Source organism: Geotrypetes seraphini, chromosome 5 (assembly GCF_902459505.1).
Source record: "Geotrypetes seraphini chromosome 5, aGeoSer1.1, whole genome shotgun sequence".
Taxonomy (NCBI): domain Eukaryota; kingdom Metazoa; phylum Chordata; class Amphibia; order Gymnophiona; family Dermophiidae; genus Geotrypetes; species Geotrypetes seraphini.
Genome location: NC_047088.1, coordinates 92,876,027 through 93,088,256, shown reverse-complemented (window position 1 = coordinate 93,088,256; position 212,230 = coordinate 92,876,027). Strand labels below are relative to the sequence as shown.

General features: G+C 42.9%; 2 protein-coding genes and 1 long non-coding RNA gene across 8 annotated transcripts; 2 read left to right on the top strand and 1 right to left on the bottom strand.

The window, feature by feature from the left end:
* Positions 1-44,814: 44,814 nt before the first annotated feature.
* Positions 44,815-159,153, top strand: ATP2A1 (ATPase sarcoplasmic/endoplasmic reticulum Ca2+ transporting 1). Of its 2 annotated transcripts, XM_033944509.1 has the most exons (23): positions 44,816-45,150; positions 52,714-52,731; positions 57,338-57,420; positions 62,808-62,912; positions 69,081-69,219; positions 75,283-75,363; positions 75,535-75,620; positions 77,683-77,980; positions 95,952-96,118; positions 97,241-97,329; positions 102,694-102,796; positions 105,591-105,722; positions 116,886-117,011; positions 126,313-126,531; positions 127,284-127,619; positions 128,030-128,250; positions 147,755-147,957; positions 148,105-148,190; positions 148,580-148,713; positions 149,332-149,449; positions 152,826-152,943; positions 155,148-155,181; positions 158,528-159,153. In XM_033944509.1, exons 1-22 carry the CDS (start codon positions 45,033-45,035, stop codon positions 155,150-155,152), a joined length of 2,985 nt encoding a protein of 994 aa, XP_033800400.1. In that variant the 5' UTR covers positions 44,816-45,032; the 3' UTR covers positions 155,153-155,181; positions 158,528-159,153. The 2 variants fall into 2 exon arrangements, with proteins under 2 accessions (XP_033800399.1, XP_033800400.1); XM_033944508.1 differs by lacking the exon at positions 155,148-155,181 and having other exon boundaries at positions 44,815-45,150.
* On the bottom strand, positions 97,797-116,986 carry LOC117360570. Its single transcript, XR_004539452.1, has 2 exons — positions 116,861-116,986; positions 97,797-98,094 (listed from the first exon to the last, which is right to left on the bottom strand). It is a non-coding gene; the product is annotated as an uncharacterized LOC117360570 (long non-coding RNA).
* Positions 159,154-164,807: 5,654 nt separating the features above from the next.
* On the top strand, positions 164,808-190,264 carry CTU1 (cytosolic thiouridylase subunit 1). 5 transcript variants are annotated; one of them, XM_033944511.1, is made up of 3 exons: positions 164,808-164,969; positions 181,186-181,686; positions 188,060-190,264. In XM_033944511.1, exons 1-3 carry the CDS (start codon positions 164,840-164,842, stop codon positions 188,587-188,589), a joined length of 1,161 nt encoding a protein of 386 aa, XP_033800402.1. In that variant the 5' UTR covers positions 164,808-164,839; the 3' UTR covers positions 188,590-190,264. The 5 variants fall into 5 exon arrangements, with proteins under 5 accessions (XP_033800402.1, XP_033800401.1, XP_033800403.1 ...); XM_033944510.1 differs by having other exon boundaries at positions 164,808-165,008; XM_033944512.1 differs by lacking the exon at positions 164,808-164,969 and adding an exon at positions 165,028-165,313.
* The last annotated feature ends 21,966 nt before the right edge of the window (positions 190,265-212,230 follow it).

Genomic DNA, 212,230 nt, shown 5'->3' with positions numbered 1-212,230 from the left:
ACTACCGGTATATATAAAGCTGCATGAGGGCTATTGCTACCCCGGGGCTGTTAGTACAGTTGCATAAGGGTTAATGCTGCCCTTTGAGCACTTAGTGCTGCTGCATGAGGTTTATTGCTGCCCCCTGGGCTGTATGTACAGCTGGTTGAGGATAAATGCTGCTCCCTGGGCTGTATGTGCATCCGCATGAGGGTTATTGCCTCCCCTTGGGACATGTGTACAGTGGCATGAGGGTTATTGCTGCTCCCTGGGCTGTTATTACAGTTTCATGAGGGTTATTGCTGTCCCCTGGGCTCTTTAGTGCAGCTGTATGAGGGTAAATGCTGCCCCCTGAGCTGTTAGTATATCTGCATCAGGGTTATTGCTGCCTCCTAGACTCTATGTACAACTCCTGAGAGTTAATGCTGCACCCTGTGTTGTAGGTTCAGTATTGGGAGAATTATCACATAGGACACCTCTCCTTTTTGCATGTCTCAGTAGGGTCTGGGTAAATCTTTTAGCAGAAGCAACTGCGTTCCCCTCCTCCAGTTCCCCTCCCCACCCGCCTGGAACATTTATTTTCAGAGCAAGGTCTGGCACTGAAAGCCAAATTAGGTAAAAGGCCTAAGGGCCATGAATAACAGCAGTTCCTTGAAGACAGATCCTGTGGCTGGGGCAGGGGGAGCTGTCAGTCACTCTTCGAGAGATTGTGAAGAGAGTGGTGGTAGAGAAGAGACAGAAAGCTAGAGTCAGCTGACTGCAGGAAAGGCTGGTAGAAGGTACTGATCCTAAAAAGAAGACGTTCTTAAAAATAACTGCATGTCAGGAAAATTGGGGTCTGTCTCTGTGGCCTCGAACTCTGTGAAGTAGAGAAGGGTTGGGGAGTAGGCATCAGTGAACAAAGGGGTAAATAAATCTCAGCAGAGTAAGTCCAGCTGAACACAAAATAGCAACAGTGAAACGTGTGTTCTTTAAAAACAGACACCATTTTCATGAGTTGGGAAACTTGATTAGTGTGAGGGGCCACACTATACAGAATTTTCATTACCACTTTGACTCTGGGGAAAAGCTGAAATAACCACTAACCATAGAAGGGTCAATATTCAGCACCATTTAAGCAGACAGGAGAGACTCTGCACAGTTTAATAATGTCAAGCATGTCAGGAGCAGATATTCAGCAGTACTTAACCAGAGACTGCCACTGAATATCAGCTCTGACCACCCCAGTGTGTTCCATTTGCAAGTTATGCGGGCACTTGCAAGTTATGCTGATTTTGAACGCTGTTGCCTGGATAACCAGCTGGGCAAGTGAAACCGCGTTAAAAGCAGCCCTAACTATACCTAAGCTATCCTGACACTGGCATCAGGGGTGTAGCCAGACCTGCCATTTTGGGTGGGCCCTTTCTACTCCCACCCCACCATACAGTTTTCTTTAACCTTTCCCTCTGCCCCTGCATCCATATCCCCCTCTTCCCTTCCATCCCCTCTCCCCCTAGTCATGTCTTCATCTTTCTCCCTCTCCTCCGCCCAAGATCTGCCCATTTTTTTCTGAACCTCCAATCCACCTCAGAGGAATTTCTGGCAGCAGTTCCTATAGACAACTTATACTGGCTTTGCGGCTTTTCTCTACTGTATCCAACCCTCAATAATGTTGCTTTCTATATTTGTTGGAAACAGGTTAAGGGGGAACCCTGAAGGGCCAGTACAAGTTGTGTATAGGAATCAAAACAAGTGACCACTCTGAGGTAGACACAGGGTGTCAGAGACAGATGGACAGATGCTGGGCTGTGAGCAGAGAAGGGAGTGAGGCACCACCCAGAGGTGTCTTGGGAGCCTCATGGGCCACTAAACTGGATGGGCCTGAGGCAAGAATGGGTAGGCCTGTGCCCATCCATAGCCATGCCACTGGGCACTGGATATCGGCCAGACCTGGAGAACTTCTGGTGGCCGCAAAAGTTCTGGATATTCAATGCCAGTATCAAGATTAGGTCCAGCACTGAATATCTGAGTCTAATTCAGCCCACAGTGCTTAGTGCTGTAGGCTGAATATCATAGAAACAGAAACATGATGGCAGATAAAGGCCAAATGGCCCATCTAGTCTGCCCATCCACAGAAACCATTATCTCTTTCTCTGAGAGATCCCATGTGCTTATCCCAGGCCCTTTTGAAATCAGACACAGTCTCTGTCTCCACCACCTCTTCTGGGAGACTGTTCCATGCATCTACCACCCTTTCTGTAAAAAAGTATTTCCGTAGATTATTCTCTTTAAAATTGGAATAATTTTCCTGTCCAGCTGCGCAACTTGGGCTCCTTCCAATTATTTCAAAACATTTGAAAACGTGGCTACCCATATAATCACTAATTCTTATTATATTTTCCTTTCTTTAAAACTCTTGTAAACCATGCCGAGCTTTATCTCCATAGAGAAGATGCAGTATATAAGCTTAAGGTTTAGTTTAGTTTAACTTCATCCTATGCCCTCTCATTCCAGAGTCTCCTTTCAAATGAAAGAGACTCGACTCATGCGCATTTACATTATGTAGGTATTTAAACGTCTCTATCATATCATCACAACCAAAGAGCTTTTAGCTTTTTTTTTTTTTTTTAAATTAACACTTATCATCCTTTATATTATAAAACAAACATATTACAATATGTGGATTTTCCATAATATTACAGAATTTTGTTAATGTAACAAGTTGCTACCTAAATACAATACATAATATTGTACCACTCTATGGTGTTACATAATCAGATTTGTTTAGATAGTAACAATGTGACCACCTATGCATTGTCTGTAGTCTCCCACAGTTATAACAGTACTTATTATAGGACAGTAATAGTCCAGTCTGCCTGTCCCATACTGTTACACAGTTATGTTTCAAATTAGACAATAATAAGAACTTTACCATTTGTAATGTGCTGTACTACAGTATTTGTTGATTGATTTATAGTTTTTATGGAACACTCTTTTTAGGGTGCTTAATAGAGAGTTGCGCGGGGACAGAAATCCCACCCATCCCTGCCCGTCCCTGCCAGGATCCTCTCCGTCCCCACCCATCCCCGCAAGGAATTACCTCCATCCCCGCCCGTCCCCATAAAAAGCAGCAATTACTTCTGACAGGATCATCAATTCCACAGTTTCTTTTGTGTTTGCGCTGTTGTTTTCCTTGTGGAATCTGTTTGGTAGAACCTTTTTTTTGTTTTCTGTTCAGGTAATTAACTTATAAACCCCCTCTTTTACTAAGGCTGACGTGTCCATTATATTATATGGACGAACCCTATTTCCAAAGCCTTCCATCCCCGTGGGAGTCCCGTGGGCCAGAAGGGGGGGTGTCCCCGTGGGAGTACTGTGGGTTGGGAGGATTCCCATGGGACCCCCATGGGACCTGCGGGATTCTCGTGATCCACGTTCCCGTGCAGACCTCCAGGTATACAGACAAAAGGTATACAGTGATTAGTGGTACTCATACTTTGGGCAAATTAGAAAGCCTAATGCATCTAAAGGATTGGCTCAAGGGCTTCTGGTGCCCTGAGACAAGTTTTTCTTTTATGCTCCCATCTTTGGGCCAGTCTTGTAGTATGGGACTTGTAGATGGAGTATATTCTCACCAGAACGGTCACTGATATAAGTTAGATGTCAAAATTGCAAAGTTTTTCTCATGAAAATAAGCTGTAATGGCTCTAAGCTTCTTAAGGATATTAAAGAAAAACCCTTCCTTATATGAAGATCAAAAGAAAAATAATTAGGGCGAAACCTAGAATCTTTGCTGATGTCTTAATAGTCAAAGTATCACTGACAAGCAGTGAAATTGATTCAGGGATAGATTTTTTTAAACCAGATTATGTTAGTTTTCACAACATTCAGTTTTAATCTATGTATAATTTCCCAGTTATCAATTTTCTTTATACAAGTGGAATTTTTTTACAGAAACAAGGTTCTGATCCAGAAGGGATGATGTAATAAATACAAAAATATTGTCAGCATAAAAGAATAGAAATTAATCAGGTTCGAAGATAATTGCACCTAAAAAAAAATTTGAAGATACCTGAAAAATTTAATAAAAATGATTATTAAAAAAAAAAGTATGGGAGAAAGTGATGAGCCTTGAGGCACACCACTTTGTAGTTTCCAAGTATGTGAGAATTTACCATCTGCCCTCACTGACATCACTTCCTGTTTCCTCACTGGCAGGATGTGGCGCAGGAAAGCCTGTGGGACCTGGCACAGGTAGCAAAGATGAATCGCTGGGACACCTCTGAGGGGTGCCGGATAGGAATGTGGAGAATAAGAAAGAGGACAGATCTAGTTTTGGGGGGTTGAGAGGATGGGAAAGGAAAGAAATGCTAAGCTAAGGGGAGGAGGTTGGAAGTGCCCACCCAAATTAACTGTGGGTCCACTCAAAATAATAGATCTGACACATCCACATGTAAATGATGAAAATCAATAAATACAAATTACTGATGTCAATGAGGTTAGAACTGCCCCTTGATTATCCAACTACTTAAAAGACCATTTTGGTGAAAAAAACCTCAGTATTTGCTTAATTCAACCAGCTTTTATGTAGATATGTCAGCTTAATTTAGTTTAAAGCAAAGCAACACATCACAGAATTCTGAGCTAGAATGGCAAGAGTTGAGTTGGAAATGAATCTGAGCTTCTAAAACAGGACATTGTGAGCAGCTTTGAGAAAGATAAGTGTGGTTGCCTTTATAGTTTGAGTTGAATGCTCTGATAAAGCAGTTTTGCAGTCACTTTGTTTGAACTGCACCGTTTGGACTATAGTTACTTAAATTATTGTAGCATAGTGGAGGGTGTTTTTTCTCTTGTGATATGTTGAATATACAGTATGATTATGAACATTGCTGTTGTAATAGAAACAATTTGCATTTATTGATTTTCTTTTTTTAATATTTTCATTCCAATTTGATTTATTTGTGTAAACAGTGCCATATGCATGTGTATTCACATACACATATGCTGATTTTAGAAAGCTGCAGAGATCCATACCACAAAAGATTTCAAGGGGGTGTAGTTTGAGCATAGCTTGGGAGGGATTAATATAAACACATGTATTCCCTGTTTTACATTGACAGTATATGTGTATGGGGGATCACCAGCTCAAAGGCATATATAGGTTGTTTGTTTTTAATGCTTGTTTCAGCTTCCCAAATCTTTTTTGTGCCTGTGACCCTATGATTGCAGCTAAATAAAATTATGTGAGCCCCTAGAGGTGCACAATAATGATGTAGCTATGGAGAACCCAACTAGTTTGTGACGCCCAAAAGCAAATTTGTGTGACTCCATTTGGAGTCCTGACCCACAGTTTGGGAAGCTCTGAGCTAGGGCATTACATGAGGGATTAAGAGAATCATTCTTCTTAATCCTCTATTATTTATTTTTGCCTTCAAAATGAAACCATGTTAACCCTTTAATTGGCAGATGGTGAAACGATTGCTTTATGTAACTTGATGTTGAACAAGAGCAACAGTGCCAAGTAACAGGCATTCGGAGAGATGGAAAGATCTGACCTGGGTTGAAGGACACAAGATTGAAGGAAGAGAGGTGAAGAGATGCTGGTCCTGGAAAAGGGGGCATGAAGGAAGGAAGAGAGATAGATGCTGGCATTGGAAGGGGGGAGAAACTGGATGAGGGAATGATAGGGATATAGGGGATGTTGGACATAGGGAAATGGACAGAGAGGAGCAATGTTAGACACATGGGAGTTGTAGAAAAAGGAATTTTATTTTCTATTTATTGATGAGAATATGTCAGTTTATCGAATGTATATCTGCCAGAACTAGTGTTAGATTTTTCTTGCGTACCCCAGCCTTATCTATCTCATTGGCCTTCAATTTCATGCATTATGGTGGTAAATCTCATTCTTTGAAGTTACAGTGAAATAGTTTTAAAACCATAGGAGGAAATATTTTTTCACCCAGAGAATAGTTAAGCTCTGGAACACATTGTTAGAGGATGTGGCAACAGTGGTTAACGTAGACGGGTTTAAAAAAGATTTGGACAAGTTCCTGGAGGAAAAGTCTAAAGTCTGCTCTCAAGATAGACATAGGGAAGCCAAGCTTGCCCTGGGATCGGTATGGAATGTTGCTACTATTTGGGGTTTTTGCCAGGTACTTTTGACCTGGATTGGCCACTGTGGAAACAGGATACTGGGCTAGGTGGACCATTATGGCTATTGGCAATATGGCTATTCTTACAGTCTTTAGAATGAGCTTCCCTCTGTTGTTATACTGTGCATTCCATAGGGTTACTCAGCAATGAAGCACAGACTCTTTTTCTTTCTCTGCCTCCTTCAAATGCCCTTTTCCCATACTCTTCCTCTCATCAGCTCTTCATCCTGTTATGTTGCCTCCTCCTCTACTTCCCTTCTCAGCACTGCTTCATGTCCCAAGGTCCCTTTCCACACTCTCTTTTCCCATTCAGTACTGCTTAATTCTCCTCAGCCTACTTCACCTGCACTCTCCCACCCTTTCTGTCTGTATAGCACTGCTGTGATCTTTGATTCTTGTACTTGGCATGGAGGAGCAGCCTAAGCAGTGGGCTGAGAGCTAGAGAAGTCAGGGTTCAAATCCTACTGATACTCCATGTGATTTTGGGCAAAGCACTCAGCCTTCCATTTTCTCACATATAAACTTAGATTGTGAGTCCTCGGGGGTCAAGAAATATCTAGTGTACCTGAAGGCATGAGTTAAATCTAAAATCTCTTCCCCCTTCCCATGGACTCCTTCCAGTCTGTCTCAACTTCCTCAGCATCAAGAATGTTGCAAGCTGGACATGTACCCATTGAGCTCCTGCTGTGCCCACTTGTGTTGCAACAGCAAATAAAGCCAATAGACAGGGCACAATGATGGTGCCCAAGCTTCCCCTGTACCTTGCAAGGTTGCACTGGTTACACATTGCTAGCTATGACCTGCTCAGCACTGCTTCATACTCTTCCTTCCTTTCTACTTGCATTCACTTCACTGTCTTCCTTCCATTCCCCCAGTACTGTTTCATAATCTTTTAACCCTTCAGCTTATTTGCCCTGCATCCTGTCCCCTCCAAATACTGCTTTGTTTCTCTCCCCACACTCTATTTGTACTCTCAGCACCCTCTTCCTTCCCCCTGTTCTCTTCTCTGAGCACTGCTTCATTCTTTTCTGCCCCCTCCATCTATGGTACATTCCCCTATATGCTTGCTCTCTCCTTTTCCTCCCTCCCCCACACCTACCCCTTGCACTTTCTGCACCCTCTGTCTACCCTCCTCAGTAGGCAGGGCTGGCTTAGTCATTAGGAAAAAAAATTAGATAGCTGCATAGGACAGCATCTTTTTTTTTTAAGGGAAAGGGATTGGGACTTACGGTATATACTGCTTTTTTATAGTTTTACAACCACATTCAAAGCGATTTGCATACAGGTTCTTAAGCATTTCCCCCTCTCTGTCCTAGTGGACTCACAATCTGTCTAGTGTACCTGGGGCAGTGAAGGATTAAGTGACTTCACCAGGTTCACAAGGAGCAGCATGGGGTTTGAACCCACAGCCTCAGGGTGTTGAGGCTGTAGCTCAACCATTACACCCCACTCTTCTGGAAAGCAGCAAGGAACAAGTGTAATCAAAGAGAAGCAGTAGGTCCTATCAGGCATGTATTTATTTTGGAACTTGTCCTTATGTACATATATATGTACAATAAAGTTCAATATTTAAAAGTATGATGCCAAAATACGTGTTTTTATTTGCTGTTCAGTGAAGGGAGGTGTTGGAATGATCAGGATTGTTGAATTCAATTATCAAAATCTCAGGGAGAGGGTGGGGCTAGAAACCTAAAAGCTAATGAGTTGGGAGGCAGAAGGGTTTGCTTAGAATGCCCAGTACTCTTGCATTGGCCTTGTCAGTAATATTCCTGAGTCCACTCTTGCTCTTTCTTCATCCTCAGCACTACATCATGGTCCTCTATTTATTTCATTCTCAAGTCTTTTACTTTTTCTCTCTTCTCCTTATGCCCTGCTATCTGCTGATCCTTTCATCACTTGCACCAACCTTTTCCTCCCCTCAGCAATACTTCGTGCTTCTCTGTCCTCTTCCTTTTCTTCCTCATTTAGCAGACAACACCCGCTCCCCCCTCCAAACTTTCTTACCATCCTCCCGCTGACTCTGCCAAATAAGAAAGGGCGAAGCAGTAACTGAATCCTGTGCTGGGAGCAGCTGTTCAACCCATTACAAGGACGGGGAATCTGACACGCATCCACCCTCCCCTTGTAAGACATAAAATTCACAGGTTTCCTGGACAGGCATTTCTCTGTACTGTTGCATAACTTTGTCCCCTATTTACACTTATAATTTTGTCTCCATTAGCCTGAAGAGAAACCCCGCCGACACCATAGCAGAACTTGGCCACAGCATTCTGTGTCTCTACTTACTGCACACCAAGAGAAATAATTACACCCTGAGGCTCTCCATGATATGACACTACATCAAAAATTTGTAGTAGTTATCCTGATATTCAGTGGGTAAACATCTTCTTATCAGGACATGCTAAGGAGGTAAAGTTTCTTGATACCATAAATGACTGCTTCAGAGAACAGGTGCTCCTGGAACAGATGAAAGAGGGAATTACATTAGATCTAGTTCTTACTAGAATGTAGGACCTGGGGCTGTTTGGCAACTGTGATCACATTATGATCAAATCTGTTGTAATCACTTGAAGGAAGTCACTGAAGAAAACTATTGGTGCAGCATTTAATTTTTAAAAAAGGAGATTAGGATAAAGATCTTTAGAGTTGGTCCATCAAGCCCAGTATCCTCTTTCCAACAGTAGCAAATCCAGATCACAAGTACCTGGCAGAATTCCAAAAAGTAGCAAGATTTCATGCTGTTTATTCCCAGGAATAAGCAGTGACTTCTCCCAGGCCTACCTTCATAATGATTTATGGACTTTTCCTTCGGGCACACTAAACAGAGCAAATGTTTTTCGCAGCGCATTATAATTGAAATTATAAAATTGCAAAACCAACAAAAAATTAAATTTGAGAGTTATTTATTTAAAGTTCTTTAAGTTATGCATGGGTAAACCATGCCGAGCTCCACAACCATGGAGATGGTGCGGTATATAAACCTAAGGTTTAGTTTAGTTTAGTTTAGTAATTGTAACAACGGTGAAACTAAAGTAGATAGAATAGAATTGCTAATCAATGCGATGGATGTGCTTGTTTTTGGGTGCAAATTAACTCAAAACGCAGCTTCAAGTTTCAAGTTTATTAAAGTTTTGATTTGAACGCAATATCAAGTAATTTCAATGCGTATAACAATAATAATTTGGGGGAGACAAATAAAAACCATTTAAAACAATAAACGTACAATCTTATCCATAATTATTTAAAGATACATAAGGAATACAAGGATAAACTACATTTGATTAAAAATAAAAAAAACAACAAAAAGAAAAACATTTAGGGAAAAACAACATCAGGAGGGGTATTAAAAGATTTTTGGTGAAACTTGGTCTAAAAGTAATTGTTTTTGTTTTTTTTTAATAAAAAAAAGACTTAATCTAAATGAGAATAGAAAAAATCAAGAAAGATTGTCTGATCTAAGCTTCATATGCATCTAATATAGATGGCTTTTTAGATTGCTTTTAAATTTTTCTAAGGAAGTTTCAGCACGCAGAAAAGTAGGAAGTTTGTTCCAAAGCTGGGGTCCCAAGATAGAAAAAGTTGTGGTTCTTCTAGTGCTAATTACTTTCAATGATGGAATGGTCAGCAAATATTGATCAGCTGATCTAAGAGATCTAGCTGGGGAATATGGTATTAAATATCGATATAAGAATATAGGAGTATTGGTTTTCTGAATTTTGAATGTTAACAATGCGATTTTATATATTATTCTGTGTGAAATCGGTAGCCAGTGTGCTTCTTGCAAAAGAGGAGTGACATGATCGTAGTTTTTAGAATTAGTAATAATTTTTATTGCTGTGTTTTGTATGATTTGTAACCTTCGTATTTCTTTCTGTGTTATACCTTGGTATAGTGTGTTACAGTAACCCAGCCTAGAGATTATCAAAGAATGAATTAAGACATTAAGGGCTTTAGGTTCTAAAACTTTGGCTAAAGATCTAATAAGACGTAATTTATAAAAACAATTTTTGACTACAGAACTGATCTGATCATGGTAGGATAGCTCGATAGGCTTGATAGTCGGCAAACAAGCACACATTACATCATCCACCAACTGCAGTCATTCTTTTTCTTTAAATTTAGGGCTCCTTTTACTAAGCCGCGCTAGCGGTTTAACACGTGCAAAAGCGTGTGTTAAACCGCCAGCTGCGCTAGCCGCTACCGCAGGCAGTAGTTTTTGGCCAGCGCAGGGGTTAGCACGTGATGAAAAGTCGCGTGCGTTAACCCCGCAAGCGCAACTTAGTAAAAGGAGCCCTTAATGTCTGTCAGAGCTGAAAAATCCAAGTTCACAAAGATAAGAGGATCCAAATGGTAACAAAGCCTTGATTGTTTTGTTGCTCAAGTTAGGATAACTACTACTTAAATCAGTGTATTGCAAACTGTGTGCAGTGGCAGATTCCAAGTGTGCAATGAGACGCACGTCGTATAGGCACGTCCAATAGGCTGTCAGCCGGTGCCGGCGCCTCTCCTCTTCTCCCCCACCGGCAAAGGGATAGGTTCAGGGTCCAGTCGGAGGACCTCCGTGCGTGCGTGGACATTGACGTGATGCGCATGATGTCATCACGTTGACATCCGTGTACTTCTAGGTGCCTTCCAACTGCGACATCAGATTTAGTGTGCCCTAGTGCCGAAAAGTTTGCGGGACACTAACTTCAATAATAAAAATAAAGATACTCGCCGTTAGTTTTCAAGGACCAATCGCATCAAAGAATGATGCTTGTCTGGGCAGTTGTATCCTTATGCACACAGATGCTCATAACGTCGACAGACTCTTGCTTGCGTGGTGCACATGCCATCTTTTTAGTGTTTACTTATGAAGGGAATTTTTTTAAAATAAAGTAAAATTCTGGAATCTCTTCAGGGCACATAGTTTGAGAGGCACTGACATAAAGGGAAAAAATAATAACTTTTTTATTGGACTATCTTAATGTAGTTTATGATTAGCTTTCAAAGGTTATCCCTTCTTCTTCAGATCAGATAAGAACATAAGAACATAAGAACATAAGCAATGCCTCTGCCGGGTCAGACCTGAGGTCCATCGCGACCAGCAGTCCGCTCACGCGGCGGCCCAACAGGTCCAGGACCTGTGCAGCAATCCTCTATCTATACCCCTCTATCCCCTTTTCCAACAGAAAATTGTCCAATCCTTTCTTAAACCCCATTACCGTACTCTGCCCTATTACGTCCTCTGGAAGCGCATTCCAGGTATCCACCACCCGCTGAGTAAAGAAAAACTTCCTAGCATTTGTTTTGAATCTATCCCCTTCCAATTTTTCCGAATGCCCTCTTGTTCTTTTATGTTTTGAAAATTTGAAGAATCTATCTCTCTCTACTCTCTCAATGCCCTTCATGATCTTGTAGGTTTCTATCATGTCTCCTCTGAGTCTCCGCTTTTCCAAGGAGAAGAGCTCTAGCCTCTCCAGTCTTTCAGTGTATGAAAGGTTTTCCATGCCCTTAATCATTCGTGTCGCTCTCCTCTGGACCCTCTCAAGTATTGCCATATCCTTCTTGAGGTACGGTGACCAATACTGATTGTTCCTTTATGTTTTTGTTTCATTTCTACATGTTACCTTGAAGAGTGGACTAATACGGCCACCACACCATTTCACTCCAAACCTTTATGAAACCCAGCTACATTCACTGCCTTTATCACTTGCTCTGAAAATGAGTTCATAGGTCAACTGTGCATTGAATGAAAAAAAAAAATACTTTCTTCTATTTGTTTTAATTGCACTATAAGTAACCTCAAGGTGGGTCTCCTAGTTTTTATATCATTTTTATTGTAAAAGTAAACAATCAATGTGCATTTATCCACTCTACTCATGATTATATAGACCTGTATTTATTTATTTAAAACATTTATATCTCGCATATCCCAAAATCTATGTGGGTTATAACCATCATACATATCTCCTCTCAGCTGTCTCTTTTCAAAGCTAAAAGCCTTATCTTCTTCAGCACTTTCCTAATTTTGGTTGCCTTTCTCTGTACCTTTTCTAGTTTCACTATATTTATTTTGAAATACAGGGTCCAGCATTGCACATTCTGTAATACTCAGAAGTGTAGTAGTACCATGTAGTAATACAGAGACATTATGTATAATCTATTTTATTCTCCATTCCTTTCCTAATATTTCCTAATATATTGTTTGTTTTTTGGAGGAGATTGCATCAGAGGAGAAGCTTCCACCCCCACACACACACAACTGCAGGCAGGCTTGGCCAGCTTTAGCAAAGGTAAGGGGGAGGGAGGGAGATAGATTCCGTAGGTAGGAAGGAGGGAGGGGGCCGCGCGCGTTCCCTCCCTTAACTGCGGGGACAAGGCCATTCACTGCTCCACGGGGCGGTGGATGGCCTTGTCCCCGTGCCCAAAGTGAGCACTTTTCCCCCTCCACCATTTCGGCAGGTTACCCGCAGCTACCCGCGGCTAGTTGTGGGTAACAGCCACCGTGTCATTCTCTAGTTGTAGGTTCAAATCTATGCTGCTCCTTGTGAACCTGGGCAAGTCACTTAATTCCCCCATTGCCCTAAGTACATTAGATAGATTGTGAGCCCACCAGGACAGACAGAGAAAAATGCTTGAGTACCTGAATAAATTCATGTAAACCATTCTGAGCTCCCTTGGGAGAACAGTATAGAAAACGGAATATATAAATAAACTATATCAACTGGCTTACTTTTATACACATATTTATTCATACTTTCAAAAATGTAGAGCAGACTGGGCATTTAAATGGCAAATGAAATTTAATGTGGACAAGTGCGAAGTAATGCAAATAAGTAAATAATCCCAACGTCAACCAAAATGCTAGGTTCTGAGTTAAGAGTTACAACCCAAGAAAAAGATCTTGGAGTTATTGTGATAATGTTGACATTTTTAGCTCAATGTGCTGTGCTACCCATAAACCAATGTACTGTGGCTGCCCATACACAAGTAAAATGGTACAGCTCAATATTCATAAAAAGCTGAGCTCCTACAATTTGCGCTCTATTTTAATTTATGAGCATAAGTTTTCAGTGGAAAATTTTAATTTAGGATCTTAAAAATTAAGCTTATAAATTTAGGCCTGCATTCATTTGCCTAGATTTATGAGCATAATTTATATGCTAAGCTCATAACCTTTTTTGCCTGTCCTAAACCCCCACCCTTGTTGCCACCCAGTATTTATGCTCCTAAATTTAAACATTTAATACAGTTTTCAGTATAGAGTTATGCACTCAAACCTGGTAAATTTTCAAAGAGACAATTTAAGAGCATAACTCTCAAAGTTGGAAGCATATACGAGTTTATCCTTTGAATATAAGTATGTGAAAAAGAAAGAAGAACAAAACTGAAAATATTATTATGCATCTATGTAAGTCCTTAGTGCCAGTACACCTTCAGTAGTATAAGCATTTCTGGTCACCCCATCTCAAAAAAGACAAAGCAAAGTTAGAGAAGATTTTAGAGATGAAAACTGAAGAAAGATTATGCAGGTTAGGGCTCTTCAGCTTGGTAAGGAGATGATTGAGAGGGGATTGATAGTTTATAAAATCGTAAGTGGGATAGAATGGTTAATTAGGGAATGGTTGTGCAAACTTTGAAACAACACTAAAATAAGAGAGCACTCCAAGAAACTAACAATCAGAAGACTGAAAACAAATCATAGAAAATATTGTGTTAATGTAGCACATAATTAAGTTGTGCGATTTGTTGCAGGAGCTTGTGATCAAGACTACTAAAAAAGGGGAAAGGAGGAATATTTCAAACGAGATTTGGACATGTTCCTGGAACAAAAATTCATTAAAACTATTAACCAGTTAGACTTGGGAAGGTCATTGTTTACCCCTTGAAATAAGCTATGAGAAAATTGATCAACTTTTGGGGATGCAACAGGTACTTTTGAAAATGAATGGCCTCTGTTAGAGAAAGAGGAGCATTTTCAAAAGGATGTCCAAGTCAGAGTGTCCCAAATGGATATCCCTCTTACATGTAGTTTTGAACAGATTTCAGCCTGTTAGAAAATACATAAGATGGACGTCTATGTGTTGGAAATGTCCAGCATAAACATCCATTTTACAAACTGAAATATCCAAATTTTGAATGGCGGGAGGGGGGGGAGGGGGGAAGGAACAAGGGACATTCAGTAGATGACTGTATAGCAGCATTCTTAGAAAATGGCCACACAGACATCTATATAGAGCAAAGGGTCAGCCTAGTGATTAGTTCAGTGGCTCTTGGTTTACACTCCTCTGCACTAACCACTAGGCTACCCCTCTGTTAAGAATGCTTATAATACAGTATACCTGAAGCTGTCATAGAATCTGGTATCCCCTTTCAGTTTCACTTTTAAGGAAGAGGGAGGGGGAAAACAGCTAAATCCCTTAATCCTTCAAGTGAACAGCTGTTGAATCAGAGCATCTTTTAGTACTGTGAACATGCATGAGACATATCTGAATAAGGATATCCTTTTTTTTAGACATTGATGTTTCTTCCCTTTAATCATTGTTGGATGTCTAGATTTCAGGCTTTCCCTAAACTCACACAGAACAAACCTCCTAGATATTTGGATATACTATAATACTGGACGTCCCTATTCTGCCTTTGCAAAATCAAGATTCAGTTTGTTTCAAGCACGTGAATTTCCATTTTGGCCTTTTGAGATATCTGTATGCTTTGAAAATGAGTGCAGGGCTTGAAGAACCTTGGTCTGACTCAGTATGATTATGCCTGCATTTTCCTCCCTTCACCTCGCAGTGTTTGAATCCTGGTCCTGGGGATTGAGGCTCAGTATGGCAGTGGCCCGACTCGCAGCCGAAGATTCAGAAGAAGCAGCTTTCCTAGTGGCAGAGGTCCTCTTTGGTTTCCAGCTACCCTTAGAGGAGCTGAATAAGTCTGTAGCACTTTTTCCCATCTGGTCTGTGAGTAGGATTGTCACAGCCCACAGGGCAGTTTGGGAGGGGTTCGGAATTTGCTGTTGTTGTGGTTGTATTTTGATGTAGCCTTATTCTCCCCCCCCAAAAAAAAAATCCTAAAATTGCTGGCTTGTGGCTGTCCTCTGTTGCAGTTACAGTCGTTTTATCAGTGAAAAATTCTGGTGATGGCCATCTTGGATTTTTCCTAATTTGAATTCTAAGTTCTCAAACGTTTAAAAAGCCTCATTTTTTATTCTAACCACCAGGGATAAAGTCCTCAGGCTCCAATATCATGAATTCATGTGAAGTTTGCTCTGGTTGGACACTGGAAGAGTGCCCTTGCACCGTGTGTTCAGCTGCACAAGATGGGGAAGTGGGAACCTCGGGTTTAGCCTCTGACCATCTCATTAAGACTGCCAAGAGATTGTTGGGATGGTTGGCGGAAGATTTTAGCCTCTAGGAGTCATGGAGTATGGCACTAGTACCTAGTAAGGGTGCCGATGGCCCCAAACTGAACCCCCCCCTCCTCTAACCCTCCTCTTGAAGAGGGTTCTTAGTCCTCCATGTCCTTTATACCTAATTTTGTGAACTTGCTCTGGCAAGCCTATGTTGGTGGCTTCTGGGTCTTCTGGGTCTTCTGGTCTTCTGGGTCAGCTGGAGAGCGACCGGCCATGCAGCCTTCCCATGGTCCTGCATCTGTTCCTCTGAGAAGACCTGTATCTCCCCTGGACTTTGACAGTGGATCAGATGGGGTCACTGAGGATGATGATCTGGACACTTTTCCTCTTTCCCAGAATAAAGCCTTGGTAAAGGATGAAACAATTCTGTGTGAGGTAGATCAGGGAATAGATGCTGCTACAGACCAGGGCAAGGACCCTTCTATTCGCAGGCTGTTCAGGTTTGCTGCCCTGATGGACCTTCTTATTGAATCTCTGAAAGAGATTAAAATTGATCCTCTCCAGCCTACTACCCAATGTTCTCTGCTTAACAGGATCCGCTCTTAGCCTACCGCCTTTCTGTGGCATCTGGATATTAAAGTTCTGATTTTTGAGCACAGGGAAAACCCTGAAAGCTCGCTTTAGGTGGCAAAAGCAATAGCCAAGTTATATCCTATGGACCAGGAGTTCCAGCAGATGTTTGCTATGCATAAAATACCTTGGGGGCTCAAGTGACCAAGTGCGTGTCCATGCCAAATGAGGGAAGCATTGTGCTCAAGGATCAACAGACTAGACATGTTGCTCAAAAGGCAGTTTGAGGCCTTGCCTCTGGTGGTCAAGATTGCTGCGACAGCCAGATGCAGTCAGTTCAGTTGCTGGAGAAAGGCCGAGTATTTCTTCTAGAGACACACAAACAAAAGCTTTGGGGCCACATTTTGACTTTCCTGATGCAACAGAGTCCATTGACCTGGGACTATCTTCAAGTTCTGGGTTAGATGGCTGCCACGATAGAAGTGGGTACCTTGGGCGAGAGTGCATATGCGTCACCTTCAGCATTTTCTTCTGTCTCACTGGTCCCCACAGAGGGACTCTCTGCATGTTCTACTGCCATGGATGACAGCTGCCCACTGCAGCATGACCTGGTGGCTCCATCTACAGTCATTGGCCATGGGGATGCCTCTGTAGATTGACTCTTGGACCACACTGACAATGAATGCCAGCCTCTTGGACTGGGGAGTGCATTGTGAGGTCCGTCCAGTTCAGGAGCGGTGGTCTCTGCTTCAATGCTTCAAAGGCTGGAGCTCCAAGCCATCTGACTAGCACTGAAGCAGTTTCAGCCCTGGCTGATGAACAAAGCGGTCAGAGTGTTTTCGGACAACGCCACAGCGGTGGCTTATGTCAACAGGCAAGGAGGCCCCAGGAGTGTCAGGCTCCAGAAGGAGGCAAAGGCTATCTTCCATTGGGCGGAAGTTCATCTTCTGGCCATTTTGGCAGCCCATGTTGCCGGAGTACAATATGTACACATAGACTTCCTCAGCAGACAAACTCTGAACCCAGGAGAGTGGTCTCTCTTTCCTTAGGCATTTCAGTTCATTGTCCATGGCTGGGGAAGGCCAATGTTCGACCTCATGGTAATGGCAAAGAACAAGAAAACAGTCCTTTTCTTCAGCCACAGATATGAGCCCAGAAATGCAGGGATTGACACCCTGGTACAGCCTTAGCCAGTGGATGAGTTCCCTTACGTGTTCCCTCCCTGGCCCATGATAGGCAGAATGCTCAGAAGAGTAGCCAGGCACCCAGAACATGTTGATCTGGTAACTCCAGACTGGCCCTGGCAACTCTGGTATGTGGATCTGGTGCGTCTTCATGACAGTCCCCATCTGAGGCTTCAGTCACTTCAGTCGGGGTCCGATCGTGCTGCAAGATCCAGAGTGCTTTGGTCTTATGGCATGGCTCTTGAGTGCTTGGCTTTGAGCCAGAAGAGCTATTCGGATTTGGTGGTGTGTATGCTTCTGAGGGCCAAGAAGTCTGCCACATTTGCGGCATATACCAAGATTCCTTCCAACAGTGGTGTCACAAGGAGAAGCTGGACCCTGCCACAGCTTCAGTGTCATCAGTGCTGTTCTTTCTTCAAGAAGGCTTGGACATGGGCTGGTGGTTTCTTCTCTGAAGGTTCAAGTGGCTGGTGTTTCCTGTTTCAGAGCCAAGGGTGCCAGGTTTTCCCTCTCTTCACACCAAGATATTATCAGATTTTTCAAGGTTGCCCTGAGGCTTAGGCCTTTGGTGTGCCAGCCCTGTCCTTTGTGAAACCTTAACACCTTTCACGGCCTCCGTTCAAGCCCTTACAGGAGGCCACACTCATGGACCTGACTATCAAAACAGTCTTTCTGGTAGCCATTACTTCTGCTAGATGTGTTTCTGAGTTGCAGGCCTTGTCCTGCAGGTATCCTTACCTCCATATCATAGATGTGGGGGTCTCCTTGCGGACTGTCCCTTCTTTCTTACCAAATTTGGTTTCAGCATTCCATATCAACCAGGAGGCTAGGCTTTTGGCTTTCCAGCTCTCTGGTTCTAGGAAGAAGGACAAAGTCTTGAAGCTGTTGGATATCTAGAGGGCTTACTTGTGATACCTGGAAGTTACGAATGATTTTCATCTCTTGGACCTTCTCTTCATGTTGACGAATCTGGTGAAGAAGGAGAGGCCGTTGCAATATAGGACACCCGTATGTGATTCTCAAAAGCCGCTTAGGCAGCTTCTGAGACCGAGTATCCTATATGGAATCCAGCCCTTATTTTCCATTTCAGAAGGGGAATGAATGGGATATCCAGGTTTTAGAAAAGTGCTCCCAAAAAGCAGCAGTGCACTGAAGGGCTATGACAGGGGTGGGCAACTCCAGTCCTCGAGGGCTGGAATCCAATTGTGTTTTCAGGATTTCCCCAATGAATATACATGAGATCTATTTGCATGCACTGCTTTCAATGCATATTCATTGGGGAAATCCTGAAAACCCGACTGGATTCCGGCCCTCAAGGACCGGAGTTGCCCACCCCTGGGCTATGATTACTCCCCTTCTTTTCTAATTTAGTAAGCCAGAGCCATGAATAAGAACAACCCTCCCCTTCTTCACTCCCTCTTGTTTATGTCCCTCTTTTTTTATTTATAATTTTCACAAATACATATCAAGCATTTTCACAAATACATATCAAGCAAGGCTACCATTTTAATATGGATTAGATCGGTTATTTTGTTGGTTAACCGTGCCGAGCTCTACTTCTGTGGAGATGATGCTGTATACAAACTTAAGGTTTAGTTTAGTTAGTTAGTTTGTCCTCCTACAATGTCTGCGGAAAGCAGCCTTCTTTCGCTCTTCAAGCGCATTCGACTAGAGGGGGTCACCTCTTCTTGGGCTGAATCTAGAACAATCCCACCAGATGAGATTTGTTGAGCAGTGACTTGGTTGTTTAGAAACATAGAAAGATGACGGCAGAAAAGGGCCATAGCCCATGAAGTCTGCCCACTCTATTAACCCTCCCCAAACTACCCCCATGGGGTCACTCACAGGTGGCATCACCTCTACACTACCCTCGTAGAGATCCGACGTGGGCATCCCATTTTTTCTTAAAATCTTGTATGCTGCTTGCATACGATCACCTGCTCCGGGAGTTCGTTCCAATGGTCTACCACTCTTTCTGTAAAGAAGTACTTCCTGGTATCCCCATTAAATTTTCCGCCCCTGATTTTCAGCGGATGTCCTCTTGTGGCCGAGGGACTTTTGAGAAGGAAAATGTCGTCTTCCACATCTATGTGACCAGTGATGTACTTAAATGTCTCAATCATGTCTCCCCTCTCCCTGCGCTCTTCAAGAGATTATAGCCGCAATTTGTGCAGCCTGTCCTCATATGAGAAATCTTTGAGCCCCCAAGATCATCCTGGTGGCCATGCGCTGAACCGACTCAACTCTCAGCACATCTTTAAGGTAGTGTGGCCTCCAGAATTGCACACAGTACTCCAGATGAGGTCTCACTATGGTTCTGTACAATGGCATTATGACCTCCGGCTTCCGGCTAACAAAGCTTCTAAGGATACAACCCAGCATTTGTCTAGCCTTGGATGAAGCCTTTTCTACTTGAATGGCTGTTTTCTTCACACCTTCACCAAATTTTATAGGTTGGACATGGTGGCACAGGAGGACTCCTCGTTTGGCACCTCAGTTTTGCAGGTGAGCTTAGCTCTCCCATTCAGGGTTTTGGGGACTGCTTAGGTATGTCCCTTGGTTCAGCGTACCATCCCTATTGCACTGGAAAAAGAGATTAGGTTCTTATGTTGATAATATATTTTCCTGTAGATAGGGATGTATGCTGAACCCCGCCCATTGTTGTTGATGCACCTGCCTGGACGATTTGCTGTCTGGAGATTGCGTCTCTGAATTTTTCGCCAGCTGTCCTTATTTGAAGAAATTGTATATTACATGTATATAGTTCCATAGGGTTTTTCCCTGAGTTCCACAGTTCCTTATGACTTATTGTTATTAAGGGTTAATTTTGTTCCCTTCCTCTCCTTGGCCTGTCTGTGAGCATTGTGTTAATTTGTATGAGCAGATCAAGTTCCTGCTGGGGGGTGGTCTCCCCAGTGTCCTTCTCCTGTTCTATTCTGTAGGGCTGTTGCTGGCTTTGAAACTAACTGACTGGAGACAGCAGAGAGCAGTGGGAAGGAGGAGGTGCTGAAAACTGTGATCAGTATCTCCTGCAACGGACTCACGGGAGCGGATGGAAGATCCTTGGTTCAGCATACCATCCCTATCTATTGGAAAATATATTATCAAGGTAAGAACCAAATCTCTTTATCCATTTAGATAACAGAAGCTACAGTATTTCCTGGCTCTTGAATCAGTCTAAAAAAAACCCCACCCTCCAAGGGCTAGATTCACTAAGAAACCGATCGTGTCCCGACTACTATGCGACCCGATTTTTCTCTGACCCGATTCACTAACCTCGTGGCAGATCATCCTCCAATCCGATCCAAGCATGCAAATGAGGGGAAACGGCATGCAAAGTAGAAAGGACTCAATTCACTAAAGAAGGCACTGGGCTGGCCGATCCAAAAACAAGCAACTGGTGAGGACCATCGCTTGAGCAAAACCCTGCTCTATGCCCCGATTCTCCTGCTCTTGGCACCCTGCTCTCTGCCTCGATTCTGCTTCTCTGCTCTCTGCCCTGATCTCCTGCTCTCTGCCCTGAATCTGCTTCCTGCTTTCTACCCCGATCTCCTGCTCTCTGCCCCAACTTCGTGGTTTTAACCCACGGTGCAGCCCTGCTTTCAACCCGCGGGTTAAAACCATGAGCTCGTGAAAATTTCCAGCTTGATAACCCCCCCCCCCAAAAAAAGTTTCAAGTGCGGTGAGCATGCGCAGACCATCTACAAGCAAAGGAAATGGTCTGTGCATGCATCAGGATCGCTGGAGAGCGATCCGTGCGGTCAGTGGGGGTTTGTGATTACGAACACCCTCATTTACATGAGGGCGTTTCGTGAATCAGCCACCTGGCCATGGATTGGATTGGATCGGATCGGATCGCTCATGGATCAGACCTGATTCATGGCCTTAGTGAATCTAGTCCCAAGTCTTCTTATTTTAGACATTTTATTGGTGGTTCGACAAATGGCAACACCGTGACTGCAGTTTGACCTGCTGTCAGTGTTCACAGTCTATAACACTGTTCCACCCTTCTTTTTAACAATTTTTTAAGCAATATTGATAAAAATCAATTTCAGTTTTTGATGGCTGGATCCCATGAGAGAGTACAAGATTGAGATTATGACCTGGGCTGCATTATCAATCACATAGATGAGACTAGCTTGGTGGAGATTATACTCTGCCAGTTTATCAGTGATCTCCCTCGTTGCCAAAATTACTGAACACATGCATCAGTTTTCATTAAGGTGAGCCACTCTCAATGTTTTTTAAGCTGAGACAAATCAACAAGTTAAAGAGTGATAAATACCTGGACCAAATAATATAGACTCCAGAATACTGAAGGAACTCAAACATGAAATTAGTGATCTGCAACCTGTCATTAAAATTGTCCGTAGTATCTGAAGATTGGAGGATGGCCAATGTAACACTGGTTTTTAAAAAGAGTTCCAGGAGTGATCCGGAAAATTATAAACCAATAAGCCTGAATTCAGTGTTAGGCAAGATGGTGGAAAACTATTATAAAGAATAAAATTACCAAACACGTAGGTAAACATGGTTTTAATGGGACAGAGTCAGCTTGGGTTTAGCCAAGGGAAGTCTTGCCTCACCAATTTGCTTCAGTTGTTTGAAGGTGTGAATAAACATATGGGTAAAAGTGTTTCTAGAGTTTCAGAAACTCCTGAGAAAACTAAAAAGTCATGGAATAAAAGGCAATGTTCTGTTGTGGATTAGGAATTGGTTATTGGACAGAAAACAGAAAGTAGGGTTAAATGGCTATTTTTCTCAATGGAGGAGGATGAATAGTGGAGTGCTGCAGGGACCTGTACTGGGACCAGTGCTATTTAACATATTCATACATGATATGGAAATCAGAACAATGAGTGAAGTGATGAAATTTGCAGATGACACGAAACTTTTCAAAGTGGTTAAAACACATGCAGACTGTGAAAAATTGCAAGAAAAACTTAGGAAATTGGAAGACTGGGCATCCAAATGGCAGATGAATTTTAATGTAAAGTAAGTTTATTAGGATTTTTCAAGTTTATTAGGATTTTATATACCGCCTATCAAGGTTATCTAAGCGGTTTTTACAATCAGGTACTCAAGCATTTTCCCTATCTGTCCCGGTGGGCTCACAATCTATCTAATGTACCTGGGGCTATGGAGGACTGAGTGACTTGCCCAGGGTCACAAGGAGCAGCGCGGGGTTTGAACCTACAACCCCAGGGTGCTGATGCTGTAGATCCAACCACTGCGCCACACACTTCTGGGAAGAATTTTAATGTAAAGTGATGCACATTTAGAAGAATAATTCAAATCATAGTTATCAGATGTTAGGGTCCGCCTTAGGAGTCAGCATTTGCGAAAATTAGGTGTTATCATAGACAATATGCTGAAATCTTCCAAATCTAAGCAGCCAAAAAAGCAAACAGGATGCTTGGAATTATTAACAAAGGACTGGTAAATAAGTCCGAGAATATAATGCTTCTATATCATCTCATGGTGCTACCTCACCTTGAATATTGCATTCATTTCTGGTTGCTGTATCTCAAAAAATGATATAGTGGAATTAGAAAAAAGGCTCAAAGAGCAACCAAAATGATAAAGGGAATGGAAAAGGATGAAGAGGTTAGGGCTCTTCGGTTTAGAAAAGAGATGGTTGGTGGGGGATATGATTTAGGTCTACAAAATCCTGAGGGGTGTAGAATGAGTACAAGAGAATGGATTTTTTACTCTTTCAAAAATTCCGAAGGGGGACACTCAATGAAATTACATGGAAATGCCTTTAAAACAAATAGGAGGAAATATTTTTTCACTCAATGAATAGTTAAGCTCTGGAACTCATTGCCAGAGTATGTTATAACAGTGGTTAGTGTAGCTGGGTTGTATGAGACTGACATGGAGGAAGCCACTGCTTGCCCTGGGATTGGTAGCATAGAATGTTGCTTCAATTTGGATTTCTGCCAGGTAATTGTGACCTGGATAGGCCATTGTTGGAAACAATCTACAGATGGTTTGCGCATGCATCGAGATCGCTACAGAATGATCCGGGCGCTCGGTTGGGGGTGTGATTCCAATCGCCCTCATTTGCATGAGGGCAATTCGTGAATCATCCCCCGGACACAGTTCGGATCTGATCCATGCCCTTAGTGAATCTAGCCCATAGTTTATGTAGGATGAAGGTATGAACATAAGAATAGCCATACTGGGTCAGACCAATGGTCCATCAAGCCCAGTAGCCCATTCTCACAATGGCCAATCCAGGTCACTAGTACCTGGCCAAAACCCAAAGAGCAGCAGCATTCCATGCTACTGATCCAGGGCAAGCAATGGCTTCCCCCATGTCTCTCTCAATAAGAGACTATGGGCTTTTCCTTCAGGGGAGGAATGTGTTGAAGAGGGTATGGGGTATGTTTGTGGGGGGTGTTTGAGAGAAAGATGTGTGTGGGAGGTTGCGGGATTTGTGTAGGGAAGTATGGGAATGTAGGGCATGTGTGTAGGATGAGCTGAGGATGTGTGGAGGGCACATGTGTGGGGAATGTGTGTGGGATATGGAGTGTGGAGTGTGAAGTGTGTGTTGGGGTATGTTTGTGGAGGAGTATATACAAGTATGGTCCCGGTTGGCTTGTTCTTTTCTTCTTGGCTGACTACTGTTGATGTTCCCTTTTGGAACCCATAGGTTTATTTATACAAGCACAAACAAACTTGTGCCTACAGATGAACTGGTAGACAGACAACATGCCTAATAATAAATCTCATTCATTGCACCCTAAGGCAGTGCAACTTGTCTGTTTGCTCATTGCATTATGAACCTTTACTACACCATAAAGGGGCGATATTGAGCCTGCAGCATTCAGTGTTTTTGAAACTCCAACTGCAGTGGGCAGAATTAGGCCTGACTACCAGCACTGAATATCTGGGTGTTTTGTGGCATCTAGAAGTTATCTTGGATTGGCCAATATTCAGTGCCATACCCAGATAGCTTAGCAGCAGTAGTTAGGACAATATTATATGCAGTTCAACATGGTACTACTACTAGAGTGCTACCAGAGGTATGCAGCGCTGTACAGAGTCACAAAGGAGACAGTCCCTGCTCGGGTGAGCTTACAATCTAAACAATCAAGCCAATCAGGATGCCAGGTTAGGAGTTACAATTAGAGGGGATAGTTAAACTGCTGGCTAGGGTGGTGGGCAGAGTGGAGAAGGGTTATGAGTTGAAGGCTGTTTCAAAAAGGTACGTTTTCAGCCTACTTTTGAACAAGGGAAGGGATGTGGTGGACAGCCATCAAAGGCCCACCCCTGTGCCAGGCACCCCCCCCAACATCTCCTACCTTCTCCCCATCCCCCCCCCAAAAAAAATAAGGCAGGAGAGATAACCACTCCCTCCTGCTACTGGAGTTATCCGAACCCCCCCCTCCCCATACCTTTTAAGAAAGTTGGGAGCAGGAGAGATGCTCCGTCACTCCTCCTCTGAAGCACGCCTGTCCAAAATGATGGGCCTTCCACTCCCTGGTGCATCATATGATACACAAGGAGGGGCCTAAGGCCCTGATTGGCCTAGGCATCTAAGCTAATCATGGCCTTAGGCCCCTCCCCGTGCATCACATGGGGAGGGGAAGGTCCACCATTTTGGAAAGGCGGGCCTCGAAGGAGGAGTGACGGAGCATCTCTCCTGCTCCCAACTTCCATGAAAGGTACGGGGTTCGGTGGACATCCGGTGGCAGGAGGTAGTGGGCATCCCTCCTACCTTTTAGGGGGGAGGGGAGGGGATGTTTGGGGGAGCCCTGGCACGGGGGTGGGCCTTCGGTTACAAGAAGGAGTGGGCATCCCTCCTGCCATTTTGCTGATGCAGAAGGGGGTGGTCGGCATGGCAGGAGGGAGTGAGATCCCTCCTGCCATTTTTTCTCAAGCTGGAAGGGGGGGGAGGGTTGGCATTGCAAAAGGGAATGGGTATCCTTCCTGCTGATTTATGCTAGCATTGGGGGGGGGGGATTCCCGGAGCCGCATTTGTCGGCGAGGACTGTCATCAGTGGTGGTGGGGGGTTACTCTTTTTTTAAGGGGGCAGATATTGTGCTTATGTAACATATACGGCATCTGTGTCCATTTTAAAAAAAAAAAGGTTTCCACCCCGAACAGGAAGTTGCTTTCGGGGCTTTTTCTCTGCCTCTCAGATGTTCGGGCTTCCCCTGCCTGCTCTATGCATGTGAAAGTCACTTTCACAGCGATCAATCGGACGGGAAAGATGGGGATTACAACGAACTTCTGCATGAATCATTTGCAAGCAAACTTTTTAATGCATCAATAGCACTTTTTGAATCAGTCAAAAATTGGATTGGAGCAGACCCATACTGTCTTACCAATCCTCTTTAGTGCATCTAGCCCTCGGCTTCTTACACCTCATTAGTCAAGAATTTATACCCTGAGTTTTTGTTCCCAATTGAGCAAAGATTTTGTTCCTGGAATTTCTATTCACTGTATACCATGAAAATAAGCTTTGCATAAGGTCTCCAGAGTTTTGGTTTACCACGTACCATGAGAGTGGACACCATACCGTGAGTCTTTGCTCACTGGAAATCTTGATACTGAAAATCTGAGCAATTTTCAGCTGGCAAAGCTGACCCCAAATATTTAATTCCATGCCATTTCTGACCAGCGGCATTGAACATCCATGTTTTTGTTAGCTGGTTAAGCTGATATTCAGTACTAACAGGGCATTGGCTAGCACATAAAGATAGGACTGCTATTTATGCAGTCCTATCGATGTGCTAATCTTGTCTAGTCAGCGCTGAATATCAGGGCATAACTTTGACCTGCCCCCCAAACAACCCGGAATGCCCCCAAGATAGCTGGCTTACAGTTATGCATTAACTGTAAATATTCAGTAGAGATAACTGAATATTTGGGGATAGCTGGCTATCTGCAATTTAACCAGTCAGTGGCCATTACTGATTGGTTAAATTATTTTGAATATCAGGTCCGCTGAGTCTCTGCTCTACATGACATGACAGAAGACACTGTACACCAGTCCATTCACTGTGTGACACGAGCAGACATTGCACGGTCCACTTAAGGTTAACAGACGTCCGAATTTCCCTGGACATGTACTCTTATAGAGGACATGTCTGGACAGCTTTTCAAAACCTGGCACTTTGTCCAGATTTTGAAAAGCTGGTGAGACCGGGCCGGCGCTGGAGTAAATCTGCGCATGCGTGGGTGCAATGTCATCACGTCGCATCTGTGCATGCACAGAGGCACTCCAACCCTGGCCTGAAGAAAAGAGGTTTGTGTGGGGCTGGGATGGGGGTGTGGAACGGGGCTGGGGGTGGACCCAGGGGCAGAGCAGGGCAGACCTGGGGGGCAGAACGGGGGCAGTCCTGGAGTGGAACAGGGCGGAGTTATGCATCCTCTTTTACTAGATGCAGTACTTGGAGAGATCCCCCAGGAAAGAGACTTGGAAGTACTGGTCGATAAGTCAATAAAGCCGTCAGCGCAAGGGCGAACAGAATGCTAGAAATGATTAAGAAGGGAGTCATGAACAGATCGGAGAAGGTTATCATGTCGCTGTACCGGGCCATGGTATGCCCTTACCTGGAATACTGTGTCCAAAACTGGTCACTGTACATGAAGAAGGACACAGTACAACTCGAAAGGATCCAGAGAAGAGTGACTAAAATGGTTAAGGGGCTGGAGGAGTTGCCATACAGTGAGAGATTATAGAAACTGGGCCTCTTCTCCCTTGAAAAGAAGAGACTGAGAGGGGACATGATCAAAACATTCAAGATAATGAAGGGAATAGACTTAGTAGATAAAGATAGGTTGTTCACCCTCTCCAAGGTTGAGAGAACAAGAGGGCACTCTCTAAAATTAAAAGGGGATAGATTCCGTACAAATGTAAGGAAATTCTTCTTCACCCAGAGAGTGGTAGAAATCTGGAACGCTCTTCCAGAGGCTGTTATAGGGGAAAACACTCTTCAGGGATTCAAGACAAAGTTGGACAAGTTCCTGCTAAACCAGAACGTACGCAGGTAAGGCTAGTCTCAGTTAGGGCACTGGTCTTTGACCTAAGGGCCACCGTATGAGCGGACTGCTGGGCATGATGGACCACTGGTTTGACCCAGCAGCGGCAGTTCTTATGTTTTCATGTTCTTATGAAAATCTGGTAACCCTAAGTCTACTACTACTGCAACTTATTTTTATAGTGCATACACTGCTGTAGAGATACACAGAACAGTCCCTACTCTGAAATTATCAGCCTATTCGAGACACAGAGACAACACAGAAGAAGCCTAGGGCTTAAAAAAGTCGGCCGATAGCTGGGAAAACCAGGGTTCAGATCCCACTGATGCTTCTTCTCACCTCTCAGGTACAAATATGAAGGGCAATTCTATCACTGCATGCATGTAGTTAGCTACTTGTACCAATTCCAAGATAATTGATGCTTATGTACACTATTATTATTATTATTATTTATTGTTTTTGATAGGCTGCCTTTATCCAACACATGGGTCAAAACTGTTTACAATCCTAAAAACAGAAAGGAACTACAAATAAATGATAAGAAAGGTTAACACAATCACACCAGAGAAGATACTTAAAATCAAAATGTTACTGCTACATTGCTTTCATTCTAGTAATCCCTTAGTTTTCATCTGTAACCAGTAGGGTAATCAGGCAGGAGAGAGATTAAAGGCTAGTTTAAAGAAGTGGGTCTTTAACACAGATTTAAACTTTTGAAAATAGTTTCCAAGTGGATGTAAGACGGTAGATCATTCCAAGATTTAGGGAAGAGAAAAAAGAAGGCCAACTTATGGGTTGCTTCGTGAAGGGCCAAGCGTGGACTAGGAAGTACCAGTTGGATCACATTTATAGAGCACTATTCAATAAAATAGCATTAAACTGTAAGGGGAAAAAGCATGGGACTAGGGCCTGAACAAGTCTATACCTTACACAAGTAAATTACAGACCATTATGCTATGCACATATCATGGAACATTTAGGTACTTATGCCTGCCATTGACATGGCTATAATTGTTTGTGCGGATTATGCTAGTACCCTAACACAGAGATGCTGTTATAGAATTAGCACTCAGTGTGTGGCATCAGTGCACCTACCTCGAGGCCCCCAGTTATAGAATTGGTCTTTTAAACTATGAATTTTCCAAGGATAGAAGAATACTCACTGTATTAATAGCTTGATCTGAAATACCAATAAAAATGTATGAAATAACTAATTTTCCTGTAACCTTTTAGTTATTTAGAGTGTCAGAGTAAATAGTTAATGTCTATAAGCATGTGCAAGGCCCTGTGACGTAGTAAGGGTAGGAGGCGCTGGGCGGTGGTGCCCCTGCACCCTCCTCTTCATGCCCCCCGCTTCTTCTGTGCTCCCTGTTTCTTCCGTGCCCCTGCTCCTTCCCGCCCTCCATTCCACACTTATGCTCTCCCTCCCCCCATACCTCTTAATCTTCACCAGCGTGAGTGGCTTCTGCAAGCATGCTCCTCGCGCCAGCGTTGGATTCCCTCTGACATCACTTCCTGGCCTTGTGACCTGATAGTGATTCAGAGGGGAACCAGGCTGGCACAAGCAGCAGGCAGAAGTTGCTTGTGCTAGCAAAGATAATACGGAGTACAGGTGGGGGGAGGAGGGAGAGATGGCACAAGGGTGGCTAGGTGTGGCAGGGTAGGTAGAGAGGTGCCAGAGCCCCCACCGACTTGGCACTCGGGGCGGTCCACACACCCCTTATTACACCACTGATGAGGCCATGAAGACTGCTCTTGGGTTGATTCTCAGACCAAATCTGGTGGCCAAATGCAGAGCCCATGAAGCAGGTTCTGGAAAGTCCTTTGAGGAGAAAGTTACAGTAAATGAAGCAGAGGTGATGGCAGTGTGTTCAGGAAAGAAAGGATGGATTTTTGTAATGCTACAGAGAAAGAAACAGCAAATTCTGAGTGTGTGTGGAGTCTGCATTCCCTGCACCACTTTTGAGTTCTAGCCCCATGAGATGGTCCAATCCAGACTCTGGCTCTGCAGCTAAATGCCTAGTGTCAGAGATGCAATAGAGACAACCACTTACAATTTTCCTGCCAGCACTAAATAAATCTGCCTCACTCAACATCCCTAATATTCTCACTGTCTGCTTGCTGGGAGCTGTGCCAAAGCATAGCACAAACAGCAGCTATAGAGAGCAGGGAAACCTTGGGGTATGAGGCTTAGGGTTCTGCCCAAGCATAGCACAAACAACAGAAAGCAGAAGGAAGTGGAATTATAAGGCTCAGAGCTCTGCCCAAGCTTAAGGAACTTGGGGTTGTAAGGTGCACAGTTCTGGCCAAGCACTACACCAATGACAGCCATAAGAAAATTAAGGTTCAGAGCCTTATACAAGCACTGCACAGGCACCAGCCATACAGAGCAAAAACTCCTGTTTTATGTGGGTTTGTGAAACTCATAACCCTGCATAAGTGCTGAACAAGCATCTCAGGGGAAAAGTAAGAAAGTATCTGAATATAATAAATGAAAACTACTACGGCCTTACCACAGAAAGGCAGTATATTGAATCCATGATCCTTTACAATCCTTTATAAATGAGAAAATGAAAGAAGATGCCAGGGAACATGATGAAGGAAGATGATGTCAAGAGGAGGAAAGAAAGTGAAAAAGAAAGAATAGAAGCAGAGGAGACTAAAATGAAAAAGGTGACGAAAAATAGGAATGGAGAAAGAAGAAGGGAGTGCAGAGATGAAAAAAATACTAAAGGAAGGTGACAGAGGGTAAGAGGTTGTTGAGGGATAGAAAAGAGGGGATGAAAATGGTAAAGGGGGCAATGAATGATGGTAAAAGATCAAGATGGTGAGAAAATAGAAAGAGGGGTGGCACGAATGAAAGGTGGAAAGGTGATAAAGAGGAAGAATGAGATGGAGAGAAATTGTGGAATAACGAAAGATAGAAGGAAAATGAAAGAATAATGCATTAGCTTCAGAACCAGCGTGGATGGGGGGAATGAGCCATTCTGCCACACACACACTTTAAATAATGGGAAGACCATGACCTTCCTTGATTTTGAGCCCAATAATGTATGTGCTAGCATAAATCTGAACTCTGTATCTATATGTACTTCTGCTGTTCTGCATCACCATCGTTGCTACAAGTAAGGTGGTGGGCATGGGCAATAACTGAGCTTGGTCTTACTGAGCTGCAGCTGGAGGAGGTAAGAACTTGGGATAGGATCCCTCTTTCCTGGCCTCTCTGAGACTGCAGTGCCAAACAAAAGGGCTCCTCTGGCTCCTCTGTTCTCACAATGGACCTCCATTTTGCTGTGATACCTGCATATCCTGCCTGACTCCAACTGAACATGAGGCAGCAGCAGGAGGAGTCATCGTAGGTTTGCTCAGGTTCAACTACTTCCACTCGAGCAGGGCTGGTATTGAATATCCTGGAGTCTAAGGCTGAAACTAAGAGGTGGACTTGGTTAGGGTCAAATGCATTGAAAATCTACCTCAGTCAACATGACTCAGTTTCATCAAGGGTCCTTCTTGTGGTGCCGAGGTCCCAGCCAATTGCCTTCCTTGCCTCTCCCCTCTCAGAAACAGACCTGATTCTGGGCAGATGGACTTGAGGTCATCCCTTCTGGTAATACAGATATCCAGTAGAATTAGTAAGGTGATGAGCAGAGGAGAATGAAGCACACCATGCTGACAGGAGACTGCAGGAAGACTAAGGGGTGGAAGAGAAGAGCAATGTAAGGGATAGGAGGGCATCTGAGAGGAGGTACTGAGGTCCCCCAATTCCTAAAAAGATTCCAGAACTCTTGAGATAAGGTAATGGATAGAAGAAATGTAAGGATGAAGGTGAGAAAGATGACAGAGGGCAGTGGTGCGAAGCAAGCGATAGATGAAAGGTGATGGAGGGACATTAGGAAAGTCGATGATGTAGGAAAGGGATGGAGAAAGATGCTGGCAGATTCAATCGCTCTTCTTACCAAGTGCCACTAAAAGTATTATCTGTACTGAGAGAGGTGCCTCTCTGGATTGCACCATCTGTCTCTTCCATCATTAAAATTAACCTAAGAGGATATCAGACTCAGGAGCAGTGTTGCTAACACCCCCAGCTTGGGTTACGCCAGTCCAGAAAAAACATGCCATTACAGTGAGCACAGGACCTTCAGAGCTTCCTGGCTCAACTGAGCATGTGGTTGAATTTTCACCCTCGTTTGATGTATAAGGGCCATCTGCCCTTACACCTTTAGTCACTATCCTGGGAGGGGATCATTTTACCCTGTCTTCTTGCTTTGCATATCATCAGATTCCTAAGTTCAACGATTCCTATGACAAGAAGGACACTATCCCCCTAATTCTATAAACTTAGCACCTAAATGTAAGCGTAATTTGCACAGTAAGTTTACAGAATACTAGCATTTACCTGTGAGGAGTGTTATAGGCCTGCAAGTATGTGGGTGCTAAGCGGTATTCTATAACTTTGGCACGCAACTCGCTTAGTATGTAATTGAAAGGGGGTGAGCATAGGAGGAGGCACATAGATGAGTCCCACATTTAGACTCATAAGTTGATAAGGTGCTACATTTAGGCATGTGCCTTTATGCCCTCTATTGGCATGGCGTAAGCAACCTAAATGTTGGTGTGTAAATGATGACTACTAGTGTTCTATAATGGACTCTGGGTGCCCAAATGCTGTTATAGAATTTATGCACAGTGTGCTACACCTTGGCGCTTAAGTTTTGCCAACCTTCATATAAATGCTCCCTTGCAATAATTCTACAAAGTGAGCACCAACATGTAGGTGCCAGTTACATGTGTAAAATGTTTAGGATACTGGCATATGTGTGTATATGTAAAAATACTCAAAATTTACCTAAATGCTATTTTTTAAGTATGCATATATCTTATATAGTGTGATTTTGATAGTAGGCATACACATATGCAAAAGCCTGAGTGGAGAATGGGCAAGACTCCCACTTATGGAACACTAGAAATTACACCTGTATGTCCAGCATTTAGGTGCAAGCACTTGCACCAGCTATAGGGTAGCATAAGTACTCATTCCAAAATTATAGGCACGTATATTAGCATTCAAAAAGGTAAAGTAGTCACCTAAGAACATGATTAGCCATAGTGGGTCTGACCAGTAGTTAATTTAGCCCAGTCTCCTGCTTCCTACAGTGGCGAATCCAGGTCACAAGTACCTGGCAGAAACCCAAATAGTAGCAACATTTCCATGCTACTTTCCTTTATAGAATAGGCTCGAACCAGGCGCCTTCTTTCCACATGTGTACTGTTATAGAATTACTCTCCACACCCTCAAGGTATCTCTCTTTTTTTTTCCTACATCACTGAAATTTCATGATATTGTGACTACGGGAAGCAGCCCGACTACCTCCCACAGTCAGTGACAATCCTGGCTATTCAATGCTGGGGCTGTATCCGGCTACTGGCAATGAACATTCAGGTCAAAGTTCACCACCTGGCACTTAGCCAGCCAAGCTGACATTCATTGGCTGGCTAATGCCTAAAAACAGACCTGGTTTTAGGCGGATCTATCTAGATGCTAGCCTTAGCTGGCTAGCCAATGAATATCGATAGTGACCAGCTATGTCACACAAGTGGCATATTCAGCAAGTAACTTTCATGATGACATTAAATATACCCAGGATTATGAGAATGCTTTGCCCTCTGACAGCAGAGAAAAGAGAAAAAAATAAGCATAATCTTCCTTGTTTTGGCCCTCCAACATCTTACTGGCTATTCCAATTTATACTGCATGATCTTTCTAATCTACCCATACACACATTGCATCTTCTTTCCTCTATTTCCTCTCATTTCTTTTCTTTTTTAAGCTTCTCTCTCCCATTGCCTGATCATTCCTGTTTACATTTCCCATTTACTCCTTCCTCTTTTCCATTCTTCCCTTTCCCTCGCCCTCTATTTTCCATTTTTTTCATCTTCCCCTCCTAGTTTTCTCTCTTTCTATCTCCTCTCTCTACCTTCATCTGTTCCTTACCTGTTTTTCTATGTACTCCATTGCTGCTTGTGTCCCTCTATTTCTTTTGACAGTCCTGGTTTACACTGCTGATTTTAAGGAGCCAAAAGCCTGTGTGGGTGGGGGGAGGGGGTAAGACCAGAAGGCCAACAAGAAAAAATAGCCCTTCTTTTTAAAAAGGGCCACAAATATACTAATTTTAAAAGATTTCATTATTGTGCGGATCCATATTAAAGACATAGAAACATGATGGCAGATAAAGGCCAAATGGCCCATCCAGTCTGTCCATCCACAGTAACCTTTATCTCTTCCTCCCTCTAAGAGATCTCACGTAACTATCCCAGGCTTTCTTGAAATCAGACATAGTCTCTGTTTCCACTACCTCTTCGGGAGACTATTCCACGCATCTACCATCCTTTCTGTAAAAAAGTATTTCCTCAGATTACTCCGGAGCCTATCACCTCTTAACTTCATCCTATGCCCTCTCATTGCAGTTTCTTTTCAAATGAAAGAGACTCAACTCATGCGCATTTACATCACTTAGGTATTTTGGCCCTGATTCTATAAACGGCACCTAGCAGCCAGACGCCGCTCAGTGCAGTTGTCAACCACTAGGTGCTATTTGTAAAATCGTGCCTAGCAGCACCTAACTCAGCTTTGCCACCAATAGGCATCTTAATGTTCGATGCCAGTATATTAGGCCAGGGATTTCTTGACCTAATATACTGGCACCTAACATTGACGCCTGTCGGTGCCTAGGGCAATCCATGCCCAAACACTACCCTTAACCGTGCCTACTTTTTTGGTAGGTGCCTCAGTGTAGGCGCCTACCAAATTAGATACTTACCTGAAAATTAATTTTTTCTTTTTCTTTATTCAAAAATTTTTTAGCATACAATTCTTTCAGAAAGTAAAGGATAAAGATATACATCAAACAAAGAAAGGAAATAAATAATTTTAACTCAAATCTTTCTAGCCCACATTAATTTGGAGGAGCTGCCATAGTTACATCTCAAAAGTAAGGAAAAACAAAATTAACTTGAGATTACTATTTTAAAATTGGTTTTTAATGGTGCTGTTCAAATAATAGCGCTGACTGAACCAATTAAAAATTCAAATCAGACACCTAGATTGGCTAGGCATGCCGACCTAGGTGCCTAATGATAGGCGCTTTTTATAGACTCAAGGTCTTTGTGATTTGAACTAAAGGAGCAGCGAAACACATCTTTCATTGGTGGGGCCAAGTTCCCCACACAGCTTCTCCATAAGCTCTCATCATTGATTTTAATGTCATTAGTTCATCCACGCATTCTTCACATAGATTATTATTATTATTCTTAACAACACAAGGCTAACTACAAAATTAAGTTACAAAAATCACACTGTATGCAGAGTAACTTTCAATTAACTGTCATTTTTATTGAACTTTTCCCAGCCTTTCTTTCCTGTCCTTCCCCAACACTCTCTCCTTCTCCAGCCCTTCCCTACCTCAGTCCCCCTCAACATTCTCTCCTCCGGCCTTTCTCTTCTTTTCCACCCTTTGCTTTCAATGGAAGTAAAACCCAGATGTCTCAATTCATACTCCTTTTTCTGGAGCCATAGAGTAACCCTATGATAGGGGTTCTCATAACTCCATTCCTCCAACTTTCTGGTACCTTTTAAGTGCTTTAGTTCTTTGCCAGCAAATGAGCATGGACTCATACCTGTTGCTCACATTGGCCCTGAGCCTTCTCTCTGATGCTGGCAATGAGCTGAAGGATCTAAAAAGTAACAGCAGTTAATGTAACTGGTTTTAAAAAAGGTTTGGACAAGTTCTTGGAGGAAAAGTCCATCATCTGCTATTCAGACAGACATCGAGGAAACCACTGCTTGCCCTGGATCAATAGCATGGAATGTTGCTACTATATGTTTTTTTGCCAGGCACTTGTGACCTTGATTAGCCACCATGAAGACGGGATACTGGGCTAGATGGACCATTGGTTAAACCCAGTAAGGCTATTTTTATGTTCTTATCAGTAAAGGAATTCTATCCCCAAGGTCTGGGAGCTAAGAGGTATGGGTCCAGGTATCTCGTCAAGGATCGTCATTAGGATGAAGTTAAAATTCACTACAGGTATGGGGATCCCCTTACCAGTTTTTCATGGTTGCATTTGTTATAGAGGGATAATTGTATTAAGCCTTTTCCATATGTATAGCTCGTTTTACACACAGAAAAGTTCTTTTACAAAACTGTGTGACTGTGCATGCACATGAAATTTACACACATGGAACTGTGTTAACATGTTTGTAGATGTTCCCAACAGTGTAATTTGGGCAGAGAATGCAAAGGTGTGATATAACATATATTTCATAAAATATACATAGTAAATGATGGCAGATAAAGACCTGAACGGTCCATCCAGTCTGCCCATTAGTTATATCCATTAAAAATACATGATTAAATTAACTTGTCTCTTCTTTGATATTTCTGGGTCATAGACTGTAAAGTCCACCTGGTATTGTCCTAGTTTCCAAATGCTGAAGTTGCCACCAAAGCTCACTCCAGCCTATCCAACCATCCTGTTTGCAGGATATCTACCTTACAGTCTGGCCAGTAACATCCTCATGTTCCAAGTTAGTGGAGTTCCTATTGATCCCTCCCCAGCCCAATCCAAATCATCACATATGGGACACAGACCGTGCAAGTCTGTCCAGTACCAGTCTTAGCTCTTTAGTTTACACTCTTCGTTTTCTAATTAGAGATCCTCTATGTTTATCCCACACTTTATTTAATTCCATCACCATTTTCCTCTCTACCATTTCCCTCGGGAGGGCATTCTAGCATCTACCACCCTCTCCGTGGAAAAGAATTTCCTAACATTGCTCCTGAATCTTCCTCCCTGCAATCTCAAATTATGCCCTCTAGTTTTACCATTTTCTCTTCTCTGGAAAAGATTTGGTTCTATATTAATACCTTTCAAGTATCTGAATGTCTGTATCATATCTCCCCTGTCCCTCCTCTCCTCCAGAGTATACATATTTAGATCTTCTAGCCTCTTCTCATAAGTCTTTTGATTCAAACCCCTTAACATTTTTGTCGCCTATCTCTGGACTGATTCAAGTCTTTTTATATCCTTCACCAGGTACGGCCTCCAAAATTGAACACAATACTCCAAGTGCGGCCTCACCAACGATCTATACAGGCCATCAACTCCTCCCTTCTTCTGCTGGTTATTCCTCTTTCTATACAGCCTAGCATCTTTCTGGCTACTGCCACCACCTTATCACACTGTTTAGACTCCTTTAGATAGATAGATAGATAGACAGACCCCATGTACTAATTTACGCTTTGTGTGTTGACATGTGTGTGCTACTGGGGCTGGGAGCCTATTTTAAAAAGACATATGAGTAGGTGCTAAAATTGCTTTTTATACAGGCTTAAAACAGGCACCTTTTCCAAACTTTTCACTTGGACATCCTCTTACAAAATCAAGTCCATAATTTTAGACTATTTCAATATACTGAGCAGTGTACCTGTTTGTGTATATTTAGAAACATAGAAACATGATGGCAGATAAAGGCCAAATGGCCCATCCAGTTTACCACATCCTCTTGACCTTCATGGACCCCGAGGAGGGGATCTCCCTTGCTTTTGTAATTTGGCCCCCTATACTTAGAAATGTCCCTGGTGACCCATGGCTCCCTCACCCCCACCATGAAAATTTTCCATAATGACCAATATGACCCCCTGCATCCCCAGTCCTCCTCACACAAAAAATATGCTGTGGGCATACATAGGCCCCCTGATACTCCTCCAGAAACCTCCTCACATTCCTCCAATGTTGGAAGACAGAAACAATGCCAACTCCTGCCTTTGCACCACCCATCCTGCAAGATGGCAGTGCCTGATCCCAGCATGGTGTATCCTGATACATTGTGTTAGGTTAGCCTGCCTAATAAGGGAATAATTCTGCAATCGTGTCTGGGCTCCAGTTTAAAGATTATGTGTAATCCCTATGGCTTTGAAGGTAAACTGTCCCCCCACCCCTCCCCATAGAGAATCCTGAATACAGGACTGCAGCATATGGATTAGTGCGGTACAGTACTGAGAAAGGGGAGTTACATGTGAGAGAAAAAGAGAGAATGTGATGGGGAAGTGGTGTAGTAATATTTAAAAGGGAGTCAGTGAGATTATGAAGGCTAGTACCGTAGTACTACTTGAATAAAACTACTACAAAAATTAATTGGCAGCATCATTTAATCTGTATGAGAGTGAGTCTGATGTCTGCAATAGCGTATGAATCCACCTTAGACTATTTGTCTGCAGCAGCCATACTAGAGAGTTGCACGGGGACAGAAATCCCACCCATCCCCGGTAGGATCCTCTCCGTCCCCACCCATCCCCAAACTCTAACTATAAAAACTTATAAAAACTATTAAAAACACAGACAAACAAGAACATAGGCCTGGCCCCATAAAAAGCAGCAATTACTTCTGACAGGATCATCAATTCCACAGTTTCTTTTGTGTTTGCGCTGCTGTTTTCCTTGTGGAATCTCATTGGTGGAACCCTTTTTTTTGTTTTCTGTTCAGGTAATTAACTTATAAACCCCCTCTTTTACTAAGGCTGACATGTCCATTATATTATATGGATGAACCCTGCTTCCAAAGCCTTCCATCCCCGTGGGAGTCCTGTTGGCTAGAGGGGGGTCTCCGTGGGAGTCCCGTGGGTTAGGGGGGATTCCTGCGGGAGCCCTGCAGGATCCGCGGGATTCCCGTGATCCCTGTTCCTGTGCAGACCTCTAAGCCATACCCACTCATTTCTATATGAAGGAGAGACCTACAGGGCTGTTTCAGATGCAGGCGACCCCATGTATCTTAAATGGTACAATAGGGCTACGTTGTGTAGTCTATTCAAGCATTCGTAGTATGGAAACTGAGGGAGGAAGTTAATAAAATGTCATTTCAGCATTGCTTAGTTTACTATGGGAGTCACTAACTTGAGGCAGCCCAGTACTGCAGGTGAATGACCCCTGTAGAAAATGAATAACACAACTTGCGTTCAACCTTGCAAGCTACACTATTCAGCTCCCCAGGAGCAATAGGCCGCTAACATGCAATCTACAGTACAAAAAATGAGAAATTTGGGATACCTTCTCCCCCTCTCCCCGAGATATTTCCCCAGAACATATATATGTCATGGTCCCACCATTCCTTGATGATCTAAGACAAAGGCAAATCACTTACATAAGTTTGCATAGATATACTTGCATTTTATAATAAATCTGCTTGACTGATGACTTTGCTCCAGCTGTACCCAAGTCTCCATCCTCTGAAGCACCTACAAAAGGTAAAAACAAAAGAAGGAGAAAGTCCCCTTATATCATGCAATCAAAAACAGCAAAAGTAGGACTGGCCCACTGACCTTCCAACTGCAACGAAGAGACAGCACCAGAAAGTCAGGAGATAAAAATATATAAAGTTTATTGGAGAATCACCAATGTAGACCCAAAGGGGCACTATAAAGTTTGATCATATGACCACTTTTCAGCAGGAGCACTGGTTGCCAATTAAGTTTTGAGTTAAGTATAAGATATAGATACTGGTATTTCAGACTTGTTAGATATTTTTCTGCCATTTCTATCTCATCATATTTATTTATTCATTTATTGAGCCCGTCCTCCCAAAGGAGCCCAGAATGGGTTACAAGAGTACATTCACTGTTTAAGCAGGACAAACTTTGATGGGAAATACAGACTTGGTTGACATAGGGAGTTTAAATTAGTTGCACAGGGACAGAAATCCCGCCCATCCCCACCAGAATCCACTTCCGTCCCTGCCCGATCTCACGAGGAATCACCTCTGTCCCTGCCCATCCCCCCATAAAAGTTACCTGTCCCCATAAAAAGCAGCAATTACTTCTGACAGTTTTGATTTTTTTTTTAAGTCTTAGTTTATTTAAACCAATAATAAAATACAATATACACAAATAACAGTGAACAGAAATAAGAGATGCATACATCACCAGAAAGAATTAGAATTGATAGGTCATTTGACAGTAGGGTCAACCATTTCTTGTTAAAAGAAATAAAAGAGTTGGATTTTTTGGCAATATAAAGCTCATATCTGTAGAGCAAATAAATCTGGTTCCACCATCTGGCATAGTTAACTTGTGATAGATCCTTCCAAGATCCACAAATGTTTATTAATGCAGCAATGAGTAAAGAATCAAACACTACAGCATCAAAATCATTTAAAGCAGAATTGAGAGAGGCACTTTTCAGGACAATGGCTGCATAAGAAATATGTGCCAAAACTGAACTGGAAACCCTCCAAAAACTCAGCAAGTACTTCATTTTGTACTAAACATAATTGGTGGCATAATCATGAGAGGGATGGGGCCTCCCACATTGAGCTTAACCCCCCTCAAAATGAACATCTCCCTTGTTATAGCTGGTGGGACATTTTGATTTTCCTTCATCTTGGTCCCAGTTTCTGCTTTTATCTGTCTTCTACTAATTCTCTTTCCAGGCCTCGGGAACCCTGGTTTCATCCTCGTGGGAGTCCTATGAGCCTGGGGGAGGATCCCCACATTTTGGGGTACATTGTGCTCAGTGGTGTGTTTCCCACTCTGGAATCAAATGCCTGAGGGGTTGCAGTCTATTCCGACTTTGTCAATGTTTAAGTGACAGCTTAAAGTCCATTTATTTTGTGAAGCTTTCCCAAAGTTGGTAGTTATTTAGTGCTAGGTTCTGTCAGGGACAGTTGATCTGGTGGTCTGGGAGCACTGGGATTTAAACTTGTTATCTTTTACTTTCCTGTTATTCTATAGCATTCTTTTCTTTACTTTAGATTTGGGATACCTTCTCCCCCTCTCCCCGAGATATTTCCCCAGAACATATATATGTCATGGTCCCACCATTCCTTGATGATCTAAGACAAAGGCAAATCACTTACATAAGTTTGCATAGATTTATATTGTAACCATTTGTATGGACGTTTGTCCCTAAGCTGATAAGCAAATGTAATAAACCTGAACCTGAACAATTTAATTGTCAAGGGGTCTATAATGGAGCACTATAACATAGCAGTGGACTAGACCCAGAAGTGTGTTTTAGCAGAAAAAGCCTGCTTCATGAGTCACAAGATCTAAAAACTGTAGTGCCTAGTCGGTATGTATGAAATAGTCTCCACAAAAAAACTAAACGTGATGGATGCCAAAATGGAGAACTGCCAAAAATTTCATACGTATTCCATATACTGTAAAAGGATGCACTCTGTGGCAGTAGTGCACATTTTTATACATACATACCCCCAGGCAATTTTATAAGTGCTTATTTCTGTACTTAAAGCAGCTAATTCTATAAAGAAGGTATTTACTTTTTAGGCACCATCCCCTGGATACTATATAGATTAGAGAATGACACGGTGACAAAATTCATCACCGTTCCCGTCCCCGCGGATAACCGAGGGAAATAATCCCATGTCATTTTCTAGTGTCTATTTCAACCTCGGTCCTTCTACACCAGCATTCTTCAAAGCAAAGCTTGCGGGTCAGTGGCTGTGGCCATTCATACTTTGATTCTTCCCTCTCTCCTTAAAGAATGACATGAAGATGGTTTCCCGCGGTTATCCGCGGGGACAGGAACGGTGATAAATTTTGTCACCGTGTCATTCTCTAATATAGATCACCCAAATTTAGAGGCACAGGGCAGATGCATGCACAAATTACTTTGTTTATGAGCTGTTACCAGTTATTGGTGTTAATTGACACTAATTTGGACATATGCACACGATGTGCTATTCTATAACACTGCACACCCAAAATGTAGTGCATGCAACTCATTATGAAAATATAGGCAAAATGTTGTAGAATTTGTGGGATGTGTGCCCAGCTCCAGGTTGTACACCAGGATTCAGCAGGCATAAGTCCTCTGGATATGGGAATCAGCGCTAAGAGCTATTTTATAAAGGACACTTGGCATGGAGTGGCCTTTATAGAATACTGCACCATTTGGGTGCAATTTATTAATCCAGCCTTATATATGTATGTAAATGACCTGGCATATGCATGTTTATGTGTGCTGGAATTCTGGTTCTCAACTGACCTATAACTGTGTATATCTTTGATATTATGCAGTTTGAAAGTGAGCAAGTATATGGATAGAGTTTGCATAAAAAGTGGGGTGGAGAACTGTAGGGGTATCACCTGTATCACATCTTTTGTAGGCCTGAGGTCTGGCTAGGTCACAAACTATCTTTTCTGAACAATACCATAATGGATTCTGCATGCCTTCTTGGAAGCACTGTACTAGCTGGCATCATCACATTAGAATATAAGAATAGCCTTAATGGGTCAGACCAAAGGTCCATCAAGCCCAGTAACCCGTTCTCATGGTGGCCAATCCAGGTCACTAGTATCTGGCCAAAACCCAAAGAGTAGCAACATTCCATCCTACTGCTCCAGGGCAAGCAATGGCTTGCCCCATGTCTTTCTCAATAACAGACTATGGACTTTTCCTCTAGGAAATTGTCCAAACCCTTCTTAAAACCAGCTATGCTATCCGCTCTTACCACAACCTCTGGCAATGCATTCCAAAGCTCAACTATTCTCTGAGTGAAAAAATATTTCCTCCTATTGGTTTTAAAAGTATTTCTCTGTAACTTCATTTAGTGACCCCTAGTCTTTGTAATTTTTGACAGAGTGAAAAATTGATCCACTTGTACCTGTTCTACTCCACTCAGGATTTTGTAGACTTCAATCATATCTCCCCTCAGCTGTCTCTTTTCCAAGCTGAAGAGCCCTAAAATTTTTAATCTTTCCTGATACGAGAGGAGTTCCATCCCCTTTATCATCTTGGTCGCTTTTCTTTGAACCTTTTCTAGTGCTGCTATATCTTTCTTGAGATAAGGAGACCAGAAATGAATGCAATACTCTAGATGAAGTCGCACCATGGAGTAATACAGAGGCATTATAACATTCTTAGTCTTTTTAACCATTCCTTTTTTAATAATTCCTAGCATCTTATTTGCTATCTTGGCTGCCACCACACATTGGGCAGAAGGTTTCATCATATTGTCTACAATGACACCCAGATCTTTTTCTTGGGTGCTAGCATTCAGGGAATCCTAGCATTCGGTAATTGTTATTTGGGTTATTCTTCCCAATTGTGCATCACTTTGCATTTGTCCACACTAAATTTCATCTGCCACTTGGATGCCAGTCTTCCAATTTACTAAGGTCTGCCTGCAATTTTTCACAATCCGCATGCGTTTTAACAACTTTGAACAGTTTAGTGTCATCCACAAATTTAATCACCTCGCTCGTCGTTCCAATTTCCAGATCATTTATAAATAAGTTAAATAGCACCGGTCCCAGTACAGATCCCTATGGCACTCCACTGTTTACTCTCCTCCATTGAAAAAATTACCATTTCAAATTTCAAGTTTCAAGTTTATTTAAAATTTCTTATACCGCCCAATCAGTCTTCTAGGCGGTGTACAAATTTGTAAAAACAAAGGATAAACTTTAAATAAAATCAAAGTTTGACGTGACACTATGTCACCAAACTCTAACTATAAAAACTTATAAAAACTATTAAAAACACAGGCAAACAAGAACATAGGGTAAAAGGCAAGAACTACATGAGGCAAAGTAAAAGAAAACAATTAAGGAAAAAACCAATTCCTAATCCACAACTGAACTTTGCCACCTATCCCATGACTCTTTAATTTTCTCAGGAGCCTCTCATGAGGAACTTTGTCAAAAGCTTTCTGAAAATCTAGATACACTACATCAACCAGCTTACCTTTATCCACATATTTATTCACACCTTCAAAGAAGTCAAGCAAATTGGTGAGGCAAGATCTCCCTCGTCTGATCCCATGCAGACTCTGTCTCATTAAATCATGTTTGTCTATGTGTTCTACAATTTTATTTGTTATAATTGTTTCTACCATTTTGCCTGGCACTGAAGTCAGGCTTACCAGTCTGTAATTTCCTGGATCTCCCCTGGAACCTTTTTTAAAAATTGGCATAACATTGGCTACCCTCCAATCTTCAAGTACTACAGCATACACTTACAGTACGTGTGTAGCTTACAGAAATCACAAGAAAAAAGATAGTCAATCTCAAACTGCATATTCAATGCTGGGAAATAAAAGGAGCAGTCCAGCAACTCAAGAAAGGATCACTTGAAATTTTATTAAGAAATAATATAGTAATATATTCACCGTTTAGAAGATACCACTTGGGTACATTGCTACAACCTAGAAAATCTGCTTGGTAGTTTAATTGTAGTATTATTTAAAGACTCTTGATATCAGGTGGTACCTTCAAACAGGTGGATATATCACTATCTGAGTCACATATAATGCAAGTTTTGCCTCTGCTTGAACAAACTTTTATTTTGATTACCTTTTTAATAAAACTTCAATTGAGCCTTTTTTGAGATGCCAGACTGCTTCTTTTACTTACAGAATACAGTAAGTTGCTTATGTATCTGCAGAATCTGGGTTTGAGCATTTACCCCAGCTGTACGAGTATGGTTGACATAAGTGTGCTACTACCAATTCAGGAAACTTCTCACTGTAATTCTCATGGCTTATACTCCTTATAGTCTATGAATCTTACTGTAACTTCAATGAATGCTCAGAATTCTTATTGTAAACCGCAGTGAATCCTTGTTGATACTTGTGGGGTATAAGAAACTGTATGGTATGGTATACGCATGTATATACTCAGTTATGTTAGAATTCTATACAGGGAAATAGGTGCCTACTTTCCTTTATAAAATAGGTATCTAAATATAGGCACACTGCTATAGAATCTCCCTCCACATGTTGTATGCATATAAAATTTCCCCCCCTATTGGCACAGGAATAAGGACAAATATAGACTTGAAAAGGCTTAGATATTCAGCTGCTCTAAGATTGCTAGTCAGGTGAAATATTCTCACTCTCAGCTCTCTTTCTCATTCTGAATAATCCTCAAAAACAGACTCTTTCTGTGTCTCACAGATCTGTAAAGGTATTTCCACAGTCTTTATCATATCTAATACACACAAATATAAAAAGACATGCAAACGCAACTTTCACTCAGACACTCTCAAACTCACACACAGGTACCCTTTCAGAGCTGTGCCATATATAACAAGGCATCCAGCCTTTTTAAATGCCCAGTGAGAAGAAACACAAAGATATAGGGACGGGATACAGAGAGGGCTCCCATAAATATAGGGTAGACAGAGGTATGAGAGAGATTCAGCAGATGTCCCAGCAACTAGTGAAAGGATAATTATGGACAAGTGACAATTTTATTCATATAAATGCTGAAGCTGGAGAGGGAGATGGAGAAAAAGTGAGGAGAGGAGAGGAATAGAGGTAGAATACCACAGAGAGAGAGGAGAGGGAGACAGAGGGAGACTCAGCTTGGAAGAAAAAAAGTTCTTGAGTGACATGTTACTGTGGGACACTGCGCTCCGATCACCTCTCTTTCCCCTCCCAAATTCATCAGTCAGCAAAATCTCCTCAGTAAGGAGCAGGCCTTATGTGTGCTAATGCATGCAGCTGATGTCATCCTAGCCTAACCAATTGCATGGCAAAGATGGTGCATGGGTTTGCAGGCTGGGAGTCGCCTCATAAGGGCCACACAGGACCCAGAGTTGTGGCCACAGCATCAGTGAGGGGGACGGGGGAACACGCTGTCTTGGATATTGGTGGTTTGTACCATGTGCTGCTGACAGTACGGGGGAGGGGGAACTCAGGGTGATCAGTGCCAGGCTGCTAGAAGTGTCTGTAAGAAATACCAAAGGGGAACTGTATCAGACAAGGAGAGGAGAGGAGAGGACTCAGTGCACACGGACGTGTCCAGGAGCGGCGATAAGCCATGGAGAGCGCACACACAAAGACCACGGAAGAATGCCTTGCCTACTTTGGTGTCAACGAGAACACAGGCCTTTCCCCAGATCAGGTCAAGAAGAACTTTGAGAGGTTTGGACCCAACGGTAGGCAAAGGGGGTATTTCCTTCTAACTTCTACAGTATAGAGGAAAATCAAGACACACCAGTTGGAAAAGACAGACAAGAGTTATTGCTAGTGTATAAGTGGGAGGCAGGATAAAGAGAGAACAAAAGACAGGAAAACATGAAAGAATAGTGGTGCTGCATAACTAGCAGAGGAGAGAGGGAAAAACAGATAAAGAGAAGAGATGCTGCTGGTAAATAACTACAAAGGGGTGCTGAAAAGTTCTCAGCCCAACCAAGAAGAGGATGACATGGATATGATTCAATCAATGATCTGAAATAATGCCACAACACAGAATTTTGTTTCTGCAAATTGGCACTTTTAAGATAACACTCTTTTCAGCTATATTGGCAAAACAATGCTCAGAATTTAGGAAGTTAATTGGTTGGGCTGAGAACTTTTCCGCACCCCCTCGTAGAAGAGAAAGGACAGCCAGATAAGATATATAACTGGAAGAATAGAGATAGAGAGACATGCTATTATATAATTGGAAGAGAAAAGACAGGGCAGACAACCAGTCACACTGGGACATTACTATTGTATAACTGAAGGAAAGAACAAACAGGGGAAATATTACTGGTGATTATAATGGTGCTTTGTAATTCTTTCTTTTAATAACATAGCTGTCTGACGATGCATTTCCTACACCAAACGCCCAGCTCTTTAAACAAACTACCTGCTTAGTTTTTGTTTGAAGATCAGGTGATTAAGCAGGTAGAAAGTTCAGGTATATTTTATTTTAGGCTTTTTTATTTTTCAAATGTTACCAACAAATAATATACGGAAATTGTTTTCTGTGGGAGCATATAATTGATGGCGGGTGCACATTTTTGAAAGTTAAACTTTACATGGACAGAACTTCTTTGGCCGTCTTCTTTATGCCACCTTGAAAGCTTCTTTTTATTGTGGCTAAATGCACACACATTGTGAAACTGGTACATCCACTTAAGCTGATTCAGCCAGCCTATCAATATAATCCAGGGATTTATCCAAATAAGGGCCAGAATTACTAAGGTACACTACCTCATTACCGTGCACTAATGCCACAAATGCAATTTATTAGTAGCTAGGTCTCATGAGATAAAATGGGACCTGGGTTCAAATAACGTGTTAATGGTACTAGCATCTGCTAAAGCAGTAGTGTAACTTAGTAACGCCAGCCCTAAGTCTTAAAAAAAACTCCTCCTTAACGCATTAACTTTTCCAGTTCATGCACAAATGATTATGGGAATAAAGTTTCTCAAATCTGGAAAAAGAAGATGAACAGATAAGTAGGAAGATTCTGCTGGAAGAGTGAGACAGGACAGACGAACAAGATAGAGATTGCCGGTTATTATTATTACTGAAAGTGAGGACAGATGTGTAGACAGACCAGCTCTGCTTGTCTCAGCACCTGTGGTAGATGATCCTGCATATTCCTTTACGTAGTACAGAAAAACACATACTATCTCTCTGCACAATCTGAAGTTTTTCTCGTCGGCTGGGGTATGGAGGGTTGAGAATCATTTCTGAGTTAAGGTAGATGCAGAGAGAAAAGTAACATAAGACACGTTCACCATTCTGTACCTCATGTCTAAGAGTCAGGAAAACAGGGAAAATCCCTCCTGTAATCAAGTCCCAGTTCCTGTGGCAGTGAGAGATCACCAGAGAGAGATACAGAAAGTGCTTAAATTGCCATCCCCTTGCAGCTGTTCTCTCCCTTCCAAAGGCCCCAGCTCTGCTTCCCTTCCTGGGAAACTTTCACCAAGCAGGAGCTCAGGTTTCACAGTCCTCCTGCTTTCATCCCTCAGCTACTCCTTCTGTACACTGCGGAATCATATCAAGGTGGGGGGGGGGGGGGGGAGGGGGTGCACAAGATCTTCTAGAATCATAGAATTATAAGGCACAAAGATGATATTAAGAATAATTTGGAATCAGAAAAATTGAACTGGGACTGACCTTGAGGAGTCATCTAGAATCATAGAAAGATGGTGCTGGAAAGACCCCAAGAGGGCATCCAGATAGTGACTGACATCCCAGTCCCCATGTACTGCTCAGTCACTCTGGCTGTCAGGATATCCATGATAAATATGCATAGTATATGCATCTGCTGGAGCCAGTGCAGGCAAATTTGTCCCATTCATATTCATTGTGGATTTCTGGATCAAGATTGGGGGAGATCTCTGAGCACTAGTTTGAGAATCGCCAATCTAGAATCAGAAGTTCATCTGGAATCACAAAAAGATAGGACAAGAAGTCATTAGGGGCCTTTTTACTAAAGTTTAGTGTGCGTTAAGTGTTATAAAGACCGTTTTATACTTAAGGGCTTGTTAAAATTTAGCGCACGCTAATTCTATTAGCACGCACTAAGCTTTAGTAAAAGGGCTCCTTAGTCAATTGTCCACTCAATCCACTGTTCTTATATCTTCCAAAATCGTCCAAATTTGCCTAATTTACTCTTTAAAATTTTCAACTGTGAAAAGTCCACCACTGTCTCCCTAGTAACTTGATAACTAGCAAGAAAATGTGGCAGAAAGATGCAGAAATATTTCCCATTATTTTGGGTGCCATAGTCATAATTAAAAGGAATTTTCAAGCATGCTACATCTTAGGAACTCCAGAAGGAAGCTCTCTTTGGCACAATTCAAATACTACAGCAAGCATTAGCAGTACATTTAAGACTAAGTTCATGCTCTTTATACCCTGGCTTTGGAGTAAGCTTTATTAGTGTCATAGTATGCACAAAACTGAACCATTTGGATCATAGAAAGAGTTTCCTAATATCTCAGCAGCTTCCCAGTACTTCTTTGGACCTTCTGATCAATTGGAACCAGTAATAAGATCCTGGCATCATGTGCTTTCGTTCTCAACTACCCAGGGTTTTCCCCCTATTTTATACCTTCACATCTCCATACAATGAAAATTAGCTACAAATAATGTGCATTTTGAAAGACATATACATTATAATTACATTGACAATCTTGGGCCTTGAATCCAGCCAGTAGGAGTCAGCCCACTCAATCCCCTGGGGCTATCAACCCTTCCTCTATAGCATTTCTGGACTCAGCTGACTCAAAATGGAAAATCTAACTGGGCTAATCTTCCACTACTGTCCATACAACTTCAGCCCCAATCCACCTCTATGTATTAGAAAACTATTTGAAGTACGGGAGGCTTTTGTGAATATGTGGCCACTTGCACACATACATGGCCTCTTATAACACAGCAATCGTAATAAAGTATACATGATGATAGGGGCAGAGCAAGGGCAGAGTTCACAAGTAGATGTGTAGCTTACAAAATATGCTAATTTATGCATGGACATTTACAGCTCCTTGACAGCAGATGTGTTCAAGCCCATAAGGTAGGTACACTGTCTGCTGCACATACCGATATTTCGAAAGACACACGGCTGCTGATTTTAGAAGCACTATTTGTGTTTTACACCAGCATTTAGATATAGAAACATAGAAGCATAGAAGATGACGGCAGATAAGGGCCTTAGCCCATCAGGTCTGCCCACTCTACTGACCCACCCCCAAGTCTACTATCCTAGGGATCCCACTCCTGGTGACAGGTTCCCTTGGCTTAACCCTCTAAGGGATCCCACATGGGCATCCCATTTGCTCTTAAATTCTTGCATGCTGTTTGCCTCAATCACCTGCACCGGGAGCTTGTTCCAAGGATCAACCACTCTCTCGGTGAAGAAATATTTCCTGGTGTCGCCATGAAATTTCCCGCCCCTGAGTTTGAGCGGATGCCCTCTTGTGGCTGAGGGTCCTTTGAGAAAGAGAATCTCTTCTTCCATCTCGATACGGCCGGTAATATACTTAAACGTCTCGATCATGTCTCCTCTCTCCCTACGTTAATGTTAATATTAGAAAATGGGGATATACCTATCTAAAATTCAAAAATGTGTATATGGCAAGGAGGCAAGATCTGGGCATGTTTTGGGTGGAACTAAAGCAGGACCAAAAAATAAAGACATATTCTCCATTTCAGAAGGGGAATGAACATTTATGTCTAAATAAATTGACATGGAGATTTACACCTGCTACCTGGGATGTCTCAGTATCAGAAAGATGCTCAGTATGTACTGCCCTGCAGTGGAGGTAATAAGGGTAGCTTCCTCAATGGTATTTATAAATAACATCCACGCCTGGTTTACAGTCCTAACCTTTGCAATTGATCCTTTTAGCTTCTTTTTAACCATTTTCCTCATTTTATCATAGTCACCCTTTCAAAAATTAAATGCCTCTACAGTAGATCTCTTTTATGACGTCACTCCCGGTATCAGCTCAGATTTGATCACATTATGATCACTGTTTCCCAGAAGACCCAACACAGTTAACTCCTGTACTATGCCTTGCATTCCACTAAGGACCAAATCTAAAATAGCTCTCCCTCTTGTCGGTTCCCGGACCAGTTGCTCCAAAAATTGGCCAGGAAGTGTTATCAGAAAGGAGAACTGTGGCCGACGTGAGCAGCAGGTAGGAAATGCTGCTTGCTTCGGCAAAAATTTAAAGAGGTAAGGGGGGAGGGACCCACACGGCAGGGAAGAGTACAAGGGGATGCATGCCACGGTGATGCCAGACACCACCATTCTGGGTACCTCTTTTTTTCACTACGTTGCAGGATCCCACCATATGTAAGCAGCACATAAACATCTATTTTTTTAAATGTACAGTGTTCCCCCGGTTGTTCGCGGTCGTCGGTTCGCGGTCCTGGTCATTCGCGGTATTTTCCGACCGCGAACCACTGACAAGGAGAGGGCAGCGGGAGAGACAGGAGAGAGCAGCCGGAGCGCCGGCGAGTGCAGGAAATCACTCGCGGTATGCTCCCACTGCCTCTTCCTGCACTAAGTCGGGCCTTATCCAATCAGGAGCTGCAGGAAGAGGCGGTGGGAGCATACCGCGAGTGATTTCCTGCACTCGCGGTGCTCCGGCTGCTCTCCCGCTGCCCTCTTCAATCTCCCCCATGAAAAACCGTAGTTGTGTTTTTTTAAGATTCGCAGGGGTTCCTGGAACGGAACCCCTGCGAATATCGGGGAAGTACTGTATTTTAGAACAGGCTCACATCGGGAGATCCTGCTCTAAAATACTAGAGGAACCTAGACATCCATCAATTCCAATTTGCATGTCCTTTCTAAAATGCTGCTCATAGGCATTATGTGGCTTTATAAATTAGTGCCTAAGTAGGCGCCTACTCCCTTTCTTGAACTAGATGTCCTGTTATAAAATTATACCCCTTAGCAATGGCAGAATTATTTCACATCTTAGATGTGATGCTCCTGTTCACACATTCCACTCTGATTTTAAATTTAGAACACCACAGTTCAATTTGCAGTCTACTACAAATTCCAGATCTTCTTCCACAGTACTACTGCTCATCTAGTCTTTTCAAATCTTAGATTTGTGCATTTGATTTTCTCTTCTTCAGTGCAGTACCTTACATTCTCCTGGTGGTATTTTATTTAGCTTTTTTTTTTTTTTAATAAAAATTATGAATCGCTTAAATCTAAGCGATGTACTTATGGCGAGTTCTCTAAAATGTCAAGATTTTTGTAAAATGTAATTCTGTCCTTCAAGGGATTTGCACCTCTCATAACTTTATACAGTCAGCAAATATGGAGGATGATTTTATAACATGTAACCTAGGTTGGGTGCACAAGAAAGTGGCTATTTGGTGCTATTTTCTACAGACAAGATAGGTACCTAGGGCTCTTCAAAAAAATAACTTCACAAAAAAATGCAAAAAGTGTGATTAAAACGTAACCACATTTATTAACGTCTGCTTGGGATTAGATGCATGTGAAGTATATATATGTACATGTATTATATAAAATATGCATTAAATTCATTACCCCACCTAAACTATGTTCTGAAGGTGCACATATGTGGGCTGTGTTCAAGTGCACACCATCTTGTCATTGTGGCCTGGATGCTCTAAAATTGTTGTTAAAATCCTGTGGGTCGCTATGGGACCGACAAATTGTCCAATTTGAAAACAACGATTGATGTTCAAACGACTTTGCATGCAAATGAGTTTCGCAGACGTCTGCCATAATCCCATCCGATCAGTCGTTGTAAATGTGACTTTGACACATGCGCAGAGCCAGCAGGGGAAGCCCGAACAGCTGAGCGGCACAGATGAGCGTGTGTTACACATGCACAATATCTGTCCCCATTAAAAAATAAGTTGTGTCAGCCCCCCAATGATACTCCCAAACAAAAAAAAAAGAAAGAGAGAGAGAGAAGCAGGAGGGGTGCCCACTCCCTTCTGCCTCGGCCACCTGGACCGCCCCTACTCCCGCCCCCTCCCAGATCGTCAGCAGGAAGGATACCCACTCCCTCCTGCCTCGACCACCTGGTCCCCTCCCCCTCATGCCCCGACCCCATACTTTACACAGAAGAAAACAGCAGGAGGGATCCCCTTCACAGTACATCCTGGGATGCACCAGGAGGGGCCTAAGGCCCTGATTGACTCAAAAGCCTAAGGCCCTTCCCAGGTTCATGGAGTAATTCTAGAAAAAGGCCTTTTACACAAGTAAAACAGAGTTAATGCACAGTAAAATGTTTGTAAAAATTAGCCCCTTTAATGGCAATTGTATAACATAGGTACCAACATTTACACATCCCTGTGTAAATGTTTAGCATGTCAGTTACACATTTATGTGTGCACATACACATGTAACTGGCAAAATTCCACCTAAGCACTATTCTGTAAATACCCGCATAACTTACATAATGCATAATTGCAAAAAGGGTATACACATGGGCGGAGCTTGGATGGAACATAGATGGGACTCAAATTATGCATGTAACTTATAGAATAGGGGTCATGAATTTGATAAACTGCCTTTCTGTGGATACAACCAAAGTGGTTACATACACTAAATATAGGTACTTTTTCTGACCCTAATGGGCTCTCAATCTAAGTTCTGTACCTGGGACAATGGAGGGTTAAGTGACTTGCCCAGAGTCACAAGAAACTGCAGTGGGAATCAGACCCAGCTCCTCAGGTTCTCAGTCCACTGCACTAACTCCAGATACTGTAAGTTACACTGGTATCTGCAACAGTTGGGCACTAAAACACTAGCTCTATTCCTAAACATTAGGCATATCTAGACATGGTTAAACTAGCATTATATAAAAGGAAGTAGATGCTTACGTTCCTTGATAGAATAGGTCCTACTAGGTGAAGTATTATAGACGTTCCTATTTAATGTGTACTGTCATGCAAGTCATTACAATACCATGGAATAGTGCTAAACCTAGGGCTGATCCCTCGTCAACATCACCTGATATGCTAACAGTGAATTATTAATTAGTATTGTTTGAGATAATTGTTTACAACCAGTTGCAAATCCATATTTTTTCGTATTTTCTCACAGAGAAGATTTCAGTAGAGGAATGGTTTCTTCTTGGGACTTAGAGGGAAGATGAGTTTTTGACCTTGATCTTCTTTGTAGGGAGTATCTGTTGGGTATGAAGGTTTCACTTGCCTGCACTAATCAACTTCTTTCTGTTTTTTCCTCCTTGTCTTCTTTTCCTCATGTACAACAGAGTTGCCAGCAGAGGAAGGTGAGTCCCGTATTGAAAACATAAAGAGTGTAGTTTTGTGGAGATTTTAATGTAATCCACCTTAATGTGCAGCTGTTCAAAGGACAGTAACTGACATGTTATAATAAATTACACTAATATCCCAAGAGATGCCCTGAGGATAGTTTTGATCTTAGGCTTAATCCTCCATCATTTTGATTCATGGGGAGGTAAGATAAGAAAGTGAGAGAGAAAACACATCTGTCTAATAAAGAGGCCTGAGATGTGGAGAGAGACGCATTATGATTGGCTATGAAAGAAGGATCAATGTGATATCAAAGACCTTTGGCTGCACTAAGTGGTCATTTGGTTACTACTGCAATGGAATACTTGCAGCTGGGATGGGATGTTTTCTGCAGCTACATGACATCAGAGGGGACATGGAGATGTCAAAAAGGATATGTGCAAGTGTATTGCTTGGGGAGGAATTGTGTAATTGTGTGTGTGTGTGTGTACTTATGTATACATTTCTGGAGGTGGGCTGGATATCTGTGTGTTTCTGTATATCTTTGATGTATGGTTCCCTACTGCTGCCTAACTTAATTGTTTTAATTGGTGATAAACAGCACAGCAATTGACTGTGTTATTTAAAACAAATTAAAATCTATTTTTAAGGCAGACCAGATGGCACTGTGATAGTTATAGCCTGTTTTGGCTCTTAAAGGTTATCTTTGAAGGGCTATTCTCTCGGGTATGAAAGTTCTTCTCTTCCACTGGGTGGGTCCCCAATGTCCTACTTATAGCCATTGGCGTTCCCATATGCCCCACCTTCTGACTATAGAAACCATGCATTTGTCTGATTGGGATACTAAACAGAGACGAGTGTTGCTTACCATTTGGCAGCTCTTTTTAGACACCCTGACTCCACATGCCCGCAGCTGTGTCTTACTTGGTTGTCCCTGACTTTAACTTTTATGTTTTTTCCCCTCATATTTCTGGGATAGAGAGGGGGGGGGGGTTTGGGTGAAGGAATGGAAAGACTTTCCACTTGTTGACAATTGTGACATTATTTTTGCTTATAATTTCTGTATATGGAGACTTTTCTTCTGTGTTGCATTGTTATATTTTATTATTTTCTTGAAATTTAATACACATGATTGGGAAAAAAAATCTATTAAAAAAATGTAGGTACTTACAAGTGCCTACAAACAACAGTGTCCAATTCCTATCCATAGAGCCACCTACGTCCAAAGTAGGCTTGGTTTACCCTGGAAGTGGACATAGGCGCCTCTATGGACGTGATTCTTGTGGAATGTAGGTGCCTACTTTCGATGTGGTCATGATTCTCTAAACGGCGCCATTGTATGATTGACACATAATTGGCACCTCTTTTCTAATAGTACTGTTTAGAGAATCCAGCCCTGTTTGTTTAGACTACTCTTGAGTCTACCCACTGAAACAACCAACATTCGCAGATGAAGACCATTTGGCCCACTCATTCTTCCCAGTGCCCCTGCCTGTTCTTCTCTACTTTATGGCCATGTGAATATCCCCTTGCACATGCTTGCTATGACATTTATGTGTGCCCTTATAGAATAGAAGTCAGCCAATTTGCTGCCACATATGCACTTAAGTGCTGGTTTTCAGATGCCTAACTGCTGTGCTTAGGCATGCTCATTTACACCTGTCATAGAGCAAGTGTAAGTCTGTTGCACATAAATTTAGTTGTCTAATTGCTGACTTATGCTAGTATTCTATAATAAATTAAGAGCACAAATTTGCCATTATGGCATAAAAGCTTAGGGCCTCATTTTCAAGGCACTTAGACATACAAAGTTTTCTGAATTTTATGAGGGACTGTCATACTGTGCATTTTGAAAACAACTGAAGTCAGTTTTATTTAGGCAACATTATGGATTTTGTTGACAATCTTTCTTTGAAATGACCAAAGTCTTCTATTTTAGTAATATTACTGGGAGTGGTTTTTTTTATTTTGATAAACTTTTCATTGAAGTCTTCTATTTTACCCCACCCCCCTATTTATTAAAAAAAAATATCAATAATATCACTAGCCCCCCTGTTTATGAAGCCGCATTAGGCTTTTTTAATTGCTGGCCGCAGCAGTGAAAGCTCTGACGCTCACAGAATGTCTATGAGCATCAGAGCTTTTACCACCATGGCCGGCGATAAAAAAAAGCCTAACGCGGCTTCATAAACAGGAGGGTTAGTAGCAAATATTGATTTTTTTAAAAAAAATTTGATTGTAAACTTTTTTGTTTTAGATTTTCAGTTTTATTGTCTTTGTATTGTATTTGAAGTTTGTAGCTTTGTAAACTGCTTAATGCATTGGTGCAAGCAGTATATCAAGAAAATAAATCCAGTCCAAGTTTGCATGTGTTGCGGGGGCATTCATCAAAGGTTCTGAAGATGCTTTATATATACAGTATATATATATATATATATATACACACACACACACGCACAAAGGTTCATCAAATGGTTTTGCACTTTCATATTTTCATGGAAAATGGCTGGAGCAGGAGAAGTTGTAAGAAGGCGTGTCTTAGAATTTCATGTGTCTAGTCAGGCAAGATGGCTCATTTTGCAGGTAGTGATATAATTTGCTTTTGAGATATTTAATAAATAGTGTTTAAAAAAATAAAAGTGCGGAAATTTTTGATGATCCCTTCTGTGTATCTCTCTCTCTCTCTCTCTCTCTCTCTCTCTCTCTATATATATATATATATATATAAAGTTTTATATATACAATATTTAGGACTTATATGAGACATATATACTGGGAGTTCTAATGTATTATGTATATATATATTTAAAAAAAAAAAAAAAAATTTCTTATTATTGCAAATCAAATCTAAGCAGTTTACAATATCTTAGGATGTACACCCATTTGTGTGTCAGTCTTAAAGGTGTGTCCATAACCCAGGGTGTTGCTATATGTTTACTTATCTATCTTGTGTCCTCTGTGTCTAAATCGTGAACTGTTTATCTGTTGCTTTAGATATGTATCTCAGGTATGGGAGTGTGTGTATTTATAAGTAAAAGTGTTGCCTATTTTGGAGTGTATATAGATCTTTGAAAGTTTTTTTTATTTTGAAATATGTTTGTGTGTATACTCTGGAGTGTGCATATTTCAAGAAAGAAAATGTAGCCTAAATATGTAGGACTGGTAACCATCCAATAAAAAGTTTAGAGTAACTAGCTGCACAGGACGTAAAGCAGAGAAAGGCTGTTCACAGCATGCTTCTCTTTTCCACCTCCCTAATCCCTACTTCTCCCTTGTACATTTTTCTTGCTGGCATCCCTGCACCAGCTTCCTAGCTCGCTCACTCTTTTCTCCCCTTCAGGGTACTTTCAAATCAGCTTATCTTGCTGGTGCCTCTCCTGTGCATTCCAGTTCTGAGAACATGAACTACATGGTGTCCTGGAACACAGTGTGCTTCATATCAGGGGCAGAGGAACACCTTTTTGTTTGGAGGGGGCCAAAGAAACTATATCCAGCCCCACTCCCAAGCTCTCAAATTGCTAGTGATATGTTGGAGAAAATAGTGGTGGGGCCATGGCCTCTGTGGCCAACCCCAATTCCACTGCCTATGGTTCGTACTGTGGAACTGTGAAGCACACAGGAGAGGCCCTGGCAGGAGAAACAGGCCTGAGCACTGGTGGAAAGGAGAAGCATTACTGACTAATCAGGGAAAGGGTGAATGGAAAATTTTGACTTGGAATGGAAATGGCTAGAGAAGTAAGAGTACCAAGACTAGTGAAGAGGGAATGAGAGAGAACTTTGGGATCAGTTTGCTTGGGGGTGGGGGGAGACTAAACTAAACTAAACCTTAAACTTATATACTGCATCTTCTCTATAAGGATAGAGCTCGACACAGTTTACAAGAGTTTAAGAAAGGAAAATATAATAAGAATTAGTGATTATAGAGAGAGCAGCGGAAATTACATTTTTGAAAATAGCCACGTTTTCAGATGTTTTCGAAATAATTGGAAAGAGCCCAAATTACGTAGCTGGACAGGAAAGTTATTCCAAAGCTCAGTAATTTTAAAGTAGAGAGATTTCCCTAATTTTCCGATATAGAATAAGAGACAGAGAGCACTGCCAGGTCAAGGAAGGCAAATTTGGATAAGGAGAGGGGGGAACAATGAGGAGCAGAGAGGTGATGATGAGAAGTAAGGACTAACATGGATTGAACCAGTAGGAGGAGGGACAGAGGACAGCAAGGATGGAGGAATGGATTTCCAGGAAGGAATGAGGGGTGAGGGTAGAGGGGAAATCCATAGAGGGAAGGAAAGGAATGAGAAAAGTAAGAGAACAGAAGAAAGGGATGGGGGAACAGAGGAAGAGGAAAGAGTAGCAGAAGGAAGGGGAGAATAAGAAAATGTAGAAATGAACAATTGGGGAGAGGATTAGAGATCAATGAGGGGTGGGAGGGAAGAGAAGACCTGGATGTGTGTGTGGAGGGTGTATGTGTGTGATGGTGGTGGAGCAGTCCCTTATGGTCTATGGAAAAGATGGCAGACTTATGTGGGTGGGTGTCATGTATCATGGGTAAGGAGTGGGACAAATGTAAGTGTATTTTGTAGGCCTTCCTAACAACCTTTACTTTCTTCATTATCTCCACAGGAAAATCTATCTGGGAGCTAGTTGCAGAACAATTTGAAGATCTGTTGGTCAGAATCTTGCTGCTGGCTGCCTGTATCTCATTTGTAAGTCAACTCTGGAGAGAATGGATTTTTCAAAGGCAAAAGGGGATGTGGGAATCAGAGAGTGATCAGGTTTAGGAAATGTTATTGACCTGACAAAGGGGAGTAATGAATAAACTGCACACACTAGTAATCAAAGCAACATTGTCTAGAACTTGGTGCTGTGTTTATGAGCTATTTGAGCATGCAAATGTACAGAATACCCCCACTTTTGCAGATAAGTGTGCAAGTAGAAACAATGCACTTAAGCGCTACTCTGTATAGGTGTGCATAACTGGCGTAGCAAATAAATGCAAGAGGGCATCCACATGCACAGAACACAGCTATGCACCCAGCCCTAGTAATTTTTCAGAGGCCAATTTATGAACAAAGCTTTCAAAGTCAGGGGTATAAATTATTTGACCCGGCATTTTTATAAGTTGTAAAATTATCCCCAACACAGACAATTTTCAAAGCCATTTCCATGTGTAAAATAATGAAAATGAACTCTTTGGAAACTGACCACCTTCAATGCAGATAAATTAAATGTATTGTTTGCAAGCATTCCCATTGGTGGGATAGGCTAGAGAAGGTGCTGATGTACCTAGTTTTAGATTCTTACAACGACATTCATTGTTTTTCTTGGAAAAACACAAGCAAATAAAAACAATTAGCGGTTAGCAACTCTGCAAAAACTGGCTATTTTAGGGTCATTTGGGGGGGGGGGGTGGAGCCAGCCAGGGTAACTGCATAAATGTGACTGCATAAAACACAGTTCTTTGTTTATGTGGTAACCCATAGCCTAGGTGCTGAATATCGTAATTAATCAGCTATGCATTAGCCGGCACTGCAAAACTTGATATCCAGTACTGAAGCTCAGGCAGGGCCTGGCATGGAATATCCAGGAATAATGTCGACGGCAGTCAGCTGATCGCTGCTGACTGAATATTGACCCCGGGGGGCCTAGCTTTGGAGGTGGGGTGGGGAAGATGCCTATTTTTAGCCTACTTTATAAAGACACTGTGCATACTTTTACATGTAAGGTAAATTTATAAGAGACCATTTCCTTGAGTATACTGGCATGCGTATGTGAAAAATTCTTTATCCGATTGCTCCTAAAGTGGTTAAAAGGAAAGAGAACGTGCTATGCAGTTCCATGGAAAAAGATCTCAGTTTGATCCCCAAACTGGGAATCTTTTACACCCAGGGCTGAGAATACTGCACAGGAAGAATTCATAGCCCCTGGTAGGGAGTCATCTTTGTGCGACAAGTTGCAGCAGTGGCAGCAGAACATCTTTTTATTTGGAAGAGGGGGGAGGGGGTGTCAAACAAACCAATCTCCAGCCGCACCCTGGAGCTCTCTAGTTGCTGATGCCATGTAGGGCAAAATATTGGTGGGGGTCATGGCCCCTGTGGCCCACCCCATTCAACTTCCTATGACTTGTAGGGCAATTCTTTAAACTAGACGTCATTTACTTATGTTATGCAGGTAAATGTTCTTCTTCTTCTTTGTAATTAATGCTTATGATTGTATTGGCTATGTTTTGGACCTTTTCTTAGGATTAAGTGGTTCATAAATTTTGGATTAGATTAGATATATTAGCATTTGTGTGTGTTTGCCAGCATGCTGCCTAAGTGCTGCAAATACCTGGTTAACGTACATACTCCCAAATTCTGTATGTGATGCCTTACGTTATGTGGACCAATTGGTGTGCACAGCTGATTTGTGTGTACATGCACAACTTAATTGGGCTAATCATCACTGATAATTGGCAATTAATACCTCATAATTGATACTAATTGGTGTTAATTAAAAGTTATACGCACCACTTGGAAAGAACAATTCTATAAAAAGGCTGTGCCAGTTGAAGTGCGTGAATTTGAAAAGAGGGCACAGCTGAGGTGGATTTTGGCACATTGTTATAGAATAAGAACATAAGAATATAAGAATTGCCATACTGGGACAGACTGAAGGTCCTTTAAGCCAGGTATCCTATTTCCAACAGTGGCCAACCCGGGTCCCAAGTGCCTAGCTAGATCCCAAGTAGCAAAACAGATTCTATGCTGCTTATCCTAGAAATAAACAGTGGATTTCCCCCAAACAATCTTAATAATGGCTTATGGACTTCTCTTTTAGGAAATTATCCAAACCTTTTTTAAACCCCACTAAGCTACCTGATTTCACCACGTTCTCCGGCAATGAATTCTAGAGATTAATTACACGTTGTGTGAAGAAATATTTTCTCTGGGTTTTTTTTTTTAAATATCACTTTTATTAAAGAGTTAACAAGAGAAACAGGCATGACACAATGAGCATATATGCAAACAGAGGTAATAATACAAAAATACAATGGCTGCCAATAACAGCACAAACTGTGTCAGTAAAACAGAAACAAACAAGAGGAGGAGCCCAACAACACCCACCGGTTACATACCAAAAAACAGAACCCGTGCAGAGCCAAAAAAAGTGTGGGCTCACTCAATAGAGCAGACTCTCTATGCAGAGGAGAGGAGAAAAGAGAGTCACAAGGCTCAAGACCCCCTCACAAGATGAGCCAACTGCAGGGTCAGCCCGTTCCCCTTGTCGGCCCCACAACTTTTCCAATTTGTAGTACCTATCCCCATCAGCCCCATCTCGAGGGCAGCACGCACACCACACTACTCAAACCAGACACGCAAGCAGACATACCATAAGCATACTCCCCATTCAATCCCCCCCATCCCCTACCATTTCAGGAGACTAGAGGTAACTGCGGGAACACCTTCCACAAAGCCAGATAGGCCATCACCTCAGGGTTGGACGAGCATTTATAATAACAAAGTTCAAAACTGGCCAGCTCAGCCATCTGATTCAACCTGCTCTCCAAGGGAATAGCCCCATCCTGTATCCAATGGTGCAAGATCGTTCTGCAGACTGTCAACAAGGTCATATAGATAAATCTCCACTGAGGTACAGTGAGGCCCTGGGCCTCCAGCAGGGTCTGATCGCTGAGAAGCAGCATTTTATCTCTGGTTTATTTTAAATGTACTACTTAGTAGCTTCATCGCATGTCCCCTAGTCCTACTATTTTTGGAAAGAGTACGGTAAACAAGTAGTTCACATCTACCCTTTCCACGCCACTCATTATTTTAACAGTAGATCTCTATCATATCACCCCTGAGCCATCTCTTCTCTTCTCTGTACCTTTTCTAATTCTGCTATATCTTTTTGAGAAATGGCGACCAGAACTGCATACAGTATTCAAGTTACGGTCGTATAACATTTTCATCTTTGTTTTCCATTCTTTTCCTGATAATTCCTAACATTCATTCTACACACAACTTAGGCACCGGCATTTAGGCCTGGTTTTAGCTGGTCTGAATGAGTATGCCTAAAAGTTATGCAACACACTGGTGCTTAGTGCGATTCTATAAAAGGTATGTGCACTTTGTAGAATTTTGCTAAGCACCATATATAGAATCAGTGGGTGTACACAGGGGTGGGGATCACACTTATGCACATAACTCTGCAGGACTTAGACACTAACATACCAGCTCTATGGCTAGTGTCAAGTGCTCATACCTAAATGTTAAGTACATATATACTTGGTTACACTAGTAATCTAAGAAAATCTAAAGAAAAGGCTCCCACCACTTGACCTAATTATAGGGGCTCAGTTATAGAATTTCCACCTTAACAGCTGGATTTAGAGTTCATGACAGAGAAATCTGGAAAGAGCTCTGGTGCTTGGTTTTTGGCCCTAGGGCAGTTAGTATTACATTAACCAGATAGGGAAAGCAGAGGGAGGCTCTATTAAAACAAGGTAAGACAGTAACAGGGTTGAGATACCAGCATTGGTTCCAATTAACTTGGAATAAGAAGATATAAGGGATTAATAAATTTAAATAAAATAAGTACAGAAGCAACCAAAACAAAGACAATCCTAGGATACTGTAAGTACCGTCTCCAGTCAGATTATATTGTTAGCTATACAACATATTTTGCCACCCTAGTGACTATTCTCTCCACCCTCCCCTCCAAGCCCAGGGCTTTACAGAGATGAGCCTGTTTGTTCTTTTGTGGGAAGCCCATCTTTGAGAAATGTGCATTCCCTATATTTTTGTATTTTGCCTCTCCCTCCTTTTTCTCATTGTTCTAAGGTCCTTCATTCTACTGTTATTTGTAAACCTGTGTCCCATTGTTTGAGGAAGGGGTGTGGGAGTAGAGATAGGGAGTAATTTTCAACAGCTACTTGCCTGGGTTCTCCCTCTCCCTCCTTCACCCTTCCTTTTGTTCACACTCCTATTGAGGCATTCCAGGTTGGGGAGAGATAGCAGGAAATGCAACATAAGAACATAAGAATTGCCATTGCTGGGTCAGACCAGTGGTCCATCGTGCCCAGCAGTCTGCTCACGCAGCGGCCCTTAGGTCAAAGACCAATGCCCTGAGTCAAGCCTTATCTGCGTACGTTCCGGTTCAGCAGGAACTTGTCTAACTTTGTCTTGAATCCCTGGAGGGTGTTTTCCCCTATAACAGCCTCCGGAAAAGCGTTCCAGTTTTCTACCACTCTCTGGGTGAAGAAGAACTTCCTTACGTTTGTATGGAATCTATCCCCTTGTAACTTTAGAGAGTGCCCTCTTGTTCTCTCTACCTCGGGTGTCTTTATATACTAAGTCTATTCCCTTCATTATTTTGAATGTTTCAATCATGTCCACGAAGGTTTGCAAAACTACACATCTTGTTTTGAAGGGGAAATGTACCTACAGGAAAGACAGATGCAAATCTCCACAGGTATTTTTGACCCTAGTCTAGGCTGTTTTCAAACAGAAAAACCCCTCAAATGCTTTCTTTGCAGAAAATGAAGTAAAATCCGCAGGAAAGGGGAAGGGGGAAGAAAAGGATGTGGGTTTTACAACTACATATAAAAATTTTCTGTCCCCCCCTCCAATAAGCACACATAGATATCTTTCTTGGCTTGAAGAAAGTGGTTTAGCATGATTCTGGCAGTATATGAAAACAAAAAGTAAATAATTATTTATATCAAAAGTAAATAAGTATATATATATTATACACACACACACACATTGTATGCAGGGCCATCCCAAGCTAGAAACGCCCTGTATGACACACCCCATACATCTCCTATCCTGCATACTGCATCTTAACCAAGCAGGAAAAGCAATGGACTTGACACAATTTTGGAGCCCCCCCCACCTCCCTTGCACCCTGTGTGGTCGCACTGTCCACACATGGCTTCCTATAGCCCTGATTGTACATATGTAAATAATGTATGTGACAATGACATTATATAAATGAACACATATCTCTACTGACCTTGATTTAAGGAAGGCGTGCGCATGTATGTATATGTAAAGAACTTTATGCCTTTGCTTTAAGTGAATTACTCATGGGTATCTCTTGTTCTTTACAGGTTCTTGCTTGGTTTGAGGAAGGTGAGGAGACCATCACTGCATTTGTGGAACCTTTTGTCATCCTGTTGATCCTCATTGCTAATGCCATCGTAGGAGTATGGCAGGTAGGGAAAGCAAAGCACAGAAGATGAGTGTCTTTCATATCCAGCGAGAGGAAGGCCTAAGTGTCATGTGTCTGTTTTATTAAAGTGAGGCGAGGCCTGTATAATGGTGTCTCTTATAACTACAAAGGGTAGGGCCTGAGTTAACATAGACAAACCTTTGTGTCCAAGAGCCACATTGGGGGTACAGTGAGAGTCCAAGTGTTTAGGGGTATACAGGGTCTTCATAATTCCAACCTGAGGAACAAGGAGCAGGGATAGGGGGCGTGACCATCTCAGAGGAGTATGGCACCATCACTTCTGGTTCTCAGATATTATGTCCATGTGGAAGTGATATGATGTTGCTGTCATGGGCTGGGAACCATCTCACTACTAGAGATCAGATCAAAGCCTCTTCTAGGCCATAGTTTGCCAACCACTGGTTTTGATGTTTAAAGTCTTTTATATCCAGATAAAGCAAGGATTGTGTGTCGAGTGTCTGTTGTATCCAGAGAAGACGGGCCTATCTATTGATTATCTGTTATAACCAAAAGAGGCAGTAGATGGGGTCGATAGGGCCTCTGTTAGATTTGTCCTATACCCAGAAGGGTTAAGATCTGGACACTAGATGACTGTTATATCTGGAGAAGGCAGGGTCAGAGCATTTGGCATCTTTTATAATCAAGGTGGCAAAACCTCAGCCTCTGACATGTGCTCTACCCATATCAGTAATAACTAGTGCATGCCATAAAACTTTACTTCCTTTGTCAGTGAAATTTTAAAGCTCATTAAACTGTGGCCATTTGCTTGCATAAATATATGTTGTTTGCCTGTAATGTGTATATGTAAGTAATCAGCCCAAATAAACTCTCATGTGCTGCAATGATTAATACCACAATGTTCTAGAGAGCCTCTCAAAATAATTTTTTTTACTAGTTTTCAAAATACCTTATATTTCTAGAGTAGATTTGTCAGTATGCTACCACCAGCCATATGATAATTCTATCGGCTTCATGTATAACTCACGGCATAAATTCATCATCCAATCTGCTTTGCTATATATGTGTATGTTGCATACCTGCATATAGGGGGCAATTCTATATACAGTGACAAAATTTAGGTACCAAAATGCAGCATGATGAGTACAAATTATGTAATGGAATCTGGGCACCCAGATGCTGTTATAGAATGCTAGACTAAGTTGATATTTATGTGCCTCCCTTTTAGGGTGGATTTGATTTAAATCAAATTGATTTAAATCACTATTTAGAAAGACTTAATTTAAATCATGCCCATGACGTTATGAATGGATTAATGGACTTCGTTTACCAAAAAATTTAAACATTGTATGACTATACAGCCTCATGCTACATAATTAAAAACTATTCCTTATTTCATTATGATAACTTTGAGACTATAATGTATTTTACATAACATAACATTGTACTTCTTAAATAAGTTCTACGTGGTTTACAAAAGATTTCTTAAAAATTAAGAACAATTTACGGATGACTAGGGAGAAATTATTTGATCAGGTATTTTGAAAAGAGATAGGTTTTCAGTTGAGCTCTGATTTTTTTTATTAACAAAATCATTGATTTTTTTTATCCACCCTGCTCCCTTTAGACATGCCATTTAAGCCATTTCAATAGCAGGCATAAATGTGCACACCTAAGGGCTCCTTTTACGAAGGTGCATTAGGGCCTTAATGCGTGGAATAGCATGCGCTAAAATGCCCTGTACGCTAGCCGCTACTGCTTCCTCTTGAGCAGGCGGTAGTTTCTCAGCTAGCGCACGCATGCGCTAAAAATGCTAGCACACCTTCGTAAAAGGAGCCCTAAATGTAGTATGTAAATTACAGTATTCTATAGTCCACATCCGTGCCATACCCTTATGCCTCCCTTATATAATACACTCCCTTGAATTTATGTACTATGCAACCATTGATCCTACACATAGCACTTACACGCATGAATGTTACTGTCACGCACATAAGTGTCAGTATTCTAAATTTTAGTATGCAAATGGCTCTTACATTTAGGTACTAATCTCCCAATATTCAAAGCTATTTAACCGGCCAGCAACAACCACTGACTGGTTAGATAGTATTTAACTGGCCAACCATGAATATTCAGCACTGGTTATCTCCACTGAATATTCACATTTAGCAGTTAAAAGTGAACTGGCTAAATCGCACGATAACTGGCATAGTCAGTGCTGACCGGTTTCGCGACCAAATCAGGCCGTATAAATAGCAGGTTTCTCTCTATTAGCTTAACAAGCCAACACTGAATATTGACTTAGCTGGTTAAGTTAGCACTGGCACAAAACATCCCAGATATTCAGTGCCAGTCACTGGAAATGGCACGGCATTGACTATCCAGGCTCATTGCCAACTATGGAACTTAGCCGGGCTGCTTCTCGTGGTCTGAATATCAACCCCTAAGGATTAAGGGGATAGCGATATAATGTAAATGCTACTTGGGTTATGTGGGTGCTTCATGTGCTTGATGCCTGCCTGCTGTGCATGTGTATTTTTGTGTTACCTTTACCCATCGTATCATTCCTTCTGCTAGAAACACCTCAACCCTGCAAAGTCTTTTCTGTCCAAATTAGATTGTAAGCTTTTCTGAGCAGAGACCTTCTATTGAATGTTAAATGTGCAGCACTGCGTATGCCTTTCAGCGCTATAGAAAAGATAATTTGCGGTTTGCGGACCCGGTCATTTGTGGTATTCTCCGACCACCTCTTCCTGTACTAAAGTTGGGCTTCACCAATCAGGAGCTGCATGTCAAAGCAGCTCCTGATTGGTGAAGCCTGACTTTAGTACAGGAAGAGGTGGTTGGAGCATACCGTGAGTAATTTCCTTCACTCGCCGGCCTCTCCAGCTGCCCTCTCCTGCCTCCCCAGGTGAAAAACCATATTCGCGGTTTTTCGATATTCACAGGGGTTCCTGAAATGGAACCCCTGCAAATATCGGGGGAGTACTGTAGTAGTATTATAGTGTTATGTGCTATAGGACCAGATTCAGTAAATGGTGCCTTGAGCTGAGCACCCTTTAAAGAATAGCAAGTAGTGTCAATTCCATACCCAAATTTGGGTGCCAGGACTTACACCTGTTGAAACCAGGTGTAATTCTTGGCACAAATCCACGGTATTCTGTAACACTGCATGCAAATATCTGGAACATCCCTGACCATGCCCCCTTTAGGGTTCTACACTATGGGAATTGGGTTTGCAGTATTATAGGATAATGCATGGCTAGATCCATGCACCAATTCAAATTGGCATCAATTAACATCAGTAAGTGATGTAGTGCCCAATTATTGCTGTTAATTGGCTCATTACCCAATTTAGTTGCACGCTCATCTCAGGATTGCGCCCAAATATGAGCAACCTTTATAGAATTTAGGGGTATAAGAACTGCTAAACTGGGTCAGACCAATGATTCATATAGCCCGGTATTCTGACAGAGGTAGAGCAGGTGCTTAGAGGAATAGTGAGTAAGAAGGGGGCACAACCTCTCCCAGGCTTTACCTGCTTCTGGCATTCATGGTTTTTTAAGCACTGAATGCTGGCTCAACTTTCATAGGACAGGCTGACTGAACACAGGGTGACCACCTTGATCTGCTTTTCTCATTAAAAAACATTTTATTCCCATTTTGAATTGATATTTTCTTACACAATGTTTTCTATCAATGAGTTGTCCAAGTTACTGTGCATTGCATAACAAAGCATTTCCTTTAGTTTGTTTTAAACCTGCTGCCTGATTATTTCATAATAGGATATAGTCAAAAATAGTTCTCTAAATATTTTCTGTACACCTTCCATGGTTTTATAAGCCCACAGCATGCTGTCCTGTCAATCACCTCTGTTTTGAGTTGAAGAGATCTAATCTTTCTAGTCTGTCCTCATATGAATCTGTTTCACATCCTGAATGATATTTCATGACTTTCACTGTACTAAGTCCATTTCATATATGTGCCCCTTATATATATATATGCTGCTTGCATGCTGTGTACCTTTGATTTATATATGGCACCCAAAGTTGCATACCCAGCTTTGGGTGTGCTTCCAAGGTGCGTGTGCAAATAAATTGGCCAATGAGTTCTGAACCAGCAATAATTAGATACTAACAACCAATTACTGATGTTAATTTTGCTCTTATTAAAATTTGCATGCACATTTGGATGCACGCTACTCTATAAGGCATGGTGCCTTCCATTGTGCCTATCTTAAAAAGGGGTGTGGCCTTAGACATGTCAGGTGTGTTCTCAAAAGCTGCATGCAGAATTACAGAATACTGCCTAACTGACCCTAGTTGGAGCACCAACATTACAATCAGGTTTCGGCAGGCATAAATCCAGCACCCAAAAGTCTTTTATAGACTAGCAGTTAGCACTAGCATTTAACTTTGTTAATTCTACTCAATTTGTAGCATTTTTTAATCATTGTAAACCGCATAGAACTTCACGGTCCTGCGATATATAAACTGTTATTATTATTATTATTATCACTGAATTTTTTCAGTGTCATTTATTGAATTCCTATCCCTATGTATATTGGTTTCATAGTACTTGAACGTGTACATGCATGTAGCAAACAAGTTTCATGCATGCAGCTGGCCTACTATGCACATGCCACTTGTATGTTGTGTGTTTAGGGTGCACATGTGTCATATGTACTATGTACCTGCTAAGTAAACAAATCATGTAAGCTGCATTTACAGTTTATATATTCAAGGAGCATTCAATAATTTATCTACCTGAGAATGAAAGAAAGTAGCAAGCATGTTGTGACATGTCTCAAGTTACTCATGCACAGTTGCTGCTCAGTGCGAGTCTAACATTACAAGAGACAGGACATCAGGAAAGTCCTTGTGTGAATCAAGCAAGAAACTGCTAGATTTGGAGCACCGTTCAGTGATAGAATTTCTCACAAAAGTAGGGAAAAAGCCAAAGGAGATCCATGAATGCATGACTGCAGTTTATTGTGAGTTTGCCCCATCATCTTACAAGGTAAAATTTTGGAGCAAGCAGCTTAAGTAGGGTAGAGAGTCCATTGAAGATGACCCTCACACTGGGTGGCTTGTGGAAGCAACTTCCACAGAAATGTGCAAGAAAGTTGAGGATTTGATAATTTTCAGACAGGTGAATTAAGGTTTCCAGAATAGCTGAAGAAATGGGCATCTCAGCAGGTACAGTTTGAAAAATAATTCATGAAAAGTTGGGCATGTCCAAGGTTAGTGCAGAAAGTTAGTGTCAGAAGGCCATGAGGCTCCAGTGATGTCAGGAGAACTTGGAGACGCTCTGAGAAGACTAAATTGTTTTTTTCATCGTTTGGTGACTGAAGATGAGACTTGGGTCCACCACAGAAATCCTGAGTCCAAACTGGAGTTAATGAAGTAGAAGCACTAGTCATCCCCTACCTCAAAAAAGTTCAAGAGAGAAAAAACTGCAGGCAAAATCATGGCAACTGTCTTCTGGGATGATGAAGGGCTTTTGCTTCTGGAGTTCATGCCACACAAGACAACCATAACCGGGTAGAGTTATGCCAACACAATGATCGATTTGCGGGAGTCAATCAAGGAGAAAAGATGAGGAAAACTCACAGCAGGCATGCTGCTTCTTCACAACAATGCACCAGTACACATGTCACAACAATCACAGGCTGCCATCCAAGAATGTGGGTTTCAGCAGCTGAACCATCCACCCTATAATCCTGAGCTGGCTCTCTTGGATTATTTACTGTTCCGAGTTTCGAAGAAATCTCTCCGGGGACAGCGGTTTTCAAGTGATAAAGACATCAAGGAAGCTGTGACATCCTGGACTGAAGGTCAAACAGAAGAATTCTTTTCAAAGGGGGTTACAGTCATTGTAGGAAAAGTGGATGAGGTGTATGGAGCTATCAGGGGACTATATTGAAAAATAAAACAAAAATATTTTGAAAACTCTTTTCTATCCTATGATAAATTATTGAAACTCCTCGTATATATATCATTTGTACTGTGTTCCTGTAGTGTATATGCATGGTTTATGTATGGTATGTGCCTGCTGTGCCCATTTTCAAAGGGCACAGCAGGCATTATCCTATCCTATCCTGTCAGTCTTCCCCTATGGCCCTTGCATAGTACATGCAGTGACACTAGAGATCCACATGAATTTCCTTCTTATTTCTGACCATGTTCTATAGGAAAGAAATGCCGAAGATGCCATCGAGGCTCTGAAGGAATACGAGCCAGAGATGGGGAAAGTGTACCGAAGTGACAGGAAATCTGTGCAAAGGATCAAGGCCAGAGAGATTGTCCCAGGTGACATCGTGGAGGTGGCTGGTAAGCAGTCAAAAATGCTGACCACAGACAGAGGCAAATCCCAGTGCTTTCATTGATACCCATAGGCTACACAGGGCAAGGGTTAACAGGTATAAGGGTATCTTGAAAACATAGGCAGAGACGTCCTATTGATATTGTTCTTCTATTGGCAGAGACAAATAGTGGAGTCTGATGCTCTGCATTTATTGGGGACATGTGAGGGGTTAGGAGGTGGACTGATGATATGTGAGACAGAGTAAACCCTCAACTCTATATGTTTTGATTTGGGAGGGAGGCAGGAGTTGATTCAGTGGAAGAGGTAAGAGTAGACCCTGTTAAATATGAAACAGAATGTCCTCAGCTGTGGGTATTAGGGGAGATGGAGAGTGATTCTCTGGAATATAGGAATGACCATGCCTAGAGGTCTGGATGTTTTGGGTGAGTGTATTAGAGAAGGGTGATAAGGATGTAACTTAGAAGAGGAGGGGGACAGATTGTGCCCTGAACTCGGGATGTTTAAGGAGAGAATGTGATTCAGTGGAGAATGAGATAGACTACATCCCTTGCAGGAATTATTCATAACTGTGAAAGATTGTTCTATCTCTTGCTTCTCAGAATCTCTCCCCCTCCCTCTTGTTGTCTCTCCTTCACTTGTTCAGTAACAGGTGTCTGTCACTCACTACTCTCTCCTTTACTTCTCCCTCTAATAAGCTGTCACAGGCAAAGCCTCCATACAGACAGCCTGAGCCAAGCTGTCAGCTGTAAGGCTCCTGACCTCCAATATACCCTTCAAAGTGACTCAAAGGGAGAAAAGGCCGGGAGGGGGGAGCTGAGACAGGCCTGGGATGCGTGCAAGAGAAGCTCCCCATGCCATGTATGGTCAGCTGAGAGCGCGGGCGAGTAATTATCGCTGCCATGGCAGGAATCTGATGACACCAGGTTACAGAGACACTATGAGATGGGGGCAAGGAGGATAGGCAGATGCTGGGTGATCCTTCAGAGACCTGCCAGAGACACTTAATGCTGTTATTAAAAGCCTTGGGATCAGAAAGTGCCCAAGGAGGCAAGACTGAGATGTATGGAAACTCGAGGATAGGGTTACCGTATTCTGAGAAATGAACTTAACCCCATCAGAGATCGTAAAGTACATCTGACCCAAGGAACAGCAGGCAAAGGAAAGAATATGGAAAGACAGCCATAGTTTTCCTGAATCAGAAGCCTGTCAGGGGTTAAAATGAGGAAATGCAGCTGTTGCTGGCAACAGCAGAAAGCTAACAGAAGAAAGAATAAGGAAAAACCCATCACTGATAGAATAAGAAGCCTAGTAAGGAGTGGAATGAGGAAAGAGATAAAGATGCCATGATCGACATTAGAGAATGACATGGGGGTCAAATTTGTCCCCGTCCCCACAGGAACACAATTTCCCTGTCCCGTTCCCGTGAGTTTTGTTGCTGTCCCTGTCCCTGCCCCATTCCTGTAAGCTCTGTCTTAACCGCACAAGCCTTGAACAAGTATGATTTTAAAGTATTTGAGGGTTGTGCAGATGAGGACGGAGCTTGCTGAAATGGGGCAGGGACAGGAAAAGAACTCGACGGGACAGGGAAAAATTTTTCCCTCTGTCATTCTCTAGTTGACCTCACTAGGAGCTTGGCAGGGGGAGGAATAAAGAAAGGGAGCTATTGTTGGCAAAATGAAGAGTCTGGATAGAAAGAAGATAAGGGGAAAGCATAATTAAGGGAAATGAACCCTTTAAGATTGTCCTGGAGTCTTCAGGAATTAAGGGTCAATGTCCAAAACAGCTGCTGCAAGCAATCCTAGAGAAAATTCATGGGGAATCCTTAATAGATGATGTCTAAATGAAGAATCAAATATATTTTTGTTCTCAGCCTTTCACTAGTTCTATAGAAACTACAGTCCAGACAGCCTTTCTAATGTCCCGAATTAAGAAAAACTACTGCATGAACAAAGACTCTCAAAAGTTTGATTTCATAACAGTCCAAAAAGGAACCTATTTTAACCCTATTATATGACAGCAACATAGGCGCCTGTGTACCTTTATAAAAGAAGCTCCCGGATCCTGCCCCAGTAGCGAGCAAATGCCAACACACGTTTACACAAGTTCTGAAGGCTTAAAAGTGTGCATGTACTATTCCTTTGTGGTTTGTATTTTATACAATACACAGGTACATTGCAGCTCCACCCCCTTCTCTGTCCAAACTATGCTTCCAGGAAGGTTTACACACAATGTACAAGTAAGCATGCCCCACCTTCTTCAGGGCCAGCGCAAGCATTTTAGGTGGCCCAGAGTGAACTTTCAGCCTTGCTCTCCCTGCCTGTAATCTCAAAAACTCAAGCGATTATAAACACCTTATTATCACCACTCCTAAAACTATCCTATAAAAATGAATAAAAGTGTAAAAGCATGCACTGTTAATTGAGTTTGGTTGTCAGGACCTATCATTTTTCTTCAGCTGGACCTGCTCTTTGCTGGCCCCCTTTAAGCTGTTACCCTAGGTCAGGGGTGTCAGAGTCCCTCCTCGAGGGCCGCAATCCAATCGGGTTTTCAAGATTTCCCCAATGAATATGCATGAAATCTATTTGCATGTACTGCTTTCATTGTATGCTAATAGATCTCATGCATATTCATTGGGGAAATCCTGAAAACCCGGCTGGATTGCGGCCCTCGAGGACCAACTTTGACACCTGTGCCCTAGGTAATCATCTAGTCTATCTGTTTGTTAAGCCTGCCTTGATCTTGTCGACACATATCCAGGGACATTATTAGAGGCCTTTTTCTTGTGGGAAAGAGGCTTTGTAGAAAAAAATGTATAAATTGACCCCCTCCACCCATTACAGGATATCCAATGTCTGTGAAATATGTGCCATACCTTTTATTCATGCTTAGTTTTAGTCTGATTAATGTATTTTAGATGGATCTTATGGTTTTTAAAGAACTGAATGGCATTAACACATACCTCTTCCCTCCCAACTCATAAACTAAATGTATCATCCTGTTAAAAGGAAGATTCATTGTATTATTGATGAGGTGGTTTATTATTATTCATTTCTATGTAGTAAACATTCATTGCTTCACAGTGCATGGGCCTTTTTAGGTGATAAAATTTTATCACATGATACAATGATCTTAAACTCATTGTATCATGTGATAAAATCTCCAGGAATAGATTCAAGTGAAACTGGCAACTCATGCTGGCAGAAAGGCGTGTGGCTGGAGGAGGTGGTAGTGAGGAAAGAGTATTATTCCACACAGTACAAGGAGTCTGGCAGGGTGAGACATGAGGAAAGAGCTCCACCTCTGTCCTCATGGGGAACCTGGGACAGGGAAAAGGCAGGAACCTAAGGAAACAGTGAAGGTGGAAGAGGAGGGGAGTAGATGGGGGCAAGTGGAGTGTTGGGAGCGTAGAGGTGTAGACAGAATATACATTTTAAAAATAAATAAAATAATCATGAGCTTAGGACATAAAATTATGAAAGTGCCACAACCCCCTTCCAAAAAACAAACAAACAAACCTTTAAAAAGGGCTCCAATCCCATATTCTTAAATTTGACCCTAGTGCTAGGTATAGGAGCTAGTTCTGTGGGTGCCTGTGGACACTGAGCTAGAGAGTTGTGCGGGGACAGAAATCCCACCCATCCCCACCAGGATCCTCTCCGTCCCCACCCGTCCCCGCAAGGAATTATCTCCATCCCTGCCCATCCCCATAAAAAGCAGCAATTACTTCTGACAGGATCATCAATTCCAGTTTCTTTTGTGTTTGCGCTGCTGTTTTCCTTGTGGAATCTCTTTGGTGGAACCCTTTTTTTGTTTTCTGTTCAGGTAATTAACTTATAAACCCCCCTCTTTTACTAAGGCTGACGTGTCCATATTACATGGACGAACCCTGTTTCCAAAGCCTTCCATCCCCGTAGGAGTTCTGTTGGCTCGAGGGGGGTCCCCGTGGGAGTCCCATGGGTTGGGGGGATTCCCGCGCGATCCCCGTTCCCGTGCAGACCTCCAACATTGGACAAGCACTTTCATTGTGTCCAGGAGAGGGTAATTTGCATTGTGTTTGGCAAACCTAATCATTTTGAAATGTTGCCCATGGTTCTAGGAAGGAATGAACAATGAAAGAATGGTAGTATTCCAGGGAAATACAAATTTTATCCTGATATAATGTTCAAGATTTTACAGGGGATAAAATCAAGTTGAGCAGCTGAACTAGAGACCTTGAGCAAGAAGTGGGAAGTGGGGAGGGATATTGGGAGTCTTGTGGAATGGAAGTACTGCAGATTTGTACTGAGATTATTCTAGCCTCCCACTGGGTTAACATAAGAACATAAGAATTGCCATACTGGGACAAACCCAAGGTCCATCAAGCCTAGTATTCTCTTTCCAACAGTGGCCTACCCAGGTCCCAAGTACCTAGCTAGATCCAAAGTGATAAAACAGATTTTATGCTGCTTAGCCTAAGAATAAGCAATGGATTTTCCCACGCCATCTCAATAATGGCCTATGGACTTCTCTATTAGGAAATTAACCAAACCTTTCTTAAACCCCGCTAAGCTAACTGATTTCACGACATTCTCTGGCAACAAATTCCAGAGTTTAATTATACGTTGTGTGAAGGAATATTTTCTCTAGTTTTTCAATTCTGTCAGCACTCTGGGATATATACCATCCAGTCCAGGAGATTTGCTACTGTTCAGTTTGTCAGATTGACCCATTACATTTTCCAGTGTTACAGAGATTTGTTTGAGTTTCTCTGATTTATCAGAATTGAATCCCATTTCTGGCACCAGTAGCTCCCCCCACATCTTCCTCGGTGAGGACTGAGGCAAAGAATTAATTTAATCTCTCCACTATGGCCTTGTTCCCTGAGAGCCCCTTTTATCTCTCGGTCGTCTAGCGGTCCAACTGATTCTCTTCCTAGCTTCTTGCTTTTAATATACCTTAAAAAAGTTTTTACTGTGTGTTTTTGCTTCCAGAAAAATTTTCTTTTCAAGGTCTTTCTTCACCTTCCTTATAAACGCCTTGCATTTGACTCGACATTCCTTGTGTTGTTTACAATTATTTTCAGTCAGATCTTTCTTCCACTTTCTGAAGGATTCTCTTTTAGCTCTAATAGCTTCCTTCCCTTCACTCGTTAACCACACTGGATGCCGTTTGGTCTTCCTTCCTTCTTTTTTAATACATGGAATATATCTAGTCTGAGCTTAGAACTTCTATTCTGTCGCATTCATGCTCAAAATCTTCATTTTCCATGTTCATGATCTTCGTCTTGTTTATGTCCAGTTTCTAATCTCATGCTATGACTTTCGGCTTTGACTTTTCTCAGTAGATAGAGCATGTCTTCTTTGCTGTTGGTGATGAGTGCTGTATCAACTGCATAGAGCAGGATGTTTATATTTCGGCCACCAACTTTGAAACTGATGCTCTCTTCTTCCAAATTTGCTTTTCTGAAGATGGCTTCGCTGTAAAAGTTGAACAGGTAACGGTGCGAGCTGCATCCTTGTTACGTAGTTAAAATAAAAACTCAACTCACAAATAGCAGTTGCTGTAAGCTTATTTTTTGTTGTCCTGGAGGAAGGTTAGATGTAAATATAGATCAAGCTTAGATCACAGGACATGAAGAAAGTTACTTGTAATATGAAGGGAAGTTAAAGTTTTTCTTTTTCCAGACAAATAAATTAAAGAATTTGAAATAAAACTGAGGACTGACTGGTGCCTCAACACAGACTAAACAGAAGATTGCAAAAATTTAAGTTGTAAATAAACAAAAAGTGTATTATTTAATTTAAGTTGCAGGAGCCTGATGTGAACATAGCCTACACAGCCCAGCCTTCACTTTATCCTAGCTGCAAGCTAGTCAATTTTCCGGGGTATCCATACTGTATAAGCATGATTATATATGTTGCATAAATTAGAAGCAGTTTATGCATATACAGTGAGGATAGCTTGAAAATCTGACCAGCTTGCAGCACTCAGGGATTGGAATCACCTACTTCTGACCTAATACATTGATCACTGCAATATTCTTCTGCCTATCTCTCACTCCTTCGTTTCTCAATTCTCTCTCTTTCCAGTTGGTGACAAGGTTCCAGCAGATATTCGGCTGATCTCCATCAAATCCACCACCCTGCGTATTGATCAGTCCATCCTCACAGGTAAGTGGGATGTTCTGGAGACAGGAAGATACAGATTCAGTGCAGCAGTAACCAGACACTCCATACTGACTGACAACAGACTAGGATTTTTCAGAGGGTAGAGATGAGAGTAATACACAACTTTTTTAACTCTTTTAATCTTCCTGTCTATTTTTCTCTCTCTGACTTTAGGAGAGTCTGTCTCAGTAATCAAACATACAGAGTCTGTTCCTGATCCACGCGCTGTAAATCAAGATAAGAAGAACATGCTGTTCTCTGTAAGTACTTTTTGCCCACCATCAAATCATATTTTAGCAGAACTCAATTTTATCCATCCAGCCTGGGGTTGGTTCATATTTTATTATATCATCTATGACTCGAGGCTTGAGATTGTACAGTCTGCAACTAAGGCCTAGTTTCATTCCATGTTTTAAAGGGCAGAAATTGTTCTGTTTTGTTTAAAGCAGGGGTCTCAAAGTCCCTCCTTGAGGGTCGCAATCCAGTCAGGTTTTCCCCAATGAATATGCATGAGATCTATGTGCATGCTTTCAATGCATATTCATTGGGGAAATCCTGAAAAACCGATTGGATTGCGGCCCTCAAGGAGGGACTTTGAGATCCCTGGTTTAAACAGTTGAGTCACATTTTGAGTCACATTATTATGACCACCTGCTAATATCCAAAATAATCACCTCTTGCAGCACAGAGTGACTCAATAAGATGCTGGGTGGTTGCTAGAGGTATCTGGCGCCATGCAGACTGCAGTGCATCCTACAGTTGCTGTCAGGTGCATGGTTGTGGATCCAATTGTTGAACACGTCGATCAAGGTGGTCCCAAACGTCCTCAATTGGGTTAAAGTCTGGGGAATTTGGAGATCAGGGAAGTACCTGGAAATCTTGGTCATGCTGTTTGAACCACTCGCAATCAATTCTGATGGTATGACATGTCACATTGTCCTGTTGAAAGATCCCATTGGCCATAGAGAAGACCATCAACATGTATAGGTGTACTTGATCAGCAAGGATGGAACAATATCCATATTGTTTGAGAGTGTCTTCCAGAGGTATCAAGGGACCCAAACCATACCAAGAAAACATTTCCCAGACCACACGCTGCCGCCACCAGTTTGTGTATGTCCAACAATGATTGCTGAGTGTTTGTTCTCAGTGATTTCATGCCTGACATGCCAACATCCATCCGTTTGATGGAACTCATTGGAGAAGACAACCCTGTGCTAGTCGGTGCAAGTTCAATGTTGGCACTCCTGTGTAAATTGCAGCCATTTTTTGTGATGAAACCTCATGAGCATGGGTGCAGTCTCCAGTTATTTGCTCTTGAGCCCCATTCGCAACAGGGTTCACTGCACAATTGTTTTGGACACACATCTGGAAGCTCCCTGGTTCATTTGGACAGGGAGTTGCTCCACGGTAGCGTGCTGATCGGCCCGAATCAACCTGGGTCATCAAAAAGGTTTCATTTGTCCACTCATGGTACACTTTAACCACAGCAGCCCGTGAACAGTTCACAAACTCTGCCGTTTCTGAAATACTGATACCCTTGGCCTGATAGTCAATGCTTGTGCCTTTTTCAATGTCTGATAAATCCCCCATGACAGCCACAGTTGCTAAATTGGCAACTTGCTCACATCCCACCTTATATGCCTACGAAGTCTGCATGCGACACGTGCATTCATTCATTAGGTGTACGTCCCTGATATCAGAGGTAGGTGGTGGTCATAATAATGTGACTCAGCCATGTATATTTTAATCATTTATCATCTATTTATCATTTGTTTTTTAAACAAATAAAAATGAAAAAAAAAAACAACAACCCTCTCTTGGTCTTAGTGGGAGCTCCTTCTTATATCTCTGGGTCTTCTTCATGGGGCAGGAACAATCCCTAGCTGTATTCCAAAATGGCACTGGTTAAACCAAGGCAGCACCATTTTGGATTATGACCATATCCCCAAATGGCAGGTGCCTCAGTTATACCTCCTGCACCCACCGAATAGGTATAACTGGGGACCACTGTATCATGTGGAAGCTAATTTAAGATGTGGAAGGCTTCTCCAAGGTTTGTGGGGAGGGAACTGTTAAAAAAATGACATATATTTGTTCCTTTTATTTCATTTTGAAAACAAAACAAACTCAGAAATTCAATTCAGATTTCCTAGCTTGTTTCCAATACAACACATCTCATATATTCAAATCAGCCAGCATCTTATCTCGGTGGGGCTTGGAATATAGTTGTTGTTTTTTTTTTTGTATATATAACACACAAACCATGAGATAAGCTCTTCATGCTACTCTATTAAGAGTCTGCTTGTCTTTCCCATCCAGGGCACCAATGTTGGAGCTGGCAAAGCTGTTGGTGTTGTAATTGCCACCGGCGTGGGCACTGAGATTGGTAAGATCCGTGATGAAATGGCAGCTACAGAGCAGGACAAGACACCTTTGCAACAGAAACTGGATGAGTTTGGTGAGCAGCTCTCCAAGGTCATCTCCCTAATCTGTGTTGCTGTCTGGCTGATCAATATCGGACACTTCAATGACCCCATCCATGGTGGCTCCTGGATCCGTGGTGCTATCTACTACTTCAAGATTGCTGTTGCTTTGGCTGTGGCTGCCATTCCTGAGGGTAAGCTTAGCTATCTGTTCTCCTTCACTTTCTTGATACACATCTGTTTCAATGCCCACAGATGAACCTGCAGAACTGACCTGCTTGGGAGACAGATGAATAGGTAATGATACTCCTAACTCCAAGTTCCTTTAGATTGCACCTAAAGGTAAAAAGCCATCAGTTAATATTGAATTACCCACCTTAGAGATGAAAGGCTTATATCCTGAACCATCCATTCTTAAATTTGAAAGGTTCTTGCCACAACCAGTTCTAGAAGTAAAAGGCATTGGGTATCATTCTAAAAAGTAGTGCTTAGAGGTTGGCACTACTTACATTATCCAAAATTTCTATTCTGCCCATCCAAAATTAATTAATTAATCCCTCTTATATTGTATGGTGAGTCCTTCAAAACCCACTCCTAACTTACTAGATCCAACTGTACCCCACAACAATAGCCCTTATGCCTGCAGGTATCACCTATATGTAGGTACAGTAGGTTTTGGGTGGGTTTTGGAAGGCTCATGTTTTCCAGCACATGTATACTAGTTGGAGCGGGATCTGGGCCTGGATCTCCATTTCTCTAGTCTGCTGCACCGATCACTAAGCTACTCCATAAACCTACTTGCTGCTCTAATAGGACTGGCCATAACATCTGAAGCTGTCATACTGTTTAGAAACAAACATTCTAGGAATTAAAAAGTCAATATAAATTTCATCTCAAGCTAACTCAGAGAAGTGAAATAATACATCTAGTTATTTAAATAACACATGCTTATTAAACAATATGTTCTTGATAAAAAAAAGCACCATAGTTAACCATCTCAGACACATGTAAAGGTAATATATTCTACAATTTAAGCTTGACAAGTTAGCTGAAAGGGCCCTATTTGATTTTATGTCCTCACATGAGAGAAATGCCAATTGTGACTTATTCCGGGTCCCATACCTCAAGTATATTTTAATCAAACCTAGCATATAGGGTGGAGCTGTTCCTTGAGTTATTTTAAAAGACTACACATAGTTTGCAGCTTAATATACCATGATGCAACCCTATCAAATTTATTAAGTGAACAAATGAACCTGATAGCAGTATTCTATAATGTGTGCAACCTTCTCAACATATATTTAGAGCAACCTAAATGATGTTGCAATAATCCAGTTTTGATAACAATAATGCTTTAATAACAATTTGAAAATTATCCAAGTGAAAATAATTTTGAAGTCTTCTAAGGTTACACATACACATAATCTAAAAGCAATTGTTAGTAAGATTATTCACCTGAGAGTCCATGGTAATAATCCGATCTAGAACGCAACACAGAATTTTCAATGAAGATTCCAGTTTATTATTCAAATTATTTGCTAAAAAAAGAGGTTTCATAATAATAATAATAATAACTTTATTCTTATATACCGCCAATAATCTTGCGACTTCTAGGCGGTTTACAATGAGGTGAAACTGTACAGACAGCGAATTACAGAGTATAACAGTGAACATCTGATATTAACAACATTAATAATAACAACAGTTTATATACTGCTGGACCGGGAAGTTCCGTGCTATTTACAATGAGTTAGAAATGTTTCATAAATTGATTGGAACATTCATAGTTTAGAGATTAGAGGTTAACAGTTTGCAAGATCAGATATGGGTGGGATTACGAAGGGGGCTATTGTCCTTATTCGTTACCAATGTAATTCATGAACAGGTATGTTTTTAGGTGTTTCCTAAATTCGCTATAGTTGTTTGAGTGTGTGATTAGTTTTCCTAGGTCTTTGCCCCATAAGGCTGCTTGGTACGATAGAAGTTGTTGATGATGTCTCTTATATCATAGAAACATAGAAACATAGAAAGATGACGGCAGAAAAGGGCCAAGGCCCATCAAGTCTGCCCACTATAGACCCTCCCCTTAAGATTAGCTAGTGTTTTGCCCTGACCCTCTTAGGGATCCCACATGGGCGTCCCATTTATTCTTAAAATCTGCATCCTCTAGCCGGTGGGGAAACGAATTTCAGGTGTGTGCTTCTCTCATGTCTGTTAGTTGGGAATGAGAAGAGGTCTATTATATATTTAGGGGCTAGGCCTGATAATACCTTAAAGCAGAGACATCCTAGCTTGAACTTCGTGCGAGCCTCCATTGGCAGCCAGTGCAGGAGTCGGTAGGAAGGGGTTATGTGATCGGACTTCTTCAACCCGAAGATCAACCTGACTGCTGCATTTTGTATAAATTGTAGTCTCTGCATTTGTTTCCTAGAGATTGCCAGATGGGTAATGTTGCAATAATCAAGGTGGCTTAGTATTAGGGATTGTACCAGAATTCTGAATGCTGAGGTGTCGAAGTATGCTCTAATGGACCTAAGTTTCCAGAGAGTAAAAAATCCTTTTCTGACTAGGGAGTCTACATGGTCTTTCATAGTTAGACCTTGGTCCAGTATTACCCCCAGGACCTTCATTGTTGGTTGAATAGGGTAGTTGAGTTTGTTAATGCGTAGTGATTTTGTCGTGATATGTGGGTGTGGCGAGGCTATAAAGAATTTAGTTTTATCTGAATTGAGCTTGAGTTTGAATTCTGTGGTCCATTGTTCCATCAGGTTTAGCGCTTCTGTTGCTGTGGGGGTGATTTCGGAGGGAGACGTAATAAACGGGATAATGATTGTAAAGTCATCCGCGTAACTGAATACTTTTATACCTCGCTGGGCCAGCTGCATGCCTAATGATGATATATAGACGTTGAAGAGTAGAGGGGATAATGGGGACCCCTGTGGAACGCCTGATGGGTTTCTCCATGTTTTAGAGAGGTTGCCGTTGAAGCGTACCTGATAGGTGCGGGCCGTAAGGAATCCTCGGAACCAGTCAAGTACCTCACCTCCAATGCCGATTGCGTCTAAACATTGTAGTAATTTTTTGTGGTCCACCAAGTCGAAGGCCGAGCTCATGTCAAATTGCATGATTAAGGCGTTATGGCCCTTGGTGAATAGGTTGCGTAAGTGTTCTAGGATTGCTGCTATCACCGTCTCAGTGCTAAACAGAGGTCTGAAGCTGGACTGGGTTTCGTGTAGTAGAGAAAACTGATCAAGGTAGTCCATCAATTGGGTATGTACTAAACCTTCCATTATTTTTACGAAGAATGGAATGGACGCTACCAGTCTGTAGTTGGTTACTGATGTTAGGGAATGTTTGCGATTTTTTGGAATTGGGGTGATTATTATGTGACCGTTATTCGTTAGGAATTTTCCGTTTTTGAACTTATTGGTTATACAGCTCCATAGTGTTAGTTTAAAGTCTAAAGGAGCTGCTTTCATAATGTTGGGGGGACAGGGATCTAGAATGCAGTGTGATTTAGTATATTTGTTATAGAGTTTTATGAAGTTATTCCATTCTGGATCTTGAAATGAGTTCCAAAACATATCCACTGGTATTTCATTTTCATGTGTGTTGGCTATTTGATGTGCATGTGTGTTGTTTGTTGGGCATGTGTTCCTTAGGTTCACAATTTTTGAGTCAAAGTGTTGTGCTAGATCGTCTGCTGATGGGAGTTTTGTGTCGTGCATGGATTGATTGTGGCGTGTGGTATCAAATAAATTTGTGACCAGGTTAAACAGTTCTTTAGTGTTGATTCCTTTTGAACTCGTGTTGGATGTGTGTATTTTGGATGAGTAGAATGTTTTTCGTTTTTCTTTTATCAGTTGTTTGTAGTCCTTTATGTTGGATCTCCAGTTGTTCCGGTCTGGTATTTCTCCCGTTTTATTCCAGATCCTTTCTAGTCATCTTACTGATTGTTTCATTTTTAATAGTTCTGAGTCGAACCATTTATTATATTTATTTGAGCGTTTTGTTCTGTTTCGTTTAGGGGCTATTTTATCTAAGATGGATGTGCTTGTTTTTGTCCACTGTTCCCAGAACTCATCCCCTTCATTTATCTCCTCGCGCGATTCGTAGTGTGCCCAGTATTCCTCTGGGTTGATGTGGCCCCTTGTGAGATGTTCTTTTATTTTTATCTTTGGGTGAGTTTTTTCTTTTGGTTGATTCCAGATTAAGTTAAAGTAGTAGGTGAAGTGATCGGACCAGATGTTGTGGTACCAGAAGCCGTCGGATATAGAAATAGTGGGATTTAGGATTTCTTTTGAGGACATAGATACCAAGTCTAACTGATGGCCTTTCTCATGAGTTTGTGTGGATGAAGGGAGATTGAAATGTATTATCTTCATTAGTTTCATTAGTTATGAAATGTATTATCTTCATTAGTTCATGTATTATCTTCATTAGTTCCAATCAAAAGAAATTTGTTTTTATAACTATTTAGTTTCAAATAATGAATAAACATCCAATTGGAAATTATAGAAAAACATCTCTCTATTTTCAGTTTAATCTCTGCTATATCTGTGAACATTTGAATTAACACAGTAAAGTCATCAGCCTATATGAATATCCTGAAGTCTGATTTTTCTAACTGGAATCTCAGTGAAAACATAAGGATATTAAAGAGAATAGGGGATAGCGGTGATCCATGCTGTACACTGCACACAGCTGACCATTTGTCTGAAAAGACTCCCTTCACCTTTACAGTACAAGATCTGTTTGTAACTATTGTCTGAGAATTTTTCTTATTCTTTCATATGGGGGTTAGAATAATATAACCCAGGGAATCAGGGAACATACCAGAAGATAAAGACATATTAACCCTTTCAAGTATTCTAATCTGAAAACTAGGAGAGACAGTTTTCATAAACTGAGCTGAGCAATCATCTAGTTGATGTGGAGGGGCATTTTCGATATGACGTCTACATCCAATTTTGGATGTTTTGCGAACGTTAAAAAAATCCAGTAGCAAAAGTGACCATTTTCTAAACAGAAAATCATCTATCTTTTTATTTCAAAAATTGACATTTCTTAGATGTGTTTGTGCACAGTGCATTGATCTTCTTGAACTATTAAAAAAAAAAAAATCCAAAAGAAACACATACAAAAGAAATCATTGGATTGTAGAAGGGTCAGCATTTTCAGTTGTCTGGACACACAGACATCCCATCAGAGAGTGCGGTACCCTTTGGGGCACTGCAGAGAACTGTATATAAAACAAGTCCAAGGTACACATCTCATCATATCCCTCTTATATTGTATGGTGAACCCTTCAAAATCCACTCAAAACCTACTGGATCCTACTGTACTCCACAACAATATCCCTTATGCCTGCAGGTATCACCTACACTTGTATGTAGGTATAGTAGGTTTTGGGTGGGTTTTGGAAGGCTCACATGTTCCAGCACAAACTTGCTGCTTTAATAGGACTGGCCATAACATCTGAAGTTGTCATACTGTTTCATTCACATCTTTGGAAGATGGGAGCGGGTCAGTGACCTCTGGAGGAGTGTGAAGGGGTAATGCCTTAATCCCTCCTGTAATCATCTGCTCAGTTTGGGTACCGTTTGGGCATTTATTCATTATTGAAACAGGTCTAGCCTCAAACGTCTAAATTGTGTCCTGGACATATTCTAAAGTATTCTATTATTGCATAAAAACATCCAAATCATAAACCCACCCTAGTCCCACCCAAACCATGTCTTCAAACATGCCCTCTTGAGATTTAGACAAACTGCAGATGAACAGCATAGAAAACCATCTACAAAATGGGTTTCAAAAATAGCGATTTGGAAAATTTGAAAAGAAAAATGTCCCATCTGCCCCTTGATGCCACTTTTTGGATGGTTTTCTTTTTTGAAAATGAGCCCAGTGTGACTTAGAAATCTCTTGATTAACTGATTTAACTCTTCCCACTTGACTGATCTAAAAATATTCTGATCAGCTTGTATTGTACCATCCATAGAGGAAATTGAAAACGGTAAACATTCCTTGTTGTTTCTATCAAACCAAGATCTTATTTCAGAAACTTTTTCTCTCTAAAAAAAACTGTGCTAATTATTCAGAAGAGGGTAAAATAACAGATGTTATCCTTAGACAAGCAAGCAGCATATTCTCATATGTGGGGCTCATGTCATCCACGGAGTCCGGTATGGACAGTGGTACAGTGTATTGTCACTTTGTGCTTTTAGCAAAGCTTTGAGACTGCCCGCACAGCGCATGCACGAGTGGCTTCCCGCCTGATGCCGGCTCGCGAGATCATCAGTTTTTCGTTTTACACAGAATGAAGAAAATGTATCTGAATTTCGTTCCTTTGAGTTTGCCTTCCCGCTTCTTTTATTTTTTTCATTTTTTACTGCTATTTTCCTTATTTGTCCATTGTTTATTTTCTGAGAACAATAATAATAAATATAATTTTCGGTGTGAAGGGGCCTTTAGGCAATTTTAAAGCCTTTGCTCCTGCCGACAGCATCAATGGCTTTTCAGCCTTCCTTTTACTCCATCTTGGTATTGTCCTCTCCTGCTGGTTCTGAGTCCGGGGCTAAAAAACCCAAAATATCCAAGAAAACCCCAAAACAACAAACTAACAGAATGTTTTTTCTTATTTTTACATATTATTTCTTTTTAGGAAATCTTAGGCCTGGAGTTGGATTTCCAGCAACTTGGACTTTTCTGTGGTACTGATCCCGGTTGGTACCAGTGAACATTGACATTGAATTGCATCATTGGCATTTCTAGCATCGAGTGTCTTGATGCATGCCTCTCATCGACGCCATCGTTCTTGGATTCAGGTTGTCATTTCTAAAGCGCATCGCCTATTGAGGCAACCACGCTTTGACTCCTGCTGCACCTACAGTACCATCTAGCAGCATGTGGTACCGGTGCCTCCTCTTCATACATTGAGATCTTCCTCAGTGTTGTGGACATTTTCAGCATCTAGTCTCTCAATGTATGCCTATTACAGTGCCATCTTTTCTTGATGCAGGCTGTCAATTCTGAAGCGTGTTGCCTTTTCAGGTATTGACGCTTCGACACCCTACTGCACACATGGTACTGACTTGATGTCATATGGTACCGGAGCTTCTATTCACTGTGTTCGACGTCATAGGACTATGATGCATTGAGTTAACTTCGACAGCATCGATGGTAGCAGTGGATGAGCCAATGGTACCAGTGTACTTCTTCTGAAATCAATTGAAGGAATTCTTCAAGAGAGATTTCGATGACATTTTTCAAGTTGTAAATCCCTCAGTACCAGCTCACAGGTACTGACTCCAATTATTTCATCAAAGCATTGTTGACCATCGAGATCTAATGACAAGGAGCCATCATTATGATACTGATTTTCCTTCCCCTGGATGTCATTGATCCAGTGCTACCAACTGACATGTTGGGCAGCAGTAACACAGTGGAACCACACACGGCACGTGAGAAGGCAATGGCAAACCACTCCTGTTCTCTGCTGTGAAACATTTCAGAGTTGATTCCTCACTGTGCATGTTGCCAAATTTTTTTCACAAAGCTACATTCTCATCCTGGAGACACAGCTCTTCATACATTGGACTCTAAGCGTGCTTTGGCTTACTACATACAAAGGACTAAACCACACAGGCCTTCACCTCAACTGTTCCTCTCTTTTGATCCTAACAGAATGGACCGACTTAGTGGTATAATCCATCTCTCATCTTTGTCTCCAAAGAGTACTCCTCTACGCTTCTCAATTCAGAATCTTCTGAGGTACCAGATATGGATTATGACCTGTCTTCACTCACACTACCGACAACTGAGTATGAGCCTACATTATCTGCTACAGAATCCTATGAAATCCTTTCAATCATCTCCTCCTCCTTTTCTCTTCTGTATATGAGGTGCTACCCAAAAGTTCGGGGAATGCAAACAGCGCACACAAACTGGATATAGTATGCCCTCCTGCTGCTAGAGGTGTCTAGCAATATGCTTTCTGAATCAGTGTGCCAATGGGCGTGCAGCTGAGTGATCGTGTTGTTTTGTTCTGAACAATTTTGTAAGGTTGTGTTTTAGTGACTTGGCAGATTTCGATATGACGGATTGTACTGAGCAAAGAATCTGCATCAAATTTTGTTTCAAACTTTAAAAAACTGCTACAGAAACCCATCGTATGCACTAGGAAGCCTTTAGAGATAATGCCATGTGCCAAAGCAAAACCTTTCTTTGGTACAAACGCTTCAAGGACGGATGAACATCTGTCCACGACAATGACTGTTCCGGACAACCGTCAACAAGCTCAACACTGGAAACCATAGCAAAAGTTTGTGAGATTATCTTTGCAGATTGTATGCAAACTATCCACAAAGTTTGTGAGATAGTAGGATAGTCATACGGGACAGTTCAACAAATTTTGTCAGACAAATTGAACATGAGATGCATTTCTGCAAAATTTGTGCCAAGACTGCTAACCGGTGAAAAGAAGGCCCATTGTGTTTCTGTCTCTTTGGAAATCAAACAAGTCAGAGATGACCCCAACTTCATCTCCCGTATCATAACTGGTGATGAATCATGGGTTTACGGTTATGATCCACAGACTAAGCAGCAGTCATTGCAGTGGAAGTCGCCACAATCACCGTGACCAAAAAAAGCACATCAAGTGCACAGCCATGTCAAGTTGATGGTGATAGGTATTTTTTTTTTACATTCAAGGACTAGTTCACAAGGAATTCTTACCTCCAGGTCAAACCGTCAATGGTCAGTTTTACTGTGAAGTTTTAAAGCGGTTGAGTGAGAGCATTTGGCACAAACGCTCAGACGTGGAAAAACAAAAATTAGTTGCTCCACCATAACAACGCCTCGCTCAGACATCACTCATTGTTCAACATTACAGTGGTTACACACCCTCCCTATTCACCTGACCTTGTTCCCTGTGATTTTTTCCTATTCCCCAAAATGAAATTATGACTGAAAGGGCGCCGTTTTAACATGATTGAAGAGATCCAGGCAGACTCGCAGGAGGTCCTCAAGGTACTCACTCAAGATGACTTCCATAGATGCATGGACTCATGGGAAAAATGCTGGGATCACTGTATACAGTCTCAAGGGGACTACTTCGAAGGAGTTGGTGGAAACTGGGAGTTGCGGTAAGCAATTTTTTTTACAATTGAATCCCCTGAACTTTTAGGTAGCATCTCGTATATGAAAAAGCTCTAACTCTCAAATTGGAGTCAGATACTAAACCCAGACATGGATCCTTGATTCCTTAAATTACGATGAGCTTCCTACAAAACTTTTTAACTTCCCTCTGTACTTTCCTTCAGGATGTGCTCTTTAAGAGCTGGTAGACCCCTCTTCTCTTACTATTGCTTCCAGCACGATTGACTCTTTTCGACCCTCAACTGAGTTTCCAACTTCCAGCTGGGCATACTGATCGTCCTGAGCTGGATCATCGATTTCTCCATAATCTACACTTTGAAACTGGGACTTTTACTCATTGTTTCCACTGCACATACTAGCATTGACAGCACTACTGAGTACTATTGGAGGGATCCACCATGGGTATAGAGCCTGTAAGGTGGGAATCACCTTGTTTGTGCAATATCACAATGAAGTAAATAAGGCATGTTTTTCTGCATGGTTCAGAGCCTATTAAACATGGCACGACTCTTCTGTTTGTCACTACATCATACTAACTCTATCAAGAGTGTAGAATGAGATAGGATGATCGTCTATCCCACCCATCACACCAACTCTACTTATTACAGTACCAGGACTATGACAGAGGGATCCAATCTGGGTGTAAAGCCTGCTAAGTTGGATCACCTCCCACATTTTTTCCATTTGCCAGAGAGATCCACTATCAGTGTAGAGCCTTTAAAGTGGATCACATTTCTTTGCTTGACTGTTTCTTTCATCCAAAATCTCCGCTGAGCCTTGAAGATGGAGAATACTATATAAGATGGTTCACTCATTATATTCCCTCAGCAGGATCAGCCAGGTTCTTCAACACAGAATATCTACCACTGTACTATCAATGCTCATAAAGTAGTCCAGGAGATATTCACACTATTTATTTTGGAATATCTTACCCTACTGCCTATTTACTAATGTCAAAAGGACAATGTCAAGATTAACCTCCATCTACTTCTTAAAGACCTTGGAGGCTTGGGACTGGCTGTATAGGAGGAGGAGGCCAGTACATATCCTATTTAGGATGAGTTTATCTTTTTCTGGCTTTCTCTGCCTTCACTAAAGTCTACCTTTATAATTATAGACCTGTTCTTAAACTTTTCCTCACCCATTCTGGAACGTTTGCTACTAGCTGGGCTGGACTATGAACATATCTCATATCTTTTGGAACTATGAACTGGGCTGGACCATGAACATAACTCATTTCTTTCGGAACCCATTATGGATCTCTACAATACTTATACTAAAAAGAACGTACCTTTCATGGGTATAAAAACTATTTTGCAGTGCTGGTTGTCACTTCATACTCCAACGATAGCGCATTGGTGCACTCAAATGATACAACTGGTGGGGTATGAGCGCCAGGCAATCTCAGATATGGACTCTAAATTGGGCACGTTGATTATCTGGTGTTGGTTGCCATTTTGTTCAAAGCTATCTTCAACTGCCAGAAGCATATTTTTGAATTGACACACTCATCATGGTTTAAGGTTTTTTTGGGTGGCTGTTCTCAAGGGGGAAGGGTGGGGGGTGGGAAACAATTGCACTGCTTGTATATTCACTTGTCATTGTGTTTTCTCTGTTTGGGTTGTATTTTGCAAAACTTGAATAAAAAGAATTTTTTTTTAAAAAAGGACATACCTTTGTTAAACATTTTCTTTTCTATTCCAATGTATATATCGCTCTCCCTTCAGAGCTTTACTGTTTTTCTTTATTTTTTTTTTATTATTTATTTATCTCATTTTACAATAACATATCAAGTATCCGTTTTTCTAAATGTCATACTGCTGTGGAGTATATCTGAGAGCAGACACAAGAGACAAGAGTGCACGTCTGAACCTTTGCTCAGTGGTCACGTACAGGAATCTGTAGACCAACCCTGGTTCAACTCCATCTTCAGCTTTATCATCGGTTCCAAGTCTCTACCTCGCTAATGAGTTATGTTTATCTATGTTCCTAACTTTACGTCATTCTCTGTGGCTCACAAGAAACAGGGCTCCCCTCCTGACTAAGACTGGAAGCATGTAGACTCTCTTCACAGCTGCACAATTCAAAATGGCCTGCTGTTGACTATGGTACACTGACTTCCAGAATCTATCTCAGTTCTCTGACAACACTACCATTCATATCCTGTGATGTTGGTTTTGTAGCTCGCTGCAACCACTTCTCCTTCTCCCAAGTTATATTCCACTTACAGTACTCCCCCGATATTCACGGGGGTTCCGTTCCAGGAACCCCCGCGAATCTCAAAAAAACGCGAATACGGTTTTTCATGGGGGAGCCTGAAGAGGGCAGCAGGAGAGCAGTAGTTGTTATGTGCTCCCTCTTCAGGGTTCCAAACTCGACTGTGTGTATTTATTTGCGTGGTACTATCATTTTCATTCCACCATGACAGTATGTCTGTTTTTTTTTCCACTTATACGTGGTTTTTTCCACTTGTCCCCTTCACAGCCCCATCCCCACGACCACTGTCTCCGCCCCATCTCCATCCCCATGACCACTGTCCCTGCCCCATCCCCGCGACTACTATCCCCGCAGCGTCCATACAAGTCTCAGTACTGCAATATTTAGTTTATGCCTTCCTTATAAATCAAAGTTCTGGCTGCTGAATTAGAGAAAGAGATGTTCAGCTGGCAGGGCTTTGTTTATAAATTTTTATCAACACAACTATTATACTACACTTTATCCTAAAGCAAAAAAAAAAAAAAAAAAAGGAAATAAATAGAATTTTTTTTTTTCTACCTTTGTTGTCTGGTTTCTGCTTTCCTCATCTTCTCATTCAATTCCTTCTACCCACTTTCTGCGGAAGCTTCTCCTCTGACGCAACCGGAAGTTGCATCAGAGGAGAAGCTTCCACCCACACACATGCGACTGCAAGCAGGCTCGGCCGGTTTGAGCAAGTTACTTTACTAACACCGCAATGCACCGCGAAGGTAAGGGGGAGGGAGGGAGATAGATTCGGTAGGTAGGAAGGAGGGAGGGTGCTACGCGCGATCGGTGACCGTGTGCATTCCTTCCCTTAACTGCGGAGACAAGGCCATTCACCACTTCACGTGGCAGTGGATAGCCTTGTCCCTGTGCCCGCAGTGAGCACTTCCTCCCCGCACCATTTTGGCGTATTACACACAGCTAGTCGCGGCTAGCCACGGGTAAAAGCCACCGTGTCATTCTCTAATACGTAGTTCCATTATATCTTTTCAGCTGGAAATATAGGGCTCCTTTTACGAAGCCGCATTAGCGGCTTTATCACGCGTGACTTTTAATCACGTGCTAACCCCCGTGCTAGCCAGAAAACTACCGCCTGCTCAAGAAGAGGTGGTAGCGCCTAACATGGCCAGCAGTTTAGCGTGCGCTATTCTGTGCATTAAGCCACTAACGTGCCTTCGTAAAAGGAGCCCATAGTTTCCAGTAGTATATGCTTTTCATCATTTCTCTGGCTTGTGTTGCTACAATGCAAAAATAATGCCTCCTACTGAGTCTATGATTCTTTTCCGCTAGGTTACTGAACTTTCCGTTCCATCACCAGCCCTTCTATCTTTTCTTTCAGAGTTTCTCTTAATCACATATTATCTGTGCAACAATACTTTATCTTCCTAGTTGCACGGTTACTCTATTTCTCTCTATTGGTTCAGGGACCACTTTTTGTAGCCCTGTCTACTTCTTTTGCTTCTCAATAAAGTCCTATGAAGCAACTCTAACTTACAGGCACATTGCCTCTTTCCATTATATTTGGTCAGCCTCAACTCTATGGTGTTCTATCACCTTTAGTTGATATCTCTTTGTTCAGGAGTACACTTTAATAATTTGGTATCAAGCAGTTCCTTTAATAGGCTAGCCTTTACTGTTTCATTTTTCTATAATCATATCGGGGGAAAAAAAAGAGAAAAGGAAAAAATGGGAACACAATGGAACTATCCTCCAATCATGCTACAGTTCACTTCCATTGGTACATGTATTTTTTCTTACTGTACTTATCCAGATTCATGGTAGCTCTTTTTCCACCATTCCTTCCTTTACTTAGGAAAAGGTCCTATATCTCTTACTTGATTCTCAAGTTTCTGAGCTCACTACTCTCCTCTTCTTTCAGTAGAAGATGAGGCCAGTTTCTGCATATAAATTTGCATATCCCTCTCTTAGTTTTCCTTCTTTATAGGGATATCCAACATTTCCATTCCCCGTTCTCTATTTCTTTACTAAGCTTCTTTGTTGGTTTCCCCTTTTTTAAGTACTTCTTTTTTTTGCTCTTCTTGCACTGGCTCTTTTCAACTGTCAAGATGTACCAGAGCTTTGTCACAGCCCTTAAGGGGTGCATTTTTAACTTGTGGCTTTACCCTTGCCTGCCACTATTTCTTTCCTTTACATTCTATAATCCATTGTAATGATTTTCTCTGCTTACTGGCTATTTTTTCCTTTTTTCCTATGACACTATTCTATTCAACAGGAACCATGCTTTCATTTTACTTAGCAAAATTCCCTTTCACTACCCACCTCTGTCTATCTGAGACATAAGGGGTTTCAACTGATCTTTTTTGATCTGGTCGTCCTTATATGCACTTTGGCCAGTTTCCATTTATTCTTTTCTTCTTGAATCTTTATGGCATCTCCCTTGTTCCCTTGTCTCTCCTTGGATTCTCCTGCCGCTTTGAAGTAGTCTATTATTTTACAGCCTCCATTCATATGGTTTTCCTTGGGTTCTCCCCCTTTTTCCTCTTGTTGAGGACAAGGTTTTTCTGATGTCTTTATTTATTTCCTTCCTTTGTCTCCGCCTCCTTGTATCAGACAGTATACCTGATTTTCTTGTGAGGCAACAAGTTTATGTTTCCTTAGAGGCCAACTCTCCCTCCATTGCTTTACTAAAAAGCAAGGGAGTCCCACATGTAAGAATATGCTGCCTGCTTGTCTAAGGATAAACCACAGTTACTTACTGTAACAATTGTTATCCAGGGACAGCAGGCAGATATTCTCACAACCTGCCCACCTCCCCTAGTTGGCTTCTTCACTTGGGCATAGAACTGATGACCTCGTGAGCCAGCTTCGAGCATGCACGGTGCAGGCAGTCTCAAAGCTTTTCTAAAAGCTTAAAGTGACAGTACACTTGATGTGGATGAGAATATCTGCCTTCTGTCCCTGGATAGCACCTGTTACGGTAAGTAACTGTGCTATATAGAGGTTACTTCTTCTGTATCAAATACAAGGTAGTGCTGAAAGGTTCTCAGACCAACCAAGAAGAGATGATGTGGATATGGCTCAAAAACATAGAATTTTATTTCTGCAAATTGGCACTTAACAAAATAAGATTACACTCTTTTTCAGCTAACGTGGCAAATAACGCTCAGAATTTAGGAAGTTGGTTGGTTGGGCTGAGACCTTCTCAGCACCCCCTCATAAAGAATTTACTACAGAAAAAAAGCCTCTTCATATTTAAAAAATCATTACCTATTAATCCATTAAGATAACTCTTAGTTTCAATTATTCTGATTTTGTATGCAGGAACAGCCCTTCTCCAATTGCCTTTATTAATTTCAGAGCTATCCTTTTACCACAATGTTTCCAATTTCCTACAGCATTGTTTCAAGTTTAGTAATTCCCCATTATGCTACTTAATCTAGATTTCATGATGTCCATTTAACCTGAACTGGAGCAATCATATCTAAGATATTTTTTTTTAACTGACTATATTCCAGCCTTCTATTCCCTGTTGCTCTATAGATGGATTTAGGGTTCCTTTTATCAAGCCGCGCTAGCGGGGTTAGCGCGTCAGACATTTCATCACGCACTAACCCCGCAGCCAGCCAAAAAACTAACGCCTGCTCAATGTAGGCATTAGCAGCTGGCGCGGCAGGCGGTTTAACACGCGGTATTACGCTCGTTAAACCCCCTACCACAGCTTGATAAAAGGACCCCTTAAAGTATAGTGAGTATCAACTTTTTTTCCAAAAAGTACTTTGTTCTGTCTTTCCTCTGCTACGATCCTGTATTCTTGTTTTAGCTTGACTTTATAACTTGATTTAAAGGTCACAGGAACCAGCTTGTTTCCATTTAATATTAAATTTTAATAAATAATGGTCAGACCATAATACTCGTGACCACTGACATCTTCAATACATATGTGAAAGGTGCCAGTTATGAGGTAGTGTTTAAGTACCGTAGAGGACCATTTTTGATAGTACATCTATATCCAATTTGGACATCTTGAGAAGTGTGTCCAAAAATTAGATGGAGAAAATGTCCATGTTCAAAACTGCTAGACATCTATCTTTTTTTGGGAATATGATCTATTTAGATATTTTGGCCCTTAGGACGTCTAACTTTTTGGCCATTTTCAAAAACAAAAAAATCCAAATTAAAAACGTCCAAAACTAAACCATTTGGATGTCATTAGGCCACCATTTATACTACACTGTCCAAACAGACATGCCAGGGGTACCAGGTGTACATCTCACCATAAGCCCCGTATAATGTATGGTGAGCTCTCCAAAACTCTCTCAAAACTATTCCCATTTGTCTACCACCCCAATAGCCCTTATGGCTTCAGATGTCACCTATATAGCAGTACAGTAGGATTTTGGTGGGCTCACAGTTTCCACCATAAATGTAGTGGTTAGAGTGGGATATGGGCTTGGACCCCCCTCTCTATGGCTCACTACACTTCCCAGCAGGTTACTCCAGATATCCGCTTGCTACTCTTCTAGGATGTCCCAAATCAGGTGCTGCTGTTATAGAGACAAGTATATACAGTTTCATTCAGATAGCTGGGGGGTGGGAATGAGTCAGTGACCACTGGGGGAGTGGGGGGGGGGAGGTCATGCCTTTAGTGGTCAGCTTGGCCCTCAGATGTTTTTAAAACAGGACTAGCTCCAGATGTCTAAATGGGGTCCTGGATGTCTTGGTAAATGTTCGATAATCGCCAGAAGACATCCAAGTGCTGAGCATGCTCTAGACCTACCCATAACATGCCTCCAATATGCCCCCTTGAACTTTGGATGCAATGCAGACAAAAAGTCTAGCAAAACGTTTAGGAAGTAAGTTTTGAAATTCAGCACTTGGGACGTTTTGGTGATTAAAACATCCACGTGCTGGTTTATGCTGTGTCTTGGACGTCTTTCTTTTTTGAAAATGAGCCTTATAATAACTATCTGCAAAGAGGGCATACACATGGGCTGAGCATAGGCAGACCATGGGCATGTCTTCACGGTAGGTACATCATTTATAGCAGGGGTGCCCAACACGTTGATCGCGATCGACCGGTCGATCGGGAAGGCAACGCCAGTCGATCTCGTGTTGCCGTTCCAATCGGCCAGCCGATCAGCCTTCCTCTCCCCAAGGTTCCCCACCGGAATCTCCCCAAGGTTCCCCACGCACACTCATTCTTGCTGCGCCCTTCCTGCCCGACTGCGTCTTCCGACTGGGGGATGAAGTCACTTCCTTCGGGAGAAGGCGGGAGGGAGGTCTAGGGAAGTCACGACCCTTGAGAGCTGAGCGCCGGCTGCCCCTGGCGGAATTGACAAGCCAGACTGGAGAAAGGCGGTCGGGAGCAGGAGGTGCTCTGCCCAAAAATGCTGGAGCTGCTGCTGCTGCTCTGACGTCTTGAGCCTGAAAATGTGAAGTTGAGTGTCCTGCTAAAAAGAGACTGGAACGGCTCTCATGGAAGACTGGCTTTTTTTCTTTTCTTTTCCTCGGCCCTGGGGATCTAGAGATTTGGGCCTGCAGAAGCCTAACGCTGACCAGCATTCCTCTCCCCGACATCAATTCTTACATCGGAGAGGAATTTCTGGGCCAGCCAATCGCTGCCTGGCTGGCCCGGAACTTCCTCTCCGATGTAAGAATTGAAGGGGAGCAGAATGCTGGTCAGTGCAAGGCTTCTGCATGCAGAGCTTGGGGGGCGGTGGCTTGGAGGCCTGTTCCCCGGTGGCGACGGCAAACCTAGTGGCTTGGGGGAGGGCAGGGAGAAAGAAACAAAGGGGGCAAGCAGGGAGACAGAAAGAAAGTGGGCATGGAGAGAGAGAGAGAAAGAAAGAACAGGAGGCAGGGAGAAAGAAAGAAAAAGTTGGGGGAGAGAATGAGGTATGGAAGAGAGAAAGCATATAGGAGGCTGAAAGAAGGAGTGGGCTGAAATCAGAAGATGTCAGAAGAAGTGCAGCCAGAGTGAAGTGAGAAGAAGTCAGAAGAAGAAAGTGCAACCAGAGACTCATGAAATCATCAAACAAAAGTAGGAAAAATGATTTTATTTTCAATTTAGTGATCAAAATGTGTCTGTTTTGAGAATTTATATCTGCTGTCTATATTTTGCACTATGGCTCCCTTTTACTAAACCACAATAGCGGTTTTTAGCGCAGGGAGCCTATGAGCGTCGAGAGCAGCGTGGGGCATTCAGCGCAACTCCCTGCGCTAAAAACTGCTATGTGGTTTAGTAAAAAGGGAGGGGCTATATTTGTCTATTTTTGTATGGTTGTTATTGAGATGACATTGCATAGAGTCATCTGCCTTGACCTCTTTGAAAAAAACCCGGAATATGAATGATAATTAACATTTTCTCTGCCTTTCAGTGTGCTTTGTGGGGGTTTTAAAATTTTTTTATTGTTGGTAGATCATTTTGACTTGGTCATTTTAAAAGTAGCTCGCAAGCCCAAAAAGTGTGGGCACCCCTGATTTATAGAATACTATAAACTACATGCATCACTTGGTGCGTCAACTTACATACCACTGACATGGTATAAGAGGGCACGCCTACACATGGGTGCACAAATGCCAACCTTACACAACCATTCTATAATGGAATCCTGGCACCAAGATGCTAATATAAAATTGGTGTTGTGGACGGTATTGGAGCACCAAGACTGAGGTGCCAGTTCATAGAATTGCCCTTTGCATACCCCTCTGCCCATCTCATGAACTAGTCAGATCTATTGACTACTAAATATGCTGACCCTAGAGACCCTTCAGTTTGTAATGTCATTATGCTCTTTTTTGTAGGTCTACCTGCTGTCATTACCACCTGCCTGGCTCTAGGTACCCGCCGTATGGCAAAAAAGAATGCCATTGTCAGAAGCCTGCCTTCAGTAGAGACCTTAGGTTGCACATCTGTTATTTGCTCAGACAAGACTGGCACCCTGACCACCAACCAGATGTCTGTCTGTAAGGTAAGAACAGGCCTTGTCATCCATTTTTTAATCAGTTATAACCTTTTCTTGTCTTGACCACCGAGGGTGAAGGAACATTGATACCTATAGTAACATAGTAAATGATGACAGATGAAATCCTGAATGGTCCATCTAGTCTGTTCAATAGTCATAATCATTAATTCATGATTAAATTGTCTTTCTTTGACTTTTCTGGGATATAGAGTAGATGTCTGCCCAGTACTATGCTTAGGTTCTAACTACTTGAGTTGCCATTGAAACTCATCCTAGCCTATCCAAAACATTTTGTCATTTGCAAGACACAGACTGCAAAAGTCTGCCTTGCTCTGTCCTTATGTTCAAAATTACTGGAGTTTCCATCACAGATTTCTCCAGCCCATCCTAAACCGAATTACCCTAAACGGGGCACAGGCTGTGCATGTCTCCCTAGTACTGGCCTTAGTTCTTCAGAGCCAGAGTTGCCATCTAAGAACCACTTGATACATCAAGCATACATGCAACCATTTAAGTTTTGGGTTTTTTAGACCATTCATTTCTAATTAGAGATCTTCTGTGTTCATCCGACACCTTTTTGAATTCCATCACTGTTGTCATCTCCACCACCTCCCTTGGGAAGGCATTCCAGTTATCAACCAGGATATCTAGTGGACTACAGTTTGGGGGAGGTATTAAAAAAAATTGGTGATGAGGTCTCCAATAGGATCGTTTGTTAGTAGAAATATAAGAAATATTGGTAATGGAGTCTCTAGTGGGACAGTTTGTTTGGTGGACATATAAGAGATGATGGTGATGGGGTCTTTAGTGGGACAGTTTGGTGTAGATTTATGAGATGTTAGTTTTGGAGTGTCTAGTAGAGCAGTGTTTAATGATGTTAGCAGGGTTTTCATGGAACAGAGCAGGATGTTTTTATACAGATAGATGATGGGATCTCTGGACTTTTCTATTTTCTTTTAAATGCATTCAGTGGGAGAGTGAGGGGAATGTTGGAAAGGGATAGGATCAAAGTTGTCATTTGCAATGAATATGTGGTATTATATTTGATGTGTCAATTTATTTGTATTAATAAAGTGCTGAATGGGAAAAATGTATTCAGTGGTGGAATCTCTCTTCTATGTCCTATAGATGTTTGTTCTTGACAAAGTAGATGGGGATGCATGTTCACTGAATGAATTCTCAATTACTGGCTCTACCTATGCCCCTGAAGGAGAAGTGTAAGTATCAAGGCTTAGATGGTCAACTATTGGAGCACCGCAGTGTTGAAAATCTTTGCAGCAGTATTTCCTCACTTGAACTGCACTTTTGTTCCCTTGCATCTTTTCCAGTCTCTCTTCTATATGATTTTATGACTCTTCCTATCCCCACATCATCTCCAAAGTTTTGCTTTGTCTTTACAGTTTATAGTTATTTTTTTACTGTTTCTTTAAATAATTTTCCTTTTTTACAGGGTGGATTTGATTTAAATAAAATTGATTTATATCACTAGTCAGAAAGACTTCATTTAAATCATGGCTTTCTACAGAAAGACTCATTCTTGCTGGTATAAACTTAATATTTATAACCAGATGAATGTTTCATTTTTAAAAAAATAACTTTTCAGATTAATTTTACAGTTATATAAAAAATTACTGATTTGTTTATATTATATGAAATACATAGATAAATAATTATGAAATCATTGTGATGTGAACTATCTTGTTTAATAGGTTAATCATTCATATAGTATATGGCCAACTTTTCAGCTGTATTTTATTGAAAGGAGAAAAATAATCATTACCTTAATAACAATTTAAATAGTTTTATTTAGCTAAAACAATATAACATTATAGCATGTATTGTATTTGCTTAAACATCCATGTTAACTGAGGTGGTTAAACAAAATATCTTAAAAAAAAACTTAGACTATCAGCCAGGTCCACACATGAAAAACTTAAAATGCCATCTTCAGTAGCTCACTCAACTTCTTGTTTGTTCATAATCTGGAAAAGAAAAACAAGCTTTCCTGTTATATTGTATCCTAAACGATTTCTTAATTTGGAATGAATAAATCCAAAGGAAGAGAATATTCTTTCTATGCCAGAAGAAACCACTGCTGTTAAAAGTGAAATCATTACTTCAACAGTCTCTAAATCCAAGTGCTTAATTAGGGACCTCCACCAGTTCACTGGTATAACTTTTTTTAAAACATTATCGGCAAACATATATTTCTTGAATAGTTCCCCCTTAGCTCTGAAATTTATTATAGTTGGCATTACAGATGGACAATTCCTGGATACCCATGTCACAGCTAATTCCTCTTCTTCAGTCAGGTTTGACCCTGGTACTGGATATTGACAATATTTGCAAGAAAATAAGCTTAATTTTGTCATTGTGCAGTTCTGTTTTTAAATGCTCACTCAGTTCCTTCCAAATTTCAACAGCATCAGTAATTAACAGCTATTTTCTGTATTTTGTTTAAAGCTTCAAAAATGGGTTTCAGGATTCTCAGCATATCTTCAACATCTCTTTTAAGCCCAATGTTGAAGATTTTGGCCATTAACAGTGCCATCTGTTTTCACTCAATTTTGTTCTAGATATACTGCTCAAAAAAGTCCAATACAGAGTTCCATCTAACATCTTGTGGGAACGTTAATTTGGTTTCACATATTCTTTTCAGAGCTGTTATTTCAAAATAATTGTTACAGAAGTATTTAGCAATTTCAACATTTGTCTTTATTTCTGGGACACTAAAGACTTTGGGTAGGAAGTACAAAAATGGGCATTACAACCATATGTTATTAGCTCGGTATTATTTTCATGTTCTTCTAAATTTCTTCTCATCTTGGGTTCATTTGCAGTGTCTATTGCAGATTTTGATATCATCTACAAAGAGGCAAATCTTATCAGAGCCCTTCAGCAATATCATTTATAAAACTTAAAAATAGCAGGCCCAAGTACCAAACCTTGAGGAACACCACTAGTAAAATCTCTTTCCTCAGAGCGATCTCCATTGACTACTGCCCTCGGTCACCATCCACTCAACCAGTTCCTGTCCCAGTCCATCACTTTGGGGTCCATTCCAAGGGTACTCAGTTTATTTATTAGGTTTTAAGCTAAAATCGAAATATACCACATCTAGCGCACTCCCTCTGTCCAATGTACTGTACATAATGATCCTGTTGTATGTACTTATATAACAACAAAAGAAGGGAATGTCTTGCAGAAACAATTGATACCTCAGGAAATGCACAAACAAAAGAATACTTATAGGAAGTAGCACAAAAAACTTTCATAAAATGTGCACAAAAAGCTAAACTTAGCAAATAACACTGGAGAAAAGCAGAAATGCATGTCATTTTTTGTTAAACATAATAGAAACACATCTGCTATAGAGATTTCCCAAAGCTAATGTACTGTATTTAATTAAATACATTCAAAATAATTTTTTTTTACCTTTGTTGTCTGGAGATTTATTTTTCCATCAAGTCAGTTCCAGCTTTTCTTTTTTCTCTATTCCTGTCTTCTGCATTTCTTTCTCTCTTGCCTCTATTCCCATATGCAACATGTCTCCCTTTCTCTCTCCCTCTCTCTCTCTCTTACTATTCGCTATCTTTCTCTCTCATCCCCTCCCTTGATGAAAAGGGAGTGAGAAAAGAGGAGGGGGGTGATCCAGGTCACATCTCTTCTATCCCCTTTCCTGCCAAGTCTAACATTTCACCCCCTGATCACTGTACAGCATCTTTACCCCTCCCCACCAGCCACATGCCCATTTCTCCTTCTATCAACCCTCTCCAACACCATGCTGCATCACTCCATCCTTTCTCTCTTCTACCATGTCCAAAAAACCCTTCCCTCTTACATTCCTTTCTATCAGTCCCACCCTTCCCTCCCTACCACAACATTCGATATTTCTCCCCCCTCCTTTCTACTACCATCATATCCAACAATTCTCCCTCTTTCTTCCTTTCCCATGTGTACCATCTCTCTTTCCCTCCCATGCCATGCACCTATGTCCAACCATTCTCTATTCTCTTCTCCATCAGCATCTCTCTTTCCCTCCCTTCCAACTTCCTACCCCATGCAACAACTTTCTTTGCCTCCCTTCCCACCCCTTACCCTGTGCAGCATCACTGTTTCCTTCCCTTTCCAAATCCCCAGCCCTTGCAGCATCTGTCCTTCCCTGTCTTCCCAACCCCCAGCCCATGAAGCATCTGTCCTTCCTTGCCTTCCCAACCCCCCAGCCCAGGCAGCATCTGTTCTTCCCAAGCCCATGCAGCATCTGTCCTTCCCTGTCCTTCCCAACTCCCAGCCCAAGCATCTGCCCTAAACTCCCTTAACAAGGCAGCTCATAAGCTTCAGTCCTTCCCTCCTTTCCCAACTCCCAGCCCCTGTAGCATCTGCCCTTCCCATCCCATGCAGTATCTGTCCTTCCTCCTTTCCCATCTCCCCAGCCCTTGAGCATCTGCCCTTCCCTGTCTTCCCAACCCCCCAGCCCATGCAATCTCTAACCCAGAAGTCTTCCCTTTGACATGTTGTATCAGAGGGAAGGCTTCCATGTTAGCAGCCAGCAACATGTAGGAACTGCTGCCGGTAGCATGTGAAGAAGATAAGTGTGGTACCCCTCCCCCCAGTCTCCACATTACCACAGAAATGCAATGGGAATGGTTCCCATTAGAGAATGACACGGTGACAAAATTCATCACCGTTCCCTTCCCCGCGGATAACCGCGGAAAATAATCCCATGTTATTTTTAATTGTCTATTTCAGCCTCAGTCCTTCTACACCAGCATTCTTCAAAGTAAAGCTTGCGGGTCAGTGGTTGTGGCCATTCATACTCTGATTCTTCCCTCTCTCCTTAAAGAATGACATGAAGATGGTTTACTGCGGTTATCCGCGGGGACGGGAACGGTGATGAATTTTGTCACCGTGTCATTCTCTAGTTCCCATTCCTGTGGCATTACCATGGAATGGTCTACTATTCTCATGGCATTCCCAGGGATTTTCAAAAGTGCTTCCCATTACCACGATAATGGTTCCCATATCACTCTTTAGCTCCTTGCGTAGGTATGTAACCTAAGCACATAATAGGTAAGGGATTAATTCTATGTATATTAGAAACATAGAAAATGATGGCAGAAAAGGGCCACGGCCCAACAAGTCTGCCCACTCTAATGACCCACCCCCCTAATTTCTTCCTTAGAGTGATCCCACATGCTTATCCCATTTTTTCTTAAAATCTAGCACGCTGCTGGCTTTAATTACCTGCAGTGGAAGATCATTCCAATGATCAACGACTCTTTCGGTGAAGAAATACTTCCTGGTGTCGCTATGAAATCTCCCACCCTTGATTTTCATCGGATGCACTCTTGTTGCCATAGGTCCTTTAAGAAAAAAGATATTTTCTTCTACCTCAGTACGGCCCGTGACATATTTGAACGTCTCAATCATGTCTCCCCTCTCCCTGCGTTCCTCGAGTGAGTATAGCTGCAATTTACCCAGCCATTCCTCATACGGGAGATCCTTGAGTCCTGAAACCATCCTAGTGGCCTTTCGCTGAACCGACTCAACTCTCAGTACATCTTTTTGATAATGCGGCCTCTAGAATTGTACACAATATTCCAGATGAGGTCTCACCATGGATCTGTACAACGGCATTATAACTTCGGGCTTCCGGCTGACGAAACTTCTTCAGATAGAACCCATCATTTGTCTAGCCTTGGATGAAGCTTTCTCCACTTGATTGGCAGTCTTCATGTCTTCACTAATGATCACTCCCAAGTCTTGTTCTGCTGCAGTTCTTGCTAAGGTCTCACCATTTAGGGTGTAATTTCTGCATGGATTTCTGCTGCCAAGGTGCATGACCTTACACTTTTTGGCATTAAAACTTAGTTGCCAAGTTATGGACCATTGTTCCAGTAAGAGTAGGTCCTGCGTCATACAGTCGGGCACTGTGCTTTTGCCAACTATGTTGCATAGTTTGGCATCATTGGCGAATAATGTAATTTTACCTCGAAGCCCCTGAGCCAGGTCCTTTACGAAGATGATTTGCAAAGGAACAATGGGGCTAAGGTCTTACTCTCAACTCTGTATATTCTATAACATTTTTGCTATGAAGAAGAAGCATGTTATCTCTGCAGACACAAATTCATAATTTTGAGAAATGCAAAACCAAGCATCTGTGATTCTATCTTCTAGATAGAAAAAATTGCCTGTGACATTGTGAATGGATTAATGGAATTAATTTACCAAAAAATGTAAACATTGCATGAATATTCAGGTTTATGCTACATAATTAAAAACTAATCCTTATTTCATGATGAATAACTTTTGAGCTACAATGCATTTTAAAAAAAATCTGACTTAAATTAAAAAAATTCAGGTTTTGTTAATTTAAAAAATAATTAATTTATATCCACCCCGCTTCTTTGCTATTTAACTATTTCTGTATTACAATATCTCTCACCTTCTTTAACTTTTATGTCTATTCTCTTTTCTTATATTTATCTCTACTTCAAGCTGTGAAGGACTCCTATGCTGACCTATTTCTTTTAGTATTTATTTCTCTCTTTCTCCTTCCATCTTCCTATCTTTGTCTCCAGCTTGAAGAATGATAAACAGGTCAAGTGTGGTCATTATGATGCTCTGGTTGAACTGGCTACAATCTGTGCTCTCTGCAATGATTCTTCCCTGGACTTTAATGAGGTAAAATCAGTGTCTATCGAATTAGCACTAACCTCATTCCTCCTCCAGTCCACACTGAACACCCTACCTGTAGGTGTTACAAGTTCCCTCTCTCTAGAACACATAATTCAAAGCCACTTGTCCAGGTAGCAGGCGCTACAACTCAGATAAACAACCCTGACTGGGGCCATCCCTTGATTTTCTATGGCATTATTTGCAAAATGTAGGCCCAAAAAACAGCAGAGCAAACAGTTTGCAAGATACAATACGGGCAGTCAAAAAGAGCAGACAGTATATAATTGCACACTTTATTCACCCCCTTTAACTCTTAAGTTCTATACATACACGCTGACATGGCCACCTTTCGACAAAGAGGCTGCTTCAGTCTGATGTGTCGCCTAACAGGGTAGAGCTTCGGTCGGAGGCAGGTAGGACATGGATACAATTGGCAATGAAATTCTGGAATACCAGTAGGCGTAAAAGTCCAAACCTCACCACACTGGTAAAAACGATACCTCTGACCTGGGCTTCCATGCAATGAGGCTCACCTGGGAGCTAAAGTAGTGAATAAAGTCTGCAATTATATATGATCTGCTCCTTTTTGATTACCCATTATTTGGATAATGCCACTGAAAATCATCACAGACTACTCCTACACTATCCAGATTGTGCCGGGGCAGCCCTTGGGCAGTCCACAAAATCATCCAGTTACTGGTGATATTCAGTCCATGTGAAGGGCAATAGATGCCCAACTTTACATTTGGTGCATGTAAATGCAGGGAAATACAACACTTACATGTGTAAGCACTCTAAGCCAGGAATGGGCAACCTTGCTTCTTAAGGGTCACAATCCATTCAGGTTTTCAGGATTTCCCCAATGAATATACACAAGATCTATTTGCATATGATGGAAGCAGTGCATGCAAACAGATCGCACACATATTCATTGAGGAAATCCTGAAAACCTGACTGGGTTGTGGCCTTCAAGGACTAAGATTGCCACCTCTGCCCTAAGTGCTGCTTTATAAGGGCCTACATAAGTGCTATAGCATATAACTACAAGAGGGGCATACATGTGGGAGAAACATAGGTTGGACATGAGTGTGTCTCCCACTTATGCATCTAACTTACAGGCTGGTATAACTGTGGGTGCACAACTTTTAGCCATACTGATGACAATTTATGCCTATATTCTATAAAGCAGTGCCTCTCAAACTGTGTGCTACAGTGTGCCCTGAAGAGATTCTGGGTGTGCCATGAGAGATTCCAGAATTTTACTTTATTTAAAAAAATTCCTTTCATGAGTATAGAATAGATGATATGTATGTCATGAGCGTCTGTGTGCGTAAGGATACAACCGCCCAGACAAGCATCAATCTTTGATGTGATTGGTCCTTGAAAACTAATGGCAAGTAATTTTATTTTTAATGCAGTAGTTATCCTAGCTTGAGCATCAAAGCAATCAAGGCTTTGTTACTATTTGGATCGTCTTATCTTTGTGAAAGTGGATTTTCAGCTCTGACAGAAATTAAATTTTAAAAAATAGAGAACGACTGTAGGTGGTGGATGATGAAATGTGTGTTTGCTTGTCAACTATCGAGCCACGTTTTAAGTTAATTTGCACTCAGAAACAAGCACATCTATTGCATTGATTAGCAATTCTATTCTATCTACTTTTGTTTCGCTGTTGTTGCATTTGCCCATACATAGCGTAAAGAACTTTAAATAAATAATTTTCAAATTTAATTTTTTGTTAGTTTTGCAAATTTTATCATTTCAATTATAATGTGCCATGAAAAACATGTACTCCATTTAGTGTGCTGGAGCTAAAAAAAGTTTGAGAGACACTGCTATAAAGGAATCTGGGCACTCAGATGCCTTTTAAAACAGGCACTCCCTGCCTGTGGCATCAGTTCTAATGCCTAAAGCCTTGCCAGCCAAAGAAATTCCCTGCCAAGCCATTCCCCTCTTTCTTGTATTGCGGTACCAACCTAAGCATGTGAGGGGAGTCCTGGAATTGGCAAATGGAGGTACTCCATCGATTTTTGGAGGAGGGGAGTGGCTTGACAGGGAATTTCTTTGACTGGTGGGGTTTCATTAACCTCACTAGCAAAGGTCTTATTTTTAACACATGGGTGGGGGAGGGAATACATTGCCCTCTTAGTCTACCTTTGGGCCCCCCAAAATCAGAAGTCTGGCTACACCTCTGCTTCCTGCACGTCATCAGGATGTTGAAAAGGAGGCACCCACTTATAGAATTGCCATGTAACTGGATACAGTTAGGGCAGTAAAAAGGTTGTCCTAGCTTTCTAGATAGTGAGCTAAATATTGTCACTATCCACATAGTGGCACCAGTCACTGTTGAATCTGGATATTCAGTGTTGAATATCTGGATTTATTGCAGCAGCTGGTGTTAAAAAAAAAAAGAAAAAAAAAAAGCTGACTGTTCCAGCTGAATATTGACCTGCAAACAAACACTCCTTGGCAGGGCCTAATCATGGTAAGATACTTTATTCTGAATATAACTGAAAAATTTGAACTCTGAGGAATCAGAGATACTACTACTACTTATCACTTATATAGCGCTGAAAGGCATATGCAGCGCTGTACATTTTGACATTTATAGACAGTTCACATCCATGTTAATCCAAGGAGTACAATGATCTCACAAATTCTGTGACCTCCAGTGTCCTCCTCTGTGGTAGGGAAGAGGTTTATATTCTTTGATATTATCAGATGCTCAGCATTATCTGACATGTTAGGGATATCAACCACTCCTATCCCCACTTTCTAACCATTTCAATTCTCCCTGCAGTCTAAAGGAGTTTTTGAGAAGGTTGGAGAAGCCACTGAGACTGCCCTGACAACCCTGGTAGAAAAGATGAATGTGTTTAGCACTGAAGTGCGCAGTCTCTCCAAGGTGGAGCGAGCCAACGCGTGCAACTCTGTAAGTTTATATTTATGTTTATTGTGAGTTATATACTGCCTCTCAAGATCATCAAGGTGGTTTATAAAATTAGGGATACAAAGAAAGGCACTACAGTGTTGACAGAAAAAGGCATTATTCATTCGGAAGAGAAAGTAAAAAAAAAAATTTCCAGTTTCACTTTGTCATACAAAAGCAGTCTCACATGTCAGACCGGAATGCCTAGGTGAACAAATGTGTCTTAAAGAGGGAGCATAATTTCAAATAAGAACTTTCTGAATGCAAGTCCAATGGGAGGGAGTTCCATAGAATAGGTACAAGTGCAAAGAAGGCAGAATGTCTAGTAGAAATAAATTTGGTTAAGTGGACTGAAGGGATGGTTAATTGATGAGCAATTGCTGATTGGAGTGAACGTGAAGGACTACAATGGAAGCCAGATATGAAGAAGATCCTGAATTCAAGGATTTGAAGGCCAGAGTTATCAGTCTGTACTCTATCCATTCTTTGATGGGAAGCTAATATTTTTCCTTTAAGAGTGGAGTAACGTGGTTAGATCTATTGGTATGTACATGTAAACAAATTGTAATATATTGTATTGTTTGCAGTTTTTTGAGAACTATCTTGGGCAGGCAAGCATATATCACATTACAGTAATTGAGTTTTGAAGAGACTAAAGCATGTTGCACAGCAAGAATCATCGATGTATGGCCTGATTGAACGATTAACTAGAGTGAATAAAAACAAGACCTGGTTACTGAAGCTATTTGAGAATGGAAAGGAAGTCTACTATCTAGTAAGTCGACTAGATATCTCATAGTGTCTACTAATTTGATAGATGTGTAGAATACTTGAGTGACTGCATTAGGGAAAGAGAGTATACCTGTGATCCATAAAGCTAAAGATATTTGAGGATTCAAAATCAAGTGATTGGCTGATAGCCAGGCAACTATCTTATCTAGATATCCCTCAATGGTATGGAAGTTAGGATTCAAAGGGTCGTGTAGAAACCAGAAGGATATCATAAGCATAGATGTAACATCTAACTTGGATCAGTAGTGCCACAGGACTTAGAAAAATGTTGAAAAGTAGAGGAGAGAGAACTGAACATTTTGGGACACCGCAAACTAAAGGGCATTGAGAAGAAGTTGTGAAGGATAAAGATACCTTAAATGATCTTTTTGAAAGAAAAGAAGAAAACCAATGTAGGACTGTGCCTGTAATACCAAGGAAGATTATGCAGAAAAGTAAAAGTAAATGGTTGACTACATCGAATGCTGAAGTTAAATCTAAAGACATGAGTAGGGTGGCCTTACCATGACCAAAAGCAGAATAGCAAACATTTTAAAAAGAGACAATAATGGTCTCCATGGTGTTTCCGAAAGCCTGACTGAAAAGGGTAGAAAAAGTTGGATGATTCCACATGTGAGAGTTGGCGAAAAACAAACCATTCAAGTGGTTTAGAAAGAAATGGCAGATTAGAAATAGGATGATAATTAGAAGCCTGAGAACTGTCCAGTACCTGGTTCTTCAATATTTAATGGATAATGTCCTCCTTCTACTCATCAGGAATGGAGCCCAAGGTCAGATGTTTTAACAATCATGTCCCCTGGCTAGTGGAAATAATCCTTGCTTGGATTCTAGAAGCCAGTGTGAAGAAATGGGATCCAAGGAACAAGTAGTTTTCTTGATACTGCCAAGTTGTTTATCAAAAGCGGTAAAAGATGATATTGTAAATTTTATCCATAAAGATGTGCAGTAGAGAATGACACGGGGAAAAAATCTGTCCCCGTCACCGCCCCGTCACCGGCCCACCATCCTCTGCACCGCCCCGTCACCGCCGTTCCCTTCACCGCCCCGTCACCGTCACCACCATCCCTTTCACCGCCCCGTCACCGCCACTGCCATCCCATTCACCGCCCCGTCCCCGTTGCATCCATATAAGCCTTAGTACTGTAATATTTAGCTTATTCCTTTCTTATAAATCAAAGTTCCTGCTGCTGAACTAGAGAAAGAGATGTTCAGCTGGCAGGGCTTTGTTTATAAATTTTTATCAACACAACTAATATACTATTTTATCCTAAAGCAAAAAATAAATAAATAAATATAATTTTTTTTTCTACCTTTGTTGTCTGGTTTCTGCTTTCCACATCTTCTCATTCAATTCCTTCCATCCACTGTGTGTCTTCTCTCTGCGTCTTCCACTTGCTGTTACTGTGCCTCTCCCTTCACCCCCCCCCTCCAATTGGTCTAGCACCCATCTTCTTCCCTCCGCTCCCCCATAGTCTGGAATCTGTCTTATTCCCACTCTGTCTTCCACATTTCTCTTCGGGGTCTGTTCCTCTCCACCCTCCTTCAATGTCTGTCCTATTCCTTTCCACCACCACCCTTCCCTCCCTCCTTTACCATCTGTTCCTTTCTACTACCCTTCAGCTCCTCTCACGTGGCCTATCTATCTACCTTCCTCCCTCTTATTTTCATGGCAAGTTACAATGTAATTTGTGCAAGCCACTGGAGCCTGCAAGCTCGGTCCCTGTCCCATCCCCACAAACCATCTCGCTTCTGTGCTCCTATTTTCTCCATTTCTAATATCTCCCCTATGTATCTGTCATTGCCCCCCCCCCTGTGTCCATATACCATCCCCATGGCATGTCCCCTTTATGTCACTGTCCCTATGCCCCATGCACATAATTTTCCCTCTTTCTGTTACCTTCCTGTGTCCAGATTTCCCCTATCTTCCTCTTCCATACCAGTGTGTCTCTTCTTTTCAACCCCATCTAGCTTTTTTCCCTCTTTCTTCCCCTCCCCCCCTTGCTTCTAGCATCTGGCTCACCTGCCTTTCCTTCCCTTTCTTTCCTGCTGTGGGTTTTTCTTTCCGTCTTCATCTCCTTGGCCCAGAATCCTTTTCCCTTTCATCCCTCCTTCCAATTTGAGCCGGGAACACGAGCGATCGCACGGTCCCCGCAGCCACCACCCGCCTGCCCAATCAATCCTACTGTTTAGCCAGCTCTCTCCCTTCTCCTCACCTTAGTTTGTAGGTTTTGTTTTTCGGCGACATGCACGATTTCCCAAAGAGCCGCGCATGCGCGGCTGCTCAGTGTTCAATCTTCTGCTCTGCTGCAACTTCCTGTTTCCGGTTGCGTCAGAGCAGAAGATCGAAACTGAGCAGCAGCGTGTGCGCGGCTCTCTGATAGCGTGCGGGTCGCCGAAAAAGAAAACCTACAAACTAAGGTGAGGAGAAGGGAGAGAGCTGGCTAAACACTTGGATCGATTGGGCAGGCGGGTGTGTGCTGCGGGGACCGCGCGATCCTTCATGCCTCACTGCGGGGACAAGACCATTCACCGTCCCACGGGCGGTGAATGGCCTTGTCCCCGTCGATGCAGCGACTGCTAGTTTTCGTTCCCCGTTTCGGCGGGTGACCCGCGGCTAAAATGCGGTGGCCGCGGGTAAACCGCCACCGTGTCATTCTCTAATGTGCAGGACAATGTGGGATTGATTGCAGATTCTTGGGAAGGACTGGGTAAATTAGCAGTTGTGGCTGCTGGAGGTGATGAGGGGAAAGAAGTTACAAAGAAATCAGCGAGATCTTGAGTAGAGAGTGATGTAGAAGAAATATGGTTAATACCTTGTAGATAGCTTTCACAAGTGAAAGTAAATGAAAATAAATGATGAGGCTTATTTGGGACTTTAATAATAGGTTCTACATGTTGATTTTAGGAAGGAATGTTAGTGAGAATGACAGACATTGAAAAGTTTTAACTCTAAAGGGGATGTGGTTCTGCGCCATTTATGTTCTGCTGCTCAAAGTTGACATCTATGATTTGAACAGTCTTTGGTGTACTATGGTTACTTATGTTCATTGACCTTAGTTTGCCTTAGTAGGATCTATTCCGTTGCAATGGTTTTAAGCATAGTGTTCCATGTTGTAGCCTGGGTGGGAAGAGTCATAGAGAGAAAATCTGAAGGTAGTTGAGTGAAAAGTGGAGTTGAGCTAAGTCTTGAAAATGAGAAATCTGAGAGTTTGATGTCACCACTGATGACTGAAGGGAAGGAAGTAACAAAGGAGACAAGGAGATTTCCAAGGGAGAGCACAAAAGATGATATCTGAAATAGCATGGGGGAAGGTGAGTTAGAATAAGGTCAAGCATGTCCCCTGCTTAAAGGAAGAAAACCAAGCATCAAAAGGTCTAACAAGATTGTAAAAATGGATTTTAAAGTCCCCTAAGATAAGCAAATTAGAATACTGGAGAAAGGTATCAGTAATGAATGTTAAGAATAGATCTTGTTCATGAGTATTTAGTGAGACGGTGAATATATTAGGAGCAGATTGAGCAAAGCTGACAGAAGCCAAAATAGGATAGCTTTGAGAGGGAAAGGAGCAGATATGGGCATCTGAGTGCTAGGAAGATCAGTAGGAACTATCAGAGCAAGACCTTTTCCTCTTTTATCTGAGGAGTGGGGAGCAGAGAAGGCCTGGTAGTTTGGAGAGAGGCATTGAAAAAGGATCGTGTCCTCCCCATCTCTGAGCCAGGTCTCAGTAAGAAAAACGGAGGAGTGAGGATGCCTGCATAACATTTTAGTCATGGAACGGAGAATCCTACAATTAAGGAATAGAAAGGATAGGGAAAGCAAAGTGAGAAATTGGGAAAGTGTACATTTGGAGAAGGGTTGGTGATGCATGATTAAAGTCAGAAAGTGCCAAAGTGGAACAGGAGATGAGAAATCTTTGTCAAGGAAGGCAAGGTGGATTGTATTGGACAATACCCCCAAAATACTGGAATGGCTGACATGCTGAGCAGGAGGAATAAAAAAAAATCTTATAGAAGGCAGTCAGTGAGAACAAATAAGGAGTATGGAATATGAGTAAATAGCTTGGGACTTGCCTATAAAAGAGAGCCACTGGTTGTCGCCTCAAGGAGCTCACCCAAGGAGATCTGCTCCTTGGGTGTGTATCTTTGGCACAGTCACTGTTACTGTGGAGTATAAAATACTTTTCCAGTTGGATGCCACCTATGTGCATCGACTAACAGGGTAGAGTTTCGGCTTGTGACAGGTGAGACAGCAATGCGATTGGCGGTGAAATTCCGGAATACAGTACAGATATATAGCAGTCAGGAGTCTTAACAAAACAGCAAGTAAAGAGATAATTGCTGCTATTGTGGAGTAAGAAATACTTTTCCGGTGTGATGTCGCTCATGTGCGTCACCTAACAGGGTGGAGCTATGGTCGAAGGCAGGTGAGACAGTAATGTGATTGGTGGTAAAATTCTGGAATACAGCACAGATATACATCAGTCAGTAGTCTTAACAAAACAGCAAGTAAAGAAATAGTCACCACTATTTTGGAGCACAAAATACTTTTCTGGTCTGACGTCATTCACATGTATCGCCTAACAGGATGGTGCTTCAGCCAGAGACAGGTGGGACAGTGAAGCGATTTGGCAGTAAAACTGTGTGTCACCTAACAAGGTGGAGCTTTGGCAGGAGACAGGTGATTGGTGATGAAATTGTGTGTCGCCTAACAGGATAGAGCTTCAGCTGGAGACAGGTGGGACAGCGATGTGATTGGCAGTGAAATTGTACATCACCTAACAGGGTGGAGCTCTGACTGGAGACAGGTGGAACAGCGATGCGATTGGTGGTGACATTCTGGAATACTGCAGTAGTCTTAACAAAACAGCAACAAAACAGCAAGTGACTAATCCATGGTAATGGTTCTCCTGGAATTAATGCCCCAGATGCCTGCGGTGGTAATCCTTCTGAGGCTAATGATTTGTGAACCTGCTGCACGTCCTAACTTACTCTAATTGCACCATATTCCTTCTTCCTCTACTATCCCAAAATATGTACCATACATACCTCTAGCATTCTAGTTTTCTGCTTCATATTCCAACTTATCAGAATGTTCTAGATGTCATACCCATGGTCTCTTATTCTAATGCACAATTCACAAAACTATATGTACTGCCACTAGAGTGATGCTAAGAGCACTGCAAGAACTCATAAATTACACACCACACATAGAGCAAAAAGACCTCAATAACTTAGATCTGGGCAAATTTCTAAAATTTTCATAAAACATTTTCCATTATTGAAAACCTTGCCTTGTATGGAATCTAAACATTTTGTGTTAGCCTTTTCATGGAATATGAATTTATGTGATATTTTATGTCAAACATCTAAAGAGAGTTTTGAACATCTCAACCAAGTGATCATCAAACTTGTGGCCATTGCTCAGTATGTGACAACAAGCATAAAGCTTCTTGCTTTCAACATCCTCATTCCGGTAAAAATTACCTTTTGAAAGTTAACACTACCTGTCTGTCTCAGAATGTAGCTTATGTGATAGTGTGCCCCTGTAAATTGCTTTAAATAGGACATACTTCCAGAGGTTTGGCAACGTGTTTAATACAGCACCCAAGCTATTTACATGCACTCTTTTTGCACCCCGGATGGAGTGACTAACATGAAGAAAGACCTAGCAACACTTGAAGAATGGTCTGAAATTTGGCAGCTAAAATTTAATGTTAAGAAATGCATTTGGGCTGCAAAAACCCGAAGGAACGGTACAGTTTAGGGGTTGAAGAACTTATGTGCACGACAGAAAAGCAGGACTTGGGTATGATTGTATGTGATGATCTTAAGGTGGCCAAACAGGTTGAAAAGGTGACTGCAAAAGCTAGAATGATGCTAGGGTGCTTAAAAAGAGGTATGGCCAGTAGGAAAAAGGAGGTATTGATGCCCCTGTATAAGACTCTGGTGAGACCTCATTTAGAATATTGTGTACAATTCTGAAAACCGCACCTTCAAAAAGATATAAAAAAAATGAGAAAGAGTCAGCATGGGTCCAGCCAAGGGAGATCTTGCCTCACCAATTTGCTTGACTTCTTTGAAGGTGTGAAAAACATGTGGATAAAGGTGAGCTGGTTGATGTAGTGTACCTAGATTTTCAGAAAGCTTTGACAAAGTTCCTCATGAGAGGCTCCTGAGAAAATTAAAGAGTCATGGAATAGGTGGCAAAGTTCATTTGTGGATTAGGAATTGGTCATTGGATAGAAAACAGAGGGTAGGGTTAAACGGTCATTTTTTTTTCAATGGAGGAGAGTAAACAGTGGAGTGCTGCAAGGATCTGTACTGGGACCGGTGCTATTTAACTTATTTATACATGATCTAGAAATTGGAATAACGAGTGAAGTGATTAAATTTGCAGATGACACTATACTATTCAAAGTTGCTATAGCACATGCAGATTGTGAAAAATTGCAGGCAAATCTTAGAAAATTGGAAGACTGGGTGTCCAAATGGCAGATGAAATTTAATGTGGACAAATGCAAAGTGATGCACATTGGGAAGAATAACCCAAATCACAGTTACCAGATGTTAGGGTCCACCTTGGGGGTTAGCGCCCAAGAAAAGGATCTGGGTATCATTGTAAACAATACAATGAAACCTTCTGCCCAATAGCAAACAAGATGCTAGGAATTATTTTTAAAAGGGATGGTTAACAAGACTATGAATGTTATAATGTCTCTGTATCGCTCCATGGTGTGACCTCACCTGGAGTATTGCATTCATTTCTGGTTTCCTTATCTCAAGAAAGATATAGCGGCACTAGAAAAGGTTCAAAGAAGAGCAACCAAGATTATAAAGGGGATGGAACTCCTCTCATATGAGGAAAGACTAAAAAGGTTAGGGCTCTTCAGCTTGGAAAAGAGATGGCTGAGGGGAGATATGACTAAAGTCTACAAAATCCTGAATGGAGTAGAATGGTTACATATTGATCGATTTTTCACTCCGTCAAAAATTACAAATACTAGGGGACATACAATGAAATTACAGGGAAATACTTTTAAAACCAATAGGAGGAAATATTTTTTCACTCAGAGAATAGTTAAGCTCTGGAACGCATTGCCAGAGGTTGTCAAGTTTCAAGTTTAATAGAGATTTGATTAATCGCTTAATCATAATTCTAAGCGATGTACATAATAATAAAATTACAAAGTATGGGGAACAATACAATGAATAACAAAAACCAGATCTAACAAGACTATTGACAAACTAACAAAACTAAGAACATAAGGGAAGAGAGGGATAAGAACTACAAATTATTTGAAAGTTAAAGAGACATATAAGGGGGATACATAAGGAAAGGGAAGTTAAAAATTACTTCAATAAAATTAGAGAGAAAAAATAAAATTGGTTGGAAGACTAAATTGCTAATTTTCAAAGGCGTCTTTAAAAATAAAGCTTTTTAGTTTACTTTTGAATTTTTCTAAGTTGTGTTCTTCCCTCAAGTGAATAGGAAGTGAGTTCCAAGTTTGGGAGGGCTGTAACAGAAAAAATCAATTGCCGTCTAGTATTAATAATTCTAAGAGAGGGAATCGTCAGCAAATGCTGTTCAATAGATCTTAACGTTCTATTGGAAGTATATGGAATTAATAACTTATAAATGAAAGCTGAAGTTTTGTAAAGAAGGGATTTGGATGTGAGCAAACATAGTTTATATGTTATCCAGTAAGCAACTGGAAGCCAGTGCGCTTTATTGAGAAGGGGTGTTACGTGATCAAACTTCTTGGCTTTGAATAAGAATGAATAGCATAGCTGGTTTTAAAAAGGTTTGGACAATTTCCTGGAAGAAAAGTCCATAGTCTGTTATTGAGAAAGATATGAGGCAAACCACTACTTGACCTGGATTGGTAGCATGGAATTCTGCTACTCTTTGTGAGAATATGCTGCCTGCTTGTCTTAGGATAAACTAAGTTATTGAGGTCTTTTTTTCTCCATGTATAATGTGTAATTTATAAGCGTTCACACAGTGGTCTTAGCATCACTGTAGTGGCAGTGTGTTTAGTTTTGTGGATTGTGCATTAGAAAACATCTTTGTCCTGATTTATGTGTGTACTCTTATTCTAATGCCATTCCCTAACCTAATGTTCTGATCTTCAGCTCCACAGTTTTTATCCTGTGCAGTAACATGGTTATTTGAATAATGGATCAATGAGATGGAGCTGAAGTGAATTTGATGGAAGCATATTGGAAGTTGTTGGGGAAATATTTGATCTATTATTCTGTTAAAATCAGATTGGATTTTTGACAGGTTTGTCAGGATAGTTTTAGTATTAGTAAGATTAATACTTGCTATTTTGTAAGGTTATTTTTAAATTGTGGTTATGATTGTGAGCTGCCTTGAACCCTTTGAGGATAGAAGCAGGTTATAAATGATTTAATGTTAATGTAATCATGCATTTTTTTTTCTCCCTTCAGAAATTATCAGGCATCTCAATGTATAGTTGCTGGAATCCACCCCAGAGGTGGATATATATATAATATCTTTGAATAGGTCACATGTGTTGGATTTTAAAACCTGTAGTATTTTAGATAAGGTATGATGAATGGAGCTATTTTTAAATTACAGGTTTTCACAAGTTTCCAGAATTAAAAATGGTTAACTTTTCATCTCAATTCATTCAGAAGTTTGTTCTGTATCTGAGGGGCCATTATTATGAATATTATTGTCAATCACATGACGGCACCATTTATCGAATTGCGGCTTTGGGAAAGGTAGGCACCAGAAACGTAAGCCAGGGTTTTCAAGACCTACATTTCCGGAGCCTACCTTTCATGTGAATCGCGCCTACGGAGGAGCTTTATGACACCTAATGCCACTTCCAGTGTTAGCCATACCTACAGTGACGATAGGCATTGCAAAGTCTCCGTAGGTGTGATGTAGGTGCTATTTTTGTTAGGTGTCTTGATTTTTGTTAAGACCGCTTTTAAATGGCATTTTGTGCTTAGGCACTGGTAGGGCACCTGCAGGCGCCTAAGTTAAGACATCATTTATAGAATATGGGCCTTTGTTACTTATTTTATTTATTTATTGAATTTGATATCTGGTAACACCAATCAGAATGGTTTTACAATGTTGATTAAAACAGCATAAAAAAACAATAACAGAATAAAAATGGCATTAATAAATGTAAAACAACATATAATAAAAATAACATTACATAAATAAATTCACAATCAATTTATTATTTATTTGTTTGTTTTAGGTATTTATATACTGTTATGATACCTCCAAGGAGATCCTAAATGGTTTACATTCAGGCTCTCTAAGTATTTTTCCTATCTGTCCCAGTGGGCTTGCAATCTAACTACAATACCTGGGCAATGGAGAGTTAAGTGACTTGCCCAAGGTCACAAGGAGCAATGCTAGGATTGAACCAGCTTCTACCCCCAGCAGCATCATGGTGAACAAGATTTCAAATGTCAAAGTTAAAAGAAGGTGTCCTCTTCCCCCTTTCCCATGAGTATTCTTGGTGTTGAGAGATCCACCCCTCACTCCACACCAGGGTCAGAAAAAATATATATATATATATATATTTTTTTTTTTCTCTCTCTCTAGCAAATCCTTTTTGGGAAATAGGGGTAAGACTTGAAATTTCTGTCTCTTATCATTTCCTATAAATATTAAAAATACATTAAAATGTATTATTTGTGCATGTAAGCTGTGTTACTTACATGTATTAAGGGCAGATTTGAAAATTTGCACATTAGTGGGGTACCAATTAAGTAGCTGTCCTCATTTTTGGGGGGCAATTTGAAATGGCTTTGAATGCCAGAAAGGTAACCACATCTCCTCCAATACCCTTGGTCCAAATGAGAAGCTAGCCAAGAGTTATGTGATACTCAAAATAGTTGTAAATGGCAATGGGGAACTTTGCTGTACACATATATTACTAGTAGGAAATACAGAATATATGTACTGTATACTTTACAGGGCTGCCCAAAACATAGAAACATGATGGCAGATAAAGGCCAAATGGCCCATCTTGTCTGCCCATCCACAGTAACCATTATCTCTTTCTCTCTCCAAGAGATCCCACGTGCCTATCCCAGGCCCTTTTGAATTCAGACACAGTCTGCATATACTATATGTACAAGTAGTTAGTTAGTTAAGTGCCATTGACTCCATGTTCAAGTCCTAGCGACTTGATGACACTTAAGCCTTCTAAAATTGCCTCCACAATATATCAGAAAGAGTAATGGGAGCACAAACTTAGCTGGACAGAGCCGCACATGAACCCAGTCAGAGTCTCTGCTTCTATTGTTCTGGCCAGCAAGTCTGAGTAGACGACTGGGGCAGAAAGATGTTCTCTCACCATGATCTTTTCCTGTCTTCTGCAGGTAATTAAACAGCTAATGAAGAAGGATTTTACCCTGGAGTTCTCCCGTGACAGGAAGTCCATGTCTGTCTACTGCTCTCCAGCCAAAGGCTCTCGGGCTGCTGTTGGAAATAAACTCTTTGTTAAGGTCAGTCCAAATTTCAACAAAGCGTGTTTTACAGGCTGAAAAACCACCGTGGCAGTCAGTGTTTTTTGTAAATGCCAAATGGCAAATTGAAAACACACTAATATGCAAACTGTTCCAATAAAATGGCAAAAATCAATAGATATAGTATAAACAATGATCAACTTCACCTATGAGGAAAATAGACCTCAAAGGCCCTGATGTCCCAGATTTTTAAGACACTTTACAAGGGGCTATGAACATCCTCATAAGTCTTAAAAATCTCGTTATAATGTGCTTGAATTTCAAACAATCAAATGAAACAGCAGGATAACAATGTTGCAGTATATAAAGCACTTATCTTATTCCTGATGGAGGCTATCCATTTCGCTTTATAAGGCTTCATCAGGGGATGTGATTAAACCACTTTCACTCTGCTTATATATATTTCAATTATTTATTTCCTCAAAGCAAAGAAGAGAGAACAATCCTTAGAATTCACATATTTTTAACCAAAGGCTATATTGACAATTATATTCAATCGAATATCTTCATAATCATAACTTACTCCTGTCATTTGGCTTACTGCTTGTCTATGTAAAAGCTTAGAAAAATGGTGCACACTTTTAAACAAGAACGCCATCAGCAAAAGGAACCATCAATAACTTTATAATAATAATAACTTTATTTTTGTATACCGCCATACCCAGATGAGTTCTAGGTGGTTCACATTAGTTAAACAGAGTTACAAGTGGTTCCATACAAGATTGATCTGAGTTGCGAACAGCGAAGAGAAGTAAGGGGGAGAGGGGGGAGTCAGGGGGGGTTCAGTAGGGGAGAGGTGGAGGTTAATGGAGGGGTATTAAGGGTCCTGGTCTTGAAATAGGTGGGTTTTTAGTAATTTTCTAAAGTCAAGGTAGTTGGGGGCCTTGAGGACCATTTGGGCTAGCCATGGGTTTAGTTTGGCGGCCTGGAAGGCGAAGGTTTTGTCAAGGAATTTTTTTGAGTGGCATAGTTTTAGGGAGGGGAGGGGAAGGCGAAGAGTTGAATTCTGCGGGAGTTCTTAGTGTTGTGGTTTATGGTGAAGTGAGGGGAGATGTAGCTTGGGGATAAACCAAATATTGTTTTGTAACAAAAACAGGCGAATTTGAATATGATTCTGGATTCTAGTGGGAGCCAGTGGAGTTTGTGGTAGAAAGGGGTGATGTGATCCCATTTTTTCAGGCCAAATATGAGGCGAACAGCGGTGTTCTGGATTATCCTTAGTCTCCTGATGCTTTTCTTTGTGGTGCTCAAGTAAATGATGTTGCAGTAGTCCAGTATGCTGAGGATGGAGGATTGTACTAGTAGGCGGAATGAAGTGTCGTCGAAGTATTTTTTTATGGTACGGAGTTTCCATAGCATCGAGATACATTTCCTGACTGTGATATCAGTGTGTTTCTCAAGGGATAGGTGTTTGTCCAGTGTGACTCCGAGTATTTTTAAGGTTTGTTCGAGGGGGAAAATGGATCCTTTTACTTGAATTGTGGTGTCTTTGATTTTGTCTTTGGGGGTTGCCAAGAAGAATTTTGTTTTGTCTGGGTTTAGTTTTAGTCTGTAGGATAGCATCCAGAGTTCAATTTGACTGAGTATGCTTGCAAGGGAGGTGAGGAGTTCTTGCGTGAAACTAGTTAGTGGGATGAACTCCTCAGTGAGGAGTTCATCCCACTAACTAGTTTCACGCAAGAACTCCTCACCTCCCTTGCAAGCATACTCAGTCAAATTGAACTCTGGATGCTATCCTACAGACTAAAACTAAACCCAGACAAAACAAAATTCTTCTTGGCAACCCCCAAAGACAAAATCAAAGACACCAGATCCTTTATGTGTATTAACAGATCTGATTGGATAAATCATGACACATCAAAAAATAGTTTAAATGCTGGAAAAACATGATTGCTAAGACCCAATAGTTCCAAGGATTGTAAACAGCGTTGCTCTGCCTGTAATAATCTTTTGGCATGGTCATCTCCGCATTTGTTATTTTCAATATCAATGATGAAACATTTAAGTTATTTGAAACTGTGATTCTTGCTCAAACTGTGGGCCACTAATGGTGCTTCTATTTTACCAAGGGTCGAATTTGAATGGTGTTCATTTAAGCTAATTTTAAAACATCTGATGGTCTTGCACACATTGATTTTATTTCATGGACATAAAATGACATACACTGCAAATTTACTATTACAGTTACTAAATTGTTTCAAATGATATGATCTGCCATTTACTGAATTCAAAAAAGTGGTGATCTTTAAAGTTATTTTGCAAATCTTATAATTCTTGCACTTAAAATGTCCAACAAATCCCAACGAGTTGGATGTTCTAATTGGGGGTTAATCTGAGGGGCTTAGAATTTCCTATTTTGGGAATAAGCTGTCCTTAGCCTAGTTTCCTTAAAAATATCATGTGTTCCCATAATGTCCCATCATCTTTTAATGATCTTATTCTTCATTGGACTTGCATTTGTATACCTGGTTACAAAAGTGAGGATATTGTTATGTCCCTGAAATAAAATCAATGTGGGCAAGACCATCAGATGCTTGTTGCAGGTTTCCAGGTCTTGCTGCGTCTTTATTTTATTTATTTATTTATTTTATTTCTTCCATTTGTTAGTCACACATAACCTGTACAAGCTCTAGGCAACGTTACAGAGGAAGGGGTTAGATAAGGGTAGGGAGGACTTTGGAAGGTTGGAAAGAGTAGAGAGAGGGAATAGAAGTAGAAGGGAGGAACCGTTAAACAATAGAATTCTGGGGAAATTTGTCAGGTAGAAACTGATGTTTCAGCCTCCATGCTGTGTCTTTTTTCAGGGTATGCTCTGAAGTCTGCAGTGTGTTTAAACTGACCTGATTGGAAACAGGGCAGTCCACCAATTTGAATTTTGGTGGGAAAGTCAGTTGGTGGGAATTTTGGTGGGAAAGTCAGTCCCCAATTTTAAACTGTTGTTTTCTTTTCTGCATTATATTGTAAATGCTTTCTGTTTTTAAGTCCATTATTCTAATTTGTATTTTATCTGTATCCCATGTATTAACTCACCTTGTTGTGAACCACCTAGAGCTTTTTCGGTATGGCAGTATATAAGAATAAAATTATTATTATTATTTGTTGGTCAGAAATTTGAGTTTTGTTGTGAAAGTCCATAGAATGGAAAAAGTATCTGGTAGTTTTAAAGATGTTCTCCCCATGGATCTGGGTTAGATGTTCTCTCAGGGTTTCCACAGCTGGCATTGTGCTTGTTGCAGGTTTCTGGGTCTCACTGCATCTTTGTCAGGTAGAAATTAACGTTTCAGCTACCATGCTGTGGCTTTCTTCAGTGTATGCTCTGAAGTCTGCAGCATGACTTTGTAAATAGTGGGTTCACTGACCTGGGCAGGAACTGGGCAGTTCACCAATTTGAATTTTGGCGGGAAAGTCAATTGTGTTTTAAAATTAGGTTAAAAGTACACCATTCAAATTCGACCCATGGTAAAATAGAAGCACCATTAGTGGCCCATTGTTTGAGCAAGAATCACAGTTTCAAAAAAACTTAAATGTTTCATCATTGATATTAAAAATAACAAATGTGGAGGTGACCATGCCAATAGATTATTACAGGCAGAACAATGTTACGAAGTGACACAGTCAGCTCCAATCCCGGGCGCACCACTCAGACCCACTAGCGGACGAATCTCGGGTGAGCTAACTCCCATGGGAATGTCCCTGAGTCCTGAATCGAAGTGCAGGCTGCCCAGATGGTGCACTGACAGGCAGCCACCCCCTGGAAACAGACTTTACACAAAGTCAGTGATCTCCCACAGCCAGAGCTGTCCTCGCGGGAAACCTCTACAGTACAAGGTGGAATTCTCAAACAAAAAGACTGAGTTTAAATAAAATAAACACAAGCAGAAAAGACAGTCTGGCTTGTAGGTAAAAAACTGGATTCCTGGGGGGCAGTACTGCGGTAAGAGGGGAAGGGCTGAAAACATTGCTTGTTTGAGGCTCACTACAAGCTATCTGGTGACCATAGGAAAAATAACCCACTAGTCTAGGAATAGAGCGGGATTATACAAGAAATTATGATTGTGAAGATATTCGATTGATTATACTTGCCAATATAGCCTTTGGTTAAAAATATGTGAATTCTAATGATTGTTCTCTCTTCTTTACGCTGAGGAAATAAACACTTGAAATATATGTATACTAGTGTTTAAGCCCGTTACATTAACGGGTGCTAGAATAGATGTGTCTGTCTGTCTTTCTTTCTGTCTCTCACTCTCTCCTTGTCCATTGTCTGTGTGTCTGTCTGTCTTTCTATCTCTCTCTATCACTCTCTGTGTGTCTGTCTTTCTGTCTCTCTCCTTGGCTGCTGTCTGTCTGTCTTTCTGTCTCTCTCTGTTGCTCTCTGTGTGTCTGTCTGTCTTTCTGTCTCTCTCTCTCTCTCTCTCTCCTTGGCCGCTGTCTGTCTCTCTCTCCTTGGCTTCTGTCTGTCTGTCTTCCTGTCTCTCTCTCTCCTTGGCTGCTGTCTGTGTGTCTGCCTGTCTTTCTGTCTCTCTTTCGCTCTCTCCTTGGCCGCTGTCTGTGTCTGTCTGTCTCTTTCTCTCTCTCTCCTTGACCGCTGTCTGTGTGTCTGTCTTTCTGTCTCTTTCCTTCCCTCCCATTCCCCGCATGAGCCCCGCTCCCCTTCCTTTGCCCTCCCCTCCCCCCAGCCCACCCCACCCCTTCTCTGCGGCAGCACCACCAGCCTCTAGCGCCATGGCAGCGAATAAACAGATCCTCATCCTCGACCCGCCCAACAAACTCAAATTCAGAGGTAAGGGGTGGTAGGTTCGCAGCTGGGTGGGCAGAGAGCGCAGTTCCTGCGAGCTGCAATGGTGCTCTGAACCAGTGGGGAGAGTGGAGGCAGAGGAGAAGACCGGACACGTGTGCGACCAGGGAGCGGCAGTGGTTGTGGCTTTCCCTCCCCTGGCTCCGTAGCTCGGTCCCCGCCACCTCCTTTTCTCCCCGGTGTCAGCTGGTGATGGCAGGCTTCGGTAGCGGGTCCTGGCCTTCACTACGCCATTTTGAGAGTTCCGTGCCCCTTCTTAGCTGCTGGAGCTGGTTCTCCGCTGGTGCTCTGCAGCTGTCCTGTCTGTCTGGCATCAAACCGTCATGCGCGCACGCTCCAAATGCGCACGCACTGAGCGCGCTGAACTTTAACATTCCTCTGCCGGCCATGGAGTTACGGATCACAGAGGCAGGGATCACGCAGGTAGGAGTGCGCATGCGTGCTTAGGATTTTATTATTAGTGATAAGCAAATTAAAGGCAGTTTAAGCATATCCCCTGATGAAGCCATATGAAGTGAAATGGTTGGCCTCCATTGGGAATAAGATAAGTGCTTTCTACACCGCAACATTGTTATCCTGCTGTTTCATTTGATTGTTTGAAATACAAGCACAGCACAGTGAATGGGAATAAACTCAATGCTTTTCATACCATTTTTCCACTGCTATAGTCATTAACATTTGAAATGGGAGCACAGAAGAGTGAAACCTCATATTATGCACGTACACACAGATGAGTGACTACATCGGAAGAAGACAGGCAGCACAGTTTAAAGTGATTTAAATATATTCATTAAAATGAAATTTTTAAGATCTATGATGATGTTCATAGCCCCTTGAAAAGTGTCTTAAAAATCTGGGACATCAGGGCGTATGAGGTCTTTTTTCCTCATTGTAGAAGTTGAACATTGTCATTTCTTGTAAATGCCAACCACGTGTTTGGCTGTTATCTAGATATTGGCTTTTTCAGCAGGCATAAGGCATCTGATTTTGCCTGGACTAGATTGATTTGAGCACCCTTCTCTGTTATTTGTCTGTTTACCCTTGGTCAGTGTGAATGTTTACTTTACTACTTACCATTGTATTTCTTTTGCTTTTTTATGTTTTAAGTCTGTAAACTGCTTTGCTCTGCAAAGTCAGAGTAGTATAATAAGTCTGAAATAAAGATAACTGGGTATAAGGTTGACCGCTTCCATCATTTGGATACCAGCAACAGTGGCATACCTAGCATATGTAAATAGCCACTAGTGACCCAGATATAATGAAAAAACAATGTATGATAAGATAAACACTTTCAATATTGAATAAGAAGATGTCCAAAGATGCAAAACAGAAACAGCATAGGCTTGACTCAATCTAAAAGTGAAGGAAAAAGCCTCAGATAGGGCCCTCCCACCTCACCAAAACGGCTCAAAGAGGCGGTCGAGCGTTTACCTCACTGGCAAAAAACCTTCATTACGTGACAAAGCCTTATGCCGCTCAGTGAAGATAAGTGGAATATTTCCTCTATCATTTAATTTTCATTGGTACACTACAACACAGCATAATGCTTTGTCACATAATGAAGGTTTTTTGCCAGTAAGGTAAACGCTCGACCGCCTCTTTGAGCCGTTTTGGTGAGGTGGGAGGGCCCTATCTAAGGCTTTTTCCTTCACTTTTAGATTGAGTCAAGCCTATGCTATTTCTGTTTTGCATCTTTGGACATCTTCTTATTCAATATTGAAAGTGTTTATCTTATCATACCTAGCATATGTGACACCCTGGGCCCATCATTTTTTGATACCCCCCTCATCCATATGAAAAACATTATTTTTAGTAACAATCCATACATTGCACAACAAGAGTGTGCCTAGGAAAAGGTAGCATCTTATATACTCACCCATTGTAAAGCTAAACAAGCCAGACTAGTACAGATTGATCCTGCACAGTCAGTGCTAACAGAGAACCATATCTTTCAAATGTACAGAACACAGAAAACACCTTCACCCAGTATGGAATATGTCATCACAAACTAACCCCCGCCCCATCTTTTACAAAACCCGTAGCGGGGTTTTTAGCACTGGTCAGTGGTAAGATCTCCAATGCTCATAGAATTCCTATGAGCGACAGAGCTGTTACCGCCACGGCCGGCACTAAAATCCACGCTATGGTTTTGTAAAAGGAAGGGGTAAAATAGACATACGAGGTATATAGACAAAAGTTAAACTGAACCACCAAGCAGCTGGACACTGCATACAATACACTACAGAAACAGAAACAGTGATGCTTGTCCCCTAATATTGTGCAAAATATAGATAGATGTAAATTTGAAAAAAAAGCAGAGAAATGGCAATCATCACTTTACAAATTAACAAATAACCCTCCACCCTCCCCTTTTATGAAGCGACACTGGCTGGCAATAAAAAACTCTAATGTGGCTTCATAAATACCCCCCCCCCCCCATTTTTATGAAGCTGCGTTAGCATTTTTTATCGCCAGCCGTAGCAGTAAAAGCTCCAGCGCTCATAGAATTCCTGTGAGCGTCGGAGCTAATATTGTCATGGCTTCACGGGGGGGGGGGGGGGAATAAAACAAAAATAGAAAATAAGATAATACCATTTTATTGAATTAATACATTTTTAAATTGGCGTTCAGAGGCCAAAACCTCTTTTCTCGGGTCAGTAAAGTATATTGCTGTTACAATATCTTGTCGTGACCTGAGGAAGGGGATTTTAGTCTCTGAATTAGTCAAAAATGTATTATAATTAGTCCAATAAAAGGATCACCTTATTTCTATTTTCTATTTATAAATATTTATCAACACAGCTACAATACTTCTTTATCCTAAAGCAAAAAAATTATACAGAAATTTTTTCTACCTTTGTCTTCTCTGGTTTCTGCTTTCTTCATCTTCTAATCACTCTCTTCCTTCAATCCACTGTCTGCCCTCTTTCTGCCCCTTCTATATGGTATCTTCTCTCCGTCTATGCCCCTTCCAGAAACTGTCTGCCTCCCCCTTCCATCTCTCCCTCCATCCCCATTGGTCTGGCATCCATCTTCTTCCCTCCCCTCCCCCCCCCCCCAGAAGCCTGGCATCTCTCTTCTCTATTTCCCTTCCCTCTCCCACACCCCCATGGTTTGGCATTTCACTTTCTCCTTACCTTCCCTCATCTTCCTTCTCAATTTATTTTCTGCATTTGTCTAGATGAAATTCTTACTACCCAGTCCTCAATTTTCTTTTTCACTGTGTCTACCTACAGCTTGCCACCTCTTTCCCTCACCCCTCCAATATTTTACTAACTTTGCCCTTTATTTTTCCCCTCCTTCCATCCTTTTTCTACCCCTTCCATCCATCATCTTCTCCTCTCTGTCCACTTGCAGCCAGCATCTGCCCCCTCTCTCCACTTCCATTGTCTGCTCCACTCATTTTTACCTCCCCACTTCCTTCCTGCATCTGCTCCCCTCTTTCTTTTTCTCCTCCCTACTTCCATCCAGCATACGCTCCCTTCTCTCTCCCATCCCCACTTCCATCCACTTCCATCCAACATATATAGGTAACATAGGTTCTCCCTTTCCACTAACATCAAATGTCTGCCCTTTCTCTCTCTCTCTCTATCCTCCTCTCTTCTATCAGCATCTGCCCCTTCTTCTTCCACCACACTTCCATCAGCATCTGCCTCCTTTCTCTCCCTTAAAGCCAATTCCATCCAGTATCCTTCCCCCTTCTGCATCTCTCTCTCTCCCTGCACACCAATCCCATCAGCATCTGCCCCCTTTCTCTCCCTCCACCACCCTGCCATACCAGTCTACTGCTCCCTTCTTCTCATCCCAATGCCATTGAGTATCTTGCCCCCTCCCTACCGCTGCTGCATGCTTTCCGAAACCAGCAGCAGCAGCAGCTGTAAACTTAAATGCAGTCATCACAGGACCCTGCTGCACCTCCGCAGCTTCCAGCTCTGCTGCAGAACAAGGAGGAGATGGACCGGCAGCATGGGGAGGTGCAGGAAGGTCCCATGAGGACTGAATTAAAGTTTACTGCCACTGCTGCTGGTTCTGGAAAGCAGCAGTGGCAGAGTAGGCCAGGAGGTTCTGGACTCGGTATACCGTCTGTGCACACCCTTAGAGTGTGCACTCTGGGCGGATTGCCTCTCCTACCCCACCCTTGCTATGCTCCTGCCTGGCAATATTCCACACTGGTATCCAGATATGAGCTGCCTCAAACCTTTAGGGGATAGAAGAAAGTTATAAATGCCCATTTGTTTTAATTTAACTCAGGACAGTTGAATGCCACTGGCTGAGCTCCTGGCTCCACCCACATTGTGCCTCAGAATATCCAGTGCTATCCGTTTAGTGCTGGGGTGGTCTGCAAAGATTGTCAGTGGTATTATCTGGATAATGTCCTGAAAATCAGTGGACGGCCCTAGTCAGAGGACTTGTCTAATAGAAGGTTAAGTTCTAATCTTGGTTTTCATGCTCTCTCTGCAACCTCTGGGGGTTTTTTTTCAGGGTGCTCCAGAGGGTGTGATTGATCGTTGTAACTATGTGCGTGTTGGTACTACACGCGTTCCCCTGACCAACAGCATCAAAGACAAGATTCTCACTGTAATAAAGGAGTGGGGCACAGGGAGAGACACTTTGCGATGCCTGGCTTTGGCTACTCGTGACACCCCTCTCAAAAGGGAAGAGATGAACCTGGAAGATTCTACCAAGTTTGCAGAATACGAGGTGAGTCAGTAGCTGTAACACAACTTCCATGGCAAAAGTAACTTATCAAACATTAGCTACAGATACCCTTCCATTGATAGAGAAAAAGAAGAACAAATCCTGCATCTAGCATCCAGCCACCATGTAATCTATTTGTATCATACAAGAATGACTTTTTGTGGTTATTTTGATTTGATCCATTGCATGCAGATCTATATAATGAAAACCCAGCTGGCTAGGGGTTCCAAAGGACAGTGGAAACCTCTGGATTAGACGTAGCCCATTCAGTGGCGTAGTAAGGGGGGGTGGGAGGGGCGGTCTGCCCCGGTGCAGTCTTCCTGAGGGCACAGCACTCCTCCTCTCTGCCCTGCCTCCCCCAGTTCCTCTCCTTGCTGTGTGTGCCCCTTGCCTTCCTCCGTACCTTTTTCACTTTCCCTGTGCGAGGTTACTGCCCGCTTGGCATCGGCGCTCTCTCTGACTTCACTTCCGGGACCCGCACCTAGGAAGTGATGTCAAAGGGTGAGCCGACACCGACATAAGCATACTGCTCACACTGGAGAAGTTAAAAAGGTATGGAAAATGGGAAGGGGAGGTGCGCGGCGGGGAGGCTGGGGAGGGGCTCTACCGCCCCGGGCACCTCTCACCCTTACTACATCACTGAGCCTTTGCATCATTCCATTTTAGTTTTAGAGTAGCACTTGTAAGAGTAAATAGAGGACAAGTTCTTGACCACTATGGTGATAACTTACAAGTAACCTTTCTGTGCCCTCCAGGCCGATCTGACCTTTGTTGGCTGTGTTGGCATGTTGGATCCTCCCCGTAAAGAGGTCACTGGCTCTATTGAGCTATGTCGTGATGCTGGCATCCGGGTTATCATGATTACTGGAGACAACAAAGGGACTGCCATTGCCATCTGTCGCCGCATTGGCATCTTCCATGAAGATGATGAGGTCTCTGGCAGAGCCTACACAGGACGTGAATTTGATGACCTGCCACCAGCTGAACAGCGTGAGGCATGCAAGCGCGCCTCTTGTTTTGCCCGTGTGGAGCCTACCCACAAATCCAAGATTGTGGAATTTCTGCAGTCATTTGATGAGATCACAGCTATGGTGAGACTTCCAGGGATGAGAAGGGATGGACAGTTGGTTCTTGGGAATGGTGAAAGAGGCATAAAAAGCTGTCATGCGACATGGAGGAGAGCTTCTTCTATAAAGTTTTAGAAAAGCATTTGGGTTTGAAGAGATATTGATGAACAAAACAAAAGTTATAAGATTAAGGGAAGAGTTACCAGTGACAGACAACTGTGGAGAAAGAGATATGTGGTTTAGTTTAGGGAGGAATAACCTACCTATTTGCACTTAGGTGACAAAACAGCTCTATTTCCTAAGAAACCTGTTGAGGTTTATGCAGTCTGGAAAGGGTAGGATAAGGATGACCTTATGGAACAGTGGTAATAACTCAATCTCAAATTTAAAAGTGGAGTTAGCTGGCTGACAATAATCTCTTGTATTCTTCGTAGACTGGGGATGGCGTAAATGATGCTCCAGCACTAAAGAAGGCTGAAATTGGTATTGCCATGGGTTCTGGCACTGCAGTTGCTAAAACCGCTTCTGAGATGGTGCTGGCAGATGATAATTTCTCTACTATTGTAGCTGCAGTAGAGGAAGGCAGAGCCATCTACAATAACATGAAACAGTTCATCCGCTACTTGATCTCCTCCAATGTCGGTGAGGTTGTCTGGTGAGTGTCGTTGATAACCTCGATTTCTTTGAGATCGCCTACTTAGTGTCATCAACCATACTTCAATAATTGGCAAATGTTAGATAGGTCAACTGGTCATTGCTAGCTGAGCTCTTATCCTTTACAGAAAAGCACAAGACTGTGGGCTGTACCAGAGGAACTGAAGTTCTAGGAGGACCTACTATTATAAGTAACATATGTGGATCTTTTGTATACATTATAAAAGTAAAGTTTTTTTTTACTAGAACTCATAAAATTAGTGGGCAAATTAAAATTTATATTGAAACATCCCTCCTCCGTCCTTCCCCCTCTCTCCTTTACTTCTGTTTCTTCACTTCTTCCCATTACCCCCTCATCCATCTCACGCCTCCTTCCCTTTGCTTTTCTTTACCTCATGACTTCCTTTGCCCCTTTTGTCTTACTTCACACCCTTTCCCTCCCTCCACTGTTTTCTCTTTTTGCCTCGGTATTATCACAAGGGCAGTCATTCCCTTCAACTGCCTCAGCCTGAGGTTTTTGTCCTATGCCACATATATGGCCTCTTGTCTGGCCCAGTGTTATTGGGGCCTATGTAGTTGAACCATTGCTGGCATATGTGTGGCTCTTCTCTCCTCCATATTCCTACTAGTTGCCCAGGTCTCCTTTGTCTGGTGGGGCCACATAGCACTCCAGACACAGCCCAGACATTGTGGCCTGACAGTGCTCTTACCACTACTGTGCTCCTGTGTCTTCTGGGCCTCATGCTGATCACAATACTTTCACTTTACATCTAGGGGTTAATTTTGTTACGAGGATGTCAAAGAAAAAGCCCCAAAAGGCATCTAGTTTAAACCTATTTTATAAAGGTAGCAGAGATGCCCTTTGTGCACTGTGAAAAAGTGGAGAGTGTTGGGAGGAACACTTCCTCACTGAAGAGACAGTGGAGCTGCCTGACATCAGGGGTGCCAAACAGCCAAAGCAAGTCCTCAGTCAGAGGGGTGTGGTTTAAAAGAAAGGAAAGTTAAAAACCTTATGAGTTTGTAGAGTTGGAGAGGTTCTGCAGCAAGATACTTCCCAGGGAAAGACCCCGAGGCAAGAGGTCCTTGTAAGATGACTACCTGGTGTTGGACAGAAGCAGAGGCTTCAATGAGGTAAGACAAGTTTATCTAAGAGTGTGGATTAAACTGGTGAGAAGAAGGAAAAGTAGCATACTTGTTTTGAAGAGCCAGTCAGGGACAGGGAGTAAAAAGGAACTATAATCAAACTCTAGTTGGTTATTTATTTGAGTGTCTAGCCTGTGGAGAGAATAGACTTGCGACATACCTTTCTTGAGACATACTTGTTTTGAACTCAAGTTCAAGTTTCAAGTTTTATTAAGGTTTGTTGTACACGCAATGTTAAATACTTCAATGCGTAGAACATTTAAAAAAATAGGAGACAAAACAGAACAGTTTTATACAATTAAATACACAATAAATATGTACTAATAAATAACTGGTACAGAAGGTGAGGGGGATGAGCTACAATCTTTAAAGAAAGAGAAGAAACATTTAGGGAAAAAACACATATGGTGGGTAACACAAAAGAAAAAAGAGATATAAAGGGATAAATAATCATAGAAAGAAAGAAGATAAATTTATGACCTACGCATAGGTCTAATTAGGATCTATGAAATTTAATGATTGGTAAATTACTATCTATATTTTAAATGCATCCTTATACAGAAAACTTTTTAAAGAACGCTTGAATTTTTCTAGAGGATTCATTGTGTAAATATATTGGTAAATTGTTCCAGAGCTGGGGTGCTATAACCGAGAAAATAGTAGATCTCCTGGTCCCTATTACTTTTAAAGAAGGGATAGTTAGTAAATGTTGTTCTGTTGATCTAAGTGCCCTGAATGGAGAATACGGTATGAAGAGACAATCCAAAAATATCGGAGCATTAGATTGTTGAATTTTAAAAGTTAACAGTATAATTTTAAAAGTTATTCTATGTGTAATTGGTAACCAATGTGCTGCTTGTAGAAGTGGTGTAACGTGATCATAAAGCTATTGTTTTACTTGCAACCCCTGAGTGTTTTGCTGTATTCCTGGGGGTTCCTGCATTGGCCATGGATCACATTACCACAGCATTTATAAAATATCATCCTAGAAACAATCCTAGAAGCAGCAATGCACAAACTTACACCTGCTCTGAAGATGGTGCAAATGTGTGCATGTATTCAGTGGTGTAGTAAAGGGGAGGTGGGAGGAAAGGCTGGACCACCCCAGGCACCATCTTTAGGGGGGACGCTGGCACCGGCACCTCTCTTCCTCTCCACCCCCACTTCTTACCTATTTAAATGTTAGCCTGTGCAAGCAGCATCTTCCACCTACTTCTTGTGCTCCCTTCTGACGTCACTTCCTGGTCACAGGACCAGGATGTGATGTCAGAAGGTTGCTGGCATGAGCATTAGGTGGAAAATGCGGCTCGCACCGGTAAACATTTCAAGAGATATGTGAGGAGGAGGGGATGGAAGAGCATGGAAGAGTGGGGAGGCACACGATGCGGTGATGCTGGGTGCCACCGCCCCAGGTGCCAACCTCACTTGCTACGCCACTGCATGTACTCAACATATATTCTGTATATTTTATAAAATAGCATGTATGTACAACACAACTCCGTTCCTTCCTGCCTAAACTACTGCCCCAGGAATGCCTACGCATGGATTGCATAGAAGTAGGCCCACTCTCTGTGCACGTACTTTTTACAAACACAAGTGATTGTGTTTTTTACATATAGCTATAGTTTACAGTTTATTATCATAATAAAGTCTAGGCAGTTTACAATAAAAGTAAATCACGTTACTAATGGCAAGGGCTGTTAAGATAAAGGAAATGGAGAGCTAGATTACAGTTTCTAAAATAATAAGAAAAAAAATGTGAACTTATCAATTAAGTAATATTAACACTCAAAAGGAAGAAAGAGAAAAGTAAAAACACAACAGTGAAAACTATGGGCCCCTTTTACAAAGCTACAGTAGCAAGTCCCGGCACAGCAAATGTAATGCAGCTCATAGGAACTCATGTCATATTTGCCACATGGAAATAGCTACCACGACTTTCTAAAAGGGGCCCTACATGTCCATCTAACTTGCCCAACCCGTACAGCCAAAGTATACAAAAAGAATACTTATTTCCTATAGAGAAAAATAATAAAAGAAAAACTTTAGTAAAATAATAAATTTTCAATGCTTTTTTAAATTTTATAACTCTCTTCTCAAAAGTCCAAGAGGATATCATTCCAGAGAACTGGAGTACGAACTCTACAACTCATTTGCCAAGTAATATCTTATTGTACATGATGATATGAAGATACAAGTGCAGCTAAGAAGAGCATAACATACATGTCAGTGTGTATGGAATAAAATGACTATAAAGAAAGGTTGGAAGTACAAAGAGAAAAAATTTATAAACAATTATAAGAATTTTAAAGGGAATTTTATAGGAGACTAGCAACCAATGTTTTTCTTGTAGCAAAGGTATGACTCGATAAAATGTTTTAGCGCCAAATAATAAGTGAACTGCTATGTTATATACTAATTGAATCTGTCTTAACTGACAAACAGAATTCTAGTGCAATGTGTCTAGTGGTCCTGAACGTTAGAGTTTTGCATCTGAACCCGCAAGTTGCTTGCAGAATGCTGTCAATCTTTTTTTCAACTCCACATCCTTCAAAGGGAGCTGCTCCTGCTCTTTTAGTATTTTTTCTGCAAGCAAGTTGCTCAGCAGTGCTCTGCAGTTTTATTATTTTAGGGTATTTTTTTTTTAAGTGGTCGGTTGGAGGCTCAATGCCCAGAGGTTTCCACTTGTTAGAACTTCTGTCTGGGAGAAGATGCATACTCACACTGCAGAAGTCTGCTGCTAGCAGGATCAGGCTTCGGGAACACCTAGCTAGCCAGCCTGCGTTTGTATTTTTTGGAGCTCAGGGGCCGTCCCCTACATAGCTGCTTGTATCACTGATATATCAGAAGCTTGAGCGTAGGCTATATGGCTCCGTCCTGGCTTGGCTGGGCTTAATAGTGGTCCAGAGTGCAGTGTGTGATCCTCCCCCCCTTTGCAGCGAATTGTTTTCTGGGCATTGAGGCTCAGTCTGACTTCAGTCTGAAGACCAAGTTCACCTGGTGAACCTATGAAGCAGAGTTCTTCTCCATTTGTCCCAGCTGCATTCGTATTCCGAAACAGGCAGGCACATGGCACAGTTAGTAAGGCTATTATAGCCTACGGGGAAAATCAGGAGGTCTCTAAAAGTGAAATTTTGAGATTTCTGCAGTCATACACAAGGTCCCCCATATTTAAAATCTCTTTCCCTGCAGCTTTTGTACTTCAGGGAAGCCTCCACGAGTCGTTTGGCATGATTTTGCTGGTCCTCGAGGACCCCAGTAAAAGGCTTCACCCCCAATTTTGTGAATTTTATGTGGAATGCCTATTTAAACTGCTGAGGATCCTCAGAGTCTGCTTTCAGTGCGATGGAGGCGGTGATACAGGAGTCATCCCCTCAGCATGTGTCCCAGTCAGACAAGGACAGAGAGCTAGACCAGGAGGTTCAGTCACACATAGACTGAGAGGATGAAAAGTCCATTTCAATGCAGTTTCTCTGGTAGATTCTTGTTCTCTGCATGAGACCATCAGTCAAGAAGCATTAGTGGCCCTGGGGAAAAGACCCAACTGTGCGCCAGCTGTTCAAAGCCTCTGCATTCTCAGGCATTATTTTTGCCTTGCTGCGAGAACTGAAGCTGGAAGTTCCTCCAGGTCCCTCGACACAGTACTCAATTATGAGTGGCTCAGTTGCTCCAACTGTGTTCTTTCCTTTGCATCTGGACAGCACAAAGCTGATTACCGACCACTGGGAGTCATTAGAGGGGTCCCTGCAAGTGGCTAAAATTATGGCCAAGCTTTATCCAGTGGTTCCAGATTTTCCAGCAGCAATTTGTTCAGTCGAAGGTGTATTCACAGGTGAAGAATTTTTGTGCACAAAAGAGGAGTGGATCCTGGATGTGATAGTATGTGATGACGTTAAAGTCGCCAAACAGGTTGAAAATGCAACGGCGAAAGCTAGAAGGATGCTTGGGTGCATAGGGTGAGGAATAGCCAGTTAAAAAAAGGAGGTATTGATGCCCTTGTATAAGACTCTAGTGAAACCTCATTTAGAATATTGTGTACAATTCTAGAGATAGCACTTTCAAAAGATATAAACAGGATGGAGTTGGTCCGGAGGAATGCAACTAAAATGGTTGGTGGTCTACATCATAAGGCATACAGGGACACACTTAAAGATTTCAATATGTATACATTGGAGGAAAGGCGGGAGAGGGAAGGTATGATATAAACATTTAAATACATATGTGGCATAAATATGCATGAGGCAAGTCTCTTTCATTGAAAGAAGACTCCAGAGTGAGAAGGCATAGGATGAAGTTAAGAGGCGATAGTCTCAGGCATAATCTAAGGAAATACTTTTTTATAGAAAGGGTGGTAGATGCATGGAATACTCTCCCAATAGAGGTGGTGCAGACAAAGACTGTGTCTGAATTAGAGAATGACACGGTGATTGTTACCCGTGGCTATCCACCGGTAGCTGCGGGTAACCCACCAAAACGGGGAGGAAAAGAAACTGGTTGCTGCGGATATGGGGACAAGGCCATTCACTGCCCCATGGAGCAGTGAATGGTCTTGTCCCTGCAGTTTTTTGTGCGTGTTGCCACATTTATCACCCCTCACAATCTCGCGATCCAGCAGCCCCCTATCTCCTTCTTCCCGAGAGTCGCGCTCTGGGCATCTCCCTCCTTCCCTTCCCCTCCCCTTTGCTGGTGATATTTAGTTTTCCGTCTCTGAGTGGCACGAGCCTTCATACAAGTTGTGCACGGCTGCCTGAAACTCCTCCTCTGATGCAACCAGAAACAGGAAGTTGCTTCAGAGGAAAAGTTTCAGTGCAGCCACATGCGACTTGAGAAAAGGCTCATTGTTCGGGGACAGAAAAATGAAAATCGCCAGCGAAGGTAAGGGGAAGGGAGGGGGGGAGATGCCCAGATTGTGGCGAATGGAAGGGAGGGAAGGGGCTGCTGGACCGCATGAAGGGTGCTGAAGGGAAGTGGAGAGAGAGGAGGAGGGGATAGATGAACAGACGCTGAAGAGAAATGGGGAGGAGAGAGTCAGGAGCAGACACTGCATGGAAGTGGGTAGGAGAGAGAGAGGGAAACATGCTGGAAGGAAGTGAAGAGAGAGGGGGACGGGAGGGAGGAGCATGGAAGTGGGTAGGAGAGAGCGTGGAGAAGATGCTGAAAGAAAGTTGGGACGGGAGAGAGTGGAACAGACGCTGAAGGAGAGTAAGGAGGAGAGACAGGGGAGCATATACTGAATGGAAGGAGGGGATAAAGAAAACAGAGCACATGCTGGATTGGGGAGACAGATACCAGATCTGAGGGGAGGAAAGGAGGAGAGAGATGCTAAAAACCACCTGGGGGAGGGAGAAGAAGACAGAGTGCCAGACTTGGGGGGAGCGGAGGGAAGATGTGTGCCAGACCAATGGGGAGGGGGGTGGGAGAGATGGAAGGGAGAAGCACAATTTCTGTTAGAAGCATAGAAATAGAGCAGATTCCATATGGAAGAGGCAGAGAGAAGGCAGACAGTAGATGGAAGGAATAGAATGACGAGAAGATGAAGAAAGTAGAAACCAGAAAACAAAGATAGAAAATTTTTTTTCAAATTTCTTTACTGTTTTTTCGCTTTAGGATAAAATAGTATATTAGTTGTATTGAAGATCTCTTCCTCTAGTTTGGCAGCTAGAATTTTGATTTATAAAATGACAATTGTACAGAATTCCATACTTAAATAAAATAAGTTCAGTATAAAACTATTTGAGGCTTGTGCGGATGGGATCAGATGGTTTGTGGGGACAAGGCAGAGACTGGGACCAAGCTCATGGGGATGGGGCGGGGGCGAGGACTGAGCTCGCGGGGATGGGATGGGGTTGAGCTCATGGGGACGGGGACAAATTTTTTCCCCCGTGTCATTCTCTAGTCTGAATTCAAGAAAGTGTGGGACATGCACATTAGATCTCTTAGGGAGAGGAAGAGATAGTGGACACTGTGGATGGGCCATTTTGCCTTTATCTGCCATCATGCTTCTATGGAGATATACGTAGGTGAAGATTTGAGCCAAGAAAAACATTTCCTTGCTTTTGGAAAGGATTAATTATAGGCCATTTGAGCAGAAAGCTTTATAAAATTACCTCCTTATTGATCACTACTAACACTACTTCACAGTGAGTGATTTATATAACACCTATCATAAATTCAAATTCTGTATTATACAAAGAACATCAATAAAATATATAAAAATGGTGATTTCAGTGGATACCTGAGCTTCCACTGCTGCTAGGGCTAACCTCTCTCTTTCTTCCCCCCCCCCCCACCCAGCCCCTTAAAACACTACTATAGCTATGAAAACCAGATTTCTTGAAAGGTTTAGACAAGTTCTTGAAGAAAATGTCTAAGACCATTATTAAACAGGTGGACTTGGGAAAACCACTGTTTATCCTTGAGTAGAAGCACAAAAGACTGGCTCTTCTTTGGGATCCTGCTGATTGCTTATAAACTGAATTGGCCTCTGCCAGAACCAGAATACTGAGCTCCACGGACCTTCAGTCTGATCCAATATGGCATTTCTTATGTTCTTATGATGTTTTGTGTCTGTCTAGAAAATGTGAGAGGCTGCAGTGCCAGCACCAGCCACAAGATGATGGTATCATCTATTACCGTAGAATCAAAGGTTACTAAAACTTTTAAGGAAACACTCTCTGACATCAAGGCCCTATTGAAACCTTGGCCGGGTGTTGCCATTGTCCTTAATGGGCAGATGTGTATTATTTATGACTAGTATTTTAGCCCGTTACATTAACGGGTGCTAGAAGTCTGGTCGTCTCTCGTAGTCCCTTGTCACGGCCCCCCCCCCTTCCTTTTCCGTGGTCCCGACTCCAAACCTGCCGACTCCAGCAGCGTCTGCAGCACTGTACACACGCTGCTTCGGGGCCTTATATGGCCCCGAAGCAGCGTGTGTAGAGTGATGCAGACGCTGCTGGAGTCGGCAGGTTTGGAGTCGGAACCGCGGGAAGAGAAGGGAAGGGGGGGTTGGCAAGGCGAAGAACTTACTTTTACCAGAGCAAGGAGTCCAGCGCTGGTGGCCAGTCCTGCCGGCAAGTGTAGTTAGGTGCTGTAAGGCTGGGGACCTGCGCATGTGCACTTCTGCCACCACGGACCTACATCTCACGGAACAGGGAAAATGGAACACGCAGGTAGGGGTGCGCATGCACGGCTAGGGTTTATTATATAGGATGGTTTTGCTGTCAAAATTTCTGTACAGATTACAGTTGCTAACATGTTGATTGTTACAGTCTGATTTGAATTCACTGAGATCTGTGATCATAAAATTTGTACAGCATGTGATAAACTCAGTCACAAAGTTACTCCTGCCCAGTGGCGTACTAAGGGGGGGGGCGTGGGGGGCGGTTCGCCCCAGGTGCACGCCTTGGGGGGGTGCACAGCCGGCCCGGTTTTGAAGGCGACGTCGGATGCTTAGCTGTCCTGTTCTCATTGCGTGTAACGCCGGCCCTGCAGCTCCGGACTTCCCCACACCTGCTCCCCCAAAATTGTCATGCTTCGGTTCCTCTTCTTCCTTCCTCCCTCCCCCCGCAGGACCCTGCGGCACCATCAACTCTTACTCCCTCTAACACCGGCCCTGAAACTCCGGACTTCCCCACACCTTCTCCCTCCCCCCCCACCGGATCGCTATTATTTTAAATGTTATAGGCGCGGCGCTGTATCCATCAGTGGAGACGTCTAACCTCGGAACTCTTACTGCAACAGTGACTTCCTGTTCCTGCCTAGACGGGCGGCTGCTGCAGTAAGAGTTCCGGGGCAGGCCGAGGTTAGATGTCTCCACTGATGGATACAGCGCCGCGGCTATAACATTTAAAAAATAATAGCGATCCGGGGGGAGGGGAGGGAGAAGGTGTGGGGAAGTCCGGAGTTGCAGGGCCGGTGTTAGAGGGAGTAAGAGTTGATGGTGCCGCAGGGTCCCGCGCGGTGGGATGGAGGAAGGAAGAAGAGGAACCGAAGCATGGCAATTTGGGGGGAGCAGGTGTGGGGAAGTCCAGAGCTGCAGGGGAGAGTGTTGCTGTACCCAGCTGGAGGGAGAAGAAAGATGAGGGAGGGAATGAAAGGAGATGCCAGGGCTTGGAGGGAAGGAGGAAGGTATGCCAGACTAAGGGAAAAGGAAGGGGGATATGTGAGAGCATGGAGGGGGAGGGAAAGATGGAAGAAAAGGAAAGGAGAGAGATGCCAGAGAATCAGGGAAGGGAAGATACCAGACTATGGGGTGCAAAGGAAAGAAAGGAGAAAAGAGAGATGCCAGAGCATAGGGGATGGGGTGGTGACAGAGAGAAAAAAATGGAGAGGTGGCAGAGCTGGCTGGCTTTGGGGATGGGCAAAATCTGGAAGGCAGTGGGGGGACATAAGAAGGAGGCACTGGGGGGCACTAAGGACACGGGAAGGAGGCACTGGGGGCACTATGGACATGGGAAGGAGGCACTGGGGGCACTAAGGACATGGGAAGGAAGGAGGGAGGGAATAGAAAGGGACAATTGTTGGGCCTGAGTGCAGAAAGAAAGAAAGGATACACAGTCAATTAATAGATGTCCCCTTTTGATGAAAAAAATAAATGGTCACGTTACCATTGACTTACTTTCTCTTCAGCAGAGTCGGCAGCCGCGCTGAGGTGCAGGAAGGTCCCGCGATGACTCATCCTGCTGGCTCTGCTCCAGAAGAAGTAAGTTACGTCGGAGGGGGTGGACCCGGCAGACGCAGTCATTGCGGGACTTTGCCGCAACTCCCTGCGTCTGCCGGGTCCACCCCCTCCAACGTAATTTACTTCTTCCAGAGCAGAGCCAGCAGACGAGTCATCGCGGGGCCTTCCAGCATGCGATTGCTGAGTCCGCTCTAGAGCGAGTACATCGGAGTGGAGTGGACTGGCAGCAGGCAGCTACAGTCATCGCGGGACCTTGCTGCATGAAGGGAGAGAAAGGAGCAGGACTGCTGGAATGGAAAAGTGGTGGAGGGAAAGAAAGGGGGCAGGGTGGTATGGAAGGGTGTTCCTTATGGAATTGATGTACAGAGAAAGGGGAGAGACATAAGGGGGAAGGATATTGGAGGGAAAGAAAGGGGGAAGATGCTGATTGAAGAGGGGTGGATGGAGGGAGAAAGGGCAGACATTGGATGGTAGTGGGGAGCCTATGCTGGATGGAAGTGCAGATGGGAGAGATAAGGGAGCAAATGCCAGAAGGAAATGGGAGAAGAGAAAGAGGAGAGCAGATGCTGGATGGAAGTGGACAGAGAGAGGAGAAGGTACTAGATGGAAGGGTTGGAGAAAGAGGGTACATGATGGAAGGAGGGGATAAATAAAAGGAGGACACATGATGGGGAGAAAACGATTGAGTTAGGGAAACACTGGAGGGGTGAGGGAAAGAGGTGGCAAGCTTTAGGTAGACAGTAAAAAAGGACATTGATGAGAGGGTAGTAAGAACATAATCTAGACAGATGCAGAAAATAAATTGAAAAGGGAAATGAAGGAAAAAAGGGAAAGAGATTGCAGAGGAGAGGTGTGAGAGAGGGAAGGAGAGGAGAGAGATGCCAGATCAATGGGGGGTGAAAGGAGAGATGGAAGGGGGAGGCATACAGTTTCTGGAAGGGGCATAGAAGGAGAGAAGATGCCATATAGGGGAAGAGAGATGGCAGACAGTGGTGGAAGGAAGAGAGTTACAAGAAGATGAGGAAAGCAGAAACCACAGAAGACAAAGGTAGAAAAAAAATTTCTATTTATTTATTGCTTTAGGAGACATGTGTCACTGTTTCTGTGAAGCATTGTATGCAGAGTCCAGCTTCTTGCTGGTTCAATTTAACCTTTGTCTATGTATTTCTATTTGATCCCCCCTTTTACAAAACTGTGAAGCGTTTTTTAGCACCAGCTGTGATGGTAGCAGCTCTGATGCTCAGAATTCTATGAGCATCAGAGCTGTTATCTCTGTAGCTAAAATCCACACTACAGTTTTGTAAAAAGAGGGAGGGGTTAGTTTGTGATGACATATTCCATACTAGGCGAAGGTGTGTTCTGTGTGTTCGAAAGACATGGTTTTTTGTTAGGCTTGACTGCAGGATTGATCTGTACTAGTCTGGCTTGTTTAGTTTTACAATGGGTGTATTGATGTTGTATTGCTCACTGCAGTATGTAAGATGCTGCCTTTTCCTAGGTACTCATGTGTGACGTGTGGATTGTTACTAAAAATCATGTTTTCATACAAATGGGGGGGTGTCAAAAAATGATGGGCCCCAGGTGTCACATATGCTAGGTACGCCACTGCTCCTGCCTAAGAGAAGGTGCATCTTTTTATGGAAGCTTTGAAGTAGGCTATTCTATACTGTAACCTATAATTTAAAACAGCTATAGTACTTCATAACTGGGTGCAGTCAATATACTGTAAAGTAAATTTTTGTATAGCATTTCAAGAAACGATAGATTTTAACTTGACATCTGTTCTGTGTAAATTGATAGAAGCTATTCTACAAAAGACATGTAAACACAGCTTTATGGGAATAAATTGGTATGGGTTTAGTAAAGGAAAGACTTACCAATTTCATAGATTTTGTTGAAGGTGTAAATAAATATGTTTAATGTTTAAAAAAGGTTTATATACTGCTTTCACATAACCAATAGGGCAGTTTATAAAATCAATAGGCAGAAAAGAACTCCAGTTTTAAGGATAAAAAAGAGAAGAAAACCCCACACACACAAATAAAAAATGAAATTCAATTACCATAGCCGTTAGGAGATCCCAAGCCAACTAAATATCTTCCTGGAGTGCCTGCTTAAATAGGTGAGCTTTCAAGAGAGCACAAAACTTCAAGTAGGAATATTCTGAGTGAATTTCAAGAGAAAATAAGTTTTTAGGCCTCTGCTGGGAACAGTGGTGGGAACAGGGTGGGAACAGCGGCAAAGAAAGCAGATTGCTGGGTGGACACAAGCTTTGTCAAATATAGTGACAGAAGAGAGAACTGGTGTGCAATGGACAAATGTAGAGAACGGGAGGGCCTATAAAGAACGAGAAGGTTGGCTAAGTAATAAGGAAATTCTGAGTGGAGGGTTTTAAAAGCTAGAGTCAGGGCTTTATGAACAATATGAAACATGGATAAAGATGAGCTGGTAATTATAGTGTATTTGGATCTGTAGCAAGCATTTGACAAAGTCCCTCATGAGAGTGTGATGGATCATGTTGGCTGTTGTTTAAGTATCTATGATCCCTCTAGGATGCGGAAGGTGCATCTGGGTAGAATATATCGCTTCCTGGTGTTGCTGCGAGTTATAATAAATAAGTTCACAATTCAAAAACTCAATCAGGGAACTCACTAATAACGTTACAAATATATATATATTTTTCCCTGTTAGAATAGACAAGACAAGTTGGAAAAACTTGTTTATAAATAAAAAAATTTTTACCCTTATTTTTAACCTGTTAGTGTAAATATAATGTGAAGAGTGTATTTTCAGTATGACCGTGAAAGCTAACGGAACTACAGCAACAGCTGAAGTTCCAGGCTTATAGGTCTCTGGCTGGCTTTATTGCAAACAAAGAAAATTGTCTGACCAAGTGGTCCAAATATGAGATAATATAATGTAAAATCCCACTATGAAAGTTGAGGAATCTTCTTTGTACAGGTCTGCTGGAATCCTCAAGTCCCAAATTCAGCTTCTGCTCCTCTCTCTCCTTGTGTAAACCGCTATGAACTGCTGGTTAGGCGGTATATAAAAATAAATTATTATTATTATTATTACAAGAGACAAACCCTCATTTAGAGGAAGAACCCCAAATTTACTTCTAATCCTGCAAAAGCAGAGAGGAAAATGCCTGCAGGAGCTTCTGAGCAGAGTAAGACTGGGCGATGAATGGCCTTGTCCCCGTACCCGTGGCGACCACTTATTTTTTCTTCCTGTTTCAGCGGGATACCCACGATTAGCTGCGGGTATCAGCCACTGTGTCATTCTCTAATAGACATACACTGTGTGTGATATGAATTATACAATGATACCAAACGCATAAAGGAAAAATGTGCTCTTATATAAAAAAGGTTTTTTCTATAATAACTTATTTCCAACTTCTCAAGGCTAAATGCTCAAGACCGGCTTAGAATGAAATACTTATCTCAGATGCTTCCCCACTCTCAGTTCACAGTATTTCATTGGTCAGCACTTCCGTAAACTTTAACTCTCATTGTAAATCCTAACATTTTATTAACATTCTTCCCAGGCTCCTGGAGGCTCCTGGGAAGAATGTCAGTTTCCTTTTAGGCATTTATACCTGTTTTTGCATAGTCTAAGTCAGTGGTTCCCAACCCTGTCCTGGAGGAACACCAAGCCAATTGGGTTTTCAGGCTAGCCCTAATGAATATGCATGAAGCAAATTTGCATGCCTATCACTTCCATCATATGCAAATCTCTCTCATGCATATTCATTAGGGCTAGCCTGAAAACCCGATTGGCCTGGTGTTCCTCCAGGACAGGGTTGGGAATCACTGGTCTAAGTTACAATGTATAAGTTCCGTTCAAGAAGTCTCGTAAAACCTTTGGTTATCACTGCAGGATGACTAAGTCTCGGTTGGCCCACATCTCACCCTAACCAATCCTCCAGATACGTTTCAAGTTTTATTAAATTTTGTTATGTATGCAGTATCAAATGCTTCAATGCGTATAACATTTTTTAAAAATGGGGGGCAAAACAAAACTTTTATACAATTACATACAAATTCTATACATTCTAATGCATGACTGGTACGGAAGATGAAGGGGATGAACTACAATCTTTAAAGAAAGAAAGGAAACATTTAGGGGGGAACACATATGGTGGGTAACACACACGCACACAAAAATGATAGCTCTGGGCGCACAGCAGCAGAGGCCTAAAAAGTTCCTGGATACATCCAAAAAATAGAACATAAGAATTGCCACTGCTGGGTCAGACCAGTGGTCCATCGTGCCCAGCAGTCTGCTCACACGGCGACCCCCCAGGTCAAAGACCAGTGCTCTTAAATGAGTCCAGCCTCACCTGTGTACGTCCCAGTTTAGCAGGAACTTGTCCAGCTTAGACGACTTGTCTTTTAGGTCATCCAAGTACCGACTTGGGCGGGTTTTTAGATGTGTTTACATTTCAATTATGAGCCCCCTAAGAGTATAGCCTTCGATGGAGACTGCCCCAACTTTGTTTGTTGGGCTGAGAACTTTTCAGCGGCCCATCACAGAAAAGGTTCAGAAAAGGATGACAAAAATTATAAAGAGGATAGAACACTTCCCTTGTGAAGAAAAACTGAACAGGTTAGGACTTTTCAGCATGGAGAAAAGACAACTGAGAAGTGATATGATAGCGAGTGTGGTAGAACTTTTAAACAGATGGTTGTTTAACCTGCCAAACATTAAAACAAGAGGAAGAGATTTGACTCAGTATATTTAATAAATGAATGAAAAAATTACTCCCTAAGAGAGTAATTTTGTAACTGGCTACCTAATGTAGGCACATGTGTTGCCTTTATAAAATAAGTGCAAACTGTGCACCTTTGTGCCTTGAAAGCCTAAAATGATTTCTAATGAAGGGACTTTATCATAGGGGTTGTATGTGTGATGACTGAGATTGATGAGTACATGCAGGAATGTCAGATGGGTGTTGTGGCAGAGGAGGGGGGCAGAAGGGTGTTTCTGAGTATGATATAATACAGCGATTTTGATCCTTTTATTTTTCTTTCAAACAATATTATTGCAATTAAAATTGAAATGCACAGTTGGCATAATTGTGACCATTATAATACATACAGTATATATTATATGTTTATTTAAACTTTTTATACCACTTTGTCTATCTAGCAGATTTAAGCAGTTTACATATTCCTTCATTTAGATACCACCAGTATAGAGATGTTATATAGAACATTTATTTGTTGAATTTACAGTTTATCCCATTCTCCCAGAACAGCTCAGAATGGGTTACAAATTTAAATACAGTCATGTGAAAAAATTAGGGCACCCCATGAAATATTCAGTTCTTTCTTAAGAAATGTTCACATATTGATGTCAAATCTTTTTTATTTATCTCTGGAAAAGAAAGTGATGTAATTGCAGACAAACAACAAAAATGTTCCTTAATTTACTCATGAAACAAAAGATATCCACAAAAATGTGTATTCTAACTGAGGAATAAATTAGGACACCCCCACATATTCTTCCAAATCATACACAGGTGTATCACATCAGGTGCACATAATTAGAACATCATTACTTAGCATATTGAAGGAGGTTTACCCTACTTAAACCTCAGACATTTGGGGCTCCTTTTATGAAGGTGCACTAGCGTTTTTAACGCATGCACTGGATTAGCGCGCGCTCAAGAGGAGGCAGTAGCGGCTAGCGCGTGCGGCATTTTAGCGCGCACTATTCCGCACGTTAAGGCCCTAATGCGCCTTCGTAAAAGAAGCCCTTAGTTTGGTGTGCTCATAACTGCTGCGGTGAGAGTGAACACCATGGTGAGATCAAAAGAACTGTCTGAGGCCTTCAGAAAGAAGATTGTAGCAGCTTATAAGTCTGGTATGGGATTTAAAAAGATCTTGAAAGAATTTGACATTAGCCATTCCACACTCTGGAAAATAGTGTACAAGTGGAGGACTTTCCACACAACTGCCAAAATGCCCAGGTCTGGCCGTCCAAGCAAGTTGACCCCCAGAGCAGATTGCCAGATGCTAAAAGAAGTCTTCAAAAACCCTAAAATGTCATCACGGGACCTACAGTAGGCGCTTGTTAATGTGAAAGTGCATGCCTCCACAATCAGAAAGAGACTGTACAAATTTAACTTGCATGAGAAGTGTGCAAGGAGGAAACCTTTGCTCTCTAAGTGAAACATCAAGACCAGACTGAAGTTTGCGAGAGAGAACATAGACAAATACCAGGACTTCTGGAATAGTATTCTATGGACAGATGAGTCTAAAATTGAATTATTTGGACACCAGAAAAGAGGACTGTTTGGCATACACCAAACATACAGCATTCCAGAAAAAGAACCTCATACCAACTGCGAAGCATGGAGGTGGAAGTGTCATGGTTTGGGGATACTTTGCTGCAGCAGGAGCTGGCCAGCTCGCCATCATAGAATCCACCATCATGTGAGACCATCTGTAATAAAATTAAAGCTGAATTGGAACTGGACCCTACAACACGACAATGACCCAAAACATACCAGTAAATCCACCAAGGACTGGCTGAAAACTAAGAAATGGAGAGTCCTGGAGTGACCGAGTCAAAGCCCTGATCTTAATCCCAGGGTGATTTGAAACAGGCTGTACATGCAAGAAACCCCTCAAACATCTCACAGCTGAAAGAATTCTGCATTGAGAGTGGGCCAAAATTTCCTCAGACCAATGTCAGAGATTGGTAGATGACTACAAGAAGTGTCTCACTGCGGTTATTTCAGCCAAAGGGGGTAACACTAGCTATTAGGGTGTCCTAATTTATTCCTCAGTTAGAATATACATCTTTGTGGATATCTTTTGTTTCATGAGAAAATCAAGAAAAAATTTTGTTGTCTACCTGCAATTACATCACTTTCTTTTCCAGAGATAAATAAAAAAAAAGATTTGACATCAATATGTGAACATTTCTTAAGAAAAAATGAATATTTCATGGGGGTGTCCTAATTTCTTCACATCAAGCAGAACAGGGTATAGTAATGTGGAGCATGACAGTACATTTTCGGTCATGACATGATAGGACAATATACAGGAAGCATGATAGTAGTCAAGAGCAGGCAGTACTTAATAGGATATGACAAGACCTCATACAGAAGTCTCTCAAACTTTCTAGAGCCGGGTTAGACTAAAGGTAGTGGCCACGGCTCAAAGTACCTGGAAGTGCGTGGCCATCACCTTGATGACATCACATGCATGCATGACATCATCACATCAACATCCGGCATACGCAGAGGTCCCTGAGATGCCAGTAAGGCGGTGCCAGCCAGATGCCAGTAAGGGGTGCCAGCCAGACGGTCCCTGAAATACCAGTAGGGGGTGCCAGTAGGGAAGAGGGCCAGAGAGGAGAGATGCTGGCACCGGCTGATTTCCTACAGCAGTGTTTCTTAACTACTTCAAGCTAAGTACCCCTTAAGTCTAATATCAACTGAGTACCCCAACCACAAACCTCCCAAGCTCTGCTCCAGATCCCACCCCTTTACTAATTGTAATGCAATTTTTTCCATTCACTTTTCATATACACACAATATACACAGCAGATATAAATTCTGAAAACTGACACATTTCAATCACTATATTGAAGATTAAATCATTTTCCCTACCTTTGTTGTCTGGTGACTAATTTTCTGTACTTTTAACTATGTTTCCAGTGCCTTCTTATCCATTGACTATTTTTCTCTTCTTCACTTTCTGCTTTGCATCCATCTTTGGCATTAACATTCAATTTTTCCATTTTTCTGCTTTCTTCTCAAAATCTACTTTTCCATGTCTTACTTTACCTTACCTTCCTCTCTTTCTCCTCCCCCCCCCCCCAATAGTCCAATATTTCTCTCCTTCCCTCCTCCCAGTGGTCCAACATCTCTCTCCTTTCTTTCTACTACTACTACTACTATTATTTCTATAGTGCTACCACTCTTTCCCTGGTCTGGTATCTCTCCCTTCCTTTAGTCATCTCTCCTCCCCCCCCCCCAGTTTAACATTTCTCTCACTTCCTCCTTTCTGCCCCTGCAGTCCATCACCTTTCCCTTTCTCCTTTCTGGCCCCCCTCCCAGTCAACATTTCTTCTCTTTTCCTCCTGCATGCTGCTTCTCCTCCGGTCCTCCTTCTCTCCCCCAAACACCTTCTCTCCATGAGTCCAACTTGTCACACTCTGCCCTCTCCCCCTTCCCCCCGAGTATAACATTTTTCCTTCCCTCCTTTCTGTCCTCCCCATCCATCTCGCCCTCTCCATGTGTCCAACATTTTCTGCCTCCTGCATGCTTTCTCTCTCCTTGCCTCTTCCCTTGAGTGACATCCCTCCTTCCCACCACCCAACCAAACATGCTCTCTCCCCATGCACCATTTCTCCCTCTCTCATCACTCTCACTCATTCTGCAACAATTTTCTTTCCTTCCCTCCCTCAACTCCACTCACAACTAATATGATCTCTTCCCATGCACCATATTATCCTCCCCTCCAGTGTGCAGCACCTTTCCTTTCATCCCCTTCTGCCAGGTCCAGCAGTACCTCTTCTCCCTCCCCTTTCCCTACTCTCTTGTCCAGCAGTACCCAGTCTTCCTTCTCTTTCCCTCCGCCCCTGTCCAACAATAACTCTCCTCTCTAGCGGCAGCTCACTGTGCTTTTAACTTCCCCACATAGCTGCCGCTAGCATTAGTTTAGACGTGGTTCCATTAGGCATCCTCAGGGCCTCTAACAAAAGAGAAAGTTGCATCATCGAAGCGGTCCAGCCTAGCAAAGGCCCAGAGGCTTCCTGATGGAACCGTGTCTAAACTAATGCTAGTGGCAGGTGTTTGGTGAACTTAAACACACACTGAGCTACCACTGCTGGTCCTGGGGTGGGGAGAGAAGATGAGGAGAGCAGGAGCCCGGGAGATATGCGATGGTAGCAGGAAGTACCTCTGGCCCTACAGGACATGCCTCTCACGGCGAGAGGCATGTTCTGTAGGCAAGTCAGTTGGCCGGTGCCTCTCTTCCTCCTCAGTGTGCTTCAGCACACTTAGAATCTTAGGAGGCACACTAGTGTGCTTCAGCACACAGTTTGCGATACACTGTCATACAGTATGGGGTGATGATTTTATGAGTTGGTATGACATTGCGGTAACTAATAGAGCTTGACAGAACATTATAGTACCTGACAGTATGAAGCATGGTAAGGCAGTGCAACACAGAGCACAGCAATGCATTAGGATGTATGGCAGTACATGTTATGATAGACAATACATACAGGACCATAGCAGGAATATGACAGTGCATAGCATGGCAGTACAATACATACTTATGAATGGTAATATATGCTAGGTGAGGTATAGCATGGAATGTCTGGCAAAGTGTAGAAATATCGACAATGACAGTGCATGACAGTATGGGGTATGATAATGTGTGCTAGGTATGATCTGGTATGGAATGTATGTCAGGGAATGGTAGTATCAGTGCTGGTTGATCTTGTTGCGTAGAAAGTAGTATCTAGATTGGAGCTATTTTATAGAAGGTTAGAGGAAGAGGGTTTTTTTTCCTTCCTGAAGTTCAGTAGTCCTTCTAGTGATCTGATGTGAGGTGGTAGTTGGTTACAGAGGCGTGCTGAAAGTGTTCCATATGGTACCTATTCTATGTTATTTAATGGCACATTTTCATATTTCATCCCTTTCCTGTATCTGCAGTATTTTCTTGACTGCTGCCCTGGGTTTGCCTGAAGCTCTAATTCCTGTCCAGCTGCTGTGGGTGAACCTGGTCACTGATGGTCTCCCTGCTACTGCCCTAGGCTTCAACCCACCTGATCTGGATATCATGGACAGACCTCCTCGCAGCCCCAAAGAACCTCTCATCAGTGGCTGGCTTTTCTTCCGCTACATGGCCATTGGAGGTAAGCCTGGACTGAAGTTCTGCTGCTATCACTCTCCTCCACATATATGGAGTCTCTCTCTCAAACTTCTTTCTCTTCTTCAGTGTTTTCTTTTTCTGGCTCTTGTATGTCCAACCTAATGGCTTCATCTTTGTTCTGCCCATCCAGGTTATGTAGGTGCTGCCACTGTTGGTGCTGCTGCCTGGTGGTTCTTGTATGCTGATGATGGACCAGGAGTCACCTACCACCAGCTGGTATGATGCATTCTCTTACAGCATTTAACCAGAGGTGGCTGATGGTGATTAGCAATCTACTAGGAGCTATTTGTGGAGATCTTCTCCCAGCTATGGTGACTGAATTAGAGTGGGAGCTGTGTCTTTGAAGTTTCCACTCTTGTTCTGATGGCTGGGTTGAAGAGGGGCTGCATCTGTAGAGTTAGCTCTAATACAGATGGCTGATCTGGATTGGAAAATGTGTCAGAGTCTCCTTCTTCTAGTTATTGGCTGATTTGGAATGGGAACTGTGTTTGTAGAGGTTTCTACCCTAGAGCTGGTGGTCAGTCTCTAATGAGAGTTGCATGTGAAAAGGTGCTCTCCTTTGCATTGTTGACAGCATTGGAAATTGTCTTCTCTTCCCCCAACAGGCCCACTTCATGCAGTGCACAGAAGAGCATGCTGACTTTGAAGGATTGGAGTGTGAGATTTTCGAGTCCCCAGTGCCAATGACCATGGCCTTGTCTGTGCTGGTCACTATTGAGATGTGCAATGCCCTCAATAGGCAAGAATGTTTCCTTTTCTCATTAAGTTTCATTTGCTTTTCATTCATCTTTCTCCTTACTTTTTCCATATCTATCTTTTTCTTGCCCACTTTTTTCTTCCCTTTCATCTTTTGGCTGCTTACTTTCTTCCATTTTATTCACTGTTCTTTTCATGTGTTCTTTCTTCATGTTTGTCTGTTATGTTCCTACTGTTTTTACTTTCTGTCTCTTCCACTTTGTGCTCATCTCTACCACTTTTTCCTTTTGTCTTTCCTGGTCTCTTGCTTTCATTTTCACCTTACTTCACTTGTCCTCTGCAATGTCTCCCTTTGTGTCTTTGCATTTCCAGAAGAAATTGCCCCAGAATGCAATGAAACAGAAGGGAAGTTCTCATATTCACAATTATCTTAACTAGATACATTCTCACTTTTAGAAGGCTGTCATAGGTGTTTATCCTTATACATCTATTTAATTGTATAGGGCATGCTCCAGTTCCCAAGAAGGAAAGAAGAAACTATATATTCCAGGAACAAACTCAATGCACATCTACCTGCTCCTCCTTCCTCTTCTCTTTGTACTCTTTCTTCCTTTCTCCTCCTCTTGTTTGTCTCACTTATTCCTTTCTTTTCTTTCAACAGCTTGTCTGAGAATCAGTCCCTTGTGAGGATGCCCCCATGGGTAAACATCTGGTTGATGGGCTCCATTTGTCTGTCCATGTCTCTCCACTTCCTCATCCTCTACGTTGAGCCATTGCCTGTAAGCACCAACCAAGCCTGTATATACAGTACATAAACATCATCTTTTTCATTTCTCTAGTCTTCTCAGTAAGAAGCAGAAAGACTTGCGAGCATATTTCAGACAGTAAAGACAAATAAAAATGCATCAAAAAATAAATGTTTGTTCAGCCACAGGGGTCACTTAACTAAATCAAATGAAAAAAGGTAGGTTCACATACAAGGAAATAAAGGGTCAGCATATGTTCAGGCAACAGTTCTAATCTAATGCTTGGCTTTATATACTGAGACTTCAATCGAGGAAAGGTCGTCTTGGTTTACAGTAGTTAGTTTAGGCCAATAAGAACTGAAGAGAGAGAAAAAATAAAACCAAGAGGAAATTAATTACCAAAATGCTCAGTGAACAGAATAGTTTTCAAAGACTTATGAAAAAAAAGGAAGAGAGACAGAACTTCTTAAAAAGAGTGGAAGATTGTTCCAAAGCTGAGGAAACTTGAAGGACAAAGAATGGCCGAAGATCTTAGTTCCTTTGATACCTTTACTAGAAGGACAGGATAATTTGAGTTGTTGGTCACCCCTTGCAAAAGAGAATCTATAAAGATTCAAGGATAGCAGAACTAGAGGAGTGAAAATGCCATGAAGAATTTTGAAAATATCACAAGCACATTTAAACTGGATTCTGAAATAAACAGGAAAACAATGAAGACTATGAAGCAGTAGTGTCACATGATCAAACTTATGCTTACCGAAAATCAATCTGGCAGCTGTATTCTGGACTACCGTATTTGCCGGCGTATAAGACGACTTTTCAGTACCTTAAAATCCTCCCCAAAGTCGGGGGTCGTCTTATACGCCGGGTACTGTTTACATGCAGTGGCGTACCAAGGGGGGGGGGGGGCGGAGGGGGCGGTGCGCCCCGGGTGCCAGCCCTAAGGGGGTGTTCCCGGCCTTGCCGTTCAGTCCCCCGCCACCCCAGAAGGACCGCTCGCCCCACTGACCTTCCTGCACCACCTGTGAAGCAGCCCGCAGCAGGATCGCGAAGTCAGCATCAGCGATCCCTGCGCTGCTTCCTGCGCCACGATCCCGCCCCTTCTCTGACGTCAGAGGAGGGGCGGAACCGTGGCGCAGGAAGCAGCGCAGGGATCGCTGACGCTGACTTCGCGATCCTGCTGCGGCTGCTTCATAGGTGGTGCGGGGAGGCCAGGGGGGCGAGCGGTCTTTCGGGGTGGGTCGGGGCATCAGGCCTTCAGGGTGGGGCGGGCGGGCAGGCAGGCAGGCTTTCAAGGGGGAGGGGGGTGACAGGCAGGCAGGCAGGCCTTCAAGGGGGGAGAGGCCTTCAAGGGGGAGACAGGCCTATAAGGGGGGGACAGGCCTACAAGGGGGGGGACAGGCCTTCGGGGGGGTGCAGGCCTTCGGGGGGTGCAGACCTTCAAGGGGGGGACAGGCAGGCAGAAGGTTGTGCAGAAGGTGTGCGGAAGAAGGGGTAGTCTTATACGGCGAGTATATAACAAACTCTATATTTTAACTGTAAAAGTTGGGGGGTCGTCTTATACGCCCAGTCGTCTTATACGCCGGCAAATACGGTAGTTGCAGTCTAGAGACAGGTTTTTGTAATACTAAGATAAATGACATTACAATAGTCAAGATGAGATAAAATGATTGACTGAACTAAGATAGAGAAGTGGTGTTGATGAAAGAGGTGACTTACCTTCCTCAACATGCGCAAATTGAAAAAGCATTTCCTAATGACAGAGTTAATCTGATCCTTAAAAGAAAGCGAGGAGTCAAGAAAGACTCCCAGAATCTTAGCGGAAAATTCAGTTTGTAAGGAGGATCCAGAAGCCAGTGCTATAGAACTAGGCAAATAATCCTATTTTGGGCCTAGCCATAATAATTTCATCTTAGATGTGTTCAGTTTCATCCGAACGGCTTGGGCCCATAACTGGAGTTTCAAGACACAAAGGTTAACTTTAGATACTAAATCGATAGTATATGGATCTATCTCTATCAGTATAAAAATGTTGTCTGCATAAGTGAATAAGGTTTCACAAGTAGACAACAGTTGAACACATTAGGGAATATTTACTAGGGAATGTTTACTATTATCTTTCATGGTCTGCTTGTTTGAAAAGCCCCTCAGGAAAGAAACAGTTTAAAAACAGAAGAATGAACACCTAGTGATTACTGCTTATCGAGTGTTCAAATCTAGTGACTTTCTAGAAGTAAATTAAGATCTGGGGATTTGCTCACCTCATCTTTGTGAAGTGAGGAGGGAGAGTTTGTTCAATATCTGCTGGTAATCCATGACTCATTTCCTACATATCTCCTACATAATGCAGCATTGCACAGTCAGTGACGGTATAAAATATGACAGGATTTTGCCACCCCGATTGTTTAGGTGGTGTTAGACCTGTCCAGATTCAGAATTCTTGCTAATCAGTGATTGATGAGATGTGATAGTGGACCAGGGATTGAAGTATCTGCTGTTTAAGCTTGACTAGACCTGTGTGGAAATGATTATCCTTCTCTTGAGTGGTACTGATCACCCTCAAATAAAAATAAATCATTTGTTAAGCCTTACAGGTACATAGAGGCTGTGTAATTCATTCAGAGTAGACCACGCCACAAAGTTTGGTTCCAAAACAGGTCTTTTTATGGATGAGTGTATTTGTAAATCCAGTGAACTCAGAAATCTCACAGCAAATGACATCTAATAGTAGAAAATGTATCATTATATTTATATGGAAATAATAACCATATCCCAGAAACTGCATATGGTCTTATGCCTCCTTAGTGCACTTTTAAAAACCTGTAAATCCTCAAATATATGGCCGATGAATAACTAACTTAATGTAATCCAAATTGCATTAAATCAGATTAAGTAGAATAGGTAAAGCTAAATTAGTCTGAGTCTTTGACTAGAAACTACGGGGTCGAGATTCAGCTGGCAGAAGTCTTTTTTTGTCTGTTACCGGCTTTATGCCCAGATATTCAATGCAAGGCCATGTCCATACATTGGCATTGAATAGTCAGTTATATACGCTTGGCTAAAACTTAAGCAGTTAAGTACAATATTCAGCACTTAATTGCATAAAGATAAGACTCTGTTTTATGTGATCCTATTTACAAGGTCACCTTATGCAGTTAAGCACTGAATATCTGCACTTAATTGCATAAGTGCTGACTCAGCCCCTGGAATACCCACAAAATAGCCAGCTTCGTGTTTGGCAGTTAGTGCTGATATTCAGTGGCATGAACTAGTTAAGTGCCACTGAATATATCAACAAATAGCCCCGTACAAGAGTTAAATTGCCATTCTTTTGCCAGATCAATTATTCAGTGCCCTATCAATATGCAACACATCTCTGATAGTTTTTTCTTCTTTGTTGCCTCTCCAGATGATCTTCAAGTTGACTCCTCTGAACGTTAGCCAGTGGCTTGTCGTCCTGAAGATTTCCATCCCTGTCATCCTACTAGATGAGCTCCTCAAATTCTTTGCCCGTCACTACATTGATGGTCTGTGGGACCTCATCACTATTTTTTTCTACTATTTTAGATACACAACAGGCAGAGGAGGATCAGTTAGGAATCCACATCTAACTATGCATTACAAAAGGGTTCCTTGTAGAATATATGTTTGTGCAGGGTAGGGGAAGCTCACAAACTGGTAAATGCCACCAGGGCAGTACTGGAGGCCTGCAGTGGGTCCGGAAAGGGAGGCAGACTGACTGTCTGGACCACTGGACCATCAGGGCAGCACTGCAGGCCCACGGTGGGTCTGGGAGGGGAGGACATTCTGGGAATGGCTGGCTGTTTGTCTGCAGAGCAGGCAGACAGGACACCAGGGAAAGGAGGAGGGGGTCATTCTGCCCTGTACCAGTACTTGAATATAAACCACCGGTTTATATTTGAGTCAACCTTTTTTCTTCCTTTTATGGTTTATTTTCAGATCGGTTTATATTCAAGTATATACAGTACTTCAGTTTTTTAAGTTTATTAACTACACTGATTCTCATCTCCCTTCCTGCTCCCATCTACCACTTCCTTTTTTTCCCTCATTCTCCCTTTCGTTTAGCTAATTCCTTCTCCCTTCCACTCTTCCCCACCCTCTTCTTTCATGTTCCCCAGAAGCTAGTGCAGGGGTATTCAATGCTGGTCCTTGAAGTATATAAATGAGAGGGCTTTTCAGGATTTCCACAATGAATATGCATGCGATCTATTTGCTCACAATGAAGGCGATGCATACAAATAGATCTTATGTTTATTTATTTAATTTCTAGAATTTCTTGACTGCCTATAACTAAGGAAGGCCTCTACATACATTTGTGTTTTTAACATTCTCTTAAACTGTAACTGGTCCAAACAGGTCCTCAAGATACCAGGGAGGAGATTCCATAGTTTTACTCCTGCCACGGGTATCATCGCTATTCTTGATTCACTGTGGAAATCCTGAAAACTCAACTGGGTTGCAGATCAACATTGAATACCCTTGATCTAGTACACTCTAAGGAGCATGTTACCCTCGCTAAAAGCCTCAGAAAAGCTGACATCCTTCACTGGCGCTCTGACCTCAAGATGAATGCATGGAGATAAATCCTCAGTCTATTGGCCAGCACAGAAATTTATATGGATTAGTTATCAAAGTGATGTGGATTTTCCATAGCTGCTATACATATAAATTTTAGATGGAAAACTTACCTGTTCAAAGTTATACCTGCTTTGTATGCAGTGCACTGTCTAGAATATCATTGCTAGACGGGTAAAGTCTGGATGGCCTGAGTGTCCATTTTTTAAATGGATAACTTTAGCAGTTAAAATTATCCATTCAAATGACCCATATAAAAAAAAAAATCATCACACTTATATGGTTGGTGCCTCCCAGTGGTGTACTCAAGATGGCAAATATTGGGTGAACTAATAGATATAATGCCTGGGTATGACACACTTCCTGTCTTTTCCCACCCACCCATTCTCTTGCACCCCTATCCCCCAATTAAAAATAAATAACTTAGCTGGCAGAGATCCTCAAACCCCGCCAGCTGAAGACATCAGCATTCTTCCATAACTCCCTTCGGATAATTGTGGCAGTCAGCAGCAGCAGCATTCCTCGCCACAGACATTTGCACTCCATGTATGTTCAAATCTAATGCATTAACTGAACATATGCAACCACTGAGCATGCACAGATGTTGATGACAGTAGTTCAGGAGACTGGCATGGGGACAAATTTACCTCTGCAGGGTCTGTCTCCATCCCATCCCCATCTCTGCAAGCTCTGTCCTCATCTGCACAAGCCTTGAACACTTTAAAATTATAAATGTTTGAGGCTTGTAAAGATGAGGACAGAACTTGCAAGGATTGGGCAGGGACAGAACTCATGGGGATGGGAATGGAGATAGATCCTGCAGGGACAAATTTGTCCCCATGCCATTCTCTACTCAGGAGCATTACCACTGACTGCCAAGTTTGTCTGAGAGGAGTGATGGTGGGCTGCTGTCTTCATTTGATGGGGGAGGGGAGATCCCTACCAGCTTCACCAATGGTGTATCACTGCTGAATGGGCCTGAACTGAAAGTGGATGAGCCCAAGTACACCTATGGCTACACCCCTGGTGCCACCACTGCATATATACTGTTGTACTATACTAATCTTCTTACAGTCTTTCCTATACATCTCCTTAATAAAAATTAACATGTTTTTATCTCCTTTCCTTACTGTAGCATAATCCATCATCTCCTTGTTCCTGTCTCACAGGTATCCCATCATGTTTAGTTGCATGACCAAGCTGCCTTTGCTATCCCTTCATGGCTGATACACTCTGTCTTTCTACCCCTTGCTCAGTTCAAGGGATAAAACACTCCGTTTTGTGCACCTATACCTGTAATTGCTTCAATTAAGAAATCTCATGTGTGTGTATATATGGGGTGGGTGTAGAATGTCTGGTGGAAGAAGCTTCTGGGCTGCTGAGTTTTCCATCTGGAGCCAGTCAGGCCCCAAACCCCTCTATTGTTCACAAGTTTATCTGTAAGGGCACTGTTTCTTGGTTCCATTTTGCTTAGCTAAAGCACCTCCTCTTGAGAAATCACTTGCCATCTTCCAGACTTCTGGTCGCTGCTGTTGAGCTCTGTGCTCTCTCTTGTTCAATGTTGTAATGCTACTGAAGTGCAAGACTTCTTGACTGTGGCAATCTGTTGCTGCTGCTACTGTTGTTGGTCAAATGTTGCTCATGCAAGAGTGTAGAGAGTGAAATGAGCCCCCCAATCTCCAATTGTGGCTATGGGAATTCTCCAAGGTGTATCATTAGCTGCTGCTCTTGCTGCTGGCCCTGGGCACAGACTGCAGAGGCAGTTAATAAAGTATGGTAATGGGGGGCAGATGGGCATAGTAATAGGCGAGTTTGCTTCAGCACTGCAGCCTAACTTGAATGGAGTGGCAGGAATACAGAAGGCAGAACAGTAGAATTTGTGTCATCTACTACTGTTATATTATCCTACCACAAGGTTTTCTGCCCTGACTTCTATACAAGGGTAAGTAGTGATACCAACTCCGTGAAGATGATAGGACTGGTGTTAGACATACTAGGGCCTAGGAGGAATATAGGAAGGGACCCTAAAGCCCATCAGCTTTGGTCAAATTTTGGAGTCCCAATGGCTTGGCAGCCAAGGACAACTGCCCTTGTTGCACCCCTTTCCACAATACCAGCCCTCAAAGGAGAGGTATGGGTGGCCCACTTGGCCCCAAAAGAAGCAGCATAAGAGTAGGGTGGTATTCAAGTGGCCAGAATTACATTTAGTAAATAAGATGAACAGAAAAGTTCTAATGATTGTGTACTTGCATAATGTCATGATATCAGCACCATCCATGATTAACTTGTAGTCATTCCTCTGAGTCTAAAGCATCTATGAGTGAGATGCCAATTGATGATATGAGAGCATATTCACAGCTAGTAACTTTATTATAAAGTATATATAGAAAAAAAAAAAACCAACACCCTGATTTTGGTTTTCTCCCTTGTACGTAATGGGCTCTGCTACCCCTATCTCTCTCTCCAAATGATCATGCTTGAATGACCTGCAGCCCCTTTGCCAGACCCAAGGCTGAAGGGGATGCTTCCTCCAAAGTTCACCCTCAACACCAGTGTTAGACTTGTATAGGACTGCTGCTCTATCAGCATCTGCCTTCTCTTTTTCCTAGGCCCTAATGATACCCTCTTCAAAGTTCACCAAGGCCTGATTAGCCTTAGATAGGCGATAACAAACCTGGAATATCCTAATGGTTAGTGAAGCATGCAGAGAACCAGTGAAGCCAGGGTTCAAATTCCACTATGGCTTCTTGTGATCTCAGACAAATATCTTATCCTACCCCCCTCACAATTGCCTCTGGGGTAGAGAATGACACGGAGACAAATTTGTCCCCATCCCTGCAGGAACTCAATTTCCCTGACCTGTTCCCATGAGTTTTGTCGCTGTCTCTGTTCCTGCCCCATTCCTTTAATCTCTTCCTTAACAGCACAAGCCTCAAACACTTATGATTTTAAAGTGTGTGAGGCTTGTGCAGATGAGGTCAGAGCTTGCAGGAACGGGGAAGGGACAGGAAAAGAACTCGTGGGGATGGGAAGGAAAAATGAGTTCCCGCGGAGACAGGGAAAAATTTGTCCTCGTGTCATTCTCTACTCTGGGATCAGGGAACTACCTCCTGTACTTGGATGTAATTCACCTTAAGGATAGCCTTACTGGGTCAGACCCATGGGCCATCAATCCCAGTAGCCTGTTCTCACTGTGGTCAATCCAGGTCACTAGTACCTGGCCAAAACCCAAGGTGTAGCAATATTCCATACTACCGATCCAGGGCAAGCAGAGGCTTCCCCCATGTCTTTCTCAATAACAGACTATGGACTTTTCCTCCAGGAACTTGTCCAAACCTTTCTTAAGCTACTATTGAAAAAGCATGAGTTAAATCCAAATCTCCTTTACCACAGCACAGAGTGTTACAGCCCGAACTATGGTGCAGGCCCAAATGTCTTACTATAGCATTGAATACATCATTCACAGTGCTATTAGTTTATTATAAAGTGACTACAAATCCAGCATAAGAAGCTCTGTAATTGTACATTATATTAAGGAATATATCATTAAAGCTGGTGTCACAAGACAAAAGGACATAAACCTTTAAAACAATTAAAAAGCACCTGTAAAGCATAAGACATTATTTCATCTCATACGAGACCTCTCCTGCAGCACTCAGGGGCCAATATTCAGGTAGACAGAAGAACACCTCAATTTGGAATATGAGCAGACAAACGAGAAAGGCAAGGATGGTGTCTTTTCAACCAACGATTAAATCTTTATTCAGAAACAAATAGTCCCAACAAGGATGCCTATTTCGGCGAATAGTGTTGCCGTTCTCCAAACCAAGAGTTTTCTAAGCAGTGAGTTTTGTACTCTGCCAAGTGTCTCCTGAAGAAAGTGTCATCTATACGCCAAATAAAGATTTAATCATTGGTTGAAAAGACACCACCAATATTCAAATAGCCCATAAGGTTGTGAAATATGCAGGTGTTTGAGGTATGTTTGAAACGCAGTGACGTGTTAAAAGTGGCTGTACCCTTTGCACTTGCTCTTTTGTGCAGGTGGCAGGGAAGCATCAATGGATGCGCTTTGAAAATGTCACATGCATGCTCTTATTTTCCTCTCCAACTTAAAAGCACCTCTGGGAATAGTGGATCACAGTTAAGCCAAAAGTCAACATGCTTTGGAAGCCCATGTGGACTTTTAACTTGACTAAGGGCAAGCTGAAGACAGGATACGTTACTGGGATAAATCACTATGTGACTTGAGTAGATGGCTTCGATAACTGCCTCCTCCCATGTCTTTATGTTTGAAAACTTCACATCTACTGGTGTTTTGTAAAAAAAATTAAAGAAATATATGCAGTAGTGTAGCACTATCCCTCTTCTATTAAAAAGGAAATCGATCTATGAGAAGGAAGTAGCTGGGAGAGTATGATGCAACTGGCTGACTAGCAAGAGCTTGTCAAAAAGCAGTGTGTATTTTTCCAGTCTTCTCTACTTGACTCTTAATTTGTCTCTTTTTATTCACAGAAAAACAAAAATCCGAGTAAACCCCATAACAACTACCAACATTGCACTCTGCCTGTGACATCCCCGTCTGTCATCCTGGACATGCCTTCCCAGCTGACCCCTGAGCTGGAGTCTCTATGATATCAAATTCGTATATTGTACAAACACCCAAACATGGCAATTCGTATATTGTACAAACACCCAAACATGGCTCTAGGCCTCTGGGGTTTTCCTAACATATTTGTGATGAGCTCTGCCTTCGCTCAGAACTTTGTTTTTTGTATATTTTGAGCTGGGAGATATCCATGCCCTTCCCTCCCTGTGCCACCCCTCCTTTCTACAGTCTTCTCCTCAGTCCAGGAGTCCTACAGTATGGCCTTCTGCTCTCTGAACAAGCTGTCCTTCAGGGAGTCATCAGATTTACCTACCGTGCTCCAAATACAAGCACGTGAGGATAAGATAAATGAAATATACTTTTCTTTTTTTAAAAAAAAAATACACAAAAAAAGGAGGAAAAATACTTTCCTGACAAAGAAAAGCTTTTAGGAGGGAGTTCAAACAAACAAGAACATAAATATAATCATGTATAAAAGATCTTGTTCTATCTGCTTATTTATTAAAAATAAAGGATAAAGTATTTACTGTGACTTCTCAGTGGTTCCTGTCTCTTCCTTTCTCCCCGGGTTCAAGCTTGTATTAGAGCCACATGCTGAAGCTTATCCCCTCATTCTGCAACTTCAGTGCCTAAATATGAGCATCATTTATGCAAGCTAAAATTATAGAATACTAGCACTTGCATGAATGTACATTTAGGGGTCCTTTTACTAAGGCACGTTAGCCATATTAGCACATGCTAAACGCTAACGCATCCATAGAATATAATGGATGCATTAGCATTTAGCGCGCACTAAAACGGCTAACGCATTTTAGTAAAAGAACCCCTTAAGTTTCCGTTAGCACATACATACTATACCATTTTTATTTGTATACTGCCAATACCTCCATGAAGTTCGCAGCAGTTTACATAAGTAATTATGGTGATACAAATTAAAAACTAGTGTTAGAATATTTAGGAATTATTAGTAACAAATTCATGAATTAGATAGGTCTTTAGGTCTTTTTTGAAACATTTAAAATTAGATTGCTGGTTAATATTAATTGGTAATGCTTTCCACAGTTTTGCTGCTTGATATGCCCATGTGGAGTTAAAAGTTCTATTGTATCTAATGTTTCTAATGACTGAATACCGAAAAGTATCATTCTTTCATAGGTTCAAAGATGGATTATTAGAAAATTTAAGGAGATGTGGCAAATAATCTGGAGTTTCTCCAAACCGTATTTTAAATAGCCAGTGTAATTCACGTAAATAAGGTGTAATCTTATCACTTTTTTCAATCTGAAGATTGATCTAATAGCTTTAGGGCAATCTAAACAGGTGAAATTGTAATAGTCCAATTAAGACAAAACTAAAGATTGTACTAATAGACGGAATTGATAATTATCTAAGTACTTTCTAATCCTTCTAAGTTTCCGGAAAAGACCAAAATACTTTTTTTTTTTTTTTAATTAACAAGTTGACCTAAGGTAATAGTGAAAGGTTGTGATCAAAATGAACTCCTAATATTCTTATTACTTTAGCCAATGGATAATCCATCTTATTTATGGTAAATACTTTAGTTTCACAGTTCATATTAGTATGATTTAATAAACATAATTTAGCTTTATCCATATTCAATTTAAGTTGATGATTCAACATCCAATTCTCTATCAACTTCATGCAATAATTTTGTTTTAATTTAATATGATCTATCGAGCAGGAAAAAGGAATGAGAATGGTAATATCATCTGCATATATAAATGACATGAATTTGGCTTTTTCCAGACCCTCCCCCCAGAGAATGCAGGAAGATATTAAACAGGGTAGGTGAAAGTGGGGAACCTTGGGGAATACCACAAGGAAGAGAGATCATTCTTTGGATATCATTTTGGATATTTTTACTTTATAAGTTCTTTTTAAAAAGTTATTGAACCAATTTAGAATATTTTCAGATAAGCCAAGATCGTCTGATATACTTAATAATCTAATCTAGTCTTCAATTTATATACCGGGTCATCTCCCAACGGAGGTCGACTCGGTTCAATAATCCCCCTCTTTTACTAGAGCTCGCTAGCCGATTTAGCGTGCGCTAAATATTATAATAATAATAATTTATTTTTTAAAAAAATTTTTATATACCGCCAAAGCCATAGTAGTTCGAGACGGTTTACAAGAAGAAGAGCTGGACAGTCAGCGAAAAAAATAACAATGAAGTCTTTGGTTACATAAAGTCACAATGTAGGGATATTGAGTACATGTGAATAAGAGTTCAGGAGAAGGTTTAAGAGTTCTTGGTTACAAATTGGTTAAACAGGTTGGTTTTAACTTGTTTTCTGAAGTTAAGATAGGATGAGGAGTGCTTGATGATGATGCCTAGCCAGCCGTTAGTGTGTGCTAAACACTTATGCATCCATAGAATATAATGGATGCGCTAACCTTTAGCATGTGCTAATATTTAGCATGCACTAAATCAGCTAGCGCGCCTTAGTAAAAGGACCCCAATATGACATGATCAACTAGGTCAAAGGTGCTCGAAAGATCAAATTGCAGTATTAATACTTTAGAACCCTTTGAAATGTTGCTTCTTACAATATCCATTAGAGATCCCAGAATAGTTGCTATACTATGATTTGCATGCATTAAGCGCTATTCTATACATAGACATGTTTTTGTTTGTGTAAATCAATTGTTTACCCTAGATTTGTATAAAAGTATGCATGTAATTTCACAACACTTTAAGCTCCTATCTGGAGTTGGGGGAAGTTTTCCTGGGACCAGGGTTAGGCAACAGATTACACAAGCCTACATTTTGTGTTGTTGAAAACTGACTGACAGCAAAAGCTTGTTAAATCTTGCTTGTATTGTCAGACAATGTTTATCATGCTATCTTTTACCATATTATGTCTGAGAGTGTGGCGCTGTGGATGGAGCTGCAGCCTCGGCACCTGGAGGTTGTGAGTTCAAACACACGCTGCTCTTTGTGTCCCTGGGCGGGTTGCCTGATCCCCCATTGCCCCAAGTACATTAGATAATGAACCCGCTGGGACAGACAGGGAAAAATGCTTGAGTACCTGAATAAATTCATGTAAACCATTCTGAGCTCCCCTGGGAGAACGGTATAGAAAATTCAATACGCAAGCAACTTACATAAGGTCCCTTTTACCAAGTTGCAATAAGCACTAACATATTACATTACATTACATTAGTGATTTATATTCCGCCATTACCTATATGCTTTCCACAGCAAAAAATGACTTACCATGGGAAATGCCGAGGCATCCCACAGTAGTAGTTGGATATGTTGTGCTATCCAGGCACTAAAAAATAAAATTTATTTTTTAGCACTGGGGTTGTAGAGTAGGAGTGTTCTGTGTTAATCAGTTGATGCCCCTATATGTGGTTAGCACAGGAGCCCGTACTGCCTACAAAATAGGTAGCAGTGGGGGCTCTTGCACTAATGGGAATATTAGTGCATGGCCATTAATAGGGAAAATAGGAACATCTGCCATTTTACCTTAGCAGTAAAAAATGGCCTTGGCGTGGCGTGGGAATGACCTGTGTCACAGATTTGTAAAAAGACCTCCTAGCATACAAGTGAGTTGGGCATATGTATGGCCCATGCTTACACATATAACTTACAGAATAGTGCTTTGCATTAATGGGCCACATTTAGGCATGTACCGTAGAGTCCCAATTAACCAGTACTCAAGGAACCGGCACCCTCACACAACCGGCAGAAAAAAAAATCTTCCCCCAAAGCAGCAGCGGTCCTAAGCCACAAATCTCCCTCCCTCCTGCCTGAAGCAGCAGCAGTGGTCCTGAGCCGCGAACCCCCCTCCTCTAGCCCTGAAGCAGCAGCGGTCTTGAGCTGCGCAACCCCATTCCTCCCTCCCTCCCTTACCCGAAGCAGCAGCAGCCAGTCAGCAGAGGCAGCGTTGAAAACAGGGTGCTCGTGGCCAGCCCTGGCAGGGCCTTTCCTCTGACCTACAAGTTGGGGGATGATAAAGGAAGAGAGTGAGGTGTGAAGGGAGACATAACAATTTTTACACTACCTCATACCCAACCAGAAACTAGTTATCCAACATCCACAAATTGCCCCCACTAGTGCTTCTTATTGCAAGCACAATGCCAATTTTTGTGCACTGATGCAGTAAAGCAATTATATGCAAATAAGAGCTGCGTAGAACTCGTGCTCATCAGGGACAACATACCAGAAGCACGCACACATACTTCTGTGTAATGGCAGCTAGAACTTGCGTACACCTGAGCCCAAAACTGTATTATCTCCACACAGAGTTCTGCATAATTGGCGCATTTGCTGGAATGCTATTCTGTGGAAAAAATGTTTACAATGCCAATATTTATGCACAGAATAGCATTCCAACATATGCACAGATTATGCATAACTCGGGGTACCAATACAATACTTTTGAACTCAGACCTGTGAGGAAAGCTCTGGTTCCATTAGTGGTGTTCCACACAGACGTCTAATAAATAAACTGAGTGCCCTCAGGATGGACCCCAAAATGACATGCTGGGTCAAGAACTGATTGAGTAGAAGACGACAGAGAGTTGTGGTTAATGGAGATTGCTAGGAGGAAAGGGATGTTACCAGTGTAGTGCCTTAAGGTTCTGTTCTTGGGCCTGTTCTTTTTAACATTTTTATAAGTGATATTGCTGAAGAGCTGTCACATAAGATTTGCCTTTTTGCGGATGATACCAAAATCTGCAAGAGTAAAAACCCCCGATGATGTGAATACCATGAAGAAAGACCTAGCGAAGCTTGGTCTGAAATCTGGCAGCTAGAATTTAATGCTAAGAAATGGAAGGTCCTGCATTTGGGCTGCAAAACCCCAAAGGAATGGTACAGTTTAGGGGGTGACAGAAGAGCGGGACTTGGGTGTGATTCTATGTGATGATCTTAAGGTGGCCAAACAGGTTGAAAAGGTGACAGTGAAAGCTAGGGTGCATAGGAAGAGGTATGGCCAGTAGGAAAAAGGAGGTATTGATGCCCCTGTATAAGACTTTGGTGAGACTTTATTTAGAATACTGCGCACAATTCTGGAGCCCGCACCTTCAAAGAGATATAAAAAGGATGGAGTTGTTTCAGAGGAAGGTCACTAAAATGGTGCATGGTCTTCATCATAAGGCGTATGGGAACAGACTTAAAGATCTTAATATGTATACTTTAGAGGAAAGGCGGGAGAGGGAAGCTGTAATAGAGAAGTTTAAATAACTACATGGCATAAATGTGCATGAGTGGAGTCTCTTTCATTTGAAAGGAAGCTCTAAATGAGGTGATAGGCTCAGGAGTAATCTAAGGAATACTTTTTTACAGAAAGGTGGTAGATGCGTGGAAGTCTCCCAGAAGAAGTGGTGGAGACAGAGACTGTGTCTGAATTCAAGAAGACAACGGATAGGCACCTAGGATCTCTTAGAGAGAGAAAGAAAGAAATAATAGTTACTGTGGATAGGGAGACTATAATTTCCCCCCGAAAACAAGCCCTAGCATGATTTTTAAAGATGCTCCTAATATAAGCCCTAACTAAAAAATAAGCCCTAGTTATGATTGACCCCCGTAGCCCCACCCCCTCCCCTGAATATCCAACACTCCTTGACTCCATCCCTAGTTTAAAAAACAAAAAAATAGGCTTCCATTATTTCTGGGCTCCTATCCCCCTGTACAGCAGAACCCCATCACTAGTGATTTAGCAGAGGAAAGGCCCCAGCGGCCGTTCAGAGCGCTGCTGCCACCAATTATTTTTCGATGCCTCGGAGGTATATTAGTCTCACGGTGGGAGGGTCAATGGGGTTCTGCTGCACAGGAGGATGAGAGGGAAGGATAGAAAGATGCTGCACAAGGGGATAGATGAGAGAGGAGGAAAGAGGAAGAATTGGGGTGGAGGAGAGGGAGAGATGAGATTGTTGTACATGAAAAAAATGGCATCCCCTGAAAATAAGCCCTAATGCATTTTTGGGAGCTAAAATTAATATAAGACCCTGTCTTAGTTTCGAGGAAACGCGGTAGATGGGCCATTTGGCCTTTATCTGCTGCCATTATGTTTCTTAATAAGACTGCAAAACTAGTTCTCCAAGCCTTCAATTCTCTCTACTTGCTTTCTACCCATGCAGATGCAGCAAGGCCCATAGTGACCCACACATGGCCCAGGGAAATTAGAAGTCATATAACCTGATTTACTAGCGTGTGGGTGCAGCGATCAGCGCTAAAGGCTGCAATGGAGGTCGCCACACGCATGCGCCAGAACAGGCACACTCTGATGCTGCTGGCCCGTGGATGTGCCAGTCTTAGCCTTGCTACGGAAGCCCGGCCAGAGAGCAATTGCGGCTGCGCTGAATTATTGACAGGTGGAGGAGGCGGTACTTGGATGTTTTGGAGGAACCTGAGTGGATAGTCACTGTGAGCTTCGTACATTCCAACAGGAACCCCGTAGGGACTACTTCCACTTCCACTTCCATCCCTGCGGGATTATCGGACAACTCTCTACTTCCAACTTGTTTTTCAGATCGCCCGCGACTGGTCCCGCAGTTTTCCTTCTCCGTCATCCCAACCTCCTTAAACACAGCTTTTTTCAATTTTCCGGTGTCCAGCTCTCTTCCGACTTAACTTCCCGTTTCCGGCAAGGAGGGACGCCTCAAGAGGGAGAAAAGTCGTGTTGGGGGACGGGGACCAGGTCCGGAGAAGGAAAGCGGTGTGAGTTTGACGTTAGGGTATGAGTTTGACGTTAGGGTAGGGGTGGGGGGTTTGAGGGAGAGGTACCGGATCGCGGACAGGGAATAGATGGCAGACTACGAGGAGGAGGGATGCTCGGAGAGTGAGAGCAGCCGCATGCGTGTGACTTGGTAACTTTGTGGAGAGTCTCTGGCACATAACATATGCATTGCCTTATTGGAGCAAGACTGAAGGTCCATCAGGCCCAGTATCCTGTTTCCAGTAGTGGCCAGTTCAGGTCACAAGTACCTGACAAGATCCCGAAAGACTAAAACATGTCTAATGCTGCTTCTCCTAGAAATCAGAACTGGGTTTTTCTAAATTAATTTTAATAATGGTTATAGACTTGTGAAAGTCAACCAAGAACTAATTAATCTCTTCTGCTTGACAGCAAGCAGGCACAGGCTCTGCTCCTGAGAACTGGTGAGAGGCAGTAGGTCAGGGGTGTCCAATGTCGGTCCTCGAGGGCCGCAGTCCAGTCGGGTTTTCAAGATTTCCCCAATGAATATTCATGAGATCTATTTGCATGCACGTCTTTCATTGTATGCTAATAGATCTCATGCATATTCATTGGGGAAATCCTGAAAACCCGACTGGATTGCGGCCCTCGAGGACCGACATTGGACACCCCTGCAGTAGGTGGAACTTGCATTTAAAGGAGCATTAATTATGGCCATGTCCAAAATTATTGTAGTCAAATGCCAGTGTTGAAACAATAAAGTGGAAAACACACATACTGCCAATCAAGGAACTGAACAAACAAGGTAGGACACGGTACTACTCGAAAGGGTCCAGAAGAGAGCGACTAAGATGGTTAAAGGGCTGGAGGAGTTGCCGTACAGCAAAAGATTAGAGAAACTGGGCCTCTTCTCCCTCGAACAGAGGGGACATGATCGAAACATTCAAGGTACTGATGGGAATAGACTTGGTAGATAAGGACAGGTTGTTCACCCTCTCCAACGTAGGAAGAATGAGTGGGCACTCTCTAAAATCAAAGGGGATAGATTCTGTACGAACATAAGGAAGTTCTTCACCCAGAGAGTGGTAGAAAACTGGAATGCTCTTCCGGAGTCTGTCATAGGGGAGAACACCCTCCAGGAATTCAAGACAAAGTTAGACAAGTTCCTGCTGAACCGGAACGTACGCAGGTAGGGCTAGTCTCAGGGCGCTGGTCTTTGACCAGAGGGCCGCCACGTGAGTGGACTGCTGGGCACGATGGACCACTGGTCTGACCCAGCAGCGGCAATTCTTATGTTCTGTGATATAGGAGACAAACTGTTTATTGTAACTTCCTTGATAACTGATCTGACCTCTGGTAATGTAATGTAATCTGATCTTGAACTGAATAGGTAAAGGCAGAAAACCTGATTAACATAACATAATTCTATAACTTGGTTCCTAAATTTAGGTGCTACAAGGTCTATAGCGGTGCAACTAAGTTATAGAATACTAGCACAAACCCACACCAAAATGTAGGCATGATCCTTTTTTTATTTTCAATGGCAGGTGTAAACGTAGGCACGATCCTTTTGTATTGTCAATGGTAGGTCATGCCTAAATGCACTAAGGGATGTGTGTAACTAATAGTATTCTGTAAGCTTCATGTGTCACTTGACACCCCTCTCACGGTCTGCCCACCTGGAGTTATACGCTATGGTACCTAGACGCTACTTTATAGAATAGCAGTTAAAGGTGTCTTTGATGAACCTAGATGTTGCATAGCTATAGGCATGAACTTATAGAATGAATTAAAAGTGGTCTAGCCAAAGCACCACTGACCTTTTGTGAGGTAGTGGTGGTGGCCTTTCTCTGCATACAGGAAATCTGAGTCTACCCCTGCCGCTAAAGACACTGCTTCCCTTCTTTGATAGATGTATACCATCCCTGCACAGCAGCCCTTGGAAAATCATCCCATGGTCCAGGAAGCCAAAATGCTCTTGATGACACCATCTACGTAGCCATGTATTCATCTCCAGGATGCGTTCTTCTGTGACCTGGCCCTTACCCTCGTCAGGGAGGATAGACAAAAATGCTACCTGCATATTTACCTGACTGCTTCACCTTCTCTCCCAGAGCCACAAAATCACTTTTGATACATTCACAGGGGTACCTGGCAGTATCATTAATGCTAATGTGGATGAGCAGCATCGGATAATAATCATCATGCCTGATGAGTCTTGGCAATCTCTCTGTAACATCTTGGATTTTAGCACCAAATAGACAGCATACCTCCCGGGCATCATGTCTGGTTTGCAGATGCACACTTCTGTACCCCTCACAAGGGAATTGCCAGCCACCACTACTTGATGCCTCCTAGGGTTCATGGATCCAGAAATTTTAGGGATTTCAAGCTTTGCTCCTTCCTCTCTCTCTGGGATGCTCTCAACTCCTCCACTTTCAGGGCAGCATACCAGTTCTTCCGTTCATCTTTTTACTACTCATATTAAAGAAAGAGTTGAATGGCGCAAAGACATATTTGACTGACTTTAGCTCTATAATTTATTTACAAAGATATGTCAGGAAAAGAAATGCTCCTAATTGCACTATTCCAGGCTTAATAAATAAAAAACTTTTTTCACCTCTTTTGGGTCTCTTTAGTCAAATCAAGAAAAATCCTAATGAGACTTCCCAAACAGGTATATCATGTTTCTTGAAAAACATACAGAGGAGCCAATCTCTATCAGAGGGCAATTCCATAGAAACATACATAGAAATAGACGGCAGATAAGGGCCCACGGCCCATCTAGTCTGCCCACCTTAATGTCCTTCCCCTACCTTTGCCCTGTGAATAGATCCCATGTGCCGATCCCATTTGGCCTTAAAATCAGGCACGCTGCTGGCCTCAATCACCTGTAGTGGAAGACTATTCCAGCGATCAACCACTCTTTCAGTGAAAAAGAATTTCCTGGTGTCACCTCGTAGTTTCCCGCCCCTGATTTTCAACGGATGCCCTCTTGTTGTCGTGGGACCCTTGAAAAAGAAGATATCTTCCTCCGCCTCGATGCGGCCCGTAAGATACTTGAACGTCTCGATCATGTCCCCCCTCTCTCTGCGCTCCTCGAGCGAGTATAGCTGTAATTTGTCAAGCCGTTTTTCGTATGGTAGATCCTTGAGTCCCGAGACCATCCGGGTGGCCATTCTTTGCACCGACTCCAGTCTCAGCACATCCTTGCGATAATGCGGCCTCCAGAATTGCACACAGTATTCCAGGTGGGGCCTCACCATGGATCTATACAATGGCATAATGACTTCCGCCTTACGACTGACGAAACCCCTTCTTATGCAGCCCATGATTTGTCTTGCCTTGGACGAAGCCTGCTCCACTTGATTGGCAGACTTCATGTCCTCACTGACGATTACCCCCAAGTCTCGTTCTGCTACCGTTTTTGCTAGGATCTCGCCATTAAGGGTATAAGACTTGCATGGATTCTGGCTGCCCAGGTGCATAACTTTGCATTTTTTGGCATTGAAGTTGAGTTGCCATGTCCTAGACCATCGCTCCAGTAGGAGTAGGTCGTGCATCATGTTGTCGGGCACTGAATCTTCGTCTGTTGTGCATTTGCCCACTACATTACTCAGTTTGGCTTCATCGGCGAATAATGTTATTTTACCTCGAAGCCCTTCTGCCAAGTCTCTTATAAAGATGTTGAATAGGATTGGGCCCAAGACTGAGCCCTGTGGTACTCCACTAATCACCTCCGTCATTTCGGAGGGGGTGCCGTTCACCACCACCCTTTGGAGCCTACCTCCAAGCCAGCTCCCAACCCATTTCGTCAATGTGTTACCTAATCCTATAGAACTCATCTTGCTCAGTAACCTGCGGTGTGGTACGCTATCGAATGCTTTGCTAAAGTCCAGGTACACGATGTCCAGGGACTCCCCAATATCCAGCTTCCCCGTTACCCAGTCAAAGAAGCTGATCAGGTTGGATTCCATTTATTTATTTAATTTGCTTTCTATCCCATCCTCCCCAAAGATCATTAGATGATTGGAAACTTTAGTGCATCTAGCCCTAAGTGTCTTGCCTAGGGTCACAAGGAGCAGCACTGGGATTTGATCTCACAACCTCTGTGTGCAGAGGCAGCAGCTCTACTAGTGAGCCACACCTTCCCAATCAAAGCAAAATTAAATGACCTCAGATTGTACATAGGACTTAAAAACCTAGAATTATAGAAAAATAAAGACAGAGAAAGACCATCTGTTCTATCCAATCTGCCATCCATACCAGCTACTGTGCCTTCCAATTCCTTAGAAGATACTATGTACTTGCCCTAAGCTTTCTTAAATTCAGATAGAGTCCTTGTCTTTACCATCTCCACTAGGAGGCCATTCTAAAACTTCATCACCCTTTTCCTGAAGAAGTATTTCCTTGGGTTATTCCTGAGTCTTTCTCCTCTCACCTTCATCCTATGCCCCCTCATTCTGGAGTTTCTTTTCAATTGAAAGTGACTTGCCTCCTATCTATTTATGTCTTGGAGTTATTGAAACATATAGCTCCCCTCTTTCACCTTTCAAAGTATACATATTGAGATTAAATCTGTCCCCATCCACTTTCTGTCAAAGACCACTCACCATTTTAGTAGCTGATCTCTGGACCAACTCCATCATTTTATATTTTTTAAGGTGTGATCTGTAGAATTATACGCATTGTTTTAAATGAGGTCTCACCAGATATTATACAGAAGCATTATTGCATTCTTTTTATTGCTGGCTGTTCCTCTCCCTATGCACTTGACCATCATTCTAACTTTTGCTGTCACCCTCTCTACCTATTTGACCTCCTTAAGATCATCACATATGATCAGACCCAAATTCTTCTCCTTTTTCATGCACAAAAGTGCACTCCCTAAACTACCACTACTTCAGGGTTTTGCATCACCAAATGCATGATCCCTGAATTTTTTAGCATTAAATCTTAGCTGCCAAATTCTGGACCATTCTTCAGTCGTTGCTAGGTCCCTCTTCGTTATTCATACCATCATCTGCAAATAGGCAAACTACCAGATAGCCCTTCAGCAATATCACTTACAAAAATGTTAAAATGAATGAGACCATGATCTAAACATTACATTACATTACATTAGTGATTTCTATTCCGCTTGTGCCTTGCGGTTCTAAGCGGATTACAAGTTAGATGACTGGACATTTCCAGTAGCATTGCGGTACATATAATCAAGAATGCGTTAAGTTACAATTGTTATTCTGGACTTTTCCAGGATAGATTGGTAGTAGATAGTAGATAGTGATAGGTTGTTTAGACGAATAGAGATAATATTGTCCGGATTCTGTTGTTTAGACGAATAGAGCTAATACTGTCCGGATTCGAGGTGTTGCTGGTGGTGGTGTTAGGGTAGTCATGAGAGCATTTTCTAATACTTTTGTGAGGTTATGATGATGGGAAGTGTTTTTTGAAGAGATGAGTTTTGATTTCTTTTCGGAATGCTTTAATGTCTATTGATTTGGTCAGTAGATTGGTGATGGTAGTAGCAGTGCACCCGTGGTGATATCCCTTTCCTCAGAATGAGCTCCATTTACCATACCCAGTGTCCATTCAACTAGTTCCTAAACCAGTCACTTTAGAGCTCATACAGAGGTCACTCAATTTATTTATGTCATTATGCAGAACTGTCAAAATCTAGAAAGGTATAACCTGCACTGAGTGGCATGTACAACTGTGGCCACCTTGTTGAACCGACTGAATAGACTACACAGGTCTGTAACTACTGTCATGTACTATGTTAAGAACATAAGAATTGCTGCTGCTGGGTCAGATCAGTGGTCCATCGTGCCTAGCAGTCCGCTCACACGGCGGACCTCTGGTCAAAGACCAGTGTTCTAAATGAGTCCAGCCTCACCTGCGTATGTTCCAGTTTAGCAGGAACTTGTCCAACTTTGTCTTGAATCCCTGGAAGGTGTTTTCCCCTATAACAGACTCCGGAAGAGTGTTCCAGTTTTCTACCACTCTCTGGATGAAGAACTTCCTTACGTTTGTACGGAATCTGTCCCCTTTCAACTTTAGAGTGCCCTCTCATTCTTCCTACCTTGGAGAGGGTGAGCAATCTGTCTTTATCTGTTAAGTCTATTCCCTTCAGTATTTTGAATGTTTCAATCATGCCCCCTCTCAGTCTTCTCTTTTCAGGGGAGAAGAGGCCCAGTTTCTCCAATCTCTCACTGTATGGCAACTCCTTCAGCCCCTTAACCATTTTAGTCGCTCTTTGGACCCTTTCGAGTAGTACTGTGTCCTTCTTCATGTATGGCGACCAGTGCTGGATGCAGTACTCCAAGTGAGGGCGCACCATGGTCCGGTACAGCGGCATGATAACCTCCTCCGATCTGTTCGTGATCCCCTTCTTAATCATTCCTAGCATTCTGTTTGCCCTTTTTGCCGCCGTCGCACATTGTGCGGACGGTTTCATCAACTTGTCGATCAGAACTCCCAAGTCTCTTTCCTGGGAGGTCTCTCCAAGTACCACCCCGGACATCCTGTATTCCTGCATGAGATTTTTGTTACCGACATGCATCACAGTGTTCTCCCCAGAATTTTTTTACAGCCAGGTGGTATGAAAAAGTAGCCGGGTGGGGTGGGACAGGGAAATTTGGTGGTTAGAATAGGGTCACTAAATCCAGTGGTGTACCTAGTTTCAAGTTTATTAGGATTTTATATACCGCCTATCAAAGTTATCTAAGCGGTTTTTACAATCAGGTACTCAAGCATTTTCCCTATCTGTCCCGGTGGGCTCACAATCTATCTAACGTACCTGGGGCTATGGAGGATTAAGTGACTTGCCCAGGGTCACAAGGAGCAGCGCGGGGTTTGAACCCACAACCCCAGGGTGCTGAGGCTGTAGATCCAACCACTCCTCACACTCCTAGTATATATGACAGAGAGAAGGCTTCCAGTTGAGGTGTAGGATGTGGGTAGGAACCTTTTCCCATGGCTTTGTGCACTGCAGCACTCAGGGAGCCGGCCCGAAGACGCCACGTTGATCGCTGCAGAACACTGTCTTGGGCCCGATGGAGGTGCCGGCCCTAAGGACTGGCAGAAAATTTCTGCGGACCGGCACCTTTCCACAGACTGGCGGTTGAAGAACACTGCACTAGAGCACCAACACATGAATTGTAAAACTAAACAAGTCAGATCCTGCATAGTCAATTGATTATCCCAGGACAAGCAGGCATGATATTCTCACATGTGGGTGACGTCATCTACGGAGCCCCGATGCGGAAGCATTTTCAAGCAAACTTGATTGAAGATTTAAGTTTGCTCTGCTGCTCCACGCATGCGTGCCTTCCTGCTCCACTAGGGGGTGCATCCCCTCGTGGTCTCCAGTTCAAAATTTTCCGCGAGCCTAGAAGACGTGTTTTTCAGGCTCTGCTCCAACTGCCTTCTAGCACCGCGATTTTTTCTTGTTTTTTCACGATTAAGTCGCTGTGCGCGAATTCCTTACCTTTTTACTTGATTCCTGCTTCGTTTTCAACGACCCGGAGGCTTCCGGGTCCCCGTGGCCGCGTGGCTAATCGTGCCGCGGCTACTTTCGATTTAATGTCCCGGCCTTTGACCGGCTTTAAAAAGTGCACCCGGTGCGAGCGGCTTCTTTCTCTCACAGACCCGCATCGCCGGTGCATCCTTTGTCTGGGGGCGACTCATCCAACCGACTCCTGCCCCCAGTGCGCTATTTTCCAAAACCGGGCCCTCCGCCGAAGAAAAGCCTGCATGGCGGATCTCTTCACCCCGGACCAACCCTCCACTTCGGCCTCGAGGTCGGCCCTGGCCTCGGCCCCGGCCTTGACCTCGGCCCCGGAAACCTCGGCATCGCCTCGAGACTCGACCCCGAAGTCCTCGGGACAACAGAAAGCCTCGGCTCCGGGTAAGTCCCCTCTTCCCTCTTCAGGTTCTGTAACAGCGAAGAAGCCAGCCTCGGGGACAACGGCGACGCATGGCGGAAGCCCCATGCTTACAGCCCCGTCTAAGCCCTCCAAGCCTTCGGGCCGTGCCTCCACCACACGGGAATACTCTGATACGAGGTCGCCCCCGGTGGAGCGCACAGAGGCAGGGGACATGCCTTCGATGCTGTCCGTGCCCGTCTTCCAGGACCTACTCCGAGCGATGATCACGTCGGAGCTGTCCGCTGCAATGGCCCAGTTTCAATCGGCCTCGACCTCGAATGTGCCAGACCAACCTGAGCCTCACACCGAACAACCTCGAGGAAAGGTGCGCAATCCTCGCCGCATCCCATCCTCCTCGGACTCCTCGCCGAGACGCCCGAGACGTTCCCCCTCTGCGGACCGCCGAGGGGCAAAACGTCGGGCTAGAACGACAGAAACCTCGAACCGCCGTACCTCCAAGAAGGCCCGAGGTTCACCAACCCTACGAGGCCGTTCTCCCACACCTCGTACAGGACCACTAAGGGTGGCTGAGTTATCACTCTCCAACCCGCGTATCCTCCGAACTCCCCCTCGGACGCATTCTCCGAGGGAGTCCGGATCGAGGTCACCAATCCGACATCGATCGGTACCCCCTAACCCCGGCATCGTCTCCGAGGGGCTCCTCGAGACGCCGAAGATCGACAACCCCGGAACACTCTCACAGTGCTTCCCCAACCTCGGAGCATGGATCAGAGCATGAACCTCGATACTCGAGGGAAGCCTCCTTATCCTTCTCCACCCGATGAAGGTCTCGTTCCCTGACCCCGCACGGGGCTCCGGGGACATCTCGCCCATCCTTCACTCGCTTTGTCCAAGACATGGGCCACGCATTGGACTTAGATCTCCAGTCCGACTCCAGATACTCTAAGGAGTACCTGGCGGAGCTGGATATGCCATCACTGCCCAGAGAGTCCCTTCGCTTACCACCTAACCCGGTACTCCAACAGGCCTTCTTCAGGAACCTGGAGACCCCCTACATGGTCACGGCCGTACCCTCCAAAATGGAGGCCAAGTACCGCACAGTACCTTATCCGGGATTCGAGCAACCACAGCTCTCCCACCAATCGCTGCTAGTGGAATCCTCCTTGAAAAAGGCTCACCCGTCCCGGGTCTCAGCAGCAGTACCCCCAGGCCGGGAAGGCCGAACCCTGGACAAGTTCGGCAGGAGACTATACCAAAACGCAATGATGGCCTCTAGGGTGCAAAGCTACACTTTCACCTTCACATCATACCTCAAACACCTCATTGGACTATTGAGAGCCTTTGAGACTGACCTACCGGCCTCCCGGCAGGAAACGTTCGGCCTGCTTTTAGAGTCCCTCTCCAACCTGCGCCTTCATCTATTCCACGCGGCCTACGATGGCTTCGAACTCTCCTCCAGAGAAGCAGCCTTCGCTATCGCCATGCGCCGACTAGCTTGGCTGCGCCTGGTCGACATGGACCCCAACTTACAGGACCGGTTAGCTAACCTCCCCTGCGTGGGAAAGGAATTGTTCGATGACACTATCAAGGCGGCGACAAAACGCCTCTCCGAACATGAACGCTCATTTGCCTCCCTTGTCCGGCAAAAGCCCAAACCGCCAGCGCCCAGGCCATACAGGGCCCCTCCGCGCCGCTACCCACAAAAGTCCACCCCTGCTTTCTCGCGGCCCCCACCCAGACGTCCGCAAGCCCATCACAGGGCCATGCCCAAGTCCCAACCGCCCGCGACCACCAAACCATCCCCGTCCTTTTGACGGGACACGCGGAAGGGGGCGGGCCCCCTCCGCCATAGTCCCAGGCCGCCTTCCCATCGGAGGTCGACTCAAAGCCTTTTACCCTCGCTGGGAACAACTCACGACGGACGCATAGGTCCTTGGCGTGATCTCATCAGGGTACTCTCTCAACTTTCGGGCCATTCCCCCGGACAACCCCCCAAGGAATTGCCCTCCCAACAGGACTCAGCTACCTCTACTCATCTCCGAAGCTCGAGACCTGCTTCGCCTGAGAGCAGTGGAGAAGGTCCCCCCCGACCAACGGGGGAAGGGCTTCTACTCCCGTTACTTTCTGGTACCGAAAAAAACGGGAGACCTACGCCCAATACTAGACTTGAGACGCCTCAACAAATTCCTGGTACGGGAAAAGTTTCGGATGCTCTCACTACCAACACTCTACCCCCTGATCGACGAGGGCGACTGGCTCTGCTCCCTCGATCTCAAGGAGGCGTACACACATGTCCCAGTGCACCCCGCTCACCGCAAGTTTTTGCGTTTCCAAGTAGGGGACTGGCACCTACAATACCGAGTCCTCCCCTTCGGACTAGCATCATCACCTCGGGTCTTCACCAAGTGCCTCGTGGTGGTAGCAGCAACCTTACGCTCCCAGGGCCTCCAGGTATTCCCCTACCTGGACGACTGGCTAATCAAAGCCCCGTCCAAAAAAGGGGCTATCTCAGCGACCCAACAGACTATTACCTATCTACAAAGTCTGGGGTTCGAAATAAACTTCCCAAAATCTCAACTACGCCCCTCACAATCCCTACAGTTCATCGGGGCCACGCTGGACACGGTTCGCCTCCGTTCCTTCCTCCCCCCTCCGCGCCTGGAGGCGTTAGTAAGTCTGAGCCGAAGGATCTCTCGGCTGACCTCAGTATCAGCCCGACAGATGATGACCCTCCTGGGCCACATGGCCTCCACCGTCCATGTCACACCCTTCGCCCGCCTCCATCTGAGAATCCCTCAATGGACCCTGGCGTCTCAATGGCGTCAAGACCGGGACCCGATCGACCACTCCGTGACAGTGACTCCTTCATTGCAACGATCGCTCCGCTGGTGGGCCGACTCTTCAAATCTTTCCAAAGGTTTGCTCTTCCTCACCCCACCCCACAGCAAGGTACTCACCACGGACTCGTCGGAGTACGCTTGGGGAGCCCATCTGGACGGCCTGCGCACCCAAGGAATGTGGTCAGCACAAGACCGCCGTTGCCACATCAACGTGCTAGAACTTCGGGCCATCTACCTCGCAGCAGTAGCCTTCCAACATCTGCTCCGCGACCGAGTGGTTCTCATCCGAACCGACAATCAAGTAGCGATGTACTACGTAAACAAACAAGGGGGCACAGGATCTTGGCCCCTTTGCCGGGAAGCCCTGCGCCTCTGGAAATGGGCAATCTCCAACAACACCTTCCTTCGGGCGGTGTACATACAAGGAGAACAAAACTGCCTGGTGGACAGACTCAGCCGCCTCCTCCAGCCACACGAGTGGTCACTACACTCTCAGGCCCTACGAGGAGTGTTCGAACGGTGGGGGACGCCTCAAATAGACCTGTTCGCGTCCCCTCACAATCACAAGCTGCCTCTCTTCTGCTCCCGGATATACTCCCCGGACCGGCTCGAGGCCGACGCCTTCCTCCTCCTCGATTGGGAGGGAAGGTTCCTGTACGCGTTCCCGCCGTTCCCTCTGATACTGCGGACGCTTGTCCACCTGAAAACAGTACAAGCCACCCTGATCCTGATTGCCCCTCGCTGGCCACGCCAGCCGTGGTTTTCCCTTCTACTTCAACTCAGTGTCAGAGATCCACTGCCTCTGCCTCTGTTTCCCTCTCTACTGTCACAGGGTCAGGGTTCACTGTTACATCCCAATCTTCAATCTCTTATCTGAATGCTTGGTTTCTCTCCCCCTGACTGCTCTCCCCGTGTCTCAATCAGTCAAGGAGATATTGGAGGCCTCTAGAAAAACCTCGACGAGAACCTGCTACTCCCAAAAGTGGACCAGATTCTCAACCTGGTGCTCCTCCCACAGCCAGGACCCGGTGTCAGTCCCCGTCCCCCTGGTCCTTGACTATCTACTTCAACTATCTCATTCCGGCCTAAAGACCAACTCCATTCGAGTACACCTCAGTGCGATTGCGGCCTTTCATCAGCCCCTGGAAGGGAAAGCCCTCTCGCTCCATCCCTTAGTCACTCGCTTCATGAAGGGCCTGCTGAACGTCCACCCCCCTCTCAAACCTCCCCCGGTGGTTTGGGACCTTAACGTGGTTCTGGCTCAACTAATGAAACCTCCATTTGAGCCCCTAGACAAATGCCATCCAAAATTCCTCACTTGGAAGGTAATTTTCCTACTTGCACTCACGTCCGCACGGCGGGTTAGTGAGCTACAAGCTCTGGTAGCGGACCCACCCTTCACGGTATTCCATCACGACAAGGTGGTACTCCGCACCCATCCAAAGTTCCTACCTAAAGTAGTGTCTGATTTCCATCTCAATCAGTCCATTGTCTTACCTGTGTTTTTTCCCAAGCCCCACTCTCACCCCGGAGAAGTGGCGCTCCACACTCTTGACTGCAAAAGAGCGTTGGCCTTTTACCTCCAACGCACTCAGCCACACCGGAAAGTCCCACAACTGTTTTTGTCCTTCGACCCAAACCGGTTAGGTCACCCAGTTTCCAAACGCACCTTGTCCAACTGGTTGGCCGATTGCATCTCCTTTCGCTACGCTCAGGCTGATCTCGCGCTGCATGGTCGAGTAACGGGACACAAAGTCCGAGCGATGGCAGCCTCCGTAGCCTTCCTCAGGTCAACACCTATTGAGGAAATCTGCAAGGCTGCCACTTGGTCTTCGGTTCATACCTTCACCTCCCACTACTGTCTGGACTCCCTGTCCAGAAGCGATGGCCGGTTCGGCCAATCGGTGTTGCGAAATCCATTTGCTTAAATTGCCAACTTCCCTCCATCCCTCTTCAGTAAGCTTGGAGGTCACCCACATGTGAGAATATCATGCCTGCTTGTCCTGGGATAAAGCACAGTTACTTACCGTAACAGGTGTTATCCAGGGACAGCAGGCATATATTCTCACAACCCACCCACCTCCCCGAGGTTGGCTTCTTGGCTAGTTAAGTGAACTGGAGACCACGAGGGGATGCACCCCCTAGTGGAGCAGGAAGGCACGCATGCGTGGAGCAGCAGAGCAAACTTAAATCTTCAATCAAGTTTGCTTGAAAATGCTTCCGCATCGGGGCTCCGTAGATGACGTCACCCACATGTGAGAATATATGCCTGCTGTCCCTGGATAACACCTGTTACGGTAAGTAACTGTGCTTTTTGTACAGTCAGTGCTAACAGAAAACTATGTCCTTTTCATACACACAGAACAGAGAAACACCCTCACCCAATATGGAATAATCACAAATTAAAAATAGAAATATGTAGACAAAAGTTAAATTAATGCAACACCACAGAAACAGTGACACATGTCCCCTAATACTGTACAAAATATAAAGACAGTAGATGTAAATTTGAAAAAAACTGATACATAACAATCACCACTTTAAAAACAAATAGAAATAAAACAAACAACAAGAAATAAGAAAATACAATTTTATTGGACTAATCCATTTTTCAGTTAGCTTTCAGAGGCCAAATCTTTCTTCAAGACAGTACAGTATACAGCTGTTATGATATCCTGTCCTGACCTGAGGAAAGGGGTTTAGTCCAAAAGAAATAGCCTTATTTCCATTTCCTATTTATAAAGTTTTATCAATACAGTTACAATACTACTTGATTCTATGTAAAGCAACAAAAAATCTCTTTCTACCTTTTGTAGTTTCTGCTTTAATCATCTTCTCTTTGCTCTTTTCTTTCTATACAACGTTTGTCTTCTCTCCCTTTGATGCAACATCTGCCCTCTATCTTTGCCCCTTCCACCCAGCCTCTGTACTCTCTACCCCTTCCATCTACTGTCCACCCTCTCTCTGCCCCTTCCATCCACTGTCCACCCTCTCTCTGCCCTTTCCATCTAGTGTCCGCCCTCTCTCTCTTCCATACGGCATCTTCCCTCTTTTTTATGTCCCTTCAATAAACTGTATATCCTGTGCCCTTTCTCTCCTTTATACATGATTCATTTCAGCTTCATCCCCTTTCCATTTTTCTGTCTCCACTCCCTCCCCTATGCTCTGGCATCTCTCTCTTCTACTTTCCTTCCTTCCTGCCCACTCCACCCCATGGTCTATCTCCTTCCGTTCCCTCCCCCCATGCTCTGGCATCTCTCTCCTCTCCTATCTCTCCCTCTCTGCTCTGGCACCTCCTCTCCTTCCTTTCCCTCTGGTCTGGCATTTGTCTCCTTAGTTTCCCTTCCCTCCCCCTTGCCCTAGCATTTCTCTCTTCTCCCCCTCCCCCTCCATTATCTGGCATCTCCTCTCCTTCCTTTCTCTCCCTCCCTCCTTCCTTTCCCTCTGGTCTGGCATTTGTCTCCTTAGTTTCCCTTCCCTCCCCCTTGCCCTAGCATCTCTCTCCTCTCCCCCTCCATTATCTGGCATCTCCTTCCTTTCTCTCCCTCCCTCCTTTCCCCTGGTCTGGCATCTCCCTCCTCCCCCCCCCATGCCCTGACATCTCTCCCTCCATGGTCTAGTATCGCCTTTCCTTTCCCTCCTTCCCATGGTTTTGGCATCTCTTTCCTCTCCTCTCCCTTCCTGGTCTTCCTTCTCCTTTCTTCCCTCTCTCTCCCCAGTTGGGTGCAGCAGCAGCAGCATTTCTCTTCCCCCTTCCCCATCCCCTCTCACTCTCCTCCTCCACTGCTCTCCCCTCAGTCCTGCTGCAGCTCTCCCTCTTCCATTTTAAGTCCAGCAGTACTCTCTTCTGTTCCCAATCCAGCAGCACCTCTCCCTCTCATCTCCCTCCACCATTCAGCTCCAACAGCACCTCTCCCTCCCCTCTACTTCCGTTTCCCCCACTGACTAGCTGCAGCACTTCTCCTTTCCACCCCCAGGGCCAGCAGCACCTCTCCTCTCTGACTAGCAGGGCTCCTATCCCTTCCCTTACCCACTCACCTCCCAAGTCTAGCAGCACCACTCCCTCCTCTCCTCTTTTCCTCTCCTTCTATCAGCACCCCTCCCTCTTATCTCCCAGGTCCATTGGCACTACTCCCTCCTCCCGATTAACAGGCTCTCTTTTGTAACTTGCCTGACTGCTGCCGTAGCTTTAGCGAGTAAATTCCCTCCAGCAGCCTCGGGGCCTCCGAGGAAGAAGGAAGTTACATCATTGGAGGTGGAGCGGCCTAGCAAAATCCCCGAGGCTGCAGAAGGGAATCAATTCGATAACACTACAGCAGCTGTCAGGCAAATTACAATAAGGAGAGAGCGGTGCTGCTGCTAGTCCAAGGTATAGAGAGTAGAAAATGACAGTGGCAGCAGGAAGGCAGGAAGCATGCCAGCGCTGCGTTTCCCCAAAGCAATTTTTTACCTCCCCAGGCCCGTCTTCCTGATCGGAAAGCCGTCCATCGCATACACACACCAAATACAAATTGCAGGCTAGTGCCGCCTTAGCCCGTAGCGAATGCATGCTCCGGGGTTCTAAGGTGTGCGTGCCGGCTTCCCTTTTCTTCCCCCCCCAAGACATAACTTCCGGTTTCGGAGGGAAGAGAAGGGAAGCTGGCACGCACACGTTAGAGTCCTGGAGCATAAGTTTGCTACGGGCTAAGGCGTCAAATCTCCAAGCCGTATTTTTTTTTTTTTTTAATGTTGAGCAGCAGGCAGCAGCAGAATTCACCAGTGGATGATAGCTGGGCGGTCATCTAAATTAGCTGGGTGGACCGCCCGGCTAAAAGGCCCTAGGGAGAACACTGCATCACTTTACACTTATCCATGTTGAACCTCATTTGCCATGTCAATGCCCATATGGTATGTCACTTTCTCACTAACCAAATATTTAGGATAAGGCTTTTACAAATGTTTCCTTATAATTTTGTTTGTGTGTATGGTGAAGGTTGTTTGTCTTTCTGTATTGTGCTTTCATCTTGTTCTTCTCTCCTCTTCCTTTAGCTTCTCCTCCTACATGTGGCACTCTTATTCCAGTTGATAGTGGTTGCTCTTAGCTAGGGTTGAGAGGTTTTTGTTTTTTACTCCTGCTTATGTATTGATTATACACGTATGTTTTTAAATATCTTTTCTCTTGCAGATACCATGCCAGTGTGTTGCAACAGTTGCCTGGAGAAAAATGCAGTGTTGAAGAGGCCAAAGACTGGGCACTCTCTCTGCAAGGAGTGCTTCTTCACAGCCTTCGAGGAAGAGGTGCACCAGACGATTATGTCTGGCCAGCTCTTTCAGCGAGGAGAGACTGTAGGGATTGGCGCCTCCGGGGGCAAGGACTCCACTGTTCTGGCTCATGTTTTGAAGGTGCTAAATGAACGTCATGATTATGGTCTGGCCCTACTTCTACTCTCAGTGGATGAAGGTATCACAGGTTACCGTGATGATTCCCTGGAGACGGTGAAAAGGAACCAGCAGCAGTATGACCTGCCTTTGAAAATTGTCTCTTATGAGGAGCTCTATGGCTGGACTATGGATGACATTGTGAAGCAAGTGGGATTGAAAAACAACTGCACATTCTGTGGGGTTTTCAGGAGGCAGGCATTGGACAGAGGAGCCATGATTCTTGGTGTGGATAAGATCTGTACAGGTATACAGCCTGCAAAACAATACTATAGGGGTTCCCAAACCTGTCCTGTGGCCTCACAGCTAGCTGAGAGTTAGGGGTGGGGGTTGTGTTTGTTTTTTTAGGGCATCCACAAAAACTACAAGAGAGTTTCATATTTTTTAAATAATATAATATTTTACAAAACAATTAAATACATGATTCATATAATAATCACATTTCAATTTCTTATCCTACCAAACCAGTCCAGCTACCTGGGTTATACCCTCCATGCCAGTGGGTACAGACTGTATGATTATGTAGCTTAAAAGTGTAAGGATTGACCCCCACAATGTGAGGTGGGGTTATGTTAGGTGCCCTTACCAACGCCAGGTCCCGAGTTCACTACCTTCACAGAAGATTCACCAGGAAGTAGACTCAAATAAGAAGCACAGCCAGAAGTGATGGCATAAAGAATATATTATAGATATAGGCTTACAGAAAAGTAATATTAATAAGCATTACAATTAAAGAGAGAGCAAAGCAGTTTCCCTGCCTTACAGAGTCCAGAGAGAAGCGTGATGTTCCAGGGAGAGGTAGAGAGAGAGAAAGGAGGATGGGGTGATGGTCTAAGCTTCGGGTTCCAGAGATAGGCAAGAGAGGGGGTGATGTTGCGAGGGGATTTTTATAGCTTGGAATCTTATTCTAAATATAGAATCTATTGAATTTCCCAGTATCTTTCTGTTTATAATTTGTAAACTGTTTGAAACAATGGTTAGTTTAATTGATAAGGAAGGTGTGATACTTGCAGGCATGGTAGATGGGATTAGCTTCTGGCTTCTTTGTCCCATTCAAGCAGCCTATCTTCTTGATAAACAATCCAGTCTGGCTGGATGCTTAATGTATGTGAATTCTGTGCAGGAGCACAGAATTTTGCATCAATATTCCAGAGTCAGATTGATATAATTTCCCATAGGCCTTTGCTGACATTGATTAGGGTAACCAAAAATGCTGATTGCTAGCAATGCTAGGGCTGACATCTCCCATACTTTTTTTTAATTTTTATTCTTTGAAATGAAGGCAAGCTTGTGGTACCCTTCTATAAAATGCCAGTCTGCCCTTCGCAGGTGCCTCTTACCGCCAACATCATATCAGCACGTCCCTGTCCTGCAGAATCTCCAAGCTATGAAAAGAAACAGTTCCCATTATCTTACCCGTCGTTATGTTAAAGGAAAGATTTATAAACTATAAAGAGTTTTACCTTATGCAAAATTGTCATTAACTATTTTTTCTGTGGCCCTCCAAGTACCCTATTTTTTCTGCAGCCCTCACATTTAAAGTTTAATATCTTTCCTTTCTCAAAACTGACACATTTCAATCACTATATTTGATTTGATTTCTTATATACCGCTATACCGTGAGGTTCAAAGTGGTTTACAATGAAGATAGATTAAAGATACATTAAAATAAAATAAATAAAAATGGTACTTTGGATTTCCCTAGCTGTCCCGAAGGCTCACAATCTAGCTAAAGTACCTGAGAAAACAATAAATAAAAATATTGAAAATAAAATAATTTTCCCTACCTTTGTTGTCTGGTGACTTTAATTTTCTGTGCATTTAACTATGTTTCCAGGGTCTTCTTGTCCTTTGACTGGTTTTCTCTCCGTCTTCACTTTCTGCCTTGCATCCATCTTTGGCATTAACTTAATATTCAATTTTTATGCTTTCTTTTCAAAATCTACGTTTCCATATCTTACCTTCCCTTCTATCTCTCTCTTCTGTCCTATTTCCATGGTCTGACATCTCTTTCTTTCTTTTCTCTCCCTCCCTCCTTCCTTCCTTTCCCCTGGTCTGGCATCTGTCTCTTTCCCTCCCCCAACTTTTTATTTCTTTCACCCTGCCCCCTTCTTTCTTTCTCTCTCTATCCATGCCTCCATTCTTTCTATATGTCTGTCTGTCTTTCTCTCTCTCTCCGTGCCTCCTTTCTTTCTTTTTTTCTTTCTCCATGCCCGCCCTTTTTTTCTGTCTTTCTCTCTCCATGCCCCTTTCTGTCTGTGTCCCGTTTCCCTTCTTTCTTTCTGTCTCCCTGTCCCCCCTTTCTTTCTTTACTTCTCCCTGCCCTCCCCCAAGCCACCACCATTGGGGAACAGGCCGCCACAGACGCAGTCAGGTAACAGGCCACCACCGCCGCAATCGGGGAACAGGCCAGCGCCGAGATCTTAACTCTCCCTGCTTATCTTCCCCAGTGCGGGGCCGACCAATTCACGCCACCCAACGTCAATTCTAATGTCGGGGAGGAACTTCTGGGCCAGCCAAGCAGTGATTGGCTGGCCTGGAACTTCCTCCCCGACGTTAGAATTGATGTCGGGTGGCGAGAATTGGTCGGCTCCGAGCTGGGGAAGATATGCAGGGAGAGCTAAGACCTCGGGCGCTGGCCTGTTTTCAGATTGCAGTGGCTTGGGGAAGGGCAGTGGGAAGGGAATCAGATCGGGGACCCCTGCTTTAGGCGAGGACAGATCTCGGGCTGCAAAATAGTCCCTGGGGGGCCGCATGTTTGAGACCGCTGATATAGAAGATTAGAAGTAGAGAATGTCTAGAGCAGGGGTGCCCAACGCGTCGATCACGATCGACAGGTCGTTCACTCAGGCGACCCCAGTCGATCGCACAGCAGGTTCCCTTCTTCCCTTCTCTTTTTTTCCCCTCCTGACTGGCCCACCTCTTAAAGAACGCTGGCCAATCAGAGTGCTGGAAGGGTGGGGTGAAGGTGGGTGGGGGACGGAGCTCAGCGCATCACAAGAAATAGAAGCGCCTGTAATGATTGAGGTAAGAGCGAGGCCTAATGCTGCCCGATATACAATTTTAAAAACCCCAAAATCGGCCTCCCAATCAGTGGCGTACCGAGGTGGGGCGGTCCGCCCCCGCCCCGGGTGCACGGCTTGGAGGGATGCACAGCCGTCCGGGTCCTCCTGCCCTTCCTTTCCACCGGTCTGCGCACGGGGCTCGCACCCGCCGCCCAAATGGTGCTGTTGGTTATCGCGAGACTCGCGGGAGTTGACGGCACCATTTGAGCGTCGGCGCGGGACCAGGCAGGCGCAAGCCCCGAGTGCGGACCGGGGGAAAAGAAAGGCAGGATGACCCGGACCTGGCCGGCTGTGCACCCCTCCAAGCCGTGCACCCGGGTGGATCGTCCCCCTTCTAAATCCATTGTACTTGTCTTTTATTCAGTTCCACTAATGAGCATTGTGACAGGCAGTTCTTATGGGGCAGTTCTTGGAAGTATTTCTTTGTTTTTCTGTGCCTAAGTATTCTATTAATTTAACTTCCTTATTCCTGTGGGGATCTCCAAAGGGGACGAATGGGAGACGGCCGGTGGCAGGTGGTACTTTAGCAATTCTTACAGGTTGCCATAGGCCTCAGGAGCTGTCTTCCCTCTGCCATGGTCCTGCCCCTCCTCTAAGTCAGAGACAGGCTTGGGGCAGAGGGAAGACAGCTCCTGAGGCCTATGGCAACCTGCAAGGATCGCTAAAGTACCAGCGATCCTCTCTGCAGACTGCTCCCTGCTGGAATTAGGTAAATGGATGTGGGGAGGGTAGGCCTTCGGGGGGGGGGGGGGAGTGCAGTCCTTCAAGGGGTAGTGCAGGCCTTCAGGGGGGGGAGTCAACCTTTGAGGGGAAATGTGCAGACCTTCAGGGGGGGTCAGGCCTTCGGGGGAGGGGGGCTGTATAATAAAAAAATATTTGAACATAAATACAAAGTTCACTCGGTGTGTATATATATATTTATATATATATATATATATATATATATATAAATAAATATATATATGTTTAGCATTTTTATTGTTGGTAGATCATTTTGACTTGGTCATTTTAAAAGTAGCTCGCAAGCCCAAAAAGTGTGGGCACCCCTGGTCTAGACCGACTTCTTAAGAATGCAGACTCTGGATCCAGGGGAATTGTCTCTGTCCAAGAGAGCGTTCAGCCTCATTGTGCAATGCTGGGAAGACCGAAAATGGATCACAGCCAAGAACATGAAAGCAGATCGCTTTTACAGTCAAAAAGCTGAACCAGGAAGCACAGGTTGCTCTGGTTCAGCCCTGGCCCACAGAGAGTCTACTCTGTGTTCCCACTATTGTAGGCTGGATCATCTGCAGAGTCGCGGGCCCACCAGGGTGTGGTGATACTGGTGGCCTCAGACTGGCCTCGCCGGCCTTGGTATGTGGAACTGGTATGACTTAAAAAATGCAGATGTCTCAAGTTGCTGGCTCCTCAGTCACAGGGCCCAGTTCCCATGGAAAATCCAGAGCGCTTTGGTCTTACAGCATGGCTCTTGAGCACACGGCCCTAACTTGTAAGGGTTATTGTAAGGTAGTCATTGCGACCCTCCTTAGAGCCAAGCCTTCGACATTTGCAGTTCACACTAAAACCTGGAAGGCTTTCCAGCTATTGTGTGCCATGGAGCAGGTAGATCTTTAGCTCATTTCAGCATTTGGAGTCGGATGACGGCGGCAACCTCGGGAGACCCTTGAAAAAGCACGGTTTACGTGCGAAACATGTCGGGTCTGACTCCCCAGGTTTGGCTGAGATAAGTACTATTCTAATCTTGGATTTACTATCAATAAGTATAACAGAATAATGACTTATTACTAAAAAGCTATAAAAAAGAAAAAACAAAGTAAGAAAACTAAAGTTGGAAAAGACAGCCAATGATGAAGCACCACACAAGGCTTCCCGCGATATAAACTTTTTACAGCGGTGGAGTGGTGAGGCTGAGGCGTCCTTTCTAATAGTATATACGACATGATTAACAACACGATATCCAGACCATTTTTGTAAGTGTAGTTACCTATCTCCATTACAGCACATTCAGCTAAATGTTTTGCTGCTTCTTGGGCAGAGTCCCGGGCTGTTCCATCTGATAAAATTTGTAGAGCAGCTACTTGGTCCTATGTCTTCTAACTGAAAGAGTACCAAGGTAAGATCCTAATCTTCCATTCATCAACAGTAACTAGTCGTTTCAAAAAGTTGGCACCAGCTCGCAGAAAATGCTACAAAATCAACTTGAAAGTGTCCAGTTGATGTTTCTCATCAGCATTCAATCATTTGGTCACCCACTTGACTGACGGCTTCTGTATACCCAGCTGCTTGTGGATCATATATCCAACATGTTCCCTGGATATCTGTAGTGTCTCAACAATTGTTTTAGCCGCTAATCTGCCAAAATCAGATTGTGTACATGGTTAACAATTTCTGGAGTTGACACCATTTGAGGCCTCCCAGCCTTTGCACAGGTGACCCCTGCTGCCTGTCTGAAGGTAATAAAAAATTTAGGCTGGACTTTGAGAGAGTCCAAAACCCAGGCAATCTAACAGGTTTTAGATAGCCATCTGGACACCTGGCAGTCTTCAAAAGACGTAGAGTATCCCTAATGCTGGTGGTGGAAGTAGTACAGTAAAGAGAGCATGCTAGATCTGTGTGGTAGGATTTGAGTAAGGCAAGGAGAAGGACATGCTGGATGGGGAGAGATGTGATTGAGGCGGGAAGAAGTATGTATGTCAGGGACAAAGACCTTTTGGTTGGGGAGGGGGGTTAAATTTGACTCTTTGACTCTGTGTGACCTCAACTTATACATGGGTCACACCAATTTGGGCCATTTTTAGTTGCAAAGCTGCCTCGACTTATACATGAGATTCAGTTCTATTCTTATTTATTTACATTCCACACTATTCTCACAATAGATTCTAGGCAGATAACAATTTAAAAAAATATTGTCTGTATAAAATTATTCATTTAACAATCATTAAAATTTTTTAAACAATTTTCTAAAGATATAATAAGTTTTCTTAGTGCAGTTAGATCATTCCAAAGCTTTGTTCCTATAAAACTTAAAAGATTTGTTCATCAAAGATTTCAAATGACCTTATGAACTTACAGAATAGCCGAGTATATACGGTACTTACTGTACCTGAATGTACACAAATAGCGTTTTAGATCTGCAGATGCTATATAAGAAACTAGAAATAAATAACTACAGTATCACACTCCCCCCCCCCCCCCATCCTCAATTGTAGCCTGAATTGGGTTTGTATTTTAGATTTAATTTTTCACCTTTATAAATCTTTAAAATAGAATGACAATAAGGTATACGTGTAATTGCCCTCCCTAATGGGTTCTGAGTCTAAGTTCTGTCTTGGGGTATGGCGGGTTAAATCACTTGCTCAAAGGCATCATCCATCTCAGGAGTATCACTGGTTCTGAACCCACTGCTCTAATCACTAGACGACTACTCCCCCTCCTATCAACATTTGAATCCCCATATGATATGCATGGACCTAGATATAAAACTCCATATCACTGCTTTGTATAATGTACTTCAGGTTCCGGAACAACTGCTCATCCCCTCCTTGTCTTTCACAGGTCACAATGCTGATGACATTGCCGAGACTGTTCTGATGAATGTCCTCCGGGGGGATATTGCACGACTAAGACGCTGTACAGCTGTGGCCACAGGCAGTGAGGGTGCCATTCCACGCTGCAAGCCACTGAAGTATGCTTATGAGAAAGAGATTGTCCTCTATGCCTATTTCAAGAAGTTGGACTACTTCTCTACTGAGTGCGTGTACTCGCCCAACGCATACCGTGGCCATGCACGTGCCTTTCTGAAGGACCTGGAAGCCCTGCGCCCTAGCACTATCTTAGATATCATCCATTCAGGCGAGCACCTCTCCGTGAAGGAGGATGTGAGGATGCCAGTGCAAGGGAACTGCTCCCGCTGCGGATATATCTCTAGTCAAGCCCTGTGCAAAGCCTGTGTACTGCTGGAAGGATTGAACCGTGGTCTGCCCAAACTGGGCATTGGTAAACACCAGAAGCTGCACCATAAACTGCTGGCCCAGGAGCCACTCACTGAACAGGAGAGGAGGAAACTGAAGGTGTTAGATTTGTAAACTCTACCAGGCAGGTTTTAGTGCCCTATGCATGAGTCCTGTGTGTGTGTGGTTGCCCTCATGTTTATTTTGCAAGCTTTCAAAATTTTGTGGTGTGTAAAAGATTAGACTGATGGTATATGCAGACTTGCGGTCTAATACAGTATCTGCAAAACAAGAAGAATCTTCAGACACCTGTACAAAATGCAGGCAATGTTTATTTTAACAAACACACAAATTGTTGCGCACAAACAGACCACCTTTAAACAGATCAAGGGACCTGACACGGTCCGTGTTTCAATCAATTCATCGTCATCAGGGGCAAGATGTTTTTCCGGATATCACAGAATAAAGCAAAATTGTTGTGTTTTTTTTTTAACCAAACTACACATGGACCCCTGATGAAGATGAGTTGATCGAAACATGGACCGTGTTGGGTCCCTCTTTTGCATCTACTGTGCCCTCTCTGTATACCAAGACAGTATTTGCCCATGCTCTACTGCAAAATCACTGACCACTTGCCCTTTACAATTGTTGTCCCTCTACTATTTCTTGTTCAAAATTCTATTCTATTAAGATTTATAGACCATGATAATTTCTACAATGGATTCTAGGCAGGTAACAAATCAGAAGTTCAATATGTAGCATTAACAACAATACACCCAATTCCTATAAAACATATCAAACTCTAAAGTAATTTAAAAGTAATGTCTTTGCAAAAGTTATAATAAGAAGAAATTTTGCCTTAATTCTGTTGGAAGGCCATTCTACAGCTTAGCACCCAGATACCCAAAAGGCTGGCTGAATAAAGACTTAAAAACGAACTAGCTTTACAGATGGGTAACTAAGGTTTACAGACAATGGAAAATATGAATATGGTTGCTGGACAATAATGTTGCTGCTTTTCTCAACCACTTTTGTGTTGGATACAGCCCAGATATACGTTTGGAAAGGAGTGCACAGTCAAATCTCCTTTTTTAAATGATTTTATAAATCGTAGCAAGAAAAAGATTTCTACATTTTTACATTAAAGGTAATCTTTTGTGCTTCCTTTGTATTTAGATTTTTTTTAAAGCCTTAAACTGTTAAAAAGTATCAAAGCAGCTACAGCCATTGGATAAGGTTAAAAGTTCATTACAGTTTTTAGACCGCATTGTAAAAATTATTGAATTTTCATGGTGGGGCAGTGAGGAATGGATTACCTTATACCTTGCATTCTGCAAGTTATCCACCAGATATTGCTGTTGCACAGAGCATCAGTTGTTTAGGCCACTGGAAAACTGCATTTAAGTTTATACACATTGTTCCTATCTGAGCTCTATGGGGCTGGCTAGGGTAGTACAATAAACAGGCTGAGATCTTTGTCTCTGAAGTCTGGATGCACAAAAATTGTCATTAAAATCCTGTGGGTCACTGTGGGGCCCATAAATTGTCCAATTTTAAAAATGGCAATCAATATTAAATCTGGGAAACATTAAGATTTTAAACCCAAGGAATTCCTTTGTTTGTTTTTAAAGAAAATCCTAAGCAACCAGTTTTTATCTGGTGCAAGGGCTACAGAAAGAAGAAACATAGCCACTTCCCTTTCAGAAAGTTTCAATATTGTAGTTATATTAAGTGGTTGTTTGATCATTTTCTTGTAAAACTCCATCTTGTTTCGAAGGCAAATAATAAACTTGAGTCAAAGGTGGCAATATTTCCTCAGGGATTTCCAATATTTCTTTCATATACCGTTTCACCATTTCCCTAGGTGTTACCGCCATAACCCTGGGAAAATTGATCAACCTAAGATTATTATTACGGGAAAAGTTCTCCAAAGATTCTAACTTTCTTCTTAGGTTTGTATTATCCTTAATTAATGTCTCAGAAATTTGTTTAGATAGCTTCATTTCTTGCTGAAGAATCATAATAGATTTTTTTGAGTCATTAGTTTCAGCCCTCAGGTTCTTAATATCTTTCTGTTGAACATTAAGTTTATCATCCAGCCATTTAAGCTGGGGTTTTAAAGAGTTAGCCAGATCAGCCACGAGATCCCATAGGGAATCCAGTGTTACTTCTGGGGGCTTTTTTTTAAATCAAGGGTAAGGTTTTAAGTTCAATTTTCTCACCAGCTGAGAGTTCCCCCATAGATATCCTCTTCCTGGATTCGGTTTGCTGCCTCAATTATTGCCTCAGATTTCACTAGACTCTCCTGCAGATTCAGGGAATCTGTCTCCATGCTCCTTTCTATGTTTTCTCTGGCCTCTGAAGGAGAGAGTATACCTTCTCCCAGAAGCTCCGCCACTCGCAGGGAGCTGGTAATTTGAGGAGGAGGGGGAGGTGCCCTTGCGTCGGGACTTAGAGTTCTTTCTATTCCCAAGGAGCCTACATCCGTCTCGCCTCAGAGTGCCTCCAGCGGGGAATTTGCCAACGCCATCACCAGCGGTGTATCCTTTATATGCCGCAGAAGCTCTTCAATATTACCAAAGGTAGGGACCACAGAACGCCGCGAGGCTTCTGCGGCGCTTCATCTTCCCCTTTTCGGCATCCTAAGGTATTAATAGTATCGGGAAAAAAGTTTGCAAGGTTGATTCAGGAACGAGTCTGTAGCGTGTTGTTAAGTTAACCAGACCAGCAGCCATCTTGGATCCTCAGTGCCCTCTACCGTGACATATCTTATGTGTTCGTGCTCCGCCACCTGGGGGGTTTACATTAACTGCCTCAATCTCCTGGAGCAAGGTCTCTGTTACATCAACTGTTAATATGTGGAATACATTTGGTCTGTGCTTCCATGATGGTATTTTTAACAACATCCATGCCTGGTTTACATTTCTGACCTTTGCCACAGATCCTTATTGCTTCTTTTTAACCATTTTCCTCATTTTTTTTCGTAGTCGCCCTTGCAAAACTAGGGCCCAAAATTGTCAGGGGGCCCCGATGGATGGCGGCCCCCGGCATCATCAGCAAAATCGGAAAGTTCTGATCTTGCTGTTGATGTCAGGGGGGAGCCGTGTTGCCGTGTTGTAATCAATTGTAAAACCTCCTAGTGGTGATGTGATGCAATTATGTTACAATAGGTTTCCCCTTCAATTCACACCAATACAGAGGTTAAACATTTAAATATTTGTATTTATTTGTTGCAACTTAAAAAAACCCCATTAACAATTGAGGGTGAAAAATAACTGTTGAACATACCTATCGAATGTTGTTTAAACAAGGTAAATTAAATTTAAATATAAATGAATAGCAAGGCTAATTTACCATTCACATGTAATCAGATTTACATTAATTACACCATTATAGTTAGTGATAATATTCAAACCTCAAATATATCACTCCTTTCAGCTTAATATCAACTTTGTTCCAGGATTTCCAGCACCATAGGTAAGTATTTGCCTAGGTGGCTCTTAAAACCAGAGAGAGTATTTGTCAGTCCCAAAGCTCAATGACATACAAAAAGTGTATATCTGTGTGCACACAAAGATAAAGTATTTTTAAAAACCTGTCTTTACTGGTATCGCCACTTTCTTGCGCTGGGTACCACTGAGAAAATTATCAAAACTTACTGTCGTTAAATGCACATATTTTACTTCGCTATTATCAAAATGGCTTACCATGGTTTTTCCCTTGCTTTCTGGCAGCCTCCGATTATACTATGCAGATGTAGTACAACGAGGTCATTAATATTAAAACTGTGTTCTAATATAGTACAATGAGGTCAAAATTATTAACATTAGCTCCCCAGGCGATTCCCCAAAGGGAAATGTTCCTCCATGTACATGGAATAGGGGGCCGATATTTAGCAGGAGGGTCTGAGCTGTCCTAGCCTTACTTTCATGTCAGTGCCTGAGCGCTGATTGGCTCAAGCATTGACAGAAAAATAAAACTCAGACCCGCCACCACAAATAGCCCCGATTCCCTCCTTCAGTGCCCAAATACAAGCCTGGTGGTGCCATTGCTGCACCCCCCAATTTCATAAGATCAGCAGGGCAGGAGCGATGCCTATTTCCTGGTGCAGGGTCAGGACCCCTGACCCCCCCCCCCCCCCCACACACACACACATGCGCTACAACTCCCACCACACAAACCTGGTGGTCTAGTGGGCCATCCCCCTCCCGTCATACCTTTTCTTCGAAAACTGGCAGGAGGGATGTCCACTCTCTCCTGCCGCAGGGTTGGGAAGGGAAAGACCTGCCATTTTGAAGAGGTGGGCCTGCTGGCAGAAGAGAGTAAGCATCCCTCCTGCTGGTCTTTGGGAAAAAGATATGGGGGCCCAGACTACTAGACCACAAGGCTTATGTGGTGGGGGCTGTTGGTGGGAGGAGCTTTCCCTAGGGGTGTCCCTCCTGATCTTGTGGCAGGAAGGAGTGGGCATCCCTCCTGCCAAAGTACCCTGGTATGGGGGGGTTCCAGCTTTGGGGAGGGCTATTTTTATAGGTGCAGCTCTTGTGTGTATGTTGTGTATGCACAGCTACAGTTCAGGCAGGAAGAGCAGGGGCTAGGGGTTGGGGTTTTTTTTTTTGGGGGGGGGGGAGTAAGCAGACAGGAGGAGTAACTGTGCTAGCGATTTTTCTTCTGAGCACAGCTCCTCATTCCCCCTTTACCAGTGATTTTCTGCACACATAGCATGCATATAATTTGTATGCTATTTTGCTGAGAATCACCCATAAAACATAAATCGCTTGCACTGCTGTATTTTTTATACCATGGTGTTGGAGCTTAGACAATGTGTCCCTGAGGGCTAGATTCTCAAAACTTTGCGTTAAAAAACGATGGGCCACTGTTGCAGCCATTATTGTAGTGATTTTTAAAAAGTGAGTCATTCTCCAAACAACGTTCATGCAAATGAGGTTGGTGAAGAGTAGCAAAGATTCACTAAATTTGCATGTATCCATCGCTGGTGATTGCAACAGGCACATAAGCAGAATAAACACAAAAAAAAACAAACTGCCGAAGTCAAGCGACCCTCCCCCCTCCCCCGGCAGCAAGAGAGATGCCCACTCCCACCACCAAGCAATGACACCCCTGACCACCCCCCCCCCCTGGCAGCGGGAGAGATGCCCACTCTCTCCTGCCACCCAGCAATAAACCCCCTGACACCCCACCCGGCAGCGGGAGAGATGCCCAGGTCCGCTGCCCAGCAACATACCCCCAGGCAGCGGGAGAGATGTGTGGCAGTGGAAGGGAATGGGCAACCCCCCCATGCCTCCGATGACCCCCGCCTCCCCCTTTATGATACCTACTCCCTCCGGCCAGCAGGCCCGCCTCTTCAAAATGGTGGGCCTTTCCCTAAGGCCCCTCCTGTTCAGTACCTTGAGTGAATCCCATATGCGGGATTCTTAAAAAGAATTTGATTGGTTGGGCATGCTTAGAAGTTCTGCCAGCCCAACCAATCAAAGCAAAAATAATACACATACGGGATTCACTCCAGGAAACTGAATCCACAATGGCACAATACACTTCTGTATAGCAGGACGTTATGGAGGAGGATCCACATTGTGCTGGCCTGGAAATGGTCAACCTTCGGAAGTCAGGAGAATCTATGGCTGTATTGAATCCCTGACTGCACGATACTGAGGACTGCCTAGGCAGACACAGAGGAGGAGCTGGAGCAATCAGCCCACAGCGCAATTAAGAGGAGGAGACAGTGATAAGGAGAAACCAGGAGCAAGCAGCTGGCAACCGGTGGTCAGAGCCCTTACTGAATACCCTAAAGGCTCTGACTGCATGCCACTGCCCTTCCTCTATCCCTCACATTGTACATTAGTTTACCAGTCCTTTCCGTATTGTGTTCACAGTTGCCCCCATCCCTGTAAAAAAATATTTGTTTATACCATACAAATATTTTATTTTACTATACGTTTGAAATTTGTTTGTCTTTTTCTGTGGCTTCCCATGGCTCCTCTGTGTGAGATATAGTGGACAGAGTAGAATGGAGAAAGGGGTCAGGATGTCCTGCAAATGAATATGCCAGACTATCTTGCTATTACAAGAGATGGTGTAAACCTTGTTCATCTATGAGCTACACTATTGCACCTCATTGGGTTCTGGCACTCGTTTTGCATATTACCACAAAGTCACAATGTTTCAACTCTTTATTGACCTTCCAACATCACATTAAATTGGATATGCACTGAGACAGAATAACAGAGTCATGACATGTGAGTGAATACAGGCCAACTGATCTACCAACATTGAATTATGCCAGTTACCCTGGCTCCTAGACCTCTTCAAAAGTCCCACAATAACACTATCATCCCCATTACAACCCTCAAACATGGCACAGGATATTCCCTAGTTCCAAAGGCCAGGTGAGCACGATGCAACAGCGACACAGCATGATGACATTCCACTATTGGAGCAGATGTGCAGGATACCAGAGAAACAGGCAGGCATGGGAACAGGTGGATGATATGGAGCAGGAGCCAGCCCTGGGGCATGAAGAATGCCCCTGTATTTCTAAACAAAGGTCCAGGCTAACTGAGGAGGAGGAGGAGGAGGAGAATGTCGGTGCAGTGAGATTTAAGATTCTTGTACAATCCCACTCTGTTCCTGGATTAGTGGATTATTTTCCCTTGCTTGCCAGAGCTTGTAGGAAGCCTCATTACAAGTTCAAGTTTATTAAAAATTTGATTAATTGCTTATTCAAAATTCTAAGTGATATACAAAAATAAAAATTACAAATTTCAGGGGAACAGAATAAACAATTTGGACTAAATAGACAGCACATACAAAACAAAAAAGGGGAAAGAAATACCATTGTTGATAGTAAATGAGACAAATGAAAAAACAACAGGGAGGGTAGAGTCTTGAGCCCCTTCCCTCTTACCTCAGGACTGCCCACCCCCCTCTAGGAATCCAGTCTGTGACAAAGCAGCCCAAAAGCATCTGTAGAAGACAAAAGAAAAAGGGATACGGGGACACTCCCTGACAAGTCTAATCTGCTCATAAGAAATTTAGAACAAACATTTCCGTTCATTTAAAACTATTAAAACCGGAAAGCACATCTGATGACTTAACAGAAGAGCTTATGCCAGAGGTTGTGGTAAGAGTGGATAGTGTAGCTGGTTTTAAGAAAGGTTTGGACAATTTTCTGGATGAAAAGTCCATAGTCTGTTATTGAAAAAGACATGGGGAAGCCACTGCTTGTCCTGGATAAGTAGCATGGAATGTTGCTACACCTTGGGTTTTGGTCAGATACTAGTGACCTGGAGTGTCCACTGTGAGAACAGGCTACTGTGCTTGATGGACTCTTGGTCTGACCCAGTAAGGCTATTCTTATAAGAACATAAGAAGTTGCCTCCGCTGAGGCAGACCAGAGGTCCATCTTGCCCAGCGGTCCGCTCCCGCGGCGGCCCATCAGGCCCTTTTGCCTGAGCAGTGGTCCCTGACTAGCTTTATAACCCATCTCTACACTTATCTATACCCCTCAATCCCTTTGTCCTCTAGGAACCTATCCAAGCCTTCCTTGAAGCCCTGTACAGAGCTCCTATCTACCACAGCCTCTGGAAGCACATTCCATGTATCCACCACCCTCTGGGTGAAAAAGAATTTCCTAGTGTTTGTTCTAAACCTGTCCCCTTTCAATTTCTCCGAGTGCCCCCTTGTACTTGTGGTCCCCTTTAGTTTGAAAAATCTGTCCCTGTCTACTTTCTCTATGCCTTTCAGGATTTTGAAGGTTTCTATCATGTCTCCCCTAAGTCTCCGCTTTTCCAGGGAGAACAGTCCTAACTGTTTCAATCTGTCAGTATATGAGAGATTCTCCATACCCTTTATCAGCTTAGTTGCTCTTCTCTGGACTCCCTCAAGTACCGCCATGTCCTTTTTGAGGTACGGCGACCAGTACTGGACACAGTATTCCAGATGTGGCCGCACCATTGCACGATATAGTGGCAGGATGACTTCCTTCGACCTGGTGGTGATACCCTTTTTAATGATACCCAACATTTTGTTTGCTTTCTTCGAGGCTGCGGCGCACTGCGCTGACGCCTTCAGTGTTGTGTCAACCATCACTCCCTGGTCTCTTTCAAGGTTACTTACCCCAACTAGTGATCCCCCCATCTTGTAGCTGAACATCGGGGTTTTTTTCCCCACATGCATGACCTTGCATTTCCCTATGTTGAAGCTCATTTGCCACTTTTTGGCCCACTCTTCCAGTGTCGTTAGATCCTTTTGGAGATCTTCGCAGTCTTCCATGGTTTTAACCCTGCTGTATAGTTTGGTGTCATCCGCAAATTTAATGACCTCACATTTTGTTCCCACCTCTAGGTCGTTTATGTAGACATTGAACAGGAGCGGTCCCAGCACTGACCCAGTTCTTATGTTTATATTGTCTCACTTGTATTCATATTTGTTGTCAGATTATGTCACTTCTTTGTACTGCCAGCATTAGCTGGCAATTCCAGTTGTTAATTAGGGAGAGCTATTACCTCTGGATTTTGCAATCTTTTGAAAGGAATGATGCAGAAAATTTGTGTGAAAATAAATTCAAAGATTATATAAGATTGGCGTCCATAACAACTTCTTTTTACTGCCAGCTCCCAGTTAGCTGGCAATACCAGTTTTTAATTAGGGAGAGATATTACCTTTAGACGTTGCAACTCGACTACTGCAACTCATTATACCAAGGCGTAAACCAGAAAGAGATCCAGCGACTGCAAATCCTACAAAACACAGCAGTTAAACTCATTTACAGCACAAAGAAATATGACCATGTCACTCCCCTTCTAATCTAGACACCCACTGGCTCCCTGTTTTGCACCGCATCACTTTTAAAATTCTCCAGCTTTCATTGATAAACATTTGATCCTTTACTCATCAAGCAGAACACTATGGGCTCCTTTTATCAAGGCGCGCTACGGGAGTTAGCGCGTCGGACATTTCATCACACGTTAACCCCCGCGGCAAGCCAAAAAACTAATGCCTCGTCAATGGAGGCATTAGCGACTAGCGCAGCAGGTGGTTGAACACGCGGTATTCCGCGCGTTAACTGCCTACCGCGCCTTGATAAGAGGAGCCCTATGTTCCAACAATCAGAACCTTTTAGTTATTCCCTCCACCATGAAATATTCTATGATTCCACCTGAAAGGCCATTTTCTCAATCACAACTCCTACACTCTGGAATGCCCTTCCCCTTCACATCAAGCTAGAACCCTTTCTACTAAAATTCAGAACCAAAATCAAGACTTTTTTCTTTAAAGATGCCTTTAATACTTAATGTCCTCCCTCTCCTCCAAACACGGACACGATTTCTGCAAAACAACAAAATGCTTCCTTAAAAGCGACCCCCCTCCCCTCCTTCATGTACTCTCGATTTATTTTTTTACTTTTTCTTGTCTTTTTCCTCATGTATAGTGAGTCCTGTCAGTCCAAGTATACCCTCCCTTCATTTAATTTGAAATGCTATTGTTTAATTTCATTATTATTTATTTATTTATTTATTTATTTTATTATTATTTATTTATTTATAATTATTCAGAATACAGCCATAAAACCAATCCATAACGCCAAAAAATATGATCATGTTACGCCACTCTTGATTGAATCACACTGGCTTCCCGTTAGCCATCGCATCTTCTTTAAGGTCATGTTCTTAACATTTAAAACTCTAATCTATAAAGAACCTCAATTTATAGCCAGTATGTTAATACCCCATAACTCCACGCGACCTCTTAGATCTTCCTCCCAGAATCTTTTAAATATACCATCCCTGAAAATAATCGGTACAAGAAGATCTGATATGTTTTCAGTAATGGGCCCTCAATGGTGGAACTCTCTACCACAATATATTAAAAATGAAAAAGACCCCACCTCCTTTAAAAAAAAGTCTAAAGACCCATCTTTTTAAAGACGCTTTTAATATCTAAATTTTAGATTTGCTTTTTATACTTAGATTTTAAATTCCCCCGTCCCCTTTTGTTCTTCTCCTTTTTTGTTCTTTCTTTTTAATGAAAAGCTTGTAACTTCCCCCCCTCTCCTCCCATTTCAAGTTTGTCTTCTCGTTAAATATTTACCATTTGGTTTTTTGTTAAATATTTGTCAATTAGTTTGTTCTTCCTTGTACTTCTATTGTTAATTTATGATTCTGTACATCGCTTAGCATATTGATTAAGCTATTAATCAAATATTAATAAATTTGAACTTGAACTTGATATTTTATTTGATACATATTGTAAACCATTTAGCTATTCCATGATAAATGGTATGGTATTTCAAATATGAAATAAACTTGGAAAGGATTGTGGAAATAAATTTAAAGACTAAATAAGATTGGTGTTCAAACTTGAAACTTCTAGAAGGAAAACAATGAAGAAGACAATACAAAGGGTTGCCATATGCCTGGAAAACCCAGACTTGTCCTCTTTTTAGAGGGATGTCCGGGTGTTTTATTTTCAGGTGCTTGTAACATGGCAGGTCTTTATGGGTCAGGTGAAGTGGTTTAGCTGGAAGTGAGTCAGCCCATCATGGATTCTTTCATGGGCAGACTAGATGGGCCATTTGGCCTTTATATGCCATCATGTTTCTATTTCACTTCATTTATATATTATAATACTGTTCTAATCTAAAATAAAAAAAGCAGACTCTGCAAACATTATTTGGCCTTGCCCGGGATAAATCTGATGGTGGTTATCTCTGCAATCAGATCTCTAGCCTTAAAACTCTCTATGTTTAGATAAAACAATTAAGGCTCTGATGCTCTAAAATCCTGTGGGTTGCTCTGGTGCCGGTAAATTGTCCAATTTGAAAACGGTGATCAATGTTCATAGAACTTTGTATGCAAATGAGTTTCGTGGAGATCCACCGTAATCCCATCTGATTAGCCATAAGAGAAAGCGACTGACACACAGAAGCCCCTGGAGACATATCTTCGGTGAAAGTGGATATTACATCCTCTGATGGGCAGGTCCTAGCTCCAGGATTATTTCCTACTTCATCAGGGTGATGCTCTCCTTCTAGTAGACCGCTCTCCTCCAAGGCAGCACAGGGGCTACCAGACTGGAAGTGGGACTTCTCTACAACATTCCTGTAGGTTTCTTCTATATACTTCTCTGTCTCCCTCAGCTCCTCCAAGTCTGCTACTCTAGCCTCAAGGGAATGTACTCATTCTCTGAGAGCTAGGAGCTCTTTGCAGCGAGCACATACATATAACTTCTCGCCAACTGGGAGAAAATCATATATGTGACACTCAGTGTAAAACCCTCTTGCTGCTGGACTACTGGCTGCATCTTGTTATTGAATTGACTAATTAATTAATTAACCTTATTAAGCTACTAGGAATATATTAGACTAGTATAGAGAGCCTTAAGATTTTATTATATGCTTTATTTAGTGTTTCGTTCTTAGATAGTCTTAGGGTTATATTGTATGCTTATTTACTGTTTGATTCTGTACAGGTAATGAACTATAAAGAGTTCTCCTGTTGTCCTAATTAAAATAATTGACAACAGATTGAGACTATAAGTAAAGAAATGAGCTAGGGATGGGTGGGAGGGAATGGAAAGAAGACATCCCTGCAAATTCTGGAGAGATTGAAGCTGAGATAAGGGGCGATCACACACCAAGAGAACGAGGGAGACTGCATGGGGACGTCCCCCTACCCGAAGAGCAGAAAACAACTTCAGGCGTATCGCAGGAGGGAGAAGATTGGTCCTATACCAAGGATGTGGACCTACGACCCCCAAGGAACCCCCAAATAAAGAAGATGGAGATCATCGTGGGAGACTCCATCATACGTCATGTGGACAGCCACACCGCAGGAGGAAGAGAGGACAGAATCGTTACCTGCCTGCCTGGAGCAAGAGTGAAGGATGTGGCCAACAGGATCACCAGAATCATAGACATCACAGGGGGAGATGACACTGTTGTGCTTATCAACATGGGAACCAACAATGTAAGCAGACGGAAGTATTACAGGGAAGAAATGAAGGGCCAGCTCCGCTCACTCGGAAGAAAACTGAAGATCAGAGAGGTGAAGGTAGCCTTCTCAGAGATCCTCCCGGTACCAAGAGCTGATGGAACGAGACAAGGGGAATTGTAAGCGATCAATGCCTGGATGAGACGATGGTGCAAAGAGGAAGGTTTTGACTTTGTGCACAACTGGACGGCGTTCTGGGGAAAAAGCAGGTACTACAGAAAGGATGGAGCGAGAGTATTGGCAGGTAACATGAAGAGGGTCATCGAGAAAGCTTTAAACTAAAGGATGGGGGAAAGCCGACAGTCAACCACCAGTCGATGGTCCGGGCGACAAGATGCCCTGAAGAAGGAACTACGGAAATTTACTCAGACACAGGAGGGGACGACCACAAAGCAAATAAGGGAGACAATGCAGGAGTAGAAAAGGATACTCAGACGCAGGAGGGGAGCAGAAAAGGATACTCAGACACAGGAGGGGACGACCACAAAGCAAATAAGGGAGACAATGCAGGAGCAGAAAAGAATACAGCAAAAGAAACAGTAGAGATCGCTAAGCATAGAAAGTCCAAGAAGGTAACACAAAGGGAATGTATGTATACGAATGCTAGAAGTTTGAGAAACAAAATGGGAGAATTAGAAACAATAGCAAAAAACGATGAACTGGAAATCATTGGCATAACAGAAACATGGTAGAATGACGAAAACGAATGGGACACAGTACTACAGGGATACAAACTATACAGAAGAGATAGAGTGGGGCAGAAAGGTGGAGGTATTGCCCTATATGTTCAGGAAGGAGTAGAATCTATTAGAGAGGCTACGATGGAAGGGAATGAGAAGCTGGAATCCCTCTGGATCAAGATTCCCAGACACAACGGTGCAGACACAAAGATTGGCCTTTACTATTGACCACCAGGACAGACGGAGGAGACAGACTCGGAAATGATAGAGGAAATTAAACCTGAATGTAAGACAAGTAATGTCATAATCTTGGGGGACTTCACTTTCCCTGGGATTTCCCTGGGATAGACTGGGACCTGGGAACCTCTAACTGTGGCAAGGAGGCCAAGTTCCTGGAAGCACTAGGGGACTGCTTCCTGGAACAAATGGTAGGAGAACCGATGAGAGGAAACTTCACCTTGGACTTGGTCCTAAATGGCATTATGGGACCGACAAAGGAAGTAGAAGTCACGGTTCCGCTGGGGACAAGTGATCATAACATGATCAACTTTAGACTTGATGTTGGAAAGGGGAAACATACCAAAACCTCAACCACGACCTTAAACTTTAAAAAGGGAAGATACGATAGCATGAGAGCCATGGTGAAAAAACGGCTCAGGAAAAAGATGGGCAAAGTTAAAACAGTAGATCAGGCATGGTCCCTACTGAAAAATACTATCACGGAAGCACAAAGCCTCTACATTCCGCGGATTTCCAAAGTAAAGAAAACTAAAGGCAAAGGAGAGCCGGCAAAGGAAGCCATAAAAGAAAAGAAGGACTCCTTTAAAATGTGGAAACGCATGAAAACAACCAAAGCTTGGAACAAACACAAAGATGATCAGAAGAAATGTCACAAGGCGGTGAGGGTTGCCAAAAAGGACTACGAGGAGAAAATAGCGCAAGAGGCCAAACATTTCAAGCCCTTCTTCAGATATGTAAAAGGGAAAAAATACGCAAAAGAGGCAGTAGGACCGCTGGATGACCAACAAATTGCAGACAGACTGAATTCCTTCTTTGCGTCTGTCTTTACGAAGGAGGACACCGCAACAATACCTGAAACAGTGAAAGTATTCAAGGGAGTAGTGACGCCTTTGTGAAAGCTTCAGGTTTGAAAATAATAACACATGCAAAATGACACCAGCGCAAGGTTTTTAAAATTATAGCCAAGATTTATTGAATTATTGTTTTTATTTTTCCATTATGAGCTCAAAAGCGTCAGCATAATTGCTTAACAGTTGCGCTAATGGGAGATCGTCATAGTGGCCAAATGCTGGCCTTCTCATAATGGTCTCGGTCTCATATCTCTGGTCATTCTATTATATAACTTTTGGCTTAGTGACATCATCAAGTTTTACAACCAATAACAGTTCCCCAAAGGGGTGGTCTTAAAAGTTGGACAAAGAAAAATAAATCCCTCCATGTTTCCATGTTTAAAAGTTTAGAACAGTACATTTGATTTCTGAATTAACATTATTATTCAAGAGAATCTACAATTATTAACATGGTGCTGAAAAGTTCTCAGCCTTGGAGGAAAAGAAAAGAATCTGACAGGTTCAAATGATATAGCCTTAGCCTACAGGAGGAGGAAAGCTGACAGCTTCATATTACACCGACACAGTGCTAAGCATGGGCTTCCAATGCCCCCCTTCCTATGCTTGAGACTGACTCTAATTACTTTCAGATGCTGCTGTAGGATTTCTTTTTTTAGGTTGCAAAAATATATAAATATGTTTTTCAAAACTTATTCCTTTTGTTCAAACTACACAGTCATACATAAATCACTCCAGTCACATTCATTTATACTTTGCTTGGCCAAGCCTCCCATATATCCATTCATTCAAAACTATATTTAATTCCTGCATCTTAGTTTAGGACACGTCATCTTCCTAGCCAGTCTATAGCACATGTGATATTAATTAACACCACGCTGCTGGGAGCGGGAAAACTCAGAGAGGACAAAGAAGACAGAATACTATTCACTGGCACAAGATGGTGTCCAAAGACAGGACAGATATAGTACAAACAGAGAACCCAAAATGGATTCGATGTAATCATGATTTCCACCATGATTTGGCTCAACAGCAAAGTACATAAACAGATATTATTATGCTTTCCCTTATATTAATCCTTAGTGTGTTTTTTCTTCTGGCCTTAGCTACATTATATTTAGAATTTTATTCACTCTTTTTTCGTACGTTTCCACTGGGCGTGTCCCTAACTGACACATATGTTTGTCTAACTAGAATTACCCAGAATCATATGAAAAACAGGCGTTTTTGTAGAAAAAACTCCACAAAAAATATTGCACTCATCATGTCCTGACATCCATTCCCATTATCGTCCCATAAACAGCACCCCCTGCTGGCCACGAGCCACTACTCCTCAGTAGTAGAGGACAGCTTCACTACAGTAGAAGTGGACTTGGACAAGATATACCACCAGATCGACAAACTCAAAAGTGACAAATCCCCTGGACCGGACGGAATTCACCCAAGAGTCTTAAAAGAATTGAAAGTTGAAATCGGAGAACTATTGCAAAAACTTGCCAACCTGTCAATTAGAACTGGACAGATACCAGATGATTGGAAGATAGCAAACGTCATGCCAATATTCAAAAAAGGATTGAGAGGAGTGCCGGGCAACTACAGACCAGTGAGTCTCACGTCTGTCCCGGGAAAGATGGTTGAAGCGCTGATTAAAGATAGCATAGTCCGGCACTTAGATACATACGACCTGATGAGACCCAGTCAACATGGATTCAGGAAAGGGAAATCATGCTTGACAAATTTACTTCAAGTTTTTGAGACAGTGAACAGACAAATAGATAGTGGAGAACCGGTGGATATTATATACTTGGACTTCCAGAAAGCGTTCGACAAGGTTCCACATGTAAGACTTCTCAGGAAACTACAAGGCCATGGAATAGAGGGAGACATACTAAGATGGATAGACAAGTGGCTGGAAAACAGAAGGCAGAGAGTGGGCATAAATGGGAAGTTCTCGGACTGGGAGAAAGTGACTAGCGGTGTGCCCCAGGGCTCGGTACTTGGGCCCATCCTATTTAATATTTTCGTCAACGACCTAGAAGAAGGAACATCCAGTGAGATCAAGTTTGCAGACAACACAAAGCTATGCTGAGCAATCAGATCGCAGAAGGATAGCAAGGAACTCCAGAGCTACTTGTGTCGATTGGAGACATGGGCAAAGAAATGGCAGATGAAGTTTAATGTGGAAAAGTGCAAAGTGATGCATTTAGGCAGAAAGAACAAGGAACACAAGTATAGAATGTCAGGTGCAAATCTGGGAAAGACCGAACAAGAAAAGGACCTGGGTGTACTGATAGATAGGACTCTGAAACCGTCAGCGCAATGTGTGGCGGCGGCGACGAAGAAAGTAAATAGAATGCTAGGCATGATAAAGAAGGGAATCACGAGTAGATCGGAGAAAGTAATAATGCCGCTTTATAGAGCGATGGTCAGACCACACTTGGAATACTGTGTCCAACATTGGTCTCCATACCTAAAGAAAGATATAAAACTGCTGGAGAGGGTGCAGAGATGAGCAACAAAGCTAGTGAAAGGTATGGAGAAACTGGATTACGAGGAACAACTTAAGAGACTGGGGTTGTTCTCCCTTGGGAAGAGGAGAATGCGAGGGGACCTGATCGAGACCTTCAAAATTCTGAAAGGAATCGACAATTTAGAGCAGCAAAAATAGTTATTTACAATGTCCATTGTGACAAGGACAAGAGGGCATGGACTGAAGCTGAGGGGGAACAAGTCCAGGACAAATATCAGGAAATACTGTTTCACGCAGCGAGTGGTGGACACCTGGAATGCTCTCCCAGAAGAAGTTATTGCGGAATCCACCATTCTAGGATTTAAGGGTAAACTAGATGCACATTTCCTTATGAGAGGCATAGAGTGATAAGGGTAAGGGTAATCTAGATGCACATTTCCTTATGAGAGGCATAGAGTGATACGGGTGACTAAAATTATGCCAAGGGTATACCTGGTGGGGCCTCTGCGTGTGCGGATCGCCGGACTTGATGGACCTAAGGTCTGATCTGGAGATGGCAGTTCTTATGTTCTTAAGAAACTAAGCCAGACCCCGCTCTGCCTGCCAGAAACTATCTCCAGCAAAAAATTCAAGCTTACAAAACTGTAGAACTATAAAAGGCTATTATTCTATGGAGGCTAGCTAAATAAAGTTTTCTCTATTAAGATCTAAACTGTCTATAGAAGGGAACCTACAATTGAACTCTTCTCCCCAAACCTATCAAAGCTCAGAACAAAATAATGTATACTTACCCAAAGATATATGACTTCTACTCTTCTCCTCTCAGAAAGAGTTTTAAGACAAAAATAACATCACCACTCCCTCCCGCTCCCTCCATCAAACAAGCTCCCCGATACCCCTTCCACTACCATCATGCTCCTGATGACTCCCCACCCCCGTGCCCCCAAGAACCCCCTACCCCCATCTTCTTCACAAAGGCCAGCTGGAGGGATGCCTATTCCCTCTGGCTGGCAGGCCCACCTCTTCAAAATGGTGGGCCTTCCCATTTCCGGTGCATCCTGGGATGAGCAGGGGAGGGACCTAAGGCTCTGATAGGCCCAAAGGCCCCTCCCATAGGAGGTTTAGCGTTAAAGGCAATGTTTTTGAGAATCGTCCCCAGTTTTATTTATCACATAGAGTAGTAATTTATCAGAGAATAGTAATTTACACAATAAATGATGGCAGAAAAAGATCCTCATGGTCCATCCAGTCTGCTCAACGAGGTGGCTAGAGCATATTGGTCAAGTTTCTTTGTTGTGTCCAGAGAGTAGTAATTTGCACAGTAAATGATAGCAGAAGAAGACTCTCACAGTCCATCTGGTCTGCCAAACATAGTGGCTAGAGCCATTCCTACCACTCTGGGCAGGCCCCATTCATCCATGTTTTAATGCTGGTTGTGAAGGCACCACCATGCCAATCATACAGGGAGCCAAACATGATAGAGATGATACGTGGTTATATATATTTCAATCTGTTTATTTTGAATTTAAAAACCAAGCCACAAGCTGTCAGTAGTCACTAGTGGACACATGCTCTATTGCCCTGGGTACATTAGATAGATTGTGAGCCTTCCAGGATAGACAGAGACAAATTCTTGAGTACCTGAATGTAAACCACTTAGGTTATAAGTGGTATATAATTACTGAAATAAATAAATAAATAAATATATGTGTGTGTGTGTGTGTATATATATATATATACCGTATTTGCCAGCGTATAAGATGACTTTTCAGTACCTTAAAATCCTCCCCAAAGTCGGGGGTCGTCTTATACGCCGGGTACTGTTTACTAGAGAGCTGCACGGGAACGGGGACGACGGGAATCCCGCGGGACCCGCGGGTTCCCCCTTTGGGTCACGGGGATCCCATGGGGACGCCCCTAGGGTCGCGGGGATCCCGTGGGGACGCCCCCTAGGGTCGCGGGGATCCCGTGGGGACGCCTCCGAGGGTCGCGGGGTTCCTGCGGGGCTGGATGTACTCAGTCGCACGGCTCTTCTCCCTACCTTCTCTGCTTGCAGCACAGAGCCGAACGGAAGTCTTCCCGACGTCAGCGCTGACGTCGGAGGGGAGGGAGGGCTTAAACAAAGCCCTCCCTCCTTCCGATGTCAGCGCTGACGTCGGGAAGACTTCCGTTTGGCTCTGTGCTGCAGGCAGTGCAGGTAAGGAGGAGAGTAGCCTCGCGGTTCGAGTGGCTACCAAGGGAGGGGGCGGTCCGCCCCGCCCCACCCCGCCCCGGTTGCAGCACAGCCGGCCAGGTCCCCTTACTTTTGTGGCACTTCCCCGACCAACCGACAACAGCCCCGGTCCGACAATCCTCCCTGCCCTGTAGCCGCGAATCTAAATTATCTTCTTACAGCAGCTGTAATAAGGTAATTTAGATTCGCAGTTAAGGGCAGGGAGGTTTGTCGGACCGGGGCTGTTGTCAGTCGGTCGGGGAAGTGCCACAAAAGTAAGGGGACCTGGCCGGCTGTGCTGCACCCGGGGCGGTAGAGAAGGAGTGGGGAGAAGGACGCTGAAAGGACATGGGGAAGACAAAGGGGGGAGAAGGACGCTGAAAGGCCATGGGAAGGGCGGGGGGGAAGGACTCTGAAAGCATTTGTGGAAGACAGAGGGGGGAGAAGGATGCTGAAAGCACATGGGGAAGACAAAGGGGTGGAGAAGGACGCTGAAAGGACATGGGGAAGACGGGGGGGTGGGGGTGGAGAAGGACGCTGAAAGGCCATGGGGAAGACAGAGAGGGAGAAGGATGCTGAAAGGACATGGGGAAGCAGAGGGGGGAGAAGGACACTGAAAGCACATGTGGAAGACAGAGGGGGGAGAAGGACGCTGACAGGACATGGGGAAGATGGGGGGAGAAGGACGCTGAAAGGAAATGGGGAAGAGAGAATAGGGAGAAGACGCTGGCAGGGAAGAAGACAGATGCCAGACTATGGGGGGAGCGGAGAGAAGAAGATGGGTGCCAGACCAATTTGGAAGGGGGAAGAAAGGGAGAGGCACAGTAACAGAGCAAATGGAAGATGCAGAAGGAAGAGAGACAGTGGATGGAAGGAATTGAATGAGAACATGAGGAAAGCAGAAACCAGGCAACAAAGGTAGGAAAAGAATTATATTTCTTTTTTTTTATTTTGCTTCAGGATAAAGTAGTATATTAGTTGTGTTGATAAAAATTTATAAACATTAGAGGCTCTGGTAGAAACCCATTTGCAAAGTATGTATTCTTCCCAATTAATATTTTCAAATTAATAAAGTCTTTTTGCTTATTTGTAAATGGGTTTCTACCAAAGCCTTTAATTCAGTAGCATAATTAAATGAAATAACTATTTCTGAAGTTTATAGGGATGGGCGGGGATGGAGGGGATTCCTCGCGGGGACGGGTGGGGACGGAGGGGATTCTTCGCGGGGACGGGTGGGGACGGAGGGAATCCTCACGGGGACGGGTGGGGACAGGTGAGACTTTGGCGGGGACGGGTGGGGACGGGTGGGATTTCTGTCCCCGCGCAACTCTCTACTGTTTACATGCCCTTACTTTACATGCCCTAACATCTCCTTCCTTACCTCCTTACGGTGCTTACGGTACTAGTAAACCTGCCGGGACATCAGCGGGGCCATGGCGGGACATCAGTGTGACAAGGGTGCCATCTCCTTCATCCTGCGCAGCGGGAAGCAGCGGCGCTCTGGCCCCACCCCTTTTCTCTTTACTACGTCTCTCGCACATGCAGCCGTGTGTGGAGTCTAGCCCTTAAGGAAGTTGCGGGGGCAAACAGGAGGCTTTTGAAGGCTTTTAAAGGGAAACTGTCATGCCAGCAAACTTGCTAGGGACTTGCCCGGCACTTGCTCTCTCCCTCTATGTGTTATCTTCCTTCTATCATTGACAGTTTCAGTTTGGTTAACAGTTTAGAAAACAAATAGCATGGCAGTTCCCATGGGTTTATTGTTCTATTCAGCTTTAGTGAATTAATTAAAATTGTTGAAATAAATTCTGATGTTCTTTTAAGTTTTATTTGTTGTGCAGAAGGTGTGCGGAAGAAGGGGTAGTCTTATATGGCGAGTATATAACAAACTCTATATTTTAACTGTAAAAGTTGGGGGGTTGTCTTATACGCCCAGTCGTCTTATACGCCGGCAAATACGGTGTATACATATATATATATATAATGGTTAGGAAGGGGGTGTGAGGATTTTATTGATCAGTTAAAAGCAGTGCAGGAACCAAAAAAAGTTAAGATCTCCTAAAATAGACCATAGACCAAGGTACATACAAAGATACGTCATTGTTCTGTTTCTCATAAGATTCTCACTCTCAGACAGAAATCTCCATTCCCTATTTGTCACATCACATTCTTTTCCTTTTTTATTTTTATTGCCATGTTGAGCCACTTTAAAAGGCAACTACATTGGTTATATTGAGAGTTCAGTTCTCCCTATGCCTGAAAGTTTGATACTCAAAATCTTTAGTGAGCTCAAACAACCCCCAAACCCCCTCTTCTAGACCGGAAAGCCCTTGCTTTATGTGGTTGATTAAGGCTGATGATCCATACTTACTAGAGCTTGACAGGAATTATAAATGCCTCACTTAGTGAAAGCTATGATTCACAGATGTTGTTTTTGGCTACTTTTCTTTGTTTTTGACCAGTTATTAAGAAACCTAACAAGAGATAGGGAACCTGTTGAGCAAGGGGTGGATGGGAGAGAAGAAAGGAATGCTGCTAAATAAGGAGGGAAAGAGAAAGGAGGGAATGCAGAGCAAGCGGTGAGGGAAAAGTAAGAAGGACATTCAGTACCTGGTGTGTATGAGGAGAGAGGAAGGGTTCAAGGCAAGGAATGAGTGGAGGAGTAAAAGGAATTACGAGTAGATAGAAAAAAAAAAAGGATCTCAGGCAAGGTGGAAAGTGGGAATGCAGGGGAATGGAGACACAGGAGGGTGCTGGGTTGGAGCTATAGAAGCTACTTTTCAAAATAATTGGAAGTGCTCAACTCAGCACATATTACCATGTCTGTAAAAAGTAAAACAAAGTGTGACAGGGACATGGGCACAAATAGCCAGGGAATATTTAGATGTAAAGTACAGCAGGTAGTGCATACACTGGAATGGCTGACAGAAGAGCTAGGGAAGAACTGAATGTCCCACCAGTCTCTCTTCCTACCCAACCTCACCTCACCTCATCAATTTACTCCATCTCACTTTTCTTCTTCTCGCTCTCCCCCCTACCCAACCCATAGCCCATCTATACTACCGTTATATCTCTTCCAGTCCATTAAGAGGTGAATTAATAACAAGCCACTTGTGCAACACACAATTGAAACTAATCATGCTTTTGAAGAGTACATATTCTTTGCACTTGTAGTACCCCAGATGTCATGGAGAAGAGGCAACAAAGATCAATCTCTGAAAACTCTCCCATTGAGCTTTGTTTGCCTATAGCATTTTTGTCAGGGAATGGAAAATACATAAAAATTGCTATGGATCTTTTTAACCTAACGTTTTATATCATACTAGTATTTTAGCCCGTTACATTAATGGGTACTAGCTGTCTGTCTTTCTTTCCTCCCCACTTCCCTGTGCAGCAGCCACAGCAGCATTCCCTCCCCTTCCATGTCCCTGTGCAGCAGCATTTCCCCCCACCCTACTTCCCTGGACAGCAGCATTTCGATCCCCCCCAACTTCCCTGTACAGCAGTAGCGTTTCTCTTACCCCCACTTCCCTTTCCACGGTCCTGACAAACCTGCTGATTCCAGCAGCATGTGCAGCACTCTATACACGCTGCTTCGGGGCCTTCTACTGCCCTGATTTACTGTGGCACGTCCCTGATGACATCATCAGAGACGCGGCAGAGCAAATCAGGGCAGTAGAAGGCCCCGAAGCAGCGTGTGTAGAGTGCTGCACACGCTGCTGGAATCGGCAGTTTTGGAGTCAGGACCGCGAAGAACGTAGCAGCTGGAGTATTTTTTCGGCGCTTCCCTTCCCGCGATGTTTCGCCACAGCTCCTCTCGATCCCTGCCAGCGTCGGAAGCCTTCTCCGACACTGGTGCTGCTGGTGAGGTAAACCAGCCAATAAATGAATGTAGTTAGGCAGTAATGCATAGGAAAATAGCCAATAAGGATGTATCATGTGATTTAGGCCAACGTGGTGTTGGCCACTAAGAAAAGTATAAAAACAGGCCTTTAAGAGGAAGTGAGCAGAACAGACTTCAGAGGATCTTCAGGCCTGGAGATCACCTTCTGTTACGCTATATGCTAAATGATTTATTTCTGTAAGCTGTTATTGATTGACTAAATAAATATATACTTATTGAAACCAGTATATAGCGTGTGAGGTCGCCTTTGAGGTAGGCCTGGACAGCTGCCTACTTCAGTGGTGACCCTCGACTGTGAAAAAGGGGATTAAGACACGCTCCTTAAGCGACCTCACTGGATTGCAGGCTTAAAATCTGCTTGTCAGATTGCCTCTCCTTTACTTTTGGCCAAAAGTGTGTTTCTGGGTTTCATGCTTGTACTTATGCAGTGTCTCTACCTAAACTTCCTTATTTTCTTGCAGATTTGCTGTGTTATTTTGCTTCCCCTTTTATGCTGTTTCTTTCTTTTTCTAGTTTAAAACCAGCAATGGAATATGGTCTGCCTTAAACACTGCTTTCTCCTTCATTACTAATCCTGTTTGGGTTTTTTCCCTTCATAGGCCCAGTGGTGTCAAATTTGGATGATCCCGGACTCTGGAGCGGTACTTTACATTGATTCGCCCAGGACCGGGCTCCCATCCTTAGCTGCCCTACTGGTCTTGTATAGACTGGCGGGAGTATAGTCAGCATATAGTTCAGGAGTCAGGATATATTTAGGGCTGGTGGGAGCATAGCCAGCATATATACACATAGGTACAGGGCTGGTGGGAGCATAGCCAGCATATATATACGTAGGTAATTAGTAGTATCATCGGTGTGAGCGCAGCCGGAATAGAACCAAGACGAGTAATTAGGAAAACATAGGTATAGTTCAGCGCAGCTGTATTGTCACCCACTAACACTTCTCGTTATATACCTTCTTTTTATTCTCCTTTAATTTTTCTTTTTGGTACAGACACTGATTCGATTGCTGGTTAAATTCTTTCCTTTATTTCTTGTGGTCTTGGGCCACGCCTGACGTTTCCTCTGCTATATCAAACAAATAAAAAATAAAACAAACTATTAGGTCTATCGCTGTTATGGTGTGACTGTTGAACCAGCTTTGACTGGTGGTTATGCTGTTTCTGTGGTCTCAGGCCACACCTGAGTTATTGCTACACAGGTACCTGCTCTTCTGTGATCACATTGCATCATTTTGTAAGTATTCTTATTAGTTTTATTTTTAGACTCATTAGTTTGTTACTCGTACACTTTGTAGTTGGATATATTGTTTATTTCTCCCATGTTGCCTGCTCCTGCCCCCCTTCTTCTCCTGCTTCTCCGCTTTTGCTGCTAGCGTCTCAGTCCTCCCGTTTGTACCACTCTCTGCCACTGTCAA

Bases quoted from the DNA above. Each gene is read 5' to 3' on its own strand.
- ATP2A1 (XM_033944508.1), top strand. From the start codon at position 45,033: ATGGAGAGCGCACACACAAAGACCACGGAAGAATGCCTTGCCTACTTT. The intron at 62,913-69,080 runs GTAGGGAAAGCA...CATGTTCTATAG, and splicing joins CCATCGTAGGAGTATGGCAG to GAAAGAAATGCCGAAGATGC. The intron at 128,251-147,754 runs GTGAGTGTCGTT...CTGTATCTGCAG, and splicing joins AATGTCGGTGAGGTTGTCTG to TATTTTCTTGACTGCTGCCC.
- CTU1 (XM_033944510.1), top strand. From the start codon at position 164,840: ATGGAGGTCGCCACACGCATGCGCCAGAACAGGCACACTCTGATGCTG. The intron at 165,009-181,185 runs GTGGATAGTCAC...TTTCTCTTGCAG, and splicing joins GATGTTTTGGAGGAACCTGA to ATACCATGCCAGTGTGTTGC. The intron at 181,687-188,059 runs GTATACAGCCTG...TGTCTTTCACAG, and splicing joins TGTGGATAAGATCTGTACAG to GTCACAATGCTGATGACATT.